This window comes from Oculina patagonica, chromosome 1 (assembly GCF_052425735.1).
Source record: "Oculina patagonica isolate OP01 chromosome 1, crgOcupat, whole genome shotgun sequence".
NCBI classification, from domain to species: domain Eukaryota; kingdom Metazoa; phylum Cnidaria; class Anthozoa; order Scleractinia; family Oculinidae; genus Oculina; species Oculina patagonica.
In genome coordinates this window covers 21,793,585-22,071,783 of record NC_135758.1, presented here as the reverse complement: position 1 = coordinate 22,071,783, position 278,199 = coordinate 21,793,585, and the positions used below count along the sequence as shown (strand labels likewise).

The 278,199-nt window shown below is 38.9% G+C and overlaps 14 protein-coding genes, 4 long non-coding RNA genes and 1 pseudogene across 26 annotated transcripts in view; 8 read left to right on the top strand and 11 right to left on the bottom strand.

Annotated features, from left to right (window-relative positions):
* The window catches only part of LOC144641924 (coiled-coil domain-containing protein 171-like), a 55,604-nt gene extending 39,427 nt beyond the window's left edge, over window positions 1–16,177 (top strand). The window contains exons 27-30 of the mRNA XM_078500944.1: window positions 4,535–4,759; window positions 5,678–5,763; window positions 10,748–10,834; window positions 15,666–16,177. Coding sequence (XP_078357070.1) covers window positions 4,535–4,759; window positions 5,678–5,763; window positions 10,748–10,834; window positions 15,666–15,753 — 486 coding nt within the window. The 3' untranslated portion in view covers window positions 15,754–16,177. The remainder of the gene's footprint in view (window positions 1–4,534; window positions 4,760–5,677; window positions 5,764–10,747; window positions 10,835–15,665) is intronic.
* On the bottom strand, window positions 6,807–19,140 carry LOC144641520 (uncharacterized). Its single transcript, XM_078500535.1, has 2 exons — window positions 19,131–19,140; window positions 6,807–7,716 (listed from the first exon to the last, which is right to left on the bottom strand). Exon 2 carries the CDS (start codon window positions 7,701–7,703, stop codon window positions 7,014–7,016), a length of 690 nt encoding a protein of 229 aa, XP_078356661.1. The 5' UTR covers window positions 7,704–7,716; window positions 19,131–19,140; the 3' UTR covers window positions 6,807–7,013.
* On the bottom strand, window positions 16,114–47,878 carry LOC144635045 (tetratricopeptide repeat protein 28-like; annotated as a pseudogene). Its single transcript, XR_013567296.1, has 2 exons — window positions 43,689–47,878; window positions 16,114–16,265 (listed from the first exon to the last, which is right to left on the bottom strand). The product of XR_013567296.1 is annotated as a tetratricopeptide repeat protein 28-like (transcript).
* LOC144641470 (uncharacterized) lies at window positions 20,086–49,854 on the bottom strand. 5 transcript variants are annotated; one of them, XM_078500503.1, is made up of 3 exons: window positions 49,809–49,854; window positions 48,302–48,376; window positions 20,086–20,993 (listed from the first exon to the last, which is right to left on the bottom strand). In XM_078500503.1, the coding sequence occupies exon 3, from the start codon at window positions 20,978–20,980 to the stop codon at window positions 20,291–20,293; it is 690 nt and encodes a 229-aa protein (XP_078356629.1). In that variant the 5' UTR covers window positions 20,981–20,993; window positions 48,302–48,376; window positions 49,809–49,854; the 3' UTR covers window positions 20,086–20,290. The 5 variants fall into 5 exon arrangements, 4 of the variants coding, with proteins under 4 accessions (XP_078356629.1, XP_078356638.1, XP_078356623.1 ...); XM_078500512.1 differs by lacking the exons at window positions 48,302–48,376; window positions 49,809–49,854 and adding exons at window positions 28,527–28,605; window positions 29,280–29,419; XM_078500497.1 differs by lacking the exon at window positions 49,809–49,854 and having other exon boundaries at window positions 48,302–48,474.
* On the bottom strand, window positions 25,086–26,881 carry LOC144640601 (tetratricopeptide repeat protein 28-like). Its single transcript, XM_078499730.1, has one exon. It carries the CDS (start codon window positions 26,638–26,640, stop codon window positions 25,762–25,764), a length of 879 nt encoding a protein of 292 aa, XP_078355856.1. The 5' UTR covers window positions 26,641–26,881; the 3' UTR covers window positions 25,086–25,761.
* Window positions 30,744–36,245, top strand: LOC144641862 (uncharacterized). The gene is made up of 2 exons (XR_013568645.1): window positions 30,744–31,663; window positions 35,824–36,245. It is a non-coding gene; the product is annotated as an uncharacterized LOC144641862 (long non-coding RNA).
* Window positions 49,855–66,107: 16,253 nt separating the features above from the next.
* On the top strand, window positions 66,108–75,012 carry LOC144641873 (stromelysin-3-like). 2 transcript variants are annotated; one of them, XM_078500886.1, is made up of 5 exons: window positions 66,108–66,333; window positions 72,542–72,855; window positions 73,364–73,420; window positions 74,083–74,203; window positions 74,735–75,012. In XM_078500886.1, the coding sequence occupies exons 2-5, from the start codon at window positions 72,777–72,779 to the stop codon at window positions 74,742–74,744; spliced, it is 267 nt and encodes an 88-aa protein (XP_078357012.1). In that variant the 5' UTR covers window positions 66,108–66,333; window positions 72,542–72,776; the 3' UTR covers window positions 74,745–75,012. The 2 variants fall into 2 exon arrangements, with proteins under 2 accessions (XP_078357012.1, XP_078357018.1); XM_078500892.1 differs by lacking the exons at window positions 72,542–72,855; window positions 73,364–73,420; window positions 74,083–74,203; window positions 74,735–75,012 and adding an exon at window positions 66,444–67,693.
* Window positions 75,013–86,962: 11,950 nt separating this feature from the next.
* On the bottom strand, window positions 86,963–95,015 carry LOC144641852 (uncharacterized). The gene is made up of 4 exons (XM_078500871.1): window positions 94,209–95,015; window positions 91,468–91,575; window positions 90,288–90,376; window positions 86,963–87,141 (listed from the first exon to the last, which is right to left on the bottom strand). The coding sequence occupies exons 1-4, from the start codon at window positions 94,281–94,283 to the stop codon at window positions 87,108–87,110; spliced, it is 306 nt and encodes a 101-aa protein (XP_078356997.1). The 5' UTR covers window positions 94,284–95,015; the 3' UTR covers window positions 86,963–87,107.
* A 6,060-nt stretch (window positions 95,016–101,075) lies between these two features.
* LOC144638094 (MAM and LDL-receptor class A domain-containing protein 1-like) lies at window positions 101,076–131,110 on the top strand. Its single transcript, XM_078497284.1, has 9 exons — window positions 101,076–101,332; window positions 101,447–101,554; window positions 113,987–114,094; window positions 115,964–116,092; window positions 116,602–116,861; window positions 117,860–117,983; window positions 126,954–127,082; window positions 127,770–128,029; window positions 130,747–131,110. Exons 2-9 carry the CDS (start codon window positions 101,470–101,472, stop codon window positions 130,951–130,953), a joined length of 1,302 nt encoding a protein of 433 aa, XP_078353410.1. The 5' UTR covers window positions 101,076–101,332; window positions 101,447–101,469; the 3' UTR covers window positions 130,954–131,110.
* Window positions 120,405–126,227, bottom strand: LOC144641974 (uncharacterized). 2 transcript variants are annotated; one of them, XR_013568668.1, is made up of 3 exons: window positions 125,486–126,227; window positions 123,333–123,446; window positions 120,405–121,790 (listed from the first exon to the last, which is right to left on the bottom strand). It is a non-coding gene; the product is annotated as an uncharacterized LOC144641974 (long non-coding RNA). The 2 variants fall into 2 exon arrangements; XR_013568666.1 differs by lacking the exon at window positions 125,486–126,227 and having other exon boundaries at window positions 123,333–123,800.
* A 466-nt stretch (window positions 131,111–131,576) lies between the features above and the next one.
* LOC144632827 (uncharacterized) lies at window positions 131,577–194,959 on the top strand. Its single transcript, XM_078491605.1, has 53 exons — window positions 131,577–131,703; window positions 132,877–133,136; window positions 134,084–134,174; window positions 134,732–135,115; window positions 135,717–136,145; window positions 137,554–138,195; window positions 138,765–139,157; window positions 140,012–140,121; window positions 141,788–142,076; window positions 142,382–142,575; window positions 143,640–143,815; window positions 144,197–144,369; window positions 144,783–144,863; window positions 145,267–145,442; window positions 145,626–145,698; window positions 145,799–145,912; window positions 146,327–146,583; window positions 147,042–147,150; window positions 148,153–148,374; window positions 157,979–158,092; window positions 158,544–158,624; window positions 159,109–159,246; window positions 159,660–159,910; window positions 160,187–160,286; window positions 160,743–160,838; window positions 161,568–161,845; window positions 162,713–162,824; window positions 163,754–164,082; window positions 164,528–164,666; window positions 165,282–165,449; window positions 166,794–167,028; window positions 168,529–168,680; window positions 169,395–169,628; window positions 170,193–170,455; window positions 170,995–171,103; window positions 171,445–171,789; window positions 171,979–172,017; window positions 172,998–173,115; window positions 173,562–173,633; window positions 174,137–174,208; window positions 174,492–174,563; window positions 177,185–177,256; window positions 177,371–177,442; window positions 186,963–187,034; window positions 187,198–187,269; window positions 188,078–188,149; window positions 188,770–189,821; window positions 190,402–190,607; window positions 190,986–191,157; window positions 191,738–191,798; window positions 192,198–192,390; window positions 193,223–193,402; window positions 194,167–194,959. The coding sequence occupies exons 2-53, from the start codon at window positions 132,885–132,887 to the stop codon at window positions 194,287–194,289; spliced, it is 10,029 nt and encodes a 3,342-aa protein (XP_078347731.1). The 5' UTR covers window positions 131,577–131,703; window positions 132,877–132,884; the 3' UTR covers window positions 194,290–194,959.
* Window positions 149,455–155,327, bottom strand: LOC144634325 (uncharacterized). The gene is made up of 2 exons (XM_078493285.1): window positions 155,281–155,327; window positions 149,455–153,562 (listed from the first exon to the last, which is right to left on the bottom strand). Exon 2 carries the CDS (start codon window positions 153,541–153,543, stop codon window positions 150,073–150,075), a length of 3,471 nt encoding a protein of 1,156 aa, XP_078349411.1. The 5' UTR covers window positions 153,544–153,562; window positions 155,281–155,327; the 3' UTR covers window positions 149,455–150,072.
* On the bottom strand, window positions 179,253–184,603 carry LOC144641992 (uncharacterized). The gene is made up of 3 exons (XR_013568670.1): window positions 184,399–184,603; window positions 182,390–182,417; window positions 179,253–181,270 (listed from the first exon to the last, which is right to left on the bottom strand). It is a non-coding gene; the product is annotated as an uncharacterized LOC144641992 (long non-coding RNA).
* Window positions 194,960–197,416: 2,457 nt separating the features above from the next.
* On the bottom strand, window positions 197,417–213,944 carry LOC144638604 (protein Wnt-7b-like). Its single transcript, XM_078497842.1, has 4 exons — window positions 211,815–213,944; window positions 211,344–211,558; window positions 205,925–206,205; window positions 197,417–198,839 (listed from the first exon to the last, which is right to left on the bottom strand). The coding sequence occupies exons 1-4, from the start codon at window positions 211,889–211,891 to the stop codon at window positions 198,351–198,353; spliced, it is 1,062 nt and encodes a 353-aa protein (XP_078353968.1). The 5' UTR covers window positions 211,892–213,944; the 3' UTR covers window positions 197,417–198,350.
* Window positions 213,945–218,214: 4,270 nt separating this feature from the next.
* LOC144640702 (centromere protein H-like) lies at window positions 218,215–225,983 on the bottom strand. The gene is made up of 10 exons (XM_078499815.1): window positions 225,683–225,983; window positions 224,411–224,480; window positions 224,064–224,135; window positions 223,584–223,670; window positions 223,223–223,286; window positions 222,186–222,237; window positions 221,884–221,924; window positions 220,505–220,566; window positions 219,368–219,428; window positions 218,215–218,829 (listed from the first exon to the last, which is right to left on the bottom strand). Exons 1-10 carry the CDS (start codon window positions 225,924–225,926, stop codon window positions 218,734–218,736), a joined length of 849 nt encoding a protein of 282 aa, XP_078355941.1. The 5' UTR covers window positions 225,927–225,983; the 3' UTR covers window positions 218,215–218,733.
* Window positions 225,984–226,206: 223 nt separating this feature from the next.
* On the top strand, window positions 226,207–231,286 carry LOC144640006 (tubulin polyglutamylase complex subunit 2-like). Its single transcript, XM_078499275.1, has 7 exons — window positions 226,207–226,300; window positions 226,485–226,564; window positions 226,839–226,926; window positions 228,436–228,573; window positions 229,060–229,161; window positions 229,318–229,481; window positions 229,816–231,286. The coding sequence occupies exons 1-7, from the start codon at window positions 226,225–226,227 to the stop codon at window positions 230,080–230,082; spliced, it is 915 nt and encodes a 304-aa protein (XP_078355401.1). The 5' UTR covers window positions 226,207–226,224; the 3' UTR covers window positions 230,083–231,286.
* Window positions 231,287–243,855: 12,569 nt separating this feature from the next.
* LOC144641095 (uncharacterized) lies at window positions 243,856–247,012 on the bottom strand. 2 transcript variants are annotated; one of them, XM_078500174.1, is made up of 4 exons: window positions 246,723–247,012; window positions 246,403–246,491; window positions 245,897–246,166; window positions 243,856–245,536 (listed from the first exon to the last, which is right to left on the bottom strand). In XM_078500174.1, the coding sequence occupies exons 1-4, from the start codon at window positions 247,005–247,007 to the stop codon at window positions 245,416–245,418; spliced, it is 765 nt and encodes a 254-aa protein (XP_078356300.1). In that variant the 5' UTR covers window positions 247,008–247,012; the 3' UTR covers window positions 243,856–245,415. The 2 variants fall into 2 exon arrangements, with proteins under 2 accessions (XP_078356300.1, XP_078356361.1); XM_078500235.1 differs by having other exon boundaries at window positions 246,729–247,012.
* Window positions 247,013–247,297: 285 nt separating this feature from the next.
* LOC144641611 (UPF0235 protein C15orf40 homolog) lies at window positions 247,298–251,228 on the top strand. The gene is made up of 2 exons (XM_078500661.1): window positions 247,298–247,613; window positions 249,912–251,228. Exons 1-2 carry the CDS (start codon window positions 247,298–247,300, stop codon window positions 250,136–250,138), a joined length of 543 nt encoding a protein of 180 aa, XP_078356787.1. The 3' UTR covers window positions 250,139–251,228.
* A 3,510-nt stretch (window positions 251,229–254,738) lies between these two features.
* Window positions 254,739–254,987, top strand: LOC144642023 (uncharacterized). The gene is made up of 2 exons (XR_013568679.1): window positions 254,739–254,796; window positions 254,829–254,987. It is a non-coding gene; the product is annotated as an uncharacterized LOC144642023 (long non-coding RNA).
* Window positions 254,988–278,199: the final 23,212 nt, after the last annotated feature.

The window sequence follows — 278,199 nt, the reverse complement described above, 5'->3', positions numbered from 1 at the left end:
ATAAACTTGGTATACGTGACATACACCAAAATAAATAATTATTATTATTTAAAACGACTTATTTGGATAATTGTGGACCCAGACTTCCCTCTTGCTTTCATAGCAGATCAGTCGTTTTCTCGAAGGAGAAGTTTTTGTTAAAACTTGTTTTTTTTTATTTTTTTTTATAATTAAAAAGCCCAAGCTTTATAATAAAAACTGAATGAAAATATGCTTGAAGTGGTATAAAATAATAGCAACTAATTGAATTACTCAAGTCGCTTAAAAACAAGGACTTCACGCATTCCATTTAATTTGGCACTGCAAAACTGTCCACATTTCGCTATGAAGGAAAGTTTTTTACGCCAAAAATGCATTTATAATAATCAATTTACATTACACCATGTAATGTAAACTTATGTAAACTTATGTAAACTTTGAGGTTATGGAAAACCCTTTAAGCGATTTTCTTATCTCATGATCTGCAATCATCTGCTTCTAAACGTGAAATAAATGCGACAGGATACTGTCTTAAGTCTCTGAGTTTAATGTCGATCTGACAAACAAACAAATAAACATATGGGTATTCGCCAGGTTCACTTGTAGGCTTTTATTAGGACCGGAACGCAAAAGGCGGGAAATATACAGGCATTTGCCAAATGGCTAGTAAAATCAGAACGATAAGATTTGATAGCCATGGGCTTCGCGATGTGATATTCCGCGAAGCAGACAGTGAGAACAGTGTAGAATCTTGCTGCTTTTTCCTGGCGGAATGGTAAAATCACTAACATTGAAAACAATTATGAAACCCAGTAAGTGGGTAAGCACCGATGTTGGAATATGAATGATTTTCCAAGGTTACTTGTAAACCTTAAGACTGGTGGAGAGCCACTTCAGAGTGTTTTGACGACTTCCTTAGTTGCCGAAGTCAAAGGAATATAAGGATTTGAATAGACTTTCACTTGAAGAAAGTTGAAAGAGGCTTAATCAATTCTGTAGGGGGGCCAAACACAGGCCGAATGGGCGGGTCTTGAACCGGAACATATTCCCGTACGAAAAAATAGTCAATTTTGAGAAAAACTCGTAACGAGAACTGAAATGAACGAGTCCTTAAAAAATGTACGTGACATAAAAATTCCTGGTAAAAGCGACGCTTTTAAGCAACTGATGTTTTCCGTCTGGAAAGGTTCGGTACAATGAACTTCATTTGATCGGGTCTATCACTAGACACATGGGTCCTAGGTTTTTGGTACCAGGAAAACGAGCTTCCGTGAAAAAACTCGTGTCGTGAAAAGGGAAATCTTTCATAAAGATCCTTTTCGTGGTAACCTATGAAGTGCTGGAATAATACAAGAGCCTCCTGACCCGATATGTGGGTAAAGGTGGAGACATATAGGGATGGTATATTAAAAACCGAAGGCTCATCTCTGAGAACCCGCAATGATGTGGAGAATACACGGTACGGTTTTGGGGCGATTTTTAAGTCACAAGGCGCCAGGAGTAATTGTACTGTGCGAGTCTAATTGACTTCACCTTTTGACCGTCGTCAACGCTAATTCTGGCAACTAAGTTTGGAACGGTGCAAATCATACACATATCAAGTGGATTGCTAATTGGTCAAGCTGTCTCCTTGATGTTTGCTACAAAAGAAGGAACTATATAACTTTGTTTAGAAAAGTATTGACTGTATAATGCGCCATATCTTTTCATCTCCCTTTTTTGGTGACAGCTTGAGGGTAGCTCTGCAAGGGTTACGACCAGGTTCAGGCTGCAAGAAACACTCTGTTTGCAGAGAACAAAAAGAGCCATAGTTGTAATTTTGAACAAATTTACTGTGGTAAAATTAAGTTTCTATTTATCTGTCTGATGTCTCAAAATAGACAGAAAAGCATTTGCTCTGCCAGCAGGTAAAGCTTGCAGCATGGTTAATTATCACATAAATTGGACCTCAATCATACACCAGGGGCACCATACATGGGGCCAGTGGCATTCAAGAAGTCAAGGCAAACAATGAACATTGGACCTTGTCCCTTTCTTGGACAGAATATCTCATTCAAAGGGAAACTTGATTTGACAATTGCTGATCAAGTTTTGGGAGCAGAAAGTGCATCCACTTGAGGAGTTCCCAATCTTCCAGAATAAGAAGATATTGCTTATAGATAATTATATATATCTTTACAAAAGTTAGTATCCACAAATTTGGGGAAAGAGGATAATGGTTTCCAGGAGGTTGACTGAGAAGTGAGTCGAACAGACCATTATCATCACTGTAATACTGTACTTAAGTTTGCAGCTTCGTCAGATATGTCTTATCAGACTCTGTTTGTTTCTAAATGGTCTCTACGAGTGCCATCATTATAAGACTGCATTGAGTTCCCAGCTTCTTTAGATGACTATCAGACTCGGTTTGTTCCTTAATAAGCTCGACGGGTGCCTAAAATAGGCTCTACAGGTGCCTGAATAGGCTCTTGACTATTGGTGCCTCAATGGGCTCTATTGGTGCCTCAATAGGCAATATTGGTGCCTGAATAGGCGATATTGGTTCCTGAATAGGCAATATTGGTGCCTGAATAGGCAATATTGGTTCCTGAATAGGCAATATTGGTGCCTGAATAGGCGATATTGGTTCCTGAATAGGCAATATTGGTGCCTGAATAGGCGATATTGGTTCCTGAATAGGCAATATTGGTGCCTGAATAGGCAATATTGGTGCCTGAATAGGCGATATTGGTTCCTGAATAGGCTCTATTGGTGCCTCAATGGGCTCTATTGGTGCCTCAATAGGCAATATTGGTGCCTAAATAGGCGATATTGGTTCCTGAATAGGCAATATTGGTGCCTGAATAGGCAATATTGGTGCCTGAATAGGCTCTATGGGTGCCTAAATAGGCTCCACAGGTGCCCGAACGGGCGCAGCAGAAGTCCAAATGACTTATCGGTCGCCAAAGGTTCGCTGAACTTCTATCCTGACGAGTCATTAGCCATAATCGACAGATCATCAGACTGAACTTGTTCGCAGCGAATCTATTCGCTCGTAAAGACTCTCGAGCGAGAGAAGAATCTCCTGAAGAGTATCATCGTCTTTTACGTGAAAGGTCTTTGCGTCGTTTGGCAGGACCATTCATCACGTATTTCAGGCAGACGCCAGACAGTTTCGGCGGGAAGATGGCGACCAGCAACGAGTCCTTCTATGCGACTTTGTGTTGCCAAATGGATATCTTCAGCGATGCAATATATCTAAAGAGCGAGAAAATATCGCTAAAAAGAAACCTGCTGTGCCAAAAACACAGAGGAATAGCCTGAAAAGGTAAAAAATTAGCAAAAATACAAGATAAAGGGCAAATACTTACCGTAGTGTTTGAAGCACAAGGAAAAAAAGCCGGCGAAGGATAATGGGTCCGCGGGACCTAGGCACCAGGGCCTTATGGGTAGACCCAGGCCCTTGTTTTGCTTTTAAGGGGGTACCCCTTATATTTTTAGCGTTAAAAAGTGGTTTGAAGCACTAACTGGGAAATTCCTGCCATTTGTTTTCTCATATATTTCGAACGGAGTCTGTGAAATATAATATATCAAACACGAGCGACAGTGTTGCATCGGGAAATCCAAACACCGAGAAGAGAGTTGAAAATACGACGCGTAGCGGAGTATTTTTGACGAAATTCGAGGTGTTTGGATAGCCGATGAAACACTGTCTCGAGTGTTTGATATATCTTCTCAATCGAAACAAAAACTAGGGTGTAAACGAAAAAAGTAAAATCGTTAATATCTTTGCTAATTAAGACCGGGTATCCAAACCTCCTTCATGGTTATTATTTTCTTTGTTTTAACTTGATGAATTATTAATGAGTTCGAGAACTCGGTTTACCTTATTCTCACTTAATTTCGCGAGTACTTAATTTCGCGAAAAATCAAGAGCCATACTTCGCGAGTACTTAATTTCGCGATTTTGAGAGGAAGGTACAATTGGAGTGTATTAAATTTCGCGATTTTTATCTATTCTTCAATATGAAGCTTTGACCTCGAAACTGTAACGACATAATTAATATGAAAGTTATCCTAAAAACAGCAAACAAAACAATATACACATAACAAAACATAAGGTATTCAACAGTCTTTATACCTAATAGGTTCATCTGCGACTGCAAGAGCGAGATTTTGAAGAACTTGGCGGCAGAGAACAGTTCGAACAGTGCGACTGATAGAGTGGGAGATAACTAATGGACAAAATTAAACTAAAAAACTCTTAAACATGAAGCTCAGACCTGTTGGAATAACTACATAAAAACACATCGAGTTTAATTATTTTTTTATATTATCAGTACGATACTAAATTTCGCGATTTTAAACTTCGCGTTTCCTATATTTCGCGAGTATTAAATTTAGCGATTTTTTCAAAATCGCGAAAATCGCGAAATTTAATACTCGCGAAATTAAGTGAGAATAAGGTACCTAAACATGTTTCGTTGGTGAAAATGAGGCAACGAAGAGTATGCTGTATTTAACCATTGGGAGAGTTTGCCTTATATACAAATTGTTGCATATTTCTTGGTTTCAGCACGTTGTGACGTCATTTATTGAGTGTCAGCAGCAGGCATTGGATCGTATTTCCGAGCTTGAAGTGGACAAGCAGCAAGCCATGTCACGCGTGACGCACTTAGAAGAGGAGATCATGTCACACAAGGCACACATAGCCACACTGAAGAATGAGCTGGCAGCTGCTTGCAGGAGACCCATGAGTGATGACGGGCTCAGCGACCATGGACATTACGTTCCTGGCAAGGTGAGTTTTTAAGCTGTTTGCAGCTGTTTGTCTTTTCCCGGTCACTCCATTTTAACCGAATCTTAAACTTCGTAAGTGATCCTCTATTAACTCCAGTTCGCGCTATTCTGTGATTTTGTTTCCTTTGATTCCGTTATTTTGTGATCTCGTTTCCCTTGGTCACGCTATTTTGTGATTTTTCTTACCCTTGGTCACGCTATCTTGTGATTATGTTACCCTTGGTAACGCTATTTTGTGATTATTCTTACCCTTGGTCACGCTATTTTGTGATTTCTCTTTCCCTTGGTCACGCTATTTTGTGATTATGTTACCCTTGGTCACGCTATTTTGTGATTTTTCTTACCCTTGGTCACGCTATTTTGTGATTTTTCTTACCCTTGGTCACGCTATTTTGTCATTATTCTTACCCTTGGTCACGCTATTTTGTGATTATGTTACCCTTGGTCACGCTATTCGTGACTTTATTACCCTAAGTCACGCTAAGTTGTGATTCTATTATCTTAAGTCACACTACAGTGGAATTTTGATTTCTTGAACCTTCAAGGGAAACGAGAATTGATTCGAGAAATTGGGAGTTGGAGAAATCAGGGGTAAAATTGCAGTGTTAACTTGACCAAGTGAAGCAAATCCAAGGGACGCGACTTTTGGTTCAAGATATCGGGGGGTTGGAAATAGAGATTACACTGAATGTTGTGAATCCTTGGTCACGCTCTTTGTGATTCTGTCACCCCATCACAAAGTCACGCGATTCTGTCGCATTCAAGCAGGTCTCGAAATCAAAAGAAACGTTAATGGTTTAAACGTTAGAAAAACGGAGACCGTGTCATTAGCACAAAGAAAACACAAAAAACATAAGTTGATTGTAATCTGTTTTGTACCCTGACTTGACACTTAAATATTTTCCTTTGCTCAATTTAGGATGGTTATGCCGGAAAGGACGCATCACTGCATCGCTTTTCAGATTATAGAGATGATGACCATTTCAAGAGCTTCATTCCTTTGTCGTAAGTTTGTTACTTCGTGTTAGCTTCTTATTAAGAGTTATCCAGGGAAGGGAATGCGGTGGGACTGGGGCGGGATGCGCAGGTTGATAACCCGCCTCCCCCATTCTCGTCCCCAGAGCCGCTTGTCCCTCTTAGTCGACAGAGCCTGGGCCGAGGAACAAGTGGCTCTGACACATGATTTGATTGGCTAGATTTTCAACAAAGAAATTTAACTCTAGCAAATCAAATCAACCGTTTTACAGACCCGTGGTTGTAGGGAAATTTAAAACAGTTGATCTGATTGGCTATATTTAAATTCTCTTTGTTAAAAATCTAGCCAATCAAATAATGTGTCCACAGAGCGACTTTTTTTCTCGTGCTCCAGGTTCTGCCGGCTAAGAGGGACACGCGGCTCTGGGACGAGAATGCCCCCTCCCCTTCCCCAGCATTTTGTCAGCTTTCCTGGACACAGTTGAGCCTATGTAAAAACACGACGCGCTAATTCCTGAACCGCTCGATGCGGAATCCAACACACCAATCATTCGGCCACTAAGTCTTCTCTACACAAAACTCTACGCATTCACCGCGGTCAAACGTCTCAGGCAGGTTTTCTTTCCATTTCACCGCTTTTTGTTCAAATTTAAGTGTTATTACGAGCAAGGATAGATAAAAATAATTGCCGAGTGAAAGCATAATCCCATTCCCTTAGGTAAACCAGTGTTTTTACTTTTTAAATGTTTCGCACCCGAACCAAAGGTGCTTTGACAAATGGCGCCGACAAGTCCGCATATCGCTATTTTCAAACACGTAGAACTTTTTTAGTAAAGCTCCAAAAACTTAGTTAACCCTTAGGATGCCGGTTATGTATCGAACTTTGAACTGTGAAAATTAAAACCTTATCTTTGCAGTACTTTTCTTATTGTTTGCGTATTTCTGTCGTTTGACCGCGGTGGAGACTAGAACCAAGTCCCCCTTTAATTGGCGCGCAAGGAATGGTACCGAGAGCCCCGCAAGCCCCAGCTGTCTCTCGCTCGTACAGGTCTGCCGACTAAGCACATTTGCAGTAGAGTATCTGAAACACCTTTAATTACCCTTCCGATTGGCACACGGATATAAAAAACTGGACACATTTACTGTAAGCTAATGTGACGCTTATCAGTTTAAACGTTCAAACAAGAAAATAACAAATAACCTTAATTAACAAACCAACGTTCACAATATTATATGGTAACTCAAAAGACAGCTCGAACTGAGGAGCTGGAACGTTCTGTTCAATCTTGGACCTTTGCAAAGTATTTCTTGTAGCCCTTGATCATGTCCTGTCGTAACTTGTTAAAGGATCGAGGAACAACCCTTGAAAGCAGCCATTCCATATTGGTCTTGGGCAGCCATCCGTTGTAGTTGTTGTTCGTTAGCCCGAACACTTTACAAGCTGCTTCTGGTTGTTTTTCGTCTGGTGTTATGATAAAGAAATTCCCGCCATTAGTCGCTCGCACAAGACCATCTTGACCCTCGGGCTTTGTCGGGTGCCAGGCGTTTTTCTGGACAACAAACAGTGACTGCTTGCCATACCAATCAACCTCTTTCGTCGGTGGAATAAACAAAACGAATCCCCGATCCGTCAGCGGCCAAGATGCGATTGCCCGCATGAATGTGACGTACCCCCCATTGTCAGGGTAAACTTCCAAAGTTGCGTGTTCTTTAAAAGCCTCATCCCACTTGTTACGGATTTCCTGGTTCGACGGGTGCAACAATTGTACGAAACTCTCGGCAGGCATCGGCATCTCAAACGTGAAGAGAATCTTAGTGGGAACCTCTTCTCCATGTAAGGTTTTAATCCAGTAGGAGGCCCCTGGGCCCTTGTACGCTTCACTCCATCCGGCCCCTGTCTCCAAGTCTTGCTTGAACCATTTGGCTCTCTGAAGTTCTTCCTCGTACGTGAAAGATTGGAATGTCTGCATTTCTATGTTGTGCCTGTTTGAAGATAAAACCGAAGTTAAATCGTTGAGAATATTTGTCCTGGAACTTCTCTTTCTGCATGAGAACCGATCAAAAAACTCGAGCTTATAATGGACTGGTTTCAGTGTTGCGGTTCTTTGATCTTCTTTCGCTATTTCGAGGGCCTGTTATACTCTGGCTGTTTAAGCCACTTTTGAGTGTCGGTTTGCGGGTACATTCCTATTTATCTGGCGGTTTACGGTCAAGAAATTATGGCGGTGTCGGTCTTTGGGAGAAACCAAGGGTTATTGCGGTCTAGGAAGAACAAAATATAGCGGTTTGTGGGATGTCCGACTCCCTTTAATTGACCTTCTATTTCGGCTGCTGTTTGAACTACTCGACGCTGTTTTTACATACAGTAAACACAGGAAAATATAACGCTGAACGGGAAAGGTACTTTAGCATTTAGTAATTTTGGTAGCGTGGCTGTAGATAACATACGGTCAGTTTTTTAGAATTGTTTTTTTTTTTAAAGTCGATGGGTATCCATCTAACAGATTCGATGATCCAATTGCTCCATAGTTTGATAGATGTCGATATCAGGAATCAACTGATACAATCGATATTCAGCTAATAGGATGGACTTACCTTTAAGGAAATCGGAGCCACTATACAAGCTGAAGCAAACTTATCAACTTACTGTCTTAAAAAAGGCGACTAGACACGCTGTATGCTAATTAGGAAAAAATATATTTTCGAATTGGAAAATACCAACAATGGTGTACCAATCAGTGGAAGACATAATAAGCTTGATGTGTTCAGTGCAAAAGCGAAAAAGCCGCCGATTGAATGTTCCTCTGAGACATACGCATAATGGAGATGTTTCGCATTAGGCCACTTCATATGCTAATGATCCGCTATTAGTGGATTTAGCAGAAATACCCTGGAGACTACCCTTTCCTTTGTTTAATGGACATGAACAGAACTTCGTTGGGCAGATTGTTAAATTGTCGTTATAAAAAACAAAATAGCAGTTGGAAACCTATGGCGTCATCCTAGGTGGTTTCGGCCAGTCGTTGTACAAGTCGTTGCAGAGGCACGTTGTGCTATTCAGACTCTATTTAAACCGAGTTCCCGCAAAAGTAAAGTTGAGTGAACTTTAAAAAACGTAAGATGTGTTGAAAGTATTTTTCATTAAAAGTTAACCGTGATTCCAGTGGGAATATGACAAAGAATTCGGAAATAAAGATGATTTTGTGTGAGGTAACACGAAACATGCATGAGCGCATACATAATCACGATTCGCAAGAATTTTTTTTATCAAAGACTGCGAGTCATGGCCCAACCATTAGTTGTTGTTGCTTTTCTTTTTTGCTCGTCGCATTTCTGCGCAAAATAGAACGCTTTCATTTATTGTCTTGAACAAAAAGAACGCCTTGTGCATGTTCCTTTGCGATCAAAACTGGTCTCCTGGGGAATTCGATTAGCATATGGAGTGGTCTTATGCGAAACATCTCTAATACCTCTAGACACACCGTCCACCGCAAAGTCCACACAGGGCGGATCAGTCAACTAAACATGATGACATACTGATATATAGAAATATATAGAAGTATATAGAAATATATAGAAATATATATTTCTATTATAATATATGCCTATTGGACCTCGCAGCTATTTACACTCAATCCTCACGGTCTTAACAAAAGACGCGAATTTAGATCGAAAAATCGCGTCCGATACAACACGTAATTAGACACTATTGTACGGCTAGTAATTAAGGCTTTTGCTACATATTGTTGTTATCCTATCATTCTCGCGTTCTTGTAAGTCATCATTACCTTGTTATGCAATCTTTTATCTAAGTTTAACCTGTTATGTAATCTATTATTTAAGTTTGTATGGTATTATGTAATTATTTTGTTTCTGCTCTAGTATAAATTTATGTGAATTTGTAAACTTTTTAGGATTTTTAACATTTTATTTTTTAATCTTGTAAATAGTAAGTTCCACATCTGAAGAAGGCCAAAGGCCGAAACGTCATGTAAATTAAAGCTGGAACAGTTAGAAGTTTGCCTCAATGACGCCTTATCACACACTGAAATATATAGAAGTATATAGAAATATATAGAAATATAAAGAGAGTACCGCGTGGCACCCGTATAATTGCCATGTTGACATACTGCTCGACCCCAACGTTGATTGGTTGTCATTAGGGTCGATGAAAAGAACAATCAAGAGATTGTTAAATACTCTCCTTCTTTACTAATTGTTCCAGCAAACTTATTAAACAAAAGGCAAGGCATACATTCTCTGTATTGGTCATACATTCATTTCAAAGTGCGCTCAAAGAATTCATTCATGACAAGATTATTAGGCCACCACATTTCCCATGAAGTACGAATAGACATAAACAATAAGAGCGAAAAAAGGGTTTGGAATCCAGAATAGATCATTTTCGAGTTACCCTTTGCCTCTGTTTAAAAACGAGTCTACATGCGAAACCATTCATATGAAAATGAGTTTCACCTACAGGTCCATTTTCATGCAAATTAAACTCATTTTCGTTTGAATGGTTTCGAACGTAGACTCGTTTTGAAACAGAGGCAAAGGGTAACTCGAAATTGGCATATTTCGCAAAGTTTGGAATCCCGAATCCACAGGCATGGAATCCGGAATCCAATCGTTGAAATCCGGAATCCATGGTGGGGAATCCGTAATCCAAGACTCTCTTGGATTCCACGGGGCGATGCACAAGCGTTTGTTTTCGTTCAAGACGATCATTTTCTTGCGAAAGTGTTCTCTTTTGTGCTGAAATGCGACGGGTAAAAAAAGAAAAGTAACAACAACAACTAACAGCTGGGCCGTGACTCGCGGACATCGCTAAAGATTCTAAGCGAACCGTGAATATGTAGGCGCTCATCCTATAGTCCGTGAATCGTTCTTCGAAAAAATCTACCAGTACCGCCTCCCCTGGGGAAAATTTGTTTTAAGTACGCCCTCATAGCGTCTATTTATTTTTAGCAACTAAACTCTAACTTGTTTATACGTCATCATCTTGTTCCAGGGCACACCGTGACTCAAGCGCATCTTTCAGGCCGTCGTTAGCTTCGACCAGCGGTCATCCGGACAGAAGCAAAGGCAGCTACAGCAGGTATTACGGTTTTAGCCACGAGACAGAGTGCTTGAAATTATGACTATTTCACTTGTTTATGATATGGTTTAAATTTATCTTTGGTTTAAAATTTTTCAAACCAGTTTGGTTTTTTATTTTAAAGAAGACAACATTTTTTTTAAGTTTACAAGACATGATTCATCTTTAGTTGAGTGATATGGAAAGCGTTGAAAGTTGCATAACAAGTAGACTGCAAAATGCTGAAGAAAAATAGTGACAACAGAACTTGAAAATGTGAGAATTAAAAGGAAAATTTTAGATAAACATGGTGTAATTGCTAAGTGGTGATTGAGGCAGGATAGTTCTTTTTGAATGTGGATAGCCTCCTATTTATTCAACTTTCAACGCTTTGTAAATCATTCAACTGAAGATGACAAAGGTTTCTGTCGAAACATGACTTGTAAACTTTAAAAAATTGTCGTTTTCTTTAAAAACTTTACGTGCCTGCTATTATCAAGACAGTTTAGGTTTTATTTTTTCTTTGTTTCAGATTATGATAATGAATATGAGACAAAGGAAAATAAAAATCAAACTGGTTTGAAAAATTTTAAACCATTTAAACCACAACATTTATCAACCGGAATTGTAACTGCCATATTACCTCAGAGGGGTGGGGAGGGTGGTGGGAAGTGACCTCCTTATATCGGCAGTGAGGTATGTGCAAAGCCAAGAAGTATAGCTTTAAAGGAGAAGTTCACTCCAGAATGGCCATTTATTTTCTTTACGCCAATAAAAAGTTTATACAAAGATATGTTATTCACCAAAATTTTAGCCCCCAACGTGCGCTATAACTCTAGGAAATCTTATCCAAAACTCGACAACTGGACGCCGCCATCTTGGAGCTGGTAATGTATGCGTGACGTCAAAGAGCTCAGCCTGAAGTTTTGTGGGAAAATTTAAATACTCTAAACTCCTTGTTTCTTCGAAGTGGCTTTTGTTTGACAAAATGCCTCTTTGTGCAGCTCTATTTTGCTCAAACAGAGCTCCAAGAAATACAAAAAAAACAAGGAGTTTCGACTATTAAAATTTCCCCGTCAAACTTCAGGCTGAGCTCTTTGACGTCACGCGTACATTACCAGCTCCAAGATGGCGGCGTTCAGTTGTCGAGTTTTGGGAAAGATTTCGCAGGGTTATAGCGAACGTTGGGGGCTGAAATTTTGGTGAATAACATATCTTTGTGTAAACTTTTTATTGGCGTAAAGGAAATAAATGGCCATTCTAAAGTGAACTTCTCCTTCAAAACTTTTTGCCAGTTTTTGATCTGAAATAGTACTAGATAAATATACTTTACATGAAGGGTGTAAGACACAGCGTCATTTTGTCTCATTACGTTTACACGGAATTTGATCGATAAATCCCTCAAAGGTCAAAGTAGAAAATCTCTTTACTAACTGCCCAAAATTTCCTTCATTGTTCGTTTTGAGAAATTGGTTGCCGCCAATGTAAGATCCCTTTGCTGATGATTTTCTTCGTTCTTGTCCTCCGCGATACCGGTGCGTTGCTCTACCAACTAAGCTATGAAACCTTGATATAGTCCGGCGGCATAGCTCAAAATTTCGGCTGAATTGTGCACTTTTTGTTACCAGCCTGAAATTTGGCACAAAGATAGAGACTATCGAGATAAACATTTTAAGCTATAGAACCATCTCGACAGAGACGCTGTTTCCATGGAAACTGCATTTATATGGCTACACGTGGAAAGCGATTTCCTTCATGTTTAACAGGAGATATGCATATGTCGGCGTATAGGGATGGCCAGGAGCGGTCCTGTCGAGATGTTCAAGGGAATAAAATGCCATCGCCATAGTAACCGCATCTTAATTTATGCAATTTATGCATTGTTTGCAAGTTCAGATCAGGAAATTGAAAAAACAAATTACTCATCATTCCTTTCTTCTGTAAGTTAATCTGTCCATAATTATACTCTATTTTCCAGCTTGTTTTTACTAAGTAAACATTTTATTTTTTGTCTGTTTGTTGCTGTATTTTGTTATCTATTAAAGTACCTGACCCATTTTAGAAATTATTGTATTAAACACTAAGGATCGCTGCTAATCTCCTTAGCCAATGGTGGTTATTTTGGGCAGCCATGCACTTAATTTATTTTTATTCTCCTTGTATTGCAAATTTAATTTAATTTAGGATGAAAATAAAGTGTTGTGTTTTGTTGTTGTGTTGTGTATTGTGTTTAATACTTCTCTTTAGAGGTACAATGTTGAAATTTGCCATGTGTTAATATGGCAACCTAGATAACTGCTCAGTTGATATAGCTAAGCTAGCGGCTCTAGTGACGTATAGCTATTGTGTCTTTCTAGATCAAAATTCTGTCTGGAAACTATTATCTTAGACATTTTCCATGGCACGCACACACGTGGTCTTGCAGCCACATAGAATGAGCTCTTGACAGGACATTGCAGCATCAGGTAGTGTGCACCATATCGGTCGCCATATTTTCTCGCTGAACGTCCAGTCCCATTCTTCTAGGTGCGATACCTTGGTTCCGCTATCAGATAAAATGTTGATTATCGACATTATCGAGGTTGCCTCCGCGATTGTGGCAGCCAATATTGCGTTTGGAAAACAATAGACAATTTGTTCGGGACGACTTGAATTTAAATTTTTCTTTTTCTAGATTAAATTGACAGGTCTCCTCAAATGGATTGCCCAGCTCGTCTATTATATTGTTGACACAAGGGGCCTGACATGATCCTTGAACTTTGTTTTACTTGCATTGAAAGTGCTCGTGATGGGGCAGCATGTACGTACGCGTGCTTGTGTTCATCACTATTTTCAAACTCCTTAACCAACCTCGCTAGTTCAGACCAAGATACCATCCACCTTAGCAACACACTTGGATTCTCTGTCAGGCCTATCGCCCCGCCGTCCTCTTTGATGAGCTCATGTATTCCTGTTTCTGAAGAATAAACAAACTTGCTGCAGTTTCCTGTTGAGCGTACCTAGTGCGCGTAATACGTGCACAGTTGATAAGCGATTCCACTCTCTTCCTGCTGTAGCGATCTTAGCTTGCAACAGAACTTCAACCCATCCACTGCCAGCGAGCCAGGTCCCGAAAGCCTTTAGTGCCGCCTGCTCGATGTGGAAACCACCAAGCGTGACTTCCAGCTTATCTTCCCGTGTACAATCCTTCTGAGCCCACTCGACTGTTTTTGCTAAAGCAAAGAGCGGCTGATCGCAATTCAAGCAATAACCACAGTTTATCCCGGACTTACGTACTCTACGGCTTTGCCAATAGCAGTTTTAGCGTGACTTATCATCGCCTCGGAATGAGTGCAATCCAAAAAGGCAGTAGAGAGCTTTTACACTTTTTACACTTAGGGGATACTAGCTCTATGGTGCTTGCACGAAATATTCGGTTCCCCTAAGTGGCTGCCCCCCCCCCCCCCTCCCTAAAAGAATCAGATTTTTTAGTCCTACAGTCGTACTAGCTATGCCACATCTTGCGCGCTTTTCAATATCATCTGGTTGCTGCGATGCATTTCCTTCACATTGCTTTCTTTTCTACTCCAGCGTTTAAAATATGGTAGTACTTTTCTACTTTATTGTTACTTATTTTCGCAGGACTTAATTTTCGCGATTTTCAAACAATCGCAAAATTAAAGAACCGCATGCAAAAAATATATTTTTAAAGATTTTTATTGTATTTTTATGTTTTTCGCGTATTTTTTGGCCAAAGTAAGATTAATAAGTTCCGAGAATCGAAATATGCCTGTTCCATTTTCGCGAAATTAAGTTCCCGCGATATGGTACGTGGCATTGTCTATTCCATGAGGCATTGTGCCTCAAACGCGTCTCAGCAAATCTCTCTCCTAAATCTGGCTTCGCTTAGTCGATGTGAAGTTCTTTAGTCTCATAAAAACTCTTCGAATCCTTTTCAAGGGTGAAATATCCAGCAGCACAGTTGCTCCGATTCGAGTTTGCTGGTCATTCACTCTTCTCGCTTGTATGTTCTTGGAAAAATACGCATTTGTTTCAGCTTTTTGGCCTGATGATTCCTTCATACTTTTTTTATTGGAAGACTTAGCTGACCTAAAAAAGCTTAAATTATGGCCCAGTAACGTCTGCTGGTCGCTGAAAATCAGGTTAACAATTTTCCCTTTTGCCTGTGCTAAATTGCCACTGCGAAAATAACATTGCCAAAACACTGGCAAGGGAGGACAATAAACAGCAAGTAACAAGTTTGTATTCAATTTTTTGAACGCATAATTATACACTATGTTTTGCATTTGTTTGTATGAATGGCTCATTAATGCAACAAAATTTATTTTTTAGAAGTAAATGTTTACGTTCATACGAAAGTTTTCCTTTTTTGCGCAAATGATCAAATCATTCATGAGTTACTAAAAGATGGCGTATGTCTTCGCGGGGGGTCTCAGCGAGGAAAAACTTGAAAGCCATTTACAGGCAATACGGTGAAAACTGAGAGTGGTTCTATAGCAGAAGTTAATCACCATGAATATCTTTATTGTTCTGCAAAATATGAGAGTAGTAACAAAAATGACACAATTTTTCAGCTATGCCGCCGGACTAATACGTTGATTTTCAGGCTAAAAAAATGTAATTGCTTAAATTGCTAACACACTGCGAGGATTATTTTATTCATTTCATCATTTATCCGTAGTTTACATAGATGTCTTTTATATATTCACTTTGTTATCAAGACTGTGTGGAGAAGTTAGATGTAGATCCAACTTAAAGCTTAGATCCTGAGATCATCTCAGACTCGTTTTGTGTTTGTTGAAAGGACGATATCTTTTTTGCTCTCACTTATACACTTTTGCATTACTTTCAGTCCAAAACGGCGCTTAACATCAGGCTACAGAAAACAGGGAAAACAGCTAGGACAAGACTTTTCTAAATTGCTTGATCAAGGATTGTAATCGGCGCCAAAGATCAAGGACACGACACCACTGAACATCTTTCTTCATTCAGCTTCTGTAGTCAACATGTTGTTACAAGTGTACAGAGCTCTAAGGCAAAGATTTCGCTCATTTTTTCCCGTTACAATCAAAAGCAGCACAATCGGTGTACAAATTCTTTGCTTCTGAAAAGACTTGTAACTGCATATCATGGAGTGACTGCTAGACCATCGTAAACAGGTCTCCCTCGCTGCAGTTATTTATTCGCCAAGCATTAGCTTGATATTAGACAAAAGTTCTTTATTCCGAATAAGTTTTTAACAGTATTCGTAATTAATTTATACTACAGGCTCATGAAATTATAGTCTCGTTTATCATTCATCTTACTTGAATTAACATTATGACTTTATTGTAAATAGCAGCATGATAAACTCGTGGCATTTTTTGCTGTTTTTCGTCTTTTTAAACTCACTTTACTTATCTCAAGTAGTTTTCTAATGACTCTCGTAAAACGAAAACCACAGTAATCACATCTACCAATCACAGCCATGCAGAAAACGTAACCAACCAATCAGAACACGAAGTGAAAACATGCAACCGGCGCCGAAGCGCGGGGAATCTTGCAACCGTTTCAAGCGCGGGAAAACGCTTGCAAGGATTAATTTTGGTTTCACTCCTGATTGGTGGGAAAATGGCGTTTGCTGTTTGGTTGGAGCACGTTGTATGAGCTCAATAAACGCAAAACCGCCTAATTTATTGCAACATAACCTTTTCTAAATACTATGAAGGTTTGAAGGCCAGTTTGTTGTGATTTATTCCATGCATAAAAGGTTTTAGTTCCTGTGTTCATCACGATGTTAGCATATAACTTATTATTTAGAAAAGAGCTCGTGTTTACAAATGTGTGCAAGGTGTTTTAAATTATTTTAGTAATAAATAAAGGGTTACTCCTATGTCGTTGCTCTTTTGTTAATACGTTTTCTAGTGCAATAGGTAAAGTCCGCGTCGAGTCTAGTGGCCCATCTCGTACGACTCGTAAAAGAAAGAATATATAGCGATGTTACGCACTACAATGTCTACTATTTACTCAGTTTTTTTGACGGTAAATTTGTACAGTTATCGTTAAGCTTTTTCTATTTGAAGTTTCCGCTCTTGTTTTGATCAGCTATTTTATACACACGAGAAGTCAGGCGCCAAAGCCCCAAAGTGGAGAAAACGTCACCGGATAAAAGTCCTATCATGTGAACTGTAACACCGCTTATCAGTCCTTTTTTGAGTGACAACTGCAAAATGTTTAGTTATTTAGAAAAATAACCTTTATTTTCCAAATTGAAATGTCACGTTATCTCCAATCGGCATAAACGGTGCCCACTCGGAAACCTTGGCAAAGCCGTTACCTCTCATCCACTCCATGGCCTCGTGGAGAGACTCACTGGCGCTTTCCCCACGAAAAGGTTGCTTATAGAAGCGACGCATCAGCTGCTCTGTCGCTGTATTCTATGGCCCATAGGTTCTCTTCTTGGAATGATTTCAGTTTCGGCTTCATTACATTTAAAGATCGATCTTCGCAACTCTCCTCGGGTAAAATACGAAAGCTGCGAAAGCTTTTATAAAAAAAATCAGTCAAATTGCCAACCAATCCGGCACCAACAATGTCTTTATTTACTGTTATTCTTTGAAAACGAATGACTCCACTTGATTTGAGAATCCATAAAAAGACGTCCTGATCATGATAAGAAATGTACAGAAAAACGCAGTTGTTTTCTTTCTTCAAAATATTCTCAATGCCAATCCACGATTGTGGATTAGCTGAGATTTCATTTTCAACAGAGTACTGAGTGGCCATCAAATCTGCTAGGGCTCTAGCCCGTGCTAGCTCTTCGACATAAAGAGCATCGTTAGGGTTTCCACTTAAACAAAAGAATAAGATACTGGTATAGGGAGCATCGTGAACGTCTGAAAGTGATATTTTAAATTGATCGATGTCTTTCAGAAATCCACGCATTTTCTCACTTTTGTTGATACTCTGAAGCAGATGGTTAACCGCTTCCTTGATCTTTCCTTGGGATATCTTAACAAATGCTAGGTTACAAAGACATGTTAACTCATTGTCAAGATCTCCAATAGCTTTATTAATTGAAAGTGCCTTCTCAAGATAATTATCAGCCGTGACAGGATCAGCTAGAAAAATAAACAGGGTTCCTAAGTTTCCGTAATCTGCTGCTTCTCCCTCTCTGTCACCAATTTCAATTCTGATCGCAAGTACTTTCTCAAGATATTCTTTAGCTTTGTAATATTTACCAAGAGATCGATGCAAAGTTCCAAAGTTTCCGTAATTTGCTGCTTCACCTGCTCTGTCACCAATTTTTATACTAATCCCAAGTGCTCTTTCATGATATTCTTTAGCTTTGTGACATTTACCAAGAGATTGAAACACAGTTCCTAGGTTTCCGTAATCTATTGCTTTTCCTATTCTGTCACCAATTTCAATTCTGATCGCAAGTGCTTTTTCATGATATTCTTTAGCTTTGTCATATTCAACAAGAGATTGAAACACAGTTCCTAGGTTTCCGTAGGATGATGCTTCTCCTTTTCTGTCACCGATTTCAATTCTGATCGCAAGTGTTTTTTCGTAATATTCTTTAGCTTTGTCATATTCTTTAAGTTGATAATACAAGTTCCCGCAATTTCCATAAGCGCCTGCTTGTTGTTTTCTGTCGCCATTTTCTATATGATATTGATCGCTCTCTCATAAAGTTCTCTTGCCTTGGCATTTTCATACCGCCGTTCATATATTGTCCCTAGAGTTATGGAAACATTCCCTTCGTTAATCAACGACGATGTTTCACCACCCTCGCGGCAAATGACCAGAAGTTCTTTGCCGTATTTTATTGCATTTGTGTAATCAGAGAGAATAGAGTATGCATTGACCATTGTTAGATAGATAGTAGTGGTAATTAAATGGACAAGTTGTTCCTGTTTTTTCAGTACTTCGTTATTAAGGACAATCAAACATTCTTTGCATATCACGATGGCTTTTAGAACACGACCAGTGTTGAGAAGGAAAATAGCAGCAACCCAGCCGAAATAGATGGCTTCACTAACATCGCCTTTATCATTCATGACGTCCTCTTCTGTGAGCCTTGTAAAAATATACAGGACGGCACAATCATTGATAAATTATAAAATAATTAAAAACTTTGATTGTTTTTCGATTTTTTTTTAGGGGGGGGGGGGGGGGGGTGGTGAAGGTTTTTTTTTTGGAAATTTCCTAACCCTGAAAAAATAATGGTCCGCCCTTGTAGTGCGCGTTCATTCGCGTGACCTTCTCGCGTGACTCATTGTCAGCGTTCAAACAACAAAGAAAATCAGTCACGCGACTCATGCAAATCTCTCACCGTGTTCCGTTTCGTTTCCTTATCTCCTGGTAAAGGTGAAACCAAAAGTAACAACTTTAAATTTTAATTACGTTTGATACTCACCGTGCCATCGTGGTGGTCGATTGCAATACAGACTGCAATCTATTTCTTCAATAGAAAATCCCCTAAAATAGACACCGTATGCGGTGGTACTGGGGCTTCACCGCGGCCAAACGTCTCAGGCAGCTTTTATTTCCATTTTGGCGTTTTTCGTTCATATTGAAGTGTTAGTATGAACAAGGATAGATAAAAACAGTTGCTGAGTGTAAGTATAATCCCATTTCCTCAGGTAAACGAGTGTTTTTACTTTTTAAATGTTCCGCATCTGAACCAAAGTGCTTTGACAAATGGCACCGACAAGTCCGCATATCGCTATTTTCAAACACGTATTACTTTTTTTAGTAAAGCTCCAAAAAAACTTAGTAAACCCTTAGGATACTGGTTATGTATCGAACTTTAAACTGTGAAAATTAAAACCTTATCTTTGCAGTACTTTCCTTATTTTTTGCATATTTCTGTCGTTTGACCGCGGTCGATACTGGGGCGGGATGCGCAGTTTTACCCCCTCCCATTCCCCCAGCATTTTGTCAGATCTCCTTGGTAGAGTTGAGCCTATGTAAGAACACGACGCGATACACCCTGGACCGCTCAATGCAGAATCCAACACACCAAACATTCGGCCACTAAGTCTTCTCTCTACGCATAACTCTACGCAAATGCCCTAGACTAGAACCAAGTCCCTCTTTAATTGGCGCGCAAGGAATGGTACCGAGAGCCCCGCAAGCCCCAGCTGTCTCTACGCATAACTCTACGCAAATGCCCTAGACTAGAACCAAGTCCCTCTTTAATTGGCGCGCAAGGAATGGTACCGAGAGCCCCGCAAGCCCCAGCTGTCTCTCGCTCATACAGGTTCGCCAACTAAGTACACTTGCAGTAGAGTATCTAAAACACCTTTAATTACCCTTCCGATTGGCATACGGATATAAAAATTGGACACATTTACTGTAAGCTAATGTGACGCTTATTAGTTTAAACGTTCAAACAAGAAAATAAAAAAGAACCTTAATTGACAAACCATCTTCACAATATTATATGGTAACTCAAAAGACAGCTCGAACTGAGGAACTGGAACGTTCTGTTCAATCTTGGACCTTTGCAAAGTATTTCTTGTAGCCCTTGATCATGTCTTGTCGTAACTTGTTAAAGGATCGAGGAACAACCCTTGAAAGCAGCCATTCCATATTGGTCTTGGGCAGCCATCCGTTGAAGTTGTTGTTCGTTAACGCGAACACTTTACAAGCTGCTTCTGGTTGTTTTTCGTCTGGTGTTATGATGAAGAAATTCCCGCCATTAGTCGCTCGCACAAGACCATCTTGACCCTCGGGCTTTTTCGGGTGCCAGGCGTTTTTCTGGACAACAAACAGTGACTGCTTGCCATACCAATCAACCTCTTTAGTCGGTGGAATAAACAAAACGAATCCCCGATCCGTCAGCGGCCAAGATGTGATTGCCCGCATGAATGTGACGTACCCCCCATTGTCAGGGTAAACTTCTAAAGTTGCGTGTTCTTTAAAAGCCTCATCCCACTTGTTACGGATTTCCTGGTTCGATGGATGCAACAATTGTACGAAACTCTCGGCAGGCATCGGCATCTCAAGCGTGAAGAGAATCTTATCGGGAACCTCTTCCCCATGGAAGGTTTTAATCCAGTAGGAGACCCTTGGGTCCTTGTACGCTTCACTCCATCCGGCCCCTGTCTCCAAGTCTTGCTTGAACCATTTGGCTCTCTGAAGTTCTTCCTCGTACGTGAAAGATCGGAATGACTGCATCTCTATGTTTTGCCTGTTTGAAGGTAAAACTGACGTTAAATCGTTGAGAATATTTGTCCTGGAACTTCTCTTTCTGCGTGAGAAGTGATAAAAAAAACTCGAGCTATAATGGACTGGTTTCAGTGTTGCGGTTCTTTGATCTTCTTTCGCTATTTCGAGGGCCTGTTATACTCTGGCTGTTTAAGCACAGGGAGCCCATACAAGCGGCGTGACTGTTTGTATGTTCGCAATACATATAAAGACTGTATACATGTACTTGGAAATATAAAGAAATGTATGGGGATTTTGAAAGGGTCTTATTATCGTTAACTTATTTCGAGTGATGTCTATGTTTAAGTTCAAAATAAACGCAAACCTACCTCAACTGTTGTATTTTGTCGTTTCTGCGGCTCAAAAAGGCGAATATGGGCGATTTGGAGGGTTTTGCGTTATTTTGAGCCGCATAAACGACAAAATACAACAGTTGAGGTAGGTTTACGTTTATTTTGAACTTAAACATAGACATTACTCGAAATAAGTCAACGATAATAAGACGCTTTCAAAATCCCCATACATTTCTTTATATGTATTTCGAACATACAAACAGTAACGCCGCTTGTATGGCCCCTCTGTGGTTTAAGCCACTTTTGAGTGTCGGTTTGCGGGTACATTCTTATTTATCTGGTGGTTTACGGTCAAGTAATTATGGCGGTTTCGGTCTTTGGGAGAAACCAAGGGTTATTGCGGTCTGGGATGTCCGACTCCCTTTAATTGACCATCTATTATTTCGGCTGCTGTTTGAACTACTCGACGCTGTTTTTACATACGGTAAACACAGGAAAATATAACGCTGAACGGGAAAGGTACTTTTAAGTACTACAGTATAATCCCGGTAACTCGAACTCGGATAACTCGAACAACCCCGCTAACTCGTTTTAACTTCCATTTCCCTTGGATTTGACTCCACTTTTCAGTATTTTTTACTCGGTTAACTCGAACTCCGATAACTCGAACAACCCCGCTAACTCGTTTTAACTTCCATTTCCCTTGGATTTGACTCCACTTTTCAGTATTTTTAACTCGGTTAACTCGAACTCCGATAACTCGAAAACCCCGCTAACTCGACTCAAATTTCGTTTCCCTTGAACAGAATTTGGGTCAAATTTACCCCGATAACTCGAATTCCGGTTCTTTCAACTCGCCATGGTTGCTCATTAATGAGAGCAACGAACAGATCACTTATTTGATTGCCATTTTCCACTCTTATCATAAGAATGTATGGTCGTGTTAGAGTTTCTGAAAACATAAGTTCAATTTTCACTATACTGCATACTAAAGTGCTGAAAAATCAGTAAACTATCAATTATTAACTTGGCATATTAAATATTCAATCGACCCCGATAACTCGAAACCCGCTACTGTATTTAAAAACAGCATTTAGCAATTTTGGTAGCAATTTTGGTAAGAAAAGCAACAACAACAACTAACAGCTGGGCCGTGACTCGCGGACATCGCTAAAAATTCTAAACGAACCGTAAATATGTAGGCGCTCATCCTATAGTCCGTGAATCGTTCTCTACCGGTACCACTTCCCCTGGGGAAAATTTGTTTGCCATAGCGTCTAACTTGTTACGTCATTATCTTGTTCCAGGGCACATCGGGCACATCGTGACTCAAGCGCATCTTTCAGGCCGTCGTTAGCTTCGACCAGCGGTCATCCGGACAGAAGCAAAGGCAGCTACAGCAGGTATTGCGGTTTACGTCACGAGACAGAGTGCTTGAAATTATGACTATTGCACTTGTTTATGTCGTGGTTTAAATTTGTCTTTGGTTTTTGATTTTAAAGAAAACAAGTTTACAAGACATGATTCGACAGAAACTTTTGTCGTCCTCAGTTGAGTGATATGCAAAGCGTTGAAAGTTGAATAATAAGTAGACTGCAAAACGCTAATTAAGGAAAATAGTGAATAGTGACAACAGAACGTGAAAATGTGAGAATTAAAAGGATAATTTTAGATCAACATGGTGTAATTGCTAAGTGCTAATTGAGGCAGGATAGTTCTTTTTTGAATATGGATAACCTCCTATTTATTCAACTTTCAACGCTTTGTAAATCATTCAACTGAAGATGACAAAGGTTTCTGTCGAAACATGACTTGTAAAATTAAAAAAAAAGTCTTGTTAACTTTAAAAATTGTCGTTTTCTTTAAAGAATTCACGTGCCTGCTTTTATCAAGACAGTTTGGTTTTTATTTTCCTTTATTTCAGATTATGATAATGAATATAAGACAAAGGAAAATAAAAATCAAACTGGTTTGAAAAATTTTAAACCAAAGATAAATTTAAACCACAACATTTATCAACCGGAATTGTAGCTGCCATATTACCTCAGAGGGGTGGGGCGGGTGGTGGGAAGTGACCTACTTATATCGGCTGTATAGGTATGCTCAAAGCCAACAGGTATGGTTTTAAAACTTTTTGCCAGTTTTTGATTTGAAATAGTACAAGATAAATTTACTTTCATGAGGGGTTTTAGCCACAGTGTCGTTTTGTCTCGTTACGCTTATACACGGAATTTGATCGATAAATCCCTTAAAGGCCAAAGAAGAAAATCTTTTTACTAACTGTCATAAATTTCCCACAATTGTTAGTTCTAAGAATTTAGCTGCACGTCAATGTTATTTTCCTTTGTTGAAGATTTTCTTCGTTCTTGTTACTTATCTATTGACAAAGTATCAAGACTGCATGGAGAAGTTAGATGTAGATCCAGCTTAGAGCTTAGATCCTGCGATCATCTCAGTCTCTTCTTGTTGAAAGGTCGTTATCATTTTTGCTCTCACTTATAAGAGTTTGCACATTACTTTCAGTCTAAAACGGCGCTTAACATCAGGCTACAGAAAACAGGGAAAACAACTGGGACAAGACTTTTCTAAATTGCTTGATCAAGGATTGTAATCGGTGCCAAAGATCAAGGACACGACACCACTGAACATCTCTCTTCATTCAGCTTCTGTAGTCAACATGTTGTTACAAGTGTACAGCGCTCGTAGGCAAAAATTTTGCTCATTTTTCCCTGTGGTTACAATCAAATAGTAGCACAATCGGTGTACAAAGTCTTCGCTTGTGAAAAGACTTGTACTAATGCATATCATGGAGCGATTGCTAGTCCATCATAAACACGTCTCCCTCGCTGCACGTATTTAGTCGCCAAGCATTAGCTTGATATTAGACAAAAGTTCTTGATTCCGAATAGGTTTTTAACAGTATTCGTAATTAATTTATACTACAGGCTGATGAAATTATGGTCTCGTTTATCATTCATCTTACTTGAATTAACATTATGACTTTATTGTAAATAGCAGCATGATAAACTCGTGGCATTGTTTGCTGTTTTTCGTCTTTTTTAACTAACTTTACTTATCTCAAGTAGTTTTCTAATGACTCTCGTAAAACGAAAAGCACAGCAATCACATCTGGCCAATTACAGCCATGCAGAAAACGTAACCCACCAATCAGAACACGAAGTAAAAACATGCAACCGGCGCCGAAGCGCGGGAAACGTTAACCCACGCCAAACGCGGGGAATCTTGCAACCGTTTCAAGCGCGGGAAAACGCTTGCAAGGATTAATTTTGGTTTCACTCCTGATTGGTGGAAAAATGGCGTTTGCTGTTTGGTTGGAGCACGTTGTATGAGCTCAATAAACACAAAACCGCCTAATTTATTGCAACATAACCTTTTCTAAATACTATGAAGGTTTGAAGGCCAGTGTGTTGTGATTTATTCCATGCATAAAAGGTTTTAGTTCCTGTGTTCATCACGATGTTAGCATATAACTTATTATTTAGAAAAGAGCTCGTGTTTACAAATGTGTGCAAGGTGTTTTAAATTATTTTAGTAATAAATAAAGGGTTACTCCTATGTCGTTGCTCTTTTGACCGAAATACGTTTTTAAGTTAAAAATGCATAATTAAGCAACATTTAGCCCTGTCCAGTACTGTCATTCAGCAGGGGGGGGGGGGGGGGCGCTTATAACCGAATGTATTTTTTTGTTTCCATGGGCCTATAACCGGGGGCTTATAAGCGAGGGGTGCTCATAAACGGAATTTTACGGTATTCCAAACAAAAGGTTTTAGTTCCTTTGTTCATCACAATGTGAGCATGTAACTTATTTTAAAAAAAGAGCTCGCAAATGTGTGCAAGGTGTTTTAAATTATATTAGTAATAACTAAAGGGGTTACTCCTATACCGTTGCTTTTTGGTTAATACGTTTTCTGGTGCAATAGGTAAAGTCTGCGTCGAGTCTAGTGGCCCATCTCGTACCACTCGTAGAAGAAATAATATATAGCGATGTTACACACTACAACGTCTACAAGATATATTTACTTTTTAGGCCCCGTCCACACTGACCAGGGTAAATATGAAAACGGAGAAATTTGAAAACGCCGAGTAAAATGTTTTCCGTTCACATTAAAACGGGTAAATATGAAAACGATATCCACTTTGGAGAGCGTTTGAAAAGCTCTGTTTTCGGTGACCAAAAACGCCGTTTCAGTGTGGACGGTTGGCCTATCCGTGTAAAAAAAAGATACGTTTTCAAATTTACCCGGATCAGTGTTGACGGGGCCTTAGTTTTTGACGGTAAATTTGTACAGTTATTGTTAAGCTTTTTCTATTTGAAGTTTCCACTCTTGTTTTGATCAGCTATTTTATACACACGAGAAGCAAGGTGCCGAAGCCCCAAAGTGGAGTCCCTTTTTTGGGTGACAACTGCGAAATGTTTTGTTATTTAAAAAAAAACTTTCATTTTCCAAATTTAAATTCCACGTTATCTCCAATCAGCATAAACGGTGCCCACTCGGAAACCTTGGCAAAGCCGTTACCTCTCATCCACTTCATGGCCTCGTGAAGAGACTCACTGGCACTTTCCCCACGAACAAGGTGCTCATAGAAGCGACGCATCAGCTGCTCTGTTGCGCTGTCTTCTATGGCCCATAGTGCCACCAGTATTGAACGTGCACCGGATCCTAAGAATGCTCGAGCGATTCCAACCACTCCCTCGGCTCTAATCTGACCACACCCACTGTGACAACAGCTAAGTACCACCAGTTTAGCTCGCAGTCGAACTTGCGAGATGTCAGACATAGTCAATAAGTAGTCTTCTTCTTGTGGAATACTATTAGTGAGGCCTAGAGGGGAAAGAGCAATTTCTCCTCTTTCAGCATTTCCATGTGCAGCAAAATGTATCAGACTCACTGAATGTAACCTTTCAAGGACCGCCTGCTTGGTTGCACATTGTCCTAACAAAGGCTGTACGCTCAGCAGTTTTCCAATCATCTCTGCTTCCTTGCTTGCACATGGCAGTGGTTTGAAGTTCTCAACACGTCCCATGTAACGTTCCCGACCCACTACAGGATCACCCACTATCAGTGCACCAGTCTGACTGTGATAGTCTGCTGGACTGTCCTGAATGAGCTTGAGAGTTGACAAAGAAGGAACGATGCGGATCCTGAAAGTCTCTGATAAATACTTCCCGCCTTCATCACTTAACGCTGCAAATGGAACTTGGTTCAAGGACCGATCAGGAACAATGATGACTTCTGGCTGATTTCTTAGCCACAGGAGCGACGAACATTCTGTAACACAAGGAAATGGTTGATTCGGGATTTTGACCTTCTCCATCGTCTTCTTCGACAAGTCGCAAAGCTGCTTGGCTTTCTTCTTGGTAAGATTTCAGTTTGGGCTCCGTTACATTTAAAGATCGATCTTCGCAACTCTCCTCGGGTAAAGTAAAGTAAAGTATCAAAGCTGCGAAAGCTTTTATCAAAAAAATCAGTCAAACTGCCGACTAATCCGGCATCAACAATGTCTTTATTTACTGTTATTCGTTGGAAACGAATGACTCCACTTGTATTGAGAATCCACAAAAAGACGATTGTGGATTAGCTGAGATTTTATTTTCAACAGAGTACTGAGTCGCCATTAAGTCTGCTAGGGCTCTAGCCCGTGGTAGCTCTTCGACATAAAGAGCAATGTTAGGGTTTCCACTTAAACAAACGAATTCACGAAGATACTGGTAGGGAGCATCGTGGACGTCTGAAAAAGATATTTTAAATCGATCGTTGTCTTTCAGAAAACCACGCATATTCTCTTTTTTGTTGATACTTTGAAGCAGATGGTTAACCGCTTCCTCGATCTTTCCTTGGGATAACTTCACCAATGCTAGTTCACAAAGCCATGTTAACTCATTGTCAAGATGTCCAATAGCTTTACTAATTGAAAGTGCCTTCACAAGGTAATTTTCAGCCGTGACAAGATCTCCTAGAGTATGGAACACGGCTCCTAAGTTTCCGTAATCTACTGCTTCTCATTGTTTGTCACCAATTTCAATTCTTATCTTAAGTGCTTTCTCGTGATATTCTTTAGCTTTGACATATTCACCAGGAGATTGAAACACAGTTCCTAGATTTCCGTAATCTGCTGCTTCTCCTTCTCTGTCACCAATTTTAACTCTGATCGCAAGTGCTTTCTCAAGATATTCTTTAGCTTTGTCATATTCACCAAGAGATTGAAACACAATTCCTAAGTTTCCGTAATCTATTGGTTCTCCTTTTCTGTCACCTATTTCAATTCTGATCGCAAGTGCTTTTTCAAGATAATTTTTAGCTTTGTCACATTCACCAATGAGAATGAAACAAAATCCCTAGGTTTCCGTAGTCTGTTGCTTCTCCTTTTCTGTCACCAATTTCAATTCTGATCGCAAGTGCTTTTTCAAGATATTCGTTAGCTTTGTCACATTCGCCAAGAGATTAAAACACAATCCCTAGGTTTCCGTAATCTGTTGCTTTTCCTTTTCGTTGACCAATTTCAATACTGATCGCAAGTGCTTTTTCGTGATATTCTTTAGCTTTGTCAACAACAACAACAACAAGCTTTATTTGCATGAATGTAAATTTGTTACAATATTGCAAAAGCGTAAACTTACTTAGTAATAATAAAAATAATAAAATAATAGTGTATAGTAAAAATATACTATATTTTATATACAACTTGTCATATTCTCCAAGTTGATAAGACATTTTCCCGCAATTTCCATAAGCGTTTGCTTGTTGTTGTTTGTCGCCAGTTCCTTCAATGATATTGATCGCTCTCTCATACAGTTCTCTTGCCTTGGCATATTCACACCGCCCTTCATATATTTTGCCTAGAGCTATGGCAATTAACGATATTTTACCACGCTCGCGGCATATGACGTTCTTTGCCAGTTTCTTTGAGGTTTTTTTGAGGTGCACGATTGTTATTCAGTTTTTTGGGGCAGGAATCTTTTTGGAAATTTCCCAACCCCCATCCCTCAGTCCCTCAAAAAATAATGGTCCGCCCTTGTAGTGCGCGTTTATTCGCGTGACCTTCTCGCGTGACTCATTGTCAGCGTTCAAACAACAAAGAAAATCAGTCACGCGACTCACGCAAATCTCTCGCTGTGAAAATTTTGAGTATTTGAAATGGGCTATACATATAGAACTATTAGTCACGAACAGTATACGGTTTGAAGTAAGATATAAACTTACTGTGTTCCGTTTCCTTATCTCCTGATAAAAGTGAAACCAAAATTAAGTAGTAAACCGAAATAACACTGAGGGACTTTCCCTGCGAGACAAACGTCCGACAAAAACAAAATGCAAATTGAAATTGGAATAAAGCCAGATTTCATACACTGCTCAAAACAATCAGCGAAAACCAAAAAAAACAACAACATTCTTTGAACTAAAATATTTTACACGCTTTTCTATCTCCATTCTTTCGTAAGATACAAACAGGTCAGTCCAATACATTCAAATTGTGATGTAATGTATATGAAATGATTCATATATGAACTGCGGATGTATATGAAAGTGATAAATGATCGTGGCAGTGAATTTCCAATATGAAAATTTTGAACTCACAATTGACCTCGCTCCCAATGTGTGGCTTCAATAGCTCAGTTGGTAGAGCATCGCACCGGTATCGCGGAGGTCACGGGTTGGAAATTCACTGCGACGATCATTTATCACTTTCACATTCAAATTGTGTTGTCGACTTATTAATCGAATTTGCATCTCAGCTTTCTGTCATAGAAAGACTGACGCGACTTGATCTGAACGCAAATAAGGCAGCAAAAACAGAACTGTTACTCTCTTCATAATGCACGATTTGACCGACTACATGTTTTCGCTTTTCAATCAATGAGTGGTAAATTAAGTTTGCATATTGCTAGTTGTTGATGTCGTGACTATCAAAATCGCACTATGTTTATATTCCAATACAAGGTTGGTTGTACTTACCACGGCGAAATTTACTCTTGTTACGGGACGTTTTTCGGTAAAATGGTAGAGTTTGAAGGAACACAATCTTCTGTTATCGTAAAGCTAGTGAACAGGTGTTTGCCCCTGCTCTAAGAATAAAGCCTTCGCCGTATAGCAAATGAGCTCCAGGTTTTAATATTCTTAGAAATTTCCATATTTGTAAGTCAAACTAAGTTGTCGAAACGCTATTGGCTACAACTCGTTTATATTATGACAATTGTACTTTTTTAATAACTTTAGGTTCTGCCTTTAAGAGACTGAGTCAAGATCCTCATTAAACACCACGTTCCTTGATGATATTTTGGCCTACTTGATACAAAAGATCCCAGAAAGTGGCAGGGCACCTCCCGCTCAGCCATAGAGCTAAATCTTGGAACAAATCCCTGAAAAAGCCCCTGCTACACTCAGAGGGGCTCTCGTCACATTCCAAGATTGAACACTTATTATCGTATTACGTAAGTGATGCATGCAACACGTGCTGCTAATTTTCTGGAGACTGTCCCACACAAGATTGGCGGGAAGCGGGATGGCCTAAAATTTAGTCAATCAAATCATGTGTCCACAGAGCCACTTTTTTTCTCGTGCCCCAGGTTCTGCCGGCTAAGAGGGACACGCGGCTCTGGTGTTACATGTCACGCGTCACGCGGGTTACATTTACCCATAACCCCTTGTGGGTCATTGCTCAATAACCATGTGCTCAACTCGGTTCAGCCATCTTGATGAACATTAAATAATTCATATACGTTTATGAAACGTCTGACGACTTCTTGAATCTTATTACATGGTGTCAGAAGTGAAGAACCGAAAGCTTCAACAATTCAGCCTGGTCTCTCGTGACTGATTGCATCCAGACTCGTTCTATCAGAACGCTTCGAACTCGCCGTCTCTCTCCCATCGATCGACTCATCGCGGTTTGGACTATTTTCCGAACTTACTGATCTACTCTTCTCACCGCTCATCGATCGACTCATCGTTGTTTGGGACTATTTTCCCCTCCGTCATCATGGGCAAAGATCGACCTGTGTTTGACGCCAGCTCAGAGGATCGTCGTCGAGCTTTCAAATTCTTCATTGCAACATTTAGAGATTATTGTATCATGGAGGACTACATCAACCCTGCTAAGGCTGTGGACAGCGACGACTAATGGATATCAGCAAAACGACCTAAAGTTATGGCGGCTCTTGGACGAGCTTTCCCTCAGGCCGAATGGGATGTACTTACCACAACCATCGACTCCCAAATCGCCGATGAAGATAAACAACATCCGGCCAAATGGTTAGCTAAACTCTCCAACCACTATCTTGGTGAAGAACCCATCATCCAATGCACTCATCATTTTCTTCGCATTTTAAAACAGAACCCCGGAATGAGCATTCAACAGTGGCATACTTTAGTGCGACTAGAGTACTACAAATGCAATTTCCGTTCAGCCGTCGACGACAGGCTGCAGAGAGACATTTTTGTGATTGGGCTAAATGACACCTTCAAGCAGTTTCGCAGCGACCTAATCTCACGAGAGAACCTGGCTTCTTTAACTTTCGAACAAGTAATCAATAAGGCTCGGGACTTTGAGGCTGGCCTCAAAACTGAATCAGCCATCACTTAACAACAGCTTGAGGAATCAGTCCACCAGCTTACACCCAGCGTATCAAACGAGGACACAACTGATGCAGCCCACAAGATCACACCCAATGCCATCAAGTCCAGACCTCCTCGCCGTCCATTCAGACAACGTGGCTTCCCTGCTTTACAGTCTCATGCCTCTCCTACCTGCTTGTGGTGCGGTCGCACACCACACGCTGCTCGTCGTGACTGCCCAGCAGCTAATGATACTTGCCATGGTTGCGGCAAAAGGGGTCACTGGAAACAAGTTTGCCAAGCATCTGCTGCTAACACAGTGTACCAGGCAGACACAGGCTTTCAGTCAAGCACTGCTTATGTCATCACTCACGACATAGCACAGGTTCAGTCTGCACCCAAGGGAATCTTTGTTGATCTGGGTCTTAGCCCAACTACCTTGCCAGCAACAACTCGCCGCATCCGATTTCAAGTGGACTCTGGGTGCTCATGTAACACCATACATGTCACAGATCTACAGAAGATGTCTCCCGTACAAGTTGAACCTTCCAGTGTTCGTCTCCTTGACTACTCCAAATCCATCATCCCAACTGGAGGTGAAACCACATTGCACTGTACTCGCCAAGGCAAATCCTATGATGTACTGGTTCAAGTTATAACAGCACAAAGCTACTATGCACCTCTGCTGGGTCTGGCTGATAGTACTCGCATGGGTATCCTGAATTATGATGTTGACACTATCAATCAACTCCATGTCACCTCAACACCTTCTTCACCTCCTCTTGGTGAGTTGACCTTTGATTCTATTAAAGTTAACTATCCCCATTTATTTGAGGGGCTGGGTGAACTGGGAGAACCTTACTCACTGACACTTGATCCTACTATTAAGCCCATCCAAGCTGCACCTCACCGCTACGCTGCACCAAAGTTACCCATCATTAAAGAGGCACTGGACAAACTGATTAACACGGGTCAACTAGTTAGAGTGAATGAGCCCACACCCTGGATATCAAACATGGTGGTGCGTGAACGCCCACCATCAGCAACTAAGCCTGCCAAAGTTGGCATTTGTTTAGACCCTTCCCAGACTATAAACAAAGCTATTCTCAGACCAGTATACCCCATCTTCACTCTGGAGGAGAACCTTCATCGTTTTCATCAGGCTAAGATTTTTTCAACTTTTGACATCAAAGATGCTTTTCAAACAATTAAGCTGACAGAGGAGTCCTCTAAGTTGACTACTATGCACACACCCTGGGGGCGTTACCGCTGGACTCGACTTCCCTTTGGCATCAGTTCAGCTCCTGAGGAATTCCAGCGTCGCATTCATGATGTGCTCTGTGGCTTGGAGGGTGTCGTCAACATCGCCGACGACATCATTGTCATAGGTCGGGGCACATCACTAAAAGAGGCCACACATGATCATGACCGCACAGTAATTGAGCTCCTGGGCCGCCTCTCTCAGCATCACCTAAAGCTCAATCCAGACAAAATCAAGCTAAAGACCTCCTCTGCACCCTTCATGGGCCACACCCTCACACCTGAAGGACTAAAGCCCAGTAATGAGATTGTCAATGCAGTCCTGAACATGCCTCAACCTCAAGACAAAGCAGCCACACGGCGTTTCCTGGGCACAATTACTTATTTATTGAAGTTCTGCCCCCGTCTTAGTGAGGTGGTACGTCCTCTCCGTGATCTCACCCACATCGATCAGAAATTCCTGTGCCCCTTTTAGAACGAGGAATATACATTGTGTTTAGCGTGTTTCGTTGGCACACTTTTAGAACGAAGAATATACATTGTGTTTAGCGTGTTTTGCTAGCACACTTTTAGAACGAAGAATATACATTGTGTTTAAAGCGTGTTTCGCTAGCACACTTTTAGAACGAGGAATATACATTGTGTTTAGCGTGTTTCGTTGGCACGAAGAATATACATTGTGTTTAGCGTGTTTCATTGGCACTCTTTTAGAACGAAGAATATACATTGTGTTTAGCGTGTTTCGTTGGCACTCTTTTAGAACGAAGAATATACATTGTGTTTATCGTGTTTCGTTGGCACTCTTTTAGAACGAAGAATATACATTGTGTTTAGCGTGTTTCATTGGCACTCTTTTAGAGGCACTGGACAAACTGATTAACACGGGTCAACTAGTTAGAGTGAATGAGCCCACACCCTGGATATCAAACATGGTGGTGCGTGAACGCCCACCATCAGCAACTAAGCCTGCCAAAGTTGGCACTTGTTTAGACCCTTCCCAGACTATAAACAAAGCTATTCTCAGACCAGTATACCCCATCTTCACTCTGGAGGAGAACCTTCATCGTTTTCATCGTTTGACATCAAAGATGCTTTTCAAACAATTAAGCTGACAGAGGAGTCCTCTAAGTTGACTACTATGCACACACCCTGGGGGCGTTACCGCTGGACTCGACTTCCCTTTGGCATCAGTTCAGCTCCTGAGGAATTCCAGCGTCGCATTCATGATGTGCTCTGTGGCTTGGAGGGTGTCGTCAACATCGCCGACGACATCATTGTCATAGGTCGGGGCACATCACTAAAAGAGGCCACACATGATCATGACCGCACAGTAATTGAGCTCCTGGACCGCCTCTCTCAGCATCACCTAAAGCTCAATCCAGACAAAATCAAGCTAAAGACCTCCTCTGCACCCTTCATGGGCCACACCCTCACACCTGAAGGACTAAAGCCCAGTAATGAGATTGTCAATGCAGTCCTGAACATGCCTCAACCTCAAGACAAAGCAGCCACACGGCGTTTCCTGGGCACAATTACTTATTTATTGAAGTTCTGCCCCCGTCTTAGTGAGGTGGTACGTCCTCTCCGTGATCTCACCCACATCGATCAGAAATTCCTGTGGGCTGACCAACACACAGAAGCTCTCCGACAAGCAAAGGAGTTAGTGTCCCAAGCTCCCTGTCTCCGTTATTTTGATGTCAAATCCTCAGTGGTACTTCAAGTTGACGCCTCTGAATATGGCCTCGGTGCGGCACTTCTTCAACCAGCCACCTCTTCCTCAAACTCCTTCGATACCTTGTGGCAACCTGTAGCCTACAGCTCAAGTTCTCTCAGTCCAACAGAACAACGATATGCTCAAATTGAAAAAGAAACTCTAGCCATCGTTCATGCATTCCATAAGTTTGACCAACTTCTCTTTGGCAAATCTGATGTGGTTGTACATAGTGATCACAAGCCTCTGGAGACCATTTTTAAGCGCCCTCTGGCTTCCGCTCCACGCCGTCTTCAAAGCATGATGCTTACTCTTCAACGCTACACATTCTGCGTTGAGTACTACAAGGAATCAACACTCCACATCGCTGACACACTTTCTCGAGCCCCTCTTCCCACCACCAACAAGTGCATGACGAAGTGGTCTATCGAGTAGAATTTGAAACAGACACTCCTCAGCTTTCTGCATTTCAAGATGCCACACTTCAGGAGCTAAGAACAGCAGCTGTAACAGACCCTGAACAAATCGCCCTGCAGTCTCTCATTGAGGCTGGCTGGCCCAATGACAAAGCCGCGGTTCCTGAACTAGCTCGTCCATACTGGGCCATCCGTCATGAACTCACCTCACATGATGGACTCCTATTTAAACAAGATCGCGTCATTATCCCCTCTTCTGCTCGCCCGTCCATACTCCACAAGCTGCACGCTGCTCACTGTGGCTCCGAGTTCACCATTCGACACGCTCGGAGTTGTGTCTTCTGGCCAGGGATCAACAGCCAGGTTAAAGACATGTGCCAGAACTGTGTCACTTGTGCACAATACAAACAACAACACCCTCGGGAACCACTCCAACCTTACCCTGTACCCACCTTACCTTGGCAACTGGTTTCACAGGACTTATTTGAGCTCAATGGCATACCATATCTAGTAACTGTTGATCACTACAGTGACTTTTATGAAATTGACCGCCTTTCATCCATCCAATCAACCGCTGTTGTGCAAGCCACCAAGCAGCACTTTGGCCGACATGGAATTCCAACACGTTGCTAACAGATAACGGAGCTCAATACACCTCGGACTTGTTCAAAGAATTTGCCCGAACATACAAGTTCAATCACATCACATCATCTCCATACTGGTCGCAATCCAATGGTCGTGCTGAAGCAGCTGTGAAATCTGCCAAACATATTCTCCGCACAGCTAAAGATGTAGACTTGGCTCTTCTATCAGTACGCAATACTCCCCCTTCCGGTCACACCTTTTCTCCAGCTCAGCGACTGTTTGGCCGAGTTCTCCGCAGCAATTTGGCTCACGTACCAATTACACTGGAATCATCCAAGCTTCAACGCGACACAGTAGTAACCGAACATTTGCATCGCAAATTACAGCAAAAGCAAGCTTACGACAAACATGCAGGACAACCCCTTCCAGACTTTCCACCCGGAAGCTATGTCTATGCTAAACCTCCCCCTAATTCACCTTCAAAGGAGTGGATCTCCTGACAGATCATCGGCTCTGCTGGCCCCAGATCTTACTTTATCAAAACTGGCTCCAGACAAATTAGGCGAAACCGTGTTCAAGTGCAACTGGCACCTCCCTCAAGTACCATTGCCTCACCACATCAGACCAATACCACTCCACTCCTTCCTGACAAGCTCCGACCCAACCCGTTAAACCAACGTCCATCATATGTTCCATCCGCAGTTTTCACAGCATCACCGAATGACGCCAGTCTATCTTCTATGCCTTCAAATGCCCCTCCCTCGACCCCAGCAGTTCTACCTGAGTCAAGTTCTGAAGTGCCTTCATCGCCCTGTCCCGTCACCCCACCGCCTGCATCCCCCTCTCCAATCCCCTGTGCTTCTCCTGTGTCACCCAGTCCACCAGCACCTCAAACAGTTACTCGTAGTGGCCGAGTCGTTCGACGACCTGCCCGCTATTCTGACTGAACATTGACAAAGAATTCTCATTGCAGGTGAAGAACACTACCCGTTGCTGTAAGCGTGGGTGTTACTGCCAGTGACACTGGATGCTGCTGTCAAGTTGAAGAAGGCCTTGGACATTAATGAACCCTTATGATCAGACCATTTGGAACTGTCTCAGGACATTAATGACATTTTAATTTTTGTTCGTTGTTTTATTTTTATTTACTTGTTCCTGTTATCGTTACTTGTTTTATTATGTATTCTCGTGATCAGAAAGCAACATTGATTTTGTTTAAAAAAAAAAAAAAGAAGAAAGCATGTTACATGTCACGCGTCACGCGGGTTACATTTACCCATAACCCCTTGTGGGTCATTGCTCAATAACCATGTGCTCAACTCGGTTCAGCCATCTTGATGAACATTAAATAATTCATATACGTTTATGAAACGTCTGACGACTTCTTGAATCTTATTACACTGGGAGGAGAATGTCCCCTCCCCTTCCCCAGCATTTTAGAACGAGGAATATACATTGTGTTTAGCGTGTTTCGTTGGCACACTTTTAGAACGAAGAATATACATTGTGTTTAGCGTGTTTTGCTAGCACACTTTTAGAACGAAGAATATACATTGTGTTTAAAGCGTGTTTCGCTAGCACACTTTTAGAACGAGGAATATACATTGTGTTTAGCGTGTTTCGTTGGCACTCTTTTAGAACGAAGAATATACATTGTGTTTAGCGTGTTTTGCTAGCACACTTTTAGAACGAGGAATATACATTGTGTTTAGCGTGTTTTGCTAGCACACTTTTAGAACGAAGAATATACATTGTGTTTAGCGTGTTTTGCTAGCACACTTTTAGAACGAAGAATATACATTGTGTTTAGCGTGTTTCATTGGCACACTTTTAGAACGAGGAATATACATTGTGTTTAGCGTGTTTTGCTAGCACACTTTTAGAACGAGGAATATACATTGTGTTTAGCGTGTTTTGCTAGCACACTTTTAGAACGAAGAATATACATTGTGTTTAGCGTGTTTTGCTAGCACACTTTTAGAACGAAGAATATACATTGTGTTTAGCGTGTTTCATTGGCACACTTTTAGAACGAGGAATATACATTGTGTTTAGCGTGTTTTGCTAGCACACTTTTAGAACGAAGAATATACATTGTGTTTAGCGTGTTTCGTTGGCACACTTTTAGAACGAAGAATATACATTGTGTTTAGCGTGTTTTGCTAGCACACTTTTAGAACGAAGAATATACATTGTGTTTAGCGTGTTTTGCTAGCACACTTTTAGAACGAAGAATATACATTGTGTTTAGCGTGTTTCATTGGCACACTTTTAGAACGAGGAATATACATTGTGTTTAGCGTGTTTTGCTAGCACACTTTTAGAACGAGGAATATACATTGTGTTTAGCGTGTTTTGCTAGCACACTTTTAGAACGAAGAATATACATTGTGTTTAGCGTGTTTTGCTAGCACACTTTTAGAACGAAGAATATACATTGTGTTTAGCGTGTTTCATTGGCACACTTTTAGAACGAGGAATATACATTGTGTTTAGCGTGTTTTGCTAGCACACTTTTAGAACGAAGAATATACATTGTGTTTAGCGTGTTTCGTTGGCACACTTTTAGAACGAAGAATATACATTGTGTTTAGCGTGTTTTGCTAGCACACTTTTAGAACGAGGAATATACATTGTGTTTAGCGTGTTTCGTTGGCACTCTTTTAGAACGAAGAATATACATTGTGTTTAGCGTGTTTTGCTAGCACACTTTTAGAACGAAGAATATACATTGTGTTTAGCGTGTTTCATTGGCACACTTTTAGAACGAAGAATATACATTGTGTTTAGCGTGTTTTGCTAGCACACTTTTAGAACGAAGAATATACATTGTGTTTAGCGTGTTTCGTTGGCACACTTTTAGAACGAAGAATATACATTGTGTTTAGCGTGTTTTGCTAGCACACTTTTAGAACGAAGAATATACATTGTGTTTAGCATGTTTCGTTGGCACACTTTTAGAACGAAGAATATACATTGTGTTTAGCGTGTTTCATTGGCACTCTTTTAGAACGAAGAATATACATTGTGTTTAGCGTGTTTCGTTGGCACTCTTTTAGAACGAAGAATATACATTGTGTTTAGCGTGTTTCGTTGGCACACTTTTAGAACGAAGAATATACATTGTGTTTAGCGTGTTTCATTGGCACTCTTTTAGAACGAAGAATATACATTGTGTTTAGCGTGTTTCGTTGGCACTCTTTTAGAACGAAGAATATACATTGTGTTTAGCGTGTTTCGTTGGCACTCTTTTAGAACGAAGAATATACATTGTGTTTAGCGTGTTTCATTGGCACTCTTTTAGAACGAGGAATATACATTGTGTTTAGCGTGTTTCATTGGCACACTTTTAAAACGTATACACATTGCGTTTAGCGAGTTTCAGGTGGTTTCAGGTGTTTTTCCAATCGACAATTATGTTGTCCACTCGTACGACTCGTACGACTCGACAAATTAATTAAGTATCCATAATGATATGCATTTCTTCACTCAGGCGACAAAGGCATTTACGACTCGTATCAGGTCGTGTATATTGGACATGGGTGATTCTCCAAATTGATAAGACATTTTCCCGCAATTTCCATAAGCGTTTGCTTGTTGTTGTTTGTCGCCAGTTCCTTCAATGATATTGATCGCTCTCTCATACAGTTCTCTTGCCTTGACATATTCACACCGCCCTTCATATATTTTGCCTAGAGCTATGGCAATTAACGATATTTTACCACGCTCGCGGCATATGACGTTCTTTGCCAGTTTCTTTGAGGTTTTTTTGAGGTGCACGATTGTTATTCAGTTTTTTTTTTTTTGCGCAGGAATCTTTTTGGAAATTTCCCAACCCCCATCCCTCAGTCCCTCAAAAAATAATGGTCTGCCCTTGTAGTGCGCGTTTATTCGCGTGACCTTCTCGCGTGACTCTTTGTCAGCGTTCAAACAACAAAGAAAATCAGTCACGCGACTCATGCAAATCTCTCGGTGTGAAAATTCTGAGTATTTGACATGGGCTATACATATAGAACTATCAGTCACGAACAGCATACAGTTTGAAGTAAGATATAAACTTATCGTGTTCCGTTTCCTTATCTCCTGATAAAAGTGAAACCAAAAGTAGTAAACCGAAATAACACTGAGGGACTTTCCCTGCGAGGCAAACATCCGACAAAAACAAAATGCAAATTGATATTGGAATAAAACCAGATTTCAGACACTGCTCAAAACAATCAGCGAAAACCAAAAAAAAACAACAACATTCTTTGAACTAAAATATTTTAAGCGCTTTTCTATCTCCATTCTTTTATAAGATACAAACAGGTCAGTCCAATACATTCAACGACATTTTCAATCAACGACATGATAGGAAAAGCAGTCGCCCAATCGAAACCGATCGGCAAAATGAGCGTACTGATATCGATTGGTATCGGACAATCGATAACAAGTCAATAGCGAAGCCCCAACGGAACATATTAGCGACCTTCAGATTTGACTACGAGTACGAGATCGAGTACGAGTACGACTTTGGAATTTCAACACAATCATATCCCCCAAGCTATAACTCTTCCCTTTTGCTGACTAACACATAAATAAACGTTAAGGATAAGATTGGTGTGATAAGTGATTATAGGAGGCCATGAATTCAGTTTGAAAACTCGTACTCGTACTCAATCTCGTACTCGTAGTCCAATCTGAAGGTCGCTATTATTAATTCTTGGTTTTCACGTGACGTCATCAAAATTCTAAAATCCAAAATTGAATGTTTACGTGTTCATGAAGGTAAACGGACCGCTTTTTATAGCAGAAGTGAATGCTCTATATTTTAAGTGATTTCCGGCGGCCATCTTGGAGCCCTTTACATGGAATCCAGCATGGAGTTCCATACTGAGCTCTCTAAATTTGTGTAAAATATTTTGACGAATAACTCAAGTACGGAATACCGTACAGACCTGAGAATTTGACACGTTGACTATATAGTAATTTTCCTACAACCTGTAATATTCTTGAATTTTTTTGACTCAATAGTTTTGGATTTATTTTTTCGCCGCGCGTGACAGTAGCGTTACTGGCGTGACAGTGAAAACCAGCAATTGTTACTCAATGCTGACGTTGTCGTTTGCACTTGGCTTTCCAATCTCCATTGAAAAAAGAACTGCTAGCGCTTGGCGTTACTTTCTTTACGCTGTCTTTAATACACGGCTGTCATTTCTAAGCTAGTCTTCCTCTCAGCGGTTTTTAGTGTCGTCACGCAACGCTCCTCGCCACAAAGAGCGTTGCGTGACGACACTAACTGAAAAACGGCTTTGAGGGAGACTATTCTAAACAAGCTTAGAGCAGAAATTTATTGGACAGTGTATGCTCAGTGTGCGTTCAAGTTGAAAATTGTGGGACACTAGAGGGAATAACTAGTTAACTTTGACCCAGTCACCTACAATTTTTACTCCCCCCCCCCCCTTCCCCACTACCCCCAGTGCAGGAATTATAAAATGTACAACTTTAAATTTTAATCACGTTTGATACTCACCGGGCCAACCAAAGTGTCGAAACTGTTGGCTAAAAGCGGCGGAAAATAGCCATCTTGCAGCGTTTCGTGGCTCGGTGGACGGGTCAGTGTATTTGTGACGAGGGTCTGATTGGGAGGGGGGGGGGGGGGTCCACAAGTCGGTAGCCGGTTAAAAATTCCTTACTTTGTCGGTTGTCGGTAAAAATTTTCGACCTTTGTCGGTTGTCGGTAAATCTCAGTTAATGATTAAAAGTACAAGTTAATTATTAATATTTGTTATTTAATTCACGCAGTTTTAAGACTTTTAAAAACTCGAGACGATGTGAAAATTTGTAATAATTCATTATTTGGTTGCACTTAAACCTCGTTAACTCTGTTTTTTAAGCAACGTGTTCGTTTATTACCGATAAAATCAGTTTGCATCAGCAAATTCTCGTCAATTATTACTTACACATCAAGCGAAACTGAAATTTGGACCGTTCTCAGAAAAGAATAAATTTCAAGGCAGTGTTATTCATTTACCAATAAAACAAAAAGATGCTTATAAACTCTTTTACTCGCTTCTTCTATTTGTAAGGGATTTGTCTTTTCAATTTTTGCTTTCCTGAAGAATGGACGGTGTATACAAACATTCCGTTCAACAAAACAGCAAATAAAAAACGTGGAACCAAAGGTTAACCACGTTAATGTTTGAGCTTAATACTTTACTACAGAACTGCATGTGAAACATTTAACTTCGCTGTACACTAAAACTAATACGGCTAATAGAACGTTCCACACACCGTTGAGCTCACTGCTGCTTTCATCCGATATTAATTTTGGAAGCTCAAGCCGCCACTGCCCATCTGTTACAATTGCCAATTGTCGCATTTTTCCGTAAGCGTTTTCGCCAGGCGAAAAACCTTCAGCAAGAACCCGCCAATGCCAAATTAGCTTGGAAACACCTTTATGAGATATGTTTCCACCGGAACCCGGCTACGATGGCGTTCGATGGCAACCTCCTCGCCTTACAATCACTTTAACAATCCCGCTTATGGCCTGTCACCACATGAATAATCAACGCGCAGTGAAAATACAACAGCGAGACGCCTTGTGGCCTCGATTACCAGCCACTGTTCCCGGGGGGGCACCCGGTATATTTTTGGATGGGGGTGTGCCGCTGGGAATTTGAAGCCCTTACCCTATACCAGACCATGTTCAGCTGATTTTTGCAACCCTATACTAGACTAGACACTGAAAATACGTACCCTATCCCAGACTTGCATTTTGTTAGAACTGTATCATTATCAGTGTTTTAATGGCAAACCATCTGTCAACAACGATGCCGTGATTATTTTATTTACGTTTAGGAAAGCCCCTTTCTCTTCCGAGTTTCTGGACTTTATTTGTCATACCGTCGATCGGTTTCCCGGAAAATGCTACCCTTTTCTAGACCAAACTCTCTGATTTCTATACCCTATCCCAGACTAAACTGCTTGAAAACCATACCCTTCACAGCGGCACATACCTATATAGCTCATGTATGGGAGTGCCCCCCCCCCCCCCCCCCCGGGCCACTGTTCTACAAATGAACCTCCGCTGCTGCTCGAAAAGGTGACAGGAAACTTTATAATTGACTAAATTTGGAATTGGTGTGGTTACTTCTGAACTAGAAATTTCCTAAGCTAGACATAAATTCAAAATGCTGTCCTTTCTGAATACAAACGACCGTATAACATCGGACCATGTCGGTTGTCGGTTAGAATTTATTTGTCGCTAATCGGTAATTTTTTCGTCGTTTTGTCGGTAGTCGGTAATATTTTTCGCCTTTTGTCGCTAGTCGGTTAACCCCATTCAGACCCTCTGTGACCAGCTGAGGTATTACTTTGTACAAGTACATCCATCGTGTAACAGTCACCAAGCGGAAGCCAGTTTTAACTGTTTACGAACAAGCTATCAGCTTGTGGACAGTGTAGATTCTTTTAAAGTGGAAATTAAAAGTTATTCTTATTTTGAATAATATATCCTCATGAAAATCGTACTCGCCAAACCAGGCGTGTGATCCGCGTGTTGGTCTGAAGTAGCCACAACGTCATTTTGTCTTTTTACGCTTACACGGAATTTGATCGATAAATCTCTCTCTGTAAACCCAAAGTAGAAAAAAATCTCTTCAAGATGGTTTCCGCCGAACATTCGAGCAATACAGGCAAAAATAAAGTTACTATAGAGTTTTCATAGCATTGTAACTGAGTACAGCTAACAAAAACCTACCAAAACTCTAGCTCTCAAGCTGACCCCGCGAGAGAAAAATGGATTTGATCTCTCGAATTTTAAATTATCTACATTTCAGTTAAAACGGACGTTTTTACGCGTTTCAAACATTTTACGAGGTATGACTTTAATTTACTCGAGAATGCTTTAGAGTTTAATCACGGGGGTTACTAAGACAAATGAATTTCAGTGAGATGTTTCAAATAGTATAAAAAATGTTACCGTACTACGAGCAGGTTTTTGGTAGTTCATTTTTGCACTCATTGCTCGAACTTTCAGCGTTTTGAGAATTTGATGGCACATTAATGCAAGATCCCTTTGTTGACGATTTTCTTCGTTCTTGTTACTTATCTATTGACAAAGTATCAAGAGTGTATAGAAAAGTTAGATGTAGATCTAGCTTAGAGCTTAAATCTTGCGATCATCTCAGACTCGTCTTGTGTTTGTTGAAAGGACGTTATCTTTTTTGCTCTCACTTATACAAGTTTGCATTAATTTCAGCCCAAAACAATGCTTAACATTAGGCTACAGAAAACATGGAAAACAGCTAGGACAAGACTTTTCTAAATTGCTTGATCAAGGATTGTAATCGACGCCAACGATCAAGGACCCGACACCACTGAACATCTTTCTCCATTCAGCTTCTGTAGTCAACATGTTGTTACAAGTGTACACAGCTCTAAGGCAACGATTTCTCTCATGTTTTTCCTCTTGTTACAATCACATAGCAGCACAATCGGTGTACAAAGTCTTCGCTTCGTAAAGACTTGTAACTGCATATTATGGAGCGATTGCTAGTCCATCATAAACAGGTCTCCCACGCTGCACTTATTTATTCGCCAAGCATTAGCTTGGTATTAGACAAAAGTTCTTGATTCCGAATAGGTTTTTAACAGTATACGTATTTAATTTTTACTACAGGCTCTAGAAATCATGGTCCTGGTTTTTCATTCATGTTACTTAAATTAACGTTATGACTTTATTGTAAATAGCAGCATGGTGAAGTCATGCATAGCCTTTTTTCGTCTTTTATAACATTACACATCTCAAATAGTTTTCTAATGACTCTCGTAAAGCGAAAACCACAGTTATCACACCTGGCCAATCACAGCCATGCAGAAAACGTAACCCACCAATCAAAACACGAAGTAAAAACATGCAACCGGTGCCGAAGCGCGGGAAAACGTGTAACTCACGCCAAACGCGGGAAATCTTGCCAACCAGTACCAAGCGCGGGAAAACGCGTGCAAGCAAGTTAGGATTAGTTTTAGTTTCACTCCTGATTGGTGGAAATTAGCTTTTGCTGTTTAGTTGGAGCATGTTGTATGAGCTCAATAAACACAAAACCACTTTAATTATTATTATTATTATTATTTACTTAAATTACAATTTGACAAATTTAATTACAAACATAACAGATTCATCACTTATTCTTATAATAACGGGTCTGAGAGAGAAGCCATTTCTCCTTTCAAGTTGAAAATTAATGAAAATTTTCAAGTCGAAGTTTGAAGAGTAGTTTGGTAATAAATTCAATAAAGTTACATTGATTTAAATTACACTTTTGGCGGTATAAGAAAAATTTGGCAAATAATAAGCAATAATTAAATTTAGATAGCTTTTTGTCGTTTCCGCTATTCCAGATTCCAAAGAGAAATTCAGCTACTGTTGGTGAAAATTCCGAAAAGTTTGTGTTATTAAACCATGAGATAACTTTGTCAAAGAAGGACTTAGATACTTCACACTCCACAAAAGAATGAAGAATGGAGTCGGGTTTATTGCAATAAATACATTTACTCTCCATTGCAATTCCAAATAAGTATATAGTTCCTTTTTTGTAACAATTGTTCTATGAAGTAGTTTATAATTAAATTCTCTAAGTTTTGTTTCTTTTGAAGTTTTACTTTTCTGAGTAATTATTGAAACACAACCTTTTTTAAATTCTATGAAGGTTTGAAGGCCAGCGTGTTTGTGACTGATTTATTCCATACATAAAAGGTTTTAATTCCTTTGTTCATCACGATGTGAGCATGTAACTTATTTTTTAAAAAAAGAGCTCGTGTTTACAAATGTGCGCAAGGTGTTTTAAATTATTTTAGTAATAAATAAAGGCTTACTCCTATACCGTTGCTCTTTTGTTAATACGTTTTGTGGTTCAATAGGTAAAGTCTGTGTCGAGTCTAGTAGCGCATCTCGTACGACTCGTAAAAAAAGAAGAAAATATAGCGATGTTACACACTACAATGTCTACAAGATATATTTACTTTTTAGGCCCCGTCCACACTGACCCGGGTAAATGTGAAAACGGAGAAATTTGAAAACGCCGAGTAAAATTTTTTTCCGTCCAAATTAAAACGGGTAAATATGAAAACGATATCCACTTAGGAGAGCGTTTTGAAAAGCTCCGTTTTCGGTGACCAAAAACGCCGTTTCAGTGTGGACGGTTGGCCTATCCGTGTAAAAAAAAGATCCGTTTTCAAATTTACCCGGATCAGCGTGATCGGGGCCTTAGTTTGTAACGGTAAATTTGTACAGTTATCGTAAAGCTTTTTCTATTTGAAGTTTCCGCTCTTGTTTTGATCAGCTATTTTATACACACTAGAACCCAGGAGCCGAAGCCCCAAAGTGGAGAAAACGCCACCGGATAACAGTCCTATCATGTGAACTATTAAACGCTAATCAGTCCTTTTTTGAGTGACAACTGCGAAATGTTTAGTTATTTGGAAAAATCACTTTGATTTTCCAAATTTAAATGTCACGTTATCTCCAATCAGCATAAACGGTGCCCACTCGGAAACCTTGGCCAAGCCGTTACCTCTCATCCACTTCATGGCCTTGTGAAGAGACTCGCTGGCACTTTCCCCATGAACAAGGTGCTCATAGAAGCGACGCATCAGCTGCTCTGTTGCTCTGTCTTCTATGGCCCATAGTGCCACCAGTACTGAACGTGCACCGGATCCTAAGAATGCTCGAGCGATTCCAACCACTCCCTCGGCTCTAATCTGACCACACCCACTGTGACAACAGCTAAGTACCACCAGTTTAGCTCGCAGTCGAACTTGCGAGATGTCAGACATTGTCAATAAGTAGTCTTCTTCTTGTGGAATCCAACTAGTGAGGCGTAGAGGGGAAAGGGCAATTTCTCCTCTCTCAGAATTTCCATGTGCTGCAAAATGTATCAGACTCACTGAATGTAACCTTTCAAGCACCGCCTGCTTGGTTGCGCATTGTCCTAACAAAGTCTGTACGCTTAGCAGTTCTCCAATCATTTCTGCTTCCTTTCTTGCACAAGGCAATGGTTTAAAGTTCTCAACACGTTCCCTGTAACGTACCTGGCCAACTACAGGATCACCTACTATCAGTGCACCAGTCTGACTGTGATAGTCTGCTGGACTGTCCTGAATGAGCTTAAGAGTCGACAAAGAAGGAACGATGCGGATCCTGAAAGTCTCTGATAAATACTTCCCACCTTCATAACTTAACGCTGCAAACGGAACTTGGTTCAAGGACCGATCAGGAACAATGATGATTTCTGGCTCATCAAGTAAGTTAGCCACAGGAGCGATGAGCATTTTATAACACAAAGACATGCTTGATTCGGGATTTTGATCTTCTCCATTGTCTTCCTCGACAAGTCGCAAAGCTGCTAGGCTTTCTTCTTGGTATGATTTCAGTTTTGGCTCCATCATATTTAAAGATCGATCTTCGCAACTCTCCTCGGGTAAAATGCCAAAGCTGCGAAAGCTTTTATCAAAAAAAATCAGTCAATTTTCCAACTAACCCGGTACCAACAATGTCTTTATTTACTGTTATTCTTTGAAAACGAATGACTCCACTTGTTTGGAGAATCCAAAAAAAGACGTCTTGATAACAATAAGAAATGTACAGACAAACGCAGTTGCTTTCTTTCTTCATAATATTCTCAATGCCAATCCACGATTGAGGATTAGCTGAGATTTCATTTTCAACAGAGTACTGAGTCGCCATCAAGTCTGCTAGGGCTCTAGTTCGTGCTAGCTCTTCGACATAAAGAGCATTGTTATGGTTTCCACTAAAACAAAAGAATGTACGAAGATACTGGTACGGAGCATCGTGGACGTCTGAAAATGATATTTTAAATTGATCGTTGTCTTTTAGAAAACTACGCATTCTCTCACTTTTGTCTATACTCTGAAGCAAATGGTTAACCGCTTCCTCGATCTTTCCTTGGGATAACTTCACAAATGCTAGTTCACAAAGCCATGTTAACTCATTGCCAAGATGTCCAATAGCTTTACTAATTGAAAGTGCCTTCTCAAGATAATTTTCAGCGGTGATATGATCACCTAGAAAATGAAAGAAAGTTCCTAAGTTTCTGTAGGATGATGCTTCTCCTTTTTTGTCACCAATTTCAATTCTGATCGCAAGTGCGTTCTCGCGATATTCTTTAGCTTTGTCATATTCACCAAGAGATCGAAACACAATTCCTAAGTTTCCGTAATCTGTTGCTTCACCTTTTCTGTCACCAATTTTAATACTGATCCGAAGTGCTTTTTCATGATATTCTTTAGCTTTGTAACATTCACCAAGTGAATGAAACACAGCTCCTAGGTTTCCGTAACATGACGCTTCTCCTCGTTTGTCACCAATTTCAATTTTGATTGCAAGTGCTTTCTCGTGATATTCTTTAGCTTTGTCATATTCACCAAGAGATTGGAACACAGTTCCTAAGTTTCCGTATAATGATGCTTCTCCTTTTCTGTCACCAATTTCAATTCTGATCGCAAGTGCTTTTTTGTGATATTCTTTAGCTTTGTCATATTCTCCAAGTTGATAAGACATATTCCCGCAACTTCCATAAGCGTCTGCTTGTTGTTTTCTGTCGCCAGTTTTTTCAATGATCTTGATCGCGCTCTCATAAAGTTCTCTTGCCTTGGCGTATTCACATCGCTGTTCATATATGATGCCTAGAGCTATAGTAATAAACCCTTCGTTGAATAACGTTGTTTCACCACGCTCGCGGCAAGTGACAAGAAGTTCTTTGCCGTATTTTATTGCATTTGTGTAATCAGGGAGAATAGAGTATGCCATGAACATTGTTTGATAGATAGTAGTGGTAAAAAAATTGACAAGTTGTTCCTGTTTTTTCAGCACGTCGTTATTGAGGAAAATCAAACATTCTTTGCATATCATTCTCGATGGTTTTTAGAGCACGACCAGTGTCGAGAAGGAAAATAGCAACAAGTAAGCCGATACAGATGGCTTGTGTAACGTCTACTATGTCGTTCATGATGTCCTCTTTTATGAGCCTTGTAAAAATCTACAGGAAGGCACAATCATTGATTAATTAAAAAATTAATTAAAAACTATTTGCAGAATTAAATATTTTTTTCCTGAGCGGTTTCAGAGCTACCTTAATCTACGCTCAAGTGATCGATTGATTGAGGTGACCGATTTTTTTTTCAGTTTTTGTTGTGCAGGAATTTTTTTTGGAAATTGCCCAACATCTCTCTCTCACTCCCTTAAAAAATAATGGTCCGCCCTTGTAGTGCGCGTTCATTCGCGTGACCTTCTCGCGTGACTCTTTGTCAGCGTTCAAACAACAAAGAAAATCAGTCACGCGACCCATGCATATCTCTCGCTGCGAAAATTCTGAGTATTTAACATGGGCTATACATACAGAACTATCAGTCACGAACAGCATGCAGTTTGAAGTAAGATATAAACTTACCGTGTTCCGTTTCCTTATCTTCTGGTAAAAGTGAAACCAAAAGTAGTAAAATGAAACAACACTGAAGGACTTTCCCTGCGAGACAAACGTCAGATAAAAACAAAATGCAAATTGAAATTGGAATAAAGCCCAGATGTCAGACACTGCACAAAACAATCAGTTGAAACCAATAAAATATCCTTTTAACTGAAATATTTTACATGTTTTTCTATCTCCATTCTTTTTTTAGACACAAACAGGTCAGTCCAATACATTCAAACTTAGATTGTGTTGTCGACTTATTAATCGAATTTGCATCTCAGCTTCCTGTCATAGGCAGCGAAAACAGAACTGATTTTGTTCAGTCTGTTGGAATTCTTCAGTCTAATTTTAAATCGCTAAAGCTTTTGACGTTACCCTCTTCATAATGCATCATTTGATCGAGACATCGCTTTTCAATCAATGAGTGGTAACAATCTTAAGGTCGCGGGGGGACACCTTAGGCTCATTATTATGCATTTATTTAAAGCGTATGCACGAAGTGCAACGACTGCCATCAAAACCTTAACGAGATATTCATGACTGGATAAAAATATGGGTGCGTGCGCGTGATTTGTGAAAAATCCCTGTTTCTTTGATATTTTAACCAATTTAAAACAACACTTGGCGTTATACGTTTATATAGATTGTAGGAAGTCTATGAGCTAATTATTATTCAAATTTGAATGTTTCTGCAACTCAGAGTAATCACAATAATATTCGGCATAAACAATCGTGTCCTCATAAAAACGCATTGTTCTCACCATAAAAGCGTGGAATATTATTACCATAATTACATCTCTCCTTGGCAAAATGATCGTATTTAGGTCGGGATACCTTCGGAAATCTCAAAGTTTGGACTTTTCTGACAATTTTGTGGCAGAGAACACAGCGCGGATACAGACCTTAATGACTTGCCACTGCAGATAGGTAAACTATGGATATTGTAGTGTGTCATAACAGAGGCGGAATTTTAGAAAGAGGTAGAAGGCTTTAAATTAAAATTTGCACATTTAAACCGCCATAACTTGCTGGCAAATTTAAAATTAAAAAATCCGCTTCTGTTATGACACTCTAGAGATATTGACTGATTAGTTTTTGACAAGATCACAGTGTGCTGTCTCCTACTCGTTCCGCAAACTCTGCCACAAAATTATGTTCTTCTCAATTTGGAACTAACGTGGCTATTACATCGCCGTTAGGTACAATCTACCAAATAAAATATGACATACATAATCTTTTATTATTTCTTTATGTCTCTGTAAAATTTGAGCTTAATCGTACCCATAACAGCCGAGAAATAAGCGTTTTAAAAGATGCATGTCAAGCAAAATTTCGCTTCATGAATGTATTCATGCTGTAGGTATCCCCCGCGACCTTAAGTTTGCATATTGCTTTGGTTAATCGATGTCATGGCTATCAAAATCGCACTATGTATATATTCCTAAATCGTATAGAGCCTATACAATATAAGGTTGGTTGTACTTACCACGGCGAAGCTCGCTCTAGAAAGTGAAACTACAAAACACTCGAAGGAGTTCTCGACACATTCCGAGATTGTACACTTATTATCGTATTACGTAAGTCATGCATGCAACACGTGCTGCGAATTTTCTAGAGTCTGTCCCGCACAAGATTGGCGGGAAGCGGGATGGCCTAAAAATCGGGGCGGGATGCGGGATATGAGAAAGTTTAAAGGCGGGATACGGGATGAAAATACACGCAAATACATCAGTGAGAGCAGAATGAAGGCGGGATGTGGGATTAATTTAAACTGATGCCGTTAGTGAGGATAACGCGGACATCTAAGAAAGGGATTTCAGGGAAAAGGGAAAACACTTGAATCCTAAGGCATGAATAGACGGGATGAAACTTGATATATATTATGTTTGTCAGTTGTATGCTATTTCTATCTTCTACCGTTGTTTGTTTTGTTTTCTTATTATCAGCCTATCACGTACCGGTTTTTCATCTTAGTTTATTTACATTTTGTAACCGTTTGTTTCCATACTCACTTAGTATTGTTTGTCCCTGATGAAGGTTGGTTTTGTTCAACCGAAATATTGGGCCAAAATAAATTTATAACATCAGTAACATAGAAATCTCTAAAGAAATTTCGTGTGACTGTGTAGCGCATATAACTAGTGAATTGAAAACGATAAAAATGCGCTTGATGGTAGTATAATGTTTCCATACGTTTCGGGGCTACTGCCCCTTCTTCAGTGGAAAATGTGAAATGCCATCTAACGGAAATCAGCACGTGCGCGTGATCAAAGTATTTGAAAGTTTACAAATCAAAACGTACGCCACGAGCGCGCGCGCTTGTTAGAGTGAAAATTAGAGAAGATCAAATAAAGCTTAAGTCCACATTCAGTCCACGAGGTCGCAGGGTCTGGTGCCGGAAAATCAGCTTTGCCTCAAAACGCTTCCTTTCCATGGTGTCAGTAAGTCCGGCACGGAGCACTGACACAAGCATGTCGTTTGTGGTATGTCCTGGCAGATTAAAATGTTTAGCCACTGGAGCGTCGCTTTGTATAGCGATAGATCGTAAATGCTCTCTGAACCTATCAGCCAGGCGTCGGCCAGTTTCCCCGATGTAACACTTGGCGCACGCGCGGCATTGAATCATATATACCGCATGCGTTGGGGTGCAGGTGTATCTTTGGCGAACATGGATTGATCCACCAGATGTGTTGATAACAGGATTCGCGTTGGTGTAATCGCATGTATGGCATTTCACATTTTCCACTGAAGAAGGGGCAGTAGCCCAGAACGTATGGAAACATTATACTACCATCAAGCGCATTTTTCATTTTAATTATCGTTTTCAATTCATTATAACATCAGTCCCTAGCTGTTTGATCAGCTCTGCATTTAAAGTTTCTTTATCAAGTCTACTGCTGATCCTGATCTACACCCAGCGTATCACATCGAACGTTCGGTTTTCGAACTCAATCGAACGCAATCGAACTTAATCGAACGATTAAATTCGATTTTGTTCGGTCATCGAACGAAAGCGAACTCACAAAAAAATAAATGCAAATCGAACCAAATCGAAAGTTCGATAAAGTCCGATGACGTTCGATTCAGTTCGGTCGCCGAGCGATACCTTAGCGAGCGGCTTGCGTTATATTGAGCGATATGATATGAATGTTCGGTTTTCCTTCATTTTATTATCACGGGGATAAATGCCCGGGCGAATGCATCAGTCGATCCAGCCATCTAAAATTATTATTATTATTATTATTTTTTTTTTTGCAAGTACTTACAACATTAAACATACAACATTGCGATGATTACAGAATATAGATAACCAACTTTACAAAAAGGAGCTACTTTACAGTACAGCTAAGACAGTGTGAAAAAAGAAATAGTTACAAAATTTACTCTACTTTATGAAGTCAATACTATTAACATTACAACACTAAGGCTAACAATGCAAAAAGAAATAACAAATAACATTGCCTATAATTGTTACCAGAAAAGGAAACAAAGGAAACTAAAAAATTCTATTTCTTGCTATAGTTAGCTATAGCAATAGCTAACTATAGCTGGGAAAGAAATGTCAGACAAGTAGCAGCGTCCTGCTATGCTACTCTAACAACCCTAAGGAAGTTAAAGAACATCCTGCCTTTCCATATCAAGAAGAATTTGGCACAGGCACTGGTCCTAAGCAAGCTATATTACAATGACATAGTATAACATTCACTCCAATTCGCGTCATCCGATGACATCCTTACAAAACTCAAATGGCTTCCCGTAAAGGAACAACGCGAAATGAACCTACTCAAGGCAACCCACAAAGATCTTCATAACCCATATTGGCCAAGTTACTTGAAGCTTAATGTATTCCAACACGAACGATTCCTAAGATCCAGTAACAGCATTCAATTAGAGAGGTCCCTAATTAATAATACTTTACAGGACCAAACTGCCAGCCTTTTTAACACATTGCCCAGCAACGTGAGATGCTGCCAAGACTATAATAAATTTTGTAAAGACACCAAAAACATTATTTTTAAGAGAGTTTTAGAACATTTGAATTTTTAACTTTTTAGCATGTCTTAAGTATTTTTTTTTGTTTGTTTTTGTTTTATATACTATAATTCACATAATTAGTTCTTATATCGTTTTAATACAATTTTATCTCGTTTTCATGTAAATATAAATTCTTAGATATTTTTTAAACTTTTACATCTGTAAATTTAGTTAGGATCGGGCAGGCGAAGAGCCACTCTATGGATATACTGCCCGAAGTGCCATTATTATTATTATTATTATTATTATTATTATTATTATTATTATTATTATTATTATAGTTATCGTATTTACCGGATTTGATAACAATATGTTTTTCTAACGATAGTTTGTCGCGAACGAGGGATATGTACTCGTTAAACTGAACTTTATTTTTTTGGCTGGTGTTAAGGTATAAAAAGTATTTTCCTAATATAATAAGATGGTTTAGGGCTAAACAACCACGAGGAGAGTCCAAAATACCATATAAGACATCTAAGTTCGAAAGATGGACTCTTTTTCTACTATGAATATTGTACCAATCTTGAAAATCTACCCAAAACGTTTTTGCTTGAGTGCATTCTATAAAAAGGTGCCAGATGGTATGGAGCTCGGTAGGGCAAAAAGGACAAGTTGGGCAGTCAACTTTCTTCATCTTATGTAATAAGCTATTCGTAGGTAGGATGCGATGGATGATCTTGTACTGGAATATCATCATTTTGGTTTCTTTTGTAACGTTAAAAGGTAAAAGATAAACCTTACACAGATTGTTCTTTTCTACCCCATATTCAATAAGTTTCCTTTCTGCTGTGGGGGGAGATAACTTCCAGGGATAACAGTTTTTCATAGAGAGTTTTACAACTCAACGAATCGCTTATTGAATCAAGGGGTTTAATGGGTAGTTGGTTGTTAGAGTTTAAAAGCTTTTTCCACGAGCGAGGGAAAGCAGAAATGATGCTGTAATACTGTAGAAAATTAAACTTAGTCTTGAATTTTTCGCAAAGAGAATTAAAAGATAGAAAGCGATTTTTTTCTGTGTTAAGTAAGTCTGATATGTGCGTGACTCCAGCCTGATGCCAATGTGGAAAATAAATCGATTTTTTATTAACAATCAGAAACCTGTTGTTCCAGATTACTTGCCCTAGTACCTCAGATTTATTTTGAGGATCGGTCGCAGTGATTTTCTGCCAATGGGCTATGATGTCTTTGTAAAATCTTGGGAGGCGTTCACTTAGGCAAAGAAGCTTACAGTCATAGTTGACTGAAATAAGAGAGTGCCACCGACGTTGGCAAGGAAAGAGGTTGGAATATAGTTCCATGGAGCGTCGTGGTCTGAACATAGGCGGTTTACCCAGTTTAATTTTAGAGCTTTGTCAAAAATGGCGAAATCTTTCATTTCTAAGCCACCTTCATTTTTGGATTTTATCAGAGTCGACTTTTTGATTTTCGCGGGTTTGTGGCTCCATGCAAAGTCGAAAATCATTCTATTCACTTCTTCAGCGAATCGTGGTGGCGTTTCCATAGAGCTGCAGATGAATATGACTTTTGAAAGGGCTAGAGTTTTAACAATGTTTATTCTTCCATAAACAGAGATGTCCCTTTGAGACCAAAAGTTTAAAGTCTTCTGTAATTTTGACAGCTTGTCGAAGAAGTTTCTCTGGTCTGACAGATTGTCATCGTACGAGAAGTGTGTACCTAGAGCGTAGACAGGTTCATCTGTCATTTGAAGATTTGAAATTTTGTCTTTTCTATGTCTCATTGAACCAAGCCATAACATTTCAGATTTTGATACATTTATCTTTAGCCCTGCGCACTTTTCATATCGGGAGAGCAATACAAAGAGGTTATTTACGGAATGAACGTTAGCGAGGAAGGCTGTGGTATCATCGGCGTATTGTGATAATTTAACCGTTTTATTATTCTGTATTCTTATTCCTTCTATTTCTTTGGAATTAGAGATTTTTTGAGCTAAAACTTCTATGGCGATGATAAATAGCATACCAGAGAGGGGACAGCCCTGGCGTACCCCTCGTTCTAAAGTGAAGTGACTGGATGCGTAGCCGTTGTTTAAAACACAACTGGTAATGTTATTATAAAAAATACTAACCCAGCGCCTGAGCTGCGGACCGAAATTAAACGTTTGTAAACATTTTTGGAGAAAGTCCCATTCGATTGAGTCGAAGGCCTTCTCGAAATCTAGGAAGACGGCTATTCCAGGCAACTCTTTTTGCTTCGTAAAATCCATAACGTCTTTGATTAATCTTATGTTTTCGCCAATGTATCTTCCTTTGACATACCCAGACTGGCTAGAAGAAACAATTTTTGGTAGTATTTTCTCTATCCGAAGAGCGATGACTTTAATTAAAATTTTGTAATCTACATTTAAGAGTGACACTGGTCTCCAATTTTTTAGGAGCTCTAAATTCTTTTTCTTTTTGGAATTAAAGAAATCACACCTTGTCGTTGTGAAATGGACAGAGTTCCGCTTTGAAGTGCATAGTGGAAACTCTCGGTCATATATTTTGCTAACATATTCCAAAAATGTAGATAAAACTCTACAGTAAAGCCCTCTGAGCCTGGGCTTTTATTTTTGGCCATTGATTTTAGGGCGTTGTAGCATTCTTCTTGCGTTACTTCACTTTCGCAGGTCTCAGCTTCTTCTTCTGATAACCGTTTCTCGATAACTTCAAAAAAGTCACTAAATTCTGGAAGCTGTGGGTCCGAATTAACCGAAGTATATATTTGCTTGAAGAAATTTTCCTTTGCTTGAAGAATCTTTTTTGGGTCGGTTATCTTCTTATCTTCGTGAATTTTAATGGAAGTCACGTGTTTTCGTCTATAGTTGGTCTTTTCTAGACTGTAGAAATACTTACTATTTTTCTCTCCGTACTCGTACCAACGTGTTCTGCTGCGCACGATTGCGCCTTGTGTTTTACGAGCTTCTACCTCTGCGAGTTTAGCTTTTAATTTGTCCATTTCCATTTTGTCGCTTTCATTGTGGTTAGCTTGCAATTTATTTTGAATACTTATTAATCTTGTTTGAAGCGACGCTTCTTCATCACGCGATTTCTTTGCTTTGCGCTTTGAATATTTAATTGTGAAAGCCCTGATCTCCATTTTGATCATTTCCCAGAAGAGTCCTTTATCATTTACTTGTTGATGACGTAAAATTATTTTTATGGAGTTCCTTTATTTCAATACTTATTTTTAGACCCGACATTCACAGTGTATGTCAACATTTTCCGGGCATTGTTACGCGGCCACGAGAATGAGTTTCATGAGTTTTGTAAATAACAGTTGCAACTTGAATCAAATTTTCCCGAATTTTTCCATTTCCGCTTCTAGTTACATTTCTGAATAGTAGCATGTATTCCTTCTAATTTTAGAGCACCAATACGTTTTCCGAACTAAATCGAACGCTTCATTTCGATTTTGTTCGATTTGGTTCGGAAATCGAACTCGCAAAAAAAATTGCTATCTGATTTCGTTCGATGACCGAACAAAATCGAATTTAATCGTTCGATAGATTCCGATTTCGTTCGATTGAGTTCGATAAAAAATTTGTTCGATTTCGTTTGGTGTGATACGCCGGGTTTCTACCCGCTTTGCCTACTCGTCAAGATGGCGTCAAAAACCGTGATAAGGCCTATTAAACATTCCACTTATTAATTTCCAAATTAACTTTTAAGATTCAAGCAAGGTACTGGCTCTAAGAAAACATGTAAGCTAAATTAATTGCACGATTACTGTTCTGAATTTTAAATTGAGGTTATGGTCAAACTGTCAACACTTATGTTCAAGGCAAACAAAATGCAATTCTTTGAACCGAACATCTTGAGTGTTTTGCGTCTTTAAAAACCAATTTAAAATACTAAAAATGGTGCTGTTGTGGTTCGACGAAATATCTAATTTAGCACCGTTGCCAAGCTATCAATCTTTGTATGAACTTAGCCTTAAAACAATTCATGGGCATTTTTTAAAATTGTACAGCTCGCTGCCGAGCAGCGTCCCCAATTCTTTCGTCCCCTCAGTAGTTTCTACATCCACCTTAATTATTACTTTTTTGCCCTCTCTCAGTTTTCGCGCGCCATAAATGTGGAAAAGTACTGGTCAGTCGAACCTCTCCGTACAGACACCTCTCTTATAAGAATACGGACAAGATTCTCCGTTTACACAGGAGATTTTTGTCGTCCAACTCAATGCATTTTTTGTCGCGCGGAGTTGCATCAAGTTTCGAACAGGTTCAAAACTCCTACGACTCGCGGCGATTTTATCGCTGTTAGTTCTGAGCTTGTGTTCGGACGGAACTAATGGAAATATTAACTCCGCGATCAAACAGTATGGGACCACGATATACATCCCGATTGCGCCAACATTCTAGAAACAGGTGTGAACAGCAAGAACAAGACTGTTTCTAGAATCTTTGCGCTCTTTCTTAGACAAAAACTCAGTAAATGAAAGGGCACCCTTCCCGAGGGTTTACGCATCACTATTGTCTCCATAGGGGGCAACAAACAATAACGTCTCAACTTATTAGAATTCTGTAACTCTCGCTAAATCTTCATTCTCTGAAGAAGACCGCAGAATTTAAGGCTATCGAAAATTTAAAGACAATTTTACTTTTTAGATTGTGTTAAACGTTTTAAATTTCTAGCTATGAACACAGAGCGCTCCAACAGTTTTAACTATACCAACAACAAGCTTTATTTATTTCCCATTTGCTAACATTTACAGAATTATATAATAATATAGATATATAGAGAGGGACCTGGCTGCCAGAAATAACTAAGGAAAGAAAAAGAGACGGCACTGAACCAGATTTACAATGATATTAATGCAAGTTTAGGTCGGTACACACACATAAACAACACACACCTGGAGTATATATGTTCGCTTCTTGAAAGCCAATTTGAAATTGTAAAAACAGTGTTTTTGCAAATCACCGAAACAATCCAATTAAGCGCCGTCAAGAAGCTGGCAAGTTCACTGGCTAGCGTTCTCCTTTTATTCCCCTTCTCCAAGTTTCGCGGGGCCAAAATGCGGAAAAGTATGAAACAACGCTACTGCTCTAAAGTTGCCTTTAAACGTGAAAAGCAAAGCGTAATTGCCTTTACCAATACTGTATAAAGATTGAAAATAATTTCCTTTACTCTAAGTCAAAGGTATGGGTCGAAACCAACTTTTCGTGCCGTCAAAATGAGGAAAATTACCAGTATGAAACCACATCAATGCTCTTTTCGATACAGTATGGGGCCCAGTTTTCGGCCACTGTGTTCAACGCGTTTTTTCACGCCCCAGTTGAATTAAAAGAAAAAATTATTCTTGTGCTCTAAGTACCATTAGTATTTATTTTCGCAGGAACTTAATTTCGCGAAAATGGAACGGGAATATTTCGCGAGACTAATTTTCGCGATTTGACCAAAAATACGTAATTAGCATAAAAAATACAATAGAAATCGTTTAAAATTAATTTTCGCGGGTCTTTAATTAAGTTCGCGATTTTTTGAAAATCGCGAAAATCGCGAAAATTAAGTCCCGCGAAAATAAGTAAGGCTCACACGTCGAGTTTACGCGAAGGTATAGGTGAATTTGTTTTCCGAAAACTTGTTTCTTTACGGCTCCTTAAAATTCACTGATGCAGTCAAATTGGTATTTTATCCTAAAGCCCCTACCGAACGAGCTAATTTTTGCCATGTGAGACTTCGAATAATTTACTTTCTGCTTAAGTTAACTTTTCGTTGAACTGTAATTTTTTTTGGTCTTAATTAATTTACTTAATTTTTTCGTGTGACTTTTGCGTATTTGCCTATTCTCGGCCACCCTGCTCGCAATCACAGCTTAGCGCTTTGGTTTTTGTGTGGACTTTATTGTGTGGACTTTAAAGTCTACACATTGTTGTCATGCAGTTTTTTCCGATTGGGGGGTCACTTTCCGTGATAACTCGGGTTAGTGCTTTCGGAAGTTTTCGACAGTGATCGGAGAATCCGAAGTTTCGGTGAGATGGGCAGCCAAGGCAGTAAACCCAGAAATTCGATCAGTATCGAGTAAGTCGCACTTTATTCTTGAATCTAGAAGCCTTTTTTGACACATCTTTCGAAGAGCGTGTGGTGGCTGGAAAATATACATCAAGGAAGAACTTCAAAGGCAGCGGTGGCGTAGATGAAAAGTGAAATAACAATCGCGACGGCTGAAATCTGCATATCTAATAAGCTGAACAACTGCGGTCGCAGGTCAGGTTTCTTTTTTTTCACACTTTTGACTCACTTTCCGTATTGTTTGTTTTTCTGTGCGGCTTGAGCACTTTTGATTCGCATATTAAAACGAATCAAATGTCTGGTTATTTATTTCTTTCAGCTTTGCCACACACAATGAATGCCCAACGAGTTGTATCAAAACAAGTTCGCTGATCATGTTGTTTTACTTGTCTTGGACTCCGGGATATAATTTACCAGCTCCATTTCTCTCAAGTAGTATATTTAGCAAAAGACCGATGTCGAATTTAGAACTGAACTAAAACATTGTCATGAAAAGAATAAAAATAACATCGAACCGTAGAATATGCATATATCCAAACCGTGCGACAAAATAATTTAATTGTCGGTTTAAATAACGTCCTTCGCCGCCTCTCAAAACAACGACTCCAAGTGAATATTTCGTGAACAGAAAAATATATTTCTCCGCCTTTCTACGCAAGCTACTAAGAAATTATTTGTGAAAGCTTATTGAAACGTTGTTATTCCAAAAAGGTTAAAAAAGAACTCATTGAAAGAAAACAAGTTTTTCGATGAGCTGTTTACACAAGCTTTACACAAAAAGTAAGGGTTGTGTAAACAAGCGATGCGAGACAGTTCACGTGCTCCACGCAACATTTCTTTTTTTTTTTTAATGAAAAAAGTATCCTATCTTGCTAGCGGTAAGGAAAGGCTTTTGGTCTAATAATTGCTGTTCTTGTAGGATTCTAGGTTTTTATTTGCACGAAAAAAAGGCACTTGTCGTGAACGACGTGACAAAGGGTCACACCACGCTCATTGAAATTGCGTGACATCCCAAGCGGCAATGGTAACGTGTGTTTCTTGAAGCGTAGTACATAAGACAAGTAATAGAACACTTTGCTCTTCCAACAGTCTTGTAAAAAATAAATTGATTGATAAGTTCTTTGTTTTTTCGCCTTGTATCTCGAATTACTCGATTCGAAACTTGAAGTTGTTGACTGCTACAGTAACTCATTGATTACAGAAGTACCCAACGAAGGTTATTATCAAAATCCATTCATTAGTGGCCTAGATGATAAATGGGCATGCGCAAAGGCATTTTCAGTTAATTTTTAACTACCGTGGGAAAAAAATATCCGCTCTTCAGAGCCAGCTAGCAATTATTTTAATAGCCGTTTTCGCCAGCCAGCATCCAAAATGTTCTGACTTTTTCCCAGCCAGGAACATTTGTTGACCCTTTTTTGCCAGCAATTTTTGTTTTTGTCCTGGTTTCCCAGCCAGGAACGTTTATTCACCTTTTTCTGCAAGGTATGTTGATTTTCTGTCCTCTTTTGCCAGCAAGTAGTTTTACGCCGAAAAAAAATGGTTTGTGTCCTTAAACAGACAATTCCGGAAAATTACTTAATGAAAATAGTGTTTTTCTACTTGTTTCTGTCTAAGACAAAATACTTTTGTTTACTTTATAACTAAAAATGGATTTGTCACTCACCTCAAGATTAAAACTGATGAACCCATCGATAAATCAGTGAACGCGAATACAACTTGAATCATTTCAGCACAAACGCTTTAATCGATTTTTTTATAGAACAAAATGTCCGCTAAGCAGGTAGAATTCTAAACTAATTATCATTATCTTTTCAGATGAAAATGCTATTATATGATCAATATAAAAGACATAATTTAACCATTAATTATATTTGATGGATGGGATATAAAGATGATTTCACTGCCAGTAACGCAGAGTCTATTCTGTGAACGGCACACGAAGATGACTCAAAGGCCAACATCGCAGAGTGCCGGAGATTATTCTTCTTCCAGAATCTTTTGCATGTATAGCACGTTTAGATGTTTCAAGTACGAGTTGGCGAAGCACAGTCTTTGATGAACGGCACAGTTAGATGCTAAAAAATGCCAGCAAGGCACAGTCTGTAGGATGAACGGAGGCGATGGCGACAAGGACACAATAATTGAATAGTTTGTTTTACTTCACTTTTGAATGTATGATACTTTTATTATGGCGAAACGAATCCGAGAATAATACTCATTTTTGTTGTTGATGTTTAGAAAACTCTTAAAACTAACTGCCATAATTATTTTGTTTCTCATCGGAGTATGAGTCACAAACACCAATGCAAGCACTGCTCACATGAGCGGTAGTCGGCAACCATGGCGACAAGCACAAAATAATTATCGCGTCGAAACGAGTCCGTAAGTTCTTTTCATCTTGTTGTTGATGTTTAAGAAAACTCTTAAAACTAACGGCCATAATTATTTTGTTTCTCATCGGAGTATGAGTCACAAACACCAATGCAAGCACTGCTCACATGAGCGGTAGTCGGCAACCATGGCGACAAGCACAAAATAATTATCGCGTCGAAACGAGTCCGAAAGTTCTTTTCATCTTGTTGTTGATGTTTAAGAAAACTCTTAACTGAAAACTAACGGCCATAATTATTTTGTTTCTCATCGGAGTATGAGTCACAAACACCAATGCAAGCACTGCTCACATGAGCGGTAGTCTGCAACCATGGCGACAAGCACAAAATAATTAGCGCATCGAACCGAGTCCGAAAGTTCTTTTCATCTTGTTGTTGATGTTTAAGAAAACTCTTGAAACTAACGGCCATAATTATTTTGTTTCTCATCGGAGTATGAGTCACAAACACCAATGCAAGCACTGCTCACATGAGCGGTAGTCTGCAACCATGGCGACAAGCACAAAATAATTAGCGCATCGAACCGAGTCCGAAAGTTCTTTTCATCTTGTTGTTGATGTTTAAGAAAACTCTTGAAACTAACGGCCATAATTATTTTGTTTCTCATCGGAGTATGAGTCACAAACACCAATGCAAGCACTGCTCACATGAGCGGTAGTCGGCAACCATGGCGACAAGCACAAAATAATTATCGCATCGAAACGCGTCCGAAAGTTCTTCTCATCTTTGTTGCTGATGTTTTAGAAAACTCTTAAAACAAGCGGCCATAATAAAATAATAAGGCAAAATAATTAGGCCAATTGATTTTAACAGTCCCGACATGAGGATCTTCAGAAAACGGAAATGAACTAATCATTTGGCTGAAAATGCTTCAAAATGCAAAAAATTGAACAAACTGCAATTATTGTGTCTCTCGTCGGAGTATGCATGAATCACAGAAACCAATGTAAGCACTGCTCACATGAGCGGTATTCTGCAATTATGTCGACAAGCATAAAAAAATTAGGCAATTCGACCTCTTCGAAAAAAAGACTGAAACCTATCTCGGAATGTTACCTTTTAATTTAAAGGGCTGACATTTGTTACCTCTCGGTCAAATGAATCAAAGGAATACTTGTTTCGACTTTGCGCGCCACCGTCATCAGGGTTGTCACACAATCTGAAAAATGCGTCACGGAATGCAAAAGCAATGTAGTTTTATTATTATTATTTCTTCCACATATCGCCATTTCAATTCAGTTTCGATATATTTTCATCCCTTTCGAGAGATGGTTGTTGCACAAGCAACGTGAAAATAATGTTGTAAAAAAATGATTAGCGAAGCCGGAAATAAATAATTAATAGCCAGATATCTGATCACGATGAGACAATTTTTCGTTGGATCGTTTTCTCGACTCCTCATCATGCTTATAGTTTAAACGTCCCTCAGGCCCTTCTGATCTGAATACAAGATTAATTACTTTGCCAAAAAATAACTGATATAAAGACCATTATCAAAAGTTACGTGCACCAAGGAAAAGTGTTCCAGGAGTTATCCAGCACGTGCACGCGGCGCGCATAAATTTAAACTGTGCCGCCCGTTTACCGTTAGAGTTGCAAAATAAAATGCGGGCTTTTATTCGTTGATGTATTTTTGTCAGGTCAATGCCTTATAAATGGATTAAAATGATCTGCTAATATCTTTTCGAGGTCGAATGAATGGTCTCTTTTCATCTTTCGATTTTGTTTCATTCGGATTTATTAGCGAACAATGAAAATTCATGTTCATGAATGCTATCCTCCAGCTAACGAAAACCTCGTCGAATGGTATATTTTCATGCAGGTAAGAGCTACACAAAAGACCATTAACACTGTACTTACAATTTGGGGCAGCTGCTTTAAAATATACCCGGTAATACACCACCTGAATGACCTTGAATAACTTGTGTGTTTCTTACATCCCATCGCGCGCGCTGGAAAGCTGAAAAGTTGAACACGATATTATTCATCAAACGCCGCTTAAACTGCTCAAGACTGCTTAATCAACAGAGAAAAGGGACCACTCGATACTCACCAAGAACTATGTCGGTCAAGCTGGTTATCCTATGCGAAGTTATTCCATAAAACGCTGGCTAGATAGCCACACATTCGCTTTGGGCCGAGCGCGCTGTTCAACTGACTCTAAATCGTTCACATGCTCGTATTACATAAAGAAAAGGAAACAGGCCTGTTTTGCCTCTTCAGTGACAGCAGAATAACCGATAGAAACAATAGAAATAAAGTTAGCAATTACTTCATATTGTTTACAAATGCAAGTTAGTCAGTTATTAAATTCTCGTTTATCCGCGCGTCTTTTTTTGTCTGTGTTTTAGCCAGCAGAAAGATTTTGGTTCATTTTTCCAAGGTACAATCGATATTTTATAAAATCCCAGCAAATTTTCTCCAAGGAAAACCGTCCCAGCAAGCGCTCAATCTTATTCCTAAATTTGCCAGCCAGCTCAAGTTTACCTTGCAGAGCGGATATTTTGTGGAGCGGTTTCGTTGGGCACGTCTGTGATTAATTCATAATGTCAACTTTTATTCAAATGAAAGTCCACACATGTTCGCATAGCGGACTCACTTTTACTGTTATTAATATAATTTTGTCTGCTGCAGCCAAAATGAAAGAAAGAAATGTTTTAAAAATAAAGTTGAAATAAATCTCTTAGTTTTGAGCTGATTCTTGTCTTGTCTATTATTTCTACAACACCTAACTCTTTTAAGACCTTTTCACTGCAAAATAAACCATCCAGAAAATTACACTCATATACAGAAAATTACACACGAGCTTTTTGATGGCCGAGAACTGGGCCCACAAATAGGGCTTTTATTTTTATTATTGCTCGGGCAAATTAATTATTGACCGGTTGATAGCTTTACACCGAAAAGCTGAATGATAAGGCTAGCTCTGGGATAGATTTCGAGTTTCTTTGGTTATTCTGAGGAAAGAAATACAAGTTTATGTCTAAAGTGGCCGAGAACTGGGCTCCATACTGTATTCTGCTCAAGGCTACTCTCAGCTGTGGGCAAAACAGCTTTCTGATTGGACAGTCTGTAATTGCCTTTACCAGAGTCAACAACAGTCTATCAACACAGCCACTTTGTCTAGTATAAGCAAGGTGAATACCCTACGGTTAAAACAGCCATTATCATGTGGTAAATAATGCGCAAAGTTTGAAATGATTTTCTATTATTGAATGCAAACAAACCTACAGTCGTATATACCAAGCTTAAAACCTGACACAAAAGACTTATTTGATTAGCTGCCATAGGCAATTATCTTGTAAGAGGTTCCTATTTGGCTACACGATGAACTCATACACTGTACTTCTTTAGCTGTTCCGTAAGTATAAAACAAATATATGTACCTGCACTTACATAGCCTGCGTAGCAGGCGCCGCGCGCACTCTTTTAAACGCGCTAAAAACTACACAGGCTAGCACTTACATGCATTAAGAAATACTTAACAATGTATTTACAAAACTCAAGAGTCTTGTTATTAGTCTAAATAATCACAAACTAGAGAAAGGAAAAAACACTGTAAAAAAAGCACTAGTAGTAATTATGTTTGAATGTACTCACTGTAATCGTCAATGTATTTTTTTTTTTTGTGTGTGTGTGTACAAGCTTCTTTTTTTTTTCTTTTTTTTTTGTAAGTAGCGTATCGATTATGTAATGTCTTGTTTTATGTAAATGCATTAATAAAAAAAAAAAAACTATAAAATAAGCGAGCCAGTTTTAAGAATGCTCAATTCCAATTGGAGTTTCCTACGGAAGAATCATGAAGATGTTGGCTGCCTTGCTTTTGCTATCCTTCCTCGCTGAGGTTGTGATTTGCGAAGATGATCAAACTTTGGCCGTGGTACGTATTGAACTTGATTTATTTTTTGAATATTCTGTACTTAAACAAGCCTTTTTTTGTTTAAAACGTCTGCTTCTTTCATTGAGCTTGTAACGTGTTTTATTGTTGGCTGTAGAGGATAATGAAATGTTCACTACCGTGATCGTTATTTGGATTATAGACAAAAACACAAAAAAATGACAAAAAATATTAGGAACTCTAACGATTGTGTTTAATTATTATTATATATTGAACCTGTTGGTCTTAAGTTAAGAAATTCCGTTCGCCTGTCTTCTGCCGAATGAAGAGCCTAGTTCAATTTAGGCGAAACAGACGTAGACCAGTTTCTCTAAAGCAGTCCCATGATTTCTGAGCTGTAGCTAGCTGTGATGCTAAAAGACGAGATTTGAAATTATGAAAGCACCTCAGTGAAAATAAATGCGAGCTGTTGTGTCAGATATTTTGAGCAGAAGTTCTTTAAAGGGCTATTCGAAATTTGTGTCTTGTCAAAAGTCATTTAATACAATTGGTATTTCTTTACTGTGAAAAGGCAAAAACCTGAAGAAATCATTTAAATGCATGAAAGATAGTTGCACTAAAAAAGAGAGCTTTAAACACTTTATTCAATACCTAATTTATTATGCATCGTTGCATATAAATTGTGAATGTTACTTGCATTCAGTTGTAAAAGACACCATTTTAATCAGAATTCTGTATGGGGACTTCATTCTTTGCTAACACGTTCGCCTTTCACTCAGTTGTCTCAATCATTTTCGTTTATTAAAATAACAATATTCCACTAAATAATTAATTCTCGGCTACTTCTGTGCACTTTTTTTCTTATTCTCCGCATTTACGTTCTCCATTATTTTTTCTGTATTTCACAGCTGGAGAAGGGATAGACATGAAAAAGAAAATAAATAAAATAATAAGCTGTAGCTTAGTTTGCACAGCAAATGTTCCCGCAATTCGGGCACGCAAAAATAGGAGGGAGAGGATAGTTGCAGGGATGGGGCAGAAGGGTGGGGTGGTGTATGAGAGAGTGCCTGTTATAGCACTGAACCAACGCCCACCATTTTTTCACCGATTTTATTTTTTCGATTTTTCATCCCGCTTCCTCCTATTTTTTGGCCCCTGACCAATCTTAGAGCGGCCAGTTTTGTCGAAAACTCTTCATTTCCTATGCAGGTTAATTGTAGCATTCGATTCCGCTCAACTGCACGATTATTTGCATCTCACAGAATAAAGATTGAGAAGTGAATGTATAACACTATTAAAATGCAGCTTAATTCTCCAAGATCGATAGAAGTTTAAATTTACCTGAGCATCCTTGATAATTATTCTTTCAGAAATTTCTAAACAACTATGGATACATATCGCCCACTCGAAGTGGCAACCACGATGTGCCTACGGCCATCAAATTAATTATATAAGTAACGTATCTTCGCCGACGATTGTCTCCAATGGGATCTCTCATACCACATCGAGGTTTCTTCATGAGACGGATAGTCCGGTCATCCAGCTCGCCGCTGACCTTGAGACCATAGAACTTTTGAGCTGGATGACTCGACTATCCGTCTCATGAAGAAGCCTCGATGTGGTATGAGAGATCCGATTGGAGACAATCGTCGGCGAAGATACGTTACTTATAGCAAATGGAGAAAGACGCACTTGACTTATTATGTCCAACCTGGCGAGGACCTAACATCTGTAAGTACAATTTGGAGTGAAGGCGTCTGTTAAATGTGGTGCCGGATGGTGCAAACGTATCTGGGAAGAATATATTTGTTATTATCTTTTGCTTAAATTATGTAACACAGGATCAACAGAAGGAGATATTTGCTAATGCACTGAAGTTCTGGGCTGACGTATCTGCTATGACATTCAGTGAAGTCAGCAGCGCCAGAAATGCCGACATCAAAATAAGATAGTTTGGGTAATCGATTTCTATATGAAGTATATATAAGCTCAATATAATATTTGTTTTTGTTTCGTTTCCTCAGAAACGATACGGTATTATTTTGGCTTCGATGTGAACTATTTACACAGTGGGGGCTACTATCCAATCAGAAGAACGGTCGTAACCACAAAGTAAATACGTTTGACCGAAGGCAATTAATTTCGTAAAAACATGTTCTTCAAATATCGGAAAGATATTCCTCAGCATGATCAAAAAATATTGAGATTCGTTGCAAACAGAAATATTTGACGAATGCAATGGTTTTAAGTTTGATTAAAGCGATGTATTGTAAGAAAACTAGAGAAAGCTCTCGTAGCGTTTAATTGTTAAGTAAACATTCTAGCGATTTTCTGAAACGGAAGTAAATTTCCACCAATCAGTGTTTGCAAACGCAAACAAAAACGGGATGGCTTGTCGTGTTTGCTCGCACGGGGGGCTGCTATCCAATCACAAGAACGATCGTAACCACAAAGTAAATACGTATGACCGATGGCAATTAATTTCGTAGAAACATGTTCTTCAAATATATTACTCAGCATGACCAAAAATATTGAGATTCGTTGCAAACAGAAATATCTAACGACTGCAATGGTTTTAAGTTTGATTAAAGCGGTGTATTGTAAGAAAACTAGAGAAAGCTCTCGTAGCGTTTAATTGTTAAGTAAACATGCTAGCGATTTTCTGAAACGGAAGTAAATTTCCACCAATCAGTGTTTGCAAACGCAAACAAAAACGGGATGACTTGTCGTGTTTGCTCGCACGGGGGGCTGCTATCCAATCACAAGAACGATCGTAACCACAAAGTAAATACGTATGACCCATGGCAATTAATTTCGTAGAAACATGTTCTTCAAATATCGGAAATATATTACTCAGCATGACCAAAAATATTGAGATTCGTTGCAAACAGAAATATCTAACGACTGCAAGGTTTTAAGTTTGATTAAGGCGATGTATTGTAAGAAAACTAGAGAAAGCTCTCGTAGCGTTTAATATTATTCTGAAACGGAAGTAAATTTCCACCAAGCAGTGTTTGCAAGCGCAAAGAAAAACGGGATGACTTGGCGTATCTCTTATTTGCTCGCACGGTAGAGCTTAAGTGCGCTACAAAGAGAAGTGCATATTTGCAGGTGAGTTACAAAGTTTATTTCAATTCATGTAACAGAGGAATGTATAAATGTGGGAGATTGCCCTATTCTATTTGTTCATGAAAATTCACACCATTTTCAACGTCACAAACAGCGCGAATACACGCAAAATTGCGTGGGTTCTCGCGTGGATGTACCCGAAATTGCGTGATCAGTGTCACGTGCGTCGCATAAACATTCGAGTCTGCACGGAAAGTTGAGAACGAAAAAGAAGACAGTCAAGTTATGTTCAAAGTTTAAATTTTATATGGACAGTATCGTATAGCAAGGTGTTCAACTGCCGTGTTGAACTAAATTCGTCTCCTTAGTTGATGTAACGCTCAACATTAACTACCGTTGCAACTGCTGGAGCAGATTTCTGAAATTAAATTAATGATATAAACATTATTTGGATTATTCAAAGCCATCGCGGTCTGATCGAAACTCCACAGTATCGCCAAAAATGCAAATCGTTATTATCAGTGTTACCAATGTAAGGCTGTTTCACTGACAACAGAAGCAACTTGGTTATTCTGTGGAGATAATTTTATGTTTGCCGGAAGAGCGTGCAGCGCGGATCGAGCAAAATACAATCATGGTATGACTGTAAATACTTCTGGATGTATTTCAGCTTAATTGTAAATCCCGGTATACACTCTGTGTATGGTAACTTTTTACATTAATTTGTTTACGTGTCGAAGTTAAGTGACCACAGGCATTTGATTTGGAAGAAATGGCTTTGAAACAGTGTATTTGTGCTTATCTCTGTTCTTGTCGACCAGGGTTTTGGTTTGTCTAGAATTTTGCATTTATTTGATTTGAAAATGTGATCAATTTAGAGATTTCTATACCTCACGATTTTTGTCAAAAGATGATAATTTCATAATAATTTCTGTAGTTATTTTTTCATTGATGGAACATTCAAAGTTATGCTATAAAGTGCCATTTTTAATTTTCATTGGATGAGTAAAAAAGGTGAAGGCAAACTCCCTTTATTTAACTTAATTTGGAGAGAAAAACACATGCTATTGCTATAAGGAGAAATGTTATGTGTTACTTGAACTCTGCCGAACTGCAGGAGGACTGAGTTTGTATCCTTTACATAAAATGGACAGTAGGTGTTAAATGGGAAGTTACTACTGAATATAAAGTTCTTTTCATTTTCACTCGCGCAAAAATTCCATACGCCAGGACCTCCAAATTAAAATAAACCCCAAACCCACCTCTCCTTTAAAGTTAAGCTATTCTCACCCTTCCGCAATCTGGAAACGAAACACTATTTCTTTTTGAAATAGCTGCTTGTTGAGTCTAATGCTTGCGTGCGCTTTGCGCATGCGCATTAGACTCTTTGTTATATGAAAAAAGCTGTTAGCAATCCCAAGGGAATGGTTCGGGATCGATAATCGTTCGCTGTAATGTAGAAAACAATGATCAGCTGCAAGAACGGACTCCGTACGGACACGCACGATTAGTTTCAATTAAAAACAGCCAATCAGCGACACGTGTTCCCACGCATAATTAAAAGTTCTTTCTCAAGTCACGATTATTCAACACTTGAACAGGACGTAATAATTTTCCAGTTAAGACATTTGTAAGCTTTTTGTGAAAATAAATCTTCGTTTTCAGTTCAGTTAAGCACTTGTGTTTTCGTCTTGCTTAAAAAGCAAGACGTCTTTGAGAAAAAATATTTCGACGGCGACTCGCGTTTATTTACACAATGCGACCAAATATTTATTTTGTTTTAAAAAATAGAAAACTTTACCTCGTATTTTGTATTTAAGTCATTCGAATTTTGACCAATTTTTTCTTTACAGTGCAAACAAAAACCTTCAAAAATAAAAGATGTACATGGATAAATGTAAATCAAGTTACGCGACTAAATCAAAATGCGTTTGTTTGGCCGCTTTGCAGTATTACACTGTCCCGGCCTTTGCCATACACTGAAATCGAATTTCATGCTTTTACGACTCTCAGAGATCTTAAGTTCTTCTTACAGCTAGAAAAATCATAAAATGGTTACATTGATATGGAAGTGATGATTCGCGAAATTTGTACATCACGATAAACAGTCTTCGCTCCTGTGTATGGTAGCTCGATAATAATTGCCTAGTTTCCAGCGTTCAAAAGGTCATCATTATATTGACGTGAGCATTTACACCCGTTTTTAGGAAAATCTGTCACTAAGTGCTTACAGTACAATGGAGTAACAGTCACTATTTCAAGTGCTTTTATTGCAAAATCTGTTTCAAGAGTCATCATCAAAATGGTGAAAAATCTGAAAGAAAACGATGTGAAGTTCTTCAACCCTTGATGTAATGAACATGCTTTTTGTGTTTTGCTGCAGCCGCAATGGCTGCAAGCAAAACACATTGAGAGCTGAAGTTTGTGCCGTAAGGTGTAAGGTGTAAGTGCCGTAAGGTGTAAGTGCCGTAACAGAGGAGAAATCTGAACTACCGATGTCAATCAAATCCATGAACAAACAAAATCGAAACCAATGAACCGTAGCGCTGATCGCATTCGAAGTTACGGGCCAAAGTATTCGAACGCAAACCACGTTGGACACGTTGGAAAACAGAAAACCGATTTAAAAGTATATCGCATTGGGAAAGAAAACAAACTGTGGCGCGACCACTCCAGTTTTATGAGAAAATTATTCTGCAGTTTTCATCATTTACGAAAAGAGCGAAGACTTGGAACCTCGCCGAAGGTCATAAATATTTTCTCCAAAGGACCGGTTAGTGCACAGTTTGTAAACTTTCGCTTTGAAAATAAACTTACCCTCACCTTGTCTACACTGTCTACAGCATACTAGTACTGTATTAACTCTGAACTTCATATTTTAAAATAAATGTATGAACGTGTAACTTGTCACGCAAAGACAGCTGGAAAGGAATATACCATGCTGGTAGGCTGCACCGCTAATTGTAGCTGTATTCGAGCTATATAAAAGACAGCTAGAAACGAATTAATACTAGTAACATCACAATGGGAAAGAAACTTATTCAGTGGTGCACACCGTCGAAAACAAAGAAATATTAAAGGAAGTTCTCATTCACCAGATTCACTGCATCAGATGCAACATTCGTCAGTTCGTGTTTAAATGCGTGGCGACCAGTTTGTTTACTAGTTATTAAAAAATAATACGGTCTTCATTTAATAAACAGTTCATCCTTAAATTTCAGCTTTTCTACGACTGACAGGTAGGTACTATAGTATAAGCCCCGCTAAAATAGCTGGAAAGGGAAAGTTTTTTTGAAAAATGAATTTTTGACTGCCAGACGCGCTGGCGCCACATGTTTATTTTGTGAAGATTAATTAAACGCCGTGAAAAATAGAATTTGATGTCCAGCGAGCCACTGCATCTTCGGCTACGCAGTCCTCAGTGAATCCTCCAACTTCACAAATTTCTAAAACTTTAAGAAAACGAACTTTCGCAGAATCAAAAATTGGTCCTTATCGATCTTCCGATCTTGTTGTGAAGACACTGAAATTCGACGAGTGTTCATGCGTGAAGGGATGACTGACGAATGATAATAATTATTTGTAAACTTTCGCTTTCAAAATGAACTTTGCGTTACGTTCAACGCCGTCTTTCTGTTGTTGTACGCCGGTGCGCGTGCGATTATTTATAATTTCTGAATTTTGCATATTTAACTCAGGGTGACACAACAAGTTTGTTAAGAGTTAGTTGTTCCAGTGTTTAATTTGGGTGAAAGTGGTTAAAGAACCACTGTCTTGTCACTAATAAATATATCACATTGAGTTCTTATAAGGTCAATAGATTCTGTCTTTTTCGTTGTTGTTAAAACGCTACCATTGTGACAATGATTCCAAATACAACTAACGGTAACCAGTGAGATAACGCCACTAAAAGAATCACATTGAGTTCATTGAGATTTTTTTATAATGTTAAGAGTTACTGTTTTTTATCAAAGAGACAATCATGTCAGACATTACGTTAACTTACTAGTAATTAAATTATGTTTGCTGTCTTTGATTTCAACATAACATTGATCAGTAAAATTATCAGGATTGAATTAACACAAAGTGACTACAATATAGTGCAATTATTAACCTGCACACAAGTGACAGACAATAAAAGACGTTGGATTTCAATCTCGACTCACTTGTCTTTCATCAACATGTTCCCTAAGACTTTGCTCTAGCAGCAAAACACATGGACCCATTGGGGCCCTATTTTTGTAAATCGTCACGCAATCTTGTCCAAATGTTTAATCGTTTCTGCTTTTACGGACAATACGGAAGAAGTAACATCAACTCCTGTTCATACTTTAAATTTTGTGAAGCATATAACATTTATGACTGTTTCGTTTTCATCCATAATCATCCACGATGCCCCTAGCTTGCTATAAGCATTTTAAATTAAACTCCCGAACACAAACCTCTAACCAATTTTAACCGGCTTACGAAAACCGCGCAATCTGTATCACTATGCCATACGGCATTAGACTTATGTCACCCTTGGTGACCTATTTTTAATTATTATTCTTTGTGCTGTAAAATGACCTTTTATTTAATTTGAAAAAATAAGGAGATTTTCTGCTGTAATTATTCGTTATCTTAAGCGAATTAATGCACACTAACAAGAGTTGACTCATTGAGTATTTAAGTCATATAGATTGCAATAATCAAGAAGATCATTTACAAATCACACCAGACACAACCACTATGGCACACGGTAACAACTAAAATACATTGTACCTAACCTGCTAAGCTATGGTAACTATAATATATTTAAATTTAAAGACGCTCTTTGATAAGCCATATTTGTGTTCGTTATTTATTGGTACATGTTTTCTGTAATAATTAGCTTTGGAAAACAAACTCACTTTGGTACCAGTGTGGAAAACACTTGCCCTGAACCATTTGACGGAGCTAAAGGAAATCTGGCACATGCGTTTTTCCCTGAAGATGGGGTAGTTCACTTTAATGAAGACATAACCTTTACACATGGCACTTCCAGTGGTTACAATCTTTTATGGGTGGCGGTGCACGAGTTTGGGCATTCTCTGGGCCTGGATCACACAAACATCAAAGAAGCAATCATGTACCCTTACTACACAGTCTACGTGCCAAACTTGCAGCTTCATTCTGATGACATTGATGGGATTCAATCTTTGTATGGTAAGATAATCTTGAGGGTGGTACTCAGTACTCAGTGGAGTAATGACGAACAAGAAACTCTGATTAAAACCATAAATTTCAACACAGGAAGTTTCAAATTAGCTATTTGTTTATCACCTGCCAGCCCAAAATTCAAACTGTTGTTCAGTCGATGGGCATAAAATATCAACAAAAAAACAAATGATCTGTGATAGAAAGACCCAGCTGCCTACTGGGAATACGGCAGTCTTCGCTCTGTGAAATTGAAGTGAGAAGGGAGGGGGTCTTTGAGACGGACTCCAGAACGAATCTGTTTACGGCATTGTGGCTCAGTTGATTGCGAGGGGTGTACTTTTTATTTTTTATAATAACACGTATGTCAGCCAAACCACATTTACCTACATGTACATTTGATTTTCCAACGGAAATCGAACCCACGGCCTTCCAGGTAGTAGTGGGTGCTACGAGAGATTAGTAGTGAGCTGGGCTATTTACTAGGCTTACATATAAATGTTTAATTTACAAACAGGCGAGCCGCCAGCCCCCACGACCAGCCCAGCCCAGGTGCCAGACCCTTCGGTTTATGGTAAGTCTGGAACTTCCAGTGGCTCTTTAGTCATTCGCTCTAGAAATTTTGAGGTTGCCATGACGATGTCATAATTACAAGCAGCTTTCGCCAAAAGACGTCATTTTTGGCATATTATTTTTCAGGCCTTTTATTAAAGAAACAATTTAAGATATATTTAATTTTACATTCCATTTGCATTCTGGCTTGGCTTTCCAAAAATATCTCCGCTATTTTCTGACTTTTGTGAAATCCAAGATGGCGGATCAAAATGGAGGCAGTTTTAATGATGTCATATGAGGTCGCTGTTACAAAAAACTAAGTCTTCTTGTAGAAAAGGATAAGGCCTTTCTATTCAGCGTAAATCTATTTTGCTGCGCGTAAACAGAGCGAAAGATTAGGGGGCATCCTTCCCCCTAGCCTTGTACCACTTGTCAAAAAATTGTATGCAAAATAGCATATTCAAAATGTGGACGTTTAGTTTACGCTTGATGAATTTTACGTCATTAAGTCAAGTAACCAACTTATTTTGTGGACCAGGCTACATTCCTGGTTCCATATTTCATGTTTTTTTTCTAAGAACAGAAACGCAAGGAGGAAAAGTGATGAGGATTTCATTCACCTCCCTCCTCTCTTTGATTCAGGTTATATGAATATTGTAATAACTCTTCTTGACATTATAGCTGCAAGCTGCGTCGACACATTCGATGAAGGAGACTGTCAAGCTCTCAAGTTTAATGGTTTTTGCCAGACGGAGAAAGAACTAATGTTCTTTTATTGCCTCAAGACATGTTTTTATTTCGTGTAAGTCATACAGATGTTAATATTAAATAGATTTGAAAACCAAGGACATAAATGTACTGTGAACGACTTGGATCTTAACCGGAATAGTTTTAATTTTTCCGGCTTAGACAGATGTTTGTCTTAAAAGAGATGAAACAGGTATTTATTCTTGAAGCCAAGGCACAATACATACAAATAACATGCGAAAATCGACTGTAGGAGTGTGAAATGTAACCTTTGTGTAGTAAATAAGCACTGAATGACTGGCCCCACGGGGAAGACTAAGTTTTGTTTCCCCGAGATCCTCGAGGGGAGTCGAGGGAACGCTTTTCGACGCCATCTCGACGAGTAGGCAAAATGGCGGTCTCGTGTCCAGCCGCCATTGGCTGGCGGTTTCATGACGCAAGTCGTGATCACGTGCAAGTCCAAGGTTCAAGCTTTTGTCGCTCGAGTTAGTTTTATTCGCCCTGCTAGAGAGTTCTACTGTTTTGACGCGTGTCACGTGATACATTTTCAGTCGTCCTAACAAACTCTTTTCTTTTTTGATTGCAGTCCTTGGTGAAAGAAAACGAAGACAAAGTGCTGGGTGCTTGGTTATAATCTTGCTTTCCTTGCGGTTTATTGTTGTGGTAGTGGAGTAGAATTGTACAAGAGAATAAATTAAAGGGGAGATAAATCATTTGGTGGTTTTGTTTTCATTTTAGTTTCTTGGCGTTTTCGTGTTTTAAATCTCTTTATATATGCGGTACCTTGTTTGGTCCCTTGCAAGTGTTTCCCGCAGAATAGTAACTCGTAAGTCAGTATCATGTAACTTGCCGTATCTACCTTCATTTCCAAATATGATATGTCGATAGTTTCAGTCTCCAGCAATGCCAGGATTTCCCATTTCTTTGCCTGAAGTAATAAGACTAGGTTCTCTTAGGTTCTCTTTCTTGGTATGTGTAAGTTTGTGCTGTCTTACCAACCTGCAATTTATTTTCATTTAATGCTTATATCAACTGGCTGCCTGGCTCCGCTAGCCCCTATGGTTATTCCAGGCAGCAAGTACTCAAATTATATTTCTAATAAAATGTTGATTGTAAATTTTGAAGACAAGAAGAGTACAATAAAGATTGTTGTTGTTCTCATAGTCTGATGTCTTGAAACGACTTTGAGAAGGCTAGCAAACCATTCGTGTGAGACCTTGAGACAGCTGCTACCTGACTGTCAGAAAGAGTAACAAAACGATGTCAAAAATTGTCTAAAAGTTGTCAAAAGTTTGATCAAAACCTTTATTTGCCAACGGTACGGTGTGCAGCATTTAAATACTTATGCTATCTTACATTTTAATTTTCTTTGTCTTTGAAACTTCGGGAAAGTATTTTATGTTCGGCTTAAAGCAAACCTGAAACATACACAGCAAAAAAAGTCGAGTAAGTTTAACCCAAAATATTGAGTAAAACGTTGAATCCACAATGACTCCATATATTGAGTAAACTGAAGCATCAGCGATGAGTAAAATTAACTCAACAGCGTGAGTAGAAATTACTCACGCGTGAGTAAAATAAATCACACATGAGTAAATTGCACCCAATATTCTGAGTAAATGTTACTCACGCGTGAGTAAAATAACTCACACGTGAGTAAACTTTACTCAATATACTGATTAGAAGGGCTCGAGCAAAATGAATCCACAATGACTCATTATTTTGAGTAAACTGACAATTTACTCAATTTATGAGTAAATTATACTCAATATACGATGTAAAAGAACTCACAAGAATTATTTCCCGGGTTTACTCGTTTAATGGCAAACACTGCAATTTACATAAGAGTAAGAGTATTGGTACTTGCAATAATAAGTCAATTTGATATCCCTTATCACATTAAATCCAAATCTATTTCTTAAAACATAACATACTGAGCTCATTACTTTTAATTTCACAAGTCAAATTATGATACTTTTTTCAATTTATTGCATGAGTCACAAAAAGGTTTTACAAAAAGAAAATAATACATACTTAAAAGTGAGTAAGGCTAGTAAGTAAAGCTAGCTTAATCGACTGTTAGAAAAAAAGGGAAATACAGCCATAAATAAACCTGTTGGCTTGAGATATAATATGTTCCATAACCGTAACGGTAAGTAACATAAAGATAAAATCATTATACGTAATGAATATTTGAAAAAAAAAAGTATTGGGTTGATTTTTTTTAAGACACAGTGTGGTTCCATCACTCACACATTTATCTCGGTAATACACTCCAATCGAGACAACAACTGACATACCGAAATGCTCATATTAGTAAGACGTTTAAAGCATGTTATATATCTTGTAATTAGGGAGAATGGTGGCACCAGCCTTCGCAGTGGTAGATTTAATATAAAGCTTTGTGCAATTTCAGGTGATTTTCGTTGTAAAATTATCATATAAACATCTTTCTAAAATAGACTTCTTTGAACTAAAAACTATCATTGTCTTTAGCTTGATGAGTCGAACTCTTTGCAGTTTTATCACAATGTTTTTCGCCAAAACAACAGCACTTGATTAGAATTTTTCACAGTTTGCTCGACAAATGACAAATTTTTAATTTGCCCACACTCCTTAATTTTTTTCCTCATCGATTTAAGATTACTAGCGAGTCACCTGCAATTAATAGTTCTCATTTCTATCTTAAATAATCTCTTGCAAAGGATCAGCGAATCGCATTCAGAGGTCCGCTGTGAAAATGATTATCGAAATACCGTGAGTGTAATTTGGCGGCGACATATCAGTTATACTGTAAGTGATAAAAAGTCATTCAGTTCAAAGTCGACAAAGACGACTGATTTACATACGGGAACTCTGAATACTTTTAATATAATCTCGCTGAGAAAATAAAGCGTTTTGAACACTTATCAGTGAAAGCGCTGAGAAAATAACCTACTCTCACTTCGTGTAAGGTAAGAGTTATAATTGTAATTTTACATTTCCGCTTTAAACATGAATTGTAGACTGTGCTATTTAATATAATGCCTAACTGGGTAGTTTTAGTTCAGAATGAAGCAATTTTCGTCGAACTATTCTGGGCTCGCAATCTGCCGAGACGTGGCAGTCATGGTAAGATCTCCAAGCTTAATGTTTCGCCGAAACGTACCACCGTTGTTTTACAAGGCGTTTATCGTGCTCAAATTCAGATTTACGCGAGTAACCCTTATCGTTTGCAAGAGGCTCTGGTGCTCTTCACCGACATTGTCTTGTAGTACAGAAGCCGCGCTTTTGGCTCGCTACAAGCAAATGATGATAGATTTACGTGTTTTGCATTCAGCTATAAGTTTTACAACAGTTTGTTAAAAGAAAAGCAGCAAAAAACGTGCAAAACTGTCCTTTCTTTTCCATCCGGGATTGTGGGAAAACAACAACGTCAACAACAACGACAAGGTTTATTTGAACTACAAAAATTGCTAGTTACTACTTAACCAATAAATAAATTAAAAATACATACAGTTGCTGGTCACCCAAAATAACTAAAAAGCTAAACTATTTGGGTGACCACACGGTACCACGTAACCGGATATTTACACAAATGACAGTAATTAGAGTCTCGGAGAATACTTAAAGAAAATTGTACCCTTAAACGTCAGCGGGAAGCCTGATTAGTCGCCATACAGTGTGTTTTTAGCAGCTGCGTTGTCAAATTGCACAGAATGAATTCACCTTTAATATGGCCTTTAAATAATTTTACACAGGAAGCCCAACCTACCAATAAGAGCACAGGACCTGGACACTGTTGCTGCTGTGCTGTAATCTTTGCTGTTCGCACATGGCGTCCCAAATACCTGAGATACCAGTTGAGCGCTCTAACCACTGAGCTACGAGTGACTCGTGGTGAGCTGGGCCACGCTCGTGACATATTGCGGAACATTTCATCTTTATCATTTACCACCGAGCTTTAAATTTGCCATCTTTATTATTTATTATACAAACAAGCTTCGTGTTGTCATTTCAAATCTGTCTCAAGTTGAGAACATTTCAACACCCCAAACCAAAAAAGGTTCTTTTCTGTTACGTTTCGAGTAACATATGAATTAAAAGCAAAGCTTTTGATTATTTGTATAAAGTTATGAATGCAAACTTTTCTAGGTGTTTTTATTGAAACAAAACAAGTCCGCAAGCTTAACTGGTCAGTAACTGGTCATAAACTCTAAGCGTTGCGTTTAGGGACGGACCATTATTTTCTTGGAGGGAGGGGGGAGGGCGGATGAAAAATTTTCCTCTGCAAACTTTTTTTTTTTAGTTTATGCACCTCTGCAAACATTTTTTTCGAAATCCTTACTATTTTTTGTTATACATATCGTGTTTGCAAACAATTTATTTTGTTATTCCGTGCCCTGCAAACAATTTTTTTTTTCAATATTTTTCATCCCACCCCCCTCCAAAAAAATAATGGTCCGTCCCTTAACTCACAAGCCAGTTGTTCAAAATTTACACAGAAGAAAATTTTAAAGTGATATACTTGTTATCAGTTCAAAAGAAGTTAATAGCTGATTGGTTGTCAATGAATTTTTTGGACACTTTTGCATGCATGACTGTAAGTTACAAATTAATGTATTCATACTGAGTTCATTGCAAACGTTTCAACAACTGCGTTCGTTTTGGATAAGTTAAAATTTATGGTCCAAGATAGCTCCTGTAAGAGGTGTTCGGCCTTCTGCTGTTTTCATTATTGGACCCTCTTTCTAGAGCACTTCCCCTATTTATAGACAAAGTAATGTGTCTTTTCATGTTGTTTAAAAACCAACACTTCCAAATTCCAATTCGATCTGGGATCAGTGGGATCAAGAAGAGCCACTTTGTGGAGGATCCCACTGGAAATTCCCATTATTATTTATTTATTATTATTTGTTAGCGTACAATGTTTTATTTTGGTCTGCTGTGCGCTTTACAACAGCGACCGCGGTTTGAAAATAATCCCAATTTTGATTTACCCAAATATCGATGAACTCGTTGATGCTTAATAGATTTCATTTGAACAATATCCAGACTTGGGTTTAATACACAAAGAAAAGTTACAACCACATCGAAAAAGTCAAAGATTTCCGTTTAACCCTTTAACCGGAATCGTACATATTTGTACGAAAAACACCAGCAGTGATTGAAAAAACGGTAGCTTTTACATATCTGGGCACATGATAGTAATGACTGCTTTTTATGGCATCGACGAATCGGGCACCGCCTCTGGAATGCAGCCAAAAACATATTTTTTCTCAACTAATTTTTATCGGAGATCTCGGAACTCGAAAGAACAGTCTTCAAACTATAGTCTGGTCTAATTTGAGTGCAATCGGTTCACGCCGTTGTTCTTTTAAACTAGCTGGAATATCAAATTAGGTCGTAAATTTTCCAATTTGCGATGATCTGTACCACCTACTTGGACAATTTATGCAATATTCACTGAAATTGGTCAAAGTTACTGCCTATGCCCTCTCTTGGAAAGCCAACGTGTCTCACAACAAAACGTCCTCTGGGGTACCCCAAAGAAATACTGTTCGGAAGTCACGACAACGAAGCCGAAGACAACGTGAAATATGCCTGCCGCAACGTCTGAAAAGTTAGAAAAATAGGCATTTTTCGAGCCGCTGTCTAATATTTCATTCAGATGTTTGAAAAGCAAGAATAAAGTGGGCTAAGGACGAGCCTACCTCTCCCACCCCACCTTACTATCGAATATATAGGCTGTTCCGTTGTGCTTAGTGTTATTTCTCCAGAATTCTGAAATCGCTTTACCGTAAAGGCACAAAAGTCAATGTCACTCCGTTAACTATACCTCTTTCTCAAATAAACATTTCTTCCCAGCTTAATAGCGATTATTTCGCGTATAATTTATATATGTTCTCCAAATAAATGGTTATTCTTTTCTGTTTCTACAAATAATTGTTTAGAGTACGCCGGAGTGAAGGTTCCCACGCAAATTATTCCCAGCATTCCATGTCAGTCGCCTTGGTCTTGGAATTGAGCATGAAATGGCGGCGCCACATCTCAATAGGTGACAGGCAAGCTGTTAATTAAAATTGTTTTGGATGGAAGTAGAGAGAATGAAGAGACTGAACAAAGCAAATTTGGCTTGATGATTTAGTAATCATTCCCATGTGTGGGAAGTTCACCTAAAGTTTTGCGTTAAATGATTGTGCAGCTCCGCGCCAAAAAAACAAAGTTAATAAATAAATAATTAAATATACTCCGTGACTTAAACAAAAGACCCTTTCAGTGAATTAACCTGTGAAGCGGTAACTAAACGATTGTAACTATGATGTTGGTATTCTAACAATAGTTGACATGCTTCGCTGTCCTTCAAAGGATTGAAGGAGACAAATCGCCTAAGGAGTTCTTACACTCAACCCAGTGAGTACCCGTACTTTTTATCATGGATTGTAAACTTTTCATCAATGATCAGTTGCTTAACAGTACACGAATAACTGGAATTATTGGTGCACTCTATGTTGATTTCCAACTGCAGAGCTCACTGCAGTGACAAACTTGTGCTCATTTCGTTCTTAAAAGGGAGGTTTAATGATGCCTGAAAATTGATAAGATCTGCAATAATGCAAGGAAAAGAATACCTGCTATAAATAAATACAAGTTAGTGCGAGACGTTTTGACGCCAGCGTTTCTTTTAAAGCCGTACTAGTTCCATTTAAATCGATCAAGGCCGAGACAACTGAGGCATAGCACCGATTTGCGCCTGTTTGCGCATTAATATGTTGTCATTTAGTTTTAACTTGGCCTCGTTTGTGGAATTTAATTACGGTAACCAGCAATGCAAGTTCCTCTACCCTTCACGTCACGTGAAAACGCATTGGGAGTTAAGATCTTTTCCATCTAATTTTAACAACGTCTTAGACGCAAAAAAAAATGGTCAGTTAGTCACTGAATTCAGGCAAGGACAGAACTTATAATGAGTACAAACCATACCAGCGAAACCAAAAAACTGAACGATAAAGCCGCCCTAATCATGTTGTTCCGAAATAATGCACTCTTCTTGGCAAATGTATCTGGGAGGCGCGGTGGCCTAACAGTAAGCGCGCTGGAATCTGAATCGAGCGGTCCGGTTTCAAGCCCTGGCCGGGTTCATTGTGTTGTGTTTTTGGCAGGGGGGGGGGGGGGGGGGAGAAACTCCCTTTGTTACACGACTGAAAAAGGGGACACAGCGGTGCCGGGCAGCGTGTGCCCAGTAGCTATCGAATGGTCGCTAAGGGCACAGTGAATAGCTTGACAAAGTCATTGTCTAGTTGGCATGTCTTGTTCTTGACCGTGCACAAAACACAATAGCTATTTGCATTTTGTTTGTTCTTTTGAAGTTTGCCGGACATCACAACAACAAACAGTGATAACAGTGTCCAGTCTGGCAAAAGTAGGGCTTGCGAATTATACCAATTAAAAATAACTCCAATGATTCTGAAATGATTTACCATTTTTTGGTTGTTAAACGTGTCAACCGTGACCAATTTTTCGCTTTGTATTCTACGCCGCCAAAACATTCTCAGTGACGTGAAACATCAGGTGAGAAATCAGTGGCGTGAAACATCAAACGCAAACACCGCCACTATTCGCATTTCACACGCATGCAGTCATTGATATTTTAATCTTTCTGAGAAAACAAAACTTTGGGTGACGTCTTTCTAAGCAACGGCTTGATTGATATAGACTCGCACCGTTTCCAGGCACTGCTATGTCTCCAAAGAAAAGTGCCGACTTTCTTCCCCCCCCCCCCCCTGGTTTTTGGGAAAGACACTTAACTCGCACAGTGCTTCTCGCACGCAGGTGTATAAATGTGTACCGGGTGGAAGCAAAAATACTTCTAGTCGCTTCAAGCTACGCAAACCGGGATAAGCTTCCAGAAAGAAAGGGGCAAATGCCTTCTGCCTTCATGTTTATACACCTGGGTGCGAGTTTTGGCAACTTTTCATACCTCGAGCAACTTTTTCCCCTTCGAGCAACTTTTTTCCTCTCGAGCAACTTGTTGCATTTTGAGCAATTTCCAGATTGAAGATCTCCGAAGATTATCCAAGTGTTGTTCAAAGGCCATACGAACGTTTCCGAAGATTTACGAAGTTTGCCGAAGATTTTCGTGGGACATCTGAAGACGTTTCAAATTTCGGCTTATTCTGCATTTAAACATTACAAAACACGTTAGGAAACATGACGTCATCGATATCTTCACGATTTTTCTCTGTTAAAGGAAACCTTGTAATTTAACAAATTTTCCCCTTTAAAGGGACATGGTCAGCGTTCTTACCGCGCTGACCTGGACACTAGTTTTCACGTTTTGAAAACAGGCCATGGCAGACTTTTTTTAAAACGAACCTTCAGAAATCTGCTGCAATCTTCTCAGTGTTTCACTAAATAAGAAAATTTAGAGAGAAAAAAATACACCGAGTAGGTTGAAGCAGATTTCTGAAGGTTCTCTATGCGTATTTTTGATTTCGGGTTGAGGTGGACTTTTTTCAAAATATGAACGCTGACCATGTCCCTTTAATATGTTTTTTATGTTTTTTTTTTCTTTTCTTGTAAAATTGCAGAAAACTGAAAACAAATCTAACATTCAAAAGGAAATAAGCAAATATTTAGAGAAATTCTCTTGATTAGAAGCAGCATTTTGAATTTTTTTGGAGCAACTTTCGAACAACTTTTATTATCAGAAGCAACTTTTTTGGATTTTTGCAGCAACTTTTAAGCAACTTTTTGAGAAATTACGGGCAACTTTTTGGGAAATCTCGAGCAACTTGTGGAAAGCCCTTCTTCCACCTGATAGGCCACTAGGCTCAAATGTAGACTATACGTTTACTTGGCTACCGTCGTTGGGGGGGTCAGACTAAATGGCGTGGGTGGGTGGGTCGTGCGTCGTGCGTCGTGGGTCGTGGGTCGTGGGTCGTGGGTCGTGGGTCGGGGGCGGGGCGGGGCGGGGCGTGGGCGTGGGCGTGGGCGTGGGCGTGGGCGTGGGCGTGGGTCGAGGGTCGTGGGTCGTGGGTCGGTCGTGCGTTTCGGGTCAAGGCAAGTTCGCCCCCGATGCAAAGGAGCATTCTCACCGATTTGTTATTTTTGGATACCGTTTTTCTTATTAACAAAAACATGTTTTTCTTTCATGTCGGGCCCACCGTTTCGCTTTTTTCCCTTCATGTCTGCCATGTCTTACGAAAGTGGGCCGAAAATTGCAAGTATTTGCTTGACCTTGGTGTGCAGGCTGTTTGCCGACTGAGAATTTTCTGATCAGCAACGTTTTGGTAACAACCAATTTATTGAACGATTTTATGTAGGCAGCTAGGTGGCTCTTCATTCCATATCGATTAAATGATCATGTTATTCATTTATTTGTTTTTCCAATTTTATCAGGGAAGTCACGCTAGCCAATATATTTTATAATTTTTAAAGATTCGTGGCTTTTCTTGGTCATTTTAAGTGAAAAAGTTACAACTTCTCAAGTATTTTTTTAACTTCAAGGGATTTCTACAGAACACCTAATGGAATTTTTTTTTCCTGTGCATGGCCAACTTTTTATTCCTCTAACTGAAAAAAAGAGAGTTTCTTTTCCGTTGATCGCTACTTACCAGTGATCCAATTAGTGGCGTGGGAACGCTCAAGTATGATTGGTTAAAAATAGGTGAAATGTACATGTTTGCTTAAAGCATTTGCGGAAGCATTATCAAAACTTGCACTGTCTGGGACTATAGCGAAAGGAATTATTTATATTCTTGAAATGACTTAATAATTGTACGCCGGTTTTAAGTACTAGAGATTTGTTTCACAAGGCCAAATCGATGTTGCTGTTTCAGAATCCGAACTTGCAGGTTTGTCGTCGACCGCGATCAAACGACAGAAATATGCCAAAAACAAGACAAGTACTTCAAAGATAAGGTTTTTATTTTCACAATTTAAAGTTTCATACATTACCGGTATCGTGACAATTTACGAAGCTTTTGGGGGCTTTATTAAAAAATGTTTGAAAATGGTGATATGTGGACTTCTCTGCGCCATTTTTTCAAAGCACTTTGGTTCAGATGTAAAACATTAAAAAGTAAAAACACTCTTATACCTGGGAAAACGGGAATGTTCAGGAAAGCGTGACTCTCGCGTGACTAAGTTATCGTGACGTTGTGTTTTAGGTCAAAGTTTAAATGAGTGACAGATGTCAAACGAAAGGTGTCAAGGATTCGCGAGCGGTAGTTGTTGTACACTGTTGTATGTTGTACAATTAAAAATTGTGCTTATTGAGAAGCCTTTCCATCAACGCAACAGGAAATATGTTTATTTACACTCAGCAGCTATTTTTTGCTCATACTAACACATCAGATATGAACGAAATTCCCCGAAATAGGAAGAAAAGCTGCCTATAAAGACGTTTGAATGCGGCGAGGGTGCGTCGAGATTTGACCTAACCTGAAATCATACCCTCCCTCCCTACTACTGCTGCGGGGGAAGGAGGGCATGATACATTTGCTTGTCGAAAGTCATGTAAAAAAACCAGATTCTGGTTTTTTGTCTGATTGGTCGAGAAACAATACTCAATGGAGCGGTGTGGACTGATTGGTTGTCGTATTTCAACGAGACTTCCGGTCAGAAGCTGGTAATGGCAAAGACGAGTCACGTTTACTGCGAGGACGAGTTCTTTTCTACATTAGCTGAAGCCCTAACAGATTTCAAGTGTAACTCTCTGAAGGCAGAACAGATAGAGTGAGCGACAATGCGTAATAATTTTGGTTCCGTGAAGATGTTTTTGTTGTTTTTCGAAAACAATATTCCAGAGATGTTGGAATGTTTACAAAAGCGACCGATCCTATCTGCCGTAAAACAGCTCTTGTCGGTGAATTCCTTTTTTTTGTGTGTAAGCTGAAATAAAGGGACGGCATCCAGTACAACTAATAAATATATGTTCGCAAGCGCCATCTCACCTTGCTACTAAAAGCATTTTTATCTCAACACGGCGAAGTTTAAATACAGGCTGTACATATGTACAATTTTTCTCCAGACGTTTTTCACGCCTTGTGGAAATCCGAGTCTCGAATTTGCCGCCAACTACAAAGAGTGGTTTGACAGTTCGACGACACATTAGTTTATTTAAATTAGGGGGCGGCTGGCGGCCGGTTAAATAAATGTATCAGGCGTTCTTTTTTCCCTCTCGCTTTCGTAAAAAGAAAAAAGAACGCCTGATCGCAGGTTAGATTTGACCTTACGTTATCAATTGAAGCTTGAGGCTGCAGATGCACTATCGAAGGTTGCGGAAGGGAAATCAAAACTTGCAATGTCAAGCACTGTAGCGAAATGAACGTTTCATTTTGTTGAACTGACTAAAGTTATATTTTAGACCATTATTTTAAAATAAAAAATTTCATATTATTTGTGCATATATCCTGCGAAACCAAGAAACAAGAAACCCAGTGGAAATATTTCGACACTAGTTTGCCACTGATCCACACACTGGTCCCTGATTAAAATTCCGATTTTACACAGATGAAATGGCAGAAATAGAAGTGGCTGATCGGCTTATCAGCCAAACTGAAGGAGCTTGTCCTTGTCGATGCAATCGTTTTAAGGGTGTTCTTGTTTGTTTAAGATTTTTCAGTTTTTCTGCGAACTAGTAGCCTGCGTGGCTAACTGCGTGGCCGGCGTTCAAAGGGGAAGGAGAGGGGAAGTTCTAGCGGTAGTCTCATGCAACGTATATTGTAACACCTCCATCCGAGGTCTTTGAATGAGTGAGTTCAAATTTTCGGCCTTGTTAAGCGTCACACATTTTTCGGTAAATTTAAAATCCAGAGATAGCTGGTAACTCGGCTTATACACGCACGACCTACGACCCACGACCCACGACCCACGACGCACGACCCACGACGCACGACCCACGACGCACGACCCACGACGCACGACCCACGACCCACGACCCACGACCCACGACCCACGACCCACGACCCACGACCCACGACCCACGACCCACGACCCACGACCCACGACCCACGACCCACGACCCACGACCCACGACCCACGACCCACGACCCACGACCCACGACCCACGACCCACGACCCACGACCCACGACCCACGACCCACGACCCACGACCCACGACCTACGACCCACGACCCACGACCCACGACCCACGACCCACGACCCACGACCCACGACCCACGACGCACGCCAATTAGACAATCTCAGATGAAATGGCAGAAATAGAAGTAGCTGATCGGCTTATCAGCCAAACTGAAGGAACTTGTCCTTGTCGATGCAATCGTTTTACGGGGGTTCTTGTTTGTTAAAGATTTTTCAGTTTTTCTGCGAACTAGTAGCCTGCGTGGCTAACTGCGTGGCCGGCGTTCAAAGGGGAAGGAGAGGGGAAGTTCTAGCGGTTGTCTCATGCAACGTATATTGTAACACCTCCATCTGAGGTCTTTGAATGAGTGAGTTCAAATTTTCGGCCTTGTTAAGCGTCACACATTTTTCGGTAAATTTAAAATCCAGAGATAGCTGGTAACTCGGCTTATACACCCACGACCCACGTCCCGACCCACGACCCACGACCCACGACCCACGACCCACGACCCACGACCCACGACCAAAAAAAAACCACGACCCACGACCCACGACTCACGACCCACGACCCACGACGCACGACCCACGACGCACGACGCACGCCAATTAGACAATCTCTCGTTGGGGTTTTTGAGTTTGATAGGGATGGAGGGTGGTCGGGGGGGGGGGGGGGAGCTTTTTATTTCATTTCATTACCATAAGCTAGTTACTTGAAGTCCCTATTAAAAATAATCAGGAAAAAAAACTCTTTCAATAGGTGCAGTTTATAAACTTATTTTAGGTGCTGGTTACAATGAGTTGTTAAAAAACAGGTTATATAGGTGCTCTTTGATTAATGCTTGATGATTAGCAAAGCCGGTTCCATAAGGTCGTCGGGCTTGAATACATCGTCCTCAACCCCGAGATTCTGTGCATCCCCATGAATAACTTTAAATAGGGAATAAAACATATAGGTAAACATAAGCAAAATAATTTTTAAGTGACTTACTTACACAGTTGAATGACTTCATTGTGAAAACCCCAACATAATTACCCCTCAGACGTACAAGCAAATTCATACCCCACCGTGGTACAAGGGGGATGGAAACACTCCCCGGTTGGTTGGTTTGTAAGTTCTCAGTTGACAGGTTTTTGACCACGAGATCAACATGTTTGATTGATTTGTGAGTTCTCAGTGGACAAGTTTTTGACTACGAGATCATCATGTTTGATTGATTTGTGAGTTCTCAGTGGACAAGTTTTTGACTGCGAGATCAACATGTTTGATCAATTTGTGAGTTCTCAGTTGACAGGTTTTTGAGCACGAGATCAACATGTTTGGTTGATTTGTAAGTTCTCAGTTGACAGGTTTTTGAGCACGAGATCAACATGTTTGATTGATTTGTGAGTTCTCAGTTGACAGGTTTTTGAGCACGAGATCAACATGTTTGATCGATTTGTGAGTTCTCAGTTGACAGGTTTTTGAGCACGAGATCAACATGTTTGGTTGATTTGTGAGTTCTCAGTTGACAGATTTTTGACCAGGAGATCAACACGTTTGATTGATTTGTAAGGTCTCAGTTGACAGGTTTTTGAGCACGAGATCAACATGTTTGATTGATTTGTGAGTTCTCAGTTGACAGGATTTTGACCACGAGATCAACACGTTTGATTGATTTGTAAGTTCTCAGTTGACAGGTTTTTGACCACGAGATCAACATGTTTGATTGATTTGTGAGTTCTCAGTTGACAAGTTTTTGACTGCGAGATCAACATGTTTGATTGATTTGTGAGTTCTCAGTTGACAGGTTTTTGACCACGTGATCAACATGTTTGGTTGATTTGTGAGTTCTCAGTTGACAGGTTTTTGACCACGAGATCAACATGTTTGATTGATTTGTGAGTTCTCAGTTGACAGGTTTTTGACCACGAGATCAACATGTTTGATTGATTTGTGAGTTCTCAGTTGACAAGTTTTTGACTGCGAGATCAACATGTTTGGTTGATTTGTGAGTTCTCAGTTGACAAGTTTTTGACTAAGAGACCAACATGTTTGGTTGATTTGTGAGTTCTCAGTTGAAAAGTTTTTGACTAAGAGATCAACATGTTTGATTGATTTGTGAGTTCTCAGTTGACAAGTTTTTGACTACGAGATCAACATGTTTGATTGATTTGTGAGTTCTCAGTTGACAGGTTTTTGACTACGAGATCAACATGTTTGGTTGATTTGTGAGTTCTCAGTTGACAGGTTTTTGACCACGAGATCAACATGTTTGATTGATTTGTGAGTTCTCAGTTGACAGGTTTTTGACCACGAGATCAACATGTTTGATTGATTTGTGAGTTCTCAGTTGACAAGTTTTTGACTACGAGATCAACATGTTTGGTTGATTTGTGAGTTCTCAGTTGACAAGTTTTTGACTACGAGATCAACATGTTTGATTGATTTGTGAGTTCTCAGTTGACAAGTTTTTGACCACGAGATCAACATGTTTGATTGATTTGTGAGTTCTCAGTTGACAGGTTTTTGACCACGAGATCAACATGTTTGATTGATTTGTGAGTTCTCAGTTGACAGGTTTTTGACCACGAGATCAACATGTTTGGTTGATTTGTGAGTTCTCAGTTGACAAGTTTTTGACCACGAGATCAACATGTTAGCTTGATTTGTGAGTTCTCAGTTGACAGGTTTTTGACCACGAGATCAACATGTTTGGTTGATTTGTGAGTTCTCAGTTGACAGGTTTTTGATCACGAGATCAACATGTTTGATTGATTTGTGAGTTCTCAGTTGACAAGTTTTTAACTACGAGATCAACATGTTTGGTTGATTTGTGAGTTCTCAGTTGACAGGTTTTTGACTACGAGATCAACATGTTTGGTTGATTTGTGAGTTCTCAGTTGACAAGTTTTTGACCACGAGATCAACATGTTTGTGTGTGAGTTCTCAGGACAGGTTTTTGACCACGAGATCAACATGTTTGATTGATTTGTGAGTTCTCAGTTGACGAGTTTTTGACTACGAGATCAACATGTTTGGTTGATTTGTGAGTTCTCAGGTGACAGGTTTTTGACTACGAGATCAACATGTTTTTTTGATTTATGAGTGCACCTCTCAGTGGACAAGTTTTTGACTACGAGATCATCATGTTTGATTGATTTGTGAGTTCTCAGTTGACAAGTTTTTGACCACGAGATCAACACGTTTGGTTGATTTGTGAGTTCTCAGTTGACAGTTTTTGACCACGAGATCAACATGTTTGATTGATTTGTGAGTTCTCAGTTGACAGGTTTTTTGACTACGAGATTAACATGTTAGCTTGATTTGTGAGTTCTCAGTTGACAGGTTTTTGACTACGAGATCAACATGTTAGGTTGATTTGTAAGTTCTCAGTTGACAGATTTTTGACCACGAAATCAACATGTTTGATTGATTTGTGAGTTCTTAGTTGACAGGTTTTTGACCACGAGATCAACATGTTTGATTGATTTGTAAGTTCTCAGTTGTCGGATTTTAACCACGAAATCGATATATTTGGTTGATTTGTGAGTTCTCAGTTGACTTTTGTCAGCTAAAATTTCGGGCCCTGTTACTGTTGTCCGGTCGCCAATAAGGATGTGAAGGTCTGTGGTGTTCTGGGACTAGTGAAATTGCATTGTAATGTGATCTGGCTTGTGTACGAAGGTTTTTGTTGAGTTCTTACCATGTACTCATTACAACCCGGAGTTTAGTTTACAGACGGTTTATAAAGTTCATCACTTGGTCGATACGCAATTCCTAAGGTAAACATGCCGGTTTGTCAGTAGCATAAAAATATGCAACTGGACACTACAAGCTAACATGCAAACCCGTCAACATCTGCATAAGCTTGAAAGGCACCGTGACATTGTTTCATAGAAAACCTGCATTGTTACTCTCACCTCCAGTAGCTCCTCCACCAAACACTTTTTTAATGGTAAGCTTTAGTAGATGGATGTGTTTGATATGGGCAATTTGTGAACATTGAAGACATTGAAACAGAAAATGATCAATAATCTAACGGAGCTGACAGCTTAGGTTTTGACCAACAGTGTTTATAGGAAAAGGTGCTTACCATAGTTTTGGTGGGCAGCATGGTATATAGTAGCACGCGGGGCAAGGGTCAGGATCCCTCATAATAGGGAAGTCTTTGTATCGCTCACCCTAAAAGAAATCACCATGACAAATTAGTAGGGATTATGACATTGAAACGAGAATTATATTTCGCGTGCATTAAGTGAACACTATAAAACATGTACAGTACATGTTCTGTTATCGTAAACATCAGTGAGTCATCTCACAGATTGCACCAGTCAAACGTTTATTTAGGTTACATTCTAAATGATGGACTTAATGACTGTTTTATGTGTTGAAACTTCCCTAAGGTCTATTTGGCAAGGTTGTAGCTCATTGCAGCCTTTTAGTAATTCTGCACGTTGTGCATGCCCCGAGGAGAAATGTGACCAAGAAGAGGGGAAACTTAAACTTAATAGTATACTTTTACTATTCAGATTAACTCTTTTAAACTCACTGAGCTTATTTTCAAAAAATAAACATATAAAATAAAAATTTATGCAGTAGCGCGTATAGCGCTAGTCACAGAAGCAAAAATTACCTTATTGTTACTTACTTTCGCGATTTTTTTTCGCGAATTTCAAAAAATCGCGAAATTGAAGAGCCGCGAAAAACTGATCATTTTCATGTTATTTTACGTTAATTACATATTATTGGCCAAATCGCGAACGTCAAAGGGACTGTGTCACGGATTTTAGTTAAATTTAGGCATGGGAAATGACCATCAGATTCGTTGAAATATAAAAATAACCTCTCAAAACAGTGAAGGAACATTTCAATAACACACCAAAAAGAAAAGAAGGTATTGATTGCCAAAGGCGACGAAGATTGAAACGGATTACGATGCGGGTTTTTGGAATATTGTTGGGCTGAACAGTTTTCAAAGTTATTCTCGTTTGCTTGTAACTTTCAATTATAACGCCCGTGAGACACACTTGGTTGCAATGAAGCTATGGTTTTGCCATTTAGATCCATAGAAGTAATTTCTTTGCAAACATTAAGTTTCATCGCGAGTATTTGGCAAAACTTCATTAAATAAACGAAATATGCCCGTTCCAATTCGCGAAATTGAGTTCCCGCGAAAATAAGTAACAATAAGGGAACACTTGAAAACAGTGAAATCTTTTGCGATCGCCCACGATTCTACGCTGTGCTTAAACTGTTTTAAATTTTCCTAGGACCTCATCGTTCTTTTCGTTCTTGTAGCGGCGACTCCACAGCTCCCTCAAATCCATAGCCATCGTCAAGGTAATCATGGCCAAGAGAACTAATACCAGGCGCGTGTTCATCTTGATCATGTAAAATATAACAACAAAAGAATGATGTTAGAAAATTGTTTGATGATTAAACACGGAAGCGAAGTGTCCAGTTAGGGTTATTTATTATTTCCTTACTTTACAAAAAAAAAAAGGCAGAATAAAATCTCTTAAGAGCAATAGCATATCTAATGCATTGAATACTGAAGTATTTGCCATAATTCGTATAATAAAGCTGGACCATGCGCGAATCAACACAAAAGTGCATCAAAATGAATATCTTTCAGATGTCTTTACAGCCCTTCTTGAACCACGATAGTTTTATAATTAGATTCCCTCCTATTTACCTACCCCACCAAACCTATTCTTCTCATTCAAGATGATGAAAACCCAGACTATCATGCAAATACGGAAATGATTTTTTTGCTAACTATTTGTCTTTAGAATAATCAGCTCACTAAACTGTTCTTTATGTTTTCTCAATTTTTTTGGTGATTTTTTTCTGTAATTTACTAGTTACTTTTTAATTTAAACAAAGTCACCCTCTCAGCTGGGTTCCTTACCCCTCCCCACCCACCCACCGTCCTTAAAAGGTCCTAAGCACCCCTGAGGCTTTCACGGCATATGATTAAAGAGTGACATTTGCGTGGCGCCAATTTAATTGCTTTCGTTCACGTGAAGTGTAAGTTTTGCATAAATTTAAAAACAAAGGGTGGGAGCGAAATCTCGCATTATCCTTCATGGTTTTCCGAGCCAGCAAATGTACAAATGATTTGTCTTAGATACAAAACACTGCTTATTAAAATCGGCCTCCAGTTTTAGCTTTATAACTTAGCACAAGACAAAGTTATGTTCCGTATCCAAACAACGCAGGGGCACCAACGGAATATTTCGTTAAAATATCTGTTCGGAAGACGATTTGAGATCTAGAATTTTCGGAACATTCATTGTAAATATTTTGCTTGCCTGCCTTTCCTAGGATTTTCCAATATCTAAAAAATGGTATAATTGTTCATTTTTAACGGATTTTTTACTCTAATCAAAGTCTCTTCGAGATATCGACGTTTTTGCATGAAGTATGAGTCGAAGGTTTATCCTGTGCATTGTTCTTCGAACTTATCATTACAGTTTCTTTGTAGTTTAGTTTAACAATTTCCTATCTTCGCGGAGGAAATGCAGCCATATAATTTTGTCAAAAATGGCTCGTCCGCGCTGGGTATTTATACACATATTCCTTAACAGTGCAAATTTCACCGAGATCTGACAATTCTATACTTTAAAATTGCAAGGACCTTTCGAGGCAGTCGATTACGGCAGCGAAATTAGCAAATGAAACAGCAAAATATGCGTTCGACGCTTTGTTTTTGCGACCGGCCATATTTGAATTGTTATAGGTAGACCGCTGTTCAAAGTGTTCAAGGCCGTATCGTTACGATTGCTCCACGAAAAAGCACGAAAAAAAATACGGATTTTTCCGACTACTGTCGGAGAAAACATTGCGCATATAATTGCGGCGTAAACAAATAGTTACACTCAAGCTGCGTTTTGTCTAGGCTCTGCGAGGGTCGGATATCAAGACCCAGGATTAAACAAAAGCCATATATAAAGTGAATGATTTCGAATTATATTTGAAGATGAAATACGAAAGAATTTTGCTGTCTTTGACTGAAATTCCACTCGAACTGCGTAGATACGATCGCATGTTGTAAAGCCGATTCATGCAACATTGCTGTCATTCCCTGTCAACGCGAGGTCACGTCCCTAACGACCTAGGCTGATGACGAAATAGAGTTGCGCTTACATGTAGCGACCAAATTTGGCCTAATTTTTAACCGCTCCTAAGCTAAAAGAAGCCCCCATCTCTTGCATTTGTTTTAACTTTAATAATATCTTTGAAAAGAGCGAGTTTTTTGGTATGGTTTACTTTTGACGTTTGTAATTTTTAAACGATGTAAGTGCTAGTGATTATTTATTCGTGTTTTAGTTACGCAATCCATTGTTTGTGCGACGCTTTTTATAGATCGCCTTTCAGACACACGTGCGTTGAGATAAGAAAGCTGACATGTCACTTTTAAAATTATTATATAACGTTTGTAAATGTGACAAGTCACGTTTTTTTCACGAGATCGCAAGTGATCACCCACAGCGGAAAGTAATCCCTTGAGAAATTAAAACAGTCCCTTGATAAATTAAAAAAGTCCCTTGAGAGTTTACAAATATGTGGTTCCAAATTTTGTCCACTAACCCCTATTCAACGTTTTTAGCTTGTAAACAAGCAAAAACGTCGAAAAAAGGTCACCTAGAATTTTCGGGAGCCTTTCTCTGGCCGGAATTTTCGAAAAGGTAAGTTTAGATCCCTATAACTTTCGGATCACTAGACTTTCAGCTAGGAAATCCGAAGAGATAAAAAATTTTTAGGGGATAAAAATATGCCTATATCTACCGTTTAAATACTAAAATACGTTCAACGGTGCTATCTTTAAGTGGTTTTGAACTATATTCTCGATGGGTGCTCCTGACAACGCGCGTCAGTTCTGTACTTCAGTGCTCAGTGTACTGCAGCCGTCAAAGATTTAGAAGATCTTTCGTGAACTCGAAACGATTCCGTCAACATTAAAGGAATGAAAGTAATGACAATGTTTAACTTTGCCCTAAATGTTTCTTACCTTATTATCGTCGGTAAAGGCGTTCAAGCAAGATAGAAGTCTTCGTTCTTCGAGCAACACAAGGCAAATGATCATAAGCAACCCGCCGGCTATTGAAGAAAAGAGCACTTCGCTTGAAGTTTCCCCACCCCTTGAGCCTAATTGGACCAATAGAAAACCAAGCAATACTTTTGCTATTCATGAGTGAGTTTTCTGCTATGGTGTTTCCTTAATTAAAAGGAGCTTTGATCACGCAACTACGATGGGATGAAATGATCCACTAATTTGAAATTGCAGTATTTTTAAGCCTTGGAGACGAACCCAAACTTTGGTGCCTTGAAAACTATACCCTCTTATTTGCGTGTTTTCTAACCTATAAAAGTATTAAATTAGTGTAATACATTCGAATATTTCAAAGAAATCATTCGATCGAGAAAGACGAATCGCCTGAGGAGTTCTTCGACCCAGTGATCAAGCCAAATTAGGGGGCTGGAAGTGTTTCAAAACAAGTGTTTATATTCAGATGTTTAAAAATCAAGAATAAAGTGGGGCCGAGGACGGCCCTACCTCTACCACCCCACCCTACTATCGAATACTTGTTCCTTGAGCAGAAGTGTTAGGTCATTTTTGTTATTTCTCCAGAATTCTGAAATGGCTTTACCGCGAAGGCACAGAAGCCAGTTTCGTTCAGTTACACATAATTGCTTCTTAAACAATCGTTTCAGATACCTATTTTTCACAGAAATATTTCTTCACACCTTAAAACAATAGCGATTATTTCGCTAATAATTTTTATGGTCTTGATCAATAACGATTTCTTAAAGCATAAACAAGCGAATATTAACGTTAAAAGCCGACGTTTCGGCGTCATCGTGACACCATTCTCAAGCCAAAGTGAATAAATTTCAATTTTAATACATCTAAAATGCCGGGAAATGCATTCATCTAAAGCAAACTAAATTTTAATTCCCAAACGTTCAGTGCTGTTGCTATCGGATAGATTGAAATATCTATCCGAATTACTATCACTCGTTTGAAATATCGTTGACTGTTGTACTACTGATATCAACCTTTAATTACTATAAATAACCCAGAAATCCAACGATTTCGCCTGAGCTACCGTGAACTCAACGGTGTATATAAAATAAAACAAAACGGCGAAGTAATTAAACAGTGGCTGATATTTAATGGACAACGCTATCCACCGTATAAATCACTATCCAAGTGGATAGCGAAGTTTTTTTTGTTAAACAGTTGTCCACTGGATAGCGATTTATCCGGTGGATAGCCTTCTCCACCCTTTGAACTACTGGGACCAGATACTATAAAGTTATCAACATTTCTTTTTTCTGGTACCGTTGCAATCTGTAAATTCGTTTGCTTTGTCAAGAAGAGAAAGTATGTCTGTTCTTTCTTTGTGACTGTTGAAAATCGTCAAGTTGCTAAATAGTTATTGGGTTATTGTTGAACGAAGCCATGTTTTTAATCTCTGGGCAGTAGAAAACGATGGTTTACCAGCTGCACTCGTTGCTGCATTTACCAGTACAAGTTTGCATACCGTGATGAAAAGCCAGGACGCAATGGCGGCATAACATCGTACCATTATTAACTGGACTCGACAACCGAACAATTTGTTTTGGAATCGCGTTATACGCCTTACCCAGTGACTAGTTCGGATCGAAATTAACCAATTGAAAAAATTAAACATTTTCCTGAGAGATCTACTTGCAGAATGAAGCCAGTTAAAATACATAAACCTGTACTAGTCTGAAAAGGTTAAAATTGAAAATAATTTGATAATTATGACCACTTATAGCCAATTCATTATGACAATGTCTGTTGTTAATTCATCTGTGCGTTTACTTTGCCAGTAACTTTTGTTCCTAACGAATTAACGATTTTTTTGCAATTCTTTTGCTTCTTTATATTATTTTTTGTTTAATTTTATTTATTTATTTTTTACTTATTTTTGCACAAAAGTGGGGGGGGGGGGGGGGGGGGCTAAAGCCCCCCTAGCCCCTCCCTTTGCGCGGTCCCTGTATTGTTAAGTTGTTCGTCTTCTCTTAATATGAGATTCGATCAAGCGTCAACACGATCTAGGTGATCAAAGCAAAATTGAAGTTTTGAAGATTAATAATTGTCCATTTTGTGACAAACCATGCGTTGACCAAAAAAGCCAATGTCAAATTAATTTGTGTGCGTTTGACACATTTAATCTAATTGCAAGACATTAAAGTAAAGAAGTCAATCTCCTGTTAATTATTGTGTGACCCGTCACTTTAAAGCCTTTTTTCTCATATAAGATAAATAAGTCAAATTCTCAATGTGGTGCAAAACGAAGCCAATGACAGTTTTGATGAAATAGGTTTGGATGCAAGGCAATCAAAACTTTAAAACACGTGCCGTTCATAGAGTAAAGATTGGTGAGTTCAGAAAACTCCATATGATTCCTATTTGACTTCATATATTGTTGTTATGAGCAAAGATCATTATTGAATCAAATACCAGAGGATCACGATCTATTGAAGAAATGGCCGCTGTCTGTTCGAGTGAGTCTTATACTTCAGTGTTTCCTCAATAAAACCGCGCTTTGATCACGCGACTTAGATAGGAGTTTCAAAAAGCGGACATAGAATGCTCTAGTAGTTTGAAATTGCAGAGTTTTTAAGTCCTCGAGATGAACTCAAAATTTTCCTGACCTTGAAAACTATATCCTTACGTTTGCGCGTTTTCCAACAGCGGTGCGCAGCTATAAAAGTATTTAAGAGGCCGTCTTTCTGAAAAACACCCACTCAAATTCGTGTCAAAAAATAATTTTGCCTGAAACTCTGGCAGCTGAAAGACTTAACTAAGGCTAGAAATAAAACATATTTGGTTTGATTCAAAATTATTTTCAGGCCGCATTAGGAGCCATCAAATATTTTGCCCCATCGGGACCCGCCACAACGTCTGAAAAATTAGAAAAATAGCCATTTTTGGAGCCACTGTCAAATATTTTATTCGCATCGAACACCGACAATTTTTATATCAAATTGTTTATAAACATTTTTAGTTTTCTCAAAAAGTAGCAACTTTCTCCTCCATTTATCTGGAAATGCGAAATCAAGGATATAATGACCACTACTGATCGGCATCGAACGAAGGTTGAAAAATGGCCTTGATTTTCTCTCTTAGTTCCTTGCCCACTGGTGGGGGATAGGGCCTTGATTTAGAAGGGAATATTTCAATTTAGAGACATAGCCGATAACTCTACTCTATACAGCTCAAAATTGTAATCCTTTATCTGACCGTTTGTATCAGCACATGTGCGAGTAATGACGACAATATAAGCGGAAATGTTGTTATTACTTGCACATGTGCTGATACCAGGCTGATACAAATGGTCATAACTATTGAAATACTAAAAACGTACATTTGATGTATCAAATTTAAGCAGATAAAGGACTACATTTTTCAGCTGTATAGAGTATAGTTATGAGCTAGGTCCCGAAATTGAAATTTTCGCTTCTAAATCAAGACCATTTTTCAACCTTCGTTCGATGCCAATCAGTAGTGGTCATTATATCCTTGATTTCGCATTTCCAGATAAATCGGGGGAAAAGTTGCTAAATTCTTAGAAAACAACAAATGTTTTCGAGCAAATTGTTACAAAGATTGTCGGTGTTCGATGCGAATGAAATATTTGACAGCGGCTCGAAAAATGCCTATTTTTCTAATTTTTCAGACGTTTCGGCGGGCCTGAAAGGGCAAAATATTTAATGGCTCCTAACACGGCCAGAAAATCATTTTGAATCAAAACAAATCTGTTTTAGTTTTAGCCTCGGTAAAGTCTTTTAGTTGCCAGAGTTTAATGTAGAAATTCTACATTAGTTTCCATAAAGCCGTTTAATTGCTGAATGGTTTATGAACAACTCGCAAAGCATTTCGCATCTCTAAACGTCTTTTACACGTTGGATGCCAGGGTTATTTCGCGCTTTCGAAGTGATGATCGAGCGGGGGGAAGAAACATCTGTTTAAGGTGGCTATCTATCAGCAAACAAACAATTTTATTGGCTACACCATACACACAGGTCCCTGGTCTATTTATGTTTCTGTCAAAGCATTACCGGCTGTCTCTCGTATCTCTAAACAAATGTTAGATTCAAGAAAATTGCAGTTTTCATTGCATTTCCCAGGGAACCTTCCTATATCGATTCTATCAATGTAATTTAAACATTTTTCTTTAAACAGCGCTCTCGTATCTCTAGATCAGTTTACATTTGACAAACCTCCGAGATAATTTTTAATGAAAATAGCAAGTTTTATTCTTTGTAAAATTTGTGATTAGAAGCCTACAATTCTTATATGACGTGATACCTCATCAGGTGATAAAGTTGATGTCTTGCTGCACGGTAAAGAAAAGAAGATTGATTATTGACGCTTTAGAGCTAATGATATGCAGTGAAGCAATTATCTTCCTGTTTAAATAGACTTGCATACGACTTCATAGCCTGTTTAGGCATATGCCCTATTCACAAAAACTTAATAAGCGTTTTTTAAAGACATGATCCTAGTAGTTGTTCAACAGTCTTTGACATCCATGACGTTCTGTGCGATGCCGCAGTTTACTAACACATTCGGCAATCGCAAAAAACGGCAAGAATCATTAATTAATTTTACATTTACTCCGCAGTTCATATATAACTTCATTGATATTCATCACTAGCCGTAAATGGTTCTTATTAACGGCCATACGTCAAAAACTTGAATAGCAGCCATATTAAAGCACGTAGCAAGCCTCCATTATCCGGCGATAGTGTTATTAGGCGACTGTTGTGAATAAATTATTTCAAAGCGTGTGTTAAATTAAACAGCTTTGGTCAGCATTTAATTTAGTGAATGTCTTTTTATGTAAATTATATCGTATAATTAGTGAATGCACTGTTGTACTTATCACCGGGTAATAAGTGTGTATATTTTGACTGGAATGCGTTTTCAGCAGTTCCCAAGTTTAAACTGGTGTATGCCTTTGTAATAGTTTGCTTTACTCTCCCGCACCTGTCTGCTGGATGAATCCATTCATAAGAGAATTGGAAGTTATTTCAGTCTTCTGAAAAACTAGATTCCGGACTCTGGACTCTTGGCTCAGGATTCCCGGACTAGATTTGGATTCTGAGCTCTGAATTTTTGAATCTGAGTTCCGCATACTAGATGGACTTCAGAATCGTGTTCTGGACTCGGATTCCGGATTGGACATTCCTGAGTTCCCTGAGTTCTGGACTCTGGATAATAGACTTTTTTAGCTCGATCCAAGATTTCAGCATCCTGCTTCCGGATTCGAAATACAAATAACTTATTTAAAAGCCACACTAGAAGCCGGTAAATTCTATGAGTGAAAAGCTTGCTCAGAGTATTTTAAAACTTATCACCACATCGATTGTTTGGACATAGATGGAAACTGGCGCTGATGCAGTTTCTGCAAACAGAGATAGTGTGAGAGTGTACACAGTAGTACTTTTGACTGATTCAGACACCCTTCTGTTCACCATTGAAAAGGTTCTCTTTTTTATACAAAAAGGAACGTTCTAGCTATGATTATTACGTACAACGAAGTACAAATCAATTTGTCAAACCTGTTTGACCGGTTGTAGCTGGTGAAAGAAACAACTAAAGATCAAAACGAAATACATGACAATATACAATGAAGTTAATAATATATACAAGCGAAAATAACTGACGAACGACGTTTCGGTGACATCCTGGCACCATTTTCAAGTTAAAATTCATATGCGAAAGAAAGTTATTTATACTAAGATAAAGGTGTGTTAATGAATAAATTAAGATAAAAATAACTGTTCAATGTTCATGTTCATTAATGAGAACAATGTCTGTTCAAGCCTAAACAAATACCTTCGCGCGAGTTGAGTCCGACTGCGTGTTAAGGCTCGGTTTCTTCATGCGAATCCACAACATTTCGTGGATCAAGCAATCGAACTTTTCCTGGCATTTCTTTAAGATCTTAAAATTGTTGGTCAGGTCGCCAACTTTATCAATTCGGTGTTCAATTTGAAGGTGTTTTCCAATGGCGGAAAATCGGTGTTCCTCAATGCGCTTATAAAGGTGACGGCTGGTGTAACCGACGTATTCTGCATCGCACAGATCACATACATAGTTATAAACAACGCACTGTTGGTTTATTACAGGTGGTTTTGACTCCTGTAATTTGAGATCATCACCAACTTTTCGGCTTCTAAAAACCGGCTGCAGTTTGTGGTCAAGTTTGTTACTCAAGTCCGAGAGGTGTTTCTTTACTATGTCCGCTGATTTCTGGTCCTTGAACGGCAGGAATTTTTAATCCTGTTTGACGGGTGGTGACTCCAAAACGAATAAGATTGAAAGTCAAAGTCTAAAGTGAAGAATATTTTCAATCTTATTTGACGGCTTGTGCCTCCTAAAATAACACTTTATCACACGTAAAATCATTAAAGTTTTTTAAATATCACTTTTTTGAAAGCTGCTAGACCAACTTCATTATCAATAACAAAAGGTGCCTTGTTTAAATGATGGCGGATTATAATGATGTCCAACAAACTAAATTGCAACCTTTGCTTTTATTTGCATTATACTGCAGCTGGTGATACAGGTTTCTTTTGTAAATTCATAAGAGAAAAAGTTTGGGAAATTTACTTTTAATATGTAGGAGTCTGACTTTGATGGGTTAATATTTTGATGAATTAGGACATTTGTCATGGTCCAAGACATCTTTAATAAAATTTATTGCTTTTCTTTTACAAAACCATGGCAAATTACGTTAGCATTTAACATGACTGATTATGCGAGCGCGAGCCGTTGAATGAATGCACCAGTAAATATATTAACTTTTAACATATCTCGAAATCGTGTCTCAGTAGTCTTCTTATTGATTTCTTTTTCTTTTCTTTTTTTGCTGATATTGTATTTTTTTGCTTATCCTCAATAAAGTCCTGAGACTAATTTTGATATGCAACGTCTGTCTGCATTTAACCACACATCGATTATTTATTTGGCTTGTATGTTTAGTTAGAAGTTATGCTAAATATTCAATATTCTGACAAGCGCGCAAGAAACATAATACATTTCAAAAGTAAGGCCTTTCTGGAGGACAACTTATGGAGCGGCGCATTCTGGTGCGTTCGAAAAACCTTTTAAAAGCACTGCCAATTGAGTTCTACAACACTTAATCGGCAATCGAGAGCAGGAAACCTTGAAGCACTGTTATTTCTTCCTCTTAACTTTTTCAGATTGGGCATTATACAAGACAACCATGTTGATATTTCTTCAAGGAACATATTTATTATTAGTGACGTGTGAATTTCTCGTAAGAGGTGTCTCTTCGCAAGATCGTACCGGTAAGTTTCTTTTGCATTTTTGTTATAGATTCGCACATTTTCCATTATTTTTTAGTGTAACTAATTTAGTTTTCCACCCGCGACAGTAAAAGTTGCAAAATACCTTGTGTTTTAGTTATTGCATATTGCGCTTCCTGATAGCTAATGTCAATTTTTAACATTGGTCGCAATTAATTTTTCTTTCCTTGAAATGGTTTTCACCTTCATTTCAATCTAAGCCCGGAAACACCGATTTTACAATTATCTGTACCCTGATGGAAATTAGCAATTTTCCCTTCCAACATTATTTAAACCCGCAATCATTTTCTATTAGGTAAAATAAACAAAATCATCCATTCATTCGAACGTCGCAAAAATCTAGACTTTGCGAACAGGTTTGCCTTTCGAGATAATAAGCATAAATTTCTTTAAAACTATGCTGTATCTTTTTTTCTCTCTTCTACTCTTCTGTCACGGATCAAGAATAAAAAGAATGAACGAAATGTCGGCATTTTATTAAATTGGCCTAGAGAAGATATCCAACGATTGTATTTGACTTCTTTAATGAAATTTCAAGGGTGGCATCGTTGCTATTTTACGGTCGTGTAAGCAAAACACGTAAACACTTTAACTGATAACGATAAGCTTAAAGATGTGTGCTAGTTAAGGAGATGTACAAAATATTTCTCCCGCGTTCTCCCTTCTTTTGCCATAAATGTGTCACCTGATACATTCTTTGTTCAAGCAGCTGCCGTTTCTTAACAATACTCAGATAAACTGCCTGGTTTATTTTCTAATCATATTGCATATAAAAGCAATAAAAGAATACTTGCAAACGCGTTCTTTGTGACTGTCTTACGAAGCACTCGTTTGGTTCTTGAGGCCAAACTTCAGATCTAAGTGTACATTTATAAAAGAAGAAAAAAAATAAAAATAATGAGATGCCGATTGCTTGAAACAAAACGTCGGATACACGATGACTTTAGACACAAGCAGCTAAAGGCTCTTCAAAGCTCTTACTAAAAATAAATGTCGGTCTGACTTAAGTTTTATTTAAAGCGAAAAAGCAAAAGCCGGCTTCTAAAACGGTATATTATAAACCCACTTTACAAAAGTAGCCTGAAAGAGTTCATTTAACACCAAAGCGTCTTCTCAAAGTGTCAGTGTTAACATGAGTCTACGACCGGATCTTTGAAAAAGAAAAATGTCCTCTTCGGAATTAGTATCGCCAATAACTGTAACAGGCAAATGCAAATTAAATCTGGTTATGGCTATTATAATTTTTTGAAAGGTTTTGCCGATCCAAAGCTTTTGTTAACTCGTTGTCTTTTTGTGGCCTGTTTTTCGCGCGACCCACTGTGAAATGAGACAAAGGCCTGGACGTAATTTGTCATCATACCTAAACCATATTACACCTCAAATAAATGCCTGGAAGGCTTACTTACAACTCTGGCTCGGAGACCCGGCGTTTATTCGGGGCCCGGCGTTTAATCGAGAAAATACGGTACTTAAAAGTGAGTAAGACTAGAAGTAAAGTAATCTTAATCGACTCTTAGAGAAATAGGAAATACAGACATCCTCGGAGACCCAGAGGGCAGCAAGTCGGAACGACGGGATTTTCGGGCGAAAGTTTAAAACAAGCTCTGGAGAGCCCCTGGGCACTTAATCTCACCGAACCAGTTCCTAAAGCGTTCTAATTCCCTTCTTCTTATAGTCCATTTTACAGTTGCCTGCCAAGTGACCAGGCCTTTAAATGGTAGTGAGGCTGGAGGTGACCTTGCATTGATACAAACCTTTCTGCTTTATTATGTAAATGCAAACTAGTTAACATCAGAACAACATGATTAACACAACAAAAGCAGTGAGGTCTGTATCAAAACAAGGTCACCTTCAGCCTCACTTCCATTCAAAGGCCAGGTCACTGAGCAGACAACTGTAAAATGGCCTATTGGCCAAAAAAAGTTTTTCTGGCCAATCTTTTCTTGGCTGGCAAATCAGAAGGAAGGAGTTCAAACGCTTCAGGAACTGGTTCGGTAAGAGTAATTACCCGCCCAAAAATCCCGTCGTCCCGACTTGCTGTCTCTGGGTCTCCGAGGATGTAAATACATCTGGTGACTTGAATACATTTAAAATATGATATGTTCCATAACAGTAACATAAAGATAAAATCCTTATAATGAATATTTGAATAAAAGCGAATTGGGTCGATTTTTTTTAAAGGCACAGTGTGATTCCATCACTCGCACAGTTATCTCGGATCGGGAACGATGGTAATACACTCAACTCGAGATAACAACTGACCTACCGAAATGCTCATATAAGTAAAACATTAAAACCATGTTATACAGTAAAAACCCGCGTATAAGAACACCTATTTTGGCGGTTCAGGCTGATTTGGTTCTTATATAAAGGGTTATAATCTGCAAAATCAGCCTGTAAGTGTTCTTAAGTGTTCTTAAAAAAAGTTTCTTAAAATAAGGAACATACTAGGCTACCAATAGATGAAATCAATATATATGCACACAATTGTATTTTCATTTTAATAAAATTGATAAATCAAGGCAATACTGTACTGTAATTGGGGTGGAACTATTATGTGTGCAATGAAAAGTAGTGTTGATCTTTGATATTTTTCCATATAAGAACAACTTTCATTTTTCAGGCTGAATGTGTTCTTATATAAATGGTACTTTATTTCCTAAAATCAGGCCTGGGTGTTCTTAATCCACTTGTTCTTAGGGAGAATGGTGGCACCAGCCTTCGCAGTGGTAGATTTAATATAAAGCTTTGTGCAATTTGCAGTAAATTTTTTGTTGTAAAATTATCATATAAACATCTTTATAAAATAGACTTCTTTGAACTAAATACTGTCATTGTCTTTAGCTTGATGAGTCAAACTCTTTGCAGTTTTGTCACAGTTTTTTTCGCCAAAACAACAGCACTTGATTAGACTTTTTCACAGTTTGCTCGACAAATGACAATTTTTTAATTTGCCCACACTCCTTAATTTATTTTTCCTCATTGATTTAAGATTACTAGCGAGTCACCTGCAATTAATAGTTCTCATTTCTATCCTAAATAATCTCTTACAAAGGTCAGCGAATCGCATTCAGAGGTCCGCTGTGAAAATGATTATCGAAATACGGTGAGTGTAATTTGGCGGCGACATATCAGTTAAAAGTGATGAAAGGTGGTTCAGTTCAAAGTCGACAAAGATATGACTGATTTACATGCGGGAACTCTGAATACTTTTAATACAATCTCGCTGAGAAAATACGGCGTTTGGAACACTTATATAATCATTATTAGTGAAAGCGCTGCGAAAATAACCTACTCTCACTTCGTGTAAGGTAAGAGTTATAATTGTTATTTTACATTTCCGCTTTAAACATGAATTGTACACTGTGTTAGTTATTATGCCTAACCGGGTAGTTTTTGTTCCAAATCAAGCAATTTTCGTCGAACCATGCTGGGCTTTCAGTCTGGCAAGACGTAGCATTCATGGAGAGACAAAACAAGCCTGATATTTCACCGAGTCGTACTATCACTGTTTGACAAGGCGTTTATCGTGTTTAAATTCAGATGTACATGAAAGAACCTTTTTCGTTTGCAAGAGGCTCAGGTGCTCTTTACCGACATTGTCTTGTGGTAGAGAGCTGCCATTTTGGCACCAAATTAAAATTTCTTTTCTATTCTTCGCACCGAGCAAATGACTATAAATTTACGTGTTTGGCTTTAGCTAAAGTTTTACAACAGTTTGTTAAATAAAAAGCAGCAAAAATGTGCAAAACTGTCCTTTCTTTCCCATCCTGGATTGTGGGAAACACGGTAACCGGATATTTACACAAATGGACAGTAATTAGAGTCTCCGAGAATATAAAGGGAAAATTGTACCCTTAACCGTCAGCGGGAAGCCTGATAAGTCGCTATACAGTGTGTTTTTAGCAGCTGCGTTATCAAATTGCACAGAATGAATTCAGTTTTAATATGGCCTTCAAATATGTTTACCAGGAAGCCCAATCTAACAATAAGAGCACAAGACCTGGACACCTTTTCCCTGGTAAATAATAAAGATGATGAATAGCGAAGCGCGCGAGTGACGTCACGACTCAGACAAGACTCAGACAAGCAGCCGGTATTCCTTAGACTCTTACATAAAACGAAAAGAGCGCCTAGATCCTTCTATTTTTCTAAGAACACGCTGATGTTTTTGAGCCTCATGGCGGTTATACTCATTTGCATTCTATTTTTAGACCTCACGCGCTTCGCTATTGTCTAACAACGGCACGACCATGGGACAAAGAAAAAATCTGAATTCCCGACTGGAGTCGAGCCCATGGCCTCCCAGATACCGATCTTTTCTTTGTCCCATGCTAGTGTCATTGTTGAACAATTCATCTTCATGGTCAGAACATGGTCAGTAACACTAAGCATTGCGTTTAACCAGAAACCCATAAGGATTGAAACGTGTAAAGGTGGATTTCCACTGACGCGTAATATTACGTACGTAAAACGTGCGTAAAAAAAGATACGCAGGCAAATTTCCACTGTTGCGTAAAAAAGTCATAAAAAGCGTTTTTTTTACGTGCGTTGAACGTACTTAAATGTCTGCCATCCTGAATTATCAAGTTGGTGAATACAGTGTGTTTTTGGTGGCCACATTGGACGAGTGAAACAATAAATTGTTTTTCCTTTGAGAAAAAATCATTGAAATTTTTATGCAGATATCTTGTTGTTTGACTCTTCCAACATGGCTGCCATGAAAACACTTTGTACCACACGCTAGAAATGTGTGAATATGACCAAGAGGCATTTTATAAATACTTCCGAAAGACACCATCAAGTCAAAAAAGATTTGAACGACCTTCCCAGATTGCCGTGACCTGGCGCCAGGCGTTTTCTTTCACTACTGCGTTCGTGTAATTTGGTTCTGTAGTCAGTTCTATAGATTATTGCCGGAAATGTTCGGACTTTCTCGATGAGAAGTGCTTCGACATCTGAATGTTTTCTTACGTAAATCGACGGCAATTTAAAACAAAATGGTTTTCCACATGGTAAGTGGTGTCATGTGACAAAATCCAAAAGTATGATTGGGTAAATCGCTGCGTAACCGCAGACAGCCGCGAAAACAGTTGAACTCAGTCCAGCTTTTTTGAAAACACTCGCGATCGCTACGTGCGTATACGTGCGTGTAACGAACGTAAGTACCAAGAAAAAAAAGTGGCATTGGAAATTGGACAACGTAAATTCGACGCACGTAATCGAGCGCGTAAAATTTCATTTCTACGTACGTTTACAATTTTTACGCACGTTAACGTGCGTCAACCAAACACGCGACAGTGGAAATCCACCTTAACTCCCTATGATTCGCATTGTACAAAGTGTACCATATACCAAAGTACCATATTTGCAAAATCACGAAATACATTTAACCAATAAAAATTTCTATATTTGGATTAAATTCACAGCGCGCGCTAGCTCGCGCTCGATGGCGTAATCTTGTTTGTGAACAAGCTTGGTTGAATAAAGTTACATTTGGTTAAATATTCCTGTTTTATCTTCATGAAGTAGTCTGGAGAACTTCGCTTCGATACACTTAATGAATTTCTTCAGTTTCTGTAAGAAATTTACGGCGTTTAGGTCAAAATTCAAGCAATCTACCGCAAAATCAAAAATTATGTTGCGTGTGTCATTACGTGTATAAAACATTCTCGTACAAATTCTTCGTGTTTCTTAATTGGAACTTAGGAAAATGAATATTCAAACGCTGTGAACGCGCGTTAAACGTTTCAACCCTTAATTGTTTCTGGTTTATTAAACTGACAAGCCAGTTGTTCAAAATTTACGCAGAAGAAAATATAGTTGTTCTGATTGGTTGCCAATGAAATTATTGGACATTTTTGCGTGCATCATTGTCAATTACAAATTGATGTATTCATACTGACTTCATTGCAAACGTCTCAAGAACTGCATTAGAAAGTGAAGTCGAATAAGTTAGAATTTATGGTCCAAGATAGCTCCTGTGAACCGTGTTTGGCCTTTTGATGATTTCATTATTGGACACTCTTTTCGCATGGTGTCGAAAAGCGCTCTTCCTTAATCGCTTTTTTAATTCGAGTGTCGAATTTTATTTTGTCTTAACGCTTTCAGCGTGACCTGCTTGATGTATTCATAGACAAAGCAATGTGTCCTTTCATGTTGTTAGTGTACAATGTTGTATTTGGTCTGCTGTGCGCTTTTCCGTTCCTTCGATTGATCATTTCAATTCAACAGCGAATTCGAACGCGGTTTAAAATAATCTCAATTTTAATTTACAAAAATATCGATGTACTCAATGTTCAATAGATTTCATTTAATCACTATCCAAACTTGGGTTTAATACACAGAGAAGAGTTACAACAACATCGGTTAAGTCAAAGGTTTCCTCTGGGAGAGAAAGGATTCGTGCTGCCTCGGTATATGTTTTCGTGCACACTTCGGTTGCTGTTAAAAATTTTCCAGAATACAATTGCAAAGGTGAGAATTAACCTCATGTTTGGACTGATAATGTCTGTTTCGAAGTATAAACAGCGGTTATATTGTTTAGTTTAATATTTATCATGTTAGTTAAGCGAGGCCCGATTAAAAGATCTCAAATTTTCAGCCAACAAAGTGTTGAATCCTTTAGATGGTTGACGTTAGCCGCGCGCCCGGCCTTGTATCAAACATTTCACCCAAATTGTTGCGTGATAAAAAGTGTTAATATTGAAGCTGGTCCACATCTAACTTTTTGTTGGATATAAATGTTAAATTGGTTAGAGGGACTTTAATGTTCAGTGGATCCGAGTTAATAGACATTACATTTTAGCAGATTTATGGCAAAACGCACAGTTACAATAACGTATAATCATTTACCCTTTCAATACCTTGAATTCTAAGTAGATAGGTGACAAAAAATTTTCAAATTTATTACACTACGGCAACGGGTACGGCAATCTGGCATGTGAGTTTCATGTAGCTACAAGTTGTTGCCAACACTGCGCGCGAGTACGACGTTTAAAACGTAGTTTTTACCAAAGTGTTTTAGCATAAAAAAGGATGCGATTGTTACTTCTAAGCAGTCGGAAAAATCCTGCGACAGCATGATCCTTAAACGATTACTATAACATAACAATACCCGTTGTATTAAAAAAGCTAAAACAGACAGTGTGATTTTTTTCTGTCATTGATGAATAGAACATCTGTTCGCGCGCAATTGACGATCTCATATTGTTTTCTCAAACTTTTTATTGCCTTCAAAACTTTACTTGTTTATTGAGAGGCGGCGCATTTTAAAGTCAAGAATATTGCTTGAATAATCGTTTAGATTACCGTATTGAGACATTATTCGGCCGATCGCGCCCTGTAATTTACAAGGGTGAAATATTCTTGTAACTATACCGGTATATATATCTTTTTAAACTGAGAATATTATAATTACAATTTTTTTTATTTGTGCAAACCAACGAGCCACGCGAGTTAAACGTGCATTGAAAGGGCCTCTTGGGTTTTGATGAACAAACAAATTCCATAAAAGGCTTTAAAATGTCAGCATCATGTTTTATTCAAGTGGATGGCGAAGGTTTGCAATTTTTAACAGGTAAAAAATAGAACAAAGTTTTGTACTGCCGTCAAAAGTCAACAACGATTTTGTCCATTTGTTCATTGCCTTCAAAAGCATCATTTTTGTGGTTACCAAGGTAACCATTATGCTACCATCTGGGTAAGTAAGTGTAAGTGTAAGTGTAAGTAAGACTTTCCGAAGCACGAAGTAAGAACGAGAGCGTACCGAAAGGGCACGAGGATTTCTCAAGTTCTCCTAGTAGCTTTTAAAGATTACAATACTATTCTTTAGAAGGAGACGGTGATGAATTGTTAGGATTTAGTTATATATGAGGATTCCGATTAAAAAAGCCACTTTCACAATCATTATGGCGCGTTCGAACTGTCTACGATCGACAATCGACTGCTTTGATGAACCGCTGGCGAACGTAGTTGGAACATGATGCTTGACACGTGCATATGGGCGAACGTAGTTGGAATATGATGATTGCCACGTCCATGTGGCCGAACGTAGTTGGAACAAAAACATCAAAGACCTTTATCAAAAGGGAGGAAGTTTTTCAGTGCTTTAAGTTTGTTGAAAGATATCTACTGTCAATTGTAGGAAACCACAAAATGTTGCGATATAAGATATTTGTAGAATTTCGTCTACAGGTAGTTAATCTGCAATAATACTTATCAAAAAATGATTACCAAGAGTCAATCTAGATTTCAAGAAAATTCAGGCTTGTTTAAAAACAAAGGAAAACAACAATCGTTGCTATGGTAACCAGTATTTCGTTCCGAATATAGAATACAATTCAACAACCTGTAAAAGGGGTTAAAATAAGGCTAAAACGTCAAAAATTGGTGGATTGTCAGTCGTGGAAGATCTCGTATTTTAAAAAAATGTCAACGGTATTAAAAAACATTTCGTTGCTCATTCCCAATCCGATTCACTGAGCTCAATGTCCAGTTGTACTGGCTTTCACTTGCTTGGAAACCAGGCGTTTATTCGAGAACCGCCGTTTATTTGACAAAATACGGTATATAGGGTTGCAGCGCATAAAACCAAATCATTTGATGTCTAATTTAGAAAAATTTGTCTTAATAAATAAATCGAAAGATTTATTCTTTGTCTAGAGGTCCATCAGATAAAATACACCGTTTTCTTCTTAAATTTGCATTAAAATGATCGCCGTGATGTTTAAGCAAAGACAAGTATTAGCTAACACGCAGAGAAGAGACCAGAAAAAACTTTCTGGTTGAATTGAATAACACGCTAAATTTGGACCTGGGATATGGGCTAACATCACACTTGTTAATAAACTTTCTTCTTAGCAAATTGTTCTCATTTATCTTAACTTCTAATTCGTGTCACACTTTATAACATTTGACAGCCAGCTTGTTAGTCTGTCGGGATGCAAAGTTAAAAGCGAAGTCCAACAAATCTTTATCGTTTATTTTCAGCCACTGGCGGCAAGAAATAACATCAAGTAACAGTTCAGTCAACAAGCCTTAGGATAAGAATCGCCAGCTGAGAGCAAGCTTTCTGTAACCGAAAAGCTACCAAAAATACGATTGTACGAGAATTAAATTTTGACTCCTACATTTTTTTCATACGCGTGAAGCTTCCGTTCTTATTTAGACTTCCTGTGATATTTGAGCTGGGGTAATTCTAAGGTAGTTACCCCGTAGAAATAACGTATGCTTTTAAAGATATTTGCATGATTTATAGTTTTTCATTTTTTAGCTTTTATATCCACCTCGGTTAAAATTGTTGCCTAAGGCTCCATTTAATATTTATATGGTCTCGATATCACTACGCCCCCAAGTTGTTCATATGAAAAACATCTGTCCCGTTTGCCCTAGCTGAAAAGACAAGCTAAACAACTCGCCTCCCTGGCCCTAATATAAACGTGTCGTTTGACTTTTTTCAACGAAAATTTGAAAAGTTATCTCATTATTTTCCATGAAGCCGTTTAATTGCTGAATGGTTTATAAACAACTTGAAAAGTATTTCACATCTCTGAACGTCATTTACACGTTGGATGCCAGGGTTATTTCGCGCTTTCGTGAAGTAATGAGCGGGGGAAAGAAACATCTGTTTAAGGTGGCTATCTTATCAGCAAACAAACAATTTTATTAGCTACGCAGGTCCCTGGCCTATTTATGTTTCTATCGAAATATTATTGGTTGTCTCTCGTATCTCTAAGCAAATGTTAGATTCAAGAAAATTGCATTTCCAAGGGAACTTTTCTATATCGATTCTATCAGTGTGTTTAAACATTTTTTCTTTGAACAGCGCTCTCGTATCTCTCGATTTAACATTTGACAAACCATCAAGATAATTGTTAATGAAAATAGCAAGTTCTATACTTTGTAAAATTTTTAATCGGAAGCCTACAATTCCAGTATGACGTGATACCTCAGTCAGGTGATAAAATGAATGTTTTGCTGCACGGTAAAGAAAAGAAGATTGATTACGCTTTAGAGCTAATGATATGCAGTGAAGCAATTATCTTCCTGTCAAAACAGACTTGCACACGACTTTAAAGCTTGTTAGGCATACAGTATAACATATTCACAAAAACTTAATAACCTTTTTTAAAGACGTTATTCTAGCAGTTGTTCAACGTTGAGTTGTTCTTTGGCACTCATGAACTTCGGTGCGATGCAGTCTACCAGCTGAAATATGATGCAGCACATTCGGCTTCGCAAAAAAACGGCAAGTGTCATTAAATAATTTTACATTCTCTCCGCAGTATATATCATGATTACTTCATTTATATTCCTTGCTTGCCGTAAACGACACTTATTTGCATTTGCAGCCATACGTCAAAATTTGACTGAATAGCAGCCATATTGAGGCACGTAGTCTTTGTATTGTCGTAAATTCACTCCATTATAATTATCCGGCAATTGCGTTAGCTTATTAGGCAACTGTTGTGAATAAAATAATTTCAAAGCGTGTGTTAACTAAACAACTAAAATCCTAATCATATCGTATAAACTACTTCTGATTGAATACAGTTCAGCAGATTTCGTTTCTTGTTGTACCAATAGCCGGGGTAATAAGTATGTATATTTTGACTGGAATGAGTTTTCAGCAGTGCATAAGTTTTAACTGCTATTTGCCTTGGTAATAGTTTGCTTCACTCTCCTGCACCTGTCTGCTGGACGAATCCATTCATAAGCGAACTGTTATTTCCGTCTTCGGAAAAACTTAAATCTGGACTCTGGACTCTTGCCTCAGGAATCCCGGACTTGAATCCGTCTCTAAACTCTGAATTTTAGAATGTGCGTTACGCATACCAGATGAACTTCAGAATTGTATTCTGGACTCGGATTCCGGATCGATTGGACATTCCTGAGTTTCTGAATTCTGGAATCTGGACCGGCTTTTTTTAGCTTGATCCAAGATTTCAACACCCTGGTTCCAGATTCGAAGAACAATAATTTATTTAAAAGCTACACTATGGCCGGAAATTTCCATGAATAGCTAGCTTTCTCAGAGTATTTAGTAACTCCAAGCCCCAAACAACAAACGTTTGGGTTCCATCCAGCCGCTTAACAACCTCGGCTTGTCTCCAGGGCTTTTCGGACGAAAAGCTTCAATGGAGATGTACGATCCTAAAATAATAATAATCAAAAAATACCAGCATGAAATCTAAGGGAAATAAGTTTACGGTTATTCCTGCTACTATAACGCTCATGTCATATTGTCACAATCTCATATCCGAAGTATTTGTGTCCATTTGGTTTAAAAGTATGTAGTAACTTCGACTCATTTCGACGCCCTTCTATTCACCCTTGAAAAGGTTCTCTTTTTTCAACAAAAAAGAACATTTAGCTATGATTATTACGTACAACGAAGTACAAATCAATTTGTCAAACCTGTTTGACCGGTTGGAGCTGGTGAAAGAAACAACTTATCAACAAAACGAAAGACAAGACAATTTACATTGAATAACTTTTAATCCTGTTTGACGGGTGGTGACTCCAAAACGAATAAGACTGAAAGTCAAAGTCTAAAGTGAAGAATATTGTCAATCTTATTTGACGGCTTGCGCCTCCTAAAAAAACACTTTATCACAGGTAAAAGCATTAAAGTATTTTAAATATCTTTTTTTGAAAGCTGCTAGACCAACTTCATTATTTATAACAAAAGATGCTTTGTTTAAATAAAGGCGGATTATAATGATGTCCAACAAACTAAATTGCAGCCTTTGCTTTTATTTGCATTATACTGCAGCTGGTGATACAGGTTTCTTTTGTAAATTCATAAGAGAAAAAGTTAGGAAAATTTACTTTTAATATGTAAGAGTCTGGCTTTGATGAGTTGATATTTTGATGAATTAGCACATTTGTCATGGTACAAGACATCTTTAATAAAATTTAATGCCTTTCTTTTACAAACCATGACAAATTACGTTGGCATTTAACATGACTGATTGTGCGAGCGCGAGCCGTTAAATGAATGCACCAGTAAATATGTTAACTTTTAACATATCTCGAAATCGTCTCTCAGTAGTCATGTCATTGATTTCTTTTTTTTTACTTTTTGCTGATATTTTTTCTTATCCTCAATAAAGTCCTGAGACTAAATTTGATATGCAACGTCTGTCTGCATTTAACCACACATCGATTATTTATTTGGCTTGTATGTTTAGTTAGAAGTTATGCTAAATATTCAATATTCTGACAAGCACGCAAGAAACATAATACATTTCAAAAGTAAGGCCTTTCTAGAGACAACTTATGGAGTGGCGCATTCTGGTGCGTTCGCAACCCCCTTTTAAAGCACTGCCAATTGAGTTCTAGGACACTTAATCGGCAATCGAGAGCAGGAAACCTTGAAGCACTGTTATTTCTTCCTCTTAACTTTTTTAGATTGTGCATTATACAAGGCAACCATGTTGATATTTCTTCAGGGAACATATTTATTATTAGTGACGTGTGAAATTCTCGTGAGAGGTGTCTCTTCGCAAGATCTTACCGGTAAGTTTCTTTCACATTTTGTTGTAGATTCGCACATTTTCCATATGATTATTTTTTAGTGTAACTAATTTAATTTTCCACCCGCGACAGTAGAAGTTGCAAAATACCTTGTGTTTTAGTTATTGAACATTGCGCTTCCTGACAGCTAATGTCAATTTTTAACATTATTCGCAATTAATGTTTCTTTCCTTGAAAATAATGGTTTTCCCCTTCATTTCAATTTTCGCCCAGAAACACCGATTTAAAATTATCTGTACCTTGAGGGAAATTAGCAATTTTCCCTTCCAACATTATTTAAACCCACAATCATTTTTCATTAGGTAAAATAAACAAAATCATTCATTCACTAAGTCGAACGTCGCAAAAATCTAGACTTTGCGAACAGGTTTGTTTCCAGATAATAAGCATTATTTTCTTTAAAACTATGCTGTATCTTTTTTTTCTCTTCTGCTCTTCTGTCACGGATCAAGAATAAAAAGAATGAACGAAATGTCGGCATTTTACTAAATTGGCCTAGAGAAAATATTCAACGATTGTATTTGACTTCTTTAATGAATTTTCAAGGGTGGCATCGTTGCTAGTTTACGGTCGTGAAAGCAAAACACGTAAACACTTTAACTGATAACGATAAGCTTAAAGATGTGAGCTAGTTAAGGAGATGAATAAAATATTTCTTCCGCGTCCTTCCTTCTTTCGCCATAAATGTGTCAACTGATACATGCTTTGTTAAAACAGCTGCCGTTTTTTAACAATACTCAGATAAACTGCCTGGTTTATTTTCTAATCAGATTGCATATAAAAGCGATAAAAGAATACTTGCAAAAGCGTTCTTTGTGACTGTCTTACGAAGCACTCGTTTTGTTCTTGAGGCCGAACTTCAGAACTAAGTGTAAATTGTTAAAAGAATAAAAAACGCAAAGTAATGAGATGCCGATTGCTTGAAACAAAACGTCGGATATATGATGACTTTAGACACAAGCAGCTGAAGGCTCTTCAAAGCTCTTACTAAAAATAAATGTCGGTTTTACTCTACTTTTATTTAAGCGAAAAAACAAAATGCGGCTACTTAAACGGTATATTATAAACCCACTTCACAAAACTGAGTAGCCTGAAAGAGTTCATTTAACACCAAAGCGTCTTCTCAAAGTGTCAGTGTTAACATGAGTCTACGACCGAATCTTTAAAAAGAAAAATGTCCTCTTTTGAATAAGTATCGCCAATTCCTGTAACAGGCAAATGCAAATTAAATCTGGTTATAGTTGCTATATCTTTTTGAAAGGTTCTTCGTATTATTGTATGGCCGATCTAAAGCTTTTGTTAACTCTTTGACTTCTTGTAGCCTCTTTTTCGCGCGACCCACTGTGAAATGAAACAAAGGCCTGGTTTACACTAGCGAATTAGAAGTGGAGTCAAGAGTGTCAGTTTCGACCCAGTGAAAATCAAAAACGAATTCGTAAGTAAAATCGGAAGCTCAATGGAATCCGAATCACTGAGGGTCGAACGTTCGACATAATCCGATTCAAAAGGATCTGAAGGGTTTTTGTTTCTTCTGATTCCGCTTCTGAAACTTGGTCACGAGAAGAAGATGAACAGAGAACAAGCTTGATCGCAGGTTGTCTACAATCTTGAACAAAACTGTTGAGACACGCGGCCAAATTTGTACCAATTTGTGTACCACAGCTATTTTTTTTTCACGTCCCTGCCACCATTTCCATGTTGTCACAGCCGGGTGAATTGAAAACCCATGAAACATCATTGAGCAGGGGAAAGGGGGGACTTATTGGAGTCTGGGTCCGCACTGTATAAAGAACATTTTCAACAAAACAAAAATAGTTTTTTACATTTTTAGTCATTTTGTATTTTTGTTAGGTAACTGCAGTTTTGATCACAACCAATTTTGCAACTGGCAAAACGAGAAACAAAACGACCATTTTGATTGGCTGTTGTTGCAAGGAAGTACTCCTAGTAGTCATACTGGACCAATCAGCGATCACTCAGGTAAAGAATCATAACTGAATGTTAAAAGAAAGTTTTATTTTTATACTTAACCTTTGAATATGTTATCAGGCTCTCTGGTCGGGGATAGATTTAGAAGGGAAAGGTCGAGAGGAGAGGCAGGTAGGGCTGTTTATGAGTCCATTACGTGCTATAAGGCGAAAGAGTTTTGAACATTGTATTTCACAGTCAGAGGGTGTGAGGTGACTTCTTGTTGTGGCCGACCATATACAAATGTATCCCAAGGTGCAACTCGCAAGAACACGATCTCGCACGCGTTGCCCTAATAAGGGAAAATAATTCCATATTTTGGGCTCGAAAATACCTTATAACTTTACGTTATTGACTGCTATTCCTAACTGTCTACTAAAACAACGAGACATTCGCTACATAATTTCCTTGCGGTTTGTACTATACTTCTACAAGTATAGAAACCTCTGTCCAGAAGAATATTGTAAAGCACATAGTTGAGGTTCAAGAGGATATTAAAACGACACAATATCTTTCTCCAGGAAATGGCTCATATATCTACATAGAGACGTCGAGTCCACGTAAGTATAACGAAAAGGCCAGGCTCAACAGCCCTTGGATGAGAGGCGCACAGCGGATGACGTTTTTCTACTCCATGTACGGCAGCACTGTGGAGTCCCTGTCTGTTTTCGTTAGAGCCCTGAATGGAAGTGAAGCCAGAGTATGGAGTCGATATAGAAGCCACGTATCTGAAGACTGGATCGAGGCATGTGTGACTTTAAACTACACAGGGATATACCAGGTACAAACAAAGTTTTCTTTAAGCTACCATTTGCATTTTTTTAATTCAGAACAAAGATCATAGGGAGCCATCGTCAGTTTTCTCTCGTAATCTATATTTTGGCGGGGAACGCTGACAACACTTAGCCGGCCTCAACCCAGACTCCTCACGTCGATGTTGGCGTTCTCAGATAGTTAGGTACTTAATTGTTTTCTCCACACCAAACTTTTTTATCCTCAGAATCAGGAATAATTTTTTTTCAATCTTTCACGTAGCATATCAAATACTAGGGAGAATGATTCATTACATATACAAACACCGAGAAGAGAGTTGTTCAAAAATATGACGCGCAGGGGAGTATTTTTGGCGAGCTTTGAGGTCAGAAATGTGATGAAACACTCTCTCGAGTGTTTGATGTAGCTTCTCAATCGAAACTAAAACTACGGAGTAAACAGAGAAATAGAATTGTAAACAACTCTGCACATTAGAATCCATCCATACCATCGTCGCGGTTCTGATGTCCTTTGTTTCAAAGTGATGATTTATTAATGAGTTTGAGAGTGTCGTTGCTATCTCGGAAGCATTCGATGAGACTGTACTTGTTCTCTTTGATACTTTCTCTAGATATCATACGCTAATACATTTCTTTCTGGGCTCTTTAAATCTCTATTTATTAAAGGAACTGTGTCACGGATTTGAGCCAAATTTAATAGGCATGGGAAATGGCCATCATGATCGGTGATTATAAAAATAACCGCTTTTAAAAAAAACAGTGAAGAAACATTTCAATAACACTGCAAATACAAAAGGCCAAAAGTGAAGAAGATTGAAACGGATTGCGATAAAGGATTTTGAAATACTGTTTGGATGAACAGTCCGGGGCCCGACATTTGGTAGAAATCAGGCTATGGTTTTGTCAGAAGTACTTTCTTTGCAAGCATCAAGTTTCATAGCGGGTATTTGGCACAACCTAGTAAACTAAACTTAACTCAGCCTTGACACAATCCCTTTAACTTCAGGTCATAATGGAGGGCGTGGCAGGCTTGATATACACAGCAGACATCGCCATCGACGATATCAGTTTCAGCAAGAACTTGACTTGTTTCTCTCGTGGCAGAAATGCGCTACCTGAAATATTTGAAGGTAATGATAAAAGTGGAATGGTATAGAAACACTCGTGAAAAACTTTTTCACGTCATACTTTATAGCTGTCAATTACGTGTAGAAAGTAATCGACCGCCAAAAAAGTGGACATTGAGAGCCATAATCGATCGATGACTTTCGTGTCTATCTGTAAAGCCAGCGTCATACATGAAGGAGCATTCGAAAGCTAAATCGGGTTTCACATAAACTGCATCAACAATGGATCTATCTAGAAACCAGAGCGCTGGCTAAAATCGAGTGCGTGGCTGCTTGTTCGCAAGAAAGTACACAAGTACATTTGTACATTTGTACATTTTTTATTTCTTTACTGCTTACATATAACTGCTTTTATTCTGCAATGCATACCTACGGAGCGATATAGTTAACAAACCATTTAATTGCTACGGGGTAAAAAAAGAAAAACTGGCGCTGGCACCTACTGGTTTGCGCTAATGCGACATGTTAAGTAGCCTGCGAATACAGCCGCCTCTCGTTCGCGTCCCGTCTCTTCGTTGCGGACGAATATATCCTATATCAATGTAATAGATATTGTGGGGCCTACTAAACTGCTGCGAGACTATAACAGGATCGCGAAGCTATTTTCTATTGTTAGAAAGCAGATAATTTACTGTACTCTAAGGTAATTTTTCGTGCCATGAGTAATGACATTGGCCCTGCTTTGAGATTATTATTTTTGTCGTACGGCAGACATTCCGTTTAACCGTGAGCGATTTAAATTTGTCTTGCACCTATAAACCACCGTAAACATTATTCACTAGAATGAAAACATTACATAAGCTCCAGTGAAAATTAAATAAATGGAGAGCTCTGCTTTTAGGCTTGCCTAAATCTATATATTAGAAATCAGTGATCAATCATGAATGTGCGTAAGCCCTACTGATCACTTCTGAGAGTTAGTTCTTGTAATTAGCGAGAGAGTAATATATAGATTTAGGCAAGCCTAAAAGCGGAGCTCCCCAGTTAATTATTTTGCACTTTTTGAACTCTGAATTCTGGCCATTGTAAAACTTTAAGGCTGAGAATTTTATATTCGTTTTATTTTTTTAATAAATAATAATTAATATTTTTTCCTTATTTCTTTTTTACCGTGTCCGGGGTTGAGGTAAGGGGGGGGGGGGGTACTCCCTAAAATTTACTATGGGGGTGTACCGCTGAGACTCTGGACCTGTTCCAGAGACAAAAGGTTCAATTTGTGACCCTGTTCCAGACAAACACTGCAAAGAAGGTACCCTGTTCCAGCAATATCCACAATGGAAATATAAACACAAGCGTACATCACAAAGCTCTCACTTGACTTCGTCTGTGGCTTGGAGATAAAGCGATGAAAGGAGCGGAGTTTCATAGTTAACAAATGGTAAACGTCACAGCGTGCACTATTGAGTTAAAGATGCACGCGGGAGGTTGCTAAGCACGAAAGATGCGTAAGAGTCGCCCGAGGCGATAGCCGAGGGCGACTCTAGCTTCTTGAGTGCTTAGCAAACCTCCCAAGTGCATCTGTAACTCAATAGTGCACGCTGTGACGTTTACCATTTGTTTTATAGCACAACTTTTAGGCGATTTATTAAAGTTTCTTTGAGGTGAAGTGCGCGCGCTTATTTGAACAATTGCGTGTAGTGCTCGCGTAAACGCTGACGAAAACCTAAAACAAAAATACAAACAAAACAAAGTTTTGAATTATTTCAAACTTGCATTATACCTCAAAGTCTTTCAGCATTATGGAGAAATGGTTTTTCTTATGTTTAGCTTTTCAAATTCACAGGAAAATCGAGAAAACAAGTAAAAACTCGTGAAGTAGTGGCACTTTCTTGTGCCATGTCGCATCAGATCAGTGCGCGCGCTCAGGTTGAAGGCATACGCCAGCGTGCACCCATGGGCAAATAGTAGACGCTAAATTAACCAATCAGAACGCGCGCTTTACTTTAGTTGTGCTATAACTATACTTAATAGTGTTTAATCAGGATTCTGGGAAAACAATCAACCCTGTTCCAGAGTCAAAAGGGTGATTTGTATACCCTGTTTCAGAGTCAGAGAGGCAAAAAGCATACCCTGTTGAGCGGCACATACCCGTATAGCTCTTATATGGGAGTACCATCCCCCCCCCCCCCCCCTCAGGGTACCGTGTACAGCAACACCAAATAAGAAAACAAACAAAATCAATCAAAATGTTATAATTCCACCGAAAGCATTATCATTAAGAAGTCTGGATAGGAAATTATGTTGCAAAACGGGCAATTATGTTACCTTCATGTAGAAAAAAGGAGGGAGGAGTAGGGCTGCATGTCGGGGTAGATAGGCATATCTTATGGCAAATTAGGCATTTTTGTTGTTGCTTTACCAGCTTTAAAAGAAAGAAAAAATCACTTAACATTTAGAGTATAAAGGAAATAACAAACATCTACATTTATAATAAGGTTGATTTTAATTTTTTTTCATTCACTCATTTATTTATTTTCATTTTCACTATTTGCCTATATTTTAATTTTGAATGGAAATGGCAGAGGTTATAGCTAATGGTTTACAGCATATTGCCCAAACCAAGCTAACTCCAAGCAAACCGGAGTGAAAGCTAACCACAAGCAAACTAGAGTGAAAACTAACCGCAAGCAAACCAGATGAATAAAGCTAACTGCGAGCAAACAGGGGTGAACCTAACTCCGGAAACAAAGGAGTGACATTCTGTCATTCCACCGAACAGGGTCACCCCATCCCCACCCCCCCCCCCTCCCCCAAAAGAAGAAGAAGATAGCACCTTATTCACTTTTACATGTCTTTTGACTCCCCTTCCTCTTAAGGGGTTTCACTTCACTTACAGAAAAAAAAGCAAAACTTCTGGGAAGCTAGAATATTGTTTGAGTCTCAAACTCAGTTTTGTTATTTGATTACCCAGAAAAAAAAATAGAATCATGTCTGCTTGTGCATAAAACTATGAAAGAAAAAATAAAACATCAATACTTTGACTACTCTTTTAAAAATTTGTTTGTATTGTCCACATTTTTATGGAGTCATGTTGCCCATTTGTCATGGAGTTCACAAAGTAAGCAAGTAAGTCACAATTTGGTTGCTACATGGTACCTTATGGATACTGCAAATTTTATCTGGCTTTAGAATATTTCACTTATTTTAAAAATATAGCTGTTCTTATAAATTGTACACAGCATACAATACATAAGAATGAAATTGGTAATGTGTATTGCTTGCAATAATGGTTTTAAACTCATCTATCTTTAAAATTACAGTACCACCAGTTTCAGCATAACTAATCCAAATTCAAATAATTACATTGCTTTGTAACTCCACTACCTCCCCCAAAGATCTTATCATATAATTAGACAACTACATGTAAGTCCTGTGTACTTGAGGGCTCAAAACATTTGGACACTTGCAGATGTTAGCTTGGTCACATGTGGTTTCTTACCAGTCAAAACATTGAAAATAGCAATTTTAAACTACCACCATTTCTGCTGTTACTGTTTTCGCTGAATATTTTTGAAAAGATCACTTCATAATGCCCTTGTTACATCTAACAAGATGTGAAAGTGACAGGTCAATCAAAAAGTTGTTTTCTGAAGTACACTGTAAATAGGTTAACATTTAAAATCTAAATTTTGCTTATTTGCAGCTTTTCTTGATTTTAATTTACATGTAATTCACTAGTCTCTTAAAAATAGCATCATGACGACACCCAAACATCGAGCTGGATTTAATCTTTCCTGTTTTCTATTTATGTCCTTGTCCTTGTCTGTTTTTGTGTCTGTGGCACTGCAAACTCTGCAACTCATGTTAACCCTGAAAAAGTCAAATGCCACAGATTAAATTAAAATTGATTAATTGGCATCAATATCAATAATTTATAAAACAAAACACTTAACTTGAGCTTGTTTAACTGAAGCCAAACCACTGGATGCAAAAGGATCCATTAGATATTTAACAGAGATGGATCAGCACAGTCAACTAAATATTTTAATAAACTCAAAGCATCGCTGCAAACCCTAACACCCCCTCTTAATTAAAAGGTTTGGCCTTTAATCAACCCCCTCCCCCTCCCGCTAGCCCTTTTGGAACTTCCATTGACCTTACATGGGATGGATCTGAATATTTGGGTTTTCCTTGGTGTAAGAACCTGTGAAATATTTCTTTGTTTTGGAGCTATTGTTTTCCTGCTCCATGTTGTTTTGAGGCTCTTTGATGCCTTGTTTCACTGGTTCATACACTGAGGATGAGCTGGCCATGGATTTCTGCCATAACCACACATTGGAATTTGTGAAGAGTTTGTGAGGGGAGGTGACATTCAAACCATTTAACCTTCCACAGTGAGGCTAGGGTATAGATATTTTCTGGTACAAGATCTAGGCATTTCATGAAAACATACTTTTAGTGAAATATTAATTATTTAAACTGTCTACTAATTAATACATTGTAGTTGTTTTGAATGTCATTGAGGAGAGACAAACTAACTCCCGAGTTAGGATTTCGAATTGGATTTCCAGTTAGGATTTCGAGTTGGATTTTTGAGTTGATTTTCGAGTTGGATTTTCGAGTTAGGATTTCGAGTTGGATTTTCGAGTTGGATTTCGAGTAAGGATTTCAAGTTGGATTTCGAGTTGGATTTTCGAGTTAGGATATCAAGTTGGATTTTCGAGTTAGGATTTCGAGTTGGATTTTTTTGACAAGGTAAGGGTAAGGTAAGGTAAAACTTTATTTTGACACGATAATAATAAAAGCTAAAAGCTTGTGGGGTCGTGTATTTAAATTAACTATGCTAAGATTAAAATTACAATTCTTATATTTACAGTATTTACAGTGACAAAGCAAAACCCATTACAATTATTGAAAGCTAACCATAAACAGGCTAACTGGAGTGCATAGTAGGCTAACCGAAGTGAACAGTAGGCTAACAGGAGTGTGTAGTAGGCTAACCGAAGGTGCATAGTAAGCTAACTGGCGTGTATAGTAGTATAACCGGAGTGCTTAGTACGGTAAGCAACTTGAAAATCCAACTCGAAATCCTAACTCGAAATCTAACTCGAAATCCAACTCAAAAATCCTAACTCGAAATCCAACTCAAAATCTTAACTCGAAATCCAACTCAAAATCTTAACTCGAAATCCAACTCGTAAATCCAACTCAAAAACCTAACTCGAAATCCAACTCGAAATCCTAACTCGGTGAATAGGCAACCTCCATTGAGGAGTTGAATAATGAATGTAAATATTTCACAAAGTAAGAAGATCAGCAGCAACCAAATGCTGATTAAAGCAGCTGGGTAAAAAAAGAACTAAACTGAATAAAAACATATTTCAATTATAACTAAAATATAAAACTAGATACCTGATTTACTTTGCTGTTGTCCACTTTGCACAGAGCATTCTATACCAAGTTCAACAAAACTTGACTGTAGGTATTCTTCATTCATTGCGGCTTAATGGCAGAATATAACACTACCTAAAAGAAGGATTGACATAATAATCTATTAAAAACCACCACACTAGCTCTAATTAATGGCCCTGTTTATTAAAATAATTTATAAAAAATTCCGTCTTATTTTATGGATCTCATCAAATATAATAATATTAGCCTCTTTCGTTTATACACCCAGTGTAGTGACCCTTCCTTCCTACAATGGGATATTTAGCTTTTCTACTTGGGGATTTCTTTTTAACTTACCTGTATAGAAAAAACATTCCCATTGCAAAGATACACATTCAACACTGTCATAATGATAGTCAATGTATTAAAGTTTGCATACACAGCTGCATACAGTGTCTAAAATGGCATGAATTACAAGTAGAGCGAACAATTGTGTTTTATAGAATTACTCAAAATAATTAACTAAGATAGTTTTATGTGGAAATAAACTTTTTTTTTTTTGGTTCTGCAAAGGTGTGGTAAAAACGTGTCAACGCAAGAAATTCGCAACGTAACGATCTCTTGGCGTATTCGTCCGCGACTCTAAAATAGTTCGTTCAAACGAATTCCAACAGCGAGTAAATAAGAATAAACCCGGCGTATCAAATCGAACGTTCGGTTTTCGAACTCAATCGAACGCAATCGAACTTAATCGAACGATTAAATTCGATTTTGTTCGGTCATCGAACGAAATCGAACTCACAAAAAATAAATGCAAATCGAACAAAATCGAACGTTCGATAAAGTCCGATGACGTTCGATTTAGTTCGGTCGTCGAACGACGCCAAAGCGAGCGGCATACGTCGTATGAAGATATGATCTGAATCGAGCGAATGTTCAGTTTTCCTTCATTTGATGATCACGGGGATAAATTCCCGGGTAAATGCGTCAATCGATGAAGCCATCTTAAGTTATGTTTCCTTTATTTCCATACTTTTTATGTCAAAATGGAGAAATAATTCTGCCACTAACAACAATAAAAATACGGTTAACACTGATGTCACATACGGCGTGCACCTTCATCCCCATGTGCAATGCTATATTGTTTAATCGATCATATAAAGTTTTAATTCGCAAAATGTTATTCTAAAATTAAATACGGTTTTCACTTGATACGATACGCAGATACATCGCGGGTTGTATTTGAGTATTTGTAATTTGATCCCTCGTACGAGTTTTAACGTATTCCCGGGCGTATTAGATTGCTCGAATATTATGTTTTATTATTCAACACATGCGCGCGCTGCCCATATATGGTCAAAATGTGAACGTTATCTGTCATCCGTACATAACAGATATCCTGCGATATATGTAGGTTGCGAAGATTCGTGCGAAATCTTGTAAAGCGCTGCATAATTACAGTTTTTCTATCTGCAAAATGTGTTTCGTTGACCATTTGTTGAATAATAAAACAATTATCCTGCTCAATCTTGCGGAATATCGTCTGATTTTAGCCAACTCGGCCTACGGCCTCGTCGGCTAAGTATCAGGCGATATTCCGCGCGATTTCGCAGGATAATTGTTAATTATTTCTTTAGGATCAAATAAAAAGACAAAGATTATACGATACCGTGTCCAGTCACTTATTCCAAAACCATTTAAGGAATGATCATTAACTTTTTACTCGCTCCGCTAGGTTCCAATTTTGTTTTTTAAATTTTAGCCACATCGATTTCCGAACTTAATCGAACGCTTAATTCGATTTCGTTCGATTTGGTTCGGAAATCGAACTCACAAAAAAAATTGTTGTCCGATTTCGTTCGATGACCGAACAAAATCGAATTTAATCGTTCGATTAGATTCGATTTCGTTTGATTGAGTTCGATGAAAAATTTGTTCGATTTCGTTCGATTTGATACGCCGGGAATAAATAGATGAATTAAAAAACTAAAACACTAGTTTGAATAAAAACATTTAAGTCATTATTAAGCTTATAAACAATTCAACTTAACTTAATAAAAGTTCTGTAAACCAGAACCACTAAACCGACGCAAATTCACTCATAAAGCATATAATTACAGATTTTCACAAAAAAACATGGACTTAGTGTATTCAGTAAAGTCAAAGTTTGTTACCTCATATTTGAAGTCGGAGAATGCTTGTCAATTCAGCAGGGCAAAGCTTTCAACCAGCTCATGCGAAGCGGCCGCAGTTTTTCGTATTATTATCCAACCGCGTAGTACATGTGTAAGCTATAAATTATAACTAACTCCAGCACCACCGACCTTTGAACTATCCGCGAAGGTCTATTTCAGCCTTTTCCATCCGTGTAGCTATTGACACTTCTTTTTCCTTCACTTCAGTGAATTGCGTTTAGCTCAATTAACTTCCTAGAGCTGGTGAAAGCTGGTCAGCCGCCGAAACGGTAGAAACTCGCTCGCTCTCCACCTGTGCCTTTTTTTCGGATCTTCCCGTAAGCCCTTATCGTTTGCCATAACTTCAATGATGTGTAAAGCCTTTAGACGGGGTAGACCGAGAAATATTTACGAAGACATTTCTTTTTCCTGCTCGGTTTCTCCTTGTGCTTCGTTCACCTTACAAACTGACCGGGTTGTTCACTTTGTCCTTCATGTAAATCTAAATGGACTGACCATGGAAAAAAAACTTGCGCCCGCGGACCAATAGCAATGCTATCACTTGGTCAGCGGTCAACTTCAAAAAAACACGCGACCTTGACTAGTTCTAAACCTGAGCCCGCGATATGGTCATGTGATACTGGTCAGCGGATACCTTGTTTTGACAGCTGTCAATTGACCATAAAATGGATGTCCAATATCAAAGATCTTAGTCGATTACCTCACTCATTTCGAAGGATGCAGAAGATTGTCTCGCCTGCCCCCCCTGCCTGGGTTGCCTTGGGACTCCCCTCCCCCCTCCCCGAGAGTCTGTACGCGCGGCGCGCGTACGCACCAAATTTTCTCGGCCTCCTGGGTTTACAAAAATTCTCTCGTACCCGCATTACCCATGGTGCTCCGCTCCGCGCGCTGGCGCGCGCTGAGGAGCTCCGCTATTAAAGTTAGTATATGACTAACAGGCAGGCATTTCTGAAACCCAAATAACTTCTGTTTTAGTACTCTTTCTACATGTTTTCGCGATACTCTGTGAATCAAACGGAAGCAACATCTCGACTCATCATGACATTTATTTTCCAACCCTATAAATCCTTTAAGAGTTATTAACATCAAACTTCTCTCCTCACAATACCAATACTTTATCAAGAGAAAATTAAGAGAATTAAGAAAATGATCTTTAAGTTGATATTTTAACAAATTCTCCCGTCTAATACTGTAAGAAAATGTGTGAAGATCAGTGAGAGGAAATTGTATGTGGATATTGAAATGTTTTTTCTTTCTGTGCGCCTTAAGAGAAAATCGGTCAAAAATCGCTGTTATGAATCAGATAAGAAGAGAACTACTTTGCATATTCATGAAACTCAGTCCAAAACGAAGAGGTAATATTTTGGAAACACCAAACAGGCCAAGCGCGGCCGCGAAGTCATCTTGACAGTTGTGTTAACCAGATTTTGTCTTTTCCTTATTCTAGCAAACTGTACATTCGATAGGAACTACTGCGGATGGCGTAACGTTTTAAGCACCTCTGACGACATCGATTGGTATGCAAGGAGGTCTGGAACACCAAGCTTAGGAACTGGGCCGAGCCAGGATCACACTGGTAACTAAAACATCTTCCCAAAAATAGCAGCAAGTAACAGTGACCACTCCGTTGGGCATTCTAGTGATGCAAAATACGTTAAAGACAATTTTGTACCACATAAACTCTAATCAATTTTTTTTTTGCGATATAGAACTTATCGTAGCCACAAAAGAGAAATCTATCCTTTTTTATCTGTGAAAAGTAGTGCAACGAGATGATACTCCCTCCGTCGCTATCTTACTGAGGTTTTAGCAGTTTGAAAATGTTACTTTTAATTTTTTTTGTCAAAGATATGTATTTGGTAGACAGAGGTGGCGGAGTGTTTGGAAAGTGGGGGGCTAAGACTGTCCCAAAAATACTCGGCAGGTTTTCATTTTTGGTGCAACTTTTTTTTTTTTGGTTTTGCAACTTGTTTGTTTTTTAAGCAGTTGCCAGACCGGAGATTTCCAATGATTCTCCGATCACATATAGAAGGCCCGAAAACTTCCAAGAAAGTTTCAAAGGTGTTTGGGCTCAGTTACGAGACGGAATATTTTGACAAACCAATATTACGCTGCTCTCGCTATTTTTACAGCACCAAAACGTGAGGGACGGCTGAGCCCCTCAAGGGTTCGTTTGGTGGGACTACAGCCCTCCTGTCCCCCCTGCCCCTCCCCCTATGGTAGAAGAGTCACCAGTTCTTCCTTGTGTTCTTTGTCATCACAGGAAGTGGATTCTTTATTTACATCGAGACATCAAATCCGGCTAAGGTGAATCAGTCAGCACAGTTGTTGAGTCCGCTTATCCGGGGACCAAAATGTTTTCGCTTCTATTACCACATGTATGGACGTCATATAGGAAGACTTGATGTGTACCTTCAAATTCGAGGATATAATTACAACCACTTGATGTGGCGAAAGTCAGGAGAACAGGGTGATCAGTGGAAAGAAGCCACCGTCGAAATTGGCTACACCGGCGAGTCTCAAGTAAGATAAACTTCCAGACTATTAAAATAAGTGAAAAATAATACAAATATAACACTATTCTAGATAGTAGAGTAATCAATCAATTATAAAGAAGTTAATAAAAAAGGACAACATGCAATAACGTCATGCACTAGGGTGGGGAAAACATGAGAAAACGTGACTTTTTGAAATGACAGTAATTTCAAAACAATTTGTCAAAACCACATAAACCTGAGAAATAAAAAAAAACATACTTTTGGCAAGGATTACTTGTCCGGGAAAGGCTCGTTTTAAAAGGCTCGTTTCAGTGGACACAATCACAGTTTCCAAGTAAGTCGAGCCAGCAAACACTACTGGACAATGTAGTGGAATCTCGATTTTTTGAACCTTTCGATAGTAAGAACCAAGTCGTTTTCCTTCCCTCAGCACAGCACTGCCATTGTACGCCCGATTTCTCGAACCAGTCTTCGTTTCCCTTGGAGGTTCAAGAAACCGGGCTTTCACTGTAACTGAGGGCACATATCAGAATGTAAACGTTGAATGATCAGGGTTGAATTTTGTTTCCTTACAATATCAACACATTGCCGAACAAACAAATAAAAATAAATAGAGGATATTACATGGTTGCGCGGAGATATGAAATTTATCTTCGAGTGTTCAAATCGATATCAAACACGAGAAGATAAAGTTCACATCTCCAAGCAACCATGTAATATTCTGTTTATTATATAAACCTACTAATTACGATGTTTTTGACGATTTTCCGAAGATTACCCACCATTTTCCGAAGATTTCCGAAGATTTGCAAAATGTTGTCCGAAGGTCGTACGAATGTTTCCGAACATTTTCCGAACTTTTCCGAAAAATTCCGAAGAAATCCGAAGATTGCCGAAGATTGTCGAGGAAGATCCGAAAATGTTTCGACTTAATATCGATTTACTTTGGCTCATTCAGCATTGAAACAGGGCAAACTTGTCAGAAAATGTTTGGAAATCGATATCTTCACATGTGAAAATATATATGTTATTTGCCGGCCGGGAGGTCCGTATTGGGAAAAACTGTACCCGAGGTCTTGAGTACGGCCCGAGGCCGCAGGCCGAGGGCCGTGCTCAAGACCGAGGGTACAGTTTTTCCCAATACGGACCGACCTAGGCCGGTAAATAACGTTTTTATTTTTTCCTACTTAAGTTTGTTTGGATTTAAGAAACCGTGAAAAAATCTGTCACAAAATCTTTGTTTGTATACGCGCGGATTTGATTTCAATGTTAAGTCCGACTCGATTGACAAGCAAGCTAGAGTCAAGCATTAAGCAAGACAAACATTAATTTCGAATAAAATAGCTTCGCTTAAAATGAACCGTACTCAAGAAATGTTCAGCTTAATTTACAATGCAGAAAATCAAGAAAAGTAAATGAACTCATACTAAAACATAGCACAAATATGCCATAAAACCTAACACTTTTAAATCGATTTCGGCTTCCCGAACAATTTCCTATAAGCTTAAATGTTTTGAAAACTCTTGATAGAAGCTTTGCAACTTTGCTAAGCCTACTTTTCTAATTCAAAAATACTCCTTGACCGAAAAGCAGTTTAACAAGCTATTAATACACTTGTATTTAACAAATTAATAATCTCTGCGTTGATTTTTATTCTGATAAACAGTGCCAAAATGAATGAAATGCGTAGCGTCTACGTACGGCACAATATTGTGATAATTAATTTGTCCGTTTTTAATCAAAGAATCTCATTTCCTTGAATGATGGTAAATAGTGTTCTGTTTAAGCAAAAAGTGACAGATAAACAGTGCAGTTTAGCACATAGATAGAGTCTAAAAAACCGAATGAATTTTACCGCAATGGCGTGAAAATCATTGCGAGATAAACAAACAACGGCAAACTGCGAACGGTAAACTACAACTCGATTTTGTTGAGAAATAAATAAATACCTCGCCTTTTGAAGAACTTTGAGGCTTTTAATTCCACTGCTTTTTTGTCCTTTAGCATTAACAATGGATGGTGAGGCTATTTTTGTCTTTGGGGAGCAAAACTTTCATGTGTTCGTTAGACTCAAAGGTGCAAAATGATTTCGCGCCGTGAGCGGTCCGTATGCGGGGTCCGGTTGAGAAAAACCGGACCGCTGGAGCGCGCGCAATTAGCCAATCAGATTAAAGGATTCAGGATTCCGGACCGCTGAGATGCTTGAGAAAAAAATAAAACATGTTATTTTGACGTGTGAAGATATGATTTTTTCGCGCGAAAGATTTCCTGGTATTTCAGTGATGTTTATATAATAAAGAGAAAGCTTTGATCCATTAGCCCATACTACCGGGGCTTATCCCGGTTTCGGTAGCATTAAGAGGCCAAGAATATTTGTACACCTCCGTGAATGGGATGCTATTCCATCGCAGGGTACCCCCTCCCCCAGCATAATGTCGCTGGCACCCATTTATACATCTGGGTGGAGATAGGCACTATGAGAGTTAAGTGTGTTGCCCGACAACACAACACACTGACCTCGACCGGGGCTCGAACTCGAACCGCTCGATCCGGAGTCCGGCGCACTAACCATTAGGCCACCACGCCCTCCATGCCAAACAAACAAGTGACAAGAATACAGCAAATCATCAACCAGGACGTGGATATACCACCACTTTAATAGTCAGAGCTACTATTCAGTAGTAAGTAGCTAGTGTACTGGTAATTAATAAGAAGACAGTCAAATGCTCAATGTCGTTACAGGTTGTACTGCAAGCAGCTGTTGGCAGAGGCTACGCAGGCGACATAGCAGTCGATGACGTCACATTTACTGATTGGCCGTGTGAGAATGGCAGTAAATCACAAGGTACTTATCTTATCTATAGCTGTGAAGAATATCGTACAATATTTAGTAACCAACTTTACTCAGTCGACCCGCACAAATGGCACAAATTTGCATCAGAAATGTAATCTTTAAATCGACATTTTGCAATAGTTTAAATACCCAGCTGTGTACACGAATATCGTGCAATCTGATTCTGTCCTCGTTGTTTTGTTAAATTTCTATTGTCATGGTGGGAAGTGTTTTCCTTGTAGAAGCGCCATTTATTTGCATTAATTTGAAAGATATTGATAATTGCAAGAATCTAATTTCCTGTTATAAGATTTCATTAACGTGCATAAGATTTCATTAACGTGCATAAGATTTCATTAACTGTTCAAAAAGGTGCTATCGCTTTATTGGGCATTTTAAATATGACAAGCTTACTGGGACTGTGTCACGGAAAGCGCACCTTTTGGTTTATCATACTTTCTCATACACTGTTCATTCTGGTGGTTTGAGAACTATTATTTTGAGGTTTACTTTTATTATAGAGTAATTTTTTTACCTCAGAAGAGTAAACTCAAATATCGTGAGAGAGCGCCTTTTACTTGATAGTTAACTTCACTGTTTACCTTACGTCGTTCAATTCCCCTAGAGTAGTCTTGCATATTGGTGCTTGGAGGTGATAGAAGGCAGATAGAACCTTGAGGCTAGAAACTTCAATATATATAATATTTCTTTTCTTTTTTCTTTCTTGCATTTTTTTTGTCAAGGAAATTGCAACTTTGACCATGACTTGTGCCTTTGGAGGAATGTTTACAACAATTTTGACTGGACGCAAAGCTGATACAGTACACTAAGTGTAAACACTGGACCATATTACGATCACACTTCAGGTGACCAAGTGTTTAACAATCGAGGGAATGACTGCCAGTTTTGGCAAATCGTCGTTAAAGCCCCTGAATAGTTTCCGAATTATTTCATCCTATCAAAAACTAGTGCGAGTGCTCACGAGTACTCCGAAAGTAATCGCGCGGACAAATACGTCATGTTGCTTAGCGAGCACCGCAGGCTCAGTCCCGTCTCGGTGGCGGAATTTCGTCTTCAATTTTTTCCCAACTGTTAAAACAATAACAAAAGTTCTTCTCAAACTCATTAAAAAATTTTCATGTTAAAACTAATAGAATTCATAACTGTGATGGTGCATGGGAATGTGTTTAGAGTTAGCATAGATTCTCACGATTTTGTTTCACCGTTTTCTCTTTGGATTTTGCCTCGATTGAAAAGATATCTCAAACACAACACTCGAGACAGTGTTTCATCGAACTTCCAAACACTTTCAAGTTCGTCGTGTTTGAAAATGTGCCAATAAAATACTGTTTCTCGTGTATCTCTAGTAATTTACCCCCGAGCTAAACGTCGACCTTTACATAGTCGAACCTAATGCAAATGACCAAAAACAATAGGTTTTGCTCATTTGCACTAGGTTCGACTCATGTGAAGTGCGGCGTTTTGCCCGGGCCTTACTTCTGCCTACGTTTTTGTTTTCTTGACTTTGTAGTCGGCTTTAAAAGAAAAAAGGTCCTGAAGAGGGAAGGGGTATAAATTCCATCTTTTTCTGCTCATATAGTCCTCTTCCCATTTTTGGTTGTAATTGAGTGGCCCAAATCCTATTTTCCCAGTGAAGAAATGACCAAATCCCAGTTCCCGTTTTACCGCTTCAGGCCCCTCAGAAAGGTGTAGTGACGGTTCAGAGGAAACTTCCGTTTTTCTTTCTTTCTTTCCAAACAGTCACCGGCAAAACCTGAACCAATGATGACTCGGTCGATGTGCATTTTTTTTCACCTTTGGCATCTGTTAAATCGCGGTTCTTCTTTACATTTGCAGACTTTTCGTGATTGGTCAGACAACCGAGAATGGACACCCTGTTTTGTAGTACAATTTTGAGCTGTTAGGTCTATTCCAACATAATTATTTTCTGCGATGTTGCAGGGAGAAAGAGGACATAACGTTTACAACTTTATCATTGATAATAATGTGATTCATACCATCTTTCCAAATCGATCTAGGAAATGGTATGTACATTTACATTGAGACTTCTAGTCCACGAAACCCAGGAGACACTGCGCGACTGGAGAGTCCATGGATGCGGGGACCGCAATGCATGACGTTCTACTACCACATGTTTGGCGCCACCATGAGCTGTGTGATAATATACATAAAAATCCAGGCTACAAACAGGTTTAAACCGGTTTGGCTGAAATCTGAGGATCGAGGGGACCGTTGGATACGTGGGCAAATAAGCATCAACGAGACTGGATCCTACCAGGTAAGTGTGTGATATATTCGCTGTGGCAACTTAGGTCACGTCATTCATAGAGCGACAAATGCAATAGTAATAGCTTAGGTTCCCAGCATTGTGATAAGTCACGTGGAGGCTAATATTGTAACCATTCAGAAATTATCTCATTTCCTCAGTCAACTTCTGGGTTCTTAAGTTTCCTAGCAGTAATGATCTGTCATTACTGTGCTTCCATGCAACTTTCTAATATTTATCTCATCTCCTGTTTCTGTTTCAACTTTAAAGCCATTCCTTGGTGTTTCTATGGGTCCTTTGCGCAAAACCGTCACATGGTACAGATTCCGCCTTGCTGGATGTCAAAAGAATGCGACAGCTTCAAAAAACAAAGCGACTTTAACCAATCAAGCTTGACTTTTCTTTGCTTTTGATGTCCCAGTCCAATAATAATAACAAGCTTGCCAGGTTGTTCTTAGCTGTGACCGTTCTATGCAAAAGGCCCATTGACGCCGCAATTTCCTATGGTAAAGTCCGTTCTAGGGTTTTGAAGAGCCAGATGGGATCATCGGTGTTGGCCATAACGCCGGCTTCTGTACACAAAATGAAGAAACCAGGAGTAATTTAGGCTTCCCGTAAATGTCCCAAATGCGATACTAGTCCATCGCTGGTTTAACCCTAGCGGCTTTCTTTTGTGTCTGGAGGGAAGAGTGTAATGTGAGCGAATAGCTTCTTGCCCAAAAACCTAAGAGATTTGGTTTCGATCCCTACCAAGGCTAGAGAACGAACCTCTCAATCCAGAGTGCATCTGTAGAAAGCATAGAATTAAACGCTTATAAGAAAGTCAGTTTTCGGTTACCATGATAATTCGGCTGATCTCCTGATTTAACAAGAAAGGCTTATATATTATACATTCTGTAATTAAATATAACTTTACAGCGTCTCTGTTTGTGATGTCAGTGCTTTTTGCCCCTTTTTAGATAATTATCGATGGCATCAGAGGCAGCAGCTATCTTGGTGATGCAGCATTCGATGACTTTTCTTTCCAAGAAGGAACTTGTCAACAAACAGGTATTGACATACTGATAAAGGATTTAGTATTTAGGATTATTACAAAATCGTTTAAGGGAAGAGACTAAATTGCGGATGCGGGTCAAATTGTGCCTCTTAGTCATATAGACTTTTAAATTTAGCGATTTCAGCCGGATAATTTGCATTTGCTTGACATTCAAATTTATTAAAAGTTATAGTTAGAGTTAAGTATCTGTGGTTTGCTCTCCTCATTTCTTTAAATATATAAGTTTCTAGTCAAACTTGTTTCGAACTGAGTTACGGGCCAAAATTAGTACAGTTTAACCCCGCTATTTCGAACCTTCAGGGGAAAAAAAGTTCGGAATAGCGGGAGTTGAACTTATCCGATAGTAAATGGCTGAAAGGCAAATCCAAGGGGAATTGATTCGAAATAGCCGAGTTCGAATTAGCAGGGTTCAACTGTAGTTGTACTTCCCGAGGAAACGATGTATTTCTACGTTGGCGCCAAACAAAAAAGTTTGTTATCATTAGTAAGCGATAGGGTATATGTATGAATTGCATTTTATGTTTGATTTACCTTCATCTTTTATTTACAGAAGTAACTACCCTCTACGTGTCCTCTTATAAGGGTAGACACTTCCGACTTTCCTCGCAGCCCTTTGACCACAGTTTTTACTTCGAGGAATTCCGATTCACTGTCGAACACCCACAAGGAAATCCAAATGAGACACCATACTTTATCTACTCTGGAGTGTACCGCAGCCCAAGTGTCATAACATCAGTGATGGATCTTTCCTACTCCAGAAACTTTCCACTAGATGTTGTTGTTCTAAGCAGTGCAAGCAGCAATTCTAGGAGGATTAATCTGGTTGACAGGAGTCCTAATGGACATATGATTAGCCTTGGAGATCATAGGGATGATAAATGCTGTGCGAGTAAAATCGTATTCTCTTTTTATGCTGTAAATGCCACTAAACCAGGTAAGAGAACAACAACGATAAACGTTCGTAGGAATCTTCTATGACTGAAATGACTTTCCTTTGAGTATACATAATGTTATTATAAGCCCAAATTACTCTAAGCTATGATGAAAATTATTATAAGAGTAATTTGAGTAATTATCTCTGAGCTTTTTTGGTACATTCATTTGGAAGGCTTATTGTATTATATAAGGGAGTAGGAGAATACTACAGGAAGTTATTTTGCATTTCCTAAATAAATGACTTGTTTAAAGCGATTTCACGTCTAAGAATTTTAAGTGCAAAAGAAGATATCGCATAAAGGGAAAAATCTCTGAAGACAAAATCAATATTTTTATCGTTCTGTAAGAGCAGAAATGTATACTTAATCCTAACTGGCTTGTTTTTTGTTTTTTGGATAATTGGAGGCAAATTTTTTTCCGTACGTTTAAAGTTTTGCAGGAAACTACTCAACCTCTGGTTGCGAACACGGCTGGCAAAGAGCCAAAGAGCCAAAGAGCAGAAATGTCAACTAAAGCCCAGTGACTCCCAGTTTAAGAAAGGGCCTTATTATTGAAGGCTTATGTTTTTTCCTGAAGTTTAAGGTTTTTTCGTTTTGCAGGAAACTACTCAACCTCTGGTTGCGAACCCAGTTGGTTCAGGGCCAAAGAATCCTGTCATATGTTCTATTTTCGAGGAACACGACGATGGGGAGACGCGCGAACCTTGTGTCACAAGCAAGGGGCCGAACTTGCTGTTGTTAATGACGCAAACACTCTGCAGGATATAGCCAATCAGAGAAGAGAAATGAAACTTGATGACCGCGACTTGTATCTTGGATTAAGCGGCCAGCTGCTCTGGACCTGGTTGGATGAGGAGGTTGTATCGAATACGAAGAATCTGTGGGGTCCTAAGCAACCGAGCGGAGACGGCAAATGCGGGTCCTTCTTGAATGCCATTAGATGGGATTCAAACTGGCTTAGGTATGGATGGCGATGGAATGATCAAAGCTGCACGGACCTACACGGATACATCTGTCAACAGCCGCTAGGTATGCTCACAAGATGTTGTTGTAATATTACGATGAGGCAGCGTAGCCGAGCGGTTTAGAGCGTTCATGCACTACATCCTGCTGCTAACTAGACTTCTTCTTACTAGTTCCGAGCATAACTTCTCGGCCAGGCAATAAAAAATAAACAATGAATTTTAGATCAATTCTGATTTTTTTTACAGGGAAGAAAGTTGATGTGAAATTTTGCTTTTGAAATCCTTTCTGAAAATATTTCCATTCACCTGTACGGTCAGGCCTATTACGCCAGGTGTTCTAATGAAGTCACACCACCCTTTTCAATTCTAATTTTCATCAGGCAAGGTGACATACTACTTATTAACCGAGAGTGAGGTCATTACAGGGGAATCTCAGACCGAGGCCTTGATGTATTGACCGAGCGACAGCGAGGTCAATTAGCCATGTTCAAAACGAGCAGGGGACTGGGTACGAATATTCAATATCGATTGGATTGAAAAACTGGGCCTGTCATCTGAAAGAGCATTCAAAAATTAGTAGCTCAACCAAATTTGAGAGTTATTGGTTTAAACGCAAAGGCATGGAACTCTTTTAAAAATCGTTAAAATAAGAGAGCTTAGTATGGTCCATCCAGCCATACTAAGCTCTCTTATTTTAACGATTTTTAAAAGAGTTCCATGCCTTTGCGTTTAAACCAATAACTCTCAAATTTGGTTGAGCTACTAATTTTTGGATGCTCTTTCAGATGACAGGCCCCGTTTTTCAATCCAATCGATATTGAATATTCGTACCCAGTCCCCTGCTCGTTTTGAACATGGCTAATACATCAAGGCCGAGGTCTGAGATTGCCCTGTAATGACCGAACGGACGAGGTTAATAAGTTATTTATTATATGGCCCTTTAGCGCTATTCTAAACTGAAATATCTAAAAAACACCGAGGTGAAACTCGCTCTCGCTCACTGTGGCTCTCTTCGTCGCTCATACTAAAGAAGAATCGGTATGCTAATATCTTTCTTTCAGTTGTTGAAAAGATAGTTACATTTTGCCGGTATTTATTGTCGTTCTCGCAATTGCGCTAAAAGCTTTTACTCACAACTCAAAAAACCATGTAAAAACCGCCGAGCCGAGAAAATTTTTCATAATGCCCGGTCATTACAAGAAAATAATGCCCGCTCAGCAGCCAATCAGAGCGCGAGTACTATTGTAGCCATATAATAATTTAATTTATTGCTACAAAAATATGTTTTAAATTAAAAAAAGAGCCAATTGTTTTGCAATTTCTTCAGTTTTTTTTTTTTCAGAGTGTAGCCTTATAACCCTAGGTTATGTGTACAGCACACTTCGCCATTTATCGTTCATTTCTCAAGTGTTAACATAGGAAGTATCCGACGCCAGTGCTCTTTTAGTTACATTGTTTTTCTCCATTCCCAGCTGTTCCTCTGCCCGTGGCTCTCTTTTCGCTGAGTGGCAACAATGGAACTGTGGACATGAGTCCAAATGGCGCCACCAAGGCTGTGTCTAATAACATAACATTTGCACCAGGTCCCTTTGGAAATCCAAATGGTTCCTTCTTTTTTAGCGGTGATGAAGGCAGCTATGTGGAATTGAAAAATACCGGAGAACTTGATACTAGGTTCTCGATCAGTGTCTTCGCATGGGTACATCTTCACAATTCTAGTGGCCCGATTTACAAGCACGAGCCCGAGCATTACGGCTTCTCATTGCGGGTTATTCATTCAACACTGGGTGTTAGAGTGAGATACATGGAAAGAAAAACTTTTAAAAGTTATCTGCTGTATAAGAAGAACGTTCTTAAAGCAGACGCCTGGAACTTTATTGGAACCACGTACGACTACCACACAGGGTTTGCGACAATATTCGTCAATAACAAAACTGTGCTGCAGAAGGTTATAAAAGCAAAGATGGAACTGGCGACAGATTCTAATGTTAGAATTGGAGCTGTAAAGAAAAAGAATATGTACCTGCGCGGTAGAATCTCCTGCTTACAAGTTTATGATCAGGCCTTGTCGGTGAATCAAATCATCAAGGTTAAAACAACGTGCAATCAAGCAGGTGAGTATACTGAATACCTGCAACTGCATGACACAACACGAATATGGGACAAAGGAAAATCTGACTCCTCGACGGGAATCGAACCCATGGCCTGCCAGATGCCGGTTGGCGTTGCCATCTTTATTATTTACACCACACTTGATGATTTCGACATTGCTGATGCTAGCAGTATGCTGGACGCGTGTCAATCTAGTAAATCGCCCAGATCACCACGAGTCTCTCGTAGCTCAATTGTTAGAGCGCCCAACCGGCATCTGGGAGGCCATGGGCTCGATACCCGTGGGAGACTCAGATTTTTTCTTTTTCCTGTTCTCGTGTCATTGTTGGAAAATTTATCTTCATTATTTATCACCGCTGAAAGATATTCGTCTAAAACTCCAGCTGTAATGGTAATAGGCTTCTGTAAATCCTAGATGTAGTTTTTTCGAAATTTCGTAACAGAACTCTTTCTTAAACCATTCGTAAGAAAGAAGACTACTCCCCAACGCCAACCAAGAGCAACTTCAAGTACAATCTTCGCATATGCGAAGTTTCCAGTTCTTATAACATTCTTTTGCTTGTTTCCACAGCGTCCTTGAGATGCAGTCCCCACTTTTTCGCCTTCCACGGTGGTTGCTTCTCTGTAAACACCAAGAATTTAGTAACGTGGCAAAATGCTCGGGCACAATGCAATAGTATCGGAGGTACCCTGGCCAAGATATCCCGGGAGGGTTTGAGATATGCATTCTCCAACATGCTAGAAGCAATGAGACCAAAACCTGACAACTTGTACATTGGTATGCTGACCCGCGATGACTGGGTGTGGATTGATGGTAGCCCGTTGAATAGCTCTCTGTGGATGCCGGGATATCCTACTGGTTACCATGGAGTCCAAGACTGTGCTATTCTTTCAGCTGGTTCATCTGGGATAAAGAATGTTGACTGTGCAACATATTTGTACCCGTTGTGTCAGAAGAAGCTCGGTAGGTTAGACATGAAGCCTTACTTTAGGTAATTAGGACCAAATGACTGCGAAATTTTAACGGAATAAAAGAAAAGGAATAACATCAAAGTTGAGGGGAAAACTGATTACTTCTGACTAAATTGTCCGACTAAATTTAATATTACTCAATTTCCTAATGGATGCCTTCTTAAATACTAAAATGACTACAAATCACAAATTAATGGTCTTTTTCTGACAGAAGTAACAAATAACTGAATACTAAGATCTTAATAATCCTTTAATATCCTGGTGCTATACTAGTTGGTACAGGCACTTTGTCCACACTCTTCAATCATAGGTACAAAGAGCTCGAGAACAGTGGTCTGTTTGTGTCTTCTAAACATTCGTGCTTTGTGGAAGTAATTTCGTTAATAACTTCATTTCCACCACAGAACTATACTATAAGGGTCAACAATATACTGATCTACCGGTAACTGCACTTTGTTCCTTGCTTTCTGACTTGATTCAGTTTATCTGCTTCTAAATAAATAAATAAATAAATAAAAATAAAAATAAATGGGAATTTACAGTGGGATCTTCCACAAGGTGGCTCTTCTTGATCCCACTGATTCCAGATCGAATTGGAATTTGGAAGTGTTGGTTTTTGTGGAGGGAGGAAAACCGGAGAACCCGGAGAAAAACCCTCGGAGCAAGGACGAGAACCAACAACAAACTCAACCCACATATGGTACCGGACCAGAATCGAACCCGGGCCACATTGGTGGGAGGCGAGCGCTCTCACCACTGCGCCACCCTTGCTCCCCTCAAACATCAGAATGACATCAATAAGTTACTTATAACTACTGTGCAACCTTTGTATCTTTTTTGTTACAGTAAAGTCATTGTCACACCGTAGTTTGACACAAAGTTCAAGTGTGTTGGTGCCTCATCATCCCATGCTGGCTATTGATAAATCTTACACCACGTGCTTTCGTTCAGAAAAGGTAAAACATTATACAAAGGAACACAAAATATTCATGTGTCTAAGAGATATTCTTTTCAGGGATACGTTGTGAGTAGCATGGCAAATAGCGCAGAATGAAATGAAAAAGAGAACAAATAAAGTAATGTAGTTCAATAACATTCAATTTTTTAATTGAAATTAACAAAGCTCGAAAATTAACATTACCTGGTTAAAAATCCCAACTGGCAGAGGGCAGACCAACTGGCTCTTTACAAACGTAGCCGAAGAGTTGAACTCGGGACTACTGAGAACAAATCTAACTTGTTTTAAGGTCGCGGGGGATACCAACTGCATGAATAAATTCATGAAGGAAAATTTTGCTTGACCTGCATCTTTTAAAACGCTTATTTCTCAGCTGTTATGGGTGCGATTAAGCTCAAATTTTACAGAGACATAAAGAAATGACAAAAGATTGTGAATGTCATCTTTTATTTGGTAGATTGCATTTAACGGCGATGTTATAGCCTCGTTTGTACCAAATTTGGAAAAACATGATTTTGTGGCAGAGTTTGCGGAACGAGTAGGAGACAGCACACTGTGATCTTGTCAAAAGCTAATCAGTCAATACCTCAAGAGTGTCATAACAGAAGCGGATTTTTTAATTTAAAGTTTGCCAGCAAGTTATGGCGGTTTAAGTGCGCAAATTTGAATTTAATGTCTTCTACCTCTTTCTAAAAGCGCTCTTTTAAAATTCCGCCTCTGTTATGACACACTGCAGTATTCATAGTTTACCTATCTGCAGTGGCAAGTAATGAAGTTCTGTATCCGCGCTGTATTCTCTGCCACAAAATTGTCGGAAAAGTCCAAACTTTGAGATTTCCGAAGGTGTCCCGACCTAAATACGATCATTTTGCCAAGGAAAGATGTAATTATGGTAATTATATTCCACGCTTTTATGGTGAGAACAATGCGTTTTTAAATAGGGCACGATTGTTTATGCCAAATATTTTGTGATTACTCTGAGTTGCAGAAATATTCAAATTTAAATGAAAATAAGCTTAAATACTTTCTACAATCTATATGAACGTATATCGCTAAGTGTTGTTTTAAAGTGGTTAAAATATCAAAGAAACAGGGATTTTTTACAAATCACACGCACGCGCCCATATTTTTGTCCAGTCATAAATATCTCGTAAAGTTGTCGATGTCAGTCGTTGTACTTCGTGCATACGCTTTAAATAAATGCATAATGATGAGCCTAAGGTGTCCCCCGCGACCTTAAAACCTAGTTTGGACGTGAAAATAGAACATTGGAAATGCGGATTTCAGATCTGGTATATAGAAAATTGATAGTAATGCGGGGGAAGAAGTTCATCCGCCCACGATACTAATTTTTTACTGATTTTTATTAGACATTTCGTTAGCCTCAGAAAAACAGGTAGAGAATAACAGTTTTTTCTTTAATTATGCACAAGTGAGTCGTAAGTTTGCAAAATCTTTCCTAATTGTCTATTTAGGCCACACCAGGTTTCTTCACACGCAGTTGAAAATCACAATCAGAAAACCCCCTGGCTTCCAAAATCCTAGGGACAACACTGTACCAGTAGTATTTTTATTTTTCATTTCTTTAGCATGCTTGCTTTTTGCTTGGTTGCTTTGATGTTACTTTTTCTCGTTTTTTTTTGTTTTGTTTGTTGTTTAATTAGGAGTCCAACCCTTGGTGGCAAATCACTCTTGAGAAACCACTGTATGTTGAATCTGTTGAAATCGAAGATGAAATCGATTGCTGTGCACGTGACACTGGAATTCTCAACGTCACAGTATCTACCAGTCAAACCGGTTTAGACCCAACTTGTACAGGATCACTGGAGTATGGGAAACCTTTATCCTATAAAATCCAATGTTCTCCACCGGCGCGCGGAAGCTACGTGACAATCACGTTGATTGGAAAGAATGTCACGCTAGTTCTCTGCCATGTTGTTGTGCGTACAATTGGTAAGTTACATACACGGGGTAGACTTATCTTCAAAGACGACGTACATCATTTGTGATTTTTATGCATGTGACAGTATTAAAGCTTCGATAAACCGAAAAGTTCAGAAGTTGGACCTAAAGCAATTCAGCTAAACTAAAGTAACGAAGCTAATTAAATAAAGAAATCGCACTTCTCCTTTTACGAGAAAACAACAAATTGGCAAATAGATGTAAAATGGTTGGTTTAATCATCAACACCAGCATGTGTCTGATCGAAATCGTCACTTTTGTACAAGTGATATATACTCTCTTATTTTTCACTGTAGAGTTTCCGGAAGAGGTACACGGAGTTTTACGTGAAGGGTGGTATAACGTCAATTACGACTCTAAAAAGGCGCCCACTATGCGTGAAAACCCTGCGTTTAAACTTGCAGTTCAAGGCCAGATCATTTTGCAGGACTTCGATGCACCAAACAATGTGGGAGAGAAATACGTTCAGCGATTGACGAGCTACTTACAGGTAAACATCTTCTTGCGCATCCAAAGTCGAAGAAGACTCGGCAGTTATGATCAAAGGCTCCTGTGAGCCAGCTCACGGATGAAATGGATTAATGAGTGTTTAACAGAATGGAGTGAGTGATTGTCATTATGGTCCATTACTAAACCTCATTGCATGACTACGTTATCCATAAGCTAAAACTGGTCCTGCGGAAAGTGCATATCATAAAAGAAGGTTCATCTGTTCAAATGACTTTTTACGTTCACGTTTATGTTTACGTTCGTCCCTTTTTCCAGAAATTGAACTTGATCTTATAATAATAAGACTGAACTGCATGTCTAGGTATAAATCACGTGAATTCAAACTTTTACAATAGCTGAGCGAATTATCGCGCGCTGATTGGCTAATTTTTATTGTCAGTATAGACGCATGGAACTCTTTGCTGACGCAATTAGCGAAGGTTTTGTTCAACTTTTCAGCACTGATCTAGCGCTGCATTCTTGATGAGGCAAGAATTATACCACAAAACTAGTAGTCTTCAATGAGGAAATCATCTAAAATTTACCGGTTAAAACTGACTTAAGAAACCTGAGAGCGAAAAGATGATGTTTATTGACGATTCAGCCTGGAAATCGGCGGTGAGCGGGAATGTGTTCTGTCAAAGAAATTAAGAAGCTACACCGCTTTTTAGCGGATTGTATTGTAAACATTTTCCACTGGATTAAAGGTGAGTTGAACTATTCGAATTTTCCCTTGTGTTTCTGGCCGTATTCTTACCACACTCTTAATCACCGAGCCGATGATTTTTCGAATTGCAGCGACGATATTTAGATTCTGCGACGGTGCCGAAATCGCATCTTCCTCGTGCATTTCTTTCCTTCTTTTTAAAATCAGTTTTGGCTTTTTGTTATTCTAAAAGCGGCTCGTGGATCTACAACACTTTGACAACGCTTTGAAGCAATTTATCATCAATAACAGAACAGACGGATAAAAAAATTGATTTCAATTTGTTTATTTGATGACTTTAAATTTTGTGACGTGTCACGTATGACTTAATGTTTAGTGAATTTCATATCAATTTACAGGTCCCTGAAAGCGGCAATTATACTTTTTACGTGTCGTGTGACGATTTCTGTGAGTTGTGGAAGCAAGATATAGCTGAAGATGGCATTGAAAAGGAAGACAAGAAAGCTGAGGGGAGTGTTGCCAAGCAACCAATAATATCCACGAAAAGAGTTACAGCACATAACGAGTGGGACAGGTAAGCGACATGAGAACATGAAAAGGAGAGAACGGCTTTTGAGAGTGAGGGAGAGAACTACAAGAAATTGAAACAAATGTCACAGTTCAAACTTCAAAGATAACAAAAAACGTTAGAATTCAAATAGATTAAATTCCAATTATTTTTTATTGTGACGTTTTTTGCTTGTAATCTTATTTAATTTGTCGTGGTATTTTGAATTGAACGTTTTTTTCTGTGTCCGGTCAACCTTTCTTTCATTTTAGTTGTTCAAATTCTCTACAATTTACTGAATAAATTGACAATTTGAAGACTAGATCCACCAGGATCTGGTGCCTGTGTACTTTTAATAGGACCCTTGCGGAAAAGTAAAGTGTTGAAAGTACATTGTATATTTTTAAGGCATCAAGAGCAAAAGTCGCAACCAGTCTTTCTCGACAAATGTCGACTTTATCGAATGGAAGCTTTCATGAGGGAAGTAACGGGCGAAGACCACATATCTGTGGGCATGCGCACACCAAGTGGAAAATATGAACGACCTATTCCAGGAACAAGACTGTTTTGGACTAAACCAGGTAACCTTGCTTTGATCTGATTTGAGAATTTCATGAAATATTGAAATGGTTTATTAAACGTTCTGACCGTTATATTTAGCCACGGAACTGCACGGAGATTACAACCGCCCTATTGTTCAACAGTAAAAATGTTTTGATAAGAAATTATTTATGAAGAAAAATTTTGCTTTTGGAAAATTAAATATGGTCTTCCTGTTTGATTCGATTTTTGCCATTCATTTATCCTTTCGAATTCGTTTTTCCAAAAGGTTTTTGGAGATCTTTTAAGCTTGATGTGAGCGACGTTATTTTAGTGCTGTGCCTTATAGCACTGTTAAAAATTAAGCTGATATCTTAAATCTTAATGTACACGTTAATATAGTATCTTGGCATGGTAAACAATCTTTTTATGAAATAATGCTGGTTCTCAACAGGAACACGAAGACTAGAGATAACACTGGACCATTACAAAACGTCCTTATCTGCCACTGTTGGCTCAACTTTACGCGTATCAGGTTGGTTCTTGTGCGATAATTACATAGATATAGGAAGTATGCAAGAACAAAGGAATATTGAATAACTGTTGGGGGACATGATAACGAAAATCTAGAAGTACAGTTATTATTTGAGACTTCAGCTCTGAGATTGACTCTTCTTTCAGCTAGCACTTCCATCTTGTCTCTGATTGGTGGTTCCAGTTTCATTTTCATTTTTGAAAAAGAAACATTTTGATTGAAACAATTGACAGTGTAGTATTTGTAAATGACTCGACAGCTTACTGATTCTTTTCAACAATCTGTAACTGCAAAACAAAGACTGGGAGATAAATGGTTCATTTAGGAAACAACATATTGTATCTTATAGTACACATAAATATGAGAAAAAAATTTCCGCTGCTTTTCTTTCGCTTCATAACAGGTTCTTACCGGTTCTGTTGTGAGGGTGTATATTGCCCGGATTGCCCGCTAAAACTAAACATCTCAACACTTGGACAAAATATATCAGTGAATTCTGCACTTAACTTGTCTTGTGTGAACACACCATTCACGACTACTTTTAACACGGACAGACAACCAAGAAATTGTACAATAACGGTCAGTGGAACAATTTCCTTCATAAAACTGATTTTTGATTTTCTCCTTGTCTTTTATAACTGATTGCCTTAAACAGGTCATGATTTTGAAAGTGTTCCACATGTTAAAAAATTTTCTCTTCCAATTGTCAACCAATCAGAATGCTCGTAAAATGTGATGTTATTATTTTACTTTCTGTAACAGGCCACTTATTCCTTTGTCAACTACTCAGAACAGATTGTGGACGAGAGGGTGCTGGGACATCTTCATCTTCAAGGTAAATGCAGTCTTTTTTCATTACAATGTTTCAATAAGACAGATTGAAAGCCGTTCTCCTTTTAACGGTTTAATTTACTTTTATTTTATCTTAATTGTAGCTGTAGTGGTCAAAGAATGCCGCTTCCAATCAGAATATTGCGACTGGACAAGCCTTGGTGATAAAGAAAAAGGGTGGAAATTATCGAAAGCTAAAACCTTCGATAAATATCGAAGTAAGTTGTTATTTGCCTTCTTGGCTTGTGCGAACGCCTTGTAGTCAGTACTCCAGGTAGATCAGAGAGCCTGGCCTTCGTCGTTGGAGCTTGGAAAAAACAGTGTACACTTGCAATATCTTTAGCAAGCAGGGTAAATGAGTACTGGGGAAATGTTGCAAAAACCTTAAAAAATCTGGGGTAGGGAATGGGGTAATTTGGGATGAAGTAGAAACCCGCTTACTCATGGTTAGGGTGAAGGTAGTAGCTCTCACAAGCTCTCCCATAAATGGCTCGCTACCCTTCGAGAGAACAATAGGACAGACAGAAACAATTCCCATAGACCCAAAACAACAGCAACTGCTACACTAGAGGACTTATAGAATTATAATTGATAAAATATTGAGATGAACGAGTAAAAAATATTTTTTTCAGCTCATTTTGCCTATATTGATGGCTCCTTTAAGGCAAAGTTGGAAAGTCCGCAGTTGCCGTGGAAACCATTTCATCAATCTGTTGGCTTGTGTTTACGTTTTAATTACCTCATGCCTGCTCAATCAAAGTCGTCTTTGAAGGTTTTTCTTCGACAGCCAAAACGAGAAGAGCCAGTGTTAGTGTGGCAGTTGTTCGGAAACCACGGTGTAGAATGGTCAGCGGCTCAAGTGGCTTGGTCAGGCGTTAAGGGAATTCAGGTAAGAACAAAGCCATTTGATATCAGTTGGTATAAACATCGAGAAATTCCAAGACTAAGTTGTTTCTCAGTTTCACGTGGAACCCCTTAAGTGGGGTGATAGAAAAGAAGACAGGGTCAACTAACAAATGCTGATTGTGTAGTCTGTGTAGGCATTCATGATTAAATTGCTAAGTTAATTATCAACCTGCAGGAACATTCTAAAACAACGCATGTTTCGTGAACAAAGCAGCATACAAATTAACAGCAAAATTACATTTCGGTATAAAATTTAAAAGGTGGTTCAAAAAGACAGGGGTCAGCATTTTAGGTGACAGTTGCTTTTTAGGTTTATTTATGCCTGATAATAACATATAAACGCTCTATTGTATTCCTTGAGAATATTATGAATAGCTTCTATCCTGATAACGGAGCAAGGAGAAATGCGAGTAACTACAAATTCTTGTTTTCGTTCCATAGGTTATCTTTGAGGGAGAAGGCTTTGTTATTAACGAAATCAACGTTGCGATCGATGACGTCATCATAACGACAGAGAATTGCTCCCTTAGTCCTTACTTCGCTGAGCCCGGTGATTTTTACTTCTTTATTCGTTTATTTTGTTAATAATTCTGATAAACATAATGTTAATAACAATGTTAATAATAAACATAATGTTAACACACGCTTTGCCTCTAGGTCAACTTTTTATGTTCCAAAAATTCGAACTTACTATGGCAAATTCAATATAAGATACAATGGACCTATATTATGGAATGAAATTGATGAGAGATTTAAGATTCTATCTCCTTATTCATTTAAAAGAGAATTATCATTGCATTTCATTAACTTCTATAAGGTTTTCTACTAATAATTTAATTTTGGTATTTCTGTCATTTTTCATTTTTTTTTTCTTTCCTTTTTCTTTTTACTATTATCTTTTTGCTGTTGTTGTTGTACATACGTGTTTAAGAATTATTTGTTCTGTAATCTACCACCTTAATTAATTGTGTAAAATTGTAAAATGTAAAATGCCTCTTTTCTGACGATATATTTATTTTAAATTAATAAATGGTGGTTACCCAACTAGTTTAGCTTTTTAGTTATTTTGGGTGACCAGCAACTGTATGTATTTTTAATTTATTTATTGTTTAAACATTTCTTTTTGTAATTTTACAGTTCAAATAAACTTTTATTGTTGTTGTTGTTGAGAAAAAAACAACAAGCCCAGATGCTGTATTGCCGATTCGGGAGCATTAAAGCAAGATTACGTAGTAGTTGTTTTCAATTTTAAATATTTCACAACATGTCTTCTTAGGAGTGTACACTTAATGGATCGACATCTTCATTTCTACCTTCTTGCCCTTTTGCTCTGAGATGTTAGAAATATTGTTTCTACCGCGATTTTAAATAAAAATTTCATTCATTAATTCCCACTGTCCTTTTTCACCACCAAGTCGAGTCATAAATCTCGTATTAACATGGGTACTTTACCTTGTTTGCTTCGCTAGACCCATATTGCATTGCATCCTGCCAGTTCGGCCCTAGCGTTTGGTTACTAACTGAGAGGAATTCAACTATTTTACTCTTTAAGGTTTCAAGTGCAGCGACAACAAGTTCACGTGCAATAATGGCGAATGCGTCAAGAAAAATCTACTATGTGATGGTGACTTTGCATGCAAAGATGGCTCAGACGAGGAGAATTGTGAATGTCCTTCCAGCATGTTTAGCTGTAAAGGGGGAAAGTGCCTTCTAGCAACAGCTGTGTGCGATGGTACTAATGACTGTTCTAACGAAGATGACGAAAACAATTGCAGTAAGTTGGTCATTTTAAAAAAGCAAATCACAAACATTGCTGGCTTTTTTAATTTCTCAAAACGAGATGTCTCCAAAAAGAACAGTTATTTAGGATTTACATTTCCTTTTTAATGCTTGTGTGCCAGAAGCCTCGCTATGTAAAAAGAATATAGGGGTGCTCAATAGCCAACTTCTGTCGGGGGTATATTGTGCCACATTAGCCACTGCTTCTTCTTCGGGGCAGGTGAGAAGGAGGATTGAAAAAAATGGACGTTAAAAGGCAGGAAGTTGCTTCATATCGTCGATAGTAGTACCGATTGCGCTGAATTGGCCGTGTTATTTAAAATGGCCACCCATACCAACCTTTGTAAATTTTGGTGGTTCAGAGGTGCACAACGAAAATCGGGAGGTGCATATCTCCCATTGAGGAAGTTTTTAAGGGTACCATTGACTTAAATTTTGATGAAGTGATTTGGATGGTTATTCTTTGGTTGAGACAACATTTTTCTCACTCGAAGAAAATACTTAATACAAGAACAAAAAAAAAAGAAGGGAAAACGCGGCTGAAAGGCTAACATTGCATTTAGTTGAGTTTTTCCCGTCGATAGTTGGACGGTCTTTTGATTTTGTGGCGGTGAGCAAATTTTGCAAAGAACTTGAAAATGACGATCACAACAAATGGACCTAGCGAAGAAATATGATTTTTCATTCAGTAAAACTCGCTACGGTACGATTCTCCAAGTGGCTTAACTCGTTCAATGTTCAGTTAAGTTGCTGTCCCTTCAAGGCGAAGAAAGAAGAAAGAAAAAAAGAAACAAGAAAAGACATTGAGGTGAGCGATTTTTAAGTTCTAAATTTTTTTTTAGAGCACTCAGTCATTGGGCGGTGTATTATCGATGAGTGCCTTGGCTAAAGTCAGGTAGATTCCTTGTCGGTTTGTTCTCGGTGCATACAACTGAATGAGTACATGTGCTGAGATTAAAAAAGAAATACCGTTTTTTTTTTTCGTTTTGCTCTTGAAGGCGGCTCATATCGGTAACGCGTCTTTTTCTTGCGGATTGTTTGGCCTTGGAGTTTTCCGCGGCAGGAAAACGGGGGATGACGACAGTGCACACGTCCATGGAGAAAAAGATAGAAAGTCCGGGATTTCGACTTTGCCTATTGACGGACGTGAAAAGCACCAGTGAATGCCAAATCTTATACGTCGAGCGTTTCTTTTGCCTTTACAATTTTTTGGACCCTTACGCATCCAGGTAACATGTCAAAGAACTATGGCAAAAGACGAATCACACTGGTATTCAACCTGTTTTATTTTATGCGCAAGTAGTCGAAAACGACAAGGTCTTAGTTATGTCGTGGTTTGATGGCTGACTACGTGCCTCCCTCCTTGCTTGCTCATTTCTCAATCAAGTTAAACCTGTTTGATTGCCACGCGTTTGAGTTGCATTTGGCTTGACGTTGCAAGATTGGCACGCGTCAAAAGTTGGATAAGGTTCAGCATCCATTGATGGACCATGGCTACAAAGGATCGTATTGGTTCATGTTCTGTCATATCATTTTCATTAACCAATGAGATCAAATCTTCTGCAGACAAGGTGGTATAAAAAGGGTGCGCATTTTAGTTGAGCTCAGTTGAAGAGAATACAGCAAGCCGTATTGAGTAATCTGATTGTAATTTTTTTTAAGGTTACTGTTTTCTTATTTAAGAAACGTGCTCTTATTTTCCAAAGTCAAATGTCACGTTATCTCCAATCAGCATGAATGGTGCCCACTGCTTCACTTCAGTGTAGCCGTTATCTCTCATCCACTTCGTGGCCTGATGAAGAGATTCACTGGCACTTTTCCCACGAACAAGATGCTCGTAGAAACGACGCATCAACTGCTCTGTTGCTTTGTCATCTAACGCCCACAGTGCCACAAGTACTGAGCGTGCACCTGATCCTAAGAATGCTCTTGCAATTCCAATAACTCCTTCGGCTCTGATTTTCCCACGACCACTGTGGCAACAGCTAAGTACTACCAGTTTAGCTCGCACTCGAACATTTGAAATGTCAGACATTGTCAATAGATAGTCTTTTTCTTTTGGAAGCTTTTTAGAAGAGCGTACTGGAGAAAGGGCAATTTCTCCTCTTTCGGCATTACCATGGGCAGCAAAATGTATGAGACCCACTAAATGTAACCATTCAAGCACTGTCTGCTTGGTTGCTTGCTTTCCCAACAAAGGCTGAACGCCAAGCAGTCTCCCAATAATCTCTGCTTCCTTTCTTGCAAAAGGCAATGGTGAGAAGGTTTTACGACGACCATTGTAACGCACCTTACCAACTTCAGGATCACCCACTATCAGAGCACCAGACTGACTGTGATAGTCGGCAGGACTGTCCTGGATTAATTTAAGAGTCGTCAGGGAAGGAACGATACGAATCCTGTAAGTCTCTGATAAATACTTCCCACTTTCATCAAGTAAAGCTGGAAATGGAACACTGTACAAACAGGGTTCAGGAACAATGATAATCTCGGGTCCCTCAAGTAAGTCAGCTACAGGGGCGATGATCAAATTGTAGAACAAAGCTAGACTCGGTTCAGGATTATCCTCACCCCTTACTTGTCGCGAAGTGGCAAGCTTCTTTTCCTGTGAGGAATGAAGTTCCGGTTCTAGGACATTAAAGGATCGATCTTCGCAATCCCGCTCGGGTAAAATACCAAAGCTGCGGAAGATTTCTGCCAAAAAATCATCCAAGCTTCCAGATAATCCGGCAGCAACACTGTTCTCATTTACTCTTATTGTTTGAAAATGAATGACACCGCTGGTTTTAAGAATCCACAAAAACACATATTGATCAAAATAAAAAATGTACAGGCAAATACAGTTACTTTCTTTTGTCATAAAATTCTCAATGCCGAACCATGACTTTGGGTTAGCTGAGATTTGCCACTTAACAGAGTACTGGATCCTCATCAAATCTGCCAAGGCTCTAGCTCTTGTCAGCTCTAGAACATAAAGGGCATTGTTTGGATTCCCAAAAAGACAAAAAAATGAACTAAGAGACTGGTAAGGAAAATTGCGAACGTCCGAAAACAATGTCTTAAATTGATCGTTGTCTCTTAGAAAACCACGCAAATTTTCGCTTTTTTCAAAACTCAAGAGCAGAGAGTCGAACGCCTCCTGTATCTTCTCTTGAGAGACCTTCACAAGTGTAAGGTTGAAAAGACATTCTATTTCCCTGTCAAGGTCTCCAATATCTCGAGTAATTGAAAGTGCCTTCTCAATATAATCTTCAGCCATGTCATATTCACCAAGAGATTGAAACACAGTTGCTAAGTTTACGTAACAGCCTGCTTCTCCTGCTCTATCACCAATTTCTATTTCGATGGCAAGTGCTTTTTCAAGATTATTTTTAGCTTTGCCATATTCACCAAGAGATTTAAATATAGTTCCTAAGTTTGCGTAATTTCTTGCTTCTCCTGCTCTGACACCAATTTCTTTACTGATCGCAAATGCTTTTTCATGATGTTCTTTGGCTTTGTCATATTCACCAAGAGATTGAAATATAGTTCCTAAGTTTGCGTAATTTCTTGCTTCTCCTGCTCTGTCACCAATTTCTTTACTGATCGCAAATGCTTTTTCATGATGTTCTATGGCTTTGTCATATTCACCAAGAGATTGAAACACCGTTCCTAAGTTTCCGTAATCTGATGCTTCTCCGGCCCTGTTGCCAACTTCTGTTGTGATGGTAAGTGCTTTCTCAAGATATTCTTTAGCTTTGTCATATTTACCAAGAGATTTCAACACCGTTCCTAAGTTTCCGTAACAGCTTGCTTCTCCTTTTCTATTACCATTTTCTATTGTGATCGCAAGTGCTTTCTCAAGATATTCCTTAGCTTTGTCGTATTCACTAAGAGATATCAAGACAGATCCTAAGTTAACGTAACAGCCTGCTTCTCCTGCTTTATCACCAATTTCTATTTTGATGGCAAGTGCTTTTTCAAGATTATTTTTAGCTTTGTCATATTCACCAAGAGAACTAAACACAGTTCCTAAGTTTCCGTAATCTGATGCTTCTCCGGCCCTGTCGCCAACTTCTGTTGTGATGGTAAGTGCTTTCTCAAGATATTCTTTAGCTTTGTCATATTTACCAAGAGATTGAAACACCGTTCCTAAGCTTCTGTAAATGGTTGCTTCTCCTGCTCTGTCACCAATTTCTATTTTGATGGCAAGTGCTTTTTCAAGAGTATTTTTAGCTTTGTCATATTCACCAAGAGATTTAAATACGGCTCGTAGGTTTCCGTAACAGTTTGCTTCTCCTGCTCTGTCACCAATTTCTATTCCAATAGCAAGTGCTTTCTCGATTGTTTTTTTAGCTTCGTCATATTGGCAAAGGGAATAAAATACTGTGCCTAAGTTTCCGTAATCTGCTGCTTCTCCTTCTGTGTCTGCAATTTCTATTCTGATGGTAAGTGCTTTCTTAAGATATTCTTTAGCTTTGTCGTATTCACCAAGACATTGAAACACAGCTCCTAAGTTTCCGTAACACCTTGCTTCTCCTGCTCTGTCACAAATTCCTATTCGGATAGTAAGTGCTCTCTCAAGGCATTCTTTAGCTTTTTCATAAACACCAAGAGATTGAAACACACCCCCTAGGTTCCCGTAATCTGTTGCTTCTCCTTCTCTGTCACCAATTTCAATTCTGATCGCAAGTGCCTTAGTAAGATGCTCTTTAGCTTTGTCATATTCACAGAGACGATAAGAGATGATTCCATATCCCGCCTGAGCATATGCTTCTCCATTTCTATCGCCTGTTTCTCTCATTATGTTCACCATTCTCTTATAAAGTTCTCTTGCTTCTTCGTATTTATATTGCTGTTCATACATGTTGGCCAGTGTTACTAAAAGATTCCATTCTGTTGCTGTGTCACCACACTCGCGGTAAGAGTCAAGAAGTTTCCATCCGTAGTTTATTGCATTTGTATAGTCAGGGAGAAGACAATACGCCCAGAAGATTGTTTTATAGATGTAAATGTTAACTAAATTTAAAGTTTTTCCACGTTTTTGCAGTTCCTTATTATTTAGGAATATCAAACATTCTTTACAGACGTCCAAGGCTTTCAGACCACGACCAGTGTTGATAAGGAAAGAAGCAACAGCTAAGCCAATGAAGATGTTTTGTAAAATGTCTTCTGTGCTGTTCATAGCGTCTCTATTGGTAAACCTTGTGTAAAGAAAATACCAATCAAGAAGTTTACTTATTAAGAGTAACATACTTTTGCATTATTTAACACAAAAACCTGACCCCGACTGGTTAGCTCAGTTGGTAGAGCGCCGAACTACCGTGCGGGAGGTCTCGAGTTCGAGTCCCAGACTGTACCAACACTACGCTGCCTTTGCAATGACATATGCAAATGGTTTGATATTCTAGTCTTCTCGGATAAGGACGATAAACCGTAGGCCCCGTCTCACAAGCGGAAGCCTTGCGCATGTAATAAATTCTGTGGGATTTTAAAGAAACCACACACTCTTCGTGAGTATAGGGAGAGTAGGGGACTTAGTTCGCGGTGTAGTGGTCTATCTCAATTTCACACTCACATAGAGTGCATCATTACTCATTTCTTTATTACTTGCAAACTATTACTCTCTCCTCCGCAGAGGCCTCTTTCGTGTTCCGTACGGGCTGGGAAATGGGGAGAGGTGAAAAGAAAGCGCGCGGAGCCTAGAGATTTTTCGTGCTTTTCGCTTTCCTCCCCCTGTGTTTTTCGCCTACTCCTACTAAAGGAGCCTCTGCAGAGGAGAGAGAAAATATTAAGCAAAGTCCCCCAACCAGTGTTGTGAATTATCCCTGAAAAGCCCTGAGGGGAGTGGGTAATAAGATTTATACTTATCGTGTATACAGTCAACTCTCTCTTAACGGACACCTCTATAAGACGGACACCTCTTTAAGACGGACACCCGGTGTTGGTCCTGTCTGCTGTACTGTATTTCAGTCCTTTTACTGTAACTTAACTCCCTATAAGACGGGCACCTCTCTAAGACGGACAGTTGGAGTCGGTCCCGACGGTGTCCGTTTTAGAGAGAGATAACTGTATATACGATAAGTTGTAACCATCCAACCACTAAAAATACAAAATCTGCATTTCTTCGCATTTGTCCTTTGTGAGCCTGAATGGAAGATTGGAGGAAGGCCTTTTGCTTTCGGCTATGGAACTCTTTACACAATATTTAGGTAACCAAGCTTTTATTGAACCAAGACGTCCTCGATGCAAAACTAATTTGCATTGGGAGTTTGTGGCGCTAAGGGCAAAATTGGAAAGTGGAAAATCTTGGCCAATCACAAAGCCCGACAAACAATGGGATTGAACTGTTTCACAACTTCTGGTTCGATCCCCTAGCTAGGAAAGGCCGAATGGTTAGTGCGCCGGACTCTGGGTGGAGCGGTCCAGGTTCGAGCCCTGGCCGAAGTCACTGTGTTGTGTTCTTGAGCAAGATAAGTACCAGCAAATTTAATGCTGGGGGGTGGGGTGGGGGGGTAGCCCTGCAATGGAATATCAAGTGGGGAGTAGAAATACTCCTAGTCGCTTAATGAAAATTCAAAATGTCTAATGCCTGGGGTTTGTCCGGGGATTGCCCGGGGGAATGTCGAAGTATCGATTTGACTGATAGATAATTGCTTTATTTTATGTCCTTCAAAGTCTAACTAATTGTTTGAGACATCAGCAAATTAGACCGCCCAATATCCAGGGATCTTCAGTCTTTTTAATCCAGCACATGAGAGCAAGAACAAAATATATATCCTAGTACAGCCTCGCATTCGTGTTTAAGTCAAAGATATGTCTGATGTTCGACTACTATTTCTAGCTATTTTCTTCAGCAGTGCATGAAATGAAAATAGCCGCCATTGTGATCTACGCCTACAATGAATTAAAGTGTACTCACCAGGCTGAATAGATCAACAGAATGAAGCCAAAATCAAACTGGATCAACAGCGGCAACTGTTTGAATAATAGTTTAAAAGAAAGAAAAGCAAATTAACTCGTCATTGCCATTACACCTCGAAACCAAAATAAAATCAGTCACGCGATCCATGCAAATATCTCGCAGCGGAAGTTCTTTACATTCAACATCGGTTTACATAAGCTCGTGTTTAAAGCAGGACAAAAATAACAGTGATGGACTACCGGCCTGCAAGATTAAGGCAGAAAATTGGAATTGTGCCAAACAACTAAAGGATTAATAGGTTTTTTTTTAATTTGTGGTACAGCCTTATTTCCCATCTATAAAGACGGCCTTGTCACGGTTTTGGAAGCCATCTTGACGCGTATGCTAAGTTGAGACGAGATAGCGATCAAATAGCTTTCAAAATCATTTGCATTTCGTTGTTGACTGCTAGACTCGACTTTGAGTTTCCTGTCCTATCCGTGGGGTGCTTTAATCTAAAGGATAACTGGTGATGCTAGGTCTTTTTTATAAATTCACCATTCCCATTTTCAAGACACGAGAGATTTGCGACAGTCACAACAAAATTTAGCAATGGCCATTTTAACAGACCGTGACATCACAGAACCTAAAAGCTTCGAGTTTTCGACCAATCTTCGCTTTGAATGTCGTGGTTAGGTACGTAGTACTTTCCTTTAGCTATCGGAATATCGCGGCTTCACCTTATTATGCACTGGTTAAGATAAAGGCCGCACAATACAAGATTAGTTGTACTTACCACAGTGAAGTTCGCACTGAAGACCATTGGAAAGTGAAAACTTCGAAACAACCGTGAGTTTCCGCAAATTCCGAGAAAATATTATGATATATCCCAGGGGTCAGCCATAGGAGGGGTATCAAATGGTCTTTGCGAGCATTTGCGAGCAGCGAGCACAGCGTTTTTCTTTGCGAGCACGGCATTGACAAATTAGCCTTGCGAGCAACGAGCACTTTTCAAAAACCTACCTCCACTAAAAACCGAGCATGCGAGCACTTGTAAAATTGTGCGAGCACGGCAAACGAGCACCCGCTAAAATTGCGAGCATTGCGGCACTGCGACATTTTGAGGGACCATTCTTGACTCCTCATAGGCGAGAAACGGTTTTAAAATCGATGCGGGATACAGGATTAGGTAATGCGTCCATGTTAGTCCCACCAAGCGCCTTCTCAAACACTTAATTTACATATAATTGCATGATTAAACTGAAAGTATATATTATTTTAAAGAAAATAACGACTATTTAACTTACTGTTGCACAGTAGCCTGTGTACAGCCTTCCATTCTCATTAAGAAAAACTGGAGAAGGGTGTTTGTGTGCTAGCGTTGATAATCTTGCTGTTTGCATAGATAATCCTTTCATGAAACTGAAATTTCAGTAGTGCCAAGCGGAACAACAAAAGAAATTTCTGTTTCAACGTGATATTTTTATTCGACATTGAGCAAAGAAAGACACTGAGAAGTGCACGCTTTTTAGACAAATAAGGCAAGTTTTAAAAGACCAACTGATATTCCTAAGTTTTTTCGTAATTCGTGGGTTGAAAGGGTAAGACCACGAATTTACTAGTTGTGCCGGTCATTAATACGTACATGCCTTGTGACTTTGGCCCAGATACTTCTTGTACAAGGTGTTTGCTTCGAGTGAGACAACTAAAAAAAACAGGAGTTGTGCACCTCCGAACCACCCAGATGGGCCCTTTGCAGCTTACGGTCACGTGGTACAAAATCCGCCCCGCTGGAGGGCAAGCTCCGCTCTGGGACATTGAAGCAAACGAAAGTCAATCATGACTGGTTGAAGTCGCCTTGTTTTGGATGTCCCAGCGCGTTGCATGCCCTCCAGCGGGGTGTTACTTTGTACCATGTGATCGTTAGCTGGGGGAGAGGGACATTTACAAAGGTTTATATGATGATACGGTCATTTTGAAATAATTAAAGCCCGGCCAATCAACACAATCGTATCTTTTAGTCTTATTGATAACGACGAATTTTTTTTTGACCTACTACATGAAACTAAATTTTCTTTATTCCAATAAAATTTTGAATGCCGGCCAAAGCAGTATATTTGTTAGGTCTTTATAAGGCTTTGCCTCACTACAAATTTTAGACTTGTACAGTAGAAGCCCGGTAACTCGAACTCTGAAGGGAAACGAAAAAACAGTTCGAGTTAGCGGGGTTTCGAGTTATCGGGGTCGATTGAATATTTAATATGCCAAGTTAATAATTGATAGTTTACTGATTTTTTCAGCACTTCAGTATACAGTACAGTGCAAATTGAACTTATCTTGTCAGAATCTCTAACATGACCATACATTCTGATTATAAGAGTGGAAAATGGCTGTCAAATACGTGATCTGTTCGTTGCTCTGATCAATTGGCAACCGTGGCGAGTTGCAAGAACCGGAATTCGAGTTATCGGGGTAAATTTGACCCAAATTCTGTTCAATGGAAACGAAATTTAGTTCGAGTTAGCGGGGTTTTCGAGTTATCCGAGTTCGAGTTAACCGAGCAAAAATGACTGAAAAGTGGGGTGAAATCCAAGGGAAATGGAAGTTAGTTCGAGTCAGCGGGGTTGTTCGAGTTATCCGAGTTCGAGTTACCGAAGTTCTACTGCAGTATTAAACCGGTTATTTAATATACACGCGTAATTAATTCTTTTTTCAGAAAATCCATGCCCCTCAAGTCATCAATGCCTTGATGGATCTTGTGTTTCCTGGTCAAATACATGTAGTAAAACACCGTTTTGCAGAGACGGAACTAACACGCCGTCTGTTTGTGGTAAGTTACATAAAGTAGAGGAAAAATCGGAATTTCTGTGAACATTCTAACGAAAGTTTTCCAACTTTGGTTGTTGCTCTTAGTCTGAAATTGCGGTATCTACGTTTGACAAGAACCGGAGAGTTTTGGCGTTGGGTTTGATCATCGAAACCGACATTGCTGTTTTATTTCTCATAAGTTCTCACAATTGCTCGTTTTATTGTTTCCCAGTCGTTTTCTTGTGTTCTTTAGGTCTTATTTTTCGTTTCGAACTTTTCAGTTTTTCAATTCCCATTTCTGACACTTTTTACCATTTTCATTCATTATTTCTTCTGTTTTTAATTTCTAATTTTTCACTTATTCAAATTCTCGTCAGTGTTTTTGCTTTATGTCCTTAATTCTTAGCAGCTTACGATTCGTTTTCTTTGCATGTGCCAACTCATGTTTCTTTGTTCATACATTGTCTTTTCAGGATCTGGGAAGTGTCATCTTGATGATTTGGCATGTACCTCTAAAAATACCACCGAGAAAAAGAGGTGCAGATCTTTCAGAGGTAAGAGAAAATCACGACTGTCGCAGTTAGCGTTATAATTAGCTCTGCCGACTCAGTATTCGGTTTTGTCAGAATCTTTAGTTGAAGTGTCATTTCCTCTTCCTCAAACATGGAGGATAAACTGAGACAGTTTAATCAACAAAAATTTTCACTGAGTTTTTTTGATAGGACATATAGAGAAGCTCAAGCAATATATTATAAGAAACCCAACAATTATGGCATGTTTATGTTATACAGTAGCGGAGAAATGACAATAACATGGTTGCTCAGTGCCAAAGGAAGTGAATATCAATAATTGTGGAGTGAAGTTGGCTACAGAATCGTAATCGTGAGGCTCATTTTTTAAGTTCCGTTTTAGGAGTCCTTTGAACGTTTGAACGTCATACCCTGGATTCCTTTAAAAAGTTCGTTCCATCATATTTGCTGTTTATGCTATTATTATTATTCCGTCGTTTCTCTTTACATGCGAATCTTGAACTCCAAGGTCATTGCAATTTTCAAACTGGACGTTGTGGACTGAAACCTGATAAGAATGCCACGTTCCAATGGACCCTGGGCTCAGGCCAGACACCAACGGAAAATACTGGACCGAGTTACGATCACACGTCGTTTGATAAGGATGGTAAGAAACGTTAGAATTAAAAAAAAGTTCATGTAGAACAACACTAAGAGTCGGCAGCAGTATGTTGGTTTTATTAACCAATCAGAACTCGAGCCAGATCATGTTACCGGTGGCAAGCGTGAGAATTAAAATTTTGATTGATGTTTGTTTTGCTCCTAATATTTGCTTAGCATATTTGATTGGTTAGAACATACTGCGAAAGTTTTATGAACTGTTTTTGAGCTCCACGTACGTTGCGTACTTTTCAACCAAATAGACACAAACACTTTGGGTATGAGATTGTGACAAAATAACATTTTATTTCACTGCAAGGACAGCGTTATAGTAGCAGTAATAACCGGAAAAAATCTTCCCCCTTGATCTTACGCTGATACCTAAAATATAATAATGTTATTATAATTTTTTACTTTTAGGATCGTACATCTTCATTGAAGCTTCTCCGCAAAGCCCTGGAGACAAGGCGAGGTTGTTAAGCGGTTGGATGGAACCCAATGAAACAGTTTGTGTTCAGTTTTGGTATCACATGCATGGGTCAGATATTGGCAATCTCAGCATTTATCTAAAAACTAGCAAATCAGAGACTCTTGTCTGGAGGCTCTCAGGAGATCAGGGAAACCGCTGGAGATTTGGACAGACGGCTCTGAATAGTCCAAGTTTATATAAAGTAAGTTCTAAAATTTGTTAAAGGCATGTGGAATTTCAGGTTTAAGATTTTTTAACTCCTTTTTAACTCCTTTTTCACTTAATAATGCGTTCTGTAGTTCATGAAAAAGCAATGAGAGCGTTTTATTTCATATATTATAGTTATGTTGAATTCTACTGTTTAGTATAATTTTTAAATTTAAGCTTCTTCCTTTTTTGTTATTTAAAGATATCACAAACAATTACATCGTCATTTACAACTAAAATAAAGTTCTTGAAACCTTTTTTGTATTTCTAGTTTGTAATAGAAGGAATAGTTGGTACTGGAAGTAAAAGTGATATTGCTGTGGATGATTTGACGGTACTGGACGGAGTCTGTGAAAAGATTCTTAAACAATGTAAGCATGTAAAGTACTTTTTAAGCAAATGAAAGATCATCGCAGTAATGTACTCAACTTAAGCAGTTGAGAAAAGCAAGCCTGAAAAAAATTCAGGCTTGAACGGGAATCGAACCCATGACTAGTGCAGCGCTGCACTAGTATCGCAGAGGTCATGGGTCATGGGTTCGATTCCCGTTCAAGCCTGAATTTTCTTTCAGGCTTGCTTTTCTCAACTGCTTAAGTTGAGTACATTACTGCGTTGATCTTTCATTTGCTTAAAATGTATATCCGCAGTACAAATATATGAATTTCATATATTCATTTCACATGTAAAGTACATAAGATATTTTTTCTGGTAATGTGTTCAAATTAGTAGCATAGAGGGGAGCCTTTTGTTAGTTTGACATGCAGCTAAGTATATGACAAGTTTGGATAAATATGTCTTATGTTTCATTTTTTCTTGTGTACCAACAGCAAGTCCCGACTGTTATTTTGAGGAAAGTATGTGCAACTGGAAGGCAGACGAGGGATGGGTCCTTGGGACTTATCTCTCGGGATTGGAGAAACGGGGTGAGATGTGTTATAGTGTGAAACTTGTGGTGTATTCCCACAGATTTATCTCAAACTTGGATGGTATGCTGGTATGTGTTCTTTTATATGGGTCCTTGTTGATATAAGGTGGGGCCAGTTTTTGTTTATTTTATTTTCTTTTTTCATTCCATTGCAAGGTCTAAACTTAAAAGAGAACATTTTAAAATTATCTTTATCAAAGGACTCTTAGAAGATCCCTCATGATTATCAAGGCTCGATTACCTAACCTACGTATTATCCAATACTAACGAGTTGTGAGACAACTGCAAAGAAATAAGAAATCATCAGCCATTTGCATTCTCCTCTTTGTTGTTATATATTAAGCATTATAAGAAGAGCCCAAGGCAAATTGATCCAAATGTCGCCATAGGAGAATACAGTTGAATCCTGTTAACTCGAACCTTCAAAGGAAGTCGAAAAAGGTTCGAGATATCGGGAGTTTGAGTTATCGAGGGGAAAACTAGTAAGAAAACAACCTGCACGAGGTACGAGTTAGCGGGAGGTTCGAGTTATTGAGGGTTCGAGTTATCGAGATTCAACTGTAATTCTTGGCCAAAACCTTGGATAATTATACAGCAAGCAAATCCCGTTAAGCTTCGACTGTATTGAAGAGAGCAACGATTTCCGCCATTTTTGTCTATGATAAGGTCGCCGAAAATAACATCACTATAACTGCTTAAATCACTGACTGTTAAATTATCTTCTCAGGTGGATACGTTTCTCTTCCCGCGGGAGAGTCCGACTCATATTCTTTTCTGTCATCACCTGTTTTCAACACTCATGCTTACGAATGGAAGTGCCTTCGTTTCTGGTACATGATTGGCCAACTCGGCGGTCACATTCATGACTTGATTACGGCATCGTTAATGGTGATGCTAGAGGAGGTGTCAACAAAGCGAACTGAGCTGCTTCTCTTTACCAATACAGTGACCAATGCAGTACGGTTTATGCAGATACCATTACCAAACAATTCCATTAACGTAAAGGTATTTATAAGCTGGCTGAACCTCTTTCGCCTTTCATAATCATTGCATTTAAAACTCGTAATAGCATTGACGGGATTGAATAGCCCAATTTCGATATTTTAAAATTCAGCCTAAAACAATAGACATCACAACGAGGCTCTGGGGAATAAACCCCACAAACTCTATAGTTTGGTCCCCGGAGCCACGTCCTGAGGTATATTGTTTTGGGCTGAATTTTAATATATCGAAATTGAGCTATTCATAACTGTCACAATAATCGTTGGCATTAAAGACTTTTCGTGATTTTTTTTTTTCATGTTCCTAGAGCAAAATACACACAGTACAGAATGTAGTCTAACTAGATTATCACAGACAAGGAGTCCTCTTGGAAACCGAAAGGGCTGATTAAATGAGGTTAACCCTAAATTTCCAGACAGGATCATTCCGCCGAATCCCTTAGTCATAATGGTCCTTGTTTGACATGTATAGGCCTGCAAAGCGTCCAGAGTGCTAGATAAATTGCGTAGCGTCATAGGCCCGCGATGCATGCAAAGAACCTAATGATGAAGAACTTAATAAAGAACCTGAAGATTCATAAACCCGCAATACGTGCAGAGAATTACTGCTTAATAATGCGTGTACAGTGCTAATTAAATTATTAGAGAACTAAATGAATTACGTATTATCGTAGCACGCAATGCATGCAGACAGGGAAATACTTGATAGACTTCATTTATTTCTACGATTGGAAGCATGCTTTTTCCTCTACATTTTTCAAAAAAGGATATAAAATTTGCTATTTTTGTTTCAAGAATACCGCTAAGACTAATAGTTTTCTTACCGGCTGTGTTGTGGATTAACAGCCCCTTCTTCTGTATCATATTGTAGATTCATTTTGGAGGTTCTAGCGCATTCTCATTGGGACCATTTATTGCCATCGATGATATTTCCTTTTCAAAAGAGCCCTGCGAGAAAATTAATCCTCTGCATACTGGCACAGGTGAGTAATAATACTTACTCGTTTTGTGTTGTCCTAAAAAAATTCACAACCCGAACAGAGTAAAGGTCGGGACACACTAGGCGACACGTCGCCTCGTGTGACATGCGACAAACTATGTCGCATCGACAGAATTTTGTCGCCGCGAAGTGTCGCACGAATTCAAACCAGTTTGAATTCGTGCGACACGTCGCAGCGACAAAATGAGCGATAGCAGCTTTGTCGCAGCGTGATCGCTGCGACAAAAATTTAAATTACCAATGAGAGACCGTCATGTATTTTCGCCATATTAAATTGGAAAACTAGTTAGCATTTCCACTCTTTCAAATTCACTGTTTGTGCACCGAACAAACGCCTTGTCGCAGCGACTTGTTTTGAAGCAGTACACACGGAGCAATTTGTCGCCTCGGTGTGTCCCGACATTAAAGGTTGTGTTACATTGGACAACTTGCAACAACGATTTTCACGCAATACCGCGTCAACTTTTCATGGTATTTTAAAGGAGTCAACTTTTCGCGCAACATCGTACAAAATTTACTTGGCAACATGCATGTTTTACGAGACGATTTTCAACGCAAGGTCGACTCGCGACATATTGCGAATCCGAACAACGCGTGTCCAGGCCAGAATTCTGGGAAGGTGTTGCGCAAAAAATCGACGACGACCCTGTTACACAAGTCAAAGTTCAAAATATTAGTCATCATGCGTTGAGATTTTTTGACTTTGGCTCAACAACTCGCAACGTGTTGCCGATTAATGTGTTGTGCAAAACGTCGTCTCGGTCCGGTACCTTGTTACATGGTGTTGGATTTTTGTCCAACATTGTTGCACAAAAAACGTTCGTTGTTGCAAGTTGTCCCGTGTAACACCACAAGTTTTTTTTTAAAGTTATACTTCAATACCGTAAATGTGCGATTTTATAAATCCATTAGAATGTCAAGAAGTTTTCGGTATGGAAAACGGTGGAATCTCTGACGCACAAATTACTGCTTCTTCGCAATGGGATGAGGACCATGCGCCTTCCCAGGGAAGATTACACTTCAAAAAAACTGGAAACAAACAAGGATCTTGGTCAGCTGGCAGCAATGACCTCCATCAATGGCTCCAGATTGATCTTGGTAGTCAGCACACTAAAGTGACAGGTGTAGCAACGCAAGGAAGAAGCGATCACTCTCAATGGGTAACCAAGTACAAACTGCAGTACAGTAACGATGGAGTGAACTTCCAGTACTACAGAGGACGAGGACAAACTGCAGATGAGGTGAAGTAGACTTAACACACAGACATTTCATTTTCTTTTTAAGGTCTTGAGAGGAATTTCCTTTTTAAAGAGAGACTTACTTCATGAACAGAAGGCTAGTGTTTTAAATAAGTCATCCCTGCTCTAAAAACAGTCATTAAGCTATAATTACGCAAGCAGTTTCACTTGTGAAGGCAGTATTTGTGAGGTCTCAACAGGTCTCAACGGTTTTTGTCACAATTATCATCAAAATGAATCCCAACAGTATGCAGGATGTTTATCATATTTGAACCTAATTATATGGCCTAGCTCCCGCAAGTCTCCTGAAGATCATGCTAGCGCGCCCGACTGTTGTGCGGAAGGTCATAGGTTCTACTCCTCTCTTGAGAGACTCGGATTACTTTTTCGTATGACTCGTATATGGCTGACTACATCTTTATATTATCTCCATCTTGTTTTTTTTTAGGTATTTGATGGAAACACAGACCAGGATACTGTTGTCTATCATGAACTACATCCACAAATCAGAGCACGTTACATCCGTTTTCGACCAGAGGCTTGGTATATGCACATATCAATGAGGGTGGAGCTGTATGGTTGTCAAGGTAACATAAGAGACGTTGCTTGTATCTGCAACTATTCTAGAACGTAACTTTTTGCATAAAAAGTAAATGTAAATGTAAATGTAAAAGTAAATGTTTTTTTTTATTCCGGCAAAAAGAAGTGAAATTGTTTAACGTCCACTTTCATCTGAAGGCGTGACCAAGTGGGGACACAATTAAACCCAAGTTTTTAGCTTGCGTCAGCTAATGCGTTTCCGTTTGGCCAGGACTTGCGTGCACTTGCGTTGACTTGCGCTGACTTGCGTTCACTTTGGTCAAGATCACATTTTGCACGCAAGTCAACGCAAGTTTTTCACTGTTTGGCCACCAAACGCAAGTCTTGCTGTTTACTTCAAGTACTGAATTGCGATACGGGAAGAAGCATTGAAATGTATTTTTTGAAAACTTGCGTGCACTTGCAAGTCGTTTGGCCAGTCAGCGCAAGTCTGTACGCAAGTTCAAGTTGCGACTGCTTGCGTCCACTTGTGTTACCGCCTGGCCAGGGCTTTACATGCTTTGTACTGATCGGAACATTTGTGTCTTCCATAAAGCAAATTTGAGTTCAGTTACATAGAGCTAGGTCATGCAGTAACCAGTCTTATTGTTGACACCATTTAGATAACTCTCCTTGTGACATATCAGTAGACTGGTGTGGATGGAAAAGTTTGCATGGCTGGAAAAGAATAAAATACAACGAGCTTCCACAGAACTATCACGATAGTGGTGGTGGTAATAAGAACGTTGGCGAAAATGATAACGGCGATCATGATGACGCTGATGGCTATGGTAGGATATATTGTTTTATACCGATAGGTAATGTAAAGTCTGCGTTCGAACCAAGTGGCCCATCAGGCTGGAGCTTATTCTAGTTTCTATAGCATTAAGCTATATAGTTCTCCGGGATGGGATGCTAATCCATTGCAGGCTTATTCCAAGCATTTAATGATGAGGCACTGTGAGATAAAGTGTCTCGCCCAAGAACTCAAAGTAGTGACCCCGGTTAGGGATCGAATCCAGACCGTTCGATCCGTTAGGTCGCCGTTATGCACAGTAAAACCACGTTGAAACGTTATTAAAATACGGCCCGAGAAGAGAGAAAAATAATGGAAAGCACAGATTACATTAAAATTGTGATAATACTACTAAAAAGTTTCTAAACCATTTTATTCCCCCTTTATATTATTGTTTTATGACTGTACAATTGTTTCAGTTTAACTGAACGGTCACTTTAGATAACATAGCATTAAAAAGTAAGCACCCCTTAGCTATCGACCAGTGCAATGAAATTGCCATGTTCCAAATTATCTTATTATATAAACATCAATGAAATACCAGGAAATCTTTCGCGCCAAAAAATCATATCTTCACACGTGAGAATAACACGTTATCTACACATCGAAACGTTTCCTGACAAGTTTGCCCTCTTTCAATGTTGGATGAGCCAAGTTAATCGATATTAAGTCAAAACATCTTGTAACTCCTCGGCAATCATCGGAAAATTTCTGAAAATGTTCGCACGACCTTCGGACAACATTTTGAAAATCTTCGGAAATCTTCGGGAAATGGTCGGAAATCTTCCGAAAATCGTCAAAAACATCACAATAAGTTGGTTTATATAATAAACAGTTAAATACAGTAAAAACCCGCGTATAAGAACAAGTGGATTAAGAACACCCAGGCCTGATTTTAGGAAATAAAGTACCATTTATATAAGAACACATTCAGCCTGAAAAATGAAAATTGTTCTTATATGGAAAAATATCGAAGATCAACACTACTTTTCATTGCACACATAATAGTTCCACCCCAATTACAGTACAACTATTGCCTTGATTTATCAATTTCATTAAAATTAAAATACAATTGTGTGCATATATATTGATTTCATCTATTGGTAGCCTAGTATGTTCCTTATTTTAAGAAACTTTTTTTAAGAACACTTAAGAACACTTACAGGCTGATTTTGCAGATTATAACCCTTTATATAAGAACCAAATCAGCCTGAACCGCCAAAATAGGTGTTCTTATACGCGGGTTTTTACTGTACATGGTTGCTTGGAGATATGAAATCACCATTATTTATTCGTAATAGTGTCTTTTTATAATCGAAACCTTTGATTTTTTCGTCAGGATTCTTTGACCCAAGTGACTACGAGATCAACCTTCCTGATTTCGTTCTTGGCTATGTGTCATTCTCTGATATTTCACCTCTCCATCGGGGTTTCACTTTGTGTTTCTGGTTGAAGACCGCGTACAGTGGCTTCTTTATTGAATACAAAGTTGCGACAGAACAAAATGAATCACTGGTGCTTGGAGTTTATTGTGGTAACAATACTCTTGAAATTCAGCTGGAGCAAAAGAGGAGGTACAAATGTTTTGCTTTATAGATCTTGTTTTATTCATTGACGTTTGATTGTAAGAAAAATTGATAATCGATTGTATTGTTTTAAACACATTTTCAGCAGTTTTTGTTTTTTGTTTTTACTGTTCAAGTTCAAGTTAAAATGCCGCTTACTAGAAAATGTTTACCATCTAGACTGACAAGTAATTACCTTAGAATTGCAAAAGTTCTTTTAATGGGTTATTTCCATTTTACCTCTTAAATACCAAAATACAACAGTTTTTGCAACTAATTAAAATATCATTGAAAGATTACCACTTTAATATCATAGGTGACGAATTACTCCTTCATTTTGGCGCGAAATTTTAACGTTAATTTATAATTTCACATGTGAAATTATAAAATTGCCATGGCAACGGAGTTAGCGGCAAGGTGGCGTCCGTAATAAAGATGTTTTAAAGCTTAAACTTTGTACATTTTCGCTTGAATTTCATCATAGCCAGCCAGCCTTGGCCATGTAATAAAACTTTTGATGATATTTTATATTTCAAAACGTCACAACGACTTCTAGACTTAAGCCAATTTACATAAATGGCATCGAGCGGATTTTTGAGCGTTTTACACTGGCACCGTTTTCAGTTGATTCAACACTACGGTTATAATGTGAGAAATAATTGATAGTTGATTCATCTTTGAAACTTTTGGTCAAGAAAAAAAAGGAATCTCTAAAGGGTTTTCTTCAAAGACTAAAAAACCTCGCGAACTTGAGAAAAATGTATGCTTTCCACTTTTCAAAGCTCGGAGTTTGCAGAGTTTGCAATGCAATATACCAGTCAAAAACCGACGATTGCAAGCGTAATTTGTCACCTATGATATTAAAATATAATCAAATGGTATACTCGTGAAATTATGAAATAATTTCACTTGCATTTTGTCAAAATGCTAATAATTTCCCTCGCCTAAAGGCTCGGGAAATTATAAGCGTTTTGACAAAACGCGCGTGAAATTATTTCTTTATTTAACTCGTCGCCATTTAATAACCAATACTTATTAGATCAATTTCAGAAATCCATAAGGGTTGAAACGTAAAACTCCCTATGCTTCGTATTGTACAAAGCGTTTTGCACATTCGTTTCCATTAAGTACCATATTTGGGGAAATCAGGAGATAAAATTAACCAATCAAAATTGTAGTATTTGGATTAAATTCACAGCGCGCGCTTGGTTGAAGAAAGTTAAATTTGGTTTGATTCGCTGTTGATTCTTCTGCTTCATCGTCATTGAGTAATTTGGAGAACTTTGCTTGGATTCATGTAACGTTTTTTAGTGTCTGTTAGAAAATTACCGCGTTTAGGTCGGAATTCAAGTAACTTATTGCAAAACCGAAAATGTTGTTGCGTGTGTCGTTCCGTGTATAAAGTATTTGCGTACAAACTCTTAGTTCTTCCAAATATCGTACTTGGCAAAACTGAATATTCAAACGCTATGAACACGCATTACACTTTCTGTCATTTCTTATATACAGCAAAATGCCACTGGGCGTGATAGATAACACGTGGCACCACGTGTGCGTGTTGTGGAAAGTTTACGACGAGCTGTTGGAGGTTTTTAAAGATGGCGAAAGAAAAAATCTGTCAACTGGATTTCAGTCAAGCCCCCATCATGTAGGAATTGAAGGTATAGTTCCACCTACGTGAAAGATTGATATTTAACGAAATAGAATGTATGAGATCTTCGCAAGAAAACATATTCAACTTAAGCAGTTTAGAAGAAATCCCGAAAAAGGCTTCGAACCCATCGCTTTGCAATTCCAGTGCAAACATTCTACCACTAAGCTATGAAACCACTGGGAGATCGTCCAGTGACCAATTTCTTCTGGGAGTCCGCATTTGAGCCGCTCCAGGGGATTAGTAAACATACTTACCGACATTTAGATGGCTATCATACCCTTAATTAAAGTGGCGGTGTTTTGTAAACAATGATAGAATTGTGTGGGTGCAATCAGTGTTCAGCAAAATAACCTTTGAACAACAAAAGAAAAGCATTAATTCATTCTCCAAGGTGTGAATAAACGTAATCAGTGGTTTTACGTGGTTTTCTTCCAAGCAACACTGTCAAACTTGAAAACGTCGGCCCGACTTTTTAAAGTTGGTGGCCACTTCAGTCCATCTGTTTGTAGCCAAACCACCTTCTAACAATGTTCACGACGACTAATACAGTAAGTTTAGCAAGACCAGACCACTATTTGTGGATTTCCAATCAATACCAACACCTTCATTGGATTTTCAAGTAGCACTAAATCATGGAGACACTGTCCCTTTAACATACAAGGTTATATAATTACGTTTTTCTATTGATTTCATAAACTCCTTACTAAACATGTCTACTTAGGGGGTGGAACCATGACAATTGGTTTTAGAGACAGCAACGCAAATGCATCAGTTGTTCTCGGTGTATTCAGTGGGTTCAATCTATGGAGTTATGCAATGAACGCAGAGGAGATACTGCGCATGTCACATGGGTGTGGAACTGAAGCTGGAGATGTTAAGGCCTGGGAAACAGTCAGCAAAGGGTTGCAAAAAGAAGTAGCGGTTGAATGGTCTCGAACTTGCAACGACAGAAAAGGTATTTCACCAAGGAAATTTTAGTATTTTTATTTTTATTTTACAATTCGCCTTACGGCAGGTGAGTTCACAAAGTTCTCAAAGCACTAGTCACCTACGTGGACCCACCACCAAACCATCCCCCTAAATCATTCCCATTCCCTGAACCCCAATATAAATAACAATGAAACAAAAGAAAAATATCCAAAGAGCTAAAAGAACAACGTACAACAGTATTTACACGGCGGCACTTAGTGGTCGAGGATTAGAAACCCTTCTTTACTTTGTCGCCGAAAAGTCTCAGAACGGAAACGCCTCCCGCGACGCAACAACAAAAATTTGAAACATTCTATTCCGAAACTCCCATCGTAAAACTCTTCTATGAGTGCCTTTTCATGAAAGTGACGTAACACTGCACGGCTTTTCGTTCGTTCTTCGTTCGTTCGTCGTTCGTTCGTTCTTTCTTTCGTTCTTTCGTTCTTTAATTCATTCATTTGCTTGTTCATATCATTATTAAAGGCAGTTAACTGTCACTTATCAATTTTATAAAACCGAAACTGTGTGCATATATCTCTTTTTTTGTCAGGAGACAGACTTGTAGTAGATTCCAACGCTACCCATTTGAACCAGACAGCCGTACTTGTGAGCTCAACATATAACAGATCACGTGACTGGCATAGCGAATGCTTAAGATTTCGTTACATGTTGAGGGGACCTGGGGAGAAAACCATGACGATTTACCAGAAGACAAACAGCCATCGAGAAATACCAATCTGGATTTCAAAACGCAGAACTGGACCAAACTGGATCTATGGACAAGTTCCACTGAGTTCTGTTTCGAAATTCCAGGTAAGTATTCAGACGCGTAATGATACCTTTAAATCCCATGGATTCTCTCTCACGCTCTCTACCCCCAGCCCCATAAATGGCTTTGCCGGTGTCTCCGCCCACTTTCCCAATGTTGACCATTATACTGAATACCTCATATAGGCCCTCCTTTGTACAGTCTTTCTCGATCAACCTTCATTACCTCTTCTCTCGTAATGGCCTTCCCTGGCCCTCCTCCAGTCACCTTCCCCCTCTTACTCTACCCCGCTTTCACATGAGGTGGTCCCTTCCGAGCATGTTACCATTTTGGTACTGTATAAGTAAAGGCAACCTTTTCTTTGCCGGTAAAAAAGTTTTACGTTTGTATGTTGGGTTCAAACAGAAGTTTACATTACTAACTTTGCCATAATATACTTGACCTGCCTTTTCTTATTCAACGCTGATTTAACTACACAATTTACAGCTACGTTTTGAAAGGCTTATCACCTTGGAAAGTGTATGCCTTGTTGAAAAATGGTATGCAATCTACTGGTTTAAAAAGTGTTTCATTGACACAATAGGTATTTATAAAAGGAGAAGTGAAGAAGAAAAACGCCTTCATAGCATTGACGGGACTGTACATTGACAAGGGGAAGCATTGCAAGTACAAACCCCTGTCGGCCAAACAAGGTATCTGTGTGTGATCTGTTTTCCTAAATATGATGGTTATTAACCATTTTTAGGAACAAATTGTTAGTTAAGAAGGCCACCACCCCAACACGGCTTAAAAAAATTTTTGTAATTCTTTTTCCCTTCAACATGTTTTACTAGCAATTTAGCAAAGCAAACGTCTAATTTCTCCAATCACCATTATGATTCTTGTATAAATTCTTGTCACCATCTCTAAAATAGTTTGCAGTAATTATTTTTATATGGGGAACACCTACGAAGCTGCTGTGGGCTTGTTAATAACGATGTTCATTATTTCATATCCCCATCATCACAACCTTACAGACAGTCTTCTATTTCAGCCTGCAGTGAAAACTTATTCAACATGTCAGGATATTTCTTCTCTCCGTCATTTCCTGGATATTATCTCGATGACATATTTTGCACGTGGCACATCACCGTCCCATCTCGTTACATCATTCACTTGGAATTGCAAGAATTCCGACTCAAGGACCACCCCTCGTGCGACAACTGTTTTCTCCAGATTTTCGACGGACGGGACGACACTTCGCCCGCGATAGGCAGATTCTGCGGTTACGTTTATCCTCCTATCTTCGTGTCCTCATCAAATCATTTCACGGTTGTTCTTCGTTGTGACGGAAACTTACATGGAGCAAGATTCAAAGCCTTTTATAACGCTGTTGCGGGTACGAGGAATTTTATAATGTTGTTGTTGGACTTGTTGTGTTGCTGTCTTCATCTTCGTTGTTGTTGTTGTTGTTGTTGTTTGCTTGACATAAACAACTTAATTTTCCGGGGTTTTTTATTCACACTACAACCGGAGGATGTGTTGTTTGTTTTAGAGAAAAAAACGTATATTCTTTCTTTTCTTCCAGCTCATGATGAACAAGGCTCGTCTTGCTCTCGTCAGCAAGGTAAACAATACAACGTTTGTACCAGTAAACGGCCCATGGAAAAAGTTTGGAACATATTCTTAGTCACATGTTTAGCCGTTTTAATTTGGCTTGCGAAAAACCAAAGCTAACGAAATTACAATGACCAATCACACCAACGCTGACAACATATTGCCCGGACACAATGAACCAAAGAGAACTCATATAAGGTATTTTAATGTGTCCCCAATTAGTCCATAAGGGCTAAACACACAGACACAGAAATAAAGTTTTTATCTTATCTTATCTTATATTAAAAGGGCTTTGTACGGAATATACCGGATTTTTGAGCAGCCAAAATTCATACTTGTGTCGCAGGAAACCTAAATTTAATAGTCCATTTTTTTAAAAAAAATTGTTTTATTAGAGCACTGAAACTGTTAACGAGTATCTTTGGCTGAGGATGGCTCCGATGAAAACGGAAAGAAAAAGTTAAGCTAACGTTTTCAAGTTGTTTCCGCGCGTCATCAAAAAATCGATATTTATAGCCGTAGGTAAAATTTCTATCCTCAAATTAAAGTTATATCTTCCTTTAGATTTTCAAAGAACATGCTTTTTATGGGTTTAGTTGCCTACCACTAATTTCAGAACAGTTTAGACCAAAAATCTGCGAAATCCCCGTGACATAGTCCCTTTTAATCACCTGACAGGCGGCAAGCACTGCCCACCTCGTTCCCAGGGTAGAGACCCTGGGAACGAGGTTGGCACTCGCCACTGACCAGATCGCGCGATTGGCTTTGGTTTTGCACCTGATTGGTTAAGACGTGGCGAGAGATAAATCAGTCATTTAGCGTATTAAAGTAAAAACAAAGCAATTCCGGATAACCATTGACACTCAAATGAAAACCGCTCTAACATCATCTCTTTTGTTATTGCTATTAGAAAATGGATTAATGTTTGCGAAGATAGTTTTTTTTTCATATCTGCACCGTGTTCTTGGCTAAAGTTTAATTTGTGTTTAGGTTGCCCATCGAGCTGCAAATGTGAAGAATTCGGCGAAGATCCAAACAAGAATATTCTGGTGACCGGAGAAGACTTGCTGACTGTGCCAAGCAACCTTCCTTCCAACACTGGAGCAGTGTATGTTACAGAAATTTAAAATTTGTTCAAAACAGAAACTCGGTCGACGCACGCAGCAAAACTAAATTAAAGTTATCGCGAAAAAAGAATCGACTCTATTCCCCGAGTTTTGAACGATAGTATTTTCAGTGTCCAATGATGTGCAAGGAAGTTTACTTCCCTGTGTTTTTCGGCGTTTATAGCACGCTCTCGCAACTCCTTTTAAAGTTTAAAGGAAGAGAGATCAAAGCTAGGTCAATTTTATTTTCTTCTTTGTGAAAGTCGCTGGTCAGCTATTCATGAAAGCACCAGGTAACAACTCAGCAAAAGCATGGAAAGGCGAGTCAAGAAAAAAAGAAAAAAGTGATATATATTTGCTGACATTGTCGGTAAATGATATTGATAAATGTAATTAAAAGCTACAGTATCAGTTACATTTATTGTTATAGAACCTGTTTTTTTGTTAGGATTTTCCAGAAAAACCGGATATCCCAGTTACGAGAGAAGGACTTCATAAATCTCACAAAACTGGAGTATATGTGAGTAAGATGTTCAAGTTTCTTCAAACCAAAACCATCGAGTGATGCCCTTAAATCATGAAGAAAATAAAAGTCTCCTTTGATCAAGTGTTACACGTATAGCAAAGCATAAGCTCTGCTCTTCTTGTAACTTTGCTTTGCTTGAAGCATGAGTTATTTTAAATATTTCAAAACGGCTGCTTTTTTTAACACCATATCAGGTCCACATGGATTCGTTGCCAAATTTAGCCATAACTGAGTGAAATAAAAAAATAATTGCTTAAAACAGTGAAGAAAAATTAAAATAACACAGCAAATACAAAAATTGGGCAAAAATTGAAGCAGATTAAAACAGATTGCGATATGGCCATGGGTCGAAAAAACTATTAGGCTGAACAGTTTTCAAAGTTGATCTCGTTTGTTTGTGACTCAGTAATTTAAGTCCAGGAGACATAATGCAATGTGACCCATAGAAGTAATTGCTTCGCTCAATGAGTTTTCCTTAACTATTTTCTTTCCTCAAGCGACATGAGTTTCAATATTCTGCTCCACCTTGATGAAGCCTGTTTCCAAAATACTCCGTCTGTCAAGACACTGTAAGTATTTTTCAAATCACTTTTCTCAAACAAATTCCGTAACGTACGTAAGGTTGTATCTACATGTATATTGCAAGCCTATGACGCCATGTTTTCCACATTATCCCTAAAGTGGCTCGTAAAGAAGCATTTTGTTTATGAAAAATGCACTTCTGCAAATAATTTTTAGACCTTCGTGTCAGAATGCTTTTATAGTAAGTTTCTTTTTTTCCGTGTTCTGTATTAGTATCAGCAAATAAAATAAAATTGTACCATGTTTATTTTTTTTTTGTGTTCGTTGCAGGAGACTAAATTCCAACTTCTTTCGCACTCTCCCCGTTGGAGCGTTAACCGGACTTCCTGATTTACGCGTCCTGTGAGTATGTTTAAAGATGTGTTTATCGTTCACTCTTGGCCTTAAAAAAAGTTAAAAATAATTTCACGTTTGCACTCCTATATATATACCTTTGTTGACTTACTTGACTTAAACCCTTTCGCTCCCCATGGAGCATAGGTCCACGGAAACCACTGCTCGCCATCGTGTTCTGTTTTGGGCTATCCTTTCAATCTGCGTCCAGGTGTAGCCTGCTTTGCTCGCCTCGTCATCTACCGTCCTCCTCCAGCTGTTTCTGGGACGGCCTCGGCTCCTCTTCCCCTGTGGGTTCCATCTCAGTGCCTGCTTGGTGACATTGCAGTTTGTTTTCCTGAGGGTGTGCCCAATCCAACCCCACTTTCGCCTTCTTATCTGGATGTTGATCCTTTCCTGCTCAGTTGTTGTCCAAAGCTCTTCATTTGTTATGACCTCTGGCCAGTGGATGCCCATGATGGATCTCAGGCATTTGTTGATAAAGGTCTGCAGTTTGGTGGAGTTCGCTTTTGTTACTCTCCACGTTTCAGAGCCGTAAAGGAGGACTGACTTTACGTTGGTATTAAATAACCGTAGTTTGGTCTTTCTGGAAATCACTTTTGATCTCCAAACAGGTGTCAAGATGGTGAATGCAGTTCTTGCCTTTCCGATCCTCACTCGTATGTCCTGATCAGATCCACCGTCCTTGCTGATGTTACTTCCAAGGTACGCAAAGTCCTCCACCTCGTCGATTTCATCCTCATCTAGTTCTATCCTATCTGCATTCTTGGTGTTAACCCTCATCACCTTCGTCTTGGATTTGCTGATCCTAAGGCCCGTCTGCATTGAGATCTTTGCCAGTCTTGTTAGCTTGGATTGCATGCTCCTGTGATTATGTGAAAGAAGGGCAATGTCGTCGGCGAAGTCAAGATCTTCTAGCCGGGTCGTGAGTGTCCACTGTATGCCATCCTGATGTTTTTCTGTCGTCCTCCGCATTATCCAGTCGATGACAAGCAGGAACAAGAAGGGCGACAGCAAGCAACCCTGGCGCACTCCAGTGAGCATCTCAAACAGTTCTGAAAGAACTCCGTTGTGGATGACTCTACAGCTGCACTTCTCATAGGTCTTCTGTATAAGAGTGATGTATTTCTCTGGGATGCCATAGTGGCGTAGCAGCTTCCACAACACTTCCCTATCAACGCTATCGAATGCCTTCTCATAGTCCACAAAGGTCGCATAAACAGGAGAGTTCCACTCTAAAGACTGTTCCAAGATGATCCTCAGGGTAGCAATTTGATCTGTGCATGACCTATCTTTCCTGAACCCAGCCTGTTCTTCTCTCAACCGTTTGTCCACCTCTACTTTCAACCTCACCAGAATTATCCTATTCAGTACTTTTCCGGCCGTTGACAGCAGCATGATTCCTCTCCAGTTCTTACATTCCTTCAGATCTCCCTTCTTTGGAAGTTTGATTAGGTAGCCTTCTTTCCAATCATCTGGTATCTCGTTCGTTTCCCAGATCTTGCCAAACAGTTCATACAGCATTTTGGTCGAGGTGTTTAGATCTGCCTTGATGGCTTCTGATGGTATGCCATCGGGACCAGCTGCTTTTCCATTCTTCAGTTGTCTGATGGCTCTCTTGATCTCTGCTCACTTGGCTTACTCTCGCTGACCTGCAAAGGTGTGTTGGCTGGTTGTATGTCAGGCAGCTCGCTTGGCGGAGGTCTATTGAGTAGTTCTTTGAAATGATCTGCCCACCTTTTTCGCTGTTCTTCTTGGTCAGTGAGCAACTCTCCGCTCTTGTCTCTGACAGGTCTTTCCGGGATCTTTCTATCACCTGCCAGTTTCCTTGTGATGGAATATAGCTCTTTTGCATCGCCTCTGCCTGATGCCTCCTCTGCCTGTCGCGCGAGGTCTTCCAGAAAGTTCCTTCGGTCGTTTCTGATGCTACGTTTAACTTCCTTGTTGACTTCCGAGTATCTGATGCGAGCTTCTGCTTTCTTAGCTCGTGTTCTGCTGTGATTCAACGTCTCCTTCACCTTCTTCCTGGCTTCTATCTTCTTCAGGGTGTCTAGACTCAAAAAGGTCTTATGCTGTTTGCGCTCTCTTCCCAGCGTTTCCTCACACGTCTCCTTCCATGCATTTTTCATGGCCTGCCACATTTCGTTGACTGTGCTTTGGTTCTCCCTTTCCTCCCGATGCTCTTCATTTTCTTGAAGGCTTGCCAACACTTGGTACTTGTTGGAGATGGTGAGTTGGAATCTGTTCTTTATCTCATCGTCCTTCAGCATCCTGATGTTGTACTTATGGCTTATTTTCTGCATGCCAGTGTTATAGCTCTTCAGCTTCAAACGGCATTTGCCTACAAGAAGGTGGTGGTCTGAAGCAACATCGGCCCCTCTCTTTGCTCTAACATCAAGCAATGACCTTCTGACCTTAGATGATATGCAGATATGGTCAATCTGGTTCTCAGTTCTGCCGTCTGGAGAGACCCAAGTCGCCTTGTTGCAACCTTATACCTTTGTTGCAACACGTTAATTATACAATGATTCAACAATAATTTTAGGTAAAGCACTTGAGAGGCCATTTAGTTCAGTCACATAACATGTTATCTGGTCCAGATTAAATGGGAAATTGTGAATTTGTTTCAGTGATTTGGGAAGGAATCTTCTTCATAAAGCAAGTAGCGGAATGCTTGAAGGGCTTTCAAGTTTAGAAGTTTTGTAAGTGCTTTGTAATACGTTAAAATTCAAATTTCAAACTTGCTTTTTTATTTCAATAAAGTTCTTGATTTAAATCAGTTCGGTTGAACATGACTTGACTGGTTGTGTTTTTAGAAGTTTGCGTTCAAACCAGATAGAGGGGATGGAATATGGCGTATTTGACAACAACAGCAACATGACGCATTTGTAAGTATTTGCGTACCATTATGTTAGGGAGTGGTCATTATTTATGGGGAGGGGAGGGGGGGGGGGTTGGTGAATGGGAGGAGGCAACATCAGAAACTTTTTATGCTCCCCCTTTAGGCTCAAGTAAACTTTTGGTCCCCCCTTTAGAATCAATTAATCTTTTTAGCCCCCCCCCCCCCCCCGCAATCAATATAAGATCAAAACTAAGTGACCAACAAATGGTCACTTTGCCGCTGACTAAGTTCCTTGAATACTTAAATTAAAAACCTGCCCAACATCGAATTACATCATGTAAATGATTTTCTGTTTCATCAAAGAAATAGAAATACTCTGTAAGATTTTTTTGGACACCTCATTCGACTAGCTAAACTGTTACTGATATTTTATTGATAATCTAGATCCATAGAGGGCAGCCAAACCCTTAGTTAAACCTGAAAACAACAAAAACAATAAAGATAAAATAATAATCTGTCACAAGCGTGAGACAACGAAAAAATCTGGGAATTGAACCCATGGCCTCCCAGATATACCAATTGTGAAATGGTGACTCAAAGAAGCGGGTGTGAGGAGACCCTCTAAATGGGGGTGTCATCAACCCATATCAGATTAAATAGATTAAGATTGATAGAAAAACGTTGATAGGACATTGTAAATAAGCCAATAGTAGCAATTTGACCAGTCAATTGTCAATGTGTTTATACCTTAGCCAGAGTTTTATTTACAGAGAAGTTTCCCTTTGCGTTACTAGAAATGGACATCAGGTGGTTGTCAACCAACTTTTTAACCCCCCCCCCCACCCCCCCATCAGTGATGCGAAATCTTTTTTGCCCTCCATTTACAGGCGACCAAACTTTTTTATCCCCCCCCTCTCATTCACCAACCCCCTCCCCCCCTCCCGATAAATAATGACCACTCCCTTATACACTGGAAAAGTTGAAAATTTACATAGTATGTAAATAACATGTAAATAACATGTAAAGACACTGTAAAGCATGATTTACATAGTTTTTACCCTTTTACATGTTCTTCTCAAAACATGTTAAAAACATGTAAATATTTGAAGTAAAACATGTAAAAACACAGAACATCATGTAAATTTCCCGAACGAAAGACCACGGACCATGTAAATAACATGTCAATTTATCCGATCAACACTGTAAAAAGCATGTAAAAACATTTATACCTGATGCTTATAAATAGACTGAACATGTAAAAACCATGGAAATTGACAAAGGGGGCCTGTTTGGAAACATGTAAAAACCATGTAAATTGACAAAGGGGGCCTGTTTGGAAACATGTAAAAACCATGTAAATTGACAAAGGGGGCCTGTTTGGAAACATGTAAAAACCATGTAAATTGACAAAGGGGGCCTGTTTGGAAACATGTAAATTGACAAAGGGGGCCTGATTGAAACATGTAAATACCCTGGAAATCGACAAAGGGGGCCTGTTTGGAAACATGTAAATTGACAAAGGGGGCCTGATTGAAACATGTAAATACCCTGGAAATCGACAAAGGGGGCCTGTTTGGAAACATGTAAATTGACAAAGGGGGACTGATTGAAACATGTAAATACCCTGTAAATCGACAAAGGGGGCCTGTTTGAAACATGTAAAAAACATGGAAATTGACAAAGGAAGCCTGTTTGAAACATATAAAAAAACAAGGAAATTGACAAAGGATGCCTGTTTGGAAACATGTAAAAAGCATAGAAATTGACAAAGGGGGCCTGTTTGAAAAATGTAAAAAACATGGAAATTGACAAAGGGGGCCTGCCTAGCCCCTGTAATTAAAATGAAAAACAGAATGCCTGGCACTGTTTTCTTTTATTCGTCTAGAACCTTTTCTTGATACTATCCTAACTACATTCATTTTCAGTACGTCAGTGCATATATTTTTCCAGTTAATAATAATACATACAAATGATTTTATACCCCATAAGTAATAAAGTTTGTCTGCATGTATCTTGCAATAAAGCATGTATATATAGCTTGGAATATTCTTTATAAATATAATAAAAATTAGCATTTCATTCAGAATAAAATGATTTAGATCGTATAGTTTTGTATAGTTTTTTCAGCTCAAATAAAGCAGTTTTACTAGGTCAAAAATTGCTGATACCAATTATTTCAACTTCACATAATCATTATGGAAAACAATAAAGATTAAGATAAATTTATGCATGATTAATTGATAGAACTGTCTAATAACATATCAGTGACTTCATTTCCAAATAGTAATAATATTACTCCTCTATTGCAAAGGCCCACTTTGATCCTGCATGTTGCACTGGTGTTTGCTTTTCTCTTAAAAAGCCAATCTCTTTTGCTTGGCATGTGCCCCGATTTATCCTATGTTCCTCTACTGAAGAGTCTTCATGCACTCAATATGAAGTGAATTATGCAATAGCTTAGCATATGTATGAAAATGTACCATACCATGAAAGACATGTATTGTAGGACGAAAATGAGCCTTTAAAAGTTATACTATGGGTAAGATATTGATCACTTTTATTAATAGGCGTAAATGGTCTTTTTGAATAACCGCATAAAATATACTTTACAGTAACTGAAGGGTTGGAAATGAAACCATGGTATTTCAGGATTAAATTTTTGTTGAATGTTTTTCTTTTGCTTTAATTAATGTAATGTTTGGCACATGATTTTGCTTTCAGCCCTTCAGTTACTACCACAACCCTTCCATATCATAAAACTATGAAATCAAACGAATAATAAACATTGCAGAACCTTTTGCACAATGATTTTGAACACTGAGCAGCCAAGTTCACACTAGCCTGCGAGTAGGCTCACCTTAGAGCACGCACGAGAACGACATTTACGTGGCAAAGCCGCGAGTGAACCTGCATCAACCTCTGCTAATTTTTCACTCCCACCCCGAAAACCGCAGGAATACTGACAAGCCAATTTAATTTCAAAGAAAGTAGAAGTTTGACAGGAATGTTGACAAGATATGACATTCATTGAGATATGAAATTTACTGGTGCCTCTTCACCAGTCTCCTCCCCACCATATTGCTGTGCCCGCCAGTCGTGAGTGCCCCAAAGTATATTTCGTGCCCCAAGGTGAGCCTTTCCGCAGGGTAAGTTCAAACACCATTCATTGCTAAGCTATGTTAAAATTGTCCCAAAAAAATGCCTTGAATATAAATTGTACAAAAGCTGATTTTCATCTTTGCTCGGTCGCTCTCGTTGTACATTTACAAGACCTTATTTTTAACTTTTCCTACCTACAGAGTGGGCGCTTATTCGAGGTGGGCGCTTATTCGAGGTTTGGCGCTTAATCGAATAAACACTTAATTGTGAAAGTACAGACCTAAGACTGACACTGATGTAGAATAATTCTTCACCTTTAACAGTGGTTATTTGGCAAATGGTTTGGGTTCCAACCCTTCAACTACTATCATAGCACTACAATTGATAAAAAAGCTATGGCATCAAATAACCATAGTAGAACCTCTTGAATAATGATTTCGAACACTGACCAGCCTAGGTTCACTTAACACATTTTCACTGTAATTGTCAGGCTTTGTTAACATGGTCCTATTTAAAAACTGCCATGAATTCAAATAATTTGTACAAAAGTAGAACAAAACTGATGGAATAAATTTCCACCAGAAAACCACACGACATGTACATGTATGTACACCAACTGAACATTCAGCAAGATGCTTCATTGTGATGGTACAGACTTGATACTGACCCCGAGGTGAAACGATTTTACGCCTTAACCACCTCTGGTTATTGCCACCTTTTTTAGTATTTGTATGTACAAGACTTCATCAGTGAAAGTGGTAGAGCCTTCTTTAACCTAACAACAAATTATAAAGAATCATTAGGAATGACATTCTGGTTAGATCAATGTTGTGGTTAAAAAATTTTCAAACCAATTTTTACTTTTCACTGTCTCATTTCTTAATATTATCTAAAACAAAAGAAAATAAAAATCAAAACCGGTTTGAAAAATTAAAGCCAACAAAGAGTTGAAACCACAACATCACCACTTCTGAACCTGCACATTAGGGACTTCAAGATAACTGGGAGGGCTGACCTTGAGAACAGCTGACTGGAAGTAATTTTTTACATGCAGACATTGCTCCATGTACATTGCCATCCAGTTGTTATCAAGGACGCGAGAAGTAGAGTTTTGCAGTCCACTGGTTGCACTCATATATAAACTTTACACAAGAATAAAAGACCTTATGGTATCACAAAATTCATAAAAATATGCACATGTACAATTGAACATGTATTTTTTTAAGCACTCTACAATGCACATTTGGACATGTAGGCATTTGTACTAGACCAGCTGTAAATGTACATGTAGCAAATTTCCTACAAAGTTGATTTCATGGTAAGCTATACTCATGACCACTGGACCACAGTGGCCAGCTGCCAACTGTCAGAATGTTTAAAGTACACTTTATGTTACCATTACCACTATTAATTATTTTAAGGCTAACCATAAGCATGCTAACCAGAGTTTTAAAATTTAGGGCCACACAAAGTGCTGTTAAGGCCAACTGGAGTGCTATTTAGGCTACATTGTAAGTGCAATGCTATTAAGGCTAACAATAGTGCTACATGTACAGTGTAACCCCGATATAACGATATGCCAAGGGGGCAGTAAAATTATATCGTTATATCAAGGAATCGTTATATCAGGGTGCTGTCCTATACATTTTATTTTTGCCGGGACATAACATATTCATCATTATATCGGGAATATTGAAGATCGTCATATCGGGGTTCCACTGTATTGAGGTTAACCAGGTTGTTATTTCGGCTAACCTCTGTCCTATTTGGGCTTACTGCAGTGCTATTCGACTTACAGAAAAAAGCCTTTGACTGCAGGTCATTAAGTCTACATTGGATTTAAAACTTTGATTAGCTGCTAGTCATTGAGACATAAATTGAGGCTTGTACTTACATGCCACTCTTGCTATCAACTCTTTCATCTGAAAATAATAACACATCCAAACAATTCAATGTCATTTGCTGACTCAATTAGAAAGTCACTTCAGAACTGCCGACGTAACCAATTGAACATTGCACATAACCGTACTAAAATTAAAATTTGGTCCATCCAACAAAATGGAATGTTTGATTACGAACTCTTGCTTGTTTGTATATTATGCAGACATTTTGTATGGTGCACTACTGCCTATGTTTTGTTGTTGTTGTTTTTTTATTTATTTATTATTTTGTTTTTACTACTGCCTATGTTGCTGTGAATGAAATGGTGCAAGCTCTGTTTAAGTAGAAAAAAATGTTCTGTTTGAGTCTTATGGTGACTACAAGGCAGAAACCATTTCCTTCCCACCACTATAAAAAAGTAAACAAAAGTGCATATATCAGTATTTAACTGTTGTTTCGTTCTCTTATACAAAATATGTATAAACAAACATCAAGACACTCGGTTTAATTAGTCCTGCATGTTTTACTTATCAAGAGATGGATTCCGAACAAAGTCGAATCACATTGAGTTTGGTTGTGTTAGGTTGTGTATGATTGGTTCCCCGGGGTATCCAATCCAACAAAATCGAACCAAAAATCAATCGAACCCAATCGAACACCAATCGTTCGATTGGGTTTGGTAATCGAACAAAATCAAACATCTATTTTGCTGTGAGTCCGATTTTCGAACCAATCGAACATAATCAAACACAGTCAAACTCAATCGGGTTTGATCTAGTTCTGAATCTTTCTCTTGATAAGTAAATCACGCAGGACTAATCAAAATCAACTTTTATTGAATGGAATAAATATAAAAACGTCCAAATATCGAACTGAATGACAATGTTTAGTAAAATATATTTGGTAGAAGAGAACAGAAGGATGGTAAAATAACTAAAATGCACTATTGTTTACATTTCTATATTAGAAGGAAGGATATGGTTTCTGCCCTGCAGTTTTTACCGTTACACTCAAACAGAAGTTGCACCATTTCATTCACTGCAACACAGGCAATCAGTGTGTTCAATATGTGAAGAATCATTATAGGGAGCCAAAACGCTGCCGCCATCAGTCTGTCTTAGCCCTCGAGGGTGGCCAAAAGCGACGTTGACAGGAGAAGAGCAATTTCCAGCATAACAATTACATTGGAGGAAGTGCTTACTATCAACATGGATGACAAAAATAATAAGTGAACAAGTAAAATAATTTTTTTCTTAAGATCAAAATCATCGTAATAAGCAAAAAACTTGCATGCAAAATTGACTTCAGTTTCGGATGAGAACGTTGTTCGACTGCCCCAGCTGTGACGCAGTATAAACAAACAGGAGTTCGGTAATCGAACTTTCAATTGAGTTTGATTGACCAAATTTTATTGTGAGTTTGATTATGTACGATTACCGAACTCAATCGAACAATTGGTGTTCGATTGAGTTCGATTACCGAACATTCGATTGGATACCCTGGGAATAATCGAACTCACAGCAAAATAGACGTTCGATTTTTTTTGATTAACAAAACCAATCGAATGAGTTTGATATGCCAGGAGTACTATATAGATAAGATTGATAAATACTGCTTAATACTTTTGGTGATAATTTTAAAGCTGTTTTAGTTTGCTTTATAATTTGCCAGTTGAAAACCTCACTGAGTTTAAACTGTTGCAAATCGGCAAAATAATAATTACTATACATACAATAACATGAATAAATAAGCCTTGCACTCTTAAATTATATAAGCTTATATTTTAAATAAAACATGTTGAACAGTCCTGTGTTGACATCTCTATATGCACACGCAATTATTCAATTTATTCTAACAATAACTTCATGTTTAAGAAGTGCTGAATTATACGTATGAAGTGCAAGAACAAACACGAAATTCTACATTTTGAACTTCTATTAAAATATTAAAACCAATCTCACCTAGAAGCTACATGGAGGAAATCAACCAAAACATGATTTGAACGGTCATATATAAGCTTACCTTGGAAAGAAACTTGGCTAAAACAGGCGTATTGATTGGAGATCCGGTGAAAGAAGGCTCCATGCAGCTAATTTGGAAGTTATAAGGTCTTAAAAAGAGGAAAATTGCCCTTTTTAGCGAGATAAAAGGCCTCTCAATGATCGATCTTCGAACCGTTGAACCGAGCGCCAAAAAGTACCAGAGAGGACGCCGGGATTAATTTTCGTTCGCGCCAGTGCTTCTCGGCCTTACCTCTCGACCAAGTCAAACACGGCAAACGACCAATTTTACCGCCGTTCGCGTGCAAAATTTCCTTGTCTATAATATAAAGAAAACCAAAACGCATGTCTCGAAAAATATATAAGCCAAACTGTTGGACGCTAGCGTTTTCCCCCCCACTGCTCCAGATTGTTTAAAATATGTTAGACGAAGTCATGTCGAAACAGCTGTCCAGAGTTTGCATTTTTGACTTTCAGTTTGGACTCTATCATGTCGTTGTCCCGTTAAGGTTTTTTCATTTCTACGTAGTGTCAGCCTTGCTTTTCTTGTCTCTGAAGTCAAAGTCGCCTTCGTTTTCTGCATCAAAAGGTTTTTATTTATAATCTGTTTACTTTTTGACATTAGTAAAAGATTTGCTTAATTTCGTCTTGCGCTTCGTTCATCTAGATAATTAGTAAATAATAAAAACCCATTCAGGCGGTTGCTTATTGGAGGATAATGCCCTTGGCTGAAAAAATGAACAGTTGACTAAGCTTCAAAGGCAACTGTGAAATTTTGAGGATAATCTTTCAGGCAAGGAGTATTATCCTCCAGCAAGCCGGAAGGGGAAATATTTATTTTATACTTTATTAAATCCCTCCGATTTCTTCTTCGTCGTTTGATTTCGTACCACGTGATGTGTTCTGTCTAACTAATAAATGCACGCGAAAGTTATTTGGTGGGTTACAACATGAATTAAAAGCTCATGTTCACATGTTTTCAAACAGCCCCCTTTGTCAATTTCCAGGGTATTTACATGTTTCCAAACAGGCCCCCTTTGTCAATTTCCATGTTTTTTACATGTTTCCAAACAGGCCCCCTTTGTCGATTTCCAGGGTATTTACATGTTTCCAAACAGGCCCCCTTTGTCAATTTCCATGTTTTTTACATGTTTCCAAACAGGCCCCCTTTGTTAATTTCCATGGTTTTTACATGTTTCCAACCAGGCCCCCTTTGTCAATTTCCATGGTTTTTACATGTTTTCGAACGGCGCCCCTTTGTCAATTTTCCATGTTCTTTACATGATTTAGTAAAGAAATTTACATGTTTTTTACAAAGAAAGAAACTGTAAAAGTGGTTAATACATTTGACATGTTTTTTACATGTTCTTACAATTAGCGTTGTAATAAAGGACCATGTAAATCACTTTTTACAATACATTTACATGATCCGTTGAAGACTGTAAATTTCATGTAAATTTTGTTTTACAAAACTCCAACATGTAAATTTTAATTTACAAAGAATGTAAATAAGATTTACATTTTGTAAATTGTAATTTACATGTGCATGTAAATTTTCAATTTTTCCAGTGTTATTTAAACCAGACGTTTTCAAATCAAGTTTTAGAAAAGCAATTGACTACGTACATGGGCACAGTCGATGAGAATAAACAGTATTCATTTATTAATATCATAGGCGACAAATTACTCCTTAATTGTGGCGCGAAATTTTAACGTTAATTTATAATTTCACATGTGAAATTATAAAATTGCCATGGCAATGTGGTTAGCGGGATGGCGTCCGTAATGAAGGATGTTAAGAGCTTAAACTTTGTACATTTTCGCTTGCATTTCATCTTAGCCAGCTTGCATTGGCCATATGATAAACTTTTTGATGATATTTTATATTTCAAAACGTCAAAACGACTCTCAAGGCTTAAACCAATTACATAAATGACATCGAGCGGAGTTTTGAGCGTTTTACACGGGCACCATTTCAGTTCATTTAAGACGAACTACGGTCATAATTTGAGAAATAATTGACAGTTGATTTATCTTTGAAACACTTTGTAAACACTGAGAAAAAAGGAATCTCTAAAAGGTTTTCTTCAAAGACTAAAAAACTCACGAACTTGAGCAAAATGTATGCTTTCAACTTTTCAAAGCTCGGAGTTCGCGATGCAATATACCAGTCAAAAACCTACGATTGCAAGCGTAATTTGTCACCTATGATATTAAAATGTAATCAAATGGTATACTCGTGAAATTAGGAAATAATTTCACTTGCATTTTGACAAAACGCGCATTTGATTACCAATACTAATTTAAGTGTAAATTACACTGAATTACGTAACGTGGTTTTCTAATAATTTAGCTCACCTGATCTGCTTACAAAAGAAGATCGAATTCGCTAAAAAGCACTACGCATACGCCCAATTAGTTTTGCCCATCAATTATCAGTACACTCTTGTCAATACTCTTGACAGCCATTCAAATAATAAGTAAATCTACCTGAATTTAGGTGTTCAGTTGAGGGGCACCTTTCCCCATCCTTATGTACTACTATAAAAACCGTCTCCGATACTGACCTACTGCTTTATGTTACAGATATCTTCAGGAAAACAAGCTAACGACTTTACCAAATGGTCTGTTTGGAGCTCTTTCGAAACTGAAAGTATTGTAAGTATTTAGTTTCACGTAAAACTTATATTAAACTACAAAACTGGGTTGCCTTTTGGACTCCTGTAAGAAGCAGAACTACCAAGAAAGAAAAGACTTTACTTATGATTTTATCGCAATCTGTTTTTTTAATTTTGTATTTAATTTTGTTATTTTGCTATAGGGACCTTAGCAGCAACGAGCTGACAACAGTTACAAAGAGAACTTTTCAAGGATTGAAGTCGTTAGAATATCTGTAAGTACAAACGGCAGAGTCTCAAAAGCGAAGAATACTGTAAAATGTTGATTTTGCCCCGCAAACTTTTAATCAATCCAAAATATTACAGTGTGACGCGCCTTACCGTGGCCACCCAACAAACTTTTTTACAAGTGTCATCTTGTTATATTTTACGTTTTTACTGCGTTTTGTTGATAAATACGAAATCTCTCTCGGCGAGAGAACACTTGTAAAAAAGTTTGTTAAGTGGCCACGGTAAGGCGCCTCGCACTGTAATAAACGTGGCGAGGCACAAAATGAAAGTCGGTGCCGAACGTTCAAAATCACCGGCTGAATAATTTTAGTACTAAATGCCCGGTAAGCGTTTCGCTTCAAATTCCCGCATCGTCAGTTGTCATGATACCTTAACATGACATTTGAGTTGTCAACCGAATTGATTCAAGAAGCGCCAAAAGAGTTTAATATTACGAACCAGAACTACATGTAAAACTCTGAGATTAAACCTAAGAGTCTATTGGTAGAAATGAGCTTGAGCTACACCAACAAAGCGAGTCTTGCATGTACCTTTTGGATTTCTTTAAGGTTTTCCACCAGCATCCCGACGTTTTTGTAAAGGAGTCCCCCGGGAGGGGAGTGGTCACTTACCAGTAGCTTGAAAATTAAGAAAGGCATTCCAATGAAGCCTCCATGTTAATTTGCCTTCTAATGTACATGTGAAGTGATCCACAAAAGATGACGGGGTAATGGGAACAATATAACGTTAATCGACTGGCTCTTTAGTTTTGGTGGCACTCCTATGCAACTTTTTGGTTATTTTTCAAAACAGGTACTTGAACAGCAACAAACTGTCCGACGTACCATCCGATGCATTTAGTGAACTGAAAAACATTAAATACCTGTAAGTGATTACCTATTTGTTTCGTAATACATTGAGTTTAGCATTTACAATAACCATACCTTTTATGGCATTACTAAGGGCGCTTCCTATTTGTCAGAACTCCCCGGCCAGACCGGTACATTCGAGAACAATTTGTCCTTTCAAATCAGTCAATATACCAATATTATACATTGTTATGGTGGATTTGTGGGGAAATCTCGTGGAAAAGGACCCTTCTCACATTCAAGACCACCAGACCGGCCGGCACTGAATGGAAAGCGCCCTAAGAAATATATTTTGGGAAATGTTTACGTCAGATTTGACTAATGTTTGTATTTTAGGTTGGGTCTAGTAACAATTACAAGGTCACGAGAACAGTTCAGTGAGGCATTTAGGTGTCTGAAAACTAAAATGAAGGAAAATTGATTGTTAAGTTAACTGAAAAAAAAAAAAAAACGTGATTATACACTCACTGACTCAAAAGCATGCTCCAAATTTAGTGACATGTAAACTCAGGTTTAAGTTGGTAACTGTTTTAGCATCAACAGTGATCAACAACATTAAGATAAGAGAAGGGCAGAAAAGGGGACAAGATTGTCATTCATGCTTACACGTTTCCATGTTTTTCGACTTTTACTCAGGAAACTTGACCGCTTCATCCTCTGCTGCTACGCCAAGAAATCAATCGAAGGAGTTGACTGTGAATCTCCAGTCGATGAATTCTCAAGCTGCGACGATCTTATGAAGAACGAAGCTCTTCAGATCTGTATTTGGATTCTTGGAATTCTCGCCTTTGCTGGCAACCTTCTTGTCATAATATGGCGACTCATTGATAAAGAAGAGAACAGAGTTCAATCTTTCTTGCTGACAAATCTGGCAGCAGCCGACTTGTTGATGGGAGTCTATCTGCTGACAATCGCAATCATGGACTTGAGGTGGCAAGGGGAATACTTTAAACATGACATCGAATGGAGATCTGGTGTGGGTTGTCAAATTGCTGGAGTTCTTTCGATGCTTTCCAGTGAAGTATCCGTGCTGATTCTAACCATCATCACCATAGACAGGTTAATATGTATTGTCTTCCCTTTCAAGTTCAAGCGCCTCACATACAAAGCGGCAGTTTTCACCTGCATAGGAGTATGGATATTTGGTGTGGTCATATCGGTGATTCCCATCACTGAGATAAGCTACTTCTACGGCGATGAGAGCTCCGGTAGCTTCGGTTTCTACAGCCGCTCCGCCGTTTGCCTTCCTCTTCAGCTGTCGGAAGGGACACCGGCTGGTTGGGAATATTCTGTTTCGTTCTTCGTCGGTTTGAACTTTATATCTTTCACGTTCATCCTCGTCGCTTACATTTCAATGTTCTGGACGGTGAAGCGTGTATCCCGCGCCGCGCGATCGACAAATTTAAACAAGGAATCCGCCATGGCCAAGCGCCTTGTTTTCATTGTGATGACAGACTTCTGCTGTTGGATGCCCATAATTATCATCAACATTTTATCTCTGACTGGAAATTTTGAGGATCCAAACAAGTTTGCCTATGTGTGGATAGCAGTGTTTGTTCTTCCGCTTAACTCTTCACTCAATCCAATCTTGTACACCTTTTCCACCGAGAGAACAAAACGAAGCGTGACCCGTAAGCGAAAAAAGGCCACGAGCTTGGTTATGAAGACGCTGAACAGTCGTATGCCAGGTGGGTTGAACCCGTACTCATTTACACAAAGACATTAAACAATGTGACACAGTCAGAACGTTTCTTTGGCACACCTCCCGCAAAGAGACACCTCATAAAAGCACACCCTCTCAACATGGGGAAGTTCCTGTAAGGCGACACTTATTTCAAATGGTTGCATGCCATGCATAAGGGGGATCCTGCCCTAAGGAGGCGCCTCACGTAACAGCACACTAAGTTTTGGTCGCTTTCGCCCTCGAATAATTCAATAACTCCACAAAGGGACAATTCCTTCTTTCCTAATTTTTCGTTTTTTTATTCTTACCAGAAACGTAATTTGTATTTGTTGCAGAATTTCTGTATTTCATTATCCTTCTATGCCACACGTTGTGATGCACGCCGTTAAAACTTGAACTACGCGTTGCCTTCCAATAGACTCTATTGTAAATGCTCATTTAAGGAATTTTTTTTCTTAAATTGGCGCCAGTACATTTTTGCCACTTTCGACCATAATTAAGAGACTGCACTAGCTGTCGACTTGTTACGCTTTCGCATTTAAACCTTATCATTCCATTTGAGAAGTTTTATGGAATTTTTCTAGGTCGAAGACAAACAGTTGATTGGCTGAAAACATCTGATGACGTCACCTTGGTTACCAGCGTCATCCCTGGTTTCAGTCCTCTTCCTTCGCCAAGACCAGCGGCAACACACGAAAGAGAGAGCCTGAAACAAGTACATCATGCGAAACTCAAGCTGATTGAACAAGTAGACATTCTGCAAGACGACACTGCGGGGAAATGTTCAACAGTAAGTGCGTGAATAAATATCTCTCATAATTTAAATGTTCAATGCCCCGGCCTTACTCGCGCGCCAGGAGAAAATACAGTCAAGTCGAGTTTATCAGTGACATTCTTTATCTGTATTGGGTTATAATAAACAACTAGACTACGAGCACGAGTTTTCTACTCGAGGGCGCGTAGTCTAATTGTTTAGTAGAAACTCTAAAGGATTAAATTTCCAAGACTTGCATTTTTTTGAACGTTTGAGTAAAAAATTAAGAGACATTGTTCAACGAATAGAAAACAATGGGAAAACCAATCACATTCGTGGATTTTCAATGAGACACGGCTGAGTTTCCACTAAAAAACAATAAAAAGCTATTGCTCCCCTCCGTTGTCATTGCAGGGTTATGCTGTAGCTTGGTGCGAGGAAGGAACTTTTCTAAGTATGGTGCTTCTCAAATTCTTTGCAAAAGAATACAAGGAGGACTGGTTACGAGAGGTTGATATGGTGCTGGGTCTGTCTTGTGGCAGAGAACCGCTATCTCATCTACTTCATTATCGCTGGCACTCCAAAGGTGAGTAACTAACTAATGAATTATTCTGTATTTGTCCACCCATTGACAGCTCAACTTTTTGGTATGTGCCAGACGGAACGATTTCTCTCAGTCCTTTATACACATTTTTTTTATTTTACTTATTTTCCTGACTATGTACACCTGACAATTTATTACAAACCATGGATTTAATGACTGTTTTCGCTAAAATAACGGTTACTAGAACGGACTGTGATAAATTTTCTTAGACACCTTTTTTTATCCAACCGTTCTACACGACTCCCATATTGTCTTTTGGGTGCAGATGCAAATGGAAGCTTCTGACTAAGAAGAAAACGGAGGAGTGGATGCTTCAATTAATCCCTTGAAAAATTCGGTCTTGAAATTTAAATTTAAAATCAAAAAAAGGATGACTAGAAGATCTCTAGTGATGAGGACCAGTAATGAAATACTTCCGTTCGCTTATTTACTTACCGCGGATGAGATTGGACTTGAAACGTCGTCTACATGTATTTAATTTTTTTATCGGTATCTATCTCATTCAACGTTTTGCAATGTTTATTTATATTTTAGTGACTGAAGTGTTTTCTTTATAATTTAGCTCGTGACCAAAACATTGAACATGGAAAAGTGAGGATTCGTGATCTTAACTCAAACAGTAGGTAAGTTGTATTTTGTGTGTTTCTTTTGATTGCGATGATTTGATTGCGACGTCAGTGAAGTGTTCGTATTTTCAACCTGTTCTCGGTTTACGCTGCTGGGGCAACCAGCGAAAAAGCTAGGTACAGTTAATGATTCAAGGTCGACACCGGGACAGTGATATTAAGGACCGGGAGCAGCTTCCACAAGGTCTGATATGAATGACTCGTAACCCTTTGAGAGAACAATATACTGAGGAAAAACAACAGGAATTCGAATAATGGAGAGCACAGCACGACAAAAAGGATCTGGGAACGAGTTTAATTAACCTTTCTTCTCAGGCCTTGTGAAGTGCTTCACAAAATTATCTTCTCCATGTCATCGCTAAATGCAAATTGATAATTCCCTTTTTTTTTCTTAAGATTGATTTGCTATGATTTTGTGTCGAGTTCAACTTTGGAAGATTTCCTTTGCGATAAAGGAACTGTTCTTAACTTCGACGCAGTGTGCGCCATTGCCTGTGACGTCATCAGTGGTATTGAACGATTACAGGATCATGGAATACTCCATAACAACATCACAACAAACAACATTTTGATTGGCCAATGCCCAAGAGTAAGTGAAACGATGGACTTCGAGCTTCCTTTTTTTCTTTGTAGTAAGTAGAGAAAGAAGCAAGGAAAAGCGAAAGGACTAATGGCCGAGTGAGATTTTTTTCCGCTTGCTTTTTTTTGCTTCTCGCTCGAAAAACTAAGGACCAAAGGGAACTGCATGTAGACCAGGAGAACAGATTACGTCTGCATGCAAGGGGTCGTTTGTGGCTACAGGTTAAAATATCTTGATATATAATTAAGCTACTTTAATTAAGTGTTTCGCTCGCCTGAATTTCACACCTTCCTCTGGTCGGGAGTAAACGACCAGAGGAAGACGTCTGAAATTAAGGCTATAGTGTTAGTCTATAGTGCGCGAGCAGACATCGTATTCTATGAAATACTGAGTTGTAAGCTGTTAAAAGATCTTTCTAGTTTAGATTTGATTTTAGAAACAAACATTAATAGATGTGCGCGCAAAATAGTTGCGACTTGTTTCCTTTTTCTCGTTTCGTCATATTTAGTCAGGAAACGGTGCCCTTGCCGTTCAGGAAAATATTCTTTGCCAGTTAAGACATACTAAAACAGAAAGGAAAAGAAATTTGAGACTTCTTTATAATTGTTGTGTTCTTGTAAAACTGAAGTAGAGAAAAATAATTAAACCTAGTATAAACCAGTGCGACATAAACTTTACCTCCATAAAAAAAATCGACGTAAAATCGAAACAAGGGAAACGTTTGATAAGAGAACTGGATAATAACTTAGCCTTTCCTCCTGACCGTACGTAAATTTTATTTATCGAGACCTTCTCTAAACCTATGTTTTAATCTGGTACGTTAATTTTTTTATCTTCTTAGCTTCCCCCTATAAAAGCAGTCTTGGGTGGATTCTCTCGAGCGACCAAGTTGAATGAAGCTGGTGCGTTTACAAACTTTGCGGCTGATGAACAGAGCATCTGTGGCAACGATATTGAACAGTTTGGTCAGTTGCTTGCTACCTTATTAGGACATTGTCACGGCTCTAGTGAATACACCCAGGTAAATATTATGATTTGGATCATTTTTGTCGTTCGTTTTTGTTTAACGTCCAGACCATTTTAATTATATGTCTATATGGACATATACCAGGTCGTACACAAAATATCTACTCTCGACTGGCCAAATTATTCGTGGCAAGGGTTCCTGATCACATTTGCTTTCGGCCTCCTGTCAGATTCTGTGTTGCCTATTCATCTTCGACGCCAACTAGTTGGGGGTGAGGGTGGGGGACGTTTTAGGGATGGGACCCGGAGGCAAAGAGGAAAAGATGAGCGCCCAAGATAGGGAGCGGGAACCGAAAGTAAAGGTTACTGAAAACGGGTCATCGAGCCCCTCATTCGCTCAATTGACATGTTTCGTCAAACTAAGTTTAAAAATGTAAAGGCAAAAACATTGGCAGATCAATGGAAGCTTTCATTTTTACAGAAGACGAAAATTAATTCCTACAAGTCGGTAATCAACGAATTTCAGTAAACAATGGTTATGTTCCAAATAACCATTTACACTCGCGTGGTCTCCTTAAACGCCTTTCGAATTCTATATCTGATTTATTTGACCAACGCAGTATAATGCCTTTTTTTTTCATTAACTCTTTCACGTGTTTGCATTGTTATGAAAGACATGAAATGCTGCATTGCTTTTGGTAGTTCAGAGTCTACGAGAAAGTTAGCCATTGTAGATTAAAACTTGACAGATTTACAATACTACAGTAAAAAAAAGAAGTTACCCTTTTTTCTTTCTAATTCTGAGTTTCTTTTCTTTAGCTACATGAAATTATGAACCTGTGTTTCGAAGAGACAGTAGAGAACAGGCCAAAGGCGTGCTACATCCGGGAACTACTGGAAGAAGCTTGGCACTGCGTGGGAGTCTGGGATACTTGCCTTTAAATAAAACTTTGTTTCGAACAAGCTCACTGTCTCGCTATAAATTATGCAGAAGAAACGCAATTGTGTATTATTATATTTTCCGTTTGCGGCTTTCCTGACCTTTAAATTTTTACTAAATTTCAATCCAAAACAGAGCGCCTTGCAGCCTGGCGAAAGACGAGACGAGCTCATAACCTCGCCTTCCCCTATTTTAATTATTAATGTCTGGTACGCTACGCAACGAGCGTGGTTTGGCCTGGAATGCAAAGGGACGACGCACCAGCGGAGTAGCCCCGAAGCGAAGGCGGGGACCCGACTGAGAGGTAGGTGCTTGGACGGTTGCTATGGAATCCGACTCCACAGCGAGGCCCTTTGCATAAGTCACACTGGCCGAAGCCAGTGGAGAAAGGACAGAGGAAAAGGGGTATATGGGAGGGTGGGAGGGTGGGAGACGGAAAACAAACTACTTGCAGCGAGGGGGGGCAAACTGCGAATGTACGCGTCAGCATGACGACAGCGCGCGAAAGACGTGGTGCGCGAGGGCGAGGCTGCGCCAGGTCGAGGCTACGCTACACGCCACTACCTTTAGCCAAAAAAAATTGGCACCAATATCTACATGACTCCGAAAATATGTTATTTTAGAAGAATTAATTGTACTATTTCCATCTTTGTTTACTATTGTAAATACTTGGTCCACTAGCCTATACTTTGAAAATAGATTATATTTTTAAAGTTTGTCACCGCTACTTTTTGTGTCCTTTATCCCAAGCATGCTTCCCCACCTCTCCCCACCCCCTTCAAGAAGTTTTAGAAATAAGCAATATAAGCTGTATAAGCTACTTTGCAAAATCCAGGGGTAAACAAAGTGATGATGATGATGATGATTCTGTGTTTCCTTGAATAATAGCCGGGAGCGATTTTTCAGGGTCGTAACCAGGTATATGGGATCAGGGATCACAGCCTTGGGATCGGGATCACAGCCTCGGGATCGGGATCATGGACCCGGGATCCCAGGTCACAAGTCATGGGATCTGGATCGGCCAATCAGATGGGATCAGACTGGAATCAGGGATCAAATGTTGCCACATTTTGGGGATCAGGAATCAAAATTTATAGCTAAAATTTGGGATCAGCGATGAAAAAATATACCTGGTTACGACCCTGATTTTTTTTACCAAAAGGGGTGATTATTTCAAATATTGCTCACTGGAAGTTGCCCGGTTAAAATTGTGCTTTACTATACCATTTAGAGCGATTTTCCCCCGAGTGTCAAAAATAATTCATGGTTTTGCATTATCACGCTTTGCGATTACTTCTAATACTCGCACCAATTTCTCAGCCAATCAGAAGAAAAGCCGAAACCAATCGTGACTCGCTCGCATATGTTTTCCCGCTACGTGTTTGCTTCGAATTTGATTGGTTCGCTGCATTACCTGTGTCCTTTGTGATTGGCCAGACTGATTACTTTGGTTTTGGTTATACGACACTCAACTGTAATTATAAAGTAATCGCATCAAGTACACTGAACATGGGCTTTTGCAGTGTTCTCAATTCGTTTGTTTGTTTATTTTTTTTACTAATTTTTAGTGTCAACATCCTCTGAGTCAGAGCTCGTCCTCTCTACCTCCAGGGATAACACCCTACTCCACCATATAATCACACACAGACAACCCACAATCCTCAGTTACACTCCCACGAATGGCTAACACTCGAAACGTCACCTGCCGCGGTTAATTTTCTCTATTAACTTTTTAATTCCCAAGAGTGGTCAATATTGATACATCGTCAAGGATTCAATTGACGAGAATATAGAAAATCATTATCAATAGGGGATCGTCTTGATTACAGTCATCTCTCTCTAAGACGGACACTGTCGGGACTGGCCCCAACTGTCCGTCTAAGAGAGGTGTCCGCCTTATAGAGAGTTGAAGTAAAGCCTGGTTTTCACTTGCGACGCAAGCATAAGCGCAAACACAAGCGCAAGCATAAGTAGTTTGTGTCAAGTGAAAACGAACGTCGACATAAGCACAAGCACATTAGCATAAGAATACGATGTTTACTAGTTAGAAGGCTCTGTTCTCGACTCCGTTCTCTCGGCAGATATTGCGGCAGAAACTCTCAGGCGTCGAGTGTTGTTGTCTCTTCTGCTCTTGTGACGAAGACAGCGAAAGCGACTACAAAAAAGGAGAAAAACGAAACATTTTGGGCTATAGATATTTCACATTAAAGAATTCATCTCCGTTTCTTTCGATACTCGAGCCCACGCTTGTGCCTTTTTTTTGTCTACACTTCTCCGAACAACCAAAGAAAACGTTTATCAAAATCAACCGCAGCCTGCAACTTTTGTTTAAATACTGGAACGAGCGCTTTAAAACTGGGTCACTACGGTGAGACGTAAACAATTTTCTTGTGCGTATTCGGTGTTTCGTTTTCACATGAACGGAAGCACAAGAAAAGGAAAAATTTTGATCCTTGCGCTTGTGCCTTTGCTTGCGTCGAGATCGTTTTCACTATGAAATAAGAGCTGTTATGCTTGCGTCGCTAGTGAGACACCAGTAATTGAGATAACAAAGCTCAACGGCTATGCGCAATGAATACATGTCTGTTTAAAAACCGTATTGGTGACGAGCCCAAAGAACGTATGCGAAGGAGGTTACGTGTTCGTTTGTTCGAGCAAAAGTTGAGAGCTTCTACAAACTGTTATACTCTAAGTAGAAAACGACCTTTTCGGTGCCCATACACCTATAAAGTTAAGGGGATTGTTTTTGGTGAGGAAGTTTAATGTCCTTAGGGCGCTAACTTTGCTTTATGTTGATACGAAGTTTTGAAGTATTATTCACTAACAAATAAAAACACTTCTCAGGTGTCCGTTGGCTGTTTCAAAGTGTCCGTTGTCCTTCTTAGAGAGGTGTCCGTCTTATAGGGAATTAAGTTATAGTAAAATGACTGAAAAACGGCAGGGACCATCGCCAGGTGTTCGTATTATGGGGGTGTTGACTGTACCACCAAATTCTTAGAACTACCCTTAAAGAAATGCGCGGAATCGAGTAAGGAGAATTAAAATTTCTAAGGATTATTAGTAAACAATATAAATGTAATTCACAACATTCAGAAGTTTTTTTCTTTGTTTACTGCATGACTTCGAACAAGTCGTGTTCTACAATACAATGTGTTCAAACACTGATTTTCTATCTAAGGTGTCATTTTATAAATAAAGGTTTGTATACATAGAAATACATAATTAAAAGTAATTTGCATTGTGTGTAAGTTACAACCCCCAAGAAATACAATATAAAAGCTCTGCACACCGGGAGATTCAGGTTTCTTACTGCTTCAGGAGAGTCCAAAATATCGCATCAAGCGCATAACAGAAACTCAAAGTGCATTTTACGTAGTTTGATTCTGGCCGAGTGTTCTAAGGGACCATTTAGGGGAATAAGTACCATTTTCGTTCGGAATTTGTCTGAGCCCGCGGATTTTGTCCAAGACGTTGCTAAGAAACAGGACGTCGCGCGCTTTTTGGCGGGATTTTCTGAGCAGTAGAACCTGGACGTTCGCGCCTACTGTTTGATCGGATTCCGAGTGCTTCCACGAAAATATACCGAAAACGGCGTTTTAAGAGGAGGAGTAACCTTCTAGGGGAAGTGAAAAATTCATCGTTTTTTCCTGCAATTTCTTTACAAGTTCTCATAAATATGTACACTGTCCAGACAAACCAAGTCAATGGACGGCTAAAAAAAAGTTGCTGTTCCTACGAATGGGTTACTAGAAGAAAGCGTTCGTTTCTCTAGTTCCCAGTTAAAAGTGTCATAGAATCTAAGCTATAACTCACAAGCAAGGTCAAAGTAATTCTCAGGTGTCGTTGAATTCTTGTAGACTGCAAATGGCTAGGTCAGCCTTTGTTTATGCGCAGCTATTGATGAAACCGTTTATAGCCATTTTCCCAGCACCGTCTCCAACACAGCCATTGAAATATAAAATCCAAACGACTAATTGCATATTTTAAAAAATCCGTGTGACGCGTTTTGAACATAACTCATGATAATTTATTCCAGATTAATTCCCGATGACGTCATTCAGCCTCACTTGCAAGTATGCTCAATCCACTCCTTTTTGCACCAATCGCACTTGACATGACAGCACCAGATAAAAGTACAGTTACATTTGACGTCATTCACTCTGTTAATAGTGTTATAGCCCCGGCCACAGCACAAATGCCGACAACTGTCCGTGCCGACCGACGATCTATTGCATGTCCTTCCCGACGTGCCCAGAATGCCATTCCTCTCGTCAGTTTTGCAAAAGTCAGGCGAGTTGTCGGAGTATACGAGACTCGCCGGCGGCGGTCGCTTTCTGTCGGCGTTCCTTTTTCGTCCTCGTCGTCCGCGAGATAGTCTCGTGAGCTTGGTTTTGCTTTTGTTTAGTTTAACCTTCAATGCGTTGTCGAACCTTCGGCGTAGTTCGGAGGCAACTTTGGCCATCTTCGGCATGGTTTTCCAGCACACTCGGACCGTACACGAACCGGAAACGCCGTGACATTTGCAACTCTTGTCCATATTGTCTTCTATAGCCTAAAACAAAAGAAACGACAGGAAAAAACTATAAATATGCGCCTCAAATGGATGTATGGAAAACAACCACTGAAACAATGCAGTCTTATGGCCTGGCAAAACGAGGAACATGTTTCCAAAAACACACCTAGTGCACGCATGTTTCCCCAATGTTTCCCAGTTTTGCCACACGGGAAGCATTGTTTCTAGCGTCAATTTCTGTCTTCAGGAAGCAAAATTTGCTTCTGCTACACCGCAGAAACATTCCGAGTTTCCGCGCGGCATAGAAACATGACAAATCGAAGAAACAATCATAGAAACATATTTTTAAAAAACATGTCTCCTCGTTTTGCCGGGCCTTTGGTACCCAGCAGTCTGTGAACATCCGCCCCTCCCCTCCCTAAAGAAAAATCAGGAAAGAGGAGGGGTCGGACGTGTACAAGCTAGGGAACCAATCAAATTTGCATTTGTTACGGTGCACGCGCCCTCCGTGCGCAAGGCGTGACGAAGACGCTGTTTTTATAATTAGTTATCCTGTTTGGTGGGGTTTTCCCTGAGATTTTTTCCCCAACTGCGGTGAGAAGGTGACATTTGGAGGGAAGGAGCTCCTAAATCAATATTAGTAAAAAAATCTGTGCGTTCTGATCAGCAGGTTAGGTTTATCAGATCGCGTGCCTGTATTGTTTTAAACAAACTCGTTTATCGTCAAACGCCTTAGCCCTTAGGCTTGTCTTATCGTTTGATTGATTATGTCTAATATTGAAAAGGTAAAAACAGGACAACTCGGATTAATATTAATCGGATTAATATTAATCCTAATGATTATTATAATCCAGTAATAGATTATTATAATCCAGTTATAGATTATTATAATCCAGTAATAGATTATTATAATCTATTACTGAGGTTTGAGCCGTGCCTTAATCCATTAGGATTAATATTAATCTTATGTAAGATTAATATTAATCGGATTAATATTAATCTTAATAATAAATCTCAACAACTCAATCCTAGTCCAAAGCTTATGAACTGAACCACATACTGGCACATACAAAAAGGAAAATAGTCAACAGACTTGCGCGTGAAAGATTTCAAATCTATATTTGAATCATGTGGTGCCAACGCAACGCAACGAACAAGGGAGGTAAAAAATCCTAAACAACGAGCTAAAAAGACAGAGCGCTCGATCAAAATAATGCAAGAAGCATAGCCTTTACAACACAGTGTCTCTCTGAAACCAACTTTCAGCTAATTTTCATAGTAAAGCTGAAACAGTCTCTGGCGAAGCCGGACCAAGATAATCCGTGATAAGACAATACATCTTGCAACAATATTGATTAAAATACCGGGCGCGGCGTCAATAAAATGCAAGTAGTTTACATTTTCACGTAACATTTCATATCTTGTCCTTCAAGGGCGAACATTTTGTGAGCCTAAAGCATATCTTGCAAATAGAATTGAGCCAAAACAAACTGAACTAGCACATGTGGCAGAGTACAGATTTAGAGGTGTCATTCAACTCTACTTGTAAACGGAAACCACGCAGCGCGGACTAATGACCTCTAGACACTTCCTTGGCCACAATCTTACGGCTCTATTCAATACATAATGCCTCCAAATAAAAACAGGACCCTCAGAAAGAAGTCAGAAGCAAATAAGGTCGAAAGACCGAACTTAACATAAAACGGCAAAGGTACAAATGTCACGAACGTAGGAGTCGTGTAGGCCCGTCACCTTTATTTACCATTGACGGATGTAATAAGTGACTTATATTCTGTCAGTCCTGTGTTGTAAGTCTGCAGTGTGTTTGTCATGTACATATCTGTCAGATAGTCAAATAGACATATCTGTTATCCGAACATTCAAGGAATTTTATTGGGATTATAATACAGATTAATATTAATCCGGATTATAATATTAATAATAATCTAATCCTTCCAATTTTTTGCCGTGCCTTAATCTATTACTGGATTATAATAATATATTACTGGATTATAATAATCTATTACTGGATTATAATAATCTATTACTGGATTATAATAATCCTATTATAATCTATTATTATTATAATCCGCGGATTAATATTAATCCGAGTTGTCCTGTAAAAAACAAACTTAAAACAAACATTTTTTAAAAGACGTTTAATGTAAGGGAACAAAGTGTCAACCTTCGGCACTGAAATAACATCACTTCACGACCTACTAAATCTGTTATATTCAAACAGAGCTACAATCCCAAATGTGATCATTATCTGTTTTCTCCTTAACTTTTCAATACATTTTCAAACACACAGGTGAAAAAAAAAAATCAACTATAGGATATTGACGAGGCAGTGTACCACGAAACCTCTGAAAAATAGCATTGAACGAAAAGCATGACAATCAGAAACGATAATTAAAATTTCGACCCATTCTCCACAGGAGGTAAAACTGTGATTTGTTTTGATTGTTTCAAAAGGTCATTCCTTCTTAATTAAATTTCGAAACTCCAATTCTTTTAGCCAAAACATATATCACAGCCCGAGGGGGTTGGGCAGAGTGCCGACCAACGAAATTATCATAAACTCCCTTGAAAAATAATAAATGATTTCAAATCGTACGATTTCTGTTTTGAGTATTTCCAAGATTTAACAAAAACATATTTGGAGAGGAGAGCTTTGCGGAAAATTTGTTACTTGTTACAACAGATTAATAACAGATTGAACACACTTAATTGTTGTAAATGCTAATAAAGTTTGACAAAACATACACTGCTAAAGACACTCCCGCTGAGGTTAATTTAAAAGCAAACATTTTAATAAGGAATATTTGATAAGCTTGTCCGTTGAACATACAAAAGGCGTGGCTGCCAATGGCAGGTAATCGATTGTGTCGGTGCCAATTCAAATTTTGGAATGCGAGTTTATAAAGAAACTGTTGTAAAGTGTGCAACAAGCCGTGTCGTTAGTTAATACTGCTGGATAACTTTCTTTTTACTGATTTGACCCATTTTTGCACGTGCAGTTGTTGTTTCTGATTGGCTGAAAAGTTTGGAAAACCATCAAAAAGTCATCAAATGATGTGCCTTGTCAAGAGCTCATACCATTAATCTTTGTTAATAGAAACCAAAGAAAGCCGAACATTCAATCAGTTGCAAGGATTTTTAACGACTTTAAAATCCATTCCGTCAACCAAAAACAACCCTGACTGATGAAGTGCTAAAACTAAAGAAGTTCAAAAATTTAAAAACCCCGGCAAATCATATCATTTTTTTTATAAAAACCATAAAAAGGCCGAACATTGTCAGGTCATTCACAATTGCAGATTAAAAAAAGTAATCCCATTTTCGCTCAAAAACGCGCGTGCTTCTTAAGAAAAGTACACTTAAAACCATTCCATAGCTTTTTAATTCCTTTAATCCGTTAATTAAGCAAAGGAATGCTTTTAAGACTGAAAAGAAGATTATCTCTGATGATTTGCAAGGCGGTTAAAAATATCAAGAGAAAATTAATCACCGTGATTTCGAGAAGTCCTCTGAGTAAATCTCCGCGAGAGATTAAAGCGCCATTAAGGGGAAGGAAGAACAACTATTACCGCTGCGATACCGAGATAATTCTCCCGAACCTTCATTTTCCTTGTTAACGAATAGTTTAAATTACTTCTAGTAAAAAATGTTGAAAAATCTTGCATATAGCTTTACTAAAAAAATCCAGAAAATCTCTTCCCATTACACCTGATGCAAGCCTACTGCGTACCAATATATTTCAAATGCTTTACCGATTGTTGTACACTTCAGAGAGGACAATATTGAAGGCTTAAATTGGAGGATAATTTTGACGAAATTGCGTGACTATTTTTTAATTTCCTTTCATATATAAAACCTTCACAAAGGAACATCAAATTTAACCTCTCGCGAAGAGAACTCCCTGCTGCTAAAATGATACCAAAATATCCGGATAATTATTAATCGCTTTATCACCCAGGAGCTCTGTTCCTCTTTTTTAAAATAGCTTCGAGAAGAACATGTTTCCTTTGTTATTCTGAAATCAAAATCCGCAGGAGTTTTTATTACGCCAACAAGGAAAGATAAGCTATAAGTCCTACACCTTTCGAATAAAAAATCCTAAAAGGAAGGGCGTGTGAGTAGTTGTTCATCACGTTTTATCGCAAACCACCGAAAACAAAGTTCAAAAAGCGGTTATGAGGCGAGCGGAGGAAATCCACGAAATTGGCAGAGTTTCCGCGCGGGAGTCACTTTGCGCGCGCGACCGTCACGAACGGAACAACAGGTCAAAACGTCACTTCTTGTTCAAATTTGTTTCGATTATTCTGAGTCGGAAGCCGCAACATTTGCAATTTACGACCCACGCAACGGAGCGGGCATGTGAAAATGATAAAAAAAGTCATTAAATATAATTGGACGTTTGCGAAACGACCGCATGTAGAAGGATTTGCATAGCCGCTATTCAAAAAGGTTCGGATTTAAATTAAATAGCGGATGGCTTGTGTTGGGTGTTTTTCTAGCCATCAACATTGAGGTAATTTTGCTTTTTTGCCGAGGAAAGGCGGAGCGTTTTAACGGAAAACAAAGGTTGCTTCTTTCGTTATTACGAACATACTTTCACGCACATGAAATTTCATGATGATGGAGAATAATGCTCCTTTAATATGTTTATATTTTTTTAAATTGGCTTTAAATATTTTTATGGTTTCTAAAACGCCGTAATTACTGAAATTATTCCCTCCCTGTTTATCTAAATATCAAAGTCTAAAAAGTGAAGAAAAAAATGGAAAGCCCAGAGAAGCAAAATGAAAAGAGATGATTTCAGATTAATTTTCCAGTGACCTTTTGTACAGTTATTTTTTCTTTTATTTATTATTATTTTTTTTGCTTTTGAAAACGAATGTAACTAGACCTAGGCCATAGCGGCAGTCCGGGTCAGTCTTTTCGAACTACCTTGAATATAACGTCGCCGCCAAACCAGTTTCAAAACAGGAAAATATAATCTCAAAGAACATATATGTAAAACACCGAAAAACAAACAGAATCACGGTACTTCTCAATAGCCTTTACTTGAACGGTCACACTTAAAAGATTTCATTCACAGACTCAAAAGTTATAGCCGTACGCGACGCGATGCCTGTCTGTGGGGGTGAAATTGGGGTTAAAAGGCACAATAAACTAGCTTAAACTTGTAATTAGCCTTCTTATTTGCGATGGTTGTGAGAAGATTATACTTCAGATTATCGCATCAACTGTTATAATAAACATGTTTTAACTTGGATATTTTCACTGGGGTATTTAGTGCTCAGGGCTGTCTTCTTCTGTTAATAGTATAAATTTTTATGAATTCCACCTAAATTGTCGAAAGCAATTCTTTTAGGAATTCCATGTCGCACCACGGATTTAACAACATTTTCAAGGAATTTAATCTAACTTACAAACGTGATCTTATTATTCATTTCTATCCTTGTCGTCGTTAATGATCTAAACTTCCTTTAATGGTTTCCCGTTATTTGTCGAGTGCTGCTCTTGAAAATTAAGCCACTATTATTTTGGATTCACGTATGGATTACAGCTTTTTCGAGAGCAGCTAAAAATAGATGACCGCGTCTCTAAGCAGATTGAACGTGTTTATAGCCGCTTTTATAAACAACCTGTATGAAAAGGATGGCTTTGTTTAGCGGGGTTTTGATACAGTTTATTTACCAGGAAGCCACGGTATTTATGGCATGTTATACTAAAAATCTTTAATTGCAATCCGTTTCCATCCGAGCCACCCGCAGCCAAAGATGCTCGTTAACAGTTTCAGTGCTATAATATAGCAATTCTTAATAAAAATGGACTATTATTTTTAGGTTTCCTGCGACACAAATAAAAATTTTGGCTGTTTAAAAATCTGGTAAAATCCGTGACATAGTCCCCGTTTAATACAAACAGCTCAGAGTACAGAATATAAGATAAGGAAGCAGGCAATATTTGCGGATTTAGTGAGCACGTTCCCATGAAGGGTTTTTATAAATTTAACAAGAAAATTTATGTGAAACATTTCGCGAGCTTTCTTTAATCTGATACCCATCGATCATATAAAAATCTTCTCGCCCAAAAAATGAAAAGCAACCCCAAAATAACAAAAATTGAACTAACATACGTGCTCGACGCTGGTGTCCACAATTTAAAGCGTCAAACCGCAAAACTGTTAGCAAACTGCTTCGGAAAGTACAAAGGCATTATTTTCATTTTTCTACGCACGGAAAAAATTTGCGGCGCCGAAAAATTATGGTTCTACAACGGACCTAATTTCTGAACTGTGGTTTATATGGCGAGAAAATGTGGGAAAATCAGAGTTTGGAAAAAAACGGGAAGCTGCGGCTACGAAAAACATACATGTCTCTTTTGTGAACACAAAGCGTCGACGCCCAAATAACGTGCGCAACGACCAGCTTCTAAAGCGCTTCACACTTCATAAGGAAACCCTTGAAATGCCGTTAAATCCGTACTTGTGGGATTTGTGTTAATTCACCCGCATATACGTTAAAGCTTTTAACACTCGTTAATTCTAAAATGCTATAGTATCGTTTCCATTTGTCACAAGTTTTGCGTTTTTACAAACACGTATTTTGGGGTGTTGGCCACAGTTTTTCTCCTTTTTGTGTTCATTTTTGCATCCTACACGTAACATTTTTCCATTTCTTATGTTGCAATAAAACGTAGATACATACTAACAAAAAGGCTTAACACCTGTTCTAGATAGCCATTCTTTCTTTCTCAATTTGACGAATGTTCATCTCATCAAAAGAAAGTTATGCTTGTAACAGTGACCTTCTTTCGTACGGTACCCGCTAGTCGACCCCCTGTGTTCCAAAGTTAAGCCCCGCTTTTCACACCTCGTCATCCGTTCCAATCCGCTTTATTTTCTATCCCCCTCTAATCGCCACAATTTGCACCATGCTAAGAAGTGGTTTGGCAATTTCATACGACCAGAAAAGTTAACAAACCATTTAGTTCTCAATGCGGTCGCGTTTTGAAAAGCCACAAAAATCAAAGCACGATTAAAGATTATAAGAAAAAACATCCTGTTCCATACAAGAACTGGTCAGTGCAGAAACAAAAACAACTTGGCTTACCTTTCTACCAGCATTATGGTTGTGTGTTATAATAAAGTTTGTTAAGCTCTTCTCGGCATTCTTGCTCGGGTCCATGAAGCCTTTAGAGTAGTCTTTGCCGTATTGAAAGTTCTCGGAGCATCCGCCCCACTCCCAGCTCTTTTCCCCAGGTTTGTTTTCTCTTCCTTGTGGCCGGGTATCGCAGCCACACTCGTCCCAGTTTCCCAGGCTGCAGCCCTTGGTTATCTGGTAGGCAACCCCTGCAGCGGCAATAGCGTGCAGGTACGAACTCTCTTTGTTATCTAAAGAAAAGGAGAGATATTTAAATGCTACTGAGATTCAAGACATTGAGATGAATAATGAACAAAGTTTTGCAAGAAATCTTTTAAGATATATCTCTAGGCTTAGCTGCTGCATTTACTAAACAAAACTTACATACATCATGTAAACTCTTACACAAATGGCGGGAAAATAGCATATGGTGCATGCAAACTCGTACAAATGGCGAGAAAATGACTTCAGGTGCATGCAACGCTAACAAATGGCGGGCAGATGGCTATTGGTAAATGATAACTCTCACAAATGGCGGGAAAACGGCATATGGTGCATGCAAACTCTTACAAATGGCAAGAAATGGCTACATGTTCATGCAACTCTTACAAATGGCAAGAAATGGCTATATGTTCATGCAACGCTTACAAATGGCGGGAAAATGGCAACGGGTGAATGTAAACTCTCACAAATGGCGGGAAAATGGCAACCGGAGATCAAAAAATAATGAGAAAGAGAAACAAGAATGACTTGCAAGACGTTGCAAGCACTTATTCGAATAATAAATGGAAAGATGGAGATAAACTGAGCTGTTAGACTGGATACCTAACAGTAACTCTCCCTTCCCGTTTCTCGGCGTTGTGTTTATTCCACTAAACCTCTTGAGCCAAGCTGCTTGATTTACTACAAGAGGAATCTTATCGTTATGTCATCGTTTGCCCCTGCTTCCTATACCTTTATGTCAGTTGGCATTTGCCGTGGGAAATGAATCGTGAAAAGACTTCAAGGCGCCTTACAAGCTCTTATTTACATACTATAGTTACAAATGGCATCATAAGTTCTTTCAAAGATGTCCACTAAATTTCATTTTACCGAATAACATTTTTAGTTTCCAAACCGTTGCATTTATTCTTATGATACAAAACGGTGCGTTTGTCAAAATGTATTGAGAACTGAGCAAGACGAACAACGTGACTCAGAAGAAAACCTGACAGAAAGTTTCTAAGTTTAGAACTGTTTACGTTCACATCAAAAAGTTTGACCAACTTTAATAAGGTCACCGTTCCTGATGCTCACATAACACTACACTATATTTATAAGTCATTTTAAAAAGCATTGCGTGTTCTAAGCTTGGCATTTGACCATGTAACTTGATTTCATCTGTATAAATTTCCATTTACGTTTGGTACCCTTGTATGTGTGGGGTCAATTGAAGATTAAAAACGTCCGAAAACACATTCAACTGCCTATAACTTGAAAACAAATAAACAAAAGCAGAATCCTATACCGTCTTCCATTCTCTGGCGTTTAGCACAACGCACGTGCAACTGACAAATTTTCAATTCTATCTCTACGTGAGTTCTTTTAGCAGTGCACGTGAAAAATCGCACGCGCAATTTTGAGGAAGACTTGGAGTTCGTGGAGGATTCCTCCACTTGTCCTCGCAGATGTTTAATCGTTCAATAAGTAATTAATTGTCCTGGAACTGAATTCAAAGCTGTTACGTTTTGTTGTAATCCGATGTCTAGACCGCTTTCTGCCAGCTTTCTCTCGATAGCAATGAAACTTTAGAATCTTGCCTCTAACATGAACGTAACGAGAGCAGTTATCTGAAATTTATATGCGAGAATATGGTGCTGCAGTGTATTAAATTCTATTAGATCAGTTTACAATCACGTACGCCTTTTCACGAAGATTACAAAAGTTTTGAAAGAAAATTAAATTTTTGAAAACTTTTGTGGACGAACTGAGTTGTAAAACAACTAATTTAGGTTCCCCTGCAGGAAAGCACGAATTACATTGCGCAGTGACATCAATGTAAAATTCTCGGCTTTGGAGTGTCCTAAACTGTCACATTTGATCTAGAATGCAGGTCAAAACTTTGAAAAACACTCCCGTTGTTTCACAAGAATTGCTGCCGCCTACAAATTAGCAGCATTGACGTCAAAATGCGACTAGAGTCAAAAGAACCCCGACCGTCTTTTCAGTTATACAAAACAACCAGCCAATGAAATAGTCCATGGAACAGTCTTTAATCCCATGTTCGCCTGCAGAAAATTGCAATAATGAATGAAGGAATATTAAAACGGGAAATGTTTCATAAAGGATCTTTCCGAACACCCAGCGGGCAGATCACGATAATTCCACGCAATTACTTACGTTCATTTTAGGTTTTGAAAACGTGCGGCTCAATTAAAAGTTTTAATAAGTTCGGCTAAAACGTGATGAAGCACGATGAAGTCATTTTCCGTCCACCTTTCCTGTGCCCAAGCTAACAGAAACGAAAGTATTTTGTTTGTTCTTTGCTTCGTTTTAATACATTGTATTAAGGTAACAAGTGTGCACAGCAGGAAAAATTTCAAACAACGAGAAAGTTTGCACAAAAGGGGGCGGGGAACCAGGCTTGTTTTGAAACATAAACCGCGCTTGAGCTAAGTAAGTTTGAGACTACATCATGAAAACTTTTTCTAGTTGATGATTTTCTATATTCTCTTCAGATATCTGTTTGACAATATGTTGATACTGTATGGAGAAATTAAGCGATGATCACACAGACAGAAAGAACAAATTGTGAAACGGGACGCGAGAAGCTTCGAGACTAGAAGGTTAGACCAACCAGCGACTTAATGGCAAATACAAATTTAAACAGAATAAACAATTTTCGATTTTACAACAAACACTGCTATCAGCACTTTTAAACACCTTTCTGATAGATTGACGTGTTTACAGAAGTACAAAAATGTCGAGTTCATTCTAGTTGAGTTCTTTTCGAGAAGGTATTCAAATTCTATTCTTTTGGAACAACACCAAGCAAACGAGCGCACGTCACAATTTGACAAAGCCATTGTTCAAAGCCAATTTAAAAGAAAATTACCAAAACCTTATTTGAAGTTGTGATAGACCGAACAACCCTCAATTACCCTCATTCTTTATAATTACCGCCCGAAGTTTTGTCTTTTTTCTAATTTCTCATTTCACGATGGGTAATTTTCCCAATCGACAATTTTACACAAGACAAAGGTTATGAAAAGACATTAACGCCTTAGGGGTATCTAGGAGTATAATAGCGAGAAGGCACTGTAATTATTTGCCAAAAGATTAATGATAACTTTGCGGAATAAATCTCTTTCGGGATTATATTTTGCTAGTTTTGAGAGAACCTGTCAAGAATGGCCTGACCCAAGACGGTAAAAGTTGATCGAGCGTTTAGCGACACCGAAATTTGAGTGTTCCAAACTAGCCGACCAAAACGGCGAAGAAAAGTTAAAAGCTATTTCGCTTTGATAATGGTTTAATCTCAACAAATCGACAGACTTTTTGGCTCCTGGTTTCTTGTAGCAATGCTGTAATAAAGGAAAAGGGTTCCGTGTTACGATGTTTACAAAGGCAAAAGCCAGTCAGACTAATGTGTGTCATGTCAATTACTTTTTTGTTGCGGTGAATTCCACAGGAAACGTAAAAACACTGACGCAATTGCAGTTAATTTCTATTCTCTCGTTGGCTTCTTCCCTGCGCGCGATAAGCCGGCCCACGCTGGTTTAGAGCGCAACACGGGTCAAGTGATCGATGAAAAAAGAAACGGAAATTAAACGCACTGGAAGGCGCGCCAGTTCTCGAAGGCGTGTGAAAAAGCGTTTATTGGACACCTTCAAACTGGAGTCCACATTTATAATGTGTTTGTTTTCAAAATGTCTTCGACTGTTTCCTAGATAATTGTTGACAAGGCCGGAAAACAAAAAAAGCTAGAGTTACGTCGATATTCGATTACCCTAATAAAAAGGGGCCATTATAGGAGGGTGGTTGATACGGGCCCGCGAGATTAGCGATACAACACACGTCGTAAACAAATTGACACTTCACGTCAGAACTTTCCATGAGAGGCATTAAGTTATCTAGGCTGTGTACACATTCGAGGGCATATTTCAACGTCTGTGTAGCTCTAGATAACGTGGATAAAAGAGAAGGGGTATTAATTGAGGCTGGTGCGGGCCTTAACGCTGCTAATAACATAAACAGCCGTTTTTCGCATAGGAAGTCATCGCCAATGCGCTTTCTAGAGGTGACTTTCGAGTCAGTCCGGTGTAGTTTTCAAAGAAAACACTGGCGACGTCTTGATCATATTTACCTAGCAAAGACCGCCAAATCCACGAATGATCTCTCTCATACGGCATTTAGCTTTAAACTTGATGGTGTTTTGGTATGCAAACACCGAAGCTGGATGAATCCTTCTTACGTATTAGCAGATAAAATTAAGAATTTCGTGCTCGAGGACGCGTATTCTACCGATTATTATATGCCATTTTCGGGATGAGGTTGGGAATGACATTTTCTAAAACGTGTTTAATCTTTGGATCAGTGTTTGGTTGGATGCAAATTTCCGAGACATTTCCTAAGCCTGGTAGATTCGTTTCACATATGTAACAAACAAAGGTTTCCACCGATTTGTGAAGGACAAATAGTCTCGACTGCAGAGAAAAAATTGAAAAAACCGCCTGAAATTTTTCGCGAGACAAGAACTTTCATCAAGGTTACAACCCGGCATCCGTCGCCGAAAACGGTTGTTGAAATGTTGTTTAAAACTGTTTAGAAACACAGACGAATAGAGGAGGGCGTTGAGATGTCCAAAAAACGAACAAAGCTAATAACTCTGCTCAAAGAGCACCCTGCAGGTAAAAAATGCCCGCACTGAGAAACATTAACAAACTAACACTAGGCGGTGAGCAGCCTTAGGGCTTGCTTGAATACAGCAAATGCCACGCAATATTTACAGCGCTTGCTAAACTTACTCCAGACCAGCAGATTGCTTGATAGACAAGGCCTGCCAAGGTCCTATGAAGTGGGAATTAAGCGGATTTCTGAAACAAAATATTTCCTCATATGTTCTTTGTGAAAACACATATGCTTTCCAGTTGTATATTGACGGCAATAGAGTCGCGATTCACTGAGTTTAACCGCTACATCAGAACTTACACTGAAGCAAACCAACGCTATACAGCGAGCTTATCTTTTCCCCCGGCTCTCAAAATAACGTTTAGAGATAAGGAAAGCTCAGGAAATGTCTGATAATATTGAATCTGTAGGTAGGTCGTAGAACGGAAGCAGGGAGGGAGCGCTATATTGCTGAATGTTTAAGCAAAGGAAGTTAAAGTTTAGATTATGCGTAACTCACCGGCCTTGAGCATTCTTTCTCTTCGAAAAACGTCTGCGATCGTTACACCGGAACAGTTCCATCGGCGATCATTAAACTGATTTCTGCACTCTTTTAGCGCTAGTTCGACGCCGTCCCGAGCAGTCAAGCCAAGTAAAGGCAGAGCTAAACACTTCTTTTGTTGACTATCCTTGAGCCAAGAGCAAAAACTCAAGGCAGCTTCGTTCCGAGGTTGCCTGCAGAGAGAGTAAAGAAAAACTAATAAGTGAGTGCGAGTGCCACGAGGCGCTTATCAAGACTGCAAATGTTCGTATCAAGACCACCCTAGCACAAATAAGACCCTTAACAACCTTGCACGCGCCGATCAAACAGTGCAGCTCGATTTCATCTCGACGACATGCTCACGGTGCTTCAATTACCAACCAAGTACTTCTCGCTTCACGGTGAAATTTTCACACTTTGAAACAAATACTAAACAATAATCTCACTCACCTGGTCTTTTTGCGTCCGTCTATCGCAGCAAGAACGATGATAGAGACAAAAGAAAGGAGCCAGACGCGCGCTCTCATCGTGTGTTTTTTGTATGTTTCCCGTTTGTCGTACGCCGCTTAAAAGTGTCTCGCTGAAAAGCTCCGAGATGAGCAGACTCGTGTGATTGCTTAATGGCTTGTATCTGTCAATCTAAGAAGTCGCTTGAAGTTTTAGTTCAAGTCGCGGTCGAGGGTCTCTCGTCTTTTCTCCCGCGCGCTTGTTAGCACGTTTTTCAAGTAGAGTTGATTTAGCTATTCGGGCAAACACTTCTCGTATACTTGTGTAGCGCTTGAGGTCAAGAAGGTACTTAATAACAACCAACAACAGCTCTCATCGCTTGAACGCCTTCGCAAGCCTGTAATCTTGGCAATTTCGCGATTAAAATGAACCGAAACAAGGCAATCGGCCGGAAGAATGGGTCTTGAAAAACGGCGCGCGCTGATTGGTCCTTGGTCCCTTTGTGCTAGATCGCCTCTATTTTTCCAATAATCATCTAATAACATCAAGACAAAACGCTTGTCAAAACAAAACCCGACTTAAGACCGAATTCAAATTTATAAGGGCCGGAAACCACGGAATGGTTCGAGGCAATACGCACAGCGAACAGACAGTCCCGGTTAATTTGATCAATAAACTCCAACTGTCCTAAGAAATGATTGTTGCTAATTTCGGCAAATCCGACTTGATGAGGAAAAAGTTACGCCGACTCCGTATAAATTCCAGCACAATTACCCACTCAAAACTTCACTAATTAAACGTTTCTTTGTTGTTTATTAAAGTTGAAACGTGCGACCCGCTATTATGCTCGATTCTATTAGAAATTTTCTTGTATGCGCTCCCAAAATCGCTCTGCACTAGACTTTATGATATGTCTGACGTAGAGTGGCATTTGATATGTCCTTATTTTCACAGCGATCGACATGTATAAAAGGAAAAGCGATCGTGTTTTATCGATAGCGATACCCAGCCATGCTGAAAATAACTTTGGTGCAGGGGCTAAGGCATCTTTTGTCAATCGGCACCTCTTTGAAATGGTTTGAGTACAAGAAGAAAATAATCGCTTGCTCATCTCTTGGGCCGAACGTGGAAAGGTCTAGTTTAGATTGCCATCGAGTTTTTGCAATTTGATGCAGAAACGACTTTATCAAATCTGGCCTTGCTTCCTATTTTGTGTTGAATCAACAGTATTTAGGTCAACAGTTCAGAATGATTCAGATGTAATTAAAGCAATCTTCGCTCGATAAAATTAATCACAGGGCGAGATAATTTTCTCTATTGAGGCCTGCCATCGTTTATTACCGAAACTTGATTGTTTCGAAAACACATCACTGCGATTACACAAGGCCGGTTTTCTTTGCGTTTCGCTGCGTTGTTGAGCAAGCATTCACGGAATTTCCATCAAAAACAAATCAGGGCCACAATTTAAGAGATTCGTGTGTTTTTTAAACGCCTGTTAAGAGAGCTAAAAGATTGCGGGGAGAACATAATGCAGCTAACGAGCCGATTGACGTAGAATTCTAGAAACATGACCATTTGAACGTATAACGACAGACACATTTATAAAATAAATTCGGTAACACAGAAATGTTACAGGGATTCCATTAGAGTCGGAATTCAATATCCGGCGAGTGATTTAAATCTTAATGAATATTTTTGTTTTTAGTGCGACTCGTTAGAACTTATAAATTGCCGAAACGCCTCCGATTACCACAGAAGTAACGCGCAAAATATTAAAAAATTATCCTTTCAAGCGTGTGACCCTACCTTTATAGACAATCGTTATAAAGTGCTTTATTGTTTATCGAATTTGGCAAATGCTTGAAAACTCTCTTTTACTGTAATATCGGGGAGGCTAGCTTTTGTTTACAAAAGCGACAGGAAATCTGGAATAACAAAATATTAATAATTTTATAAATGAAGAAATCGCTTGCTTCTAAAGCTGCAATGTGAGGGTTTTTGTGCGCGCGGAAATCTTAAAAAGAAGTTAATCCACTGCCATTTTAATCAAAGCATTTGTTTCATCAACCGGCTTGCTTATAGTCTCGCTAAATCGCGGCATTTACAAGTCTCTTTGTGCGGATGAGAAAAAAAGTGTAATTACAGTCCCAAAATAGTGCCAAAATAAAATAAATATCCGACATAAAGGATGTTTGCCAACAATGTTTTACTAGGCTCCGTATTAATGTCAGGAAAAATCAACAAATCGACCTCTGTTGAGACAGAGATTTATCATTGGTTATTTGAAGAGGTTCCTAGAAAACTAGGTGCTAAGGACCAATTGCTTTATCTGGTTATCGAAACCAAACGAAAAAAATCGGAACTCTACAACGTCTTAAATTCTAAGCGATTACTTTTCTATCTGTCAAAGCCAAAATGTGACATCTAATCTTAACAATTCTTTCTCCTGTTCTGCGTCATACGACTCGAAACTTTGAAAGATAACAAAGTTCTGCCTATCTGTCTGTCATGAGAGGGCAATCAGATAATTTTATCTCAAGAATAAAGCGATAGATCTTCTTAGGGGTTAAGTGCCGGATTAGCACAAACTGTTGAATAAACAAAAAGACTTTAATGCAGTAAATGTGGAAATGGTTAATTCTCACAGGGAGTTAGGTCTGATTCTAACAGGTGTTTTTCCCATTTGAAAGAGCTTGCGAGTCCCAATTAAATTCTACCTAAAAAATCATTATGTATATTTGTTTCTCCTAAAGTAAATAAAACACAACCAGTTTGACCAAAACCATATTGGGGACCTTAACGAATCGAGTGGCTTTAGTTCCTTGAAGCTTGTGGCTGGAATTTCGATTTGCTGCTTTAAAGTGGGTGTCAATGGCAGCATTTTTGCCAACTCATGCTCGCCAGATTATTACAAAGAATTTTCAACAAAAGGATCGTCCCACTTCAGCAGGGTGCCTTCGAGTTGTTTCTTAAAAATGTTTGACCTTTCTGTGGGATTTTTACACGCTTCTAACGAACATTGACCTTCGATGCTTACATGTGCACGACGACTTGTACGATACGGCAAGAATATTGAAAACAGATTTGCTTGGCGAATGGCATGAGATTAGTTGCATTCAATTGGTTTCAATACACAAATTAAATTATTTTGCATGCCTTATGCATTTGCAAACAGAGAAAGCGTTTCTCCGCAGGAAATTAAAAAAGAACAATTAAAAATCTAAAGTACACTGGGTTATTGCATCAAAACAACACAAGAAACTATTGTTGTAGACAAAACTTTGCGACATTGTACAAAATCGTTATCAAACTCCGTAGCTCAAATGAAAGAAAGCCAACGATTTCAATACTGTTTTCCAAGCGATATAAAATTGTTGAATAAACAGATCTCCCCACAACAAAAAATATCAGAACAATTTTGTTAATTAAACAAAACTTTGGACTCGACGTAAGCAAATTCCTGTTGAAATTTTTCCAGCTGTTTTTCACTTAAGACAGTGAGAAATTAAAAGCACATTTTAGCAACGTTGTAAACGTGCAGATTTTAACACGCCAACGTAACATATCTGCATAAAGAAAATAATACTTATTGTGTAGAAAATCGAATTGATCAAAAGTATTTTTTTAACATAAAAATACGTCCCTTGCTGTGGACAGAAACAGTTCAGTACAGCATGGTTAACCCGGCCGGAGATGACTTTCGGAAAACCTAAAATGCATGTCTGGTGTATTTTTTATGGAATAGCCGAGAACAGTTGTATTCTTGTAAACGCGAGGTAAACCTTTTCAAAACATAGAGTTGTTTTGGAAACCCATTGAACAAATTGAATTCACTCACATCGGACACAGCACGCTTGTGACGCACGGTTCCAAAGCGTGCGCTTTTCAAATCAATAGCAACAGTGATGATTTTCAGTGTTAAATAAAAATAGAAGAATAGCGTACAGCCTTTTTTACACTACAGCTTAAACATAAAACATCCAAAGTTTTTAACGGAGCAGGAGTCAGTACCCCCTTACACTAAAGATATATCAAGCAATCAAAGTGAAATTTCGCATTATTAAAAAATAATCAGTGGCTTTAAACGCGTGAGTAAATTACTAAATAGGTTTGTTTTTCAAATCTGTTTTTTTCGTTGGGCTCGTTAGGCGTGTCGGAAATTTATCAAGATGGTTTATCAATCTGTTGGCAAAGGCTAGCTGGGGTGAGGAAAAAAGCCAAAGAAAGGCAAGCTATTTGCAGTTAACAGATGGAAAAGTAAAGGTACGATTTCACCGCAGGGAGCCGAGTCAAGACTGATTGTATGATAAAATAAAATCTTCATTCATATGGCTCACAGATGGTATATATGCCTGCGTTTTCTACATTCAGACACGCAAGCTTTTTGTTTTCCATTTGAAAATCGTCTATAAAATTTATCCGCATAAAAATATGCTTCCAATTTTGGTGCATTAGTGAGTTTTAACGAATTCCTTGCATTTTCGTTGTATTTTTAGCCGCGGTAACCCACAAAGTATTGACTGGATATATCTACACATCTATTCAACGGTCACTGATATCTTACACGATGACATTCGAATAGAGATAAATCGAAAAGAATTGTTTGTTTTACACGCAAGAGGCTATATTTTCGCGTTCAAAAAGCAATCAGGAATTCTAATTGTTTTTATAACACTTCCATCTAAAGATTGAAACTAAATTGGTAGGGGACAGGGCAAGATCTTGCAAACTACTTGTTGAAAAGGGCTTGTTAAAACGCAGTCCTTTGCGATTTCTTATTCTTTATTTTAAAAAAACCCGGAAAGCTTGTTTACACGTGTAATCCCTTCAACAACTGGTGAGTGACAAATTTTAGTTCTCTTAAAAAAATCTTTTGATTTTTTTTAGTAAGCGAATGACGAGCGAATGACGAGCACTTTATTTCAGGTATTTTGCGACCAAGAATCTTTAAGTAAGCGCTACATTGCAGGACTGTTTCAAATTAAGTCTGACGATTTTCACCGGCATTTTAAATCATCGCCGGATGTTTCCTACAATGTCTGTTGCAGAAAAAAATAATAGTGCTTGGGGGCTTTACACTAAACGATTTAACATCCCCGCCATGAGCCATGACTTAAGTCTTGTTGCAAACGTTCGGAGCAGTTCTTCAGTGACCGACTGACTGTCGAAAGTACCCCCCACATCCTCCTCTCTTTTCAGCTCCCTTCTCTTAAATCTAATCTTCTTCCCCTCACTAATAGCATATAGGCCCCTTCTAGGAACTTCAATTTTTTAATACCTCCCCCCCCCCCCCTCTCCTTAGCACACCGTTTTAGCCGGTGAGGTAGCAATACTCCTAGTCGTTTCACACAACAGAAAACGGAGTTAAGCGCCAACAATTATGGGCCATCAAGGTCCTTCCCATCCCCGAAGACATCGTAAGAATCACTAAGCTCTTCTACGCGGACTTCAACTTCACAGTTGTGATACGTTGGCGTTCCTTGATTTGTTGACCATTGACTGTGTCCTTAGCCACGCCAAAGCTGATTAACACAGAGGCCTGCGTTGGGGACTATCTTTAACACTTGAGGATATGATCTGAATTACAACTCTTCTCTCCCACACGTTTCACGCACACGGGAAAGACAGACAGGTATCTTAGACTCTAGTGGGAATCGCACTTGCTTGAAGATCAACGGAAAGGAGCCCTGTACGATTTCCGTGAACTTCGCTAAGCCCACAAGGTGGATCATCCATGTAGAAGGACCAGGACAAATCCAGGCGCTGGATAGACAAAGTAAGAGATTCTTTCGTCTATTCTGACAAATCCAAAAGAAATACCACATTTTGGATCTACCAGAGTTGTTACTACACTGGTTGCCAAGGTCTTGGAGCGGTCATTGGGATGGTGAATGACCTTGAACACGAAGTTTGTGAGGCTCTTAGCGTTGGCATTTTGACAGACATGATCCAACTCGATTCTTCATTCCTGCCTTCAACGATACGGACGCCAAGAAGTACCGTGACGCTTATCGTCAGTTTACTGACTAGCCACAGAAGATATATTGTATAAAGTGCTTGTTCGAATCACTCGAAGCTATTAAAGGATTGGAAAGGAGTCTTGGAAGTCGGTGTATCTGCATGGTACGTGAACACCAGAGCAACACAGGAAAGGGGGACCAAGACACGTGAAGGAGAATGATTGAAACCGAGGTGTAGGAACATCTAGTGTCTCTTGAAGGAGTTAACTAAATCTACAAACGTGGTGATACAACTTGGATTTGACTGGGTCATGCAGACAAGTAAGTAAAATACCAATTCGACTGCGCACTTCACTGCTAACACCTCGACACACCTCAATTCGTTTTCCAGCCGTGGTTAATGGATGTAACTTTACTGACTGATTATTTTAGAAATCAAATCATAAATGAAATTGTTTTAATCGGATTCCCATATATACAAACAGTATTTCACACCAACTTGCCACCCTTTTTAAAACCGCAAAATGGTCCACGCTCTACTCGTTGTTTAGCCGTGTATGACAACTTCAAATTCTCCTTATACTGGTGACATATTAGCATCATTACTTTGATATAGATTTTAAAATATCGATTTGGTAACATTGTACATAATGCCTCAATGCATGATAGCTCCCACGTTTTTAACACATAAAAAGACTAAAAGTCAGTGAGCACAAGATAATCTGAAGTCACAGCTCTGATGTTGAAGCTTTTCCCAATTAATATAGTTGTTAAAACAAGACAATGTTCTCCTGATATATCTGTATATATATTCTATATGTAGAGTCTTGAAACGTGTTCACGACAACCAACTGTTCATTGAGTGTTTCTAGCATACATCAAGGTACTGCTCATCTAGTTCAATATACAAATTCCTACTTGACTGGCTGATGTTCAACGTTGGTTCATCGGAGCTGGGCCCGTTATGAGGCAAACTCCAGTGTTTCTCCAAGACTGAGAACAAGCCGCCTCATCTCATCGTCTGACGCCCAGTCGATACCACTACCTACCACAAGGCCCTGAAACAAAAATGATCTCATATAAATAAAGTGCTAGAAAGAATTAGCCGTGTAATTACCGGTTCAGTTTGTAGAACAAGAAGCTTTTTTCGTAGGAATCACATCGTGTGTTTGTCGTGGTTTTGGTGTTACTAAGCATTGCAACTGGTTTAAAAAAAACTTGTTCAATGTTCTCTTTCCAATCAAAGCAACAAAAATCAAAACCAAGCGTGATTTCATGATTTCCCGCGCTTGGCAGCGCAGCTTTCAAATCGAGATACGCAATGTTTAAAATGTTTACGAAGACTTATGGCACATGATTGTTACAGTGTAAATTTAAAAAACACTGGTGGAAAATATCTTTCTGTGCATTAATCCCATTGAAAAAGGCAGTTCACTCCCCTCATCTGGGTATACGGTACGTCCACGTTGTTGATTACAGAGTTACGAGGTATTAACAAATTAAAGTACTTGCAGTGGAAAAAACCGTTTATTTAGATTTTTAGCAAGGACTGGTTTTTCTTTGGACGTGGTAAGCATCCAGGCCCGGGCAACATACCTGAAAAACATTCCTGACGATGTCTATCTTTTCTACTTTCAGTCCTATCTGCTGTTTTAACCTGAAAAAGAACAGGCGTCTTATGTCAGCACCTTGTGTCACTAGCTAACAACCATGAGAGTCACTATTAAACCTGTTCTTGGGTTTCAGAGCGGGTAAAATAGAAGTCAAAACGAGAAAAAGTACAGTGCGAGGAAAGACCGGATCGCGCATCACGGCCTTCGTATGCGCCTCACATTGATTGCAACACAATATATGCGCCTCTGTAAGCCTGGAACGCTTCTAGTCTCAAGGAAAACTGACATAACAGTACTGAAAGATGATCACTAGTCCGTAATACTTCCACTTCTTCCGAAAAAGTCAAGGTTCTCACTTAACGAGAAACCAAAAAATACCTTTACTCGTCACTGACTATAAGATTATTTTCCCTGCCCACGGTTGTGCGCGAATATCTCCGTTGTCAAGTTTATGTTAATAAGAAAAAAGTATCCACTTTTGCATACGCGACAAGGTGACGCATCATGCCTTAATCAACTCTGTTTTACGAGGGTAGCACATAACAGTCTTACGGCTCACAAACCAGTGGCACTCCGATCTAATTGGAATTTAGAAATGTTGGTTTTTTGTGGAGGAAGAAGAAACTGAAGAGCCCAGAGAAAACCCTCAGAGCAAATATAAGAACCAACAACAAACTCGATCCACACTAACGATGCTGGGTCCGGTAAGCGAACCCAGGCCACATTTAACCTGCGATCAGGCGTTTTTTTTTTTCCATTGCAAAGACGAAAGAGGGAGGGAGGGCATGATTTCAGGTTAGGCCACATTGGTAGGGGAAATATAACGTGGGAGCTAAGATTGCTTTGATGAAGAAGAGAAAGACCGCAAACAACCCTAAAACTGACCGGAAATTAAAATGTTTTGTCACTGTGGTCAGTCTTTCTTCTGTCTCACCAAGTTATAAACTCTCTCACCGGCTTTTTTGCATGTCTATAAAAAAAACCATTGACGTTGCACGTCCAGTTCATACAATAATACGAGGAACCTTTCAAAAAATTATAATAGCCATAACCAGATTTAATTTGCATTTGCCTGTTACAGCAATTGGCGATACTAATTCAAAAGGAGGCAATGACTTACTTTTGGATGAAGGCGTTGTCTGTGCTTGAGGCAGCAACATTTTCCTTTTCATCTATCGATTTCTACCAAAAGGAAAAAAAAATAGTACAAATCTCAGGCTACATAGCGGACTCAAGTTAAATTAAGGATTCCGTCCACATGTTATGTGCGGACCCATTTGAAATGGAAAACTAGCATACCTACAAAGTGTATGGTTATTTCAAGACGGCAACAACACTATAACATGCAAAAGCAACTGATATTTTCGCTTGCTGCGACCGGCGTAAAACAGCATTGGTCAGGCAAAGATATAAGATGTTTTTGCCGGCTACGAACGCTGCAAGCGTACCACATGAGACGCTTGAAACGAAGATGCGCGCGAAAGATGAGCAGTTTCTTGATAGCTAATCTCAAAGTCTTAAAAACACCGTTTTGTTTTGGAAGAAGAAATCCAATGACTAAAATAAATAATGTTTTGACAAACTATAACTTTCGCAGTTTCTTGGATCAGTTTTTTGTACATGCCCTCATCAAAGCAAAGTGCAAACTTGTTTTCTCCCCTTCGTAAAGGGAATGTTCGAGACATAATGTTCGGTGTCAAGTTGCTCTTTGAAAGGCATACAAGTACCATATTCGGAACGTGCTCTTCTTTTGGAAAATTGAAGATACAACAGAAAAGGTTTCGCACAAAAGTTGTTTTAACCATCTTACATGTACTTAACGTTTAATTGTCGTTACTTATTCCTGATAGCTTTTGCTTTGACAGGGGCATAAAAACAGGCCAATCTCACATGTTTTTACTGCGTAAAGGAAAGCCTTGTCTAGTTTCTCAGTCTCATTAATAAATCGCGCGAACGGTTTGTTCTGGATCAAGTGAGCTTGTTCGTCCCTATGACTCCACAAAAGGAATTCACAATCAAGGAAGTAGACAAGGCATAAATTATGTTATATTTAACAATTATTCCACAAGCGCGCATTGGATGTGAGATAGCCAACAAGTCGCGTAGCGCCGAGTTGGCTATAAGAATCGCATATCCAACAAGCGCGAGTGGAATAATTGTTTTATTAAAAAAACGCCCAAAGAATTGCAATATTTTAGCTCCCAAGCTGTTTTCGTTGACGCGTATCGGCTACCACATTTGTGGTCAATGGTATATCAGCTCATATACCATTGCCTGTAAACCAATCAAAACTCAGCAATTGCAATATACCATTGCTAGGGTGTTTTGCACATTATTGCTGGTGTGAATACACTGAGTTAGATACAGCTGTGTAGTGATCCTTTTGTGGTTGCTTCTATGAACGATGTTTTTGTCATTAATACTACAGTTTTAGAAATAGTAATATTTATTTAACAACTACTTTTATATTTAATTGATGTTATGTAAAAACATTCTCACCTGAAGTTGTCTCATAAGTCCTCGGTTTTCCTTTTTTATCGCTGTGAAAAAAAGAAATCTCAATTTGTCATTCAAATTCAGTTTTAATCAATATACGGTATTGCAAAGATTACAGTAGTAGACAAGTAGTAGCCAGGATGTCTACAAAGGGAGCAGTAGGGTTGTAAACTTTGTGGTTAGTCTTTCTAGTTGAAGGCAACAGGAAGAGGAAGCTAAAATTGAGGCTATCTTATTACAGTATAGTACAACAGAGAGGGTAAAATGCTTATTCATTAGCTCAAATAAATACAACCTTGACTCACCATAACTTTGTTGCTTTAGCCTGTCTAGAGTAGTTTGGGCTTCTGATAAAGCCTATGAAAAATGAAAAATAATATCATTTACATAAATAAATATGACAAAAAATGTGAAAGGTAGAATATCGTGTGAAGCAAAAGAAGTCAAGCCCAAAAACAAGTGGTTCAGAATGAGTGGTTTTCTATCTGGCTCATCAATTGTGCTTTGGTCAAACAAACTGTAAATTTTAATAATAATAATAATAATACTTTATTTATCGCCCCTTAGTGTTCCTTCTCTTCCTGTGTCTGTCTGCTGCGTGGCGGTGGTTGGGTGGAGATTCTACTGTTTGATTATGTTATTACTGGTTTAGTGTAAATTAACTTTGGCTAAATATGCTGTTGATGACTTGGGACATTAATATTAACCATAAAACATCTGAGTCTATTTAATAAAGTATATTTAGACAACTTGCAGGTTTCTAGGATTTTGAAAGGACAGGTCCAAAATAGGGTGCAGATTTTAGGGTTCGTGTTTGGAAACAGGGTTAAGTACCATTCACACTGCCTGGTAAGGCCCCTTCTCCCCCACTATGACACAATATCTTGTCATTCCAAAAAAAAAAAAAAAAAAAAAAAAAAAAAAAAAAAAACCCCAAAAAAAAAAACAACTTCATTTTTTCTTTAAGCAAAATTAGCTTTAAGTGTGTTGTTTCAGAAAAATATATCCATACTCCTCCCACAGACGGTTTATTGTTTTGAACCACTCCTCATTTTGGAAATTCCAGTTTAGGCTCATACTTTGCTTTAAAAATGTTAGTGTTTATGAAACCCCTCCTCCCCCCTTGTAATCTCCAATGACCCTCCACAGGGAAGGTATGAAATTTTTCTGGAAAAACACAATCAATCAAAAGAAACCTTTGAAAACACCAAAGGAGTGATGGCTAAGGTTGAGAAAAATTGTCATGAACTTTGAACACCAAACTTGATCAGTTTCGGCTACATTGTTCAAGATGTGCAAACACAAAACATGTTAGAAAATATTTACAGCAACTGATTCTAACCTCATGTTCCACGAGAATTTCAGTACTAAGCTTGTTCTGTTTTTCACATAATTTGGCACAGGCACTGAAAGAAAATACAGGTTAAACAGTTATCTTATTACGGCTCTTCGCTTCACATAATAATAATAATAATACTCATACACCAATAAACTCAAATTCAAAAGCTTGTGTCCTAAAAAGAACAATCACACACACAAAAAAACAATAATAACATAAAACAAACACAAAAATAATTAAAGGTAAGTTAAACAACTGCTGTTACATTGGACACCTGTGCTTTGACCTTGACAATTGCTATGTGACCCTGGAACAGCCTTAGTCTGGGGATCCTAGTCTATTTTTTCAAGCTCTTCATGCTTACTTCATTTCTTCAATTTGTTCTTCTGTTGGTGAATCCGTCACAACATCTGGGAACAATTTTTTAATTAGCTGGTCACCACACAAAAGCCTATGAGACAATAATTCAAGAGCATACTTAACAAAAAGTTGAAAAAATTATACTTTTAACATGGATATAATTAGTATTTTGAGTTCATGGGAGAGATTGGGTAAGTAGAAGAAGCAGGCTAGATGAAGTCTTTCTTGTTGTTGATTTTCAATAGTAGACTATAGCTACTCTAAGAAAGGAATACTGTAGCAAACTTCAAAAGAAACAAAAACTAAGTTGCTGCAGGCACAGGTGGTCTGGGCTATCAGCTCATTATATCTAAAAAAAAATATGAATTCTTCAATGTTATACTCAAACGTGTTGCAAAGTGCTTTTTTTAGGGTAAACGCACCAGCCCTAAAAGTCCCCATTGAACTGAAGAGAGTTACCCAAGATGTTTTTTCAGCAACCTACCTGTCTAAGACCAGCTTCTTGTATGATCTTGCTGTTGATAGAGAATATAGCTGATCTTGCAACTTAGATATCCTGCATTATTAAAAGAAAAAAAAAAACGTGTTAAGTACTCTAGGCAATGTATGTACAGACCAACAAGTTGATAAGAAATAAAAGTGAAACTTTATTAGTCCAAACTTTGCTATTGACCCAGTAGTAGACAAATACCTGGGGGGGCCCCCCCCAAAAAAACAAGTCATTTTTACACTTAATCAGTGTCATAGCAAATTTTGTATAACTTAACATAAAGAAGGAAAGACATAAAGGCAGATCTAAAAAGCTTTCACATTTTATAAAAACACACAAACCTTTCAAATAGGTCTGATTGTGATGACTCATTAGATGAAGGCTGTAGATCTTCACATTGCTGAAGACGTCCTGAATAACAAACAGTCAACACACGTGTGAAAAGACTGTATTACATGTACAGATGATATTTTGTAAATTTTAATAAATAAATTATAATCCGAAGTAAACTTTCCATAAACACATAATATTGATAGTAGCCTGGCACTTTGCTACATATGTAGTGCACCCTGCTTAACTCACAACAAAGTAAAACAAAGTTAAAACACGCTTACTTTTTAACTTTTTGTTCTGCCTCCCCCCCACCCCCCTCTCAAATAAGCCCCTTTCTAATACCCTCCCAAACTTCATCCACAACCAAAACTGAATGACAGTCTTCCTTTCTACCATACTGATGTGGGCGTGAATCCTGGGGGGAGTACTCCCATATAAGGGCTACACAGGCATGTGCTGCTCAACAGGGTATGCTTTTTGCCTATCTGACTCTGGAACAGGGTATAAAAATTACCCTTTTGACTCTGGAACAGTGGCGATTTTTTTCCCCCAGAATCCTGATTAAACACGACTGAATTTAGCTATGAAACTCCGCTCCTCACATCGCTATATCTCCTAGCCACAGACAAAGTCAAGTGAGCGCATTGTGATATACGCTTGTGTTTTTATATCTATCTAGGTACATGTATTTCCATTGCGGATATTGTCTGGAATGGGGTACCTATTTTGCAATGTCTTTCTGGAACAGGGTCGCAAATTCTGCTTTTTTCTCTGGAACAGGTCCAGAGCCTTTATAGAGACTCAGCGGCACACCCCCGTAGTAAATTTTAGGGAGTCCCCGCGGGGCATGAATTCATATACAGTGCTTGTGTACTTTAGGAGAAATAATACCAGTACCAGTACTTGTACTCAATGAGAATTGTATTTGCAAGTTGTCACAAATATGACATATCCTTCATTGATCAAAGTATGGTACAAAAAATGAGTAGTAGATGGTTAACCTACAGGCATTATTCTAAATACAATAAGTTCCCCCTTCGTTCTCTCTATTAAGTGCCCTCTCAAACATACATGAAATAAATACCCCCCAGGGGGGAGGGAGGGGGGCTTAATAGAAGACTTATGATAAACAATATTATGAAGTCCCCCCCCCCCCCCCACCTCCCACCCAAGGTAACAGGCATGAATACAAAGCAGTTCTCCTAATTAGAAAGGCTGTTCTAAACTGCGAGACTCCCTGTCAACAAAAATTTATTCACAAGTCACATATTATAACTTACGAACAAGTAATTCAGCCTCGTGATTTATCTTCTGTTGTTGTAGCCATTCTTTGCACTTTTTCAGTTCCAAAAGCGGGTTTCTTTCCTCGTCTTCCTGCTCGTCCGGAATATCACCGGACAGTTCATGTTCTTCACCTACATTTGTGCCTTCTACAGTAAAACTTCTGGGCGCGACAGGACTCGCTGTTTCAAGTAATTCGTCGCCCATGTTTTCTTCAAGCGACTCCTCCGAATTTGCCGCCATTTTGTCACAAACAAGCTCTTCTCCTCCCCAGATTCCCGCCGATTCCCGCAAGATAATGCAAACGCATTTGCCTGTCCGGAGTAGGGAGAGGCATTTGCTAGGTCAGAAGTCAATTTGTTTTAAATTTCTCTTTGAAAATACTTGGCTAGTTTTCTAAATTAACAAAAAACTCAAATTAAATTACATATAAACAAATATTTAAAAACAAATTCTTATTGTTACATGGTCAATGATGGATTCCTATCCCTTCCCTCCCCACTGGGCAAATATAGTGAACTTTTGTTGCCTTGGATTCAAAATGGCGTCCTTGAATGAACAAAGTCGAGTGAGGGAATTATTTGATTCTATGACTTTGGGTGTCGTTCGATCGCTAGGTAAGTTTGCCAGATAAAAAATAAATAGCTTTAAAAGAAGTAAATACAAACAGAAGTAAAAAGAAACTAATAATTGCAGACAAAACGAACCTAAATAATCACAAATAAAATTAACATGTGAAAATATTTGTAGTATAAGCTTAACTTTATACTCTTAACTTAACGTAGAAAAAACATTTTTCAGAGAAGAAGCCTGGTGTAACAGATGTACGTCTACTTGACAGACAACCAGCGGAAAAACAAATTATATTCACTTGGGAACAGGTAGGTACATCAGTCCATTGTTTGGTGTTCATAGTCTGTATAATAATGTTAATCAATTTTATTTAATAATTTCATCTAAGTGATAACTAAATTACTGTTTTTTAATGAAAATAAATGTACCATTATTTCTAGTCATTTCTCAATCAGACATCAACCAGACATCAATCAATCAATCAATCAATCATGATCAACCAGTCAGTCAGTCAATCAATCAATCACTTGTTTAAACATGGGGCAGAACTTTTTTAAACATCAAATTCTTTGTATTTATCAGAAAAACATGTGTATCCTGCCAGAAGACTTGAAGAGTTTTTACCTTACGACAAATGGATTGTTAATTCAGTGGAGCATTAAGTTTGATGGTAATATTTATAAAAAGTTGTGGATTCTAGAAATAAAATAAAATAAATGAGTTACTTTAATATAAAATAATAACAAGTAAGTCAGTCCAAGCCACTAAGGTCAGTGTTCCTGACAAAATCAGGCATTTGCTTCTCAAACCCCCGAGGATGGACTCCTATATGAAAGGGACAGGGATGCTTGCCAGAAATTTTGAAAAGAACCCCTAAAAAAGACCAATCTGGATGTGCCTCAAGCTTTTCTTGACCCCCTTAAAAATACCAAAAAACTAAGAATAAGAATTTATATTTGTATACTTCTTTGTGTAGCCCTAAACGAGACCATTATGGCTAAAAATATTGGCGTTTTACCCAGAACACCCTAAGCGAGACCAAAAAATCCGAAATTTACACCCCTAAGCGAGGCGACAACAATCCCCACCCCTTTCATATGCGAGCCCCCCCCCCCAGCTCAAACCATTCATGTGGTGTGTATTGACAGTCATGCAAGGTGCTTCTTTGGAGTATTTCATTCACTCACATTTTTCACAAACACGGGGGGAAGGGACTCCCATATGAAAGGGACGGGGATACTCATCAGAAAATTTAAAGGGGCAAGGCTGTGCTCTAAGGAAATTTTCTGGGAGCCCTTCTAAATCATCTCAAGGAAAAAACTCAAGATTTCAACACATATTTTTTTAATGTTCGTGCATTTTGTCACGTGCAAAGTCAAGCTTGTGTTAAATCATGTGGAACGAACTTGACAGCGCTGGCAAGCGTAAACATTTGACTTCGTAATGTGCGGAAGCCTATTTTCCCACAAATAACATTATCAATCAGCCAAAAACATAATTTTACAATCAATCTCCTGCTATGCTACAGTGTGGAACGGCGAACAAGAGGGCCGGGTGCCCGGCCGGGCGAGCAGTTTTATTTTTCGGTCGCCCGAGACCAAATGTTAGTCGCCTGAGGTGACCGGGCACCGCTAGAGCACAGCCTTGAGGGGACCAATCTGGGTGTGGCTCAAGCTTTTTTGGACCCCTTAAAGAGACCATTCATTCCTGATCAGTCTAGACTACCAAACACATGGCAGGGTTTTTTTTTCTTTTATGTGCGGCAATCCTAAGTGAGGATAGAATTTTCTGTTCTGTCCTGAATACCCTAAGTGAGACCAAATCCATAATTTATACCCCCCAAGCAAGACAACAAGTATCCTTGTCCTTTTCACATGTGAGTCTCTCCATCCCCTGGACCAAACCCACCAGACTTGTAATATGTGGCTCCAGAAAATGTCCATACTCCCCTCACAGAAGGGATTGGAAATTCCTGGGTGTGGGAGGGGTCTCAAAGGCCAAAAAATTTAAGAAAATGTATAAAGCTTAAGAGGAGTTTTCAAGAGGAGTTTTCAAGAGTTTTTAAGAGGAGGGGGTCTTTGATAAAATCCCTTCCATGGAGGAGGTTTGTGTAATTTATGGACCTATACAATGTTTATTTACATGCAACACTAATATTGGTCTTTATTAACTTTTTTAGGAAGTGTTTTGCCACTGGGAAAGATGGAACTAAATCCTGTGGCAGGGCTGGTGTTGCTTTCTAAAGCATCTTCCATTAGTGACGACAAACCTTCCCTGGCTGACTTAGATTCCGATTCAGATGAAGAGGACAATCAAGGTACAGTTGTAGTAAAAATCAAAAACATTTTTTACCTTAGAACACTACCACACCAGGCAAGTCAAAAGTGCAATTTCTCCATTTATTGAAGGGGATGTCTGGGAGTCAAGTCTAAAAAATTCCATACTGATGAGCAAGCGCTTCAGATAATTACATCATAGGAGGATTTAGCGGGAGGGCCCTTTCACGCAGGAAATTTAAAATGAGCAGGTCCAGGAAATATCCGTACCCACCCCAAGGAAGGTATTTGAAAATTCCCAGAGGAAGGGGGGGGGGGGGGTTGGTTTGAAAGGCCAGGGTCTTAAAAGAAAAAATTTAAAGCCTACCCGAAGTAACTTGAATTTTTTAGAGGGATATGGATATTTAATTTTCTGAAATAAAACGATCTGTCATTGGAAGCCTTAAGAATTAATACCGGTAATTATTTTGAGCTTGGGACAAAGTATCCAATTTGGACGATTCCTTAGCTTCTGCATCTTTCTCCAGGTCATATCAAGCCACACTTTGATAATCGCTGCAAGGTTTTTGAGCTGGATCCATGTGATGGATATGGTAAAGTCTGTCTGGTTTACAAAGACATTAAAGCTGGTAGGTCAACTCAAATGATGGTAAATGAATTTAAACTTTTTTATCCTGCCGTTCACAGGAACATGTTGATACAAAAGCTTAGAGCTAATACATGTATAAATTAAATGTATCCTGGTTTTAAAAGTTGACGCTCACAGCCTTATTTTTCTTTCTCAGGAGTAACAACTAGTCAACCAGAGATCTGGTTTCTTGATCGTTCACTGGAGTGGTGGTATCTTGCCTCTTGTTTCACGGATTACTTCAGAATGATGATAGTACATCTTGGTCTGCCACTGTGGCAGTATCTTTTTACTGCAACAGGACTCAGCCCAGAAACAAAGGTCAGTTTACTGTGTCTTTCAATAACACACAAACTCTGCTCAATCAATGGTTTACATTTCTCGCTGCTGTCAATCATCAATTGGAAGTGGATCTTTCAGTGAGTGAAACAAAAGTTCATGTTAACCGGTTCAAAAGGCCACGCCTGTCGGTTGTGATTGGTTGATTTCAATCAATTTTGTTTCATTTTTTCAAGGTTCATGGGATGTTGCAATAATATACATGTTTGTGACTTCTGTAATAATTATGTTCAGATACACGGTAGCTTGACAGGAGAAGTGAAATGAAAAATTATATTGAAAAATAATTTAAATCATAATTTGTTTTTCTCAACAGCAATGGTTCAATCTTTATGCACCAACAAGATTAGCAATCGACATGGCCAATATGGATCAACAAGCTCAACAAAAACCCAGCACAACAGAAGGAAACCAGTCTGCCACAAATATTCCTTTTAATGCATTAGATGTAAACAGACTTTTTAAAGGCAAAACAGATAAAGGAAAGAGTAAACAGTCGCAGGCAAAGAAACCGCCAGCAGGAAAGACTCAAAACCCAAGCCAAGGACGACCTGGACAGGCTGGCAGATCAGCACCGAGATAAAGGCAGCACATTAGTTTAGTTTGTGTGAAGAAAGGAATAAGGGTGTGAGGAAGTACCATCCGCTCTGTACACATGATGCAGCTTTCACCACCATTTTGGAGTTGTGAAAATAATTTGAACATGCTTTGAAAAACTAAGAGAGTCACAGTGGCCCAATAGTTAGCACAATGGACTCCATATCGGTCTGGATTTAAACCCTGGCTGGGCGGGGGCACTGCATTCTTGTGCAAGACACTTGGCCCAAGAGCATGCACACGCTCTCACAGTACCTCTCTCCACCTAGGTGTATAAATGGGTACCAGTGAATTAATGCTGGGTGTAACCCTGCAATCAACCTGCAACCCGAACAGTGGGGGAGAAGCAATGTTAACTATGAACTTGCCGAGCTATGACAACTGATACACTGCTCAAGCTCTTGTCCGAACTTGTTCCATGCCTGCATTTTTTAGCAGTCAAGTTGCAAGGATTTAATTTAAATGTCTTGTAATGGATCACGGCAGGCCTCTTTCGGAAGGTAATGGCATAGGTTTAGGCAGCTTTTTCAAAAAAACTTCCTGGGAAAGGGAACTTGTAAACCCAACAGCACAAAAGAGAAGATTTTGTCTGGCTTGTGAACATAGCACACCCACTGGACAAACAGGATTAGATTCTCCTAACATCAAATGCAATTAAGCACCTTTGACATTGTAACTTAAAGGACTACAGAAAATATAGAATAAATAGCAACTAACATCTGTTCAGCATGATGTGGTATCTTTCTTTATTCTCTGAACCTCAGAGTCAAGATCAATAATTAATGTTGTTATTTTCTATTGATATTATTGTCAATAAATTAACACAACCTAAAATAACGGCCTCCTCCTTAGGCGCCTCGATTTTCTACAACAAAGCGAGAACAAAGGGAGCGTGAAACAAGAGTGACTGGTGACGAGCGTGAAGCGCGAGGGACCACAGGAAGGAGAAGAAAAGGGAGCGAAACGACGTCTCTCTTCCTTTCGCCTTCCCTTCACAAACACAAGAGAGAGGCGTCTGAGTACGAGGCAGCTTAAATAAGCAACTGAAGTTTTTACTCATTACCAGAAGACTTTGTTCAACCAACACTTAATGTTTTAAGAAACTACTAATCCCAGCAAAAGATGTATGTGTGAAACTTTGTATGAAGAAAAATGTATCTATGAGTAAGTTAACTTTAAAAAAAGTCTTGGCCCTATAAATAAAAAAAGTTAATACGTATAAAGTAAAAATTACCTCTAAATTAATGGATACTGTCTATTTCTGATTTATCTTTGAGATATGTAAAAAACGATGCATACATATAACAGTCAAAATAGTCAGCGCGTGTTGCCTAGTATTCAAGAATAGTTTTGATTAATGGCGAACGGAATGTACGTGTTATTCGTTTCAAACTTTCAAATTTAATTTGAATAATTATTACAGTCATCCAACCGTTGCCCAAGAGTGACCTCATTTCAGGGCTCGAGGCCTGCGGTAGCCAAGTAGCCACATGCTAGTTGAAGTGCAGATTTGGCTTGTAGGTTCTGGGCTTTCATTAGCCAAAATGGCTTTTTAAAATTTCAAGAATTGGATTGGAAGAAAACCATACATCGAAATCAACTCCGAGAGAACAGAACTCACAAGTACACTGTCATCACATAAAACTATCAAATAAAGACTGTGGACAAGCTGAAATTACCAAAATGTAAACTAAAATTGACCCTAAAGATAATGATAGCAGAGCCAATGAAGGCGGGAAACTGCCTCTTCCCAATCCTAAGTTAGCTTGAGAATTCTGGCTAGTAGAAAATTGGTTTTGGCTAGTGAAATCAAAGCTGTCACTAGTCAATTGGCTAGCTAGCAAAAAAGTTAGCCTTGGGCCCTGTCATTTGAAACATTGATTGTAGATTGGTTCATTTCTCACCTGTTCTTGGAGTTTTACAACAATCTCAAGCTTGTAATAACAGAGAGAGATGAAAAAATTTCTCGACCAGACGTGTGCAGGTAGTCGGAAAGAGATAATCTCAGAAATTGGTGAACTGCTTCCCTCCACATTTAGTTTTGTACTGTGGGGAAATCCACTTTCGAGCAAGCAGGAATCTATATACTCTGAGAAAGTGTGCCGTTCAAATCCAAGAAGATAACTACCCGACGTCTACGAAAATTTTTAGAGTTAAAATTTGTGCTTTGGCCTGTGAGGATTCCGGTTCCGCTGATGTCAATTACCTCCAAAATAATTAAATATCATCAAGCATAACACCCACTTTACCACCTCCAGTTGCGAAGGGAAGAACCATTCCATGTGCCCTGAACTCAGCTAGAATTTTCTGCACAACCCAGTTGGAAACCTTCAAATTCCTTGAAAAATCTGTTGTTTGGTATCCTTGGTTGAATAAGTGCAAAATTTCTCCTCGTACATGAATAGGAAGAGCTTTCACAGGTTGATAAGCACTGCCAAGCACATTTCTGGCGGCCATCGCTGTTCAAACTTAAGCGCCAAATACGCACATGAACAAGTGAGAAATACCGTCGCTTGCATCTAAGCGTGAACACGAGCCGCCGAAACATGATCTAATTGGGTATCAAACATGGCATGTTTCGTCATGAAACATTGAAGTTTAGCAGACCGTAACGGCAACTTTCACGCTCAAAATGCTCACCATAAACACTGAGAACAGGCGAAACTTTGCACTAGAAGTGATTCAAGTGAACCTGCAAATGCATATCGACACAGATCAGGATCAATTTGTCGAAGTGTTACATCATGCATTGTTAAGAATGCCGGTCTCTAAGAATCAGACAATTTCTCAATTTCGCGGCAAGAGGATGGAACTTCGATTTCTTTCATACTTTTATGTTAGATAGGCTAGGGTATAACTTAAATCACTGTATAGTTCTTTCGATTGAATATCCTTTTATTTTAAAGAAAAATGCCAATAACAAAAATCCGTTAAAATCGTCATTTGAGGCGCTAAATTATTCATGATTTTTTCACGAGTTTGAGAGCCTCGCGTGCAAAAATAAATCACTCTACCGTCTTTTAAACACTCAAACCATAGTTAGCAATCTCTAAACATCTACTGAAATGATTTTGGGAAATATTGCGTTGTTCTTTGTAGACAAAATAATTTTATTTCGAAGGCATACAATTCACTGCCGTAAAAGTACTTGGTAAATAAAATTAATTTTCACCATGTGCGAAACCTTCAAATCGTTTAAGCTTCTGGTGGTTGAATGTTAGAAGAATGGTGTATAAATCCCTGTAAAAATTTCTCCGGGCAAATGATTAAAAGCGACGTGAGATCTTTTTGAATTCGGTTAAATATGCAAATATTTGACCTTCCGCGGTCAACTTTGAAGTTACGGGTCAGAAATAATTTTTGTTCCGTGTTCCAAGTCCTAACCCATTTAAGACCAAATTAAGCATATGAAAAAAATATGTCATTTTCTAACCTTTATCTGCTGTAAAAGGTAGGTTCGAAGACCATTTTAGCATGATTACGGCTCTTATCATTCGTCGCATCTGAGCTTCGTTTTCCTTCCGCGGTCAACTTTGAAGTTACGGGTCAGACATGAATGACATGAATATTTCAATCCGTGCACAAGTCTTAACCCATTTTGGGTCAAAATAATCACACACAAAAACATTATGAAATATTCTAACCTTAATCTCATGTTAAAAAGCAGGTCCGAAGGCCTTTTAAGCACGATTCCGGCTCTAAGCATCCGTAGTAATTTGAGCTTCGTTTGTGTAAGTATGTCATATTTAGTGGTCGAAATCCAATCTGTGATCAACTTTCGGCGCTTCTCGTCACCACTGCATCTTCTTCGACGGCATACGCCGATTGTTATTATTGCCTCGTTAATAGTACACAAAAAAATAACATCTGATCGCTAAACGGCATGATGTCGGCGCTTACAGTAGCTTACAGTCCCATCTTGCAATGGGCCGTCTGTTCGTCACGCAATACTGTGTCATGGACATTTTTTTAGGGGGTGGTAGGCGGGTGTGGGAAAGGTTGAATATGCGGAAATGCTTGATTTAATACTTTATGACAAGTACGTACTCGAGCCAGCAACAACAACAACAACAACAACAACAAGTACAGTGATATCTTTTGGCAGACAAGATAAAGCACACGTACTGTCAGTTGATAAGCGTTATGTACAGTGTAATGCAATGCAACTGTTCGCGAATTCGGTTGCTCGCGCGGGGTTGGTTGTAATACCGGGGGTGGAAGGAGGATATAAATCTTTACTAAACAAGTAGAGTTTTTAAGTAGTTATTCCCTTTTTTACTGTAGAACCGAAAACGAAGAGAAAAACTCGCGTCTATGTTTTATTTATTTTTTTTTTTTGGGGGGGGGGGGGGTGAGGGGGTGGGGGCCGGGGGGTTCTTGGTTGGTTGGTTAGCAAAGTTTTATTTTTTTTTTTTACAAAGATACCTAACCAAATATCGCATGTCCTGTATAAATGGTTAATGATAGAAGTAACGATAAGTTTTGATTTTTTTTTTTCGTGATCGAGTGGCAACTTAATAAAAACATTGCATCGCAATCTTTTTTCGCCCTCCGGTAAATCTGGGTGACCTGTGGCTTCGGGTGGTCATTCGTCAACCTGTAACAAAGTACTTTCTTGGGGTGCCGTTTTGAACATACTGTCGAATTCATGATGTCTAAATTCAACAATAACTAATTTGAAGTTTAAACGAAATTAAAACATGTTAAAAAAAACTCAGTGCTAAAACTCTTTGCTAAAAAGGATCAGCAAATTGCTATGGCAATTCGGCGTGTGAAAAAAATCGCCAAATTTAATTTAGTGGCTTCCTAAGAAAACAAAACCTTGGTCGTGCTAGTTATTGGCACCGTCTGTTTGCTTAAAGGCTGCGCGTGAACAATTTTTTCAAAATTCAGTTTATTTCACTGGAAATGGAAGGTTGTTGTTCTTTTAAGGCCCTTGTTCGTGGAGTTTGCGGTTTTGATTCTAAAGATCGAAAGCGTCACACTGAAATCGCTCCTCTACTGTCGTGTGAGAAGGACATCAGCAGTCACAAGTCCCAGTATTAATTTAGTTAACTCTAACATGACTCTTTCCCGTGAAAAACCAAACTTCAGAAGCTAGCTATTTGTTTGGTGTTTTCAAGGCAGCTCTTGAAAACTTCGTTAAGGCCCAAAACCGAAAAATAACAATCTATTCAAGGGGAGGAAAAGCGTTCCTTGCCGACACAAATAACGGCTAACCGCACACGCATAGGCGTACGAGGCGGGGGGGGCGAGGGGGGCTGCAGCCCCCCCAGTGCCGAAATTTTTCGGGCAAAATGCTCAGAATTCGGGCAACAAGCCTAGAAAAATAGAAAATAAACCGACAAATCACAACATTACGTTCAAAACGAATTACATCAACAGAAAAAGCAATAGTATTGGAAATATACCGAACTTTGTGGTTCAAAAGTCCAAATTTCCCATTCATCTGCTTTCGTTTTCTCTTGCAAGTTGCTATAATCATGTTCGAGTTTTCTCGCAAATTCTGCATGGCCCCTCAGTTTGATTCAGTTGCAATCAGCTTTTCCGTAGCTTGAGCGTTTGCACGCGTTGGATCCAGTCTAATATGACCCTGAAACAAAGCTGCGATACGGTTCCAAATGTGATGAAGCTAATGCTTTTCACTCAAATGGTAAGTTCCCAGGGCTAGCTCAAAACCTTCTAACCCATTTCCCCGTGAATGTTTCACACGCTTTTGTATAAATTTCAAGTGGGGGAAAAACAATGTAAATTAGCTCCCAAAAAATACTGCAACTTTTTCTGAACTAGAGTTAATAAAAAAATATATTTTTGAAGAAAGAGAATTCAGTGCATTAACACTTTCTGGCAACCCCACGAAATTAATTAAAGAACTATCGTTACTTTTAGCAAGCAGGCGAAGCTTGTACACAACTATTTCAATGCACGTTTTGTTGTCCATTTTATATTCCTTTATTCGGCTTTCAACCCATACCATTTTTTTTTTCAGGCAATAAGGCCTCCGCCCCCCCCAGGTCCGAAGGTGCCCGTACGCCTATGCGCACACGGCAAAACACAAATCTTTATAAAATCGCTTTACTAATACTTGAACAAAAAGTTCAGTTTTAAGATACCTTTTTTTCGTTTAGCTCGGCGTTTATTTTAGCTGATAGAATTTAGGTACCATATCTAAGGATCACACCCGGAACACATTGCCAAAATGATACCCTACTTATGGATCGAGAACCTCAAGAAATATTCCCTATCCCGGAGTTTTCATAACCTGCGATCAGGAGTTATTTTTCTCGCGGCGGAGAAAGCCTGATCGCAGGTTAGAGTTTTCAGAGCAACTCTCACCCGGACGATCACACTTTACGACCTGATACTGGGTTCAAACCATTTACTTCTTTACTATATTAAGACTGTATAACGAAGTTTTCAAGAGCTGCCTTATAAACTTATGAAGTTTGGTTTTTCACGGGAAAGAGTCATGTTAGAGTTAACTAAATTAATACTGGGACTTGTGACTGCTGATGTCCTTCTCACACGACAGTAGAGGAGCGATTTCAGTGTGACGCTTTCGATCTTTAGAATCAAAACCGCAAACTCCACGAACAAGGGCCTTAAAAGAACAACAACCTTCCATTTCCAGTGAAATAAACTGAACTTTGAAAAAATTGTTCACGCGCAGCCTTTAAGCAAACAGACGGTGCCAATAACTAGCACGACCAAGGTTTTGTTTACTTAGGAAGCCACTAAATTAAATTTGGCGACTTTTTCACACGCCGAATTGCCATAGCAATTTGCTGATCCTTTTTAGCAAAGAGTTTTAGCACTGAGTTTTTTTAACATGTTTTAATTTCGTTTAAACTTCAAATTAGTTATTGTTGAATTTAGACATCATGAATTCGACAGTATGTTCAAAACGGCACCCCAAGAAAGTACTTTGTTACAGGTTGACGAATGACCACCCGAAGCCACAGGTCACCCAGATTTACCGTAGGGCGAAAAGAAATTGCGATGCAATGTTTTTATTAAGTTGCCACTCGATCACGAAAAAAAAATCAAAACTTATCGTTACTTCTATCATTAACCATTTATACAGGACATGCAATATTTGGTTAGGTATCTTTGTAAAAAAAAAAAATAAAACTTTGCTAACCAACCAACCAAGAACCCCCCGGCCCCCACCCCCTCACCCCCCAAAAAACATAGACGCGAGCCCGGTTTTCTCTTCGTTGTCGGTTTTACAGTAAAAAAGGGAATAACTACTTAAAAACTCTACTTGTTTAGTAAAGATTTATATCCTCCTTCCACTCCCGGTATTACAACCAACCCCGCGCGAGCAACCGAATTCGCGAACAGTTGCATTGCATTACACTGTACATAACGCTTATCAACTGACAGTACGTGTGCTTTATCTTGTCTGCCAAAAGATATCACTGTACTTGTTGTTGTTGTTGTTGTTGTTGTTGTTGCTGGCTCGAGTACGTACTTGTCATAAAGTATTAAATCAAGCATTTCCGCATATTCAACCTTTCCCACACCCGCCTACCACCCCCTAAAAAAATGTCCATGACACAGTATTGCGTGACGAACAGACGGCCCATTGCAAGATGGGACTGTAAGCTACTGTAAGCGCCGACATCATGCCGTTTAGCGATCAGATGTTATTTTTTTGTGTACTATTAACGAGGCAATAATAACAATCGGCGTATGCCGTCGAAGAAGATGCAGTGGTGACAAGAAGCGCCGAAAGTTGATCACAGATTGGATTTCGACCACTAAATATGACATACTTACATAAACGAAGCTCAAATTACTACGGATGCTTAGAGCCGGAATCGTGCTTAAAAGGCCTTCGGACCTGCTTTTTACAGCAGATTAAGGTTAGAATATTTCATAATGTTTTTGTGTGTGATTATTTTGACCCAAAATGGGTTAAGACTTGTGCACGGATTGAAATATTCATGTCATTCATGTCTGACCCGTAACTTCAAAGTTGACCGCGGAAGGAAAACGAAGCTCAGATGCGACGAATGATAAGAGCCGTAATCATGCTAAAATGGCCTTCGAACCTACCTTTTACAGCAGATAAAGGTTAGAAAATGACATATTTTTTTTCATATGCTTAATTTGGTCTTAAATGGGTTAGGACTTGGAACACGGAACAAAAATTATTTCTGACCCGTAACTTCAAAGTTGACCGCGGAAGGTCAAATATTTGCATATTTAACCGAATTCGAAAAGATCTCACGTCGCTTTTAATCATTTGCCCGGAGAAATTTTTACAGGGATTTATACACCATTCTTCTAACATTCAACCACCAGAAGCTTAAACGATTTGAAGGTTTCGCACATGGTGAAAATTAATTTTATTTACCAAGTACTTTTACGGCAGTGAATTGTATGCCTTCGAAATAAAATTATTTTGTCTACAAAGAACAACGTAATATTTCCCAAAATCATTTCAGTAGATGTTTAGAGATTGCTAACTATGGTTTGAGTGTTTAAAAGACGGTAGAGTGATTTGTTTTTGCACGCGAGGCTCTCAAACTCGTGCAAAAGTCATGAATAATTTAGCGCCTCAAATGACGATTTTAACGGATTTTTGTTATTTGCATTTTTCTTTAAAATAAAAGGATATTCAATCGAAAGAACTATACAGTGATTTAAGTTATACCCTAGCCTATCTAACATAAAAGTATGAAAGAAATCGAAGTTCCATCCTCTTGCCACAAAATGTTGGATTCTAAGCGACCGGCATTCTTAAGCTTGCCCCAGCATGCCTTGGGGGTGGAATAAACGTGGCGTCCATCTTTGGTTTCGTTGTATTTTGTTAGTGCCACAACATGGTGTCAGAAGTTTGCTTCCAGCTGATGTAAATCAATAAATCTAATGATGGCGACCTCGTCAGGACAAGGAGTCGCCGCTGTAATGCTCCCAAAGTTCACAACCACGGGAGATCCACGAAGAAACTGCGAAAAGTTCATTCAAAGTTTTCAAGATTGGTGTGAGCTCAACGGCTGGTTCGATAGCGAACCTCCACCCGAAGCACCAGCAGAAGGAGAGGACCCCGTGCCTGTGGAGCCTAAATGGCTCGCAAAAGGAAAAGCTTTAGCAGCATTCCGTTCCGCCATTGCTGGTAACGAAGAACTCGAAAATCTCGTGCAGGGCTTTCAACTGTCCGAAGAAGAAAAGAAAGAACCGAAAGTTATACTCGAACACTTAAAGGAACATTTCCTCGCGAGTGAAGGAGTCTTAACTGAACGGACAAAGTTCGCTCAAATGCGACAGGAAGTCCAAGAATCTGTCACTGCCTGGGAAGGACGAGTTAAACAACAAGGTAGGAGACTTGAGTACTGTGATAAATGTGAAGACCAATTACTCAGAGATAAATTCATATCAGGGATCAACAACGAGAGACTGATGTCAAAACTCCTAGATAAGGGCCACAGAGATAAAACAACGAAAGAAGTAGTCTCATTTAAGACAATGTTACAAGTAGCTAAGAACTTTGAGCAATGTGAGAAAGCTAAAGCAATAATGCAGCAAGCTAAAGGCCCCACAGAACAAGTTAACTACACTAGCACAAAGACACCCTCAAAGCCAGAGCAAAACTGGGGCCAGGGTAACTACAAAGGCACAAAGACACCCTCCAAGTCCGAGCAAAAATGGGGTCAGGATCCTTTTAACCGCCAGCGCAAAACAGACACCTGTCAGTATTGTGCAGGTCCTCCACACCCTCGATCTGTATGCCCAGCTTCAAACAAGCGATGCGCTAGGAAGGGCTGTGGGAGAATCGGACACTTTGCCCGTGCCTGTCAAATGGGAGCACCCCCTTTAGCCAGCTCCACCCAGGCACACCAACTTGATGCCAGCTTAGGGGAGGAGTACGAAACTGATCTCTTTGAGGTGGATATCAAACCAGAAAAGTATGCCCAAAGTGTCTACAGCACTTCACAAAATATTCATGGCACAACGGTGGGCCGTAAATTCTTCAGCCACTTGAAACTGGGTGTGACCAAGGACCTAACCAAATCGATCAGGGTGCAGTTAGATACCGCCTCTACTTGTAACACACTGCCAGAAAAACTTGCTCAAACATTGATCCCTCCTGGGCAGAAGATCACAAACTACCTCACCCCTAGTAAAGCAACCTTATTCACCTATGACAACTCTAAGCTCACACCTATGGGTAAACTGGATTTACTAGCTGAAACCACAGCAGGGTACCACCTCCTCACATTTCATGTCTTGAGGGACTCACACATACAAGGAAAGCCACCCCTCCTGTCTGGCTCAGACTGTGTAAAGCTAGGGCTGGTGAAGATCCGTGCAGATGAAATTAATTCACTTGGAACATCACGAAGCACTGCAACAATGGAGACACCCCACTCTGAGCCCCCAGTACAACTGCCAACACCTGAGAATTCACATGCCAGCGACCTGCCTAAGCCACCAGAACCAATACCAGCATCACGGATGTTTGATGTTCCGCATCCAAACACATCGTTGCCATCCCTCCCTGCCAAGATGACTCTTGAGTGGGTTCTTAAAGCATTTCCTGATGTGCATACAGGATTGGGACAGTTCGGAAAGCCAGTTTCTTTTGATTTAGACCCAAAAGTCACCCCAGTCCATGATGCCATCCACCGGCAGCCAGTAGCAAGACACGCCAAAATCAAAGAGCAGCTAGACAAGATGGAAAGTGAAGGAAAGATTTGTCGACAGTATGAGCCAACAGCTTGGTGCAGTAACATGACAATTAGAGAGACAAAGGACAAATTTAGAATCTGCTTAGACCCATCAAACACCATTAACAAGGCTATAAGAGTCCCCAAGCATCCAATTCCCCGCTTCGAGGACATCTTGCCGCAACTGAACGGTGCAAAGTGTTTTTCTGTTGCAGATGCAATGTCAGGTTTCACAAACATACTTCTAGATCATGAATCAAGCCTGGCCACAACATTCCATACTCCTTTTGGCAGGTACTGGTGGCTTCGACTGCCCTACGGAGTTTCAAGTGGACCCGAGGAGTATCAAGCGAGACAGCAGGAAGCCCTTGCAGGATTGAAAGGTATCTGCAACATTGCTGACGATGTTCTTATCTATGGCTGTGGACAAACACAGGAGGAGGCCGAGAGAGATCATGATGAGAATCTTTACCATTTCCTGCAGCGAATGCAACAAGTGAAACTCAAGCTGAACCCAGCCAAGTGGAGGTTCAAAACCCAAAAGGTGATTTTCATGGGATTCCAGCTCAGTCCTGAAGGGGTTAGCCCAGCTCCATCCATGGTCGAGGCAATCTCCAGAATGCCAAAACCTGCAGACCCACATGCTGTTCAGCGTTATTTGGGTATGCTCAATTTCCTTGCAAGATTTTGTCCAAAATTGAGTGATGTGGTCAAGCCTTTAAGAGAATTAACCCACAAAGATGTCCCCTTCCAGTGGACTGACTCACATGACAAAGCTTTTGTTGAGTCAAAGGAACTTATTGCGCATGCCCCTGTTTTGTGTTATTTCAATCCACAATTGCCTGTAACCCTTCAGGTGGATGCGTCTGGAGTTGGCGTCGGTGGCGCACTTTTGCAGAATGATCAACCAGTGGCATTTTACTCCAACACTCTGACCGAAACTGAACAGAGATATGCTGTGATTGAAAAGGAATGTCTGGCTATATGCTTGGCGTTTGAGAAATGGGACAGTCTGCTATATGGAAAGTCAGATATCACAGTACAAACGGATCATCAGCCACTAGAGAGTATCTTTAAGAAAGCTCTCAACAAAGCACCACGGCGGCTACAGGCTATGCGCATGAGACTCCAACGATGGTCATTTGAAGTGAAATACAAGAAAGGGTCACAACAAGTCATAGCTGACACCCTGTCCAGAGCCCCTCTCCCACAGCTTTCCACAGCAAATCTTTCTGGGGAACAGATATTTCGAGTAGAATTAGAAGCAATGGCTTTGGACAATTCTGGAATCTCCACGGCTACTCAGGAAAGCTTGCAAGAGCAGACTGCTATGGATCCAGCACTGCAAAAGCTATCTCTTCACATAATGACTGGCTGGCCAACTTCCAAAACAGGTGTGGATCCATTGGTACGACCTTACTACACCTTCAAAGATGAACTCTCTGTGGCAGATGGCATAGTGTATAAAGGCCAGCAAGCAGTCATCCCGAGCTCAATGAGACCAGCTATGCTTGAGAAAATCCACAGAACGCATTTTGGAGTAGGCTCCTGCATTCGACGAGCCAAGGTGTCCCTCTTCTGGCCAGGCATGACTTCAGATATCAAGAACAAGTGCATGTCATGCTCAATGTGTGCCCAGTATGCAAGTCAAGCCCCAAAAGAACCCATGCTTAGCCATGATATCCCAGATAATCCATGGTCCGTGGTTAGTCAAGATATACTCATGTGGGAAGGAAAGTGGCATCTGGTCACGACGTGCCATTACAGTGATTGGGTCGAAATCGATGTACTGCCCAACACACTCACTGCAACAGTAGTGCAGCTGACCAAAGCACACTTTGCAAGGTTTGGGATACCTGTGCGCTTAATCACGGACAATGGTCCGCAGTTTATCAGCACTGAGTACAAGCAGTTTGCTTCTGAATATGGTTTTGAACATGTTACCTCATCTCCGTACTGGCCACAAGGAAATGGCAAGGCTGAAGCAGCTGTGAAGATAGTCAAGAGGATGTATCAAAAGAACAAGGATATCCATTTGGCACTGCTGGACTACAGAAATACCCCACAACAGGGCCAGGAACATTCACCAGCCCAAAGGCTCATATCCCGACGCACAAGGGGCATACTTCCAATGACACCCGCACTTCTCCAGCCTGAAGTCGCACATCCTGTTGCAGTCACAACTGAAATCGGTGCACGTCGAACCAGAGCCAAGCTATATTATGACAGAAATCTGGGAGGAACAGCACATGAAGAAATTCAGCCTGGCCAGTGGGTATATGCCAAACCTAACCCTAAGCACAAGCACTCTGCCTGGCCTCATGGCGTTGTAAAGAAAGTGTCCTCACCCAGGTCCTACACTGTTGTCACTCCTAATGGCGGAGAGCTTCGCAGAAATAGAACACAGATCAGGCTGGCTGCAGCCCCACCACCTAATGCGGAGACCTATATGTCCCAGCAACCAAGTGCATCCTGGGAGGATGATCATCCATTAGGACAACCACTACCCACCGTAAGTGTACCGATGACACCTCAGAAAAGTCCAGTACCTGCTGTCCAGAACCGACCTACAGACTCGCAGCTGCACAGATCCATACAACCAGAGCAAAGAGCCTTAGACGTACAAGAAACACCACAGTTCACAGGAAGCGGGTCAGTCAACAATGAAGTAGAGTGTACTACACCACCAGCCAACGAAGTGAGGACTCGCTGTGGCAGAGTTGTAAAAGCACCGGTCCGTCTGGATCTGTAAGAGACTTACTGGACTCCAATGTGTGGAGTTAGAGAGACATTGATTTAACTTGAACACCCTATCAAACATTTTCTTGTTGTTGAACTTTGCCTTGAACTGTTCCCGTTTAAACTGGCAATACTAGGGTTTATCAGTTAGGACGAACCTGTTACCCTTTCATTTTTTTTTTTTTTTTTCACTGTTGTGTTAATATTGTATTTTTTTTTTTTTCACAAAAGGGGGGATGTTACATCATGCATTGTTAAGCTTGCCCCAGCATGCCTTGGGGGTGGAATAAACGTGGCGTCCATCTTTGGTTTCGTTGTATTTTGTTAGTGCCACAACAGAAGGAAGTCTTGATATCCAATGTTTCCGCCATTTCGACTGTTTCGAAACCGGAATGTGTTGAAGTTTCGGCGCGAAAGTTGCCGTTACGGTCTGCTAAACTTCAAACGTTTGATGACCAATCATGCCACGTTTGATACCCAATTAGATCATGTTTCGGCGGCACGTGTTCACGCTTAGATGCAAGCGACGGTAAACCAATTAACAATAATCCATGTTTCAAATGAGGTCACTCTTGGGCTACAGTTGGATAATTCCAATATTCAAATTAAATTTGAAAGTTTGAAACGAATTACACATTCCGTTCGCCTTTAATCAAAACTATTCTGGAATACTAGGCGGCACGTGCTGACTATTTTGACTGTAACTGCGTTATTTGATTTACCATGTACTTAGAAAGCTGATTAGCTTAAGTTAGTACATTGGACACAAGAACAGAAAGTCGTGATTTCAAGCCAAGTTGTTGACAAGTGGAACTCTGTGTAAGATACCACCCTCTAAACATAACCACCCTTTTTAAGCACTCCATTCAGTGAGGGGGGTGGGGGAGGCATACTGTACATGTAAGTAGTTTTTAGTGGCTTCATGCTAAGAAGTGGCCTACAATATGTAAGCTGCTAGCAATAAATATTTGTCTTTCTAAAGTCTGGTGGACACTAACTATATTATGAGAATATAACATAACAGTACTTAGTCTATTCTTGTGAAAAAATAATTACAAATTAATAAGTGGCAAAAATATAAGTAGTGGATATAATAGCTAGCTAGTTAACAACTACAGTCGAAGCTCTCGTAAGCGGACACCCTCGGGACGCGAAAAAGTGTCCGTAACTGGAGCTGGCCGCTTTCGAGAATGGTTCTCGTAAGCAGCCACTAGAGGTGTAGGGGATAGATGGCCGCTTACGGGAGCTTGCCCAGCTAACAATAACCGGACGGACGTGCATGACGACAAAACAAACACTGAAATATGGTATTGTAATGACTGTAAAATCATTGTGACGAACGGCGATGTGAAGTTGATTGATAAAAACAGGATACAGAGGTTGTTAACAGAATTTTCTTTGGGGTGTCCGCTTACGGGAACTTAAAAACAAAGAAAAAGTCTAAGTCGTAATCTCTGAAAGTGTCCGCGGCCGCTTACGAGAATGTCCGCTTACGAGAATGTAAAAATACAGAGTTTGTATGGGAGTTAAAACGGGGTTTCAAACAAGGTGGCCGTAAGTAGAGCTGTCCGCTTACAAGAGTGTCCGTTAAGAGAGCTTCGACTGTATTCACCGAAGAAGAGGTACATATGAATTCACCACTAGCCACCAACACTTTAGGTGAATAGTTGTTTTAGTATAATTATACTAAAACAGTATAATAATAATATAACCTGAAAGAATGATTTTTGACTAGTTTATTCCTGTCAAAGATTGCAATTTCCTTGCACGCATTACTGGGGGGTGAATAGCAAAGAATATTCAGAGTTTGAGTAGCCAATCAGTAGGTGTAAAAAATGCTATCCACTGTTTTTGTATATACTAATTTCTAATATAAACGTAATCTACTCTCACATAAATAGTTACTAATCCTCTGAATATGATGAATCAGTAGATGATGGGGATAATGAATCTTCTGACCCATGTTTACAAAGTTCAGCAATCTTTTTTCTGGACTTGGCTTGGGCTTGTTTTCTGGGACTTTTCCTGATGAAGGAGAAATAATAATAACATTCATTTTGACAAGACGCTCCTTGAGCAGTGATGTTAAGCCCTTGGCCTTGTTTCCTACACTTCTTAACTTCCCATAAACAGGTGGCAGACATTTGAGAACCCACATAACTGTTTGAAAATAATTGGGCAATTTCTTGCAAAGGAAATAGCAATCTTAATTCTTGTGCATTGTTGAGCTAGTACAGTGTATGCAAGCACTTGAGATTTGGCTGTGCTGTGCTTTAATTTTCTCTATGGTCTTCTAATGCATGCAAACTTATGCCGTCACTCAATAATATAATCAGGTGCATTTATTTTTTCTTCAATTTATGTCTTGAAAGCACATCTACCTACCTTGTACGCCATGTTACAACATCACTACTTGAAGATGACTCATCTGAACTGCTGTCGAATTTGTCTGAGCTGTCTGACATTTCACTTGTTGGTACTGGTGAATCACTCTCCCTGTCTGATGATGACGATAATGATGATGCTGACGAATTGTACCGAGACGCCATGCCTGATTCTGATTCTGGCGAGCTCTCTTGATTCTCACTCTCAACTTCAGACAGAGAGGAAGAGCCTAGTGATTCTTCAGTATTGACTGAACTCTTCTTTGTATTTCTGTGTAAAGAACAACATATCGGAAACAACAGTTAATGGAACTACACCCGCTGAAATTTCGCAACAGCTTTAACACAAATTCACAAGGCCATTCTAACATAATTATTTACAACGACACAACTGTAACAACATTTTCTCGCAGCAATGTAGATTCTACATGGGAAGTAAATGATTGAAAAATATAAAAATCGTCTTGACCATAAAGACGTAAGTATTATATAAAGAAAGCTTATAACCTTTGTTTTGAAGTAGATTGTGCTTCTTTTCCCTTTCTGCTGGATGATCGTATTCTTGTCTCATTGTTCTTCTGCGCAGATCTTGTTTTCTAAATATAATTGCATAATTTTAATGTATCTCCATTTCATTATGGTATTTATATAGGATTTATCTCCCGTTACATGTTAGTAAGTTATTATAATTATTATTGTTTACTGTCAGACTCCGAAATTTGGAATTTTGTACAACAGGACAAAAATTATTGCAACCCTATTCTTGGAGGTAATCTAAGTACTCATCAAGAACAGATAAACAAGAAAAAAGAATATAACAATGTAACCTTTGCTTTGGTTTCTTCTTCGACTTCATTCTCATCTTCATTATCCACTCTAGTTCGTTTTCGTCCGGGCGTTCGTCTCTTCGAATCTTCTTTGTTCTTTGCAAACTTAGTTGTTTCCGACTTCAGTTTTGTAATCACGACAATGCAGTTGCTCTTTTTGCCCAAGCCGGAGGTAGCAGCCTTATTTGAACGAAGGGAACGGGTTTCTGGTTTCTCTCCAAGGCCATCAGGAACAGTCGTTTTTCGAGAACGAGTAAAGCGCCGATCTCTTGCTGCAACCGCCATGTTTATTTTCGAAAATTCTGCTGATAGAACGTTGTGACTTTCTAGCGGGAGGGGGTGATGCGTAATTTGCACGACATTCGCTAACAACGGATTTAACTGGAAAATACTATTATCTCGCTTTTAATATACACATTTTTTATAAAAAAAACTAACAAATTACTATAACAACAATTTTTGTTGCAGTTTATGAATTTAACACCAACTTAAAAAAGTGGAAGACTTACCTCTCCACCCTAATGAAAATTTTCCGAAGTCGTAAAAAATTCCGCTGACCAAGTACTTCGGCTCAAATGTTTTCAAGAAATTTCACGTTCGCGCGCAGTAGAATTCTTTTGAAATGTTTTGCTTTGATAAGGCAATCAGGCATAATCCCTTCGCTGACATGTAATCGCTTTCGTTATATGCCAAATGCAATCGTTGTTAGTCTCAGAACTAGAACGAGAAATATGCCAAAGAAAGGAAAAGTCACTCAAGGTACACAGCAATCTCCAGATCCACGGAAACTGGAAGGAGAAGGCATTGTATCAGCGATTTCCTTGACTAAAGATGGCCAGATCTGCGTAAAAATACTGGCAAAACCTGGCGCAAAGCAAAGCAATGTCACAGGTGAGTAACAGAAGAGAAGTAAACGTTGTGCAAAAATAGTAGAGAGGTGGGATTGGTGGATCGATACAGGACGTAACAAATCGATCGAAATCGATCATCAGAAACCTAATCGATAAATCGATATTAATCGATATTTTTCGATAAATGATTAACTAATTAGTATCGAAAATCGATCAAAATCGATAATCACACGATTTGGGAGTGGATTATCGATGTATCGACAATGAAGATAGTAATTAAAAGTCTGAAAGTGATCTGATCAGTTCCTGTGACCTGGTCATATAAATAAAAGATTGTTCAAACAAACGTAATTAATATGAAGTAATATATATGAAGTATATAAATGGAATTGTTTGCGGGTATTAAACCGGGTTGTTTCGTCTACAAATTGTGTCGCTGGCGAAGAACGTCTTAGGTTACGTCGCGTATACATATTCTGATATTCTTTGTTTTATAAGATTGACCATGTTTTATTCTTCGTTCAAAAATAAACGTTGCCGAACTGACCTGACTGGCCGATTGATTGAACGCACACACAAAAAACGGTAGCTTTTCTACTCCGATATTTCCGATCGAAATCGATACAAATTGTTTGAAATCGATGCTAATCGAACGCGATCGATACTTTTCAAATGCAATCAATACTAATCGAACTTTAATTAGTGAAATCGATCAAAATCGATAATCACAAAGAATTGGGTCATCGATTTTGATCGATTTTCGATACTAATTAGTTAATTACTTATCGATGTTTATCGATTTTTATTGATTTTTATCGAGTATCGCAATTATCGAATTGTTACGTCCTGATCGATATCGTCCACCCTTTCCCTCCCCTCCACCGTGACTATAACTGTAGAAAACTCCAAAAAGAGGGACACCTTGACAAAAATGGTAACCCTGTACTAGACTAAGAATTCCTTATTCCAGACTACGTGAATATTGAAGACCGTCCAAAAGGAAGGGGCAAGGAGGAAAGGGGAGAGGGGAAAAAAGGAACAGGCGACTAGGGAGCCTGGGAGGGGGGGGGGCACTTCCTATAAATGGGCTAATGGGGATGTGCCGCATTTTCACGACTGGACTGACTATAATGGGGTCGCCATTTCAAGCATTTTTTATAGGGTGACTAGAATGGTGTCACACTTTTCCCGGATTTTGAGAGTACGGAAATTCTGGCAAGTTGTGATTTATGAACGGAAATATTCCCTGAAAAAAGTGTTACCGTATTTATTGCTATTGTTCAATATTTGACAAACAGCTCCCAGAAAGTGACTAAGTTGGGGTCGTAAAAATTAAATTTACCCAAAAGTGACTAAGATGGGGTGTATATAATTGGCCATAGAATATGACTATAATGGGGTAGGGGTTCTGAGAGGCTAGCGGCACATACTCAACAAAAATTTACCCAAGTACCTCCCCCCTTCTGGGCTAGGGAGGGGCATTTTTCCTTTCTCCCTTTCACTTTTTCCCTTCCCTCCTGCTCCCCTTTTTACACCTGCAATGCAGGTTTACCATTTTCCGATTATTTAAGTCTTAAAAAGACCATTCTGTAGCATGAAGTGACTACGAGTATTGCAGGTTTTCACTGTCACGCAAATAAATATACTTTCACGCACTGCAAAAATAAATCCAAAGCTGTTGAGTCAAACAGATCAAGAATACTGACAGCCTTCAGGCGGTCATTCTGATGTTGTGTGGTGCAAAACTCTGAAATTCAAAATGTTATTTCTTAAAGATTCGATAAAGATGGCGAATGCTATTGAGCTTAAAACCTTCAATAAGATATATATTAAGGACATCTAATCGCCAGTGAAGGATAAAAAGTCTCGGGGCTTGTGATTCTGGATTTAGAATTTTGATGACGTCATGTGAAAACTAAGAATTGTTACTCCCTCTGGGGAGGGATGCTTGTTCATGACAGGTTACACCACCCCCCTCACCCGTCCAGTATTTTGTCAAGTTGTTTATTCTCGTATTCCTCTTAACTGGCAGGACCTTTGTATGAAGACAAGGTGGCTCTTGGGACACATGATTTGATTGGCTAGTTTTTAACAAAGGGAATTTTAAAATGGTTGATTTGATTGGGTATATTTTAAATTTTCTTTTTTAAAATCTAGCCAATCAGATCATGTGTTCCCAGGGCCATCTTTTCTTCTGGCACTTGCCCCAGCAGCTAAGAGAGACAAGTATAAATTATTTCACACATTTATACGTCTGAGTGCCATGGGTAGATAGAGGTACAGAGAGCCAAGAGCTAAATGCCTAAACATGGTCACTAAATGTTTGTTTCTTATTCAGATATTTCTGCTGATGGTGTTGGAGTACAGATTGCGACCCCAGCGAGGGAGGGTGAGGCTAATGAGGAACTTGTGCGATACTTAGCAGAGCTGCTTAATGTAAGGAAGAGGAGCATCTCCCTGGACAAGGGATCCAAGTCAAGACAGAAGACGGTGATGATTGACTCAGCTGAGATCACTGTGGAGCAAGTCAGAGAAAGGCTTTCAAGAGAGGCTTTGGAGGATTAGCCAGAGAAAGAAAGATTTTCACAGAATCAGTGTTGTAAATCAGATGAACTAAGTGCTGCAATGATTTAGCATCCCCAGTGTTGACAGAATACGGGCATCAGAACATCTTAAATGTAGAGAGCCCGGAATAGAAAGGGGGTCCATATGAAAGTTTTCAAGGACATAAGGGGTTGATGACTCCTTGGTATTGCTTTATAATGTTTGAACAGTGAAGACATTACAGGGGCAGAATTACATGTTACTTGCCATTGTAGGGAGATTATGTTAAGAGCAAGTGTATGGATTGGTGCATGGTCAGGAGAAACAAAACATTGCTGTCCTAGAGAGACAGCCATCAGTAAAGGATTGATTGGCTGTAGTTATGATACCGACCTGCTGCTACAGGAATTGAAAACATTGCCGTTTAGAAATAATTATTTTGTTTTCATTAAGACATCAAGCAGTCAAAAAGTCTTCTTCACAGTATAAGGGTCATCATACAGTGTTTGATAGCCTGTTCCAGACGTTCACTTACTATGCTTATCAGTTGAGTATGCAACGAGGGAAGTTTTGCACCCAAGTTTTACTGTTAAAACTCTGCTGTTGTCAGGGGCGACAGAGCTACTTTCAATTGGAAACATCTTGTGACGTCAGAGTTGACAAAAGAGTTTTAATGGTAAAACTTGGGTGTGAAATAGCCTGCGTAGCAGGCGTCTGTGAAGTTTTGCATACTCAACTGATAAACATAGTAGGATGGGATAAGCACAAAGGATGGCAAGTAGTAAATTCCCCTCCACACTCCTTCCCAAATTTTTCACTCGCCGTTTTTTCACACTGATTCCCAACTATCTGAACACCTGGAACAGGCTAAATGCTTGATGAAAAGGAGCATAGTGAGGTTCAATAACTAGCTACTGTTTGGAAAATGAATCCACATCATTCTCTCCGCTCTTCTAACACATGAAACACTCATCTCTTCTCGGGGAGGAACAGAGACCAGACACAAAATAGGGGTACTACTTGGTGTAAGACCCCACATAATGTCCCGGGCGTTTAAATTCAATAAATATGTTGGTGTAAGACCTCACAAAATGTCCCGAGCGTTTAAATTCAATAAATGTGTTGGTGCGAGCGTTTAATTCACCTTGCTGTTACCTTCTTACTCTGTTACTCTGTTACCTTGTTACTTTGTTACCTCGTTACTTTGTTACTCTGTTACCTTGTTACTCTGTTACTCTGTTACCTTGTTACTTTGTTACCTTCTTACTCTGTTACTCTTCACGTTTAGATTCGAGGAATATATAGGTGTTACTCTGTAACCTTGTTACTCTGTTACCTTGTTACCTTGTTACCTTGCTACCTTGTTACTCTGTTACTCTGTTACCTTGTTACTTTGTTACCTCGTTACTTTGTTACTCTGTTACCTTGTTACTCTGTTACCTTGTTACTTTGTTACTTTGTTACCTTGTTACTCTGTTACTCTGTTACCTTGTTACCTTGTTACCTTGTTACTCTGTTACTTTGTTACCTTGTTACTCTGTCACCTTGTTACTCTGTTACCTTGTTACTTTGTTACCTTGTTACTCTGTTACCTTGTTACTCTGTTATTCTGTTACCTTGTTACCTTGTTACCTTGTTACCTTGTTACTCTGTTACTCTGTTACCTTGTTACTCTGTTACTTTGTTACTTTGTTACTCTGTTACTCTGTTACCTTGTTACTCTGTTACCTTGTTACCTTGTTACCTTGTTACTCTGTTACCTTGTTACTTTGTTACCTTGTTAGTTACCTTGTTACTCTGTTACCTCGTTTTCTTGTTACTTTGTTACTTTGTTACCTTGTTACTTTGTTACCTTGTTACTCTGTTACCTTGTTACCTTGTTACCTTGTTACTTTGTTACCTTGTTACTCTGTTACCTTGTTACTTTGTTACCTTGTTACCTTGTTACTTTGTTACCTCGTTACCTTGTTACTTTGTTACCTCGTTACCTTGTTACTCTGTTACCTTGTTACTCTGTTACTTTGTTACCTCGTTACCTTGTTATCATTTCAATGTAATTACTTATTTTTCATTCACTAAGACAAGAAAAATAGAAAATAATAGAAAATAGAAAACAGCATAGAACAAAATAAAAAATTACAATAATTGTTCATGTTAACTATTCAAGGTTGTGATCATTGTAACGAGATTTTTTCCTAATTCAAAGCCTGTCGAGATAAGTGAAATTAGCTGAATATTTACAAAGTAGTCAGTGGAATGATGAGATAATAAGGTTTTGCGTGGTAGTTGATTAGTCGTAGTAATGGGAGTTTGGATTCTACTTTAGAGAAGAATACAGTGTCTCGCACCTGAGAATAAGCTGGGCAATCTAACAAAAAGTGAGTTTCATCTTCAATTTTGTTGGAATTGCAGAAGTTGCATAGTCAGTTTCATTTAGAGGTATATTGTCGTATATACCTGTTTTGATCCTAAGTTTGACACAGCCTGTTCTCAGTTTTACAAATGTTTTTTAAAGGGTTCCTTCTTGTTAAATCTAAGTAGGAGAAGGACTATAATTATTTTTAATAGTGTTATAAAAACTAAGTTTGTGAAGTATACTTCTTTTTCATGACGTTAATATATTGTTTAATGTTACAATCATTTGATAAACAACAGTTAAAGTTAAACAATTCTAGTACAGTATAGTGTATTCTTTAATGACCCTAGAGTAAAAAACTTTTTTCCCGTTATTAGAAAGACCAATCGATATATTTAAGGCTTGTCTTACTATTGAGTTCTCATCCTTTTGGTGTTGGTAGGTAATTTAGATAACTTAGTATCTTCTTATTTATATCAATTATCAGAGGGAATTTACCAAGTTCAGTTGTGCATGCATGTTGGATGCCTTGTTATGTACTTCTAAGTATCGTTCACCAAACTGTAAGTGAGTTTTCTCAATTTGGGAAAGGTCCCAGGACGTAAAGGCTGATTTTACCCCAAATCTCGTGGGAACATCTCTATGCATGCACGCTCGCTGCCGCACCTGTGATCATATCCTCTTGACGCCGCCTTGCAGGCTCCCAAATGCTCCATTGTCATCTTGGATGCTTTCATCTGTAAACAACCAGCGTAGTGTATGGCATCTCTTGCCCCCGTTGTTCTGCAATTTTCATTGTCGGCCCATTATCGGTAATAAAATGCCAAACTTTAGGTGCTGCCGAATTGAACATGTAAGGGTTTTATGAGGAGCATACCCCCCCCCCCCCCCCCCCCTCCAAGAAATGGCCAGTCCTACAACTCTTCCAAAAGATGGATACGCTCCTGGTTTTGTACGTCGTTGAAAAATCATTATTTTGGTTTTCTTAGGGTTTATGTTTTGCATCTAGGATAACATAACTTGTTAAGACAATTTTGCAATCCTGGTTGTGATCGTGATAAAAAAGGGAGTTGAGTATGATGCTATTTAGCAGTATGAATGGATCGGAAAGTGCATTGTTAAAATGAAAAGCTAAATCGTTAACGTTTAGGTTAAAGAGCAAAAGACTTAAAATGCAGTCTTTGCTTACACCTCTTGCATAACGAAAAGGGCGTGTTCTGTTATTTCCAAGAATTTATGGAAAGAAGAGTTTGTTTGCCGCAGAAGTGCCAAAATGTTAGATAACTATCTGTTAATCCAGGCATTTCTTGACTGATCTTTGATTTCTTGACCAGCTGTTACGGATAGTATGATTATTAATTTTAGCTCTGTCGGGCGGGGTTACTACCTGGCTGTCAAAATCAAAGAAACATATGGGCTTTTTGATTTTAAATTACCTTTTTAAAGCTGAAATAATGACTGAGAAGAGTGCAAGTGAGTTTCGTTTGAGCAGCGCATAATTTTTGCAGTGAATACAATATAATGTATTCTTTTAATACAAACAACAAAGCCAAAATGGAGATGCAAAAGTGCCATATTATCGGGGTGTCTGTTTTAAAAGCGAGCTCTGAGAATAAACACCACGGGCACGTATTTATAAATGAAATGGCACTTAATTAGTAAACAGTACAGTTAAAAGGAAACCGGACGATGGCTTTGCTTTAACTTCAGTTAAAAAGAGAAGGAACGTTAGCTCATTCAATGAGTCAAATGTCTCGCACTTCATTGTTCACGTGGACAAATAACGCGAAAAAGCCAGCACGGTCAAGCATGATACTTAATTGAAACTAATTAACCTTTAGAGAGTATAACTTTGGCCTACTTTTTCTCCGCTTCTAAGCTAAAAGAAGCCCCATCTCTTGCATTTTGTGTTAACTTCATTAATGTCTTTGAAAATAACGAGTTTTTTGGTATGGTTTCTTTTTGACGTTTGAACAGTTTTAACAGTTCTAGTTTGAACCTTAAATGGCGCTATAAGTGCACAATCGTTAAAATTGAAAATATACCGTACAAAGAAAAGCGATGACCGAAATGTGTCCGTGAAGCGAGGTCAACTTTGTATTTGAGCGTTTCGCTTGGGTCGAAGAAATGCTTAAGCTTGAAAGATGTTAGGTAACAGAAGCGAAGGATTCTTACGCGAACTGGGCCGAAATGAGACGCAGGGCTCTTATTTATACTCGCGCTTGTAAGGGACTGACGCGAATAGTAGGTTTATACAGAAGCTTATATAATAAGTAATAGTAATTGGACTGAGTGGAGTACAATTCAGGGAGTAATCGGGCGAGTCATTTCGAAATCGGCCGAGCGCAGCGCGAGGACGATTTGAAATTTCGAGCACGATTACTCTCTGAATTGTACGACACGAGGTCCAATTACTAATTAATCGTGTCAATAACAAAATTCGAGGTTAGGAAGTCTTTAGGAACCTTTTTGGTAAGGAAAAGTCAAAGGTAAATTCAGTTGGTTGCACAAAAAGTTAGAAAACAGCAAGAAAAAACCCATTCAAATGCGCATGATTGACGCGCGGATGGCGTAGGTGTCCAATTACAGCTATCCAATTTGAAGTTGCTCAAATAGGCCTTATTCGTATTCTCGGTATTGGACTGGAACTAGCTTGCAATGGAGGCTCATGCGGGGGAATATCATTAAAAACAGCTTCATGTCATTTGCATTTGAAAAGATTACCCGCATGAGCCTCCATTGCAAGCTAGTTCCAGTCCAATACTAAGAATACGAAGAAGGCCTATTGGATACCTGTAATTGGACACCCACGTGATCGCGCGCCTATTACGCGACAAATAGGCGCGCGCAGAACCAATCAAAAACGAGAATTTTGTTATAGATACGATTATAATAATAATAATAATAATAATAATAATAATAATAATAATAATAATAATAATAATAATAATAATAATAATAATAATAATAATAATAACTACAGAAGATAACCTTGCTGGGTACAGCGCATATTTTGAGGAGGGTGTTGTCAACCTAAAAACTGGCTACCCTTTAGTGCCCCAGGACCATGGTTTGGTCTCGGCGCTAAGGACTTTAAGCAAACATTACGTAAAGAGCATAACAATAATAATAATAATAATAAACATAAACATCATTGTAATGTGGTCAGTGTTGAAGTGATTTTTCAGGGAGCTAGCTCTCTCTACTTCAAAAACGAAGATTGTTTTATTTCTCACAATTCTCTGAACAATCAATCTTGCACGCGCGCTTTTAAAGGACCAGGCATAATCTGTCAATCATCGATCAAAAATGTCAAAATCCAAAATGTAATCTTATGTAATGACATGCGCAAAGCACGCCACGAGAAGGTGACAAATCCGGAAGGTCTATTTTCCAGAATGTGCAAAGGTGTGAATTTCGATTCTGTTTTCTACGTATTTAACTAACTTCCACTAGGCAACTGGTCCAAATAAAAGAAGCTGAGCAAAGTAAAATTTACAAAGAATGATTTTACCGAACAATATAAAATTAAAGTTACAAGATTGTATCGAAAAATCCAAACCAAAAAGGTCGTTCATGTAAACAAACCAACATAACTCTCAAGTAAATTTCGAAGAAGAAAGGGCGTTCCTTGAACTAACATCCCTACCGCCCATATACATATATTAATCAATAAGTTGTTTACGAGTTTTAGGATCAACTAAAGCCGTTACTAGCAGTACCTGGTGTACAAATAAATTCCAAATCGTATTGTACATTTATACAATGTTCAAGATAAAAGAACAATCAATTCTGTAAATATTAATGTACAATCTTTTGAAACCAAAGATAACAGAAAGATAACTTATTAAGTTTGTTATGGTCTGCTTTGGTTTCGCTTCGGAAAGAGGAATATTTTGAAATAAGAAAACAGATCGAACTAACAGTCGAAATATCTTAAGAAACCTTTTAATACGATACTAGAAATTATTGTATTGAATAAACAACCTGCGAAAAGTAAACTAACGTGTTACCGATAAGTTAGAGAAAGAATACAATTGGTCAATTCGAAGAACAAGATAATTGCTTTTTCCGATGCGAAACCAAACGCTTCTTGATCAAAGAATTATTCTAAAGATACCGTCAACATTACCATTTTTAAAACTGAATTTACATAAATATTTGTTGATCACGTTCCACATTATTTTCGCGCGTTTTGCACTAGTATTGCCAAAGTCCGATTTTTGTTCTTTAACATTGGTTGCACCTAATTTGGTGGTTAGGGTTAGAGCAGTTTTCAATTGAGTGTCGTAAAACTAAAACCAAAGTAATTACTCTGGCCAATCACAAAGGACACAGACAATCCAGTAAAACCAATCAAAACTCGAATCAAACACATGTAGCTGATGCAAAGCGCGGGAAAACGTGCGCGAGCGAGTCACGATTGGTTTTGGTTGTAGTTCTGATTGGCTGAGAAAGTGGCGCGAGATTTTTAAGCTAATCACTAAGCGTAGCAATGCAAAACCAAAGCAAACGCAATTTACTTTCGACACTAAAGTGAAAACCGCTTTAGTCCTTTGGGTTGGTTAATGATTACATTTGTTCTTACTACCCATTTTTTACTTGGATAATAACATTCCGATTTCCTGCTTTTGTAACAATACATTGAGCTTTGCTGACACCTGTGACTGCTTTTTTCTGCTTACTGCATAATTGCCTTCCTTGCAGATATTTGAGTCAACAACGTAATTAAACAAACTTGTTATAGTTTCTTGTGTTCCCGATACTTCAGTGTCTCCTATAAAGGAGATAACACAGTATAAAAGGCAAGTCTCGTGAGTGGTCCATGGTCCGTGTACGGGATCAATGCCTTGCGATGCTTAATAATCGGCGCTTCTTATCTTTTTGTACGGAGATGGGCTTTCCCGCCGTCTTTTCTGCCTCTTTTTGATTGAATGCGCAGAATCGTTTCCAGCGCTCCCATCTATTTTCTCTCCATATGGATTACCACAGTTTACGCATGCACAATCGCCTCCACATTGTTGTGTAAGACGTAAACATGGGCATTTGGATTTACGATTGCCATCCTTGCATGCTACAAACTCCTTCTTTTTGGCTTTTTGGTTTTGACCGCATTTGCAGGACAAGTTGACAATACGTTCAGGACCAGCTGGTAGAGACGCTTTTAAAGTCGAGCTGTTTTGGCACCCTTTACATCTGCAATCTCTTGAACATGGTTTCCCCGAAATAACGCATGGACAACGCGTTTGCCCCTTGGAATCCTTGACACACGATTCTTTTTCGCCGTTTTTGCTGTTCTTACCGCAAGAACATGCTTTGAAGTTGCGTTTATTTGCGTTTAAAACTCTGAAAAAGAGGAAAAGAAATGGAAATTAATGACAATTTTAAGGTCGTTCGTATTTTGGTCGGGACAGCTTTGGAAATCTCTCAGTTTGGACTTTTTCGAAAATTATGTGGCAGAGATTTCAGCGTGGATACAGAAGTTCATGATCTGCCACTGCAGAGAGGTAAACCTAAGAAGTTGAATTTTAAAAGAGCGCTTTTAGAAAGAGGTAGAAGACATCAAATTCAAATTTCTTCAATTACACCGTCATAACTTGCTGGCAACGCAAGGTAGTAAAACCGTAATGAAACAATTTTTAACCCATGTAAAAGGTATCAAAATTTTTAACACCGCCCTTTAAGATTAGAGTCATGTGTTCTTGAAGAATTTCAGGTTTTCACTGATAGTATAGAGGCAATTATGTTTATTAGAAATTGGTCTTACCAGGGCTTGGTTCAACTTTGGCAGTTGCATCGTAGTGGCCTGGACCATAAGCGTTATATGCCAAGTAGAGAGCTTCATCTGTTACCGCGTCATCAGGAATGAAGGGCACGTAGGGTGCCCCATGAATGCTAGTGATTATTATTATTGGTGTTTGTAAAATATCGGAACAGACCTTAATCACTAAGTCTCCTACATCACCACAGAATGAACCCTGATCACGAAATCTTTCAGTCTCAGCATTCATTTCTGGCAAAGGGATTCCTGTTAGCAACTGGTAGTGTTCGTTACTTTGGACGCTGTTGACAAAGAGTTGCCGAAGGTGAAAGACGTCGTCATCAATTCCTCTTCCAAGTTCCAGGCGGAGCAAATGATTTCGAAGAGCCGATGCTTGGTCATTCCAATCGCGAGTTTTCCGAATTTGTAGAACAATGCTTCTAAAGGCGCAATCACCATCTCCAGTTACGGGATCTATATGCAAATTGAATGATGCGAGATTTCTTTCAAGCACTTCCGGATGGTTCGCTTCTGTGTTCCCTGACGCTTCAGCATCTGCAGTGATCAAGACCGGTCTCACGCTGCTGAGCTGCATAATAGGAACATCGAAGGCATTGAAACTTCGGTTTTTGCTGTCTTTGCTGATATTTTCTAAGATTTTATGCAACGTTGTCATGTTCTTCAGAAGTAATTTAACAATGGTGTCATTGCACATATCGTTTATACTGGAAATAACTACTATCTCGTCCAAAATGCTGTTGCTTGTTTTATCATCGTTACTCGCACATTCTAATTCGCACGTCCCAGACAATTGTACCGGTTTAGCACATACTGGCCTTAAATGTTCATCCGTTGTGCAGTTATTGCCATGAATGCTGTCTTCTACTCCAAACTTAATAAGAGGAACAAAAGGTACTATTCTCGAATTTCTGTCATGTCTCTTTCCACGTTGTTTACAGTTGATGCTATAAAATACAAGGGCTAAAATAGCCATTGCTAATTCTGGACCAATGGTAGTAGCACCACAGAGCAAAGATTTGTTCAAGATGTGATGAATGCTTTCATTTGGTTCCGTGCCTTCGCCTGGATTTAAGTCTGACAAGCAGCCCTTTTTCACGTGTTCGCGTAAGTTCTGTATTTCATGAACAGTTTTTTCCATTTCTCGTTGATCAAGACACATTTGCCATCGTTTCAAAAAGTTTTCCAGATTTTCTGTTATGATTTTCGTCTGTGGAGTAGGCATGTTGCGGACTTCACCACAATCCCCGTTTGCTCGGAATATCATACCGAATTCCTTAGAAAATTGTTTAGAAAGTTCTGTTCGTTTCGGTATTGTTTTGGTGACACGCTGCACTGCGTGGAATAGGTCAAGCTTGACCTCTACGTCGGGAAATACTGACTGATACTGTGACCTCACTTTGCAACAGTCGTCCACAACAATGCGCGTTACACTTACGTCATTTTTTAACTCATGCAGTAAGGAACGGATTTCCTCGAAAGCCGTCGACTTTGTTAATCGCCAACCAATGATCTCGCGGTTTTCGTTTAACGCTGTGTATAAATTCTCAAACTGCTTCACAAATGTATTGTCAGTAGACCTCCTTGCGCCAATAAACTTGCTAACTTTGAACGTGTGGTCGCAAGAAATCAGTCTGCTACCTAGAGCACGTTTCTTCATGTCGTTCTCATACAAAACTCGCTTACTTTGAAATTGCGACAGAAACAAATGCATCAAGAAATCATTACTGGCAAATGAGTACATAACATCATTGTAGAATCGGTCGTATACTTCATCATCAGGTGGAGCAGACAAGTTCGAGACCAAGGAAAAACGCTCATAGCACTCACAGAATTCTTTAAAGTTTAAGGCGGCAAGTCCTTCGCTTACTTTTAGGAAACTTACCCCTTGTAGTATTTGCATTTCCACGAAGTCGACTAATTCTTTGGTAAACGCTGATTTGTGAAACAACACAATTGGAAAACTGTAATGGCTGTAAATTGGAGGGATGCTTTTAAGTATTGTCTCACTAGCTGACAAGTATCGGTGTTTCGATCCCTGGTAATAACAAATATACATCCGCTGAATGAGCAACACGTTTCCACGTACATCGTATACAAGTCGCGGATTCCTAGGGCTGGTTTTTTCAACTTCGTCTGTAAAGAAACTCCGCTTCAAAGGACAATTATGGAGAGGACAATTAACTTCCAATCTGTAATGTTCAATGGGACACCAAATAAATATCTTGGGGTAAAAAAAGTCAACCAGACTTCCTCCTATGCGTGGTGGGCAAATCACGCGGTCAAACCGGCTGGCAGTTGGGTTTTTTGTAAATTGCTTCACAAGATCACTCACATATTCGGCGACACGAGAATCAAGCTGGATACTATCAGTGCTTTGAACATTGAAAACAAGGAAAGCCAGTAGAGAAAAGTAGGCAATGCGTAGCTCCATTCCGCACAGTATGTTTACTGCGATATTGTCGAGGTATTTAAATGCCGTTTTCAAAACAAAGACTTTTCAGGTACTCGTGACTGACTAGACTGTTAACACCCGCCCACTTTATGTCTTCGTGTATCTGTAATGTAATCGTGTTCAAAGCCACGTGATTTTCAGAAAAACTACTGATTTTTGATCCAGGTTTTAAACTTATTTCACCGACAGTCGTGACCATGCTGGCAAATCTCCCGAGAGTTTCGTGCGGCGATCGTATTTGAATTTTTTTCTATGTCCACTACTAATATTTTTGAAGTTTAAATGTCAGTTTCACCGAGGTTAACGAATTTATTTTCGCGTGTGACTTGATTTTATCTTCACTAAAGATCAGTAACTAGCCCTGCATGCTGTTATCTCTGCGTCTAAAGCTTTGGCGGAAATTTGCACTTCTTTATGCGTGTCCAACACTTTCATATAACATTGTGTCTAGATACCCGGCAGCCGGGAAGTGTTTTCAAAATACTACATACCCGGCAGTCTGAAATTATTCTAGAATTTCCACGGAAAAACCAATCCAATCCTCCTTAAAACTATAGATCTTTGCTTAGAAATGCCAAGCGATTTCAATTATAGTTTTGGCTTTGTGTTTGATGAAATTTTCGAGCTTGGGCATACTACAAAATCTTGATTCTTCGACACTTAGAAAAAATTCGTACTCTGACGCCGGTGTCAACTCTTATAGAATAATTTCTACAAAAACTGAAGTTGAAACCCTGCGAGAGTATTCGATATTTGCTGAGAAATGCGAAGCGATTCTAAATAATGTTTTGCTTTTGTTATGGACGAATTCTCTTGGCTTCGGCGTACTATAAAATCCTCGACTCACGGGCACGGTTGTTCAAAAGACTAGATACCCGGCAGTCAAAAATTCATGAATAATCAATACATTCAATATCCACAAAAATGATCATTGAAACCTAGCTTCCGAGAGTATTTCAGTATTTCAATTTTTGGTCGGAAATACCAAGCGAGTTTTTACAATGTCAGTTTGGTTTTGCACAAATTGTACGAACTTTATGTGACTCACGGGCACGATTTTTCAAAGACTACATACCCGGCAGTCAAAAATGCTTCCCGTTTTTCCATCAAAATTTCCACAATATCCACAAAAATGATGGCGCCCCGGAAAATTCACGGTTCCGCGAACGTAACGTGTATTTTACCTACCTATAGAACCCCGAAAGTACCGGCGCTTTGAAAAAGTCCTAAAAAGGGATACCCTTATTAGTTACTAGGTCCAGTAGGACCCAGACCTAGATCAACAGAACCTCAACGCTATTAGGCACACGTTGCGAACTGATCTGAGAGTGGTCTCCTCACTGAGGGGACAAATCCACTGAATTTGAAAAAATCTACTTGAGTGACTATATATAGAGGAACGCTTTGTATTTCTATTTAACCGAGAGCTTCGTCGCTTCCAACGCTAAGCCGTTTAGCCCACAGAAGAACTTCGTCGCTTCCAACACTGAGTTCGTTTTGGCGCGAAAACCAACACCACGTGCCACCTTTGTCACGCCACTTAAGTGTCACACCGGAAGTTACATCGGTGGCGGACTTTCGTCACCGAACGCTCAAACGTTTTGTAGCTATTTTGTACTACTTTGCCGAGGCAATTGTTGAGGCCTTAAGTTGGAAAATCGCTTGGTATTTCTACACCGACATCTCAGCAGGTTCAAATGGAAATTTTGATGGAAAAACGGGAAGCATTTTTGACTGCCGGGTATGTAGTCTTTGAAAAATCGTGCCCGTGAGTCACATAAAGTTCGTACAATTTGTGCAAAACCAAACTGACATTGTAAAAACTCGCTTGGTATTTCCGACCAAAAATTGAAATACTGAAATACTCTCGGAAGCTAGGTTTCAATGATCATTTTTGTAGATATTGAATGTATTGATTATTCATGAATTTTTGACTGCCGGGTATCTAGTCTTTTGAACAACCGTGCCCGTGAGTCGAGGATTTTATAGTACGCCGAAGCCAAGAGAATTCGTCCACAACAAAAGCAAAACATTATTTAGAATCGCTTCGCATTTCTCAGCAAATATCGAATACTCTCGCAGGGTTTCAACTTCAGTTTTTGTAGAAATTATTCTATAAGAGTTGACACCGGAGTCAGAGTACGAATTTTTTCTAAGTGTCGAAGAATCAAGATTTTGTAGTATGCCCAAGCTCGAAAATTTCATCAAACACAAAGCCAAAACTATAATTGAAATCGCTTGGCATTTCTAAGCAAAGATCTATAGTTTTGAGGAGGATTGGATTGGTTTTTCCGTGGAAATTCTAGAATAATTTCAGACTGCCGGGTATGTAGTATTTTGAAAACACTTCCCGGCTGCCGGGTATCTAGACACAATGATAAAATATGGTGTGATATAAATTCTCTCTCAAAAGGTACGGAAATTTCGATTTGTTTTGTATTTTGCGTGGATATTGGTGACACTTTTTCGTTTTTCGTTACGACGAATTCCCGCTCGCTTTGAAGATTTAATGACTTTTATAGTGATGGCGTGAGTCGACACATTTTAACTTTAAGTTTATCCGATAGACGCATTTGTTTATTAAAACCAGCAATAGGCATGCTTATCACAACTTAAAAAACAACCTGTTGCTGGCAATGTTGTTGAGAGTTCAAAGAAAACATGGATTTCAAATGTGTATTTATCCCCTGATTGCAAATAGGCATTGTCTTTATTGCACCCTTATCTTGACAAATCGGAGATGGAATGTCTTTCAAGTCTAGACACTTTTTCCCAAAGCCCCATTTGTTGAGTAAGAACATGTGCGAGACACCGTGACAATGAAAACATACTTATCGTTGTCGCAATTTTATTTAGAAATTTTGGGTGTAGTTTGAAGGCAGTATCACACTTAACTGCTGAAGAGTTGCACAACACACAAAGGCGGATTCTAAGCAATCGTGAATGCTAGTCAGATAGTAGCCTGGTTGTTCCATTAAGCATAAACATCTCTTGACACAAGGCAAACATAACCATTATGACTATCTTCGTTTATCTCGACATTGGTTGTAAATAAACGAATAATAATTTTTTGTCACAAGGACTGAAAATATCTAAGCGAAGCTTTCGACTGTATCGCACAGTTTTCATCAGCGATTTTAAAAAGTGCAGTGGGCTCCACGTGTTACGAAAATGCAAATTGAATAATCACGTGACTACAGGTGGTCCATTTTATCTTTGGACCTGTAGGCCACAAGGAATTAAACCCAGTTTTGATCACTTTCAACAAATGTTAGGGTGCGTTTCTTTGGGAAAATCCAAAATTGGATCATTGATCTCAGATCACACGGATACTTTGCTCCCAAAGAAACGAAGAATCCGAAAACGGATTTTTTGCCATGACAACCCCGTAAACACATTTCGCACAGAACATAAAATATCAGCACAAATTTATTTTTCGTCGAATGTATCCTGGCTAAAATAATTTAAGCATACGAAATCTTTTACAAAAACCACACGTCGAAGTAGATCTTCTTTAGCGTTAGGCACAATGTGGCGAGAAAGCATCTGAGAGCGAAGAATGATTGCGAAATGATCAGTGCAAATTTCACTCGTGACAATTTCAAAAGGATATAACTTCCGTAGGCACCCAGTGGCTGTTCTAGAAAACCTGTATCTCGTTTAAAATGATACTACATACCTATCTGAAGCTACCGTTTCCTTTTATCGTGAAATATTTTTGCATTTTGATCGAAATAACCGCCTAAAACTTTCCGTATGGCAGTGTTTACAAAGAGCGGACCTGTATTTTCACAGCAAAGACCGCTGGGCCAAGGTACTTTTTTCGAATCCTTTCCCAAAGAAACGCACGGATCATGAATCCTAAAAATCCGGATTCAGATATGATCTGATGTATCCACTCGAAGTGTGGATTCTTCAGATCATTGATCCAAGATTAATCCATTTTCGGATATAGGTAAAGAAACGCAAAATCCGTTTTTGGATCAAGAATCCGGATTTGGATTTTTCCCAAAGAAACGCACCCTTAGAGATCAAATACGAAACAGAAAAATATATAGCTTTTAAGACAAATAGGATTAATTTGTTTAACAAAAAATGGAAAGCATTTGAGGAAAACGTCTAGAAGAAGCAAATTTAAGCAACAATTTAGGTAAGGTAATGTAATTACTTCAGTTGTTCTTATAAATTTGTTTCCTTTGGTATCCGATATAGAAAAAAGCGTTAAAAATCTAAATTGTAAAGCAAAAATTCTATTTTACGTAAAGTGTTGATTATCAATAAAAGAGGTGGTCCATTTTATCTACACTAAAGATCAGTAACTTCCTCGTGAAAATTACGTGTAGACAGCAATGCCATATGAGCTGTTATCTCTGCGTCTGAAGCTTTCAAATGTGCACTTTTTTCTCTTTATGCGGTCGAACGCTCTCAATAAAATGTGGCGTAATAGCAAATTCATTCACAAACGCCAGCGCAAATTTCAATTAGTAATTTATATTGGTGACACTTTTTCGTTGCAAGGAATTCCCGCTCGCTTGAAGATTTAATCGTATAGGCGGGCGTCGACAAAATACTGCAAACTTTCTTTTTCTCTTTTAGACGCTGATTATATTACAAAGAGCGTAAAACAAGCCACGTAATATAAGTTGGGGTTTTCAAGTTGTCCTTTGTTTCTTTATGGTTGGTTTAATTTTTTTTGTTTTAAAGAAATGGCTAGACTAGACATGCAAGTTACAACGTGGAAAACTTGTTGTTGTCATTACCGGTGGGGAGTTTAAACGTGAGTTTCGCAACTTTCCGTTATCTGTGTTGTACGACGATCTCGTCAAATTTCAGATAGCACGTCGTTATCTGTCGTTTGAGCCACATTCGGAGAAACATGTGCAATTCAATTTATTTCTGCTTCAGAATAATAAGCATGTCATTTTTGATACCCTTTTTCAGCCTTGTATAATTAGTAAATACAACTCAGATATATGACTTTCGTTAACACGAGTCTCAATTCTCTGATTTTAGTGAACCACAAAACTTGTTCGATTACCATGTAAAGGGTTTCGCCCCTTTCCCCCAGAGTGGCTTCTGTGTTTATTGGATGCAATGAAACAGCTATTCTAATTGGAATATTTCGTATTGCTCAATGCAAGAAAGATGACATAAATGTTAACCTGTCAGACACGCGTACCGTGAAACGACGGCCAAGCCCTGAGATGTTATCAACAGATAATGAAAAATATGTTTTCGTTGTGTCTAGCTGGACGCTTTCACCAAAGTGGGATGGCTTAGCATTCGCCTTTGTGCGTATTGTGCAACTCCCAAGCAGTGTAATGGAACTACCTGCACAACATATGTTATGAAGACTTATTGCATTCAACGCACCTAGAATTTCTAAGTTTTTCTTTGGCTCCGTAAAAGAATAAGATGCTTTTTGTAGCCTCCTACAATTTCTTCACTTACTAGGTATACAGCTTTTTGATGTTATATATATTTGCAACAACGTTTAAACAAGTATGCTTTATTGTGTATGGCATGTCTGGCTGTGCACTGTCAACTAACTGTGACTACGCCACGCCCGTACCAAAGTTTTGGAAAAACCAGCCTCCCACTAACGCGCAATGTCTAGCTCTGTGATGTTATCAGTAACAATTGCAAAAGATGATAAAAATATGATATCCTTTTGTCTGGTTGTTTAGCCCCTATATATTGCGCTTGTTGCTCACGTTTTTCCCATTCTTGAATTCTTCCATTTCGGGGTCACATTTGACGAACACTCAGTGGAAATGGCACAAAAAGGGCAAAACAGCAAAGCAAAGGTGGTTGCCAGAAATGGTGCCATCGGTTATTTAAAGGGGGAGAACTTTTACCCTGAAAGTAACTTCATAATCTCGCGTGTTATTTGTTGCGTCCACCTCGACAGCCGCAGGGGATACTTGGTTAAAATTAAAGGAACGAATCAAGAAAGTGAAAGGTAAGTCATATATATCATACTGTTCCACATTATCTGAATAACATGCGTTTCAATCAGATATGATTTCAATGCTACCACTTTTCGTTGTTTTACGTAAAGTAAACAGGCCTTGAAGTCGTCTCGCGGCGGTCATTAGTTTTATATGTAAAATAAAATTATGGTGTACTATTTATTTTTACTGATTTATATCTTAGCAAAAACGACTTCAAAAAGTTCCCAACCCAGCCTTAACAAATTCAGTTTTGCTGATGGACGAGTTATTTATTACGAGTCATGATAGATTACAGAGCAGCTGTGTTTGTGTAGATCGAGTTTTTTTAAGGACGTTTCGTTGAAACACTTTGGAAAGAGTAAATGAATGCCTTTAACTGAGTGGAGTTGTCATAAGTATTTACCTGCACGCGTTACGTTTAGAAGCCAGCGTCACCGTTTGAGTCATATCAAAAGTAACTGTTTCCCTCTCCCCGGGGAGAATTTGTCATAACTCCGCATCAAAGAATAATTGCTGCCTAAGAGAAACTCTTGATTAATTTTTTACCTTTTTATGAAACGATTTGTGACGTCATCACTTTCTTCATTTACATAATACAAAAACGTAAATATCTCTAAAAGTAAAAAAAGATATTTCAAAACGGAAAACGTCATTCTTCTTTATTTTGAAAAGCCTTCAAAGTAAGCGGCAATTATTTTTTTACTTCATATGCACTTAAACAATGCAAAAATAGTTGTTTTAAAAACAGACGTTGCGGGGAAACCCATTTATCAGTATTAACGCTTTAGCTTACGTTAAATGTCTTGCGTGCGCGTGGTTTAAAATACTTAAAAATATACAGAGCGCGAAATTGCGGGCGCGCTTAGTGCACATTGACAAAAATTTAAATGAACATCAGAATATTTTTGTCTGAGAATACAAATGTGAATTTAGAATTTTAAGTCAATTTTTATGCCATTAGGGGCTAGGGTAATTGAGTGCTACGCAGCAACTCTCTTTTTATGCACTTTAACAAAACCGATTGTGTTCGAATTTTCAACCCATTTCTTGATACGGGGTATATTTTACTATAAGCAGCTTTCAAAAATTAAACTAAGTATGTCATTTTGTTCACTTAAGCACCTGCTTCTTCACTCTCGAAGACAGCAATGCGAAAAAGGACTTTCTGAAAGCGATTAACTCGGCCCATGGCAGTGGTGGATACATGTGCCAGTTACAGGATGTCCCCCTCAACAAATACCTCATGGCGTTGACTGACGATTTTAAAAGTCAGAGCAGGGAAAATGCTCTAGGCAAAACTGCAGCTACATGCCAAGGGCTGAATGAAAATAACATCTGGATTTTAAACGAGGACATTCAACTCGATGAACATGGAAACCAGCTGGGGTTGGATACAACTAATATCGTGTGGCTAGGAAAGTATACTTCAAGATACAATGTGGTGCCCCAGAAGTATGCTGCTGATGTCACAACACCCTTACGCTCAGAAAGTTTGATTGATGTTTTGAAAAGGCTAAGGAAATGTTCTGGTGAGTAAAAATCATAATTTTAACATTATAGTTGATGTTTGCAAAAGGCCGTCCATAGGACTCCTTGACTCCCACCGGGCTAAAAGCCTGGTCAGAAAGCTTATAAGACGTTGCTTTACCATAAAAACAACAACAACAAATAATAGTATTTGGATAACCGCTGTATAGTTTTCCCTTCACTGCAGCTTCATACAAGCAAAAATTACTTGTGTGGGGGGAGGGGGGGGGGGGGGTGCAAAAACTGTTTTATCTCTTTCCAACTCGTATTTAAAAATGTTTGTTAGATACAGCAAAAGCGAATAAATCAAGAGAAAAGTTAGAAGATCCACGGTACCCCAGTAAATTTAAACATTACATCTCCGCCTTGTCCTTTTCGTACTTTAGAGTACTTGATCGGTTTTAAAGAACATAGTTGTATTTCATACCAATATGATATCAGAGCGCCAACACGTTGCATGTCGATCTGGTCACCATGGGACTTGTACCAGAATACAAATTTTCAACAAGGTTAAAATTTCTGATGGTGCTTTAAAACATTTCTAGTATGTGACGATTCTACAGAACCAAGACGGCCTTATTAAACTGTCACTTTGTTGATATCTACATAGCCTTAACTCTCTTAGTTCCTTGCCCCCAGGTGGGGGATAGGGCACAGCCTTAACTCATGATGTTTAAAAGAACGATTTTAAGTGTACATGTAGTAACGAAGGTAACTGATTTCCATTTCAGGGCAAAATTTTGTTCCATCATTTCTCTACATTGCGTCGGGCGTAATGCTGGTCCATTACAGCTACTGTCTCGACAGATTTCAGCAATGCCCAACTCCCTTGGCGGTGGGACCAAAGGGCACGGGGAAAACCACCGCCGGAAAGGTGTTTCTTTCCCTTGTTGGTCATGGAAAGAAGAAACTAGCCCGGCAGCTATCGGATGTAGAATGTCTACAGCAAAGCTCTATGTCATCGTTTCCACTGGTCTACGATGACCCTGACAACATCACCTCAATAAAGTCGCTGATCAACAATTTCTTTAACGGGCAGTCCAAAGCGACTACGCGAGCCATCCTCCAACCGAAGACGCGCTGTATGTTTACAATCAACACGGATAAGTTGTCGATTGTCCTTCACGGTTTTCAGTAAGTTTATAACAAAAATATCAGAAATGTTAGGGGAGCTCCCAGCTAGATAACTCATCAGATATCGATGAATATATTAACATCATCAGATCGATACCTACTGAGTACTTAACTAATCTCTTATCTTAAGTTCTCAACACACCTGTGACTCACTATGCCATTACTTTAACTTTTACTTAAATCCGAACTCTCGTTTTAATAGGATAGACCTGGTTCGAGTAATGTGAACTTCTGTCACGAGAGTAGAGTTTTCTTTATTGATTCGGCTAAAAAGAAACTGTCAGGTTTCACGCATTGCATTGCATTGCATTGCATTGCACGGAAGAAAGCGTCCAGTGTGAAGTTATTACAATTGGAAACATTCCTATACTACACTTGCAAATCGATACCGGGACCGCGGGGCAGGGGGAGAGAGAGAGAGAGAGGGGGGGGGGGACTGGAGGGGACTAGACCCCTCCCCCCAATATTTTCGAAAATAAAATGCTATGCGATCCCTGCTATACACTTTTAATATTTATTTAATTAATATTTCATTTATTCAGCAGGCTAATAACATTTTACTTTGGATTTCTTTCTGTCAGAGAAGCAAGTCGCGTGGTTATGATACCATTCCCAAAGCTAGATCAATCCAACCCACTGTCCCAGCAAGTGGAATACGAAGAGAAGTTACAGCGGAGTCTGAAATACGCCAGCAGTGCTGTGGGAGTTGTGGTATCTGTGGCATCGAAGCTCGCCGCGGACGATAAGGCGACAGTTACAGATACAATAACACGTGTAGAAAGCATATTGGGAAAAAATGTTCACCACCGGATCATACGCAATTACACAACACTGATGCTGTTTGCCACAAAGGTAAATGAACAATTAACAACAAAGTATTTAAAGCTGATAATCAGTCATCCGAAATCATTTTGAAGCTTTTACTTCCATCAATCCTTTTAAATCATTTTAGCTGATACAAACAGATTTTCCAGTATTTTTTCTGCTAGTGAGCGAAATTATTTAAAATCCATGTATTCAATAATTAGTTAGCTTAATGTTGTTCTTTTATTTTAAAATTGTTTTTTTCATTATACTTTTTCCATAGCTTGCTGATTTATGTCCAGAAGAAAGCCCAGAAATCAAGGACTTGTGGGACTTCTTTTCAGAACAAATAAGGCCATACGTCGAGAAGTATCAAGTTGAAAGAGTCGCGAGTGGTGCACCTAAAGACGTTAACACAACCGCCGAAGTAGTTAACTTCGTAGAAATTCTCCTTGGTCACATTTCGGACATGGATGCCAACGAGGTGAGCCTTAGGTAACATTATTACACTTGCAGTTTAGATGGTTATGCGCATTTTAAGCTTGAAACTCATACGCGATAAACCCTTACAAAGTTTTGTGTATCGGCGGGTATTTTTGCTGGTTGCAGATTTAGACGACCTCTGGTTTATTTGCGTCAAAGTCGAGTAAACCCCTTTATATGTAGGATTAAATTAGTTAGGGCCTTTTACAAGCAGGTAGGGTAACCCTAGCACTAGGGTTACTCTACCTGATTGTAAACAGGCCCTTAATTGAGGCCTCCGCGCCAAGTGCAGGCTCTGACCGATGTACTAAATAGACTCCCCAAAAGTCGATTTTTAAATTTACGTCCTAAAAAAAATAACTGCCATTTTATTTATATGCTGCAATACTGTTGGGTATACTTAAGCAATATTATAAGGGTTTGTAAAGAGTGATACTTATCAATTTTTAAACTTTGTTTTAATGTAGGCTAGGAAGTTCGTTAATCCTGCAGCCCTGTGTCTTGGAACGCTTGGCTACGCCGTTTCGAAAACAAAAGTGCAAAAGCTCTTGGGGAGTGATTGCGTTCTCGCATCCATTGTCAAAGCAGTACAAGAAGGCGCCCTAGGAGAGGGCAGTGTCGTGAGGGAATTCCGAACGGAAGTGGCCGGAGAAAAGGACAAGCAAAGGGCGCTAACGTTCAGAAGAACAATAATACCGTCACAGTTAAGAAAAAGGTTAGACGAAGGTAAGAACTGCATCCAGGCAAGTCGCTCTAATTTCATACTTTGAGGTGATTTATAATGCCGTCAATTCACAAAACACAGTCGCAGTAACACAAGCAATGTATCTTTTACCAAATAATTGAAGTTGTGCATAACTGCGAACCCCGTTTGAGTACTCAATCTTTCCCTCAACGTTCAGCTATGTGATATAAGAAAAAAATCACTGCAGGCAACTCTTTTAGATGAGAGTCTAATTAATTGCTACCTTTAGACTACCTTACTATATATAGGGGTATCAAATGGTCTTTGCGAGCATTTGCGAGCATGCGAACACAGCGTTTTTCTTTGCGAGCACGAGCATTGACAAAAGTTAGCCTTGCGAGCAACGAGCACTTTTTAAAAAAGCTACCTACACCAAAACCCGAGTATGCGAGCACTTAAAAAATTATGCGGCCACGAGCACCTACTAAAATTTTGCGATCCTTCCGAGCAGAAGCCTAATTTTGCGAGCGCTGCAAAATTTTGATAGACCATTCATGACCCCAAAATATATCTAGTAAGGAACAGAGCGCCAGTCACGACATTTGTAGAAATTTACTACATTTTCCAATTTACTTTAATCTTTACTTCAACAAGGTCATGTAATGATGGCGTATTTGGAAATTTGGTTAAAAAATCTACACACGATCACTAATGTCACGTCTGTCTCTTTCAGTGCTTTGTTACCAACCCAAGGAAAAGGAAGTTGGTAAGTCTAAGAAATTAAACCTAATAAATATGTTTACTAATATAAAAAAAGTGAGCTACGGTTTTTTTTTACTTATGTTTTACAGTAGTTAAAGTTGGTCGAGGTCGAGTGACACTATATCAAGACGCACGGCCCTTGACCCCTTTTATAACATTCATGTGTGCGAATAATAATTTAATATTCTTTCTTCACTCTTTCCTACCTGTAGATGAAGTCAGTGAGTCAAGAGAAGATATTTCTATTGTCTGTAAGTACAGAATTGTATGCGTTTAAGTTTTCTACAATTCATTTAAGTTATAGAGCCTTGTCCTACTTAAACTTAACAATCTTGTCTCCACTTTCTGTTTTAATTACTGTTTAGTCGAAAGCTCGTAAATAGTTTTCAAAAAATTCACACCGGTAAAGTATGTGGCCTGACTACACTTGTTATATCCTACTATGTTGGTTTCGGTACCACCATTACATTGTGATATAGCCTGTTCCAGGCTCTCGGTAGTTATGGGAGAGCGAATAACGCGGGTGAGCGAGGAAAAAATGAGGCGGGACGAAGGCTAGCCCCGCGTTTTTTTTTTTCCTCGCTCGTCCGCGTTATTTGCTCTTCCATAACTACCGAGAGCCTGGAACAGGCTAATTGTACTGTGATTACTAGATTTTTAGAAAATCTACACCGTTTACATACCGAGGTAACTGTTTTTTTTTTAAAGAATGAATCTCATCCTTGATTACTGTAACGTCACTCATTGAAAAGAATTACTAAAAATTTATGTGCATGCATACAAGGTAAACAAAGCACTAGCTTTAAAAAGTTGTGTTGACGTTATTCTCTAATTATGTTCAAAGGCTCCTCAAACACTCGCTGGTTAAATCAAAACGAAATGATAACCGCCCTCGGTGAAGAGAGGGAAGGTTATTTTCAGGTGATTTACCCGTTAGACAGCAGCCTTGAAAGGGGACAAGAAATCATCCTTGATGGCGGGGAAAACACCACCTCGACTTTTCCCGCTGGTACGAAGGTGGTTTTTCCGGTCGTGCGACCGAAACCTCTGGACGACCTGAGCGATGCTAGCGAATCTGCATCTAGTGAGGAGACTGATGACGATGATTCGGTAAAAACAGACAGAGGTAAACATATGAAAGCATAGAAACGAACTTAATTATTTCTCTCTAAGAAAACTGGGAAACAAAGATCAAGGCTTTATGCCAATTTTTCTTTGTCAAACAGTCTCTCTCAGTGAAAAAAGGGCTTTAACTTAGTTTCAAATGATAATATAAAATGAGACAGGCCTGACACGACTTCCGCTGGTTGCTGAATTAGCCTTCGATCTGTTAACGGAGGATTTTATTAACGCTTTGATTAAGAGACCAGTAAAAATGTAAACTCTGGTCGTGCATATTCCTAGACTATTTTCACTTTTGAAAACGACTTCCCCAGGGCTAAAAAAAAATACATCGAGCCTCCTTAACAGGCAATGATATATGAGCTCATATACCATTGACCTACGCGCCTCGTTAGCTATCTGCCATCTTATATCCAACGCGCGTTTGTGGAATAATTGTTAAATATACCGCTCACCGGTTTATACCAGCGTCTTTCTTACTGGACTTTGCTGATCGGTCTTTCAGCTTTAAATAAAGCTTTTATAATTACTATTCATGCTAAGTTGTAACATCAGATATCTTTTTTTGTTTCAAATGGACAAGGCGCAGGAAAAAAGGCCAAAAGACCCTCTACGAGAAAAGGTACCCAAAAATTTAAGTATTGAATCCAGCATATGTTTATTTCGGTTGATAAACCGAACACAGAATGAAATAACCCAAACTAATTGAATTAATTGAAATAACCCAAACTAATTTACTTGAATTTCTCACAGGTGAACTAGAGAAACTAGACGACGGGTTTGCCTGGTACAAAGAACCATCAAAAACGTCAAGGACACGTACAGCCAAAGGTACTATTTTTTTGGTAATTTCACTCGAATATATTCAGATTATCAGCCCTCGGCGCAACAAAACAGATATCTCAAGCACGCCACTCCGTTTCTAAGGAGACTTAAAATTTTGTGTTCAGCCTGAAATAGTTTTTCCAATGTTTAAATTCACGGCTCAATTTGCCGTTGTGTTATGACAGTTACTAAGGGTAAACAAAATGTCAAATTGTCGTGTTAAATGGTCAATGCATTACTCTTTTCGAGTTAACGCTAAGAGAATAACATAATTAAAAATATATCCAACCATGGTTGGTTATATTTTTAATTATGTTATTCTCTTAGCGTTAACTCGAAAAGAGTAATAGTGTATCCATACAAAAACCAAATGGCTCTGTAAAATTTACTGTTACCTATTTATTCCAGTTTTGTTTCCCTTTCAGTGAAAAGTACGCCTGCTTCAGTTACTGCAGTTATTGCATCTACAAGCGGCATGCGGACAAGTGACGAGGAAAAAGAGGTAAAGTGTCAAAGCATCTGCAGTCGTTTCCAGTTAGTTATTGGTTACCCTCCTCCTTGTTCCTTTTCTTTTAGAATATAGCAAAATAATGCGATTTTTTCCACTTTTGGTATCTTACTCTAGGCACTCTTTTTTTCCCGCTTCCTATCCCTTTTTTCCCGGGATCCCGTCCCCCTGTCCCCTCCACAACGAAGTGAAATTTTACAACCTGTGCTGACCTAGATTTTAATCTAAACCATAGGACCTTGATGAAGAGTTCGCTTCAAGAGCTGAAGGTAAGAGTAGAGAGGTGGACGAGGCTATATCTCTGGGCACTAATTCTGCGCCGGTTATGTATTAAAAAACTTCTTATTAATGACAGTGTTCTTGCTATTTTATTTTTCCATAGAAATGAGAAGGAAAAGAAAAAAGCGTAACTGACCATGACTGACTTGAGGGGGAAGCAGAGGCTACTTTTAATTATCCAGACCACCGTGACATGCACTGCAGGAATTATTGAAATCAAAGTCCAGCATTGAATATTTGGACTTGATTGTATGATTGCATAAAACATAATCTATACAGTATTAGAATCGGTAAAATAGTATCATTAACCCTATTCAGACCGGGGGCTGGGGGCTTTTGAGGCCAGCGCTGATTTTGAACTCTTATTACTTTTTTAAGATTTAACCAAATGCTGCCAAACTTTCTGACTTTTCCTTAAATTTACCCAGCAATAATTTAGTATGGTTGGATGATGTTCCAGGAAATTGACATTATCATATCAACGACATTTTAAGGGGCATGTTTTCAAATATTTGTAATTTTCCCGTTTCTATTAATAAATAAGAAATTTTAATGGAATTATTTTCACATTTAACATCATGTTGTAATTGACACATGATGCGACGTCATCATCCCACGTGACGTATACCAAAAAAAAAGATTTTGGAAGTTTCATTGGGATTGCTTAAATATTCTGGAAGTTACATAGGGGGGGGGGGGGGGGCTTCCGAAGCCCTCCCCCGGTCAGAGAAGGTCCTAAAAAGCCCAGGTCTGAAAAGGGTTAAAAGGCCTTATTGAACAAGTTACAAACTTGAAAGTTTGGAAACCGTAGAATAGAGTAACCTAGACCGTATTGTGCCGCAGCCAGTTGAACAGTCCATTAGCCTGAACAAAAGCAAACCAGGCCGCTAGTTTCACTTGCTGCAAGACATTGGACTAAAGGTCTTTTATTTCTTAAATGTGACTGAAATTAAACAAATTGTTGTGTATTTTTCAATATAAAAAAAATCATTTTCTTAGTTTGACTGTTGAATCGTATGTTTTAGTACACACCCTGTGGAAGTGAGTATATGCAGTTGTTGAATACCGCATTGATATATAATTTATAAATAAAGCAATATTTATTTTAATCAGTTAAAGGCCATAAAAGTGGTAATAATCTGAGAACATGTGTGACAACTTCTATTGTTAAATAATAAGAGTTTAAGTCTTTGTGTCTTTGTGCCCAAAAAATTAAAAAGTGGCGTCTCATTTGTATAACCGCGTGGATTGCTTCACTTCACGCACTGAACATTTCAAACCTTATTTTAGTTCGTGTCCATTTATCCTAGTGGTGTCTTAATTATGTCGTAATGAGAAACGACGAAAAACGGCCTGCCTGCCTTCGAGTGAAATGTACCTGATTCCATTAGGCTAGGTATCAAAAAGTCGGCCTTCTTTGCAGTACGTACACACGTTGTGTGGCATCACACCAATCCCTCCACCCCAAAAAAGGGGGGATGAGAGTAGGTAACAGTATTCCTGATAATTGACCTGTCATCAAAATAAATCCAAGGGAAAAGATTTATTAAATATTAAAAAGTCGGTCTCCTTTGCAGTACGTGCACACGTTGCGTGGCATCACACCAATCCCCCCCAACCCCAACAAAAAAGGGGGTGAACGAAAGTAGGTAACAGCATTCCTGATAATTGACCTGTCATCAAAATAAATCCAAGGGAAAAGATTTATTGAATATAAAGGAAGAACCATTCTTTCCACGATAGTTTTCTGTTATTGATACCTATCATAGGTTTTCGCAATAATACATAACTAAGCTAATCGCTTTTTATTTTAACATTCAAATTCTATCGGAAACGAGATCCATTAGTCAGCCTCGGTGCATCTAGACATCGAATGCTCCATTCTCTATATGAATACATCTATTCTTCGTAACAATACATAATTTGTTTGACATATGAGACAAAGGACTGAAATAAGTTTTAATCTTACTTGAAGAGGAAACTTAAACGGGAACTGTGATTTGGGGTAATTTCTATAATTTGAGATTTGAGTCAATGAGGCTGGGAAAAACAATACAAAGAAACCAGATAAGGTATAACAAAGTAACAAGGTAACAAGGTAACAAAATGACAAGGTAACAAAGTGACAAGGTAACAAAGTAACAAGGTAACAAAGTAACAAGGTAACAAGGTAACAAAGTAACAAGGTAACAAAGTAAGAAAGTAACAAGGTAACAAGGTAACAGGGTAACAGGGTAACAGAGTAACAAGGTAACAAGGTAACAAAGTAACAAGGTAACAAGGTAACAAGGTAACAGGGTAACAAGGTAACAAAGTAACAAGGTAACAAGGTAACAAGGTAACAGAGTAACAGAGTAACAAGGTAACAGAGTAACAAGGTAACAAGGTAACAAGGTAACAAGGTAACAAGGTAACAGGGTAACAAAGTAACAAGGTAACAAAGTAACAAGGTAACAAGGTAACAAGGTAACAAGGTAACAGGGTAACAGGGTAACAGAGTAACAAGGTAACAAAGTAACAAGGTAACAAGGTAACAGGGTAACAGGGTAACAGGGTAACAAAGTAACAAGGTAACAAAGTAACAAGGTAACAAGGTAACAAGGTAACAGGGTAACAGGGTAACAAGGCAACAAGGTAACAAGGTAACAAGGTAACAAGGTAACAAGGTAACAAGGTAACAGAGTAACAAGGTAACAAGGTAACAAGGTAACAAAGTAACAAGGTAACAAGGTAACAAGGTAACAGAGTAACAAGGTAACAAGGTAACAAGGTAACAGGGTAACAGGGTAACAAGGTAACAGAGTAACAAGGTAACAAGGTAACAAGGTAACAAGGTAATAGAGTAACAAGGTAACAGAGTAACAAGGTAACAAGGTAACAAAGTAACAAGGTAACAAGGTAACAAGGTAACAAGGTAACAAGGTAACAGGGTAACAGAGTAACAAGGTAACAGAGTAACAAGGCAACAAAGTAACAAGGTAACAAAGTAACAAGGTAACAGAGTAACAAGGTAACAAAGTAACAAAGTAACAAAGTAACAAGGTAACAAGGTAACAAGGTAACAGGGTAACAGGGTAACAAAGTAACAAGGTAACAAAGTAACAAGGTAACAAGGTAACAAGGTAACAAGGTAACAGGGTAACAGGGTAACAAGGTAACAAAGTAACAAGATAACAAGGTAACAGAGTAACAGAGTAACAAGGTAACAGAGTAACAAGGTAACAAAGTAACAAGGTAACAAAGTAACAAGGTAACAGAGTAACAAGGTAATAAGGTAACAAGGTAACAAAGTAACAAAGTAACAAGGTAACAAAGTAACAAGGTAACAAGGTAACAGAGTAACAAGGTAACAAAGTAACAGAGTAACAAGGTAACAAGGTAACAAGGTAACAGAGTAACAAGGTAACAA

Bases quoted from the DNA above. Each gene is read 5' to 3' on its own strand.
- LOC144641520 (XM_078500535.1), bottom strand. From the start codon at position 7,703: ATGCAGACATTCCAATCTTTCACGTACGAGGAAGAACTTCAGAGAGCC.
- LOC144641470 (XM_078500503.1), bottom strand. From the start codon at position 20,980: ATGCAGTCATTCCGATCTTTCACGTACGAGGAAGAACTTCAGAGAGCC.
- LOC144640601 (XM_078499730.1), bottom strand. From the start codon at position 26,640: ATGGAGAAGGTCAAAATCCCGAATCAACCATTTCCTTGTGTTACAGAA.
- LOC144641873 (XM_078500886.1), top strand. From the start codon at position 72,777: ATGTACCCTTACTACACAGTCTACGTGCCAAACTTGCAGCTTCATTCT. The intron at 72,856-73,363 runs GTAAGATAATCT...ATTTACAAACAG, and splicing joins TGGGATTCAATCTTTGTATG to GCGAGCCGCCAGCCCCCACG. The intron at 73,421-74,082 runs GTAAGTCTGGAA...TTGACATTATAG, and splicing joins GCCAGACCCTTCGGTTTATG to CTGCAAGCTGCGTCGACACA.
- LOC144641852 (XM_078500871.1), bottom strand. From the start codon at position 94,283: ATGATCATTTGCCTTGTGTTGCTCGAAGAACGAAGACTTCTATCTTGC. The intron at 91,576-94,208 runs GTAAGAAACATT...TACATGATCAAG, and splicing joins CCTTTACCGACGATAATAAG to ATGAACACGCGCCTGGTATT. The intron at 90,377-91,467 runs GTCCTAGGAAAA...GATTTCTTTTAG, and splicing joins AGAACGAAAAGAACGATGAG to GGTGAGCGATACAAAGACTT.
- LOC144638094 (XM_078497284.1), top strand. From the start codon at position 101,470: ATGTTGATATTTCTTCAAGGAACATATTTATTATTAGTGACGTGTGAA. The intron at 117,984-126,953 runs GTAATGATAAAA...TCCTTATTCTAG, and splicing joins GCTACCTGAAATATTTGAAG to CAAACTGTACATTCGATAGG. The intron at 128,030-130,746 runs GTAAGATAAACT...ATGTCGTTACAG, and splicing joins GCTACACCGGCGAGTCTCAA to GTTGTACTGCAAGCAGCTGT.
- LOC144632827 (XM_078491605.1), top strand. From the start codon at position 132,885: ATGTACATTTACATTGAGACTTCTAGTCCACGAAACCCAGGAGACACT. The intron at 173,634-174,136 runs GTGAGTAAGATG...TCTTTCCTCAAG, and splicing joins CTCACAAAACTGGAGTATAT to CGACATGAGTTTCAATATTC. The intron at 187,035-187,197 runs GTAAGTATTTAG...ATTTTGCTATAG, and splicing joins CTTTCGAAACTGAAAGTATT to GGACCTTAGCAGCAACGAGC.
- LOC144634325 (XM_078493285.1), bottom strand. From the start codon at position 153,543: ATGAACAGCACAGAAGACATTTTACAAAACATCTTCATTGGCTTAGCT.
- LOC144638604 (XM_078497842.1), bottom strand. From the start codon at position 211,891: ATGAGAGCGCGCGTCTGGCTCCTTTCTTTTGTCTCTATCATCGTTCTT. The intron at 211,559-211,814 runs GTGAGTGAGATT...CTCTCTCTGCAG, and splicing joins GACGGACGCAAAAAGACCAG to GCAACCTCGGAACGAAGCTG. The intron at 206,206-211,343 runs GTGAGTTACGCA...CCTTTTCTTTAG, and splicing joins AGAAAGAATGCTCAAGGCCG to ATAACAAAGAGAGTTCGTAC.
- LOC144640702 (XM_078499815.1), bottom strand. From the start codon at position 225,926: ATGGCGGCAAATTCGGAGGAGTCGCTTGAAGAAAACATGGGCGACGAA. The intron at 219,429-220,504 runs GTAAGTCATTGC...GTTCTTTTTCAG, and splicing joins GACAACGCCTTCATCCAAAA to GTTAAAACAGCAGATAGGAC. The intron at 218,830-219,367 runs GTATGTTGCCCG...TTTTTGTTTCAG, and splicing joins TCGTCAGGAATGTTTTTCAG to GGCCTTGTGGTAGGTAGTGG.
- LOC144640006 (XM_078499275.1), top strand. From the start codon at position 226,225: ATGGCGTCCTTGAATGAACAAAGTCGAGTGAGGGAATTATTTGATTCT. The intron at 229,162-229,317 runs GTAGGTCAACTC...TTTCTTTCTCAG, and splicing joins TTACAAAGACATTAAAGCTG to GAGTAACAACTAGTCAACCA. The intron at 229,482-229,815 runs GTCAGTTTACTG...TTTTCTCAACAG, and splicing joins GACTCAGCCCAGAAACAAAG to CAATGGTTCAATCTTTATGC.
- LOC144641095 (XM_078500174.1), bottom strand. From the start codon at position 247,007: ATGGCGGTTGCAGCAAGAGATCGGCGCTTTACTCGTTCTCGAAAAACG. The intron at 246,492-246,722 runs GTTACATTGTTA...AATTATATTTAG, and splicing joins AAGAAGAAACCAAAGCAAAG to AAAACAAGATCTGCGCAGAA. The intron at 246,167-246,402 runs GTTATAAGCTTT...TTCTTTACACAG, and splicing joins CAATCTACTTCAAAACAAAG to AAATACAAAGAAGAGTTCAG.
- LOC144641611 (XM_078500661.1), top strand. From the start codon at position 247,298: ATGTTTTCAAGAAATTTCACGTTCGCGCGCAGTAGAATTCTTTTGAAA. The intron at 247,614-249,911 runs GTGAGTAACAGA...TTTCTTATTCAG, and splicing joins AAAGCAAAGCAATGTCACAG to ATATTTCTGCTGATGGTGTT.